Below are 272,408 nucleotides of genomic sequence, written 5' to 3' on the forward strand. Positions count from 1 at the left end.
AGTAAAAAGTAGTCAGAAAAATAAATACTTAAGTAAAGTACAGATACTTTACTTAAGTATGGTAACAAAAGTATTTGTATGTCATTATTTTCTCTGGCAGGCAGGGTGTAGCTTCACCTCAGGTTGGATGGAAACCTTTGAGCAGTCAGTTATGTCTTCATAAACAGAACAAAAAACATAGGTACATTTATGAATAAGCGTCATATATGTGGAGATTTTCAAATTAAGAGTGACAAAGTGTTTTTCAGAATTAAAGCCATAAAATGGCAACTAAACACCAGTTATTCCTCCAGTGGTTCAACTTCTCACTTTGAGGACGTGAAACTTTCAACAGGGAATGAAACTACTTTTCATTTATAGAGGTGTTGAGTAAGTTTTTATCAAAACTGAGTGCAGCTCCAGCACAACACTGCCTATTTAATCAACTGCAATCCATTAGAAAATACTTCTTCTTTTGGCTGCTCCCTTTAGAGGTTGCCACAGTGGATCATCTGCCTCTCTCTCAGCCTATACCTAGTATCCTCCTCTGCCACACCAACCCTCTGCATGTCCTTCTTCACTACAGCCATGAATTATCTCTGCGGTCTTCCTCTTTTCCTCCTGCCTAGCAGCTCCATCTTCAACATCCTTCGTCCAGTACATCCACTATCCCTCCTCTGCACATGTCCAAACCATCTCAGCCTTTCTAACTTTGTCTCCAAACTGCTCATCCTGAGATGTTCCTCTGATGTACTCATTTCTAATCTTGTCCATTCTGGTTACTCCCAATGAAAATCTGAGCATCTTCAACTCTGCCACCCACCTCCTGTCTTTTTGTCAGTGCCACCATCTCCAAACCACACATCATAGCAGGTCTCACTAACATCTTGTAAACCTTCCCTTTCACTCCATTAGAAACATTTTAATATTTTGGGAACTGGCCTGATGTATGTTAATTTCCAAAAATTAGATTAGAAGACAACTCTGCTATGTCTGTACTTTTAATATGTAGTAAAAGCTAGTAGCCAGTTAGCTCAGAATATCGAGTGGAAAGAGCTGGAAAAGGGTTACCATGAAGTTGTGTGGATTAAGCAGCCCACGACTCCATTATAAAAATGTTCCAGATATAACAGTAGCATATTTCTTTAAGCACATTTTCAAAATTTTAAAACTATCACGGGCAGCTGTGGTTCAGGAGGGAGAGCCATTGCTTCAGTCTACATGTCAAAGTGTCCTTGGCAAGATACTGAACCCCAAGTTGCTTCTTATGCATCCACTGGAGTTTAGAGCCTAAAGGCATAGAATAAAGAACTCTTTGTGTGTGTGTGTGTGTGTGTGTGTGTGTGTGTGTGTGTGTGTGTGTGTGTGTGTGTGTGTGTGTGTGTGTGTGTGTGTGTGTGTGTGTGTGTGAGAGAGAGAGAGTGTTGCTTGTAGTAAAATCACTCCATGTTGAACAAAAACATATTCAAACAAAAAAAAAGCAAAGTAATGTGAGAAGTTTATTTTTAATGTCAGTCAAACAGGACATACTGTAGTAAACTATTCCAAAGTTCATTGTCAATGGCAGCAAATATACAGTTTAACTTTATTAATTACAGTGATGCTTTGAATCTGAGCACTGGTTTTACATTAAACAATGAATATTTGCTGTTGCTGATGCAACACAGCAATTACACATTGGTCAACACCGTATGTGCTCCCTGTACTTTGAGGATTGTGCATATGGCATCCTACTTTGACGCATATCCTCTGTCACTCTGACTCCACAGAAGTCTCCGCCGCCATGCTGCTCTGAACATGAAAGCCATCCATCATGAATAAATCTGGAGGAGAAAGAAGTTCCTCCCTCTTCTCTTTCAGCTCTGACTGCATAATAAACAGGTCAGACTGAAGCAGTGAGTCACACAAACACAATAGCCTCTGAATTCATGGTAAAGTTTTTTATTCGCTGCTCTTCTGTTCTGTACACTGCAGACACAGACAGAAAATCAGATTATAATTATACAGTCAAACATTCACGTGCACACTTTTGACAGTCACAAAAGGCTCTGGGCCTGCGGCTACTTGATCAACATGACAGGCTTATGGATGTAAGTGGGTAGAGAGACGAGTGATGGGAGGATGACAGGCAAGGCTTTCAGCCCCAGGGACACCCAAGTGTTCAGTACACACACATGCAAGCACACATCAGTGAATCCAGAACCCCACCAGGCCTGTGTGGGTGCGTATCCGATGCTTGTAGTGGCAGGTTGTTGTTTACATGGAGCTCATGTTTATTCTGAAGCTACTTACACCTCACTGGCTCGGCCTTGGGCTTTGTTCCTGTGAAACTCCTGCCGACTCGCTCTGTTTTCTCTTTGCCCTTTTCTCCGTTGCCCTTTTTTCCTCTTTCTTATCCTATTATAGTCACTTCCTTTCTTCTCTTCTCTGACCCTTGTTACTTTTTGTTAATTATATTAGTCTCACTGTGATATTCCACCACATGTTTTCAGCCACACAAGCCTCTGTGCTCCAGGGATGGCAGTGTCGGTCTGATGGTCGGTCCATCACGTCACTGACTGAATTATCCCAACAACTATTTAATAGACTTTCATTTGTGAAGGACCAGGGAGACTGATTTCCTGACAAATATCCTCCTCTGAAACAGGCAGTTCCTCCACAAGATGGATTGTCATTAAGTTATATCCACAAATTTAGTGTTTCCAGATGAAGAATCTTTGGATTTGTCCAGTAGGCTTTTTTTTAAGGTGACATTCCCCCAAGGGTTGGGCCATATGTTAATTTTCCAACTGGCCACCTCCAACCAGCAATAATAGTCTATAGATTTGGACAGGTGTACACAGCTCCCTTCAAGCACACACTCTTTTGGTTAGATTAATACAAAATAGAAAACCAGAAAACTAGTTTAACTAGCATAACATCAGCCATACAGTGTCAGATCTCCAGAGCACTATATTGATGAGTATAGCCCTGTGAAAAGGTTTCTCACAGGGCTAAATAGAGTCCTCTGAAAAACTAAGTACACCTTTATAGCTTCCATGGCAATTAAGAGGGTAAGTATCATCCACATGTTCATGATTAAATGATCATCAGCAAGAGGAAGAACCTCTATAAAAGCAGGAGTTTGAGGAGTCTGCAGGTCTGGAGCATTTAGGTGTGGGTTAACACAATCCCAAGGGTGAAAGGCTTCAGCAATGATCTTAGAGAAGCAACTGTTGCCACTCTCCCATCTGGGCAGGGTAATCGGGCTATTTCCAAACAATCTGAAGGCCATCATTCTACAGTGAGAAAGCTTATTCATAAATGGAAAACAGTTGCCAATCTTCCCAGGAGTGGACGTCTCAGCAAATTCACGTCAAGGTCAGACGGTGCAAAGCTCAGAGAAATTGAAAAAAAAAAATCCCAAGAGCTTCATCTCAGACTCTACAGCCCTCAGTTAGCATGGTAAATGTAAACGTTCATTACAGTAGAAGATGACTGCATAAGTATGGCTTGTTTTGCAGCCACGGGACCTGGGCAGCTTGCACTTCACTGAATCGACCAGCACGGCTTAGATTTCTAAAGTTTCATCTGAACAAACCACAAGACTTCAGGCACAAGGTCCTTTGGACAAGTGGAGATGCTCGGCCATGAAGCACAGTGCCACATTTGGAGAAAACCAAACAAAGCATATATGCACAAACACCTCATACCAGCTGTCAGGCTCTGTGGTGGAAGACAGATGATTTGGGCTTGTTTTGAAGACGCAGGACCTGAGCACCTTGCAGTCACTGAGTTGACCATGAACTCCTCCGTACAGCAAAGTATTCTAGAGTCAAATGTGAGACCATCTGTCTGACAGCTAAAGCTTGGCTAAAATTAGATCATACAACAGTACAATGATCCCAAGCACAAAAGCAAATCTATAACAGAATGGCCAAAAAAGAAAATCCAACCCTAGTTAACATCAACCTTATTTGTACTTTTCCATGTTCCCAGTTAGCAAATATCAGAACAACATGCTAAACTCAACAGTAGCATGTTAGCATGTGGATATTAGCAGGATATTTTGAATATTTATGGGTAGCTTGCTTCACCCCTTCTCTGCTTTTGCAGCTGAACACTGCTTTCAAAAAAACTTTTTGTTTAAAAAAAAAAAAATCTGAATCAATAGTGAATTATCATGTTCTGGCGCTCATAACTCGGCCCACTCAACAATGGAGAGAGACAAGGTCATGAGAGAATAAATAGCAGGCAGACTAGCTAATGATCTATCATTCTGGACAAGCGGCTGCACCCGAGAGCGGGCTGGCTGACAAGATCATTAATAAAAGCTGCTGGGAGAGTGATCGATCGGCTTGATGGATGATCAGAGCCACAAATACTATAAAACACCTGGATGTCAAGCCTCGTCTCTTTGAAGAGAGGGAGGGGAGGGAGACTTAAAAAAAAATACCGACCCCAACAGGGAGTCGTCAGAAGGGATCAAACCCTGATGCTGAACCTATGCACCGTGCCGGAAAATGAATTCATCTTTGCAGGCGCGTGTGGGATTTTATGCATGTATCCATGCATAGCAGTGCTGCGTACCTGTTTGCGTTAGATACGGCCAGTGTGTGTTGTAGTTCACAGAAGCGCAGTGTGAGAGCATCATTGTAATTTGAGGTAGATCAGAGAGTCAGCAGGTGTCGTGCTGTACAGGCTGCTGCAGCAGTCCACCGTGCTGTAATGGGAGGTATTTTTTATTGACGTGCTACCCTCACACCATTACTGAGCTCTTTGGTGGTAATCTGTGTCTCTTCTGCGTATCTCGACTCCCTTCTTCTCTCCTCTCCCTCCCTGCTCTATCTGTAGTATCTGCCAGCATGCTACAGTGTCTCTTTTGTCATCTACGCACACAAATACACCCACAAACCTTACTCAGCAGTTCATCTCAATTCCTAATCTTTTCAGAGAGCGAGTGAATGAGTTCAGAAGGAGTATAGTCTCCTTGCATGGCTGCATTTATCAATATCTGTACATTGATCTGGCCTTGCCTCTCCTCCTCCATTCATCCAGCCATAGATTGGTTTTCCCAGCAGGTATCGGTGCCTAGAATCTGACTGATGGGCAGAGTGCGTAAGGGAGGGAGTATTGAACCAGGGTGTCCCGCATGCCACTAGAGTGTGTTAGGCCACTGAGCAAAAAGCACTTGGAGTAGACACTCGTTCCCACCAGATACCGAGCTAAGAAGTGACACTCTTATCAGTTTGTGAATCGATGTAGTGGTAAAGATTAAAGTGCGGTGGGCCTGCAACAATCATTTTTATTATCAGTTACACTCTTGGTAGCTTCTAGATTTATTAACATCTCATTCTATGAAATTCCAGATATTAAAGATTTATTTTAATCACAATTTCCACGAGTGCAAGCTTTCTTTTTCATATTGCTCTTTTTTTTTTTTGTCTTAGCAGCCATGTATTAAATACAAAATAGCAAACACCAAATCAATGACTTTATAAATGATTTAAAAAATTAATTGGTCATCTAAAATTTTCCTTTGATCAGTGGATCAATTGATCGATTTATTGTCTCAGCACTCACGGTGTGTAAACACAATGTGGACAGGCATTTTTTTAACAATCATTTGCTTGGGTGTTTGGTCAAACATTAACATGGCACATGGATATGTAACAACATTGGTTTATATACAGCATATTTGCTATATGTGTGATGTAAATAACATAATTCAGTGATTTACAAATCATGTAAACGGGCAGCTTGTACAGCTGTGAAGGCACCACGATCACTTGTAATATTTTGTCTATACTCTACATAGTAATGTTTTAAAGTTGGAGTATTTAAAAATTTAATTTAACATTAGACTTATTTATACTTATTCGTTTATAGATCTTTCATATTTTTATTTTAGGTGAATTTTCCCCCTGGAATGAAAAGTATATTGTGATTATGATTATTGCCATACAGTGTAAACAGGCTTTGGAGCAACAAGCAGACATCTTTTTCAGAAAAGGCGTTACTTATTTCAGCAATGCTAAACCACAGTCCATACATATGATAACAGCATGGCTCTGTGCTAATAGTTCAGGAGCTAAATTAGCCTGCCTGTTGTCCAGACCTGTCAGCCTTTGAAAACACTTGGTAGATTATGAAAGAAAAATACAGCTAAGAAGGCCATGAGCAGCTAAAATTCTACATCAGTAAAAAAAAAAAATTAAATTAAATTAAAAATTAGCCTTTGTTTTTTGTTTTTTTTTTTGCTTTTAAAACTCAGATGGTCGCTCAAGTTTCCAAACAGCTGAAAAGTGTTTTAAAAGGAGAGATGAGGCAACACAGTTACATACAGTTTTTTTGACAGTTGGTATAATATATGGACAACAGTACTGAGCCACCTACACATTACACCCACAGGCAGAGGCCCTGCTTGCCAACAATCAAGGCAGGCAACTGTTTGGGGTCCTGGGCCAGTCGGGGGGGCCCTGAGGGCTGACAAACTTTAAACTACTGTGATGACAGTAGGAGAGACCTAACTTCCCTGAGGGGCCCCCAACATGGCTCCACTCACTCTCCTTGCAAGTGTTTTGCATTATTATGTTCAAATAAACTTAATGACAACAATGAAAGCCACTCATTGAAACTGAGGAGGAGTTATCCTTCTGGGAGTGAAAAAAGAAAGAAGAGGAAATAAGAGGAAGAGGAGAAAAACACTAGACTGTGATGACTGGAGCAGATAAAAATAAATAAATATGTTAAATGTTGCCAGTCAAGGAGGAGAGACACCTAAATAGTGTTAACTTCCACCAGCATCACATTATTGGTTTTGTTTATTTTGATGTTTAACAGCTAGCAGAGCAGCCCAGTGTGTCCAGCTCTGCTGGCCATGACGTGACCGAGTTGAGTGTATGTGACCTGGAGTCAGAATCGGGGCAGCGGCAGTCGACTTGTCACCCTTACTTTATTACTATTAACATTTCATAAGGACTTAACCTGATCTTGGGCATTGTTACTGAAATAAATGTGGTCTTTGGCATTTCTAGAGTAATGTTATACCTGTTGTTTTATAGGACTGTTGTTGTCAATGGTGGTGGTGTCAGATTATTTACAACATGGTGAATGCTGGTTGTAGGGTCCCCTGTGAATTTCTGCCGAGGGCCCCAACAGACTCTAGAATTGGCACTGCCTTCAGGAGCTGCTTGGCCGTGGAAACCCATGCCTTGAAGCTCCCAGCGCACCGTTTTTCTGCTGATGTTAAAGAGGAGGTTTGAAACTTTGCAGTTATTGAGTTAAGTTGGTGACTTTTATGAACTCAGCGTTTCAGCACTCTGTGACCTCGCTCTGTAACTCCATGTCATCTGCCACTTCCTAAATGCTTCCACTTTGCAATAACACCACTCGCTGTGGAGCGTGGAATATCTAGGAGGGAAGAAATTTCACAAACTGACTTGGTGTGGTGTTGGCATCCTGTTACAGTACCTCACTTGAATTCAGTGAGTTCTTTAGGATGACCCATTCTTTCATAAATGTTTGTAAAGGCAGACTGCATGGCTCGGTGCTTGATTTTATACACCCATGGCAATGGGACAGAAAACTACTGAATTCAAAGATTAAGAGGTGCAGCCCAGTGCTTTTGTCTACATAGTGTAGGTTATATTTATATTACATTAAGTTTAAATGATTTGCAGATTATTGCAGTCAGTCTTATTTACATTGTAGCATCACAACAGTTTGGATTTATTAATGTAATTTTCCCATCAAAAAATAGCAGCAGTGAGACTGCATTCACTACTTGTTTACTATGATGCGTATGCTTAATAGATTAACTCTATACGGTAAATAAAAAGGGCGTGTAAGATGAGTTAGGTTTGATGTGTGTGAGGATGTGAGTCCATTTTGTCTCCATGTGTCTGTGTTGTTGCCATCAACGCCTGTATATAAATCAGTGGCCCTCAGGCGGTGGGATTGCCCAGCTCGTGGCTCCATGTGTAATTACAAAGCTGACATTTAAACAGAAGCAGCAATATTTCACTCTCGCCAGTGCTGGACGCAGAGTGGTCTACAGATGGAGTAAAAGTTTTCAACCAAAAAAAAAAAAAATAAAGACAGGAGAAAATCAATAAGAGATAGAACGCATTCTAATGTCGTGTTAATGGACCCACATATTAATTATTCAGCAGTGGCCATTTTGTCTGCTCATTAAAGTGGCAGCTGAGATGGGAGAATAGGAGAAATGTGCAGCATTACTCTGCCCTGCTCTGCTCTGGCAGCATTATTACTGCTTCCTGATCTCCGCACGATGCTAGCAACACAACAGATCTCTGTGTGTTTGTGCCGCTTATCTTCTACTAACACTGATTTCTATCTTTTAGTTTTCATATCAGTAATGTGTCTATTTTACTATATCTGGTATGCTGCATCTGTGAGATATGTCTTTTTCCCACCATGTGTACGCCACAAAAGTTTTTTAAAAACAGCTGAATATCGTCATAAAATGTGATTAAATAATTTAACCTCAGCCTTTTGTTGTCCATACTTTTATTTATTTGTGTGAGATTACTTTTGGTGAAAGGGCGCTTTCTTTAGTTGCTACTGCATCACACTGCTGTGTCACAGTTGCATTATGTCACTCGGTTAACTGTTACATTTCACATCTGAATAAGGAAACGTGTGCGCCATGTCAGGGGCATTTTTAAGAAATGAACAGCTGAAGGTAAATCAGACAGGCTGAGGCAAAGTGAGAATGCCAAAATTATGAACTGACACCAGTTCTGTGTTGCGTGTCACTCACACTAGAAATACTAGATTAGGTAGCACTAACCAGGTATACTATGAGTGTGTCAGTATCTGGTGTGTGTGAAATAAGTTTGATCTGTAACTGAAATATGCGTCACGTAATTGTAATATTGCAAGCACGTTTAATGCCAGGACGCAAGTGGTTGATGACTTTGAAGGCTACTATTGGCAGGGTGGGCCAATAGTTAGAAAATGTATGTGAGGTGGGAGTTGTGAGACAGGGAGTAGAATTAAAATTCCTCTTTGGCCTGCTGTCAACCTGCGTCTGCTGACTGCTCAGAGGAGCTGCTGCGTGACGGGATTCCTAATGACACTGCAGCAGCCGTTTGCCACGAATGGCTTTGACTTGATTTATTTCTCCTTTTACACCCCCTCTCCCCCACCACCACCACCACTCGCCACCTTCGCCACCCACCCAGCGCCGCTCCTCCTCCTTCCTCCCGACATCGCCATCCAACCATTGAGTTTCTTTCTCCATCTTCCTCTCCCTCTGCCACATATACACATATATTGTGTCTGCTTGGGATACTATCCCCTTTTCAGCACCATGCCAGTGGCAGGGAACATCTGTCTCTAGGTCCCCCTGCCACACAGTGTTAGGCTCAGGGTAGGTCGCTCACTCGACTGGCCAGTCTGGAAAGGCCTTTGGGCAGAGCAGGGCAGGCCAGGGCTTGGATATGAGGGCATTCAGGCGGAAACTTGTCCCCAGGTCCATCCGGCTTTGCCTGTCTCATGCCATTTGTATCTGTTTGTATGCGAGATTTTGCAAGCACAGAGCGTGATTTTGTAGGTCAGAGGCCATCAAGGCATCAAAAACAACTAGAGGCTGCTTCTACGTGGCCTCTTGCTTTGTGTGTCTTTGCCTGAGCGCGTCTGATGCTTGTGTCTTTCTCTTTGACTTTTTGAAATACGTGTGCGTGTGTGCCCCACGCAACCCTGCATGTGTGTTTCCCATTCTCGCAGCAGTGCATTACTAGCTGTGATGCATCCCTGTGCTCAACCACTGTTTGACCAGTTTTAATCTCCTTACATTTAGACTGTTTAAACTGTCTCAGTTCAGTTAAGTTCCTATTTACCTAACCAAAGTGGAATGCTATCAGAGGCAGCAGGCAGCAGTCTGCCAGTCACACAGCAGATAGCTCCTTCATGCAGCGACAGCTCAGATAAAGGGGGGGGGGGGGGGGGGGTGGGGGGGGGGTACTGTTTAATCAAACAGTGGAGGGAATGGGGAATAAGCACAGGGAGTCTGGAAGGGTTGTACCAGATATTCATAAATCCATCACTAGGTTTGTTTGTAAAGGCCTTCTTAAGTTCATACATCCTGCCAGCTAACCTCAAACTAGTTATTTATTTGATTAGAATCCACCTAAATACCTAAGAAACACCTTAGCTGTGTATTGGTTGAAATCTTTATAGCACTGTCCAGTTAAAAGGAATCAGCTATGTAAACAGGAAGTTGCTGGTAAATCATAGGCTGTGCCTGATATGTATAATATGTATTAGGGGTGGGCAATATAGCCTCAAAATTATATCACGATATTTCAAGAAAATTTGTGATAATATTTCTGATCATATAGAAAAAAAAAACGTTTTACTGATGCATGCAGGCAGCAGCATTCATAAGTCTAAGTAAATGAAGGGCATTTTCCACCCTTTTTTTCAATGAGCTGCTGTCGCTGTTGACAGATTGAATCTCCTGAAACAAGGAACCAGCAGCACCATTATAGTGCAATAGTAGTGACACAGCATAAGTCAAAAGCACAAAAGCAGGTGGTGTTAGGCAGTGTTTCCCCTGGAAATTTTAAGACATTTAAAATGTCTGTTTAATTTAACAGTGACTCGAGTAACTTAACCTTGTAACTCTTTAGCAGCTGCACAATACTGTCACATAATAAAACAACACTATTTCCTACCCGGGATTGGGTTGAGCTTTTTAACCAGCTGCTTAAAGCTCAGCTTTACCACCATGTAACCACATCAGTAATTTCCAACTAATGTTTGCTCGTCCTGTCCTATGGAGTAAAACTTGTGAGGCTGAAACGCAGCTCTCGCTGTCAGACATGTTCGGGCTTGTCTCTCTCTGTGTAGCATTGCCACAGCAATGATATGTTTTTATATCATGTAAAAACTGATACTGGTATTATCGCAGAAGAGATGATATAGCACAGCCCTGACGTGTGTGAAAAGCATAACCGCCAGTCATTTGTGCCTGTTTTATTTTCGCATATACTTGCATAAATAGGCTTTGTTTGTAGCTGTATTCAAGCACTTTGCATCGTTAAATCTCATTGTCTCATTAATCAACGCTATTCAACAGTTTTGATGTGTCATTTTTGTTGATTTCACTTCAATTCTTCCCAGTTTACATGTTTATTTGACAGCATTTTGTCAGGTCAGTTATTTGGTGTTATTTAACAGTCAACTTTAGTGCTGTGAGTTGCTTCAGATAGCTCTCTAAGAAACAGTTAGACTTTGCAGTCTGTGGTTGTAAATGTTAAGTAGCAAGTAATGTTTTGGTAAGAGCATGTTTGTCTCCTGCAACCCATTTTAATGTAGTTGATGATGATTTCCGCTTCATAAACAGGTAATCAGCCCTGTTTGAACTCGCCTCCTGCTGTGACCGTTTGGGTTCTGCTTTCTCTCCTTTCATTTCCTGCTCTTCAGTTTCTTTCAGCTTGAATTTCTCTCTATTTTTCTCCTTCGGTTCCCCTCCTTATTCTTCTGTAACCGTCTCTCTCTTTCCACATCCATCCATCTTTTCCCCCCTGCCCTTTTCCAGAGGTGGGGGTATTTATCATCTTTATACCTGGAGGTTTGAGGGCCGTGCATTGGCCTGATAGATGGGCCAGCCACTGATGTGCAGCCACCTCAGGAGACACAAACCAGACAGCTATTTAGTAGCTGAGCAAGACACATCGCTTTTCTTTTATTGTTTTCAAACTGCACGGATGTGTCTGTGTTTATGTTTGTGTTAGTGTGGGCGGACAGAGAGAGCTTCAAGGGGAGGAGGGAGAAAAGCGAGGAAGAAAAAAAAATACAACAGATGCTTCGTAGCTGTCCAGAAAAGTGCAGCACAAGATGGGCCATTATCCATCTACAGTGTCTCACTATGTTGTTGACAAATCAATGGCTCTGTCGGTGATGATTCTGTGTTACAGCAAACATAAAGCACTCAGACAGTCTCCCTGCCTGCTATGGAGACTGCAACAAGGGAGCACTCGGGGCAAGGGTACTCATAGCCAGGAGGGAGGGGTGTGTGTGTGTCTGACTGTATGAGCACATGCAGCCAGCTTGTGCGTTTGTGTCAGTGTTGGCAGAGATAGGTTTCATTCAGCACATTTGTATTTTCTTTGCTCGTGTTGCAGGTGTGAGAGTGAAACTTTAATGTTGATGCACAGGAGCTGCTCATGAAAGCTTCATGTCATTGATCACATTTCATGAATCATACATATTATTGCTAAGGCAAAATATTAACATTAATTAGAAATGTCTCTAAGGCTGACATTTTCCCAGTTTCTAGAAGCACTTAGGGGAGCACAGCGCTCTACTTTATATATATATATATATATATATATATATATATATATATATATATATATATATATATATATATATATATATATATATATATATATATATATAAATCGCTCTTTTCACAAGCCGTCTACACGTCTTTAATGTCAGACCTGACCTCTTCATGATTAAAGCTGCTCTACATTATTATCCTACAGACTAGACACCTTCAGATGGGGTTGTATCTCAGGAACCACAATTGCAAGCTCAAGCTGAATGTGCTACAGCATAATAATCATACTGTGCAGACATATGGTACATGGCATTTATGGTTAACATGCAACATGCATGCTGAGACAGGGATGTGGTGTGCTCCAGTGGGCGCATATAAAGATATCATCTTTGTGTGGAAACTGGTGGGATGGGATGTAATGAGTTAGCCAAGATGTGCACTATGAGTCTTAAGAAAGGAGGAGGGCGGGGGGGTGGGGGGTGATTGACAGGTAGTCTCAAAGCCCCCTGTGGCAGGTGCCAAGGCCAGGTCACTGGGGCAAAAGCACTGTTACCCATATAGATTTAAACGCCTGACTGCTGTTTTCATATGCCTCGCTTGTTGCTTGGTACACATTCCCAGTGGTTTCTGATCTGGAAAAGAGAAAAAAGAGAGAATTCAAAAGAGGAGAGAGGCTGCTTTATTCTTACATTTTCAGGGACAGTTGATATTGATCAGTGTACAAACTGTAACTGTTTTTCGTCTGTTGTCTTTGCTCAGATGTTAAAAGTCTCAAAGCTCGAAGCTTACTCATAGCTGCAAAAATATACAAAATCAGTTATATTACAGAACAAAGCAATAATAAGAATGCAAGTACAAGAACATGTGTACTGAAATACAGTGAAGCAGCGCCCATAAAAATAAAATATATACATAGCACTGCAAAGTGGACTGCACTGTATCTAAAAGTGTGTCAGTTACTAAATAACAGCAGCTGATTTAGAGGTTTGTCAGCCCACTGAACAGCAGCCATTGACAGCCATTATCAGTCCCATACCCCTTGCCAGTAGTTGCCCTCCCTTACCTTCTAGCCAGTTCAGTAGTCTGTTGTAAGATAACAGCTACTTTATTTATCTCAAAAGTTGGGAAGTTACTGTGTTGCATCATCCAAAATACATAAAACAGCTTAGTTCAGTGATATCAGAATGCAAAATAGCTTGGAAAGCTGAAAAATTACATTAAAGAAAGAGCTCGATTAAAATAGAAAATACAAAAAAGTGAAGAGCTCAGTAAATCAGAATCTAAATAAGGAGCTTAAATCTAGGTGGTAAAGATATTATGCATCTGTCCTATCTGTATCTGAAGAAGTGGTGGTGGTAAATGTTGTGGTAAGCTATCAGATATAAAGCTTTGGAAAGATGATCATCTCTAAACCCTAAACTACAGACTCACAACAGCTGATAATGGCCATTCAAAAGACCAGCCTTTCAGAACAATACAAACGTAAGCTTCTTAAACGTACAGTCAGTAATATTTTTAGCTTATTTGAGAGATAAAAAGAATATTGTACTCATAAATATAAATATATTAGTGTGTAATTACATCTTCCAACAAACTGATGCTTTCTCATAAACTTATAAACTTATATAATATAGTGCTAAGTGTTGATATTACTGAAACACAAGCAGTAGCAGAAACACACCAGCGGCTGCAGCCATTTTCTCTCTCTCTTGCCTGACCATAACATGTTTGTCCTACAGCGGCTACTGTAGCTAGGATTATGCACTTGAATTGGGAGCAGTAAGAAAACAGAACTGTAACTTTAAGGAAGTAGTTTATCCTCATTGCATTAAAAAAAAAAAAACTCCTTCATCCCCTTTTTGGTATATGTAAAGACACATAGTGCTTCCACTTGTTAGCTGATAACGTAATGACCCTATGATACCGTTAAGTCTCTCCTGTGTTTCCTGAGGCTCTCGTCTTTTCTAAATGCTTGAGCGCACTTTCCTTTGTTTATTGAATTGGCTCAAATCCTAAACTGCCACTTTTAGCACACCTTTAAGCTCAGCATTTAAACCCTCTCTGTGTTTAGCCAATGATAAACAGTTAAGTCAGCTAAGATTTCATTAATGAGATTAAGCTCAACATGACTGTTTAGCACGTATGTTGCTTACCACATATACAGTAAATCAATTACTGGCCTCATGTTTTGGATGGGGTCACATGAGACTGCGTCTTGACTACAAATGTATCTGCTTTCGGTATCTTCTTCCTGAAATATGACGATATTTGCATTATGTACAGCTATCAGGTATTTGCAGGTGAACAATTAAATTGATCCGTTTTCTTCTTCTTTCTTTTGATAAAAGAACATCAAACAGGGCATTTCTGTTAATTTGCTTTTGAAAAGTCAAGGAGTTTTTAGTCAAAAATTTAGCACGTGTATACGATAGAAATTTACATGTCCAGATTTTTTGCCCCATCCTCAAAAAAAACTGAGTACAGTTGAATTTTGCTTGTGAAGCACTGAACAATCAGCATTCTTTGAAAAAAGAAAGAGAGGTTTAACAACACTTCTGCGAAATAGCATCACTGTTGGATATAAATTCTTAGAAGTCACCGTCCTCAAACCATTACCCTGCTGCCCAAATTATAGAGGCTACAAAATACATTGTAACATTAAGTAAAAAGACCAGCAGGGACACAAAGTCTCACTTAAGTAAAAGACCCCTGAGAGTAAATCTCAACTCAGCAGACAGAAAGGGGAGAGAGGAACGGGGGGGCGGGGGGTGAAGGGGTTAAAGGGAACAACATCAGCAGCAGCACACAGGCAAGAAGACGAGTGTCAACAGCGACAGGAAAAAGACGGAGGCTGCCCATGTGCCTATGTCCCCTCCACCCAACCCAACCACCCCCACTCTGCTGCAGACAAGCATATGTGGGCTGACAAAATGACATTGCCAGTGAAGAGAGTGAAGAGAGGGAGGGACGCAAAGAGAGGGAGAAAGAGGGAGGACCAGGAGCCTCGAGTAGGCCTGACATCCAGAACTCTTGACAGTTGATGGAGGCAGACTAGGCTCTCTCGCGCACGCACACACACACATGCGCAAACAACTGCCAGCCACCTCCCACCCTCACATCCATATCCATCCACCCCCCTCTCCTGACTTCTACCCCTCCATCCAAAACGCTATGCAGAAGTTTTTCTCCGGTCCATCTCTCAACTGCTTCTATCCCCTTCCTTCCTCTTCCTTCTCCCCCTGGCAGCGCTAAGAGCAGCAGGTTCTCCCCTCATTACTCCTGTTAGTGGACACATGCAAAATTGCATAGAAACCCGCATGTTAATGCACATTTTTTCCCCCCACCACAAAAAAAGATCCCTCTAGGGGAAAGAATGTGGAGGGTTTGCCTCATATGGACTCGTATGAATTTGTACTGATGCAATGTTTGTGCTTTTGTTTAGCCAGCCCTGACTCAGCTGTAGTAATAGCCAAAGTCTAACAACCAAACCAAGATTCAAGTCAGAAACAGTAATATCGAGACACGACTACTGAGATCAAACTCGCACAACTCTGCACAGCATATACCCACGACTCAGGTGCCCTTGTGCAGCCAGGATGTCTCCCGTGGGGTTAGCTAGATGTATGAACACACTGGACACACTAATGTAGCTGATGCATTAGCTATGTGCATAACTTCACTGTGCATGAGGTCTCCTACAGTCTCTCTATATAGATAGTAGGGGTCCATTTTTCGAGTTGGAAGTCATTGGAAAGATAGGATAGTCTGTGTGCTGCTTGTATATTTCTGTGTAAGAAACACAAAGCTGACATTTTACTCTCTAACACATAAGAAGAGGAGAGAAAGACAGTGTGCACAGATGTGTTGCCTGTAATATGTGTACAGTGAGGCAGACATCCACCCTGGGACAGTATGTCATCGATTGAGCTGCAGGAAGAGGCCTATTATCTCCAGCCATGGTTCAAGCAGGGAAGTCAAGTGTGTCATATATGTTGCCTCTAATTGGCAACCTGCCCTGGTGGAGGCTGACTGGGGTGAAGGCAAAGCTGCAGTAACCCAAACACCTACCGCTCTCACACGCTCTCCTCTTTCACTGCTGCATTTGGAAATGTTATATTGTGCCATCTGAAGCTTTTGAGTCACCGTTATTGTCTGCACTGCAAGACAATTTGCAGATTTGTAAAGAGGTTGAATGCAGATGTATTTTCAGAACAGCAAGCAAGGTGACGAACGCACTTTAATGCTGATATTATTTTAGTATACAGCGGCATGTCTTACAAGGCTTTTATATCTGTAACTGTTATTTTGATTAGTAGACTGCACTTTGCATTCAAGCAGTAAAATGTGAGGCTGCTGTTTTTTTCTGCTTTATAGTTTGCTCTCCATCCTCAGGGTCGTTATTTGTTCTGTTTTTCAGATGGATCTTAAGTGTCACAAGTTTGCTACCGTTCCTCTCCAGTTCAGCGATTATGTGATGTAACACTGCCCTCTGCAGGTGTGCTGAGTCAAAACATTTTTGGCACAAAGGAGAAAATAATCCCATAAAACCAAATAAGACGTATTTGGCTCATCATAGCGCAAATACACAGGTGCTTGAGAAAGGTGCAGAAATGTAAAGAGTCACAGTCTGATTTACAGATTGTCCTTTTTTTTATAGAGAAATTAATACATTTTACATTTTTTTGTCTATTTTCATATGATTATCATACTACATTTACAGAAATTCTGTAATAAGAAACAAAGACAAAAAATACAGGCAGGTCACACATTATATAAAAAAATCTGCCAGTTTGGTCTCTATAATGATGGGATGTGATGGCTCTGTTACAGTGTGGGGGCTCATTTTTCTTGCATGGTTTGGGTCCACTTGTCCCCCCCAGAGGGAAGGGTCACTGTAAATCAGTTTACAGTTTACAATCGCTTTTATCTGAAGATTAGCCATTTCCTCATAGGAGTGGTCTCTGCCAAGATGACAATGTCTCCATCCATAGAACACAAGCAGGTCACTCAGTGGTTAATACTAAGGCAGCTGAGCGCCTATGGGAGTCTAAATGGAGAGATATCTTTGATGCTGTGAAGTTCTAGGGACTTGAAGAATCAGTGCAAAGGCACACTGAAGCTGAGCTTCATGGTGGCCCAAAACTTTATTAATACACTTTATCTTTGTTTGTCCTTTAATTTGTCACTAGTTAGTAGGGAGTATGTGTATTTTTATATGTGCAGGCATACAGTATGTTTCTTTTTTTTTGCTTTAAAGTGATTCTACTGGGCAAAAGGTATCACACAGAGTAGAGTTTTTGAAATAAATGTACAACTTTGTCAGTGTTTTGTTAGCTGATCAGTGATTCTCAGCGAAGATGGCACTTGCACTTCTATATTATACATGCAGAAATTATATTAGTGCTTTGCAAGGCAATTTAAAACGTGTTAGGGCTTTTGGCCTAATTGGCCGCTTGCTTAGAGGCTGTTATACTTTGTTGGCTGTGGAATTGATTTCCTGTCAAGAAGGCAAGCAAGCCAGATGATCCTGATTATAACACAAATCCCCACATTAAAGTAACATGTACTTAGCTTCTCTGTACATTTTTGTTATGGTTAAACAAAAATTAGAAAACTAATAGCAACCAGTGGGGTATCAGCATTGCTTAGTTGTTCTCACATCAAGAGACACAAGCTGAAGCAGCTACAAAGTTAAACAAAACAGTGCAGGATGTACAGTACTGTGCAAACAAGCTTGAAAGTCAATATTTGGTGTGACTACATTTATTCTTCAGCACAGCCTGAACTCTCTGAGGCAGCGTTCTTGTAATTTCTTTGAGTAGTCTTCAGGAATAGGTTTCCAGGCTTCTTCATTCAAAGCTCTTCTTTGGATGTTGGCTGCCTTTTCTTCTGTTCTCTGTCAAGATGATCCCACACTGCTTCAATAATGCTGAGGTCAGGGCTCTGGGGAGGCCAATCCATGACCAGGCCAAAACATCGTGTGTTTTTGCTGCATTGGCAGAGTGTTTGGGATCATTGCTGTCCTGAAAAATGAAGCCACTGCCAATCAGACACTTTAAAAATGGTATTGCATGGTGGATCAAAATCTGATGGTACTTTTATGCATTCATAATTTTATCAATTTTGACAAGATCCTCGACACCACTGGCTGAAATCCAGCCCTCAAGCCATCACAGAGCCTCCACCATGTTTTACCAATGGCTGTAGACACTCGCTGTTCTACCTCTCTCCTGACCTCCTCCATACATATTGATGATGATTTGATGATTGGATTCATCACTCCATCCGCCCTGTTTCCACTTGTGTAAGCGCTTTGAGTGCTCTGACTGAGTAGAAAAGCGCTATATAAGAGCTAGTCCATTTACCATTTACCATTTCCACTGATTTTCAGTTCAGTTCTTGCGTAATCTGGCATATCTCAGCCTTTTCTCTGTTTCCCTTCCTTAAGGACGGCTTCTTGACATCCACCCTTCCACTGACACCATTTCTGATGAGGCTTCAGTGAACAGTAGATGGATCAAGTTCAGGTCCTGTGTCAGGTCTTTGCTGGGCTTTTCTTAAGAACATGACTTTAATTTTTTTTTTTCATCTGATGCCTGTCACTTCTTTTGTCCTCCACTTGTCCAGTTTCCTCACATTTTTTAAGGACACACAGCACACCATGCCGAGATATGCCAAGATATGCCTCTTTGAGAATCATCTTGTTGGTGGAAAATTACCATTTTATGCCTGTCAATCTGTGTTATCTTTGTCATTTTTCATAGATTCATAAATTCAAATAAAGAAATGGGAATAAAGTATGTAGTATAAAGATACAATTTAATATTGGTCTTTTGCTAAGTGGTCTGATATGTGTTGATACAACTGTGGTTCATCCCTTGGTGTGCACCTTTTTTATGCTTGAATGAGCCATAGGTCAGTGTTAAGTGACTTAATAAACAAAATAACATTCCTCTGAAAATGGTCAGGCACAAAATTCTTTTGCACAGTATGCAATAAAACTTTCATTATTTACAGGAAGATACATTGTTACAATAAACATGGGACCAGCACAAATTTCACTGAGTGAATTGTAAACACTTAATCCAAGCTTTATGAGGGTTATTTAGTAACGTTTTCTTCATAAGGCAACAAAAATGAAATTCAAAGTTCAAGATTTTCATCTTAAACAACATAAAATAAATACACACAATGGACACAATTTTTCTATAGCAACTGCTGAACACCAGAAACCATCAAACTGTGCAGATGTTTCCCCACTATATGTGTCGCCGACACCCGTGATGTACTGTGAAAACCAAGTACAGGTTTCCTCTGCCTTTTCCAATATTCATTATTAATAGTGTTACTGTCTGCCAGGTGAGCCAAGCAGCTACCAGGTTGGGTTCTTATTTCCTGATCAGTGGGGCTCCGAGCCACCTGTGTGCTCAGAAGAATATTGTATCGTGACCTGACTCCAGCTTCAGAAGCACCACGGGTCTTCTCTGCTATTATCGCCTCAGTGGGATCCTGCACGCACAAGCCTTTGAAGCTAATAATGTCTTCTGCTTGGTCTGATATTCTTCTTTCAGTAATTCAAAGCTGACGATGCCATACGCTTCACAAGTGCAAAGATGACATTGTCACGCACATATTGTATATTCTTTGAAGTGCAGAAGAATGATTTCATAGAGCGTACACCTTTAATTTGCCAGCTCAGCACCTAAACTCAGAAAATTAAGTAACTCGTGATTTCTCCAAAGCCTTTCCATCTAAGGTAAAATAATAATTGGCTGGATTATGTTGTGTAAAATTGGTACATCTTTCACCGTGTGTTATTGTTGTCATTACTGATCTTTGTGTTTCAATGTGAGCAGTTATTTCTGCCAACAGTGGGCAGCAGTGAGCTGTCACTGAATCTACTGGTTCTCATTTATAAGAAACCGCCTTTTACACAAAACACTGATCTATACTATCTGATGGACAAGTATTTGTCTTCCAGAATTACATGAGGTATCTGCATGAGGTCTTACAAGCACCTGTTCTAAGTGTCTGTGTGCATATGTGTGTGTTTGTGTGTGTGTGTGTGTGTGTGGGGGCGGGGGGTGAAGGAAGTGAAACGTCAGGGTGGCTCCTTCCAACTGCCTCTGGATGAAATGACAGAGACAGGTGCTGTAAAATCGCCCCTTTATGCAGAACCCTCTCTCACACACACATATTCATGAACACAGTGACACATGAAAGCACGCAGACGCCCACTCAGCACACACAGCCTGCCAACTCGCTCGGTCATTTCACCGCTCTACTTTCTAGCACGAGAGTTTCATAGCTGCAGTATCTCTGTCACAAGTGTGGCTCCACATTCATAACCCGCCATTTAACTTCACTCACGTTTGATTTCTGAGTTTGTCTTCACTTTTGGTTTTGAAGTAGCCTTTGTGGTGAAGGAGTAGTCATTGTTTGCTTTCCACAGGTCCGTGGAGACCTTTGACCTGCGAGCAGACTTGCTGAGAGGGTGCTGATGAGTGCTGCGAATAGCATGAAGAAATCTTGACTCGGTTACCCCCATCGAGCCATTTCATAATGCGCGTAACATGTCTGCCCTGCTAGGGGAACGTTTAAACAGCAAAGTCAACTTAACTTTCCTTGCTCTCAATTTTCTCTCCCCCCTCTAATGTGAACAACAATAACCCCTTCTTACAGCCAACGCAGTTGGCTGCAGCACACTTTGCAGCCTTTCAGTCACCCTTTAAATGACATCGCCCACAGAGACTCATAGTTTTTTGTCTTCTGCTTAGAAACACAGAGCGTTTTAAAATAGGATGAGGCTGAATATGTGAGGGCGCGACGCATACCGTGCTGGATGGGGATGATGTATGCAGCCTCACAACATGAAGGTTGATCTGTACAAGAAGAAGAGGCTTAAAGAAGAATGAAAGAGACGTGTGGTGCTGTCAGTGGAGACTGCACTCTGTTTACACAGCAGTCAGTAAAGTCATCAAGGGTTTACCATGAAGTACGGTGCCAGTATTGTCTTTAAAAGTGTCCCGTTGTAGTCAAATTTTTTTGCATAACAAGTGTATGAGTTGAGTTATTTTGATAGTGAGTAATACTGTCTCACTGTAACAATGAATAAGTGCAGTCACACTGATGAGGATGCTGGCTTTATTAGCTCCCTGACATGAGAAACATGATGGTGTAGCACCAGCATCGACTTTGAAGCCTGACAAACTGCACGAGTGTTTCATTTTATCCACATTTATCAAAATCTCTTCAGCTGAAGAGCTTCCACAAAAACACTGGAGATGCCAGACATGTCCACTGTGCATGTCCAAGGTTGAGATGGTTTTTGACGTGTTTCATGGGAGGGCGAGTTGGTAATAGAGGTGGGAATCACCAGAGACCCCATGATACAGCATTATCACACATATTATTATTGCAGTTGCAAACATTTTGTGACGTACTGAGTGTTGCAGTAAGATATGCTGCAGTTTATTACCTTTTTTTAAACTGCAAATTATGTCCTCAATGTCAAAATTTGTCAGTGTCTGTTTTATCCAGTGAGATAGTGAGATAATATTATCTCACTTCATTTACTTATTTTGCTGCAAAATTAGATTGTCAAACACACCAACACTGTCAATAAAACCTGCCTGAATTAGGATGCAGCTTTGTCAAGCTCAGTGTGTCCAGTGTTGGATGGTTTTTGGGTTGAGCCAATTCAAGTATGTAAGATTGCTCGGCTAACGTTATCTCAGGATGGTGGTGCATAAGGTGAGCCCTCTTAGTCATAGTATTCCTGGAGTATTTTAACTATTACTAATTAATATTATTTAATTATTTAATCAAATATCAATATTTGGCATCCCTGTTTTCATACCATACCTTTCATACCTTTCACACCTTGCAAATTATTGCAACACTACTCTGTATCGATTCCCCCCCCCCCATCCATAGGGGATAACATTGGGCATCTGCCAGGCAAGAGGAAAAGAGGAAGGCCACAGAGGAGGGTCATGGACGTAGAGGAGGACATGCAGAGGGCCAGTGTGACAGAGGAGGATGCTAGGGATAGGATGAGATGGAGGTGGAAGATTCGCTGTGGCAACCGCAAAAGCGAGCAGCTGAAAGATGAAGAAGTTTCCTCTGAACATGCACAGAGCTGGGCTATATGATTCACTATTTTAACATCAGTGTGCAATGCTATTGCTAAATAGCTGCTGACTTTAGTTTTGTAACAATCAGATTGGAGAGGAATACACTGATGTGGTGGCATTTTTTTGCATCTAAGTTTCCAAAACTATTCCTTTTAAATTTTTTGATGCATTTGTAAGCGGGACAGTAGTGGTGTTGAAGCAATATTTGAGTCTGAGCTGTTGGGGAGTGGGGAGCCTGAGCATCACCATCTGTGAAATATGTCCTTATGAGCTCATTAAGGTGAGAAATAGATCCGGCTGGAATTGCATACAGTGCTGGTGCGGTTATAGCTCCACAGCTTCCATCAGATGCTCCAGACGCTATCTCTGTGAACACATTAGTTTTTACGTTCTGAAGAAATTCTCCACTAAAATCATCTTTTGACCTACCCCTTGTAGGATTAAAGTGTAGATCATCAGCAGTCACATTAGACTGAATAACTAAAAATGGTTAAACCTTCTCTCTCCTATAGGCTCACTATTTTCCGAGCTCTAATCACTTTCCAAATAAAAACACTTCCAGAGGACAAATTCACTTAAAGAGAATCAACAGAATTTTTTTTTTTAATTGCATTACACCCTGTACTGTCCTACTTTTTTCTTGTTTTCTGTTTTTTTCTTCTTTTGTTTTGTGTCTTTGAAGGGGAAAAAAGTGTTTAAAACTCATTCACTGGTGAAGACACAATGTCTGTCTACACCACCAACAGCTGCCCTGGCTCTCTCATCGTCTCTCTCGCTCTCTCGTCTCTCTCTCTCTCTGTCTCCCCCTCTCTCTCTCATTGGACTTGTGAGTGACAGCACATGTGCTGGGATACATGGGAGGCCTGCTTCTGAAATTCTAACTCCATAACTGTGAGACATACCCCAGCTATGGACAGGGTGGAGCTGTGAGAGACAGATGCTGGGAGCGGAAAGGGCGAGAGAGACAGACTGCGAGAGGTTGGAGAGAAGGAAAGAGGGGGACTGAGAGTTTAGGCCTTTTAGCTCAGTGGAGCCGCTCAGCAGCCCGGTTCTTTGTGCAGATCTTCAGATTTTTCAGTGATCAGAGATCTGTCCATACTGAGTTTCTGAGTGTAGGACTTGAGGATGGCATTTCGGATGTTGATGGTGTGTGTGCTGGCTACGTTGGTTTGTCAGGTAAGAAAAAAATTGTGTCTTCATAGCACCTGTTGACTGAGAAGAACAAAATGTTATGATTTGTTTGACCTTCAGAGCACATTAGTGTTTCTCATTTTGTGTGTGTGTGTGTGTGTGTGTGTGTGTGTGTGTGTGTGTGTGTGTGTGTGTGTGTGTGTGTGTGTGTGTGTGTGTGTGTGTGTGTGTGTGTGTGTGTGTGTGTGTGTGATTCATTGGATAAAAAGGCAGCCAATTTTAAAAATGTCCAAACTGGTTGCACTGATTAATGGCAGTTTTGTAGCAGATGCTGAGAACTGAAGATTACATTGAACTCAGTGCACAGGTGCCTGCGCTACTGGAGGAAGAATATCCGCTCCGCTTTCTGCATGCTATAAAAAAAAAAATCAAAATGTAACTGAACATATGCACTAGGCTGGCTGCTGTAAAAGGTCTGAGTCGCGCAGTGTGAATCCATACAGATCTACACTCGGCCGACTTCCAAGAGACTCTCTGCTTCCTTCTCCTGCTCTTGTTTAGAAGACGACCTTTAGCTGCTTTGCTCTTTAAATATACAGTTTACGCTTTTACCTGAACGATGTCCTCAGCCAAACGTTAACTCATTTTCATCAGTGGATGCACTATTCACCAACTCTGCAATCAGAGATCAGGGCTGATATAAACATTACATCTGCGCCTGAGAAGGATGATGAAGTGTTTTGAGGAACAGGAGACTCCAGATGTGTACAGAGGGCTCAGGGCATCATTAGTAGCCCCCGTCAGCAGACACCATTATGAAATCTATAATGGAGGACAATGTAAACTGACTTATTACCCACAGCCCTTCCAACCACCATCAGTCTTCCTCTCTGTTTGGAGTAGTAATGCAGCCCAGGTTTCGTGAGGGAAGTCTTGACATGATGTTTTATAATCCACTATAAATGTGGCAGATGCTATAAAGCTCTTAAAATGAACGGTTCACATATTCTCAGCTAGTTTCTCTGATCTGCTATTTATTAAACACTTTTTTCTATTAAACACACTGCAACTTTTACACTGAAAATCATTTGGGTATTCCATAGCTGATTGATAATCAGAAAATATACATTGTCCCTTTTGGACATGCGAGTGATAGCTCGCTGACACTGGCTGCAGGACAAACCACTTTGTCACAGGACATCAGTAACCATTTTATTTATAGCCTTCCATATACACATAAATAAATAATCCTGCAAATGACTGAAGCGACCTTTGCGGTTCAGGATCCCGGTGCTCAGGTCTGATATCAGGCAGCTGCTTAAGCTGTGTGTGTTGAGGGGAATACATTGTTCCTTCAAACGCCAGCAGTTTTACAAGTCCCAGAGTGGTGGTAATAACCAAAAAAAAAACAAAAAGAAAAGTGTCTCTTTTACTTTGTTTACAGTGTAGTCATTTTTGGCTCCTCTGAAAACTGTCTTTTGACCTCCACATACTGATCCCCATAGGCATGAAAGGTGGTTATGTTGTGGAAAAGGCATTGTAGTTCTGAAGAAGCCTCTGTAGGTGTTGTAGAACAATGTGTAATTTTGAGCCTCCAACTGTGAATCTATACTGGCTTGGGCTGCTGTTCAGGGAAGAAGCTGTAAATGTTTCAGAGTACGTTTTTTTTTAGCACAAAAGTGTGATTTTTTTTTTTCCTCTGGAGTAATTCTACATCATTAAAATTCCTACAACCTGTGTCTGAGGTGGTAGAGGGGGTCATCTACCAATCAGAAGGCTGGCAATTTGATCCCTGAGCCCCAAGTTGCCACCGGTGCATTCATCAGAGATTGTGTGTGTGTGTGTGTGTGTGTGTGTGTGTGTGGTGTGTGTGTGTGTGTGTGTGTGTGTGTGTGTGTGTGTGTGTGTGTGTGTGTGTGTGTTAGAATTTGCCATGCATCCCAAAAACTATACATTCGTAACAATGGAGCAAAGCCTGCACTGTGTCACACACACCTTCATGTATGTTGCACTCTCCTCATGTCACATACCACACACACCACTCGAGTTTGAGCAGATTGCAGATACAGATTTCCTCTCCCGCTGCCATTTGCTGTGTAGATCTCTACACCACAACATCCACCAGCATCCACCTTCAGGCTTTAGGGAATTGTCTCCTCATCAATCCCTAATTTCTCCTTGTATCATGTTTGTGGGGGAATGATGAGCTTGGAGCCTAGATGCCAAACTCTAAGTGTATTCTTCTGCTGTACTGCAGTAATGGCTGAGTTCTGATTGAGATGGGTTAAAAAGTCCAAACAGAATAAAAACGCGCCAAATGAACGCTTGAACCAGAACAAACAGGACGAAACTGATTGAAATTTCGTGTGTGGAGTAAACCTTTTCATACACCAATTAGAAGAAAAGTACGTAAACAAATCAAACTGATTACTGAGTTTGCCCGCCATCTTTACATAAAACCTGTAAAAATGTAAAAGTGTAACTGTACAGCTTGTTTTTAAAATCTTTTAATACAAATCTTACAGCAACTGTTGCACTGGACAGACATCCATCTTCAGCGAGCGTGTCAAACGTGAGTCAACGGCATGAAATAAAAGGATGGAAGGAAGACAAATGCATATCGTATTTGCTATTTTTGCACATGTCACACTGCTCTATTTTGGCGAGTCACCACATGTAAACAACAGACCGAATTAACACGCATGCCATGAAACAGCTTACCCCACATCTTCAATCAGAATTAAAAGGAAATCTGTGCAGAGTAACCACAGCCGGTGATCCTAAAAGGTTGCAGGTGGACACGCTGAACAAATGTGCAAACATTTTGGACATTGTTTCTGTTCTGTGTATGCTTCATAAGTCAAAGACATTTGTCATGAGTTCTACTGAATAAATAATCAGAGTAAAATTAATTGAACCATCAGCGGCTGTCAGTCGGCTCCAAAGGCTTTCACCAGTGTCACCTGATAGCTTTCGGTTGTGTTTTAATTTTTCAGTAAGCTGTTTGAACTCAACTGTTGGGGCCTGTTATGGGTACGCTGTGGCGAGGAGAGGGCAACAGCCACAGCTGTTCCCAGATGCATATGTGATGCCATTTGTCCCGCTCTGTAATCCCCCCTTGTGGAAAGAGGAGTGCGTCGCATCTGGACCATGAAATCGGGTACAAATCAAGAGTGTGGAGAGGCGGCCAGCTGGCGCTGAGGTCTCACTCATCGGAAACAATCAGTCAGAGGATTTAGGGTCTGAGTCACAGGTCCTGCTGGGTGTGGATACCTGCAGGCTGTTTTGTGCTGACTAGAGTTTCAGGAAGAGCAAAAAGGTGCAAGATGCAACTTTCATTTCATTAAGAAAAAAAAAAAAAAAGAGTCAGCTGAACAGTGAAGTCAGTTTCCTTCCATTTGTGTTGCCTCGTAATTTTTTACAGACTGAGATGTGGAAAGCCACGTGGTGACGGTGAGTTAGAGGTCGTACATATACTCACACGCCCACAAGAATAACCCAGCAGCAGTGCTGTGATGGGTTTCCATCTAGGACAGCTTTATCCCGAGTGAAACAGTAAATTAACAAAGAGAGAGGCTTTCAAAGGACATCCACATACAGTTAAAGCATTACTTAACTATTCAACTTTACTCTTGAGTAGTTTGCTAAATACCCTCATAAATTCTTTCCTTAAAGTTTCCCTTTTTAGGAAAAAAAAAACCTGATGTTTCTAAATTTTGTGGCTGTTATAATGTGAATAATTCTAGCCAGAAATTAATATCTTGCATCTTTTTGGATGGTAAATGGACTGGACTTTTCTATTGTACTTTGAGCACTCAAAGTTCTTCATACAACATGCCTCATTCACAAATTTCCACAAAGTAGGCTTTAATCATGTATGAGTTTGCAATGATGCCGCCACCACCTGTGAGTCTAAGAGGTCGGGAGGTTGAGCAGGCTGATTTTGCTGTATCATATTCCAGTTAACAGAATGTGTGTGATGCCTTTTCTTAACTCCAAGAATGAGGGACAAAGGACTCATGCCATCTTAAATAAAGATATCATACTGGTTATCTTGAATTAAATCTACCACTTTACACATTATATTGTTTTATATTTTTTAGTAATCGCTACGCTTACTTATGCTCCTAATGAATCTACTTTTAGCTGAATTTTTACAGCGTTACTTTGCATTCCTAAAGCTCAGACATCTGCTCAGTGTGGGGGGGGGGGGGGGGGGGGGGGGGGGGGGCATGTAGCGCCATAAATAGGGTGTCCATCCCCATGCCAGGCAGTCATGACTTAGCAAAGAGTGGAGCTGTGGGAGCAGTATTGCTGGTGGCTAAGCGGTCAAATGTCTGTGTTTGAGGACCAGTAACAGAAGTGACCAGAGGGCCACCTGTGTGACCTCTAGCCTTGTGGCTGTAGGGACTGCCTGTCATGCGGCAGGCTTGGCTTCTTCTTGTTATTTACACGACTGTTCCACAAACACACGTGGAAAGAAGATACTCAGGTCGATGGAGATTTAGTACATGGATAAACAGAGATACAAACTTCTCTACAGCTACAGTGGACCGTCAGGGACGAGGCTTCTGTCATTAAAATGAAATGTTATAAAATACTATATGGCATTTTCAGGCTTTAGACAAAAACCCAAGTATGGCGTAACAATAATGTTTTGTAACATGTGGCATACATTTGCATTGTTTTATTGTAATAGGCCTGCCTGGAAAGTATACTGCAGCGGCTCATGTCCAACAAATAATGCATTTGTGCCAGAAACAGTATTTGGAAGGTGGACAGCTCAGATGGCTCTGTGAAGGAATGTTTCAGATTTAAGGCATTTGCAGCAAAACTTTGACTAATTTTAGAGTTATCACCTCATAATGAACTGCTGGTATGCATGCTTGACATTGTTTTGGGATGGAACTGATATGTGTCTACTCATCAAACTATAAGCAACTTTATTACATTGCTTAAAAAATGTTATGCATATCAGAAAACCTAATGCTTTTTTTTTTTTTTTTGCCAGCGCAACTCATCACATGTAACCTAACACATATCCACCTTCACAGTATTTCAATACTATTCACAATGTGACAGCATGCTTTTGTTCTCTGGAGCCAGCATCAGTGAGGTAGAGTCAAACCATCTCAAACCTGTTAAAGGCTCCTTTGAGTGCTTAACATTTCTTGCTGCGGGGGCATATCATCCCCAAACGGGCCGGCTGTGCTCCTGTGAGGGTCCGAGGTGAAAGGCCAGGCTGTAAAAGTATCTGGGAAAAGCCTCTAAAAACAGTTCATCTGTGTGTGGTGTCGTCGCTCAGCCTGTCAGGAGAGGCACTCGCCGGACTAATTGGTAACACGACACTTTGGTGTTACCCCATTTTGGTCTGGTAAAAGCATTTTAACAGTGCAGATGGAGCCACTGTCCAAAACACAGCCTCATCTTAAGTTCAGACTGAAGCAGTGGGCCCTTTCTCCACACTGTATCATTGAGTGTGGACAAAGGGCCACAATGTTGGTTTGTCATCTCGTGAGTTTAATTGTCTTTCAGTGGTTCCTATTCTGGAAAACCTGGAGCCTCTTGTTGTCGCTATCATGAAGACGTCTCTTGATTATAGAGCCTGACAATGATATGCCGAGAGTGTGGATGGCTTGGTTAGATATTGGGAACATGTTTTCTTAACCATGGAAATAATTTTGCCCTCATGCACTTTAGTTGTCTTCTGTAGTCTTTCAGGTGATGCTGAGTTCGTCAGTGAATTCACTCTTTTTAAGAATGAACCCCTCATAAAGTTTTTGCTGTCTTTCTGATAGGGTTTTTTTGTTTGTTTGTTTGTAATGCCTAATCGTGGCCTCCTTCACTTGCACTGACATCTCTTTGGACCTCATATTTTAGATTACTGTAAAAACATATAAAATGCAAATTCAGTACTTTGGGTGGACTTCAGATCTGCTTTATTTGTCATGAAATAAGGAGGGAATAAGTCTCACCTAGCTATGAAACCTCTTTTCACTCAGTTGTCCAGTTCATTTTGAGCCTCTGAAAGTAAAATGCACTGGTTATTAAAATGGTCGTAATTCCTACACAATTAATGCAAAAAATAAATAAATAAAACCCCTTAAATGAAAGCTGAAAATCTGCAATTTAATCACATATTGCTCGTTTGAGTTCAAACACACTGGGTTTGTGTACAGACTGCCACAGTGGAGTGTCAGAGAATAGGAAGCAGGTTCCTGACAGAGGCAAAGCTACAGAAATCATGTCTTTGTCCAACAAATTATGGAGCTGTTTTTAGTCTGATTAATAAAGTATACTGTAGATGACTTGTGCAGAGTGTTTTGGGGGTACATGAATTTGCAATGACACTGACTGGTCTGCGACTTCCTCTGTGTGCACTCCCAAATGTGACCAATTCAGACAAAATTAGAAAGTACTGTATTTGGAAAAAAAAAATAAATTACTGTGATGCAGCTGTTGTTGATTTTTGAGATCAACCAGCAGTGCAGTATGTGTGCTATGCCTGTGGAAGTTTGTGAGTTCATATATCGGAAGTCTTGTGTGAAAGAAGATAACTATGAGAGGGATTCGGTGTGGGTGACATGCACTGCTGGAATCTGAGTGTAAACATCTCTGAGCGTGTAGATGTTGATGGCTACAAAAAGTTAAATGGGTATCAAGGAGTCGGGAATATAACAGGCTAAGATTAGCCTGCCCTCTGACTCGGCCTGCAGATGCCAGCCATTCCTCCATTCACTGTCCAACAGCGTGCCAGAGGATCAGCATAGCAGATCACTCAGCCTAGAGACAGGATGGACTCACAGCCTATTTAAAAAATATTCACAATTTTTTTTACCTATTACTTAGCTTATTTATACGCATCCCCTATAAAACTTTAATTAAACAGGTTAATCATTAATAGTTAGTTATATATTGCATGTGAGAAAACGCAAAGAGAAATATAAAGCTGATGTAAAGCTGATAAATCTGCATTTATTTGTGGTTGTGTGGATCATACCTCTGAGCTGTTAAACATATGAGGAGTAATGCTGAGAACATCGAAATCCCAGAGAGAAGCAGGAAGCAACTTACGGAAATGTGTATATAAGCTTATGCGGGGGTGGGTGTTTTGTCTATGCATGTGCATGTATGTCAGTCTTTGTGTGCTTGTGTATGTGTGTGTGTGTGTGTGTGTGTGTGTGTGTGTGTGTGTGTGTGTGTGTGTGTGTGTGTGTGTGTGTGTGTGTGTGTGTTGAGAGGGGGGGATCATGTATATGAGTGTGTTGTAGAATTCCTACAGCGATCGGTAAGGTGACCCCAAACTCCCAGTCAGGTGCAGAGCTGAGCATAAAGGGGAATTTGTGAGTGTGAGCGGGAATGCGGGTGGGAAAGCACAGAATCTAAATCCATAGTCAACAGCTGTTGTGTGAGTGGGCTGCTCGCATGCGATGTGTGTGTGTGTGTGTGTGTGTGTGTGTTTTTGTGCATACGCGGTCAAGCCAGCGATGTGCTAAAGGAAAGCCAGTGAAATGAGCAGGAGTGTTTTTGTTTCCTCGTCGTGAGATGAATTTGCACCCAGATCAAAGGACGCTGACATATTAGTGGGTGAAACCTGAAGCTGCTGCCCTGCTTCCTTCAGCCCCGGACAATCCTGCAGACTCCACATTACAGACAGCCTCGGCACTGCAGCACATAGCCATTCCATCAGGCCACAGGGAGCATTAGAGCACTGAGGAAGACTCTCAACATAGTTTTAAACAGCTGCAAATGTAATGATATAATGTGTGTATTCCATGAAGGTGACTTCCATGTAATCTCACTTACTGCTGCACATTATAACTCCATTATGCCTCAATAGTGGAAAGCAGCATGTGTGTTAATGTCTACCTTCAATTTAAAGTGAGTTTCATGCTGTATTTTTTTCCCCCTTCAGGTGTGGAACTCTGCAGAACCTCAACACAGTGAGGAAGAGTTTCACCCTCAGGTCTTTCACCCATGGAGAAATCAAGACAAGGGGCTGATCAGAGTAAAGAGGGACTGGATCATCCCTCCAATCAGAGTGTCAGAGAATAGCAAGCAGATTCCTGAAGCCCTTGTCCAGGTAAATGTCCAATTCCAGATTGTAGTCACTGTGATATAACACATTGGTTGGTGAAGTCCAGTTCCATAAGGAGAGATCATTTGAAAGAAGTGAACATGATTTATTGAAATACAGCATTTAAGTAATAAACTATATGGCGATTAGACTCCAATTAAGTCACACATCAAGTCCAACAATGGTAGGAAGTAGGACAGGACCACCCCTCCAGAGTCCAGATGCTGGTAGTGGCAGAAGTGAAGCAGGTGGAGACTTGGACAAGAATCTCTGTCTGGCTGGTGTGAAGTACAGATGGGGAGGACGTGAGTCGCACAAATGAGAGTCTGAAAGGCAGAAGAGCAGTGAGATTTAAAGCTCTCTGCTCTTCTGATTGGCTCACAGAAGGCTGGCCAAGAAAATGATTGGGCCAGAGTGATGATGATGACAGAATTAAATTTGACAGCGTGGGAAAAGCGGAAGTGATGTAAAGTACAAGACTAGAGGCCCAGACACCCAAGAAAGCAGGCAGATGAATGAACACAGATCTTCTGAGGGACACTGCACACTCATAGGCTATTAAACAAACATCTATTAGTCCCACCCTAATGATACCATGCTTCATTTAGCTCTAAATGATGTCATAATTTCCAAAATGAACATTGTGGTGTATTCAGTAAAACTTGAAACTATAAATGAAAGAATATACTCACTAAGTGTTTACTGACATCACAACACCAACAAGCAGAAAAGTAATTTTCCTATAAATTTCTATACATTCAGATTTCTTTTTGAACCCCGGAGTGCTGCCCTCTGCTGGACATTAGAACAATGTAGGCTGAAGCTATGACTTCATTGTTCATATTTTATTTACAATCTAACACACACACACATATACACACACAGTGGTGGAATGCTCCATGCCACCTAACATCCAAACCACAGTCCCAGGCTTTAGTATTGGACTTTTTCTATTGTTCTTCCACAGACCTGGGAACCCTGGTTGAAGGTTCACAATTCTACAACTTTGTCTAAAATAATTTGGGGCCTGTAGGTACAACAAGGCAGGTTTTTCCTTTTCTTTATATTCTTAAGTAAACAATACTTTCCTAATTTGTTTTCATTGTGATGGGGAACAATGCACAGTCCTTGTTCTGAGCGCTGCCTTTAAATGTTTATCTGAAGCCAGTATGAGGGTTCAGAGTAATTGGATTTGTTCTTTGTGTGAAATTCCCAAAAGTAGTGATTGAAACCTGAGGCCAGCATCTCAGAGCAGTCAGACAGAAAATGAAAACAAAGTTGAAACCATTCAAACTGCTGTTCATGATGATTATCAATGTTATCTTTCTGTCTAGATAAAATCTGACAAAATCTTCACTGGTGAGGTGATCTACAAGTTAGAGGGACCAGGGGTTGACCAGGAGCCCAAGAACCTGTTTGAGATTGATGATAAGACAGGGGTGATTAGGAGCAAGCGGCCGCTGGACAGAGAGAAATACAGCAGCTTCACGGTAAGACAGCATTTATTGGAGTTAAGTTTTAAAGCGCAAGTCACTAGAAGTGCTTACTTACACAAGCTATAATGTGCTCTGTAAGGGCTCCCGTGGGTTTCAAAGCCTGTTTCTGTTTTAAAGCAGACAGGAAAAAGCAAAGCAAAGCCAGAGGTCAGTTTTTGAGGGCCTTTATGAGCATCTCGGGAAAGACTTCTGAATATTTGAGACCACATGACTCAGGATGTAACCCTGACCCAAACATCCTGCTCCTCTCTGTCTGCCAGTATATGTTGTGTTCAGGTGAAATAAATGCCCAAAGTCACCTTGACTGGATTGTTGTTGTTTCCACCACTGAAAAAAAAAACATTGTTTGCCATCCATAAGTCAAAATTTTGGGTTAATATCTCAGAATTTCAAGATTCTTCCTGAAACATCTGAGAAAATAAGTCAAAGTTGAAAAAATAATTTGAAATTTTGAGTTATTAATTTGAATTTTTGACCCAGTGCTATTGAAGTGCTATTTTATTCTTATACATTTTTATCTGTGTGTGTGTGTGTGTGTGTGTGTGTGTGTGTGTGTGTGTGTGTGTGTGTGTGTGTGTGTGTGTGTGTGTGTGTGCGTGTGCGTAGCTTAAAGCCTTTGCCCTGTCCCCCAGTGGAGAGCGACTGGAGAATCCGACCACCATAGAGATAGTAGTGCTGGATCAGAATGACAACAGGCCTGTCTTCACTCAGAGCCAGTTTGTGGGTGCTGTCTCTGAGTTCTCAGTCCCAGGTACCGACATACGTGACACACCTGTGCAACACCAAGTGATGTTTTTCTTTAAAACAAACTGAATTTCGTGCAACTGTTTTTTTTTTTTTTTTCTTGTTTTTTGTTTTGTTTTTTTCTTGGGGGGGGACTCAATAGTCTAATTTAAGGGCACGGTGTTTTGTAAAGTTAGACATTTTCTCAGTGAAGTTCTGCACCTTCAGCACAAGTGTCACATATCAGATCTTGAAAGATCCACACTGATGGATCTTTCAAGGGCCTCTACGAGATCAGTTCAGTTCACCCCACCTTTCAATCATTCCCGACAGGCACATCAGTGATGACGGTGTCAGCCACAGACGCAGATGACCCAATGACAGAAAACACCGTTCTGAGCTACTCCATCATTGGCCAGGAGAGCATTCCTGCCAACGCCATTACCAAGACCATGTTTGGCATCAACAACCAGACAGGTGCAATCTACACAAGAGACGTAGGCCTGGACCGAGAGGTAAACAAGGAGCAGGCTTTGCCAGATTATCATCGTAGTTCTGTTTCACTAAAATGTGCTGTTTTCTGTCCTATAGGTGGTGAAAGGCTTCAGGTTAAAACTACAGGTGGCTGATATGGGGGGGATGGGACTAACAAGTGAAGGTGTGGCTTTTGTACATGTGTCTGATATCAACAACCATGCACCGCAGTTCAGCCCTGCCTCAGTGAGTCTCAGAAATGGCACATGACGAAAATATTCAGTAATTAGGATTTTTCCTGTCAGTTCAGTTTGTTGTGATGATCAGTGTTGTTTTCTGTGTGTGGTGCTTGTAGTACAGCATGACCACAGTGGAGAACAGGAACGACTATGAGCTCGGTCGAGTGAATGTGACAGACAGGGATGATCCTGGCACAAGAAACTGGGAGGCCAAATACTCCGTTTTCAACGACCACAGAGGAAACTTTGCCGTCCGTACAGATCCCGTCACCAACCAGGGAGTTCTCACGGTGGTGAAGGTAAAGCTGGGCCGAGGAGTGTGAGGGAGGAGGGAAAGTTTCCAAAGCATTCCAAAAAACAATGGAAACCTTAACGTGGTTCTTTCCATGAACATTAGAAACTATTAAAAAGGTAAATATTAAGGACTTGGATGATGATTAACAATTTATAGACTAATTGCCATAGTTGGAGTTGGTGAAAATAGCACAAGAAAATCTTTCTAAGCTCCAGAGTCTTCAGTGTTTGAAAGAAATCAGATGCACGTTTGTTGTAACATCGCAGTAACCTAAAGCTGAAAATGAAAAACATGCTCTGACACAGGAGTGGCATGAATTTTCAAAATGGGTGACATTACCCTTTAAATGTACATGGCCAGTGAGGCCATCAGACACAACTCAACACCACCATCTAGTGGCCCACATTCAAACTACATTGTACTCAGATCATCCATCAAATTTCTTAAAGATAGTTACTTAGTTAGTTGCCTTTTCCTGTGTTTCCTGGCAGATGATAAATCATGCTTCAAACTGCATGAAATGACTGAATTTGTTGTTTCTGTTTATGCATACTTTAGATTTATGTCTCTGCTGCTCTGTATTGCAGCCCCTGGATTATGAAGCGCAGAGCGAACACACCCTGATTTTGACTGTGAGAAATCTTAACCCCCTGAGCAACAAGGCTTCCAGCCTGTCGCTGAGCACTGCCACGGTGATGGTCACCGTTGTGAATGAGAATGAAGCTCCACGTTTCAGAGAGGACCCCATACAGATTGAGGTCCCTGAGTCTGTGCTTCCTGGCACACTACTGAAAAGCAATATTGCCTTTGACCCTGATAATTCTGATCTGAGGTATGATGTGGCAGCAAAATGAAAAAAAAAAAAAATGTTTTCCTATTTTCTAAAAAATGTGAACAACTGGATAATTTCCTCTGCTGTCGGTGTTGCAGGTATGAGATTAGCAGAGATCCTGAGAGGTGGCTGGACATCAACAGTGATACAGGAGACATTACAGCAAAGGGGACCTTTACCATGAGATCTCCACATGTCAGAAACAGCATCTACAATGCTGTTGTGAAGGCTACAGGTCAGTCTACTTATTCTAGTCCCCCCCCCCCCCCCCCCCCCCCCAAAAAAAATCTCTGATTTATAAAATGTGAATTGCCTTTGATTTGATTTTTGTTTATTTATGTTCTCTTGTGTAGATGCTGGTGGCGTTTCAGCCACTGCCACAGTGGCCATCACAGTGAGAGAGACCAATGACTTTCCCCCTCAGATTTCCCCCCTGAGTGGTTTTGTATGCGGAGGCGCGAGCAGATCAAGTTCTGGTTTGGTTCTGAGCGCCGTGGATGAAGACCTTCCACCGCAGGCTGCACCCTTTGTCTTTGAAATACTTGATGAGCTATCAGTCAACTGGACCATTACTCAAGTCAACGGTAAAGAGCAACAAGAAGCAGAATTAATGGTGGTTCACTAAGCAGCTTGTGACTCTTATTTCCTCTCATTCTCCTTTTTTTTTTCTTTTAATTTTCTTTATTTAGATACTCATGCTATGCTCCAGCCCCTTGTACAGCTGGAGGTTGGAGAGTATGCCGTCACAGTGCTGGTGTCAGACTCTGGCAGCCCAGCTCTGAGTGCTGATGCTCAGGTCAATGTCACTGTGTGTCTCTGTGACTCCTTCAGAGACTGTAAATCTGAAGCGGGGGCTGTCTTAGGCTCCAGCGTGGGAATCAGCTTCTTTGCGCTCGTTATCATTGTGGCCAGTATTGCACTCCTGCTGTGTAAGTGATATCGGCCTTTGAATAAATTTTTATTTAAAAAAAAAAAAAAAAATAGTAGCAAAAGTAAAACTAGATCCTTCGTGAGGAAATGATCCATCTTGTAACATGTTGCTACTTCTGTGAAAAAGTTTGTTAGAAGAGGCTGAAGCTTGAAATAAATGATTTGTACACATAAGAGCAAAGACTTCCAATTCTGTCTTGAGTATAATGGAGACACAATGCCAATGCCAAAAAAAACAGAGTTTCAGCCAAGAATCTGCTCTGACAAACATACAAAAAAAATGATAATGAAGACTGTTGCTAACTGAGGCCATGTAATCATATGAACATTAATTAATTAATTCCTGCAGTTCTTCTCTTCCTGGCTGTGGCTCTGACTGCCTTTGGGAGAAGCCACCATATCAAGAAAGGAGCGGGTCTGCTTGTCGGGGAATCAGAAGACGACATACGTGACAATGTCTTCAACTATGATGAGCAAGGTGGAGGCGAGGAGGATGAGGTAAGGCTCACTTGGTTTGGGAGACTGGCGTAGTAACACAAGACAGTCTTACTATTTATTTCATAGAAAGTTGATAATGTTTAATTGCAACTGATGGTTTGAGTGTGTTTGAATATGGTCGTGTGCAGAATCAACCTGTGGCTTCGTCCTCTCACCCTGCAGAATGCCTTTAATATTGACCTGCTGTGGAATCCTCATGATGCACCCCCCACACCGAGGTCCTTTTACCCGGGGTCTGGAATTCCTCCTCGAGGCAAGCAGCCCCTTAGAAAAGACGCCCCGCATAACCTGCCATCCCCCATCTACCCGCGGAGGCCTCCTGCAGATCCTACTGACATCCAGGACTACATCAATGAAGTGAGAAGCGCCTACCATTTATTTAACATGATAAAATAAAAATGTGTTCTTGAGGCAAAAAAAACATTATCCAAATTGAAATTGACATAAAATAAAAGATCAGATTTCAAAGTTACTGACAACCAAACACAGAACTAAATCTAGATTTTGCATTTTTTCTTTTTTGTGTGTAATCATAAAGGCATGCCCATATTTTAAGTGGGCCACAGTATAGAAGGACACATATACTGAAGGGTGAACTTTAAACATAACCATCTACTTTATGATCTTTGAGGGTGCTCCCGTATGTGTGAGGGGAAAAAATGTTAAAGCCACTGCGGCTTCAGAGGAAACTGCATAACGACTGACAAATTGTCTCAAGTGCTCCAGCTTTGCAGCCTGCTTCTCATCTTAAGGCTAGTGCTCTTCCTAAAAACCCACAATGTAAAATGAAATGTTCTTAATAACATTTAATATTACAATAATGGATTATACACTACTGGAAAAACAATTTCAGTACACTAGACGGTGGTCTAGTGTAAGAAAGAGGTGCTTCTTTGTTTGTTAACTTCTTCTATGCCGTATGCAAGAGCAATCCAGAGCATCAAGTTTTTAGAGCATTTTCTGCCTGACCAGCTCCAATTTGTGCAAAAAAATTTATGCTCCGAAGTTTGGATATAATGATTGCAATTCTGAAATTTTAGCATCATATATTGAATACTTTCCAAGATTTTTTTTTTTAAGTGATTCGTTCAACCTTGGATTGAGCAAATACAACAAAAATATCAGTAGACATTCTCACCCGAATAGAGCAAAATTCTGGAGTTTCCAAATGGTACTCTAATTATAACGGAGAAAATAATTTTATTAAATAAGATCTACTCTACCTACCATTTCAAGACCTAAACAGAAGAACAAAAACTCTTGAAAAGCTTTCCAACCTGCAGATGAAGCCACAATTTTCACTCTACAGGCACCATTTTATCAGCGCTTTGAACAGCAGGTTAAAAAGCTCAGCTGAAGATACAACATCCCAGGTAGAAAATATTTTTCAGTTTAATGATGTGACAGTATTGTGCAGCTCCTGCTGCCCTGGAGGAGTCTGATAATTGAGGTTAAATTTAAAATATACTAGGAGCCATTTAAAATGCAGCAGTGTAGCATTTTCATATATTTTACAATTCTTGCAGCATTTATTCTGGCGGTCAGCATGCTGATTTCTTGCTTGCCTGTAGCAGTTGTCGCATTAGGGTTAGGGTTGGGTAGGGTTGGGGTCTTGTGTGTGGACAACTTGGCCTCGCAAAACTGCTCCGGTGAAATGAGCTAATCCATTTTTCATTACTCTTATTTGTTTCTACTACATTTATTTTTATGTACAATAAATTTTATGTTGGTACTTGTTGGGTTGTTGTAGAGCCCATTCCTACAAGACTGTTCAAAGATTTCTTACCATTAAGTGGTAGCATACAGGGGTTTAAATAACATTCCTATAGCATTTGCTTTACCCTCAACTAATAAACATTATTTTTCTTCCCTCAGGGTCTGGATGCTGCTGACCACGATCCTAATGTGCCTCCATATGACACTGCCCTTATCTATGACTATGAGGGAGACGGCTCACTGGCAGGAAGCCTCAGCTCTATTGCTTCAGGGAGCTCCGATGGAGATCAGGACTACGACTACCTCAGTGACTGGGGACCACGCTTTCAGAAACTGGCCAGCATGTACGACTCGCATTAGGGTGGAAGGACGGGTGCACAGAAAGAAGACCTTTGTGATTCACTGGCAGTTAGGGACACAGATTATGGCTCTGGAGGGTTTTTGTTTTTTGTTTTGGTCTGGATACATTTAGTCCAGAACAAAATTTAAAGCGTGCCCAGGTAAAATGAATGGCGCAAAAGCATGGGCCTTAGGTTTTATTGAACATGCTGACAAAAGGGCTCATCACTAATTTTTGTGGTTAGCTCAGGAAAAGGAAAGTGAGACAGTGAGAAAATTGTGTGTTGACACGATCAGCCATGAGCAAAGGTGTGCGTGCTGCAGGGCAGAAAGTGTGTTGAAATGTGTGTCCATGTCTGGTGTTTACTCTCATCCTTGGATGGCTCAGGAATGATGCATACAGGCCTGAGATCTAAAATATGTTGGGTTTTTTTGTATAATTATTTTATAAGATTCATTTTCTTCTATGTTAATTTGTCTTTTTTTGATGACACAGCCTTCATTCCAGCATCTGTTAATCGTTTTGGAAGCCATTTCAACACAAAATAATCTGACATTCATTATATTTAGCAGTGAAGACCTGTAATTTCTTTTTTTTAATATATATATACACAGCATATGCTGATTGAATTAGATTCTACCTGTGTCTAATGAATAAATCAGAATCTTTTTAGTGTGTTTATGGTTTCTTATAAAATGAGACCCTCTTCACAGGCTACATTTAATCGCCATTCATACAGACTAATAAAATCAGATGCTGCATAAAGCGCAACACACATTATTTAAACAAAACTTTATTTAAATATTTGGCAAAACCATTCTTTGGGACTTTATATCCACCTCTAGCAGTAAAACCAATGCACAGTCCCTAACAGTTTCTCAAAGAAAACACCTCCTAACCCCCCCCACCACGACATACACTTTTTACAAAATGCAGAGTGTAGCTTCCTCAGAACAGTAACTCCTTACTGCGATTCACTGCACAATAACCCACACTTTGATGTGTTTCTATTTTTTAAAAGCCAATCACATGAATTCATGCCAATACATTTTGTGCATGTGGCTTAACATTAAACAAAAAAATAATTTTCAGCAAAGAATAACTGAAGTTACAGATGCCCGAGCAGTTCCTTTGCTGTCATTTGCTGATGTGAAATCGCAGAAATTCTGCAAAGAAATATCTGAAGCCTAAACCTGTATAATGGTGCCATATATTTTTATAAAAATGATCACATCTGTTAGAGATAATAGGATACATGTTGGGATGGTCTGAGGCACAGAACATCCCAACAGCTAACTGCTGTTCGGGGGCCTTTTCTAGACTGCCTGTGATTTATGTTTGTCAGAGACGTCCCGCTTAAACACACCTGCTTTTATTGCTAACATTTCATAACAGTATGTCTCCAGAACAAACACGAGAGAAATTACAGAATTCCTCCAAAAATATTCATTCTCAAAGTTGCAGATTATCACACATATTAGCTAAAATGGTCAGCTAAGTGGAAACAAGTGCAAATGTTCATTTCCACAAACGTGTGCATGGATTGTAGAGTTTTAGAAACTTTCATTTCACTGTCAGAATTATAAAGCACTAAAGAAGGGAATAAATACACTGTATGTTCTAAGATCAGGCTAGCTGAGGGTTTATGTCCTCTTCAGTCTGTTTGCGGGGAGGCGGCTGAGGTTCGTCCTCTCCTGTGTCTTGTTTGTCCCTCTCAGCCTCCACCCAGCTCTGTGGAAGGATCATCTTCTTGGGCCCGTGGGGTGGTGGACCCAGCAAGGCTTCGATGTCATCGTAGTTGACCACTTCGCGCTCCAGCAGTGCGTTGGCCAACTGGAAAGACAGACCCAACTAGTTTTTTAAAGCAATACAGAAGTGCTGTGCTTACTGAGAGGAAAAAAAAAAAACATATGATTAAAATGCATGAATTTTGTGTTTAAATACACACAAAAAAAACAAAAATAAAAACAAAAACTGACCAGTGTCAGTTTGTCTCTGTTGTCCAGGAGCAGCTTCTCTGTTCGTCTGTATGCACGGGCTATCAACATCTTAGCTTCCTGAAAACACAGAAAAATTTAGCGTTTTGTTTTTAAAGCAAAACACAAAGATTTGGTTTATATTTGAATGGAAAAAAATTCATACAAACAACATATTAAATGCTAAAACAGACATATTTTTAACTTGACGCCAGTAACACAAAATCCAAACTTATCTGGAAATGTCCCATACATACATGTACTCCTAACAGCTGCAAGAGCTAAAAATCAATACTTTAGGATAATGACCAAAGCTTATTACTTCAACATTCACAGCGTGTTAATCTGAGAACAGAGGACTAATCCAATTTTAGAACCCACATGGTCCATCTGCTGCTGCAAGCCCTGGCTGAAAGGACGGCGCCCAATGGCACCTTGCTCCTCTGTTTCTGGGAACGAGACCTGCCCGACACTGTCACACATGCCGTACTGCTTCACCATGGAGTAGGCCACACGTGTCACCTTGCGCAAGTCATCTTGAGCTCCTGAAGACAGAAAAAAAAAATGCCTAATGCTGTACTTTTAATTTAATCCCCTCTCCCACACCATTTATGTTTAACCAAACTTACAAGGGAAAATTTTTCTTTGGCTGTCCAGCAAAATTTTAAATATTCAACTGATATGAGAAAATGTATTTCAAGCAATCAGTACGAGAAGTAAGAAATGTTCACTGCTAGGCTGTGATTACAGTGAATAGAAGCCATTAAGATGTTCAGTGAGGTGGATAACATCAGTCATGATAATGTAATATTCTGCTGGGTGACCTGGCTTGGATCCTGGCTTTGTTCTGGGTGCTATTTTGACACACATCACCCATCTAAACAATGTTGCAGACTAATCATACTAAGCACCTATATCAACAACAGCACCCCCCAGAGCTGGTTTGGTGTCACAAAGGGAACCATGACAATATAATGAAGGTGGTTTTAACACTGCAGCTGATTTGTGTGTAGAGTAGATGGTACCTGTAGTAACCTTGTTAAAGGTGATTGCCTCAGCAGCTCTTCCTCCCAGAGCCATGCACATCCGCTCAAACAGCTGCTCCTTGGTGAACAGGTACTGGTCACGGGGTAAGATCTGGGCAAATCCTAGAGCTGCGTTTGTGCGTGGGGCAATGGACACCTGAACCACATCACATATGTCAGTTATCTAGGTTTTGAAATGGTGATACGCCAACGAATTAAAGGTGCACTACGAAAAATACTGGTTCATGATAAGTTCATGTTTTTAATATTAAATTAGTGCATCTAAAATAAACAAGTTTAAATGGATTTGCAACCATGATTTTAAAACTGTAAAGTAGAAATGTTTTAAGTAAAAATTAAGTTAAAAGCACTTGAGTTACTGTAATACGGCCATATGTCGAGCAATAAAAAGAACTCTAGGGTTTTTTTGGGTTTTTTTGAGTGTGCTGGAACTGGATCCTGTGGATCTCTCCTTGATGAGGAGGATGGCAAGCCACCACTGAGAACAGATTGTCCCCCCCCGCAAACTCTCATCTGTGCGGTAGGATAACTGCCGTGCCACCCCAACATAAACACTGCTTCCTGAACACAGAGAAACTCGGATTTGACTTAACTGATGAAAGCCGGCAAAACTAAACACAATCTGAGCTCAAAGAATAAAAGACACTATATTTTTGTTTTTGTTTGTTCTTATCTGGTATTGTGCACAATTAATATTGCCCTGTTATTTTTGCAACTGTTCAATACAATTCAATGTATTTGCTACCTGTGGCTCTATTCATTCACTTGCATGTTCACACCACCTAATCATTGGCCCAAAAACCTGCTAACTATCCAGTTAGCCCTTTACTTTCCTGTACAGGCTACATATGCTTTTCTGGATCAACAATATAACATCCATGGTCCTTGTTCATAGTTTTGGCTTAATAATTTCTACTTTTTAAGAAATGAACTGAGGCTGTGCTTGTTGGTGGCACATGCAGCAAATCCATTCGGGCTTGTCATGAAAGTCTAACAGAGCAAATGGTATAAGAGGCAGAGAAGTAGAGATGGATGAGAGACCCAGGATTAATTGAGATAATGAATAATCTTGGCATCTGTATAAATTGGCAAAACATTCATGAGTCGTGAAGTGGTGAAAGAGTGCTCCTCTGAAAATCTTACTCTCAACACACACTGTGGAATGTGTAAAAGCTTTAGGGCTTACCTGATTAAAGCTAAACATGACAATTACATCCTGAAAGGTGCACTTGCACAAAACACGCCACATTTCAAGTACCTTCATGACTGCCTCTGTATGCTCAAGGAGCCATCCCACCAACGCATGTCCAGACTCATGGAAAGCAATTACCCTCTGCTCCTCTTTAGACAGGATCTTACTCTTCTTTACACTTCCTGATGACACACATGCACGCATTTGTCAGGTTTTTGCCAGTGAGACACGAGTAATATTTATTTCCCAGAACATAGTGTGTGCATTACTGTACCTGCTATAACTCTCTCCACTGCATACTCAAAGTTAAAGGTATCGATGGACTTGTACCCTTCTCTGGCAGCATGCAGAGCAGCTTCATTACAAATATTAGCAATATCTGCGCCTGCAGAGGCAAAATGAGATGTCAAAGATGACATTTTTGACATTTTATATTTACTGATTTAGTACTTATGTTTACTCATGGGGGCAGGTAGGCCAAAACTTTATTATGACCAAAGATGTTCACAGATTTAAAGGATACCAACGTAAATTAAGGAGTCTACTTACTAAACCGATACTGACTCTTTTATTGACTTCTGATTTATTGTTCAGCATCAATGCAACCGATATCTGATATCTCTGAGTAACTGTATAAGCTCAGAGGCATATGATTACAATCGACTAGAATCAGTTTTTAGGGTTTTCCATTAAGTGGCAGTACCTGGTACCAGGTACTTTTTTAGTACCTACTCAGTCGGGGTTCCGAACAGAATGAGTCGAGCTGAAAATGTGATGTCAACAGACAGCATGCCACTGATTGGCCAGAAAGTGATGTTACTAGATGAGCCATGAGAGTGACTCCTTCACAGGACTCAAACCCGCTGTTTTAGAAACCCGGCAACGAGGGAAATGGCTGCATACTAACAGATGTTGCAGACATTTCTGTGCTTGGTGGCTGATGACAGAATCCAGAGGGAGCCAGATGGTGCGACCGTTTGTGTTTGTATTGCATACAATTGACATCACAGAGTGAAAGGGAAGGTTTACAAGATGGTAGTGCCACCTTGCCGAGGTGGTACTCAATTGTAATCAAAAACAAGTGATACCGAGTGGAGTAAATTGGAGCACAGTCGAGCCAAGTAGATACTAGTGGAGAAGAGGCATTTGGTACCAGTGCTTGATCCCACACGTAATAAGCACCATAAATATGTACGTAACCATAAATGTGCACGTACCACTGAAGCCTGGGGTGAGCTCAGCCAGACGCAGGGAGTAGAAATTCGCTGGCTGAGTCAGCTTCAAGATCTTCAGATGCTGCTCAAAGATCTCTCTTCTCTCCTGGAAGACAATCAAAATTAAACACAACTCATCCAAACCTCCTGCACAGTAGCAAGGTGAAGTTCTTATCATATGCTCAACAACATATGACAAGGACACCCATTTGCAGGGATTATCATCATTATGATTTGAGACCAATAAGAAACAATTATAGCAGAGAGACTGCATCACAGTTTCATTAATTTCATTAACTGTGCTCAAGAGTACCTGCAGTGTTGGCAGATCTATAAAGATGTGTCTGTCCAGTCTGCCTGGCCTCATGAGAGCATTATCCAAAATATCTGCTCTGTTAGTGGAAGCAAGGACAATGACATGATCCGTTGTTCCCATACCTGCAAAAGAAGAGGAGATCAAAGTTTGATTATTCTGTCTGACGAGTGAACAGACTGCTCTGAAAGCCCGTTCTTTACTCACCATCCATTTCTACCAGCAGCTGGTTGAGAGTCTGCTCCTCCTCAGTATTGGAGAATCCTGACATGTTTGTGGAGCGCTTCTTTCCCACGGCGTCGATCTCGTCGATGTAGACGATGCAGGGTGCTCGAGTGCGAGCCTCCTTGAATAGACTCCTGACACGAGCGGCGCCCAGGCCTGCAAACAAACAGGTCATACTGTGTGTCACATCAAAACTAAGGAGCAGCATACAGCAGGAAATGAGTCCTCAGAAATGAAACTTCTTAAAACAGTAAGCCTGACAAATAAGCCCGAGTGATGAAGCCTAAAATTAAATATCCCTATCTATTTTTTAAACCAAGAAGTAAAAAAACAAAACAAAAACATAGCATTTACACCCATCAAAACTGTGACAACTCTAATGAGTATTCTCAAAATTTTCTCTTATTTCTTTTCTTCTTTCGACTCCTCCTTCAGGGGTTGCCACAGTGAATCTTCCACCTCCATCTCACCCTATCCCTAGCATCCTCCTCTGTCTGTCAACCCTCTGCACGTCCTCCCCCAACTACATCCATGAATCTTTTCTGTGGTCTCCCTCTTTTCCTCCAGCCTGGCAGCTTCCTTTTTCCGATATATCCACTTTCCCTCCTCTGCACATGTCCAAACCAACTCAGCCTTGCCTCTCTAACTTTGTCTCCAAACCGTTCAACCTGAGCTGTCCCTCTGATGTACTCATTTCTAATCTTGTCCATTCTGGTCACTACCAGTGAAAATCTGAGCATCTTCAACTCTGTCACCTCCAGCTCAGCCTCCTGTCTTTTTGTCAGTGTCACCGTCTTCAAACCATACATCATAGCAGGCCTCACTAACATCTTGTAAACCTTCCCTTTCACTCTTGTTGCAATCCTGTCACAAATCACCTCTGACACTTGTCTCCACCCACTCCACCCTGCCTGCGCTCTCTTCTTCCCCTCTCTTGTGCACTGTCTGTTGCTTTGGATGGCTGACCCCAGGTATTTAAACTTAAGGGCATTTTCTCTTACACACTCTTGCAAGTTCAATACATTTCACTACAGTAAAACCCGGCACTATATCACAATAAGATCATAAACAACAATATCTACTCTCAAACTGAATACTGGGATCATGTTGATGTACAGTATGTTGTCTACCTACATGCCATTAAGTAAGTAATAGCTCGTGCTGTTTGTATATACCTCCAATGACCTCCACAAACTCAGACCCAGCCATAGCCAGAAAGGGTACTTGGGCTTCCGTAGCTACAGCCTTAGCCAGCAGGGTCTTCCCACATCCCGGAGGCCCAAGAAGCAATGCACCCTTGGGAACCTTGGCACCAAGCTGGAGGTACCGTTTGGGATTCTGTCAAAAGGTAACACCAGTGCCATGAGTATTAGGCTGCATTATGGGGGAAGGTTTTGAGTATTCTGCTGATAAAGGCTGAACTAAACTATTAAAGTCACTTTATCGGTAGATTTCTGAAGTCTTAATTATTTAGCATGTGCTTCACATATACAAAATGAGCATACTTTAACTTTGGAGTATGGTTTCTTACCTTGAGGTAGTCAACAAATTCCTTTACTTCCATCTTAGCCTCATGCATGCCTGCCACATCTTTGAAACTCACACCTTTACCCGATTTCCCATCCACAATAGTGAACTTGGCCATCTTCAGCTGATTCTGTTAGGCATGTTGCAATTTGCAGACAGTCCACAGAACATCATCATCATCATCATCATAATTAAAAAAAACAAACAAAAAACGCACACACGGCAATTTACTTAAATGTATTTCACTTACAAAAGCGCTGAAGCCGCCATCTCTGCCACCCATGCCAGCTAGTCGAAAGATGTACCAGAGAATCGCCACACCAACTGCAGCCATGCCCAGAGCATAAACTGCACTGAAAAGAGAGGGAAAAAAACTGTCTTAAAAATGTCTGTTTTTACATCAAAGTGCAACAAAACTAGAGTTTTGTTGATTCTGTACTAAGGAGAAAAGAAATCCAACAAAATAGCCCATAATGTTGTTTTTGCTGTTGCATCTGCTCTTGTATGATTTTAGCAACTTTTAATGAAGCCTTCCTGAACTTCATTAAAAGTTCAGGAAGGCACCTCATGATTTCTTTTAAATTCTGCTCTCAAAAAGGTTGTGTTCTTACTTTCCAAAGAATCCAGTGCGTTTGTAGGACACTGGTATTCTGTCCTTGGTGTCAATATTCAGCTCTTCCTCAGCAGCTCTCAGCTTCTCCTCGAATTTGTCAATGTTGGCAACCTGCATTCTGTACATGAGCGCCAGCCTCTGCAAAGCATGAAATATGGCAGGAAATGAGAATTAAGCACGCACATCTGCTGCAATACTTCAAGTGTGTTAACTCTGCGTGTGTGTCTGTGTCTGTGTGTGCAGAAAACCATGCACAACATACAGGCCTTCCGAAGATGACTGCTCCAGGATGAAGGTAAATTTCCACAATGTCACTCTCAGGAACGACCTGTACACGAGAAACCTCCCCCTTGGCCAGCATCTCGTTCACAAAGTCGTTCCAAGAGATGTTACCTCCACTGGTGTTAATGGAGTTCAGCAGACTCATGATGAGCGCTATGATGAAGAGGGTCCGCAGGCGTTCCCGGTACATCTGATCCTCCTGTTCACGACGTTTCTTCTCCTCTGAAAAGTGAGGCAGAGAATTAAAAAAAAAAAAAAAATGATGTGACAAAGAAACCAGATGTGGTGCAGGTATTCATCAGCCATGTGCCATGTAGTTAAAAAAAAAAAAAATGCATCACCTACCTTCATCTTCCTCTGGAGTCTTTCCCTTTGGCCCATTCTTTTTATTGTTGTTTTGTTTAGACTGAGATGTACTGAAGAAATTTGTGGCCCCTGGAATCAAACAGTTTGATTTATAGCAGGTATAAGTAAAACCTTAATCATACTAAAGTAAACTGAATATTTACCTAGTAAATTTGCCAAACCAACAGGGTTCCTGAGCAGGTTATTCCTAATTAGCTCTTTTCTAAGTCCCACCAAGCCAGGACCCAAAGGTCTTTGAAGAAGACTCTGTAATGGGAATATGGGAGAAAAAAAAGTGGGAAAAATTAGGATAAAAGTTTAATTAAAAGTGTGTACTACATTAAAAACATAATCACAAAAAAAATGTATTTATAACCTGAGGAAAATAATGATCTAACCTCAAATTAAAGACCCTTCCACTAGAATAACTCTTTACTCAGAAAGATTAATAGACTATAAGTGATTAGAGCAATCATATGTAATACCTGCTGAGTTAAATCATTATAATAAAAATATACCAGATATATATAAAGGAAATGCACAAGGGCTACAAGAACAGTTTTCACTGTTTGACAGTGCAGAAAGATCAAAAGTTTCTTACATGAGGTTAGAGTGACATGGAAAAATGATCTTAAAGGAAATTTAATTAGACATGTGGCTATGTTTGTTAATTATCAATTAACCTCAGTTAATGCTATAAAGCTATTAGCGCTGTTTTGATGGGCAAAATAAGTTATATATCGCGTGCTAAAAGACCAATCAGTCAAGGCTTCCACTAAAAAGACACTCACTGCCTTCAGAACTGCCTTAATTCTTTGCGGCATAGATTCAGCACAGTACATTTTAACAATGCTCCGATGGTACTAAGGGGCCCAAAGTGTGCCAAGAAAATCCCCACACCATAGCACCACCACCACCAGGCTGAATCGTTGATACAAGGCAAGATGGATCCATGCTTTCATGTTGTTTATGCCAAATTCTGATCCTACCATCTGAATGTTGCAGCAGAAGTCAACAAACCGGGTAATGTCCAATTTTGATGAACCTGTGTGAAATGTAGTCTCAGTTTCATGTATTTTGTCTAACAGTGGTGGTATCCAGTATAGTCTTCCACTGCTATAGCCCATCCGCTTCAAGGTTCAGCATGCTCAGAGATGCTTTTCTTGGTTGTAACGAGTGATTATTTCAGTTACATTACTCGAAGCAGTCTGGCCATTCTCCTCTGACATCAACGTGCCCTTTTCACCCAGAGAACTGCTGCTCACTGGATAGTTTCTCTTTTTCAGACCATTCTCTGTAAATCCTAGAGATGGCAGTGCAGGAGAAATCCCAGCAGATCACCAGTTTCTGAAATACTCCCTGTTTGCTACCAACAACCACGCTATGTTCAAAGTGACTTCAATCTCCTTTCTTTCCCTTTCTGATGCTCGATTTTAACTTCAGCAGGTCGTCTCGACCATGTCTACATGCGTAAATGCACTGACTTGCTGCCACGTGATTGGCTGATTAAATATTTGCGTAAACAAGCAGGTAAACAGGTGTACCTAATGAAGTGGCAGGTAAGTGCAAACATTGAAGGTAAAGATTAAAACAAACAAACAAAAAACTCATCCAACTAAAATGCTACCTCACTCTTACCTGTATAAGTTTCTGTTGCTGCTGATTCTTAAGAAGTGTGTTCCTCACGTCAGCACACCTGGACGGCACATTTTGCGCACCGTCGCAGCATAAAGGCCTTTTCGCTATTACGTGACATTTTCGCCTTAGTAGCGTCCACAATGAACCTCTGCCAGCACTGTGCTGCAATAACAAAACTGCCATAGCGGCTGTCGGCAGTCAACGCGAGCGCTAACGGCGCTAATGTGACGCCATGGATGCCTGTCTCAGAGGTTTCATAAGCTCGGTTTAGAGCTAGCTTCTGTTATTCAACCGCACAGCCGAGAAAACGCGTCCGCTCTGCAGCGACCTACTTCCGCACGGAAAACACACACGAAGCATTTACTAAAAATCTGACTTTATCATCATTTACTAATTATTATCAGAGAGAGTGTGTTGAGTATGTGCTGAATAGTGAATGATACAGTTATACGCATCCCTGAAGTCGAACTCTGAACTTTAACCTTTCTTTGTTGATATTTAAGGACCTGCAAGCTGCGCACATGTTTGCGCAGGATTTCCGACAAAACTGCGATAAACACCCAAACTGCAATCAATCAGTTATACAGAGAGTTCAGATAGATTTAGCACCCATTTAATGCTGCGAAATTAGACCCACTTTCCAAAGATTCAAAGCGCTAAATGTGTGTGCGCAGCAAATATTGTTTGTAAATAGTTAGTGTTTCGTGCAGGGGGTGATAGACTGCCTCTGTTTACATCTTATTTATTGCTTATGTTTCCTTTGATGTACTTTCAACTTTCGATTCGATTTCGATTTTAATAAAAATTTTGTTTACTTGTTTTATTTATTTAAATTTATTGTGTATTTATTCAACTGACATGTACTTAGAGCTTTTATTCGTTTTATTTCACTTCCTAGATATATGCTTACTTCCTCCCTAATATATCCCACCCTCTGTTATTCACTTCACCCCTTTTTATGTGTGTTTTAATTATTTAATCTTTTGAACATTTTGCTGTTTGTTTGTTTAAATTGCTTTAATTTTAAAAGCTATTTACTCCTTTATTTTTGTGCAATAATTGTTTTCGATAAATCCTATTTAGTGTATTTAGTGCTTATGTGCATTTATAGCTGCAGAGTTGATGTTTTATGTGACAGTAGTGTGTAGTTTTTTAAATTATTGAAAGTGCAAATAACAGACAGTTTTCTTACTCGTTCTTAAAAGAGAACAGTATATAAAAATAATTATATAGAAGAATATATAAATATATTCTCAAAGGTATATCAGTGCTCCACCAGAGAGCGCTGCTGGCTAAGATGATTGAATCGGGAGACCTCGGTCCAGCTCGGTTTAGCAAAATTAACGCGTATGAAGGGGGACAATGTTGGTCACGTGGTCTGAGATGTGGCTGGGGCGTATATGTTTTGATCCAGTCTGCACCAAAAAATATAAAATACCCAACAGGTAATTTTATGTGAAGGAGCTGCAGTCACTTACATCAGCTGGCTGAGTCTTCGATAAGAAGAAAGCATGCAGCTTTTGTCCGTAATCAAACCAATGTTGTGGAAACGCAGACTGTATGTAAAACGACGCGTTCGGGCCAGTTTGACTGGCATACAAGTGACCCAGTAAGAGCGGGGACTTTTCCTGTCAGCCAATAGGAGCCTCCGTATCATCCCTTCACGTTTCGTTTCAACCACGGGTACGTCAGATTTGTTCACCAGTACGTTCCGTTTTCTTGACAATCTCCTCACATCCTGCGAATAATAAAAAAAAAACATTCTATTAAATACCCCTAATAGTTTTAGTAGGCTTATTATCAGCCCAGAACTGCTGTTAATGTTTTTATATTAATTAATATTCATTATTAAACACTGAAAATTATGTCATTGAGTAATGATGACATAACTACAATTATTTTTGGTACCATAAAATATTTTTTTTGGTTACCAGACCAATAGAATCAGAAAGGTCAGGATAGGTAGGCTACAGAATACAGAAATCACTATGGCAAATACTGGCTTTAAATAGTCACAGCTGAAATACGTTTACTTAAGTAAATGAGTTTGGACTTTTACATAAGACATGGCAAAATAAACATTTCTTGGCAGATGTGATGGAGCTCACCTATTGAGGTGCAGATCACAATAAAATGTACAGGAAATAATTTAGAGCTATTACTATAATTATTGAAGTTAGTGCTGATGTACTGTGTACATAAAGGCACACACCTGGCTTTGGGGACTCACACCTGGGTCCTGTAGGTAACCATGTGAAGCTGTGGGTTTTTAATTATAACAGGGGTTACGATTCCTATCAGTAGCTGGCTGAAGCAGACACAAAGATTTGCCAGATCGGGGTTAGTCCACAGGAATTGGCGATTCCATGTGTACGTGCGCCTGCGCAATAACGTCTCATCATAAATTTAATGGCTCGCGCCAGTTTATGAAAAACACGTAGCGTGCCAGCTGACCAGCTGGCGATCCCTTTTTTTCTTCTTCTTCTTCTTTTTTTTTACACAGAGATAGAAATCGAGTGCACCGAGTGCCCGTACTCCATTTCCTTTTCTTGGTCCTCCAACTACATAATGGAGCGTTGTCTCGTGCGTTTGAAACTGTGACTCGTAGTCAGCCATGTTGGGGCATGACTCACGCCTGTACATAGGCGGGGATGGGGTGGTGCGTGGAGCCAAAATGGCGTCCCTTTCTCGGTGTGCGGCGACGGTATCCGCCTACAGGAGCGGAGCCAATCCGAACTCGTGTTTCATCTGCGCTTCGTTTCCGTGCCGAGCGTCCTCACACTAAATGCTAAGGCCGCTCGAAAAGCGCTCGAATGGTTTGGAGGAGAGGATTAAAGCGAAACAAAAATAACATCTTTTGATGGCATACCTTTGCCCAAGCTAACCTGAAGCGACATAGATGGACCATCAAAGGTTCGTAGTTTTCGGAGAAGATGAAATAGCAACGCTGTAAACGAATTCTCGTGGATATTTTAGTCTTTTTTTTTTTCTGTGGACGTCTGTTTATTGGTCTGCACGATTTTAACAAGCTAGCGCTAGCCTCGACTCGAATGAGCTGCGATGGTCGTCGCAAGTTTATGCGGATGTCTCCGGACCAGTGTAGAGTGAACCGACGGCGACAAATGGGACCATCCAGCATCGGCGGAAAGCACCACGGCATAGACTAAACGTTAAAGATTCAGTAACTGGTGGAAACTGGGAATTCACACTGAGGTAGGTGCACATAACATGGCAACAACAACAAACTGACCCCCCCCCCCCCCCCCCCCCCACACACACACACACACACACACACACACGATTAACCCGGGTTTATACTTCATGCATTTACTATTTCTAGGACTGAAATAATGTTTCATTATTATATTATGTCTAATTTATGTTTTTCCCTTGAAATAATAATTACTTGTCAGAGGCAGCTTTAACGAGATTTAGTACTAGTAGTCTCCTTTCCCCCAAAAGTTGCAACAAAAAAAATCCTTTTTGTTTGTTACACATTGCGATAACTGATTTTCTTTTCTTTTTTTTTAAAACTAAAAAATCATTGATCTGTGGTGAATCATTTTATTATGTCTGATGGGATGTTGATACGTTAAAATTATATATAAATATCTCAGTCGGCAGCAATACTGCAAACATTAATACCTCATGCCCACGTGTGGCATTGCTAACAGAGTAGCTATATGCATGTGTTTTTGAAACGTTTTTGCAAGAAAAGCGGTTTATTTTAATTGTCCGCAGGCTTTAGGGTAATAATTGGCTTATATTGCATATTTATGATTAACACTGAGGGGCACTTTTATATCCCAGACAATAATTAACATGGCATTACTCAAGAGAGTGCACCAGTAACATCTAAATGTTGACCTATTTTCATATGGCACAGTAGCATTGCTCATTTGGCTGTTGACCTAACTCAATACTGGTTTGCCTGCTTTTCCAGTTAGGTGTACACAGCATCATAAATCTCTAAAGCGTATACGTTTGCTGGTTGAAAAAAAAATGGATTTGTTTCAAGCTAGTGTGTAAACAAAGCCATGAAATACGTTGTCAGAGCTGAAACCAGCGAAGATGATTTGTTTATGAATTGTAGGTCTGTTTAAAGCATGCTTTGAAATGCCCACAGGCTGTCTGGATTTTATCAGCAAGTGCTTGCATACAGTTTGGAGCCTAACTGTATGAATGGATAACTGTCTAATTTGATGGTGTTGGTTCAGTTGTGTGTTCTTTTTTTTTTTTTTCTCTCTTTCAAAAACTGTGAAGGAGGGGCACATGGTTGGATTTGAGGAAATGGAATATGGAGGAGAAGCTTGCCACTTTGGTGCAGTACCAGTGCTGAGGAAAACACTGCAGTGCCGGTGGTGGTGTTTTACACCAAGATACTGAGTGCGTTCAAGCTTGTTGGGGCGTTCATGTTGACTACACTGCAGAGGCAGTGATGCATATCTCTGTCTCCCTTGAGCTTGCGTAGGTTCTGTTTGTCTGTGCTATAGTTAAAGCCTCAGTTCAGTCGGTATTACTGTTCAGTTCTACACGAAGATTGTGATGTGCAGGATTTGTACACAAAGTTCGTGCTTTAGCAGAATTGTAAACAAATATGACCTCTAGTAGGATTGAGCTATAAAACAATAAATATCATGAAATAACGTTTCTTCGATAGAAATATGAGACATTTCATCCACGTTTTAACAGACAACACGAAGGGCCAGTGACAGTGCAGAACCAGTCGTGTGGCTGCAATAGAGTTGCAGCCGCACCAGGTCAGGTTGGTGCACAGAGCGTAGGAGGTGCAGCCAGCAGCAGCACATGTGCTAATGTTTGGGCAACTGCAGCCGTACACACCAGCACGTTGGGATTGTGAGCGAGATAAAAGACAAAATGTTAACGAAAACTCAAGCGACAGCGTTACTAAACGCAGTATCCCACCAGAGACAGTCCGAGGCTCAAACGATGAGGGCGCTGTTGAAAACAAGGGTCAGAGGAAACCGCAAACTGTGTTGAGAGCATGTTTCCACAAAGCCAGGTATCATCACAAATCATTTTTACCATCTCAAACAGTGCCATCCTTCAGAGTGAGTACTCACAATGCAGTCCCAGACTCTTTCTCCCATGCCATGCCTTACGACAAAAATTGGAGACAGTGATATCACAAATACCTGCTTTATTGTAAAAGACGTGATGCCAGTAAACACAGTTGATTCAGGTAAATTCATTACCAACTTCCTGGCCATGAACGTTTCGCTCAGTCAGCACTTTTCCAGCTACACATAGAGTGTAGAGAGACAGCTGAACAGCCATGTCAAACTTCGATACCACATCTGATTTGTGGCAAGTCGCACATTTCATCCATGTGAGCCTCCCTGTCCATTTCATTGAGACAACACTGTACTTCTTTTGCCTTTACAAAAATATATGTAAGATAATATAAAACTTTAATGATCCCATGATGGGGAAATTTGCGCATTACAGCAGCTCAAGCACAGGGAAAAAGGATGAAATAAAATAAATAAATGAAATAAAATAGAAAATACTATATCATGTTCTTTTTTAACAGAAAATAAATAATATTTAAACTTAATCTTAAAAACCTTGAAGCTTGACAGAAATGGTGATTTGATTTATATTCTTAGATATATGGGGGGAAAAAAATAACGTGATCCATCCATATTGCCCAGTCCAAATCTCTAGTACATTACCATACATTGGTGTAAGAATTCTGAGCATTTTGACTGTATATTCCTCCAATGTTGCCTTAAGCAGTGTAGTGATAGCGCTTGTAACAAAATCAATTGATTTGTACTTGAATTTTGAGTCCAAAGTTATTCGTGCCAATAACTGCCGTGCTACTTTAATCTCTTGAATTGTATTTCCCTTCCCGTTCCCATTACCTCTGTTTTCTAAAATTGGTACCAAGGAAACAAAACATACCATCTGACTGCAACAGGAAGTGGAGTTTTGCTGGGCTTTGAGAGGTTATGAGCTCTTAAAGCCCAGATTCAGGCAGGCTCACTTCTTTTTGCTATCCAACAATAGCTCTCATGTCTGAAAACTGTCTTAAGAGTCCTGTAATAGTCTTTTTTTTTTTTTTTCCCCAAATGTGCAAAATGATCTGGCCTACATGTCCATCCCCACTAATCCATTGAACTTGTAGCTTTTTTGCTGCTAGCATCCTCATTACTGTGGCATTTTGGGACCCAGTTTTAGTTTGAAATCTGCATGCATTTGTTTTGTTCTGGACTGACAGAACAAGTCTGGGCAGTTATTTTGAGCTCTAATTTCAGTAGTCACCTGGGAAAAAAACTGAATGTATAGATTGAAAACTGCTTAAACAGATTTGACTGTACCCTAAAAAAAGCTTTTAAAAAGCTTTTTTCCTTTGTTTTCTTTCCCCTGGTAAGATGTGCTTGTGTTTGGTGTGTGCAGTGCCTCAGTCAGCGTCTCTGGCTTATCTCACTACAACACTTGAGCAGAAGCTCTGATACTTCTAGTTACAGATTTAGTCAACCAAGAAACTGTGACAAAGATGCTCAGTTACATCTTTACGATGAGTAGATGTGGCCTCCACCAAATAGCTGAAACTTGTAACTCTGTACTGTGTGTAACTGCCAGTTCATCAACTCAATTGGCTTATGTATGTTCCAGCTTGGATGTGATTGGTTCTTTGGGTGGCAAAGCCAGAACAGCTTTTTCTTGTTACGGAATTATTATATATTAAGTATTCTCATACATTTTGTCATTTTTATCCATCTTGTTTGGTTACTTTACCCTATGAATAATAATGCTGTCACATTTAATTTCCAATATGAAACTGAAACCTTGGTTTAGTGCATCTGCCAATCTAAAGAGTTAAATAATCTGTAATCTTCATTGTGGGAAACAGACTAGTAATGAATTTCTTATGTTTAACACAGCATCACAAACATTGGTTCACTCTTTTTTATAAAATAAAATTTAACAAATAGAGTATGCATTTTTCAATTTGGTATTTATTAGTAAAATAATAAATACTCAGACAAAAAATGTATTAAAAAAAAAACTTCACCTAATTTCTTTGTCCTGGACTCATTTCAGCTCAGTGTGTCATTCTCCTACATACTGTGGTTTTTACAACTTTGAATGCCCCTCCTGAGACACATGCTGCATGTTGAGTGGAGTTAATGAGAGACAGGTGAAGTGAATTAATATTAGGAGTTGATGAATACATGTTGGGACGATTTTATTGCACTTAGGATAAAATAACAAATGTCACACCAAACATAATGAGAGACCGGAGATCGGTGCATCCCTACTCGCTTTAAAAACCCAGTATATATTCTGCCACCATTACTGCCTGATATTCCTGTGTTATCTTCAGCAGAGGTTTATAAAAGCATGCACACATGCACAGTGTATATGATTAATCATGTGCTATGGGTTCACAGGCACATTAATGTAGACAGAGATTATCTGAAACTGTGCTTAAACACTTGTCTGGACAGAGATTAGTGTCGATGCAGCCTTGCTCAGCCTCTGAGGTTTACAGTCATCGGCCTGCTGCTAAGTGTTGTTGTAAACCTTACTCAGTGCTGTTTTTCCTCTTCGATCTTCTCTGTCTCATTCATAGGTGGGCTAGCATATTTCTTTTTATGACTGAAAGGCTGGGATAAGGGCAAACAACAACGCATTATGGCATAAACACAACAAAATGGCAAGGAAAAGGAACAGGGCCTACTTGATTGCTCTTTTTGGGTGGTTTGACGGTAGCTGTTGCACAGGACACACAATCAGATGATTATTGCGAGCAAGTCCAGTGATAACCTGTCAGAATCACTGAATGATGAATTATGCTCAGTTATTAAGACCACTCAAGCTAAGTAAAAGTAGAAACGTGTATGTGTTGCTAAACAAGAGGGTCGTCTTAAAAAGAAAGCACTGCTGCAGTTGCTCAGTAGACCTTATGCTTCAAAATATGCCTGAGTAGTAATGACTATTCAGTAGCGTGCTTTACTGTATTCCTTTAAATGAATGCAGTGGTTTGCAGGTTGTTATTGTGCCTGTTTACTAATTGACCCTGCAAATCTATTTAACTGCTCAATTTCAGTTTTGTGTTTTTAGTGGAGCTGAGCTGAGCATGTACTTGTTGAAATTCATTGTGTGTGTGCACCAGGCTTTTTTTTTTTTTTTTTTTTTAATGTGTTCTATGAAACATTTGACTAAATGTATCCAATAGTTTAGGGCAGAATGATTATAGTCCACTTTAAATTATAACATTATTATTGCAGCCAACTGCAGATTAATAGCTCATTGTCTGGATTTTAAAACTTGTATGAGTTTTCCCCACCAATTCTCTGTTTTTATGAAGAAGATGCTGTATGACTTTTATTTCACTAGAGTCGGTCACTAAATTTTAAGTTTGTATAAGGAAGGGGTTTGATATTTTGACATTGACAACATTTATACCTGTTCAGGCTGCTTCAACAGTGATGCATAGTAGGGCCGCAACAGTTCCTCCAATAACTCGATTATAATAAAAATCCTTGAAGCAAATTTGTTGCTTCGATGCTTTGTTCAAACTCTGCAGCGCTCAGGTGTCTCCCTGTAAGTGTTTCCCCCGCATTAGCAGCATTCTTGTTCTTGTGGGTTTAATGGCAGTGGGCAAACCAGCTTAGAGCTGCATTACCGCCACCTACTGGACTGAAGTATGGATCAGGAGTTAGGAAAAAAAACCCTCAGATTCTAAAAAGTTCTCCGTCGCTGTGACGGATTCCCTTTAACACTAAGTGGATCATTGCAGACACGTTTTTCCACACTTCCACCGCTCTCTGCCGTGTTTGTGTGTTGTGCTCGCTGTGCTGAGAATTTCAGCTGTTATTTTTCTTTACTTCAGCTGAAGCTACCAGAACGGATCGCTATAACCACAGTTTGCTAGCGAGCGCTGCCATTAGCACTAGCGATCATTGGTACTGGAAGAACCCATTCCCCATCAAAATATTTTTTTATACTTTAGTCCCTGGTTAGTGACTAAAAATAGACCTGCAGTAGAAACATATTTAGGAGAATGCTTTCATAAAGCATTACAACATTACGCTCATGCAGCCCACAGTTTTTCAACAAAAACACTGATAACACAACAGCAGCAGGCAGCTGTTTTATGTGCAGTCTGTCTGCGAGAGCACAAAGAGGCGGAGCCGTTATAGAGACAATGAGCTCAGCTGGAGCGAAAGGAAATGTTTTTTAGCATCCAGAAGAAAGTTTTTTTTTTTCCCCTGTAACCTCCATTAAGTATTTACTGGTAAACACCTGGAGGTCCTTCATCAACCACCTGATCAGCAAATGAAGAAAAGAGAACTTTTCTAGCTGCTTCATCCACCACTGTTTGTTTCACACAGCGAAAACTGCAGTACGGAAGTTAAAATATGCAGATGAACTGTTAATACGAAAAAAGTATTTTATATCCGATTCCTCGAGTAATCGATACAATACTCAGAGGAGCACACCAGGTTATGGAGTAGGGTTTCTGAAGGTTTCACAATTACACCCCCCCCCCAGTATTAATCTTCTGTTATACTTCATGTTGCTTTATACCTACTTGGTCATAGTGGACATTCAAAGATGTTTTTGCATAGGTAACATCACCCCAATGGTTTTCAATAAAACCAAGCATCACTAACGTCATATGTCAGTCAGCAGTATTCGTGTTGTTGTTGACAATTTCATTCCTGTGTGTACACCTTAAGTCAGACAAACTTGGGAATTTCAAGACAGATGTCATTAAGAATTTCTGACAGTTTATGACTAATCTCTTAATTGAAATGGAAATTGACAGATTAGAAGATGATTTAAGGAAAAAGATTCGAGTTTACAATTCACTGAATATTTTCATGTCAGTCTATAATTATTTATGTTATTCTTGGAAAAATACATAACATGTCCCTTATGTCCCTTTGTACATACATTTCTAGATTGAACTTGTATTTGTACATTTGTAATATGCATAACAAGCACATTTCCTTTTGTGTCTGGTTTTATATTTTAAGAAATGAAAAAATAGGGGGAATAATGACAGTATCACTATCACACCGTTGCAAAAGTATTTATTCCTAGTGAAATATTGAGAGGAAAAGAATTGTGGTGTGTCTCCTGCTCTCATGTGTTATATAATAATGAAATCCAAAGGTGGCTGGCGCAGTGTTGCAGTACTCTTTGCAAAATCCATCTTTAGCTGAAATGGAAGGATAAAACGGTTAGTTGTGCTGGTTGTAAAGGGAAAAGAAGCCTTTAGCTGCAACTCGAGCACCCACTCTGCCTGCCTTCTGTCAATGCAGTGTCTCCCCTCCCCCTCTTGTTCTGAGAGTGTGGTCCTTTTAGGTAAACAAGCATGGCTACTCCTATTTCTTGCATCTGTCTGTCTGTCTCTACCCCCCACCCCCCCAATGTTTAGGTTTTTCTCTTCCTTCTTGTTCGAGTTGTGTAAATGTTTTATAGCTGCTGTTCTACCAGCACAATCTCAACGGATACTCAAATGGCATCTGAAGCCCTTTGAAATCCAGCCTAGTCCTTTGCCCCCTCCTCTGTCCTCGAAGTGAAATGGAACAAAATGGCGGGCCCCAATGCTGCTGTTTCCCTCAGGGACTGGAGAGCCTCATTTCAGGGTTTAGAAGGTCCTGATGGTTGATGGCGTCTTTAACTCATGTTAGATTCTGCTTACTTCCTAGCCTTCCGCTGCAGCACTTTTGATAATATTTTCTCTTCCCTGAGTCTCTGCACATCAAAGGGAAAGGTTTTCTACTCTGGCATGCTGCTGCTTCTCCAGAAATATGCTTTTTTTTTTTTTTTTTTGCAAACTTGGCTTTTGATCTCTGATCGAAGCTTGGAAAAAGAATATTTTGCACTCTTATTTTCAAGGGAAACTTATTGATATGCTCGATTATAATTTTTTAGACATGCAGAAAATTTCTAAACTTTTATCACACAGGAATATGCTCCAGGGTTCAATTTTTATTTTGCAGTTCTATCATGAATGCAGTATGACTTGAGTTGACCTACTCTATGGATAGTTTGCCTTCTGGCTAAGATATCTGTAGGTATGTAGGGCACTGTTTAGTCACACTTTTAGTTTCATTCCGAATGACTCCAGAGAGTCTAGAGCACAAAGTGAACTTATTAATTGTTGAATTGCGTTGTTCGTTTGCAGCAACCCATTTTTATTGTTTCCTAGATATGCTACTTTTCAGATTCCACATATGACTCCACATGTGTCTTCAGGAAAAATAATAGGTGAAAGTCCTAGCTATAAAAAGCCTCATCTCATTTGTGCATTCAAACTGAGAGCGTCTGAATTGGTAACACTATTAGGCAAATGGCTGCATCCTTCAATCTGGGCAGGCATGATTTAGGGGTGTTGCAAATCTGGAGACAACAGTTGGTGTTTGAGTGTACTGCTGAGCATTAGACTGCATGGGATGATGTATTATCCATATGTGGGGTTGGAAATGTCCTGAGGTTAGTGGGCCAGGTCTCTGAGCTAATGGCACAGACAGTCTGTGTGATGCGTCCCTCTGGGCACCACTGTCCTGGTCTGTTCAGATTGTCTCTGACACACAGGAAAAAAAAGGCAAGACAGTCTGCTTATCTGATCTCTCTCACCTTCTGTGTTTCTCCCCTTAAATGGTACACACGTGGTTTTAAACATCCTCGAAAGTTCTAGTGTAAAGCAGAACATATTACAGTGTTATTTTTCTGTTAGTGCCATCCATCCATTCTCTTCCACTTATCCTTTTCAGGGTTGCGGGGGGACTGGAGCCTGTCCCAGCTGTCATAGGGCAAGAGGCAGGGTACACCCTGTACAGGTCGCCAGCCTGTCGCAGGGCCAACACAGAGAGAAGACAACCATTCACACTCACATCCACACCTATGGGCAATTTAGAATCACCACTAAGTGCATGTCTTTGGACTGTGGGAGGAAACCGGAGTACCTAGAGAAAACCCATGCAAACACGGGGAGAACATGCAAACTCCACACAGAAAGGCCCGGGCCAAGGTGGATTCGAACCCAGACTTTTTAGCTGCTAACCACCACACCACCGTGCTGCCCATTCTGAATTCTGTTAATGCTATCCTTCCTAATTGGACCTGCTTTTCTCGCTTAGACCCTTTTGTTAATGGCATTGGATTTTGAAATGGCTTTTATTGTAAGAAGAGTTTGTTGGATATTATTTGTGGGTGGGCATTGGGAGGGGGGGGGGGGGGGGGGGGGGGGGGCTAGTCGAAATCAATGTTGTATAGATTGTTTGTCATATCAGTTGTTTCTGTTTTTAATGTGGTTCTTCTGTACAGATGTACACTTGGAAGTTGGTTCCCTCTGTGTAGACAAGTCAGTGTGGTCACAGAAAATTGGCAGGCATGCAGCTGTCTGCACAAAGCCTCATGTCCACCTTCTCACGACAAGAGTTGTGTTACCCAGAGCCAGGTGGGGAACTTCTCATACTTGCACACTCAGAAACTTATAACACGGCAATGTACTAGTAGCACACTAGAGTATTATACCAGCACAAGTATAATTGAACAGAGACCAGAGGAAAGAAACTATTTGATCTGCAAAATAGTTGAAGGTATTAAAAATGATCATTTTAACTAACAGGAATAAAATGTCTCAGAATCTGAAAGTATTTAACAGTGTTGACTACCAATCTATATTTAATTACTTTGAATATATGGATTTGCAGTGCAGTCAAATTCCCACCACTGTTCAGTTGTGTTGGCAGCCTCTTCCTTCTACATGACATCTTAATAGGAGAATGTTGTCGCACTGATTGTAAGCCCTCTATGTAAAAGACACTTTGGGTCTGCTCCTTTCTTTTCACTGCAGGGATTTTGTGTTTTGTCTGTTACCGACCTTTGTCATTTTAAGATAAATAAAATATGTCTGGGTTTTATTGCCCACTTGAGAAATGGCTTCATTCTGACAACAATTTTGCTCAGAGGCACATGGCTATATCACTTTTCTGTTGTCCTGCAGTGCCTTCTTTATTTTGGGAATAAGCTATAACCTGACACAGGGGGTAAGGGTGTTAGGACAAAGTGTTGGGTGGGGGAGGGCAGAGTGGGGTGGCCTGGCTGAATCTCAATCACCGAGGCCCTTTCGCGGGAGCAGGGCTGGCCTTTTGATGGGCCAGCTGCAGCCATTCATGCACCCATTTACATTGAAATGCAACAACAGGAAGGGGGGAGGGGATGACTGTGGGGAGATGGGCCTCTGCGCCTGTGCTGGTTGGATGTGATTGAAAAGTAAAGGCAAACCCGAATACCAGAGAGAGGAGATCTGCCCGTATACATGCATCCATACCCCCACCCAGTCATGCTGTGGGGTAGTATACTTAACACAAAGGGCCTAAGCACCCTTTTGGACTGGTACACACAGTTTCACAACTCAGCTATTTTCTATCTTTACAACCAGGCTGGTGGCTATAAAGAGGTTGTGATTCACGCCGCTGTCCATTTTAACAGTACTCTACTCTTACACCTATTGTTGATGTTTTTGTACTTTGCCTTCTTGGTATTTTGTTGGTAATTGCCTTTAGACAGACAATTCACTTGTGTGACTTTGTCAAAGCTTATTTATGAATCCTGCACGGGCTGTAAAGTTTCAAGTTCTTGTTTCTGGCTCGTTGTTATGGAGGTCATACTGTGCTGTATTGGTAGAAGAGGCCTGGTCCGTAATTCATTAGGGGCTTCAGACGCAAACTGTAGTTCAGACAAATGAGGCCACTGTGTCATTTTTCTGAGTTCAGCCAGCTTTCCAGGATAACTTGGATGTCCTCGGAGTTGTGCATGTGACACTGTTGTAGAGGCATATTAGGGAATGTGTTAAAGCCATGTTCAGACTAGCAGTAGCACTGCATCAAAAACTGCAGCCTTTTTGTTCATTTCAAAAAGACCACTGTGTCTGCACTCTAGCTGTGCTGGAGGGCTGCAGCATAAAAAAAAAAAAACCAAACTAATATCTGGCTGACGGCACAGTCCAATATCATTTAGTAAATATACAGCATCACCCAGTCAGAGATGTTCAACCACATATTCACTGGGGACGACTTACTTGTGGTTATTCAAATGAAGAGTAAATTCTACACAGTTGTACAATGGTTCTGTTACTTACAGATGAATTACTTGCTGATATTTAAGGTCATTTTACACCTGACACCAAATTTTGAACATTTTCTGAACACTTCATATACAGCAAAACTTTTACTTTGATGTGGTTGACTTGACACTTGAAGGCTGTTAGCAAAGCTCTTTCCAGTTAACAGGGCAAATGATGTCATGTGCATGGGAAAATACCTAAACTATATGTGTGAATCTTATCAAGAAAGTGCAAGCAGGTAGAATGATTAAAAAAAACTTTGTCACTTTCTGTTTTGTGGAGTCTGACAAAATCACATTTCTATTGTCCACATTTGCAGCTGAAGGGGCGTCTACAGGGTTTGTAAACCATACATGACACACAGACTGGAGAGAAGGAGAAAGTAATCCCTGTTAAGGAGGACAGGGATTACTTTTAATTTTCAACAAAGTTAATTTTCATGATGACTTCATTCTAAAATGTACCAAAAACTTAGGTTGAGATTGTTAGTATTGACATTCATAAGCAGGACAAGGTGGCAGATCCTCCACGGAGGGAATGTTTTTGTTGATGCTTGTTGGTTTGTCTCTCTGTCAGTCACTAGGGAAATGCAAAACCTATCAGACTTAGTACAGAGGGTAAACATGAGAAGTGGAAGAACGCTTTAAGTTGTGGTATAGATCCAGATTACTTTCTTTACAATTAGGACATAACATACTGGGCAGGCATAGTCATTTTTTTATTGTTTGATAAAGGCCCTTTGTCCTTGATGAGTCTTTTTGTTTTTGTAGGACACATTTAGGATAACTGTACCAGTTATTCAGGATAACCGGTTCCAAACTACTTCCATTTGAAAATGATCGAGGCTGATGTGCGCTGCACTACAGATGGTGCAGAATTTTCTTTAATCCTTCCCTAGATCTGTACCTTGAGACCGCTCAGTCTCACAGAAACATTTCTCTCAACCTCTTGGCTTCATTCTTAGTCTGACACATGCCATTAACTGTGGGATCGTATGTAGACAACCCTTCCTGAGTGTTTCAGTTAAACACAGCTGGAGCCCATTCAAGTTGTAGAAATATCTCAAGCAATATTGGTAAAAGTAGGATGCACCAGAACTGTCATAACAAAGAGTGAATTATTAATCCAACTGATAGATTTCAGCTTTCTAGACTAACAAAATTCTCCCAAATCCTGTTTTTTAGTTATTAGCCAGTCCCCACAGTAATGTCTTGCAGTGTGACAAAAATCTGAAGCTGTAGCTCATTCTCCATTAGTGAATGAAGTAACATGGGGTTTTCCTGGCTTAAATAGGCTTAAATGTGCATTTGCATTTGCAACCTAAGCATTTTTATATCATTCTGACCATTTCCTAAACAGAAATATCAATTATACTGAAGTAAGTAAAATCTAACATAACAAAACTGATTTACATTTTTTTTTATCTCATTGCTTCACATTTTAAGTGGAATTATCTTTTGTGAGTGCCAAAAATTTCCCTAAATCCAGTAGCTAATGTGTTTAACCTAGCTGTCATCAAGCAGTGGAAAATCACATCGTCTCAGTCAGCCAGCACAGGGACTTTCCCTCCTGAATATGTGGCAGCCCAGAGCAGTTTCTTAAAGCTACAGGCTAACATGTGTTTGGCCCTTAGACCGGGGTTGTCTGTCTGCATTGTATTCCTGTGTCACATACTGTGAGCATAGTTCACAGATGTTTATTTTATTTTTTTTTTTCCCCAAAAAGGAAGCAGTCTAAATGAGAAGTGGAAAGCAGGAGAACAGGAAATACATTTTAAGACATTTGAAGTTGGCCTGGAGCAACCATTAATCTTTCCAGCATTCACTCTGTTTATCTTCCAAAGCTGGGAACAGTCACAGATCTGTGATTTGGATGACTTTTTTTTTTTTTTTTTTTTAAATACTAAAACCTTCTGTCCTATAAATATACTACCTTGTTTTTGTGCCCATTTGTGTGTCTGTGAGGATGAGTGTGTGCGTGTGACTGTGTCACTCATACTTGCTGCATTGAATCTTTTTATAGAAACAGCAGCTAGCAGTGTAATCTCTGGTGTGGATGTAGGACAGTCTTTTATTCTTTCTCATTACTTATGTAAAGCCAGTTCTCACCCACAATCAGAGCGTAGCCTGTTTTGAATGTACAGTTTTGATTAAAGAAAAAAAAGGACCACATCGATGTTTTAAACTTTCAGCACTAGAAGTTATATATGTGCTATCTTGTTGCTTCTCCTTAACATAATTTTATTTTCATTTTGACAACATATTCCTTCCTTTGAGCTCGTATTTCCTTATTTTCTTTAAAGTTACAGTGTGCAAAATCTTCACCACTAGATATCAGTAGATTGTACATTGCAGTCAGCTGTGTTCCGTTTTCTTCCCTGTCCCAATTCAAGGGTGTAATCCTAGCTACGGTGGGTGCTAAAAAGCAAATATGTGTGTGTATATTTATATCACACATATACATTTTTGTACCATATTTTAATATATTTGAATAATATCACTTAGCAATTAAAAAAAAAAAGTCAATTAAATATTTTGTGGTGTTTTGTTTTTACCCCTGAGTCACTTCAAAAACTCTGGCCACCCTTCATCTGCAGTGAGTGTATTCAGATAGCGAAGTGACTCTGGACCAGATCCTCCCTGGAGTTTGTCCCTATCTGAGGTAGGCTGTCACTCCAGTGTTTACCTCATGCTGTGTGAGAAACATCCACCTTTATTTACTCTGGAAGAGGCTTTAAAACTTTGTGAAAGGTGTCTGATATAAATCGATGAGTCAGTGAAGCTCACTTCTGTCTGATGACAGCGATACTCAGTTGAGTTGTTGACGATATACTGAACTCTTCTGTCGGTAAGCGCTGCTGTTAGCTTCTGGTAGCTGGTATTAGTGAAACTGTCTCTGAAGTAGATGTAATGTTGTTGGACTCTGAGGCTTAGTGAATAAACTTTGATACAATGTGAGGATGTAATCAAACTGTTTATCAGAAGGAAAGTGTGATTTTTAGGACACTCAAGCCTAACATTAGTTGGTGTAATGTTAGCTTACAACCAGCTGTCGTTGTTTAGTCAGCTCTTGTCAACTGTCCGGAGATGGGAGGGTCACATGTCTAATCTGTGAACAGTAAGTAATGGTGATATCAGGAATAAATAAGCATGTGTATCCACATTTTTGTGTTTGAGCCCTGACCTCAGTTCTGGAGATTAGGCTTGAAGTCAAGAGGAAGATGATAATTTATTAAGATGCTGGGGGGCTTTGTCACTTTCCTTCATGTTTTTGATTCTTTGGTGAAGGGGACCCCTTCTCAGATGATAAAACATAGGTATGATCCTTCAAATCTTGAGTCTGAAGATATGAAAGATCATACCTATGTTTTATCATCTGAGAAGGGGTATGATCCTTCATATCTTGAGTCTGAAGGTGCAGATGTGTATTTAAATGTTACTTTATGGCACACAAACTCCTATAACTTCTCCTCCGCCTTTGGTGTCCTACATATGTGGCTGGTCTCTGGCCACATACATAAAACATGATTAGTCGGAAAGGAGATGTCCTTTTCAGCTACTGTATTTAAATATGGTGGGGATATATGACAACACAAACCGGTGCCCACTCCTATGTATTTTTAATAGATCAATTATAAGTTTATGAGAAGTTTGTTGGAAGATGTAATTACACACTAATCTATGTGTGTTTCTGAGTACCATATCCTTTATTCCTATTAAATGACCTCAAAAAGTACCTTTTAAAGTGCAGTGTATATTTATCTTGCACAGCAGTTTTTTGACACTGATGTAGACCTGTGCAGTTTGCATGAATCCACTATTTGCTTGAATCTGCTGCAGAAAAGCAATCATTACATTCATTCTGAAAAAAAAACACACCTGGAAACGTGTAGCAAAATGTGACTCCACTTTTTTTTTCTTTCTTTCTTTTTTTTTTTTTTTTTTGGCAGCATCTCAAATCTTTGGTATTAGTGCCAAACCCGTAATAGTTTTTAATAAGGGAAAATGTTGTGGGGCCATTGAGTGCCATTGTCCAGTGTTTTTGTAAGAACCTTTGCAGAAGGATATGGAAAAAAATTAAAAGTTTTTAAAGCAGACCCATTATGCTCATATCCTGCTGCATATTTTTTTATTTTTGGGCTCTAGCTTTTCATTATTTACTGTTTGAGATCATGTTTACTGATACTATGTTATTCTGGACCTTGGTTTAGGTCGGCAGTGTGCTCCTCTCCCTTTAAGCTTCTGTCTTGTGATTGGCTGCACCTTGCAAACACAAGGTTTGAACAGCAAATGGATGGGGCTGCTGTGCTTGGAGACAGAGCTGTGTGGATTTGCTATTAAAGATACCCTGTCTGACTGGCATCACAGAAACACTCTGAAATTGAGGGCTTATTACTCATATATACACTGACCGTGCAATTTGACCATGTTTAATATGAGAATCCACTATTGTAATTGTATATAAATGATGACAAAAAAATAATGAAAAGCACTGTAGGTCCACCTTAAAGATAGTGTTTTTTTTTTTTTTCCTTTTCTAATAGTGTAATAAAAGGGGCCTAAATTTGGCGAGTCAGTCATTCCACTGGAGTTTTCAATTTGTAAAAATAAAAAAAACCCAGTAAGGTTTCTCTTCCTTCTCTCCTTCACTCTCTTCCTTTGCCGTGCCAACACTACACAGTTTTCCTCTATTTCATTGTTGATTTGTGCTTGTGTGGCTATGCTTTCCATGTAGGTGTTTGTCACAAACACATGCTCATCACACTCAAGTGCAACATGTCTGTTTAATTTCATCATATCGCCCTCTGCGATTCCTGGATAGATGATATTGTCTGCTGAACTCAGCCCTGCTGTGCGCTGTTATGCTGCTCTCTCACACATTTGGCTCATCTCCACTCATGTCCTCTCTCTTTCCACATCCCAGCCCGCCGTTCTCTCTCCTGCTTCCACTTTGCCTCAGCCACCATTTCCTTCGCATTTCAGAGCCCAGAAATATGCTTGCACACTGCATCCTCACATGCTCATCTACCCTCTCTCTGACAGTCTCCTCCCCCATCTCCACCTCTATGCAGTAGCCTTGGTTCCTCAGGAAGCGCTGTGTGCAGGAAGCTCAGGGCGTTGAACCTAGCTGTTTGCCTTGTTTCCTCCCATGACAACACTGATAGTAAATTATGAGCACACCAACAGCATTTATGTTTTTCTGCTTGAAGTTAGCCACATGTAATGTACAACAACGCGAGTCAAAATGCTAGTGGATTTTGATATCTACTAGCAGATACCAGTGTTTTTCAGTTTACACTATATAAGTGAGTGTGAAGCTGATTGTGGTCATTTTTACTGAGCAGAATATTACCAGAGGGAGGTTCACTAACCCTGTAAATATAAATAGTCACACAACAGCAGTTATTTAAAGGGTTCTGTATTTTAGATGTCGGTCGATTTGTCTGTGTGGGTATGTTTATATTTCTGCAGCACAAGTATGTTTCTCATTTTCTTAAAGCCAGTTACCTTTGCGTCATATAGGGAGCAGTAGACAGAAAGATTTATGTGAAGCGAGGGGGACAATTTTCATTCACATAAGAGTGCACCTTGATGAATAAAGTCAGTGCTGTGTTGTAATACTACCGCTGCTGTTCTGGTGGTGTCGTATAAATAGTATTTTTGTGTATTAAATGGCGACTATCCAGAGTGCTGTGTTTTTCTGCTCTGAGTGCATGGCAGTCATACCTCCACAGAAAGAGAGTGGAGAGTCAGTCACTTGGTTTTCATTCGTGAGATTAAAGCCCTCTGCAGCAGGCCCCTGTGTGATTTGTCTTTTCCTGTCTTATGAGTAAGAGTAAAAAAATAAAAAACATGCACAATGCCCGTGGGTTTGTGTGTGTTCATGGTATATATCCTTTATCAGGATACTGCGTGTTGTCATAGTGTTTTCTTCTTCAGAGACAGATCTTTACAGGGTAGTATTTGCTTAACAGAAGCATATATAGCCACAAAGTGTTGTAGCTGTTTCTTCTGCTCTGTGCGCTTTCCAGTAGTTTCACTGCTTTAATGCATTCATGCTAGGCTCTGGTGCTTAGACAGCTTCCTAATGAGGACGAAATGGTAAATCTAAGAGAAACTCAGTGTTTGTGTGTGGCTGAATAAAAATTCTTCCAGTAAGCCCATCAGAATATGTGGAAAGTCTGAAATGGCTTCTTAACAAAGGGGAATTGTGAGGCTTCATGCAGTTACTCTTACTAGTATATTAGCTAGCATGTGTCTCAATGCCTGTTTTCACACATGATTCTTGTTGTTTTTCTCACATGTAGCACACAACAGGACATATTTTTTTTTATCAGACCTGTTGTAAATACTCCATAGTGAACGGTCATTCACTCACTTTGAATTAACTGGATTATTACTAGACCTGCACTGAAACAGATATTGGTCCAATCCTGACTCAAAAATCTGTTATACGTCATTCCATGTTTACTTCATCACACCAGCAGTAGCCCACGAGAGCGCTAACGAAGCATGGAGGGAGCTAACGGCAGAGGGGCAGCAAATGAGAGTTATTTCATGCCTGCTTCACCAACAACTTTTATTTGTATGTTTGCAAGAGTTTTTTAATTAACCGCAAACTGTGGTGAAGTCAAGTCAATGAAAAGCTCAGACAATGATGCTTTGGCTTCTCTTAATATGTCCAGTCTGGCATTTTTTAAAGTAGATGCTTTGAACACTTGCTGGGAAGCTTTTATTAGTAGCTCCACAAATGATGCTCGTGTGTGTGTGGGTGTGGATGTGTGTGTGTGTGTGTGGAGGTTATCAGGGTTCTAGCCAGCAGTCGATTGCCCAGCACTTCGGTGGGCTAAGGCACTGTCTCGCCAGGCTGAGAATCTCACCAGTTCGACCACAATTAGCAAGTGGCCGCAGCTATTAGCGCTAGCAAATGTTCGTCTGATACCCTGGGACACCCCACACTCCCCACCCCGGTCGCCTGATTGTCTGATACCACCGGGATGTGAATTTTTTTCAGCTAGATCTCTGGGTGGTGACTATGACTAGTGCAAACAGATTTATCTTCGTCCTGTTCTCGTGTATTATTTAACTAATAAACCCAAATCTAGTACATTTATATTTTATATGTATTTATTTGCTACAGGTTGTTGAGTTTAAATCAAACCTGGTGTTGCCTTACACATAAAAGAATAAGTCTCTTCCCTGCAGCTGAAATACAGTTTTAATTTAATACTGCTATCAGATCAATATTCTGTACCACCAGATACTTGAAGTCAGGTTTGTCTGTATCATATTGGAACTGGACACAGTTAGATTGGTGCATCCCTGACTTTCATGTTCACTATTCTTAATACCGACACAAAGCAGCCCTGTTAAATTTCTGCATTGGCGTTCTTAAATACACGTTCGTTAGGTAATGTCCAGAATGTAGTGAATGTGATGATGGCTCATGTCAGCAACATGGAGTGTGTGTTAATGACACACTGTAGATCTGTACTGTATGATGATATTTCTGTTATCTGCAACAAAGATTGTGTGTTAAAGAAATCCGTTTCATAACCGTGTGTGGAACTGTCGAGGAGGCTTTATAGCTGGATATATGGTTTAGTATATGTGTTGAGACAATGTGTGTCAGGTGGAGATATTTATTAAATGCCTGCTTTTTTACTGGCTAAGAAATGTGTGGGTGAGCGGATGGCTGCAGGCTTTCAGAACCAACACAGTTGACTTGTTCTGTGGTGTTAGAGCATGTGCGGGTGTTTATGTACCATGTGCTGCTACTCCTCCATTTCCAATATTCATAGAGCTCCGTCTTTCACTGAAACCATGGCAACAGAAAATGACAAATGGCAGAACTGTGGAAACGCTCAGGTTGTGTGTGAGGCTTAATGGCAGAGCGAGCTTTCTTGATTTAAATAAATAAATAATAAAATCACCGTGTCAGTGAACAGTGTGGCTGGCCTTTTCTTCCTGTATAATGTCATGGTTTAATATATTTACAACCTGCACAATTAAAAAAATCAACTTTTTGCTGGTCAGTTTGGTTTTTTGCTCATATTGTAGTTTTTATTATAGCATGTGTAGTTGTGTCCATCAGAGACTGCAGAGCAGTTTTTGGCATTACGCATCCTTTAAGAAAGACGGACAGGAAATATTTGTTTGTGTGAAACTACCCTACAGCTTCTAGTGCAGAAAAGCCATTTCTGTAGATAGATTTAATTATAGATGTAATTATGTGATCCTGTTGTAAAATATGTTAAGAAAGAGACTAAAAGCTTGTGTTTTTGTGTATGTGAGTACCTGATAAATTTAAGTCATATACTTAAGCTTAGGGAAAGGGGTCCTGTGTGAACTCTCTCCCCCCCCTCTGCCCATTCAATTCATATGCCATATCACTTAATATGAAGAGAGGAAGTAATCGTAGGATAGCAGGAATGTACTGATGGAGGGAACGGGTCCGAAAGGCACTGCTGCTTTTCTGGAGCATCAACCAGTGCCTGTGCTGTAAAATAGGACAGTGGCAGGCCAGCAAATCCATCCACTCCAGCCCACGCCGTGTTGACACTGATGTGCAGGTTTATATAGAAAAATATAGGAATGGATCTTAGAAACAAATGTGTTTTGGGATTTAACATATTTATCTGTCAGTGTGTGAAATGGACATATGTGACAATGACTCCTTACAGCACCTGCTTGGATTGTTTAGTGTTTTTTGTTTGTTTGTTTTTTTTAAATATAATTTCACTAGCTGTGTTTTAAGTAATTGTTATAAACATAAGGCTTTGCTTGCTCCTCATTTTCACATCTTTAACTTGATAAAAATTCCTGAATTTTTGACTGCCTGGAGGATAGAGCTGTTTGCCTCAGTTATTTGTGATAGGCAGTGCCATTGTTTTTTTTGTTTGTTTTTTGATTGTGTCTTGAATAAAGGGATAGATAAAATAGTTGGAGTGGTGCAGTAGTTAGCACTGTTGTCTCACAGCAATAAGTTCCTATGTTTGAATGCACTGGCCAGCTGTTTTGTGTGGAGTTTGCATGTTCTCCCCTGTGCTGGTTCAATTCTCTATGGCCGTTTTTCCACTGACGGAGTGCCGGTGCCATTATTTGAACCGTTAAGTGTTTTTTTTCCACCGCGAACACACTCGGTGCTCTGCTGAAAAACAGGTTCAACTTGGGCCCCGTAAGCTAGCTGGTCTAGAACCAATAACACATGACGAGAGCAGCATAAGGGCATGATTCTGCCATCTCAACGTAAAGTTTTCTGCCGCTATTTCACTGCATGGTGTGTATTACAGGAGAAAAGGGGTGCGATTTTCACAGCTGTGAATTAGGTTGGTCCCTAAGGCTGAACTTGCTGCTTTGTATCAGTTCACATCACAGATAAAAGGATGCAAAGTGCGTACTTGTCATCTTGCTCGTAATCGCTGTCTGTGTTTACCTCTGTGCTGCACACAGATGCTGCAGTAGTTTGGTTTGGACCATAAAATGTGTTCACAGCACAAGAAAGGGGAGCACGTTCTCCCACGTTTGCGCTCTTCGGCTTCCGTGTCCAGACGAGGACCAGCCCATGCTCATACGTAAAGGATCCGTTCACATAGCGCGGTGGAAAGGCAAGCCCGTTCTTAAGCGTTTCGCCGGTTCGTTGAAACCGACACCAGCACTGGAACGAGCACCGGCACCTCTGTGGTAGAAACGTAGCATATGAGAACTCCGGCTTCCTCCTACAGTCCAAAGACATATTAGGTTAATTGGTGTTTGTAAATTGGCCATAGGTGTGACTATAAGCATGAATGGTTGCCTGTACTGCAACATCTTAGCTTGTTCAGTCCTGACCATTTATTACACACTAACTGCAGAGCCCTGCGTGACTGTGCATTTTCATGTTTTGGCCATGCAACAACTCTGGTCCTTGCTGCTTTTATAACCGTGCTTCAGGTTCTACCTGTTTATGCATAAAAAGGATATTAGGTACCAAAAAATAAGGTGTACATTCAAACACCGGTTAATGATGTCCCACCACAGTAGAGGATTAAATAAAAACCACTATATTCAGTTGACCTAAAGGGCAAAGTCTGTATGAAAGCCCAGTATGAAAAATCAGCAATGCAGAAACCACAGTAATCATTATGGTTAATTTTGGGTGCAGTTACTCTCCTTTTTAAGTTGCTTTTGCCTGCGTTTGTATTTGATAAATGAGTGTGGTGCTTCGCTGACTTTGTGCGTTGGTTGTGAGATCAGTCAGTAAAATGCCATAATGTTATATGCAATGTGCGCTAAAACTGGATCCTAATACTTATTAATTATCCTGTTTTGGACACACTGCAACACTATGATGGAGTACCATTATGTTAAACCCTGGTAATGTTTAGTATTCATTATGATTGTTGCATGCTCTTTTCTTTACTCCTTTGTTTATATGAATTCCTGTGATTAACTAGTTGCAATCCTGTGGATGTTTCACCTAGTGAGATAAGCTTGTACTCTGTATGGTCTTTGCTCTTGTGATGAGGCCTTGGATTAATTTATTAGATTTTTAAAAAGTACCTCTGAAATATGAACGTCCCACATATATTGTTTTCATCGCGGTCCGTCATTTCAATTTGATCCACATCGGATAAAAGGCTCACAGGTGCTGGAAATGCTGCGTTTTTACAGTAAAAGGAAAAGCATTCCTTTTTAAAGACCATCCTTTAAATGCGCCTGCTATATATTGAGAACACATGCAAGTTTCAGGTTGAGTCCAGCATTTGAAAAGATGTATTTTGAATGTGAGGATTTTTTTTTTTTCCCTCAGTCCAGAGAGCTTGTTACCTTGACAACAGCAGTGGATCCGTAGTGAGGGGAGCTGAGCGAGCGTGCAAGCCGAGCTTGCCGCGGCATGGCTGTGCCGAACAAACAAGCGCTGTCGCTAACTGTGTCACGAGTGCTGCTGCTGCTGCTGCCTTCTCATTGCAGCCCTTCTCCCCCTCCCCTCACTCCTTCTTTCTTTTGATATCAGGCTTTTATTTGGCTGGTTTGTTGTTCAGCTGGTATCCACCCTTCACAGCCATTCAGCAGACTTACCTTCTTGTTTTGTAAAGAAGCAGTTTGTCCCAACTCCCTGTTCCCTCTTTCACCCACTTATTCTCTGTATTTTTTATTTATTTTTTCCTTCTTTCATGCTGATGCATGAGTGTATTTGGTTTCAAGATTTATTTTTTATTTTTTAAATGGAGCTGCCACTATGGTGTGTACATTGGTGGCTCATGCTGGAGCTGTGGAGGATCGCTGTATTCTGGTCCCTCCCTGCAGAAACCAGGCTTTATCAATAATGTAGATGTTTTTGAAGCGGAGATGTGTGGTGTGCATCTCTTTTTCTCTCTCCTCCCCCTGGCCCATCCTCCCTCCCCACAGCTGTCTCCCCACACCCTCCAGTGTCAGGTTTCCCCTCCAGTGTTTGCGCATAGAGGAGCAGATGACTGAATCTAATTAGTTAAAATATTACAATAAGGTCTGATACCTGATGCTTTGACATACTGAAGGCTGAGCCCAGGCTGTTATACTGAGCTGCTGTTGCTTCGTATTGTCTATCTCAGGCTCGATATAAGCATGGGTTTATCATCGACACCAACCACCCTCCAGATGCTGTTAATGGTTTACATGTGACGTCGCATCCACATGGGGACACCCACCTTAAGGGCAAAGCAAGACTTTATTTCAGTGCAAGCCAATTTAATTTCATCAGGTTCATTTAGGCAAAATAGTGGTTGCAGATAGCTGTTCCTGGGTTTCCACCAGAAAAGTCATTAAGGCTGTGACTGGGAATGGGGGGGGGGGGGGGTTGCAAGTTAATGTTGCATTCAATTACTGTGGCGTTATCCACCCGTGAAACGGTAATTGTGTGTCACAGACGGAACAGCAGACACAGTGGGTGAGAGGGCTACAGAAGAGTTTTTTCACCCCCTTTACCTTAACATTGTACAGTGTGGAATTTGGGGATATACGTGAACGGATGTCAGTTGAACAGGTAAAACTAGGCTATATTGCCAAAAGTATTCACTCACCCATCCAAATCCGTTAATTCAGTTGTTCCAATCACTTCCATGGCCACAGGTGTATCAAATCAAGCACCTGGGCATGCAGACTGCTTCTACAAACATTTGCGAAAAAACTGGTCGCTCTCAGGAGCTCTGCGAATTCCAGTGTGGTATCGTGATAGGATGCCACCTGTGCAACAAGTCCAGTCGGGAAATTTCCTTACTACTAAATATTCCATACTTAGTGGTATTATAACAAAGTATACGCGATTCAGAACGACAGCAACTCAGCCATGAAGTGGTAGGTCATGTAAAATGATGGGGGGGGGTCAGTGGATGCTGAGGCGCAGAGTGTGCAGAAGTCGCCACCTTTCTGCAGAGTCAGTCGGTACAGACCTCCAAGCTTTATGTGGCCTTCAGATTAGCTCAAGACCAGTGTGTAGAGAGCTTAATGCTTCAGCATACCAAGACATTTTGGACAATTTCATGCTCCCAACTTTGTGGTAACTGTTTGGGGATGACCAGTCCACAAAGCAAGGTCTGTAAAGACCTGAATGATTTAGTTTGGTGTGGAATAACTTGACTGGCCTGACCTCAACCCAATAGAACGCCTTTGGAATGAATTAGAGTGGAGACTGTGAGTCAGGCCTTCTCGTCCAACATCAGTGTCTGACCTCACAAATGCACTTCTGGAAGAATGGTCAGAAGCTGTTATAGCTACAAAGGGTGGGCTGACATTATATTAAACCCTATGGATTAAGAATGGGATGTCACTCAAGTTCATATGTGCGAAGGCAGACGAGTGAATACTTTTGGCAATATAGTGTATATTAACTCACTAAGTGAACAGGCTTCATTGGTTAATCTAACAATTGTAGCTTTGTCTTTAAAATAATTATATGTGGTGCTTAAGGTGCAAACCTATGTTCAGTGGACCTGATATATAGTGGCAGTTCAGTTAAATGTACTAATGACTTGTCATCTAGTTTGATCAAAGCTACTAGCAAACAGTAGTGTTGCAGCTAAATGCTAACACACGCCTGCTAATCTAGCCATATGAACACAGACAAAACTGTGCCAAACCCTCCTTCCACAAAGCAACTCTGCTTCTGAGGGGTGGATAATCTAAAGCGGCAGGAATATTGTGAGGGGCCACTGGAAATACGTTTTAATTAGCTCTATGTCATACGATAGTTAACCTATATATTATTGCCTTGTCTGTACTGCTCTACAGTACTCACTGCAGTGATCCTGAAAATAACCTCACATGAATCAGCATAGAGTACCTATCTAATGTTAGCTATTTAACACACTAGTTCCAGTATATTAACATATAATATAATATAAAGTTAGCATGTTTTTTTAAAAATACACTTCTGGATACCTGTATTTGAGCTGCTTCTATATATTTGAGGTGCAGCACTGTTTGCATACTATCTTTTGGTTATCTTTAAGTTGTCCCTGATGATCTCAATCAAATTTCCTCCATTCCTCGTGTTATTATTTCTAGTATTTCCAGTACTTGCAGCACTTGCAATATCAAAGAAAAATGACTTTTTGTTTTGACTTCATATCACAGTATGAGGTCCTGTGATATTTCTGCTATGAATGTCCTTGTGTGATGTGCATGAGGCCTGTGACACACCTTATGAAATCAGACAAGGGCCTGAGCTTGTTGTTCCAGGTTGGCTTTCAGCTGCCCCTGATCTGCCCTATGATAGGACGGCCAGATATAGGGCTGAGTGGAGAGGTGCGCTGTAGCCCTGGGGGGGCACTGTCGTGTTTGTGTTTTATGGTCCAGACTTCTGATGAAACACAAGCAATGATTCAGGTTTGGAAAGCAAAGCAAAACCTGCATTAAAACATCCAGAGAAATCTGTGCTCTTTAAGGCACATACACAAACTTCATGTGCCACCAGAGGTCATTCACATGAAACTGTTGGTCTCAGAAGCAGTCTCGCTTCACTGCATAGAGTGAGTCTAGTCATCTTAAGTTTAAGCAGCAGGACATTTGCGGTGTTGATACAGCTGATGAGATGCTTAGGTAAGTAAAGCTCTCTAAAATAGGCTCCTTTTTTGCTGCAACCAAATGTTTGAGTCACTCAAGGCGCAGTGCCATTCTCTGAGCTCCAGTGAAGAGATTTATCTCTATCATCAGTCATAGTCTGTCAGCATCAAAAACAGGCTCTGATTCTTGTTGAAGGTCAATGTTAAAACCAGGGTTGGTCTCACAAGCTCTCTCACAGGGTTTAGAGAGGCTTGTAGAGGAGCTGCTGTAAGCACACACATGTAGCTTATTGTACCATGGCTCACATATTCTTCTGTTCCTCACTGATATGTGACCTGCAGTGCTGTGATGAACTTGGCGAAGCACTTCGAAACACACTGCTGATATTTCTGCTGCTTGATAACAGCGACGGTGAAGATGCAGAAGTGAATATGCAGACCTGTTGTCATGGTGATGCAGAACTAGAAGTGTGTTGTAATTATGCATGATCATGTTAAATCTTTGAAGTCAGCTCTGCATAGTTTGAAGGCAGTGCTTTTTTTTTACTAAGTGGAGTTAAGTGGAGCCACACATCAGGCAGGTGTTTCGACCTGTTAATCTGCATTAGTCTGGAAACAAATGTTGCATAGTTATATAGAAGCGTGCACAGACTTATGTATTCAAAAGTTAGGCTTTTATGGGACTGATGTCAGTGAGGTTAATATTGATGTTTTGTTTAAATTTGCCTGTTCAGTAGATTTTGTGCATGTGCAGCACATGTGTCACCGTCTCCTGGTGTAGCTTAGTCAACGCTCTTTATCTAGGAAGAAACCATTAGTAAGAAGCCTGTCAGTGCCAGTAAGCAAACAGTTGTTCCAGCTCTGTGTTAGTTGGCTTTTGTTTCCTTAACGATGCACCCATTTGGTCATTCTCATTGAAGATTTAATGTGAACTAGCTACACGGACTGTGCGCAAAAATTTCTTCCTCAATGGTTATCTTATTGGCACCTGTTTGATTAGCTCCCTGAAGATGGATATCTATCATCTGTTCTACACTTATTATGTCACTCGTAATTCCTTAGCAGTTTCTTCTAAAAGCATCTCTGCAGAGGGACAGGTCAGCTAATTTTTTATTTTTTTTTTTTTTAATTCTGCTTAACAGATTATAATCAAAACATAGCCACTGTTCTAGCCACAATTTGACATATTTTGCGATTCACGCTGTGGAGAATTAAATATCTATGTCCAGATACATCAGTCACTTTTTTAACAGTGTGTGTGCAAAAGCATTTTATATACACTTGACAAGAAAGATCTTAAATCTTACAAAATTCTCTGGAGAAGGTATTGGTTAAGTCATGCTCAAAACAAAGTTCTTTGTGCAAAATGTTATCCGACTTTGTCAAATGGCACAAATAGCTTGTCTGAATGTTCACATGCAGAGGGAAAGGAATGGGAAAATGTAATACTGTTTTTAAAGATAAGAGAACATGTTTTCATAGTCTCTTGAGTAACATTCATAGTGTTGTGCTATGCTGTGCACACAAATAGTTGTTAAATTTAGGAAATATCCTTCTTAATAGTATGGTTGGTTACACAATGGTACACATTATAATGTGGTAGTTGTAAAAGAATATGTAACGTATTGCTAATGATGTTAGCCTACTCTAACCGTTTCTACCAAAGTTTCTGGCTTTGGTTCCTTTCTTATGCTCATTGGTGCTTTGTCAGTTTTTTTTGTTTGTTTGTTTTTAAAGTGATCAATAAGATGGATTGTCCTTATCCTGTATTGCAAACTCTGTTGGGAGGGTAGTGTTGTACCCTCTGTCTGGATTATAACAATCCATCAATCCTGTACTTCCCACTGGGAAAGCTCCACAGGTTCCACTCCAGTACAAACACAAATGCGCATCTAACCATCATCCTCCTTACCTCTCATGCCCTCCTAGGGAGGTCTGACCTTAATCCTGTGTTGCATTCACACCTACCACCCTGCCTGTGTTAAAACTGAAAACAAGTTGCTCTTGACTTCTTGCCTTCAGTCCTGTTATAATGCCTTAAAACCAATGAAATAAGTGTGGGTTCAGATGTCCCAAAATCACTGGAATGCCAAACCCAACACTGGGCCCCTGTTAAATACCCTCCCATGTCCTGCTGCCTAAATCCTGATAAACCCTTGTCCTCATTGTGTGGCTGGACTGGGGGCAGGGCAAACAGCAGTTCACTGACTTCAGGATTTCTCTGTATGCTATTACTTGTTGACCTGTCTCTGACCTGTTTCATGCCATCACATGTTGTTCAGAGGTGGGATTTTGATTAGACTTTAAAGTTGTACAATCATAAAAAGAATATCAGTGTATGGGAATTCATGTCACTTGGACAGGAGAGGTACAGGAATCACCTCGTAGCACATGGGATAACATTGGGTACAGAGGTTGGGTATTTTGGAAAAGACAAAATTGGGAGTGCCTAGTTTTGAGTTGGCGGAGCAAATGTGGGACAAAATACCTTTCTGCCTTTCTTAACAACTAACAGATCCTCAGAATCAGAAATGTGCCCCTCTCCATGCACCTGAGTCTGTCACAATAAATGTGAGATTGCCTGTGTTTTCCTATTAAATAATGTTTTTTTTGTTTGTTTTTAATCTTTTTTCAGGATTTGTGGATTCTGCAGCAGCAGGTGTTTTTTCTGTTTGGATTTTAGCCCACTGACATTCTCCTACAGCCATGGAATCGGTATGTTGACATATTATGTTTTATATATTGGCCTTTTAGGCCACTTCTTTTTGCTTCTTAAAAAGATGTTTTATGGCTGTTTGTTTCTTTTGCAACTATACATGGATTGTGTACAAAGACATTCTTTATGAGGAGAGCACAAGAATAAAATGCTATTCACGCTGAGAAGTTTCTTGGGTGTTTGCTATGGACTGTGGATAGAGTTAACTACTTCTGACCCGTTTTTAGTTTAGGTGAACTCATCATGTTCATATCTTGATGCTTTTAAAGTTCTTGACTAAATCGATTGAGATATAGTTTGTAGAGCCCTCCAAACATTAGCTTTGCATGTGTTACAAGTAGCCGTTAATCTTGTTGGTTTAGCAAGCATGAAATGCATTCAAACGACTCTGTTGTTTGTTCCCTACATGTTAGCTCTCTTTTCCGTAACATCTAAGCTTACTGTTGAAGCATAATGTAAACCTAGAATAACATAGAGCTGAAACAAATAGATTGTTGCAGATGGCTTTTTTTTTTTTTTTTTTTTTAGCTGTTTGAGTATCGGACTTGTGCTTAATATCACTGCATCCCTAGTGTTTTTTTGTTTTTTTGTTTTGTTTTTTTTAACAGCAAGTGAGACTGATGATCTTTTGTAAAACCAGTTCCTGATAAAATAATTTTAATATGCACAACTTTGGCTCTGGTGTAGCAGTTTCTCCCTGTTGTTTCCAGCAGGTTATGAGTAATAGACAACACAAAAGGCTGCTGTGCCAAAGTAGGAGTGAGTGCATTTGCAAGGCAAGTAGAATTATGTATTGAAGGTAAGGTACGAGGCATTGGCTAAATTGAAATAAACATCACAATCGTGCAAACAATTTCTGTGGTAGCAAGCATGCTTTGTTGCAGTGATATACACTTAACTAGCACAGGATAATGGAGTTTATTTATGTAAACAATGGCATGTACTATTTTTAAGAAAATTTTGTTATTTAGATTTTTTGTTGCAAATGTATATCAGTTATAAAATACCCATCTTCTGTCATTGTCAACCATGGGGAAAAAAAAAAAACATTGGTTTGACCCTTTACACACACGTGCCCATATGCTACAAGTAGCAGGATCTACCCTGTGTTTTAGGCATGCAGGAGACTGTGCAGGAGGTGCTTGTACCAACAGGCAGGCTGAAAGCTCAGCAGCCTCTGAGCTCTATCTATTGGAATGCATGTATTAAGAATGGGGCTTAGTGCAAGCCTAACCTCTGCTTTCCTGTCCCATTGTCAAAGGTTGTGTGTGTGCGTGTGTGCGTGTGTGTGTGTGTGCGTGTCTGCGTGTGTGTGTTAGAGACTGTAAAAAGTAGGTCACAGCTTCTGTAGTGCAGAACTAGCATGTGTCCAACAAAAGCCCTCCATTACCCTCTGTCCGTCTCATTCACACATGCATTGCGCATTCACAAACACATCTTTATGTTTGGTTAATGCAACTATAGCTGAGAGCACAACCCATTTTATTGTATTTCTGACAACAAACACACTTCCTTGTGGCAAGAAATGAAATAAAGTTGGTTACTGGTTAAATATAATTCACAGATGAGACAGAAATCAAATGAGGGGAAAAAAAAAAAGTTGAATGTGTGTTAAAAAAAATCAGCTGCCGAGGGTTTGTCTGGACTGTCCCGACACCAACAGCTGTGAGACTGGCTTATGCCTCTCTTCTTCTACACAAATTCATGTCTCTCTGTTTTTGACTCACTTGCGCTTCCACCCATCTGCCTCTCTCACGTCTCGGTGCCTGTGGCGGTGCACTAGCAAGAGCGGCTTCTGTTTACCTCTTCGAGCTGCCTATATCTGCTTACTGTCAGTGGAAACCAAGGAAACTGATCACAAAGCTTATTATGGTGCCAGGAGTGGAATATACGCTCTGTGTGTGCGTGCGCTGACACACACCCAAGCCCTCTTGCCACTCTCCTCCTCCCTCTCCTCATGTGATGCTGGTCACATGGTTTCCAGGCAAGCAGCTCAGTAAATCAGAATCAGACTTTTATTTTTAACCACTTTAAATCCTCCACCTGGTCTCAGTGGTTAGCAGAATTGACTGAGGTTCCTGGCGATTACTTGCTTTTTTCCTCCTCCCTGTGTGTTTCTTATTAACTGCATAACTGTTTTGATGTCACATCTACGTGAGCTGTCTACGTGGGGTTTTATGTGGGGTTAACAACGATCTGCTTGTGATCAGTGATCTGCTACGGTGGTAGTAGACATTCTTGATTGAGATTGTGGAACCGGATCCGTTACATAAGGAGTGCATTTTATTTTTTTTTTTAATTAACATGACTGAAAGAAGAGATCCTACTGCACTAGACCAGAGGGTCTGCACTGACTGCTTTATTAAATAATATCCACACTGCATTTATGACAGCCATGTTTGTATGTGTGTAGAACTACAGTTATAGACCCCTCCACACAAGACATAGTTCACACAAGACCCAGGATCTTGTGTGAACTATGAACACTTTTTATTTACCTCTTAAACATTGCTCCCCTTGCTAGTCACCACCAAAAATACCAGCTGGTTAATCAACTTATTTTATGTGCAACGACAGTTTCCACCCACCACTATCTGCGGCTACAGCCTCGACAGACTGCTGTGCCCCCTTCTCCCTCTGTGGCTGGAAATTGTAAACAAGCAAGGTGAAAAGTGAGTCGATGACAGCTGAGTGAAGCAGCCAGTTCTGCTGCTGTTTATTGTAGAAAGTAAGTGGTTGTATGTTGGCCGTGTCAGAGTGAACTGACATGTGGAACTGCGTTCTGCACAGGCAGTGTGGACACTAACCTGTAGGGAAGAAAGGTGCTGGAACAGCCAGTGTTAGCCACACTTGATAAACTAATCTGAAGTCACGTATGTGTTATGCAAAGTACTAAAGCTCCCCTCCACATATAAAGTGAATGACTCGTCATGTTAGCCATGTGTGTCTAGTGGAAATTCCTGGCTCCAATTGCCTACTTAAACGGAATCAACAGTATCCTTTGATCTTACTGGTAGTCACTTCAGTCCCTCGCTTGGAAGCTGAGAACAGTTTAGCGTGAGACCTGCACACGTCACGTAGCCAGCGGTATTTTGCCCTTTGTTGCCTGAAGTCACTGAATTACATTGACTTTAAGGTCTCTGGTCAGTATGTTGCCACTAGCCACTTCCTGTGTGGAAAGGAAGAGCCACACATTTCAACAGCACTTAAAACCTGATTTGACTGTCGAAGGATGCTAAATACACATACGCAGTATGTGATAGTTTGTGCTCTGTTTTGAATGTTTTGTTATTTATTTATTTTTTAGTCTAATTTTTTCTTTCTCTCCTTTAAACAACTTGTAAATTAGTCACCAGGAGCATCCCTAATTCAAGTTTCCAAAGTGCGTTGAATGCGTCTTTACTGCATGGCTTCTGTCTTCTGTCTGTGCTGTACCCAGCCCTCAGGAGTGCTGATATTATTCTTTTATCTTTCAAAAGAGGAGCTGAGAGGGGAGATGTCTGGGTGTTCGATTTGGTGCAGATGAAAGGCAAACATTCTTGTAATCACACTTCCTCCACTGGCTCCCTCACAACTCCCCTTCTATCTCCTCTTCCTTCTCCAAAGCAGGGCTTGTTCCTCAGTGGGGATTAGTGTGAGCGGTAGCTCTGAACAGGGAAGTGGGCCCTGCCAGTCACATTACATAACTCGCCCCCGCTACTGCGGCTCGGCATGGCCTGGCTGGAGAGACGACCATAGAAGCTTTGTTTTCCCAGCCTTCCTTTTTCCTCCCCTGTGCTACTGCTCCTCCTCCCCCTGAAGCAGACTGCATACTGATGCTGTATAGAAGGAGTCTGTTTACAGGGAACAGGCAAGGCACTGTGGTATGGAGTGTGGAGAAATACGCTAATCGCTGCGCTGAATGGCAGAGAGCTCACATCTTAGGCGTAGGAATTTGAGGTCTGCTATAGGTCGTTCAGTTTCGGGAAGCTGGGAAGCAGGGGAATGTAGTACTATGCTCAACTTCCTGCCCAGGGGCTCCACATCAGCATATTGGCGTTTGGTTCAAGTGCATTCAATGTCAAATTTCTCAAGGCCGGCTGTGAGATTAAGTACTCTCTGATTGTTTTTGTACCATTGTCCTGTGCATTTTTAGCACACTCACACAGATGCTCGCTTCCCCACCTGGCAGTATGCCATGTCTAGTGGGTAGTGAGTGGGAGGCCAGTCTTCTTCGTGTAATGAAGGTTCAGACCAGTTAGCACTATGAGTGAGTGGAGTAACTTGTAGGTGTGAGAGTGAAAAGAATACAAAGCATTGCATGGCAGCAGATTTATGAACGCATCTTGCAGCATTGAGCTTGCTCTTAATTACTGCTTCTTTTTTTTTTCCTTCTTCTTTTTTCCTGCCTTGCAATTGGGATAGTTAACAGATGATTTCAGTAGTGAAATTTAACATAGCAGAAGACTCTTGGCTGTTAGGAGGCATGTATGTAACAAATGTATTCATTCTGTTTGTAACATTTTGGTAGTCAAAGTTGAAACATGTTCAGCAAAGCAACAGATAATTGGTGTCTAAGCAGTGCAGCTTCGAGGCATCCAGAGTGTTTGTACCTCTTCTCATGCATCATCATCTACTTTATCTTAAATTGGTGGAAAGAGTCAGAAATTATATGTCACTGTGTCACATCAAGCAGTCTGACTACACCAATGGGTTTTATTTGGAGGTGCATTTTGAACCATGTTTAATTATGTTCGATTTTCAAAAATGAATACTTAGGAGAGCAGAGTTCAGAGCATCTCGTTGCACCAATTTCAACCATTTTTGGAGGGGATTAAATCACCAAACCAAGACTTAGTCCACATTTTGCTCAGATGAAGTCATATAGATTACTGATTTTGATAAGCGTCTGTTCATCACCATTAACGCTGCCAAAGTGAAGTCATATCTGAGCAATGCTTTGGTCAACTTTCTTTTTTTTTTTTTTTTTTGCATTTATTCATTGAACTCTTTATTTTAACCGTGGGGTACTGCAGTAAGAAAAACATGTGTTTTACCCTCAAACCTAAACAGATAATTCTTGTTTTTGATAACATGCCAACTTGTCTTGCCAACATAAATTGATCATTGGGTTTTCACAGACCACAGGCACAGGTGGTATTCAGATCAAGCCTTACGAACGTTATCAGATCAGAGCAATTTAGACTTGCAGAAATGTTACAGCCCGTGCAAATCAAAGTAATTCAACTGTTTGAACTTTTCTGAGGTTGTCAAAAAACATTGCATTAGTGACAACTGAGGGGCACTGCAAAAAAGGGGGGAAAAAATGCATTTTTCCTTTCAGTGCTTTTAACATGATCAGATCTGGTTGCTATGGCGACTGTAACCGCTTTGCCCCCTCGTCACAGCATGCGTCTGTATTTCATACTGTATTCGCACATGGTTAGGTTGGGCATTTCTGTCTTATTGTTCTTTTCTGTTATGTATATTTTTGTAAAAGAATGGATGCGTGTGTGAAAGCAAAATATATATATTGCAAAACTGAGAGAGAGAGCACGATCAACACATTTGATACTGTAAACATGTCATTTATACTTAATCCCCTCCTGTATTTGCTTAATTACACACACAGAACAGTAGTACCACTGCACAGCCATGAACACAGGATGTTGGTCTGCTTTCATCTATTTAAAAAGGGGAAAAAAAATCTGCTCTTTCTTGGGAGGTCATGGTTGCTTCTCAGGCACTGTTTTCCTCAAGCTTAAGTACATGTTAATACACGCATGCACAAAGAGGAAGTGTACCTGATGGTTAGACTGATTTAGGCTCACTGCTGCTTCTTGATGTTGGTGGTCTATGAATTGCCAGCTGCTTATTCTATCAGCAGCCTGAACCCTGTATTTAAAAGAAGAAAAAAAAAATAGCGTGACATGTCACCGTCTCCGCGCTGAGTCACATCTTCTTCCTTCTCTTCTTGTTTTCTTGACTGATCTTAAACATGACATCGTTTATATAATATAGCGTCTCACTTTCTCTCATTTCATTTTTGCAATTTGGCAGTATATTTATTGTGTGATTTATTTATTGTTAAAGGATTCTTGTCATTTCCCAGTAATTTTTTTTAATTATAATAATGTGTTCATTTTCTGTATGCAGAAAGCAGCTAAAATGATCTCTTCCTCGAAATTCTCCTAGCTTACATGGAAAAGTGGGAGGTGTGTTCTGATTTGTATTTGTGTACTATCTCGGCTTCATCTCTGCATTTGGAGACGGGCTTGAGTGCGTTGTCAGTGTGTCAGCCATGAGCCAAGTTCCCATCAAAGAGTAGCTGCTACACCAAAGACTGTGTTTAGATGTGATGGCTAATTTTAGAGCTGCTAGGCCCTTGTCCAAGGTGGGGGAGGATAAGATAACATTGAAGTAGCCCTCCCTTCCCTACGCAGTTGGGTTTTGTTTGTCCATCCAATAACCCTGTTTCAGCCCCTGTGGATGTTGTGCACAAATAGAAATGCTGGGTGGTGTTGATGGCGTGTGCAAGTCTAAATCGCATTCATGTTTTGAAGATCTTGATGTTGTCTTAGAGCTTACTGATAAAGTGCACATACTGGCACGTGCCCACATAGTTTTTTTTTTTTTTTTTTTTTTTGATAGATTAAATTAAGTGTGTGTATAATTATTCACACAAAATTGAAAAAAGTGACACTGCACAAGTATAGTGGGCCAAATGGTTAGCAGATATTAAATAGTGGTATATATAGTTTAGGATATTGCAGGGTTTCTCCTGCATGAAAGAGGTTTTGGCCTTTCACCAAAGGAAGATTTTTGGAAGTGGGATTTAATTTACTTAGGCTTAAAAAATGTATTTGCTAAATGGCAAAAAATAACAGGACAATGCATAGACTGCTGTTATTTCAGGTAACACACACACACATTGCCTTAACAGTGTGGACCAATCATGCTTACATGCCTGTTCACCCTCCAAAAGCTCATTTTGAGCAGGAAAAACCCTGTATGTATTTTAATTACAAAGTGTCTTATCATTGCTTTTTTTATATTATAAAGTGAGGACAGTGGAGAGATAACAAAGGGTTTCATGTTGTCTTGTTTTCAGTTTCATGTCTCCGTGTCAGTTGTAATGGCTCATCCTGGATTAGGAGTTGGTATGAATTGTGAAACTAAACCATATGTTTGACTGTGTTTTGTTTCTGTGGGAAATTCTATGCTTTGTTAGAGTGCAGTGCTACTCAGTAAATCTCTTTTTCTAGAAAGGCAGTTTAAAAAAAGCAAGCAAAGGGCTATTAAATGTTGAATGAGTGCAGAGAGCGGCTAAGATCTGTACTCTACAGTTTCTAGCCATAATAGCACCGATAATGGACTCTGTTCTGATTTGTTTATGTCAGAAAAGCATCTGGTTTCAGGAAATTTAGCCGTGAGTGGGTGTAGATATGTTATTTGTTCTTTTATTTATTTATTTTCTGCCACTGATCTGAATTTCATCCATTTCAAGGCATGCTTGCATGCTCGCACACAAATAAATCTACAAAATACCCAGTTACACACTTATTGAGCCTGCACAACATATGTGGCAAAGCTGTCCCTGTCTGGCCCCACTCTCCAGTCCCTTTCGCAGCCACAGAGCAGTGACCTTGGTTTCAAGTAGCTATACTCTGTTAGAAAGCCAACACCTCTCCGGGGATGGGCTGACCTTGTTGTCTGACACACTGTAAGTCTGCACGCCCCTCTCTCTGTCTTTCTCCTATTCACTCTCCCACACCTCAGTGTTAGCAGCCTAAACAAGTTCTTCTGTGTTAACTTCACCGTTGCAAATGCAGCACAGTGTACTCCAAAGGAGTAGTTCTCTTTTGTTATGTTGTTTCAGTACAAATGCAGCAAGACTGAGGGTTCAGCAGGTTTGGGCCTCTCCCTAACCAGGTGTTCCTTCATCAGACAGACTGTCCTCTTGGTGACAGTGCATGCTTTTTATGAAGGTGTGTGTAGCAGTGCACACGGGTGTCCCCTTCCTTTCTGCTGCTGTCTTTGATTTCCTGCAGCTGTTCAGCTGTGCGTATGGCATGGATGGGTCCAAACATGTATGTTCATTTCATCAAAGGGCCCCAAGTAAAAGAGTTTTTATAGGTATAGGTGGAGATTTTTTATGCTTCTCTACTAGGCTTATTTCTCTGCTTTAGCCTTCTTGCTTGTTATTGAATGTTTTTGTGCCACAGGTCTTTGGTGTTAAGTGTTATTGTTGACAGAGCAGTGCACTTGTGAATACAAAAAAAGGGCGTTCAGTGTTTGCATGCACTCTAAGCATGATCATAATCATGGATTGTATGTGATTCCCATTCATCTAGCCCACATTAACATCCTTAGTTTTACTGTGTTGTGTTTTGAATATTGTTGAGCATATATCAGAAAGGCTTCTTTAGCTTCAAGGCTTCTGAGTGGGTAGATCATTGTAGATGCTTGACTGACAGCTGAGCCAGCAGTAACACAAAGACACATTGAAAGAAAAAATAAAAGTAAAATGCTGGCCTTTATAACTAACTTCTCAGCCAAGGACAGATATCAAACATGGCCCTCAGAATCACATCTTAGATGAACATGTAGGGCGTCAGTTTAGCGCACAGGCGAGCAAATGCAGCAGCCCAGGTTCAAGTCTGACCCTTTGCTGCATGTCTTCCCCCTGCTCTCTTTCTAGGGCTGGGCGATATATCGAGTTTTTAAGAAGTATCGATATAGTTTCATATGCGATATGAGACAATATCGTTTATATTGATATAGTCTATGTGGCGTTACAATCATACTTGTAGATCCACCAGTTCACTTTTCTCTTCTCCCAGTTTGTCTGCACAACTTCACACTGCCCCGCTTCTCTCCCTCACCGCTTCACTCGTAAATCATGCAGGAAGAGACAGCAGGGCTTTCAAATTATGCCGACGGCAGGCGCATTTTCCACCTACTCCACCGTTCTGCACCGTCTACTTTTTAATTTTCTTTAAAAAAAAATTTTGCACCGTTTGCCGTCTCCATTTCCAGCGCCATGTGGATGCACGTGGCAATATTTACCTTCTTTCAATCTGAGCCATTTGATTGGTTCACGACTGCCATGTGACTGTTCATATCGTCTGCTGCTTTGGTCTCGGTCATAAGGCGCCTGCTACTTTGGCATGTCCCCCTGCTACTCCAAAACAATTTGAAAGCCCCAAGAGTACCTGGCTGTTGGTTTGTACCGTAAGTCACGTGACCTTAATAGCGGAAGTGGGTTTTTTCATGTGTTCGTGATTCAGCCCATAGATGCCGCATTGAGTGGGTGGGCCCATTGCTGTGATACGTCAGCACATATATTTAGTCTGTTTACATGTTTTGTTATTTGCACAGAGTACTAGATGTACAGGAGTACACACAGATGAAGTCTACTTCACTGCAGACTTGCTTTTTAAAGAATAAGTCATCCGTTTGCTATTTTTGCTCTCTATCTTTTCTGTTTACATTTTAATAGCACAGCTGTGAGTCTTTTGTTATGGAACCATAACCATAGGTTAAAAAAAGCATTAATTTATTTGAGAAGCATTATTATTTAAATATGCCAGTAGTTTATTTTTGAGCAGTTTCTCATGTACATCTACAGCTGAATGTTAATAAAAGTGGCCGTGTGACATTTGGGACATGTAGATTTGACTCAAAGTACCTTTTTGTTTATACCTTTCGGGAAGAAAAAATATCGAGATATATATTGTATATCGCCATTCAGCTTAAAAATATCGAGATATTCTTTTTGGTCCATATCGCCCAGCCCTATCTCTTTCCTGTCTGCTCTTCACTGCTGCACTATCAAAATAAACACAAAAATGCCTTTATTGAACATTAAACGTCAGGTTAAATTAATGGTTGTAACTAAATGTCTTTAAAATATAGTTGTAAAAAATACAATACAATACAATAGGCCTGGTAGGCTTTACAGAGTTTTTCTTGCAGCTGTTTTTTCTCTTGTTCTCTGAACTTGATGAAACTCTAAGGATGTTCTCAAATGTTGATTTTAAATTTACGGCCCAGGTCTTTAGTATCTCGTTTATGCCCATCTGGAAAACCTTTCCCTTTTTATATAACAAAATGCTTTGCAAAAATACTCAAACCTGTCAGCATTGTGGTTTTGATGTGTGCAGTCCAGTTGTGTCTGTTTGTGTATGCTTTGCGTCAGGCTTCAGGCTGTGTAAAAGCTGGGCTGGGGCCAGCAGCCAGCCAGGAGGACAGACGAGGAAGCAGATGGATCTGTTTGGACTTAACCCTTCCCACGCCACTTCATCCTCTGGGCCTCGCCAAACCTGCACGTCTCTCTGCAGAGCAGAAGGCAGGGAGAGGAGTGGCTGACTGTGGGTGTGCGTGGAGTTTGGGGGATGGGATGCACACTGATGCTAGTACCGCCAAGCAGAGAAGATGGATACAAACCAGAGAGAAAGCGAGACTGTTCCTTTGCAGAGTTTTACTTACACAGTTTGTGTGTCCTGAGCTGTGCTAACACATGGCTCCTGCCTCCATGTCGGTCCTGTGCTGTCTCCCTCCAGCTCTTTCCCCTCTGGTGCACTCTGCACTCTGCTGTCTGCTTTCTCAGCCAAACCAGCACTCAGCTCGTTTGTCTTGGGACTGTTTTGCCTTTTCTGGGATATAAAAATCATCACAACTTGTGAGATTCACTAGCTCTCTGCCGACTGTTTTAGTCACCTAAGCTCCTACTTTATTCCTCAGGCTGTCTTTCATTGATAGCAATTTCACCTGCAAATAATTCATATGCCAACACTTCCATATTAAAATCCATTTGCCGCAGACAGGCCATCTCCTACCATCACCTACTGCACACTTGACCTGCTCAGCACTTGCACACAGGAGTATGTACTTAAAGTGCTTTCAGTGTGACCATGCTGCACAGCCAGTTGGATAGCCTGTTCAATCTAAGAGTGTAAGCACAGAAGATTTGCATATTATGTTACAATTTGTAGACTTTGCCACAGTTACTCCCCAGTCTACATTTATAGTACGCCTTCAATACAAATACTGTTAAAAAAGTAAAATAAAAAGCAGGGATCTACTGAACTGCACAAAACATGTTATGCTTTTTCTTTGTATTAATACCTAAGCAAGTAGATGGTTTTCTTTGTTCCTAGATTAAACATACAGAAAATATTATCAATTCAAGTCCTCATAATTTTGATTACTCACTATCTCTCTTTAGACTGGTAACAGATATCAATGTTATATTCAGTAACTTACCAGGGTTTAGGGTTCAGTATTGTGTGTATATATACATACACTACAATATAAATTTGATTTTTAGCTTTGTTTACTGCTGCATATGTGAAATTAACTGAAAAATAAACATAATTTCTGAAATAATGTTCATTTTCTTTTAGTTCCTTAAACTCTCCCACCAACAACATAGTTATATAGATCTTCGTATCTTGTCCTTTTCACTATTCATGACTCCACAATTGAAGCAGGAAGCACTTTCTTTAATTTTGCCACCCCATAGTGTTTAGAATGTGAAATCACATCAAAATATGAGCATGTATGCCCTCTGTTTTAGGTGTTTCAGAGTCACAGATTTGATGAAGGAATGTGAGGTTCTGGTTTAATGGCAAATCAATGGTTGCTGAGTAAAGTTTCTGGAAGACGCGCTCCCTGCTCTCTCTGTTAACCAGCAGACTGTGAATAGAAAACCCCAGGGGAAGATCAATACCACGTCCGCCTGTTGATAAGGAGGGAAGCTCTCTGTGTGAAAGAGATGCTTTTCTTGTAGGCTACGTGCTTGTATTATATCTAAAAACATGCCACCAACCCCTTTTCTTGTGTTGGAGTGGTTGGGCAGGTTGGTCGACTTTGTTTTTTGCCTGCTAAGCCGTGCCACAGGTTTCAAAGGATGACATGCAGTTTACCTGAGTCTTATCCTTGTTTCTCCATAACATACTAGCTTTTCTTCTCCAAAGGAGCACATGTGTTAACAATAGCTTTAGTACCCCTTTCCAGTCCTTCCAACTATGTGTCTATTGCCACCACCACAGCAACCAATAGGCTGAGCAACACTGTGTCCTCCCCACCTCCTCCCCTTTGTTATCTACCAACAGAAGTGAGAGCTGAGTATGGCATGGGGGTGGGTGGTGGGACAGACATCTGTGGTCCTCTTCAGCCCTTCCTTCACTGACTCGGTGTTATTGTTCTCAGAGATGTAGATAACCATAACAGAATGAGAGCAGGAGAGCCACAGTCAACTAGAAAAAGGGGTGGAGCACTGAGGGGGCAGTTTTTGTTTAAAAGCTATCAAGTCTATGGTGGGTGTGTGTGCATATGTGTGCGTGTGTTGGGGGGTGGCATGGTCTACAAGGGCCTTACCTCTGATCTCACAAGATGCATACACTATCAGAAAATTGATAAAACACAAATTAATGTGTACTTATTTCTTTGAATCTCTGTGAGAGTCTACTGCATTTTTCCCTATTTAACGGCTATGCTAGCGTCTCTCCTCTGCTCACTGTTTCACTGTGTGCATGAGTGGAGCAGTCAGCCTAAGCTGCTGGTTCTATCAGAACATTTTTATGTTTTGCTAGCGTATGATTTATCCACAGTCAGTGAAACACTGCTACACGATGTTTCAGTTCTGGGTTTGAGAAAAATGACTGAGAGGTCATCAAGATCAACATCTTTTGTGTTGTCTCCAAATAAGACTAGTTCTTGTTGCTTTCATTGAGGGTTTTTGTTTTTTAAAATACTGTAACCGAATATATTAAGCAGATCTGTGGGTTTGAAGTTTTGCCTCATCAGACAGGTTTCATTGCATGGGACCTCAGGAGACGACCTTTCAGTCTTAGACTTAAAAATTAGTGTGTGTGTATGTGTGGTAGTGTTAAGAGATGCCTGCCAGGCTCGTACACTGCCTGTGATGGACAGTATTTACCAGCTTTGAGACCACTTCTCTTCTTTGGCCTCAGAGAATTTCAGATTTTTTTTTTTTTTTTTTTTCTTTTGAGAAGAAACCCCTCCATGCCTCCAGGTTGGCGAAAATGAAGCGGTGTATGTTGATGTCCTGGGATTTTTACAGACCTAGAGGACCAATATGATTTATACTCTTGTTATTTGGCACTGTTTTTTATATTATTATTTCTCGTGTGCTCTTTCTGTGTGTTTGTCTACCTGCCTGGCTTTTGAGATCTGATAGCAAGACTGGAAATATGTAGAAGTGAATAAAGGAGGAGGACATAGAAATCTTAGGCGTATCACATGGCATACTTAACATTTCCATGTGTTTGGCTGGGAGCCATGAATGGGGGAAAAAAGTGGATTATTTTATTTAAATTTGTTGGTTTGATTTTTTCCGGCAATGTATTCCTTTTCCACTTCATTATTCAACATTTGCTCTAGTTGTGAGGGTTATATTTAGAAGTGTTGTTGGGGAAACCAACACCCTGTTTATCAAAGATAGTCGATGGCTTATTCCTTTAGTTTTAATGAACTGCAGCTCAGGCCATCTAAGACATTATTTACAGAAAGTCTTGATCTTAATCCCTCCTGTCCTGTCCTGCCACCTTTTCTCTGGGCCCATACTTAAGTTACCTCATTATTCTCCATCTCCTTCAGTCTCTTAGTTTTGGCAAGCATCCCTGGTGTTCATAATAAAAAGTAATATTTTTGGCCATTAAAATGTGCATCATTATCATTTGCTTTCATGAAATGCCTTCTTAGTATAGCTTCAGTTCTTTTTTGTTTTTGTCTTTTCTTTAATTTTATTTATGGCATCCTAAATGTATCCTGGCCTTTGAAACTAGTAAATCACTGTAAACACAAAATTTTGTTCAGTCTTATTTTTAAAAAAATATCTACAAAAATCAATTTTTATTTATTTGTCATTGAAGTATTGTGCATTAAATGATGAAACACTAAAAAGACGGTCAAAATATAGAAACACTTTCTAATTCAAGGCTTTGGTCTCTGCTGTGAGTCTACGTAGTCCATTTTAGTGTTTAGTGGACGCCAGACACCATGATTTTTATTTCTCACCGATATTCCCATTGACCCATACTTTACCTCTGATTGGCTCTTGCTGTGACATTTTTTGTCTTACTCTAACCATCTAACCCTAACCTAACCAAGCTGTGAGGACTGGCCAGTTAGAGGTGAAGCTGGGGCTGGACTTAATAGATCATGCAAAGTACACAGTGATTAGTCTGCTGAGAAGGCTTTATGCTGATTAAAATGATTTAACAGATGTTACATTTACAAAAGCTACAAACTGACTTATGTTTGATCTTTAAGTACATTTACATTCTGTATGTATTTAAAGCAAATTTGTTAAAGCCTGTTCTCAGCCACAGATTGTTTTGTTTGGGTTTTTTTTTTCTTTTCATGGCCAGAAGGGAGAGTGACTCACTCATCCACCCTCACATTGAGAGGGTTTGTGTGTTTGTGAGGAGCTAGTGCCTTGTGTGTATGTATGTGACAGTGATGTGTTCAGATAAGACATCAGAGGTGTGGTTACTGTCTATTTTCTGTCCTCCACCTTTATCTGTTGCTCCTGGCCCCATCACAAAGCTTACTCAGCCGCAGAATGTGTCCAGTTGTAGGTTTTTGCTTTGTCAGTCAGCAATAACCTGCATTGTACCCTCTAATTGTAAATGAGATGGAAAATACTAAAATAATGTAAAATATCATTTTCATTAAAAAATGATTTAGGCCATTATTTTAGGAGGGTGACGATATGTATGTGCAAAGCTTATAATGGAAATTCTTGGAAATGCAGAAGATGGCCATGCCTTTGCAACTCCATACTTCTATACCATGTATTCTGCACAGGGTGGTGTTTGTATATTGGCAAATGATGTACACAAAACCTCTTTTCTCTCTCTCTGTGTGTGTGTGTGTGTGTGTGCGTGCGTGCGTGTGTGTGTGCGTGCGTGCGCGCGCGAGTGTGTGTGTGCAACCATAATTGGTACACAGGTACATCTTAGGCCCCCGACGGGAATTAACATTTGTGCACCTATAACACCTTATTACATCCTATCATCTTTATTTCATGATAATCTCTAATTTATGTCCATAAAAGTTGAATTATGAATGATAAGCCTTCATCACATTGCCTGGCAGCCACCTAACAACGAGCATAAATGACCTTTTTTTTTTTTTTTTAAAGCATGTAAACAACATCTATCCCCCCCCCCCTTTTTTTTTCTTTTCATTTTTCTCAATGTGATTAAGTACTATATATCTCTTTGCCAATAGCACAAGCAGCCCAAACAGTACAGTAGCATGGGCATCATACTAGTAATATAAATTCAGGTTTAATCCCACAGTGAAAATAGCTTGTAGTGTTTATCTTGGAGTAATGGTTTTTGAAAACCACAACACACACACACACACACACACACACACACACACACACACACACACACACACACACACACACACACACACACACACACACACACACACACCATAAGGTTGCTCCCCCAAATTTTCTTAGGATTTTCTGGATTAATGCACATGTTTGGAATAACAAATGGCCACTAGCGAATGGCGGTACATTTTTATAAAAAGATTTTGTTTGATTGGCTGGTTGGTTCTGTTTTTTGTTGTTATTTATTCCTCTGTTTGTGTCAGGGAAACAAAGATATCTTGATTCTAAAAATAACAGCGCAGTTTTAAGATCTTTCAGCTCCTCAATGCGCCATCTTTAAATACTCAGTCACTTCACAGTAGATGTGACACAACAGACAAACACCGGCCACTGCCATCAATGAATGCCATCTGATTTACCAAAGCCTTCATCAGCTGAGACCAATTTTTCATCTCTAGTTTGTATAGGTGATGTTATTGTATCATCTTTAGTACTGGTTGATTTTGGCTTTAGTGCTTTTGCATGATGATGTACACGCTTTCTTCTAAATAAAATATCATAAAAGACAATCCCAAAAGAAAAAGCGTTGCGTTGCAGACTATTATGTTGATTTCAAGTGGTTTGTTTTCTGTAGGTAGCAGTTTAATGTTCATGTGGTGTTTGTATGCCAATGTGTGGAAATACAAATGTAAAGGCACAGCTTTTGCACCAGTTTGTATCTGTGTTGGCGTTAAAAACAACAACAAAATGGCAGCATTGCAAAGCTTATGATGTACACTTGTTATGACTGTGCCTCAAAGGAGTTGATTAAAATCTATGGTGAGTTTGAAGCACTCCTTTGTCATCCCTAAGTTTTTTTTTGTTTTTTTTTAACTGACAGAATTGTTAAAAAAAAAAAAAAGTATTCATTTGCCAGACAGGGCTAAGGGCATTTAGTTGTAAATATAGAATAATCTTGCCAAAGCAGCAAGAAGAGGTTTTGTTTTTAAAGTAAGCTCTTGTGACAGAAAACATAATGATACACTGCTTCAAAACACTGAACTGGTATTGCTGGTACAGAACTTACTATGTGTCAACTATGTGATTAATCACTAAATTGTGTAAATGTGTTATCAAATGAATGTGAATGGTGGTAAATACAGTCTGTGTGCTTGTAGTTTGATTCATGTTAAAATAGTGAAGTACAGCTGTTTGCTATTGGTTTGGTCAGATTGTAGAAGCATAAACGTGTGTTTGTCGTAAAAACAGTGTTTTTATTTTCACTTTATTTTTAGATTGTCTTTAATTTAGGGAAGTCATCACATCACAGCTTTGATTCTGTATCTCTTGCGGTCTCCTGATTTCCTCATTTAAAAAAAAAAAAAATGTGATTCACAACTCCAGCTTCTAATGACATGCAATTGTAGTTTGATGAAGAAATTTCATTTTGAAGGATGGATTTCTGCTGCTATTCTGTCAGTAGTTATAAATGCAGCTGAAAGTGTCCTCTGATGTGGCTGAATGCCAGAATTGGAACAGTAAATTATTCTGCTCATGCCTGTCACACACAGTAAAAAAAAAAAAAAACCAGGAAGGAAATTTATGCTCTCACATAAATAAACAAGTGCCTTGACAGATGTGGAAATGGATGGATCTATGCACCATTTCCAGGAAACGATAAAGACAGAATTTATTTTTTAACCATTAGGGCTGCACCTTGTCCTTATAATGGAAAATATTCTGCTGTCTGGGTTCACTGGGTTTGAAACTAGTTAAAGGCAATTTTAAGTTATTTTAAGTTTTTTCTTCCCACATTGTTTTGATTATCCTTGCCATATTTGGTAAAGAACGCTGGGAATACTTATTCTACTTATAGTCAAGTCTATTATTTCACCAATAACATGTTTGACCCAGAGCCAGCCCTGAACTTCCTGGGGCCTCTAAGCAAAATTCTACTAAGAGGCCCTCCTGTCTGACCTGTGAGCCATGCAAAACATTTGCCATTGCCACACAGTCACACCTGACACCACACTGCTCCCAATACGTTCCCCCTTCCTTCAGAACAGTTTGCTCCATCTCTTGATCTAAGAATAAGTAGACCTATTTTGAACTGAATGAAGTATAAATATGGTCAATATTTATTGAATCTTAGATTTTTTTTTATAGAAATTTAAGGAATATTAAGGAGAATAGATATATTAATGAATGCTAAATTTCAAAATGTAACAGAGCTTTTGCTGCCCTTTGGTATTTACTTGTATTCTGGATCTGTTATATTGGAACTGGAAAGCACAAGTTTCTTTAGTGCCCTTTTCTGAGCTGCAGTTCCAAATCACCACTGCCCATTGAGGTTTATAAAATGTAGTCTGATAAGTAGTGGCATTTGACTCTGACTTTTACAAAATGATGCGCAGACCAAGAGATGCAGTGCAAGCTATCAACATTACCTTAACATTACCATTGCTGCAATCAGACAAAGGCGGGAACAGAACTTTTACTTATTGCTGCTGCTTTTTTCCCCACATTTCACTCCTATTTGTGTTTTGTTTCTTCTCATACACAACAGGATAGGTTTGGTACATCAAGTAGGTTGTAAACCTTGATGTGATTCTTCCTGTTTGCCGGGTGCTGCTGAATTTGTGTACTAAGTGTAGTTGGATGCTCTCTTGCCATTGTTTCTTGCGTTCTGATGGATCAAATCTTCTGCACAGCAGTCTTATTTATTTCACATTTGGCACAGCATTCACTTGGACTCAAGGATGAACTAGTTCGATTTTGGTCATCAAAGATCAATGTCAGTGCTCCTTTATGTCTGGCACATTCTTGTGAAGACATGTCCGGTCAGATTTAAGGATGAATTGATCGGTTTTAGTGATCTAAGGTCAAGGTCACTATGACCTCACAAAATATTTTTGGACATAAGTCAATAAGTCATACAATAATTGTTACAACATTTGACACAAATGTCTTTAAACAGATATAATGAATTGAGCAAAAGATAAAATCATCACCAAAAACACTTCCATGGCCATCATTCAATGCCATAACTCAGGAGTATGTGATCATATTTCACATTTTCAGGTACTAAAATTGACACTAATCTTTGGTGCCCACTTGTGTTGATTGTATACGTTCTCTGTGCCGTTGTGTTATGGTTCAGATTTGCAGTTTCTTTGCAGTAACATCTATATTTGAAGTGTTGTCTACTATCACGGAGTTCTGTCTGAATCAAATGTATGTGAAACATATACAAGGAATTTGAATCCTTTTGTGATTTTTACTTTCACCACTGAAAAAATCAATTGCAGTGGATCTAAAAGTAAAGTCTGTATTGTTAATGATGAAAAAAATCAAGTTTGTATCTGATTTACATTTGCTCAGTGTAATGATGTGAAGTAGCTACATGTTACATAATACTTTTTGTAGTGTTTTTTAACTTTTAACAACAGTCATAATATTACTGAGAGCTGAATGATGGGATTCCCCTGTGTATATATAACACAATACAAACACCTACATGTCTTCTGTAATCTGCAGTTCCTGTTGTATTCATATTGTAACATTTTAATGATGGTTTGTAAGAGAAGTTCCAGGATTATCGTGTCAAAGGACAGTGGCTAAATGTTACGTATATTCTGCTGTTATGAGTTTTGTGTTTCATGATGTTTACAGTTCATTTACTCAGGTTGTATTTAGATTGCCTTCCAGTTAGATTACAAAGGCTGTGATACTGGGTGGGTTGATGACAGCACATACCTTTTTAGTAATTTTATTATTTAAGATAAACATCTGATTTACAGCAAAACTAGGAACTAAATCAAAGGTTGCTCACAACAGCTGATCCTTCTTAAAAAAATATAGAAAGACCGACTGCACTACACTGCCCAAAGTATTCACTCGTCCATCCAAATCATTGAATTTAGGTGTTCCAATCACTTCCATGGCCACAGATGTATAAAAACAAGTACCTAGGCATGCAGACTGCTTCTAGAAGCGTTTGTAAAAGAATGGGTCGCTCTCAGGATATCAGTGAATTCCAGTGTGGTACTGTGCAACAAGTCCAGAAATTTCCTCACTACTAAATATTCACAGTCAAAAAGTGGAAGCGATTCGGAATGACAGCAACTCAGCCCCCCAGTCAGTAGACCCCAAAATGCAGGACTCACAGGCAAACTGAACTTAAAGGGTGATTTATTGAGATGAATGACAAAGAATGCATATAACTGGGCTGGTCAGGTACCAGAACTAAACACAACTAAAGGGCAGGGTGACACACAGGGATCACTGACGACGACGCAACAAAGAACAGAGAAAAACTGAGGGCTTAAATACACACACACTAGGTAATCATGGCAAGTGGAAACGGCAGGGAAAAAAACAGGTGCAACAAATGAAACCAATAACACAGGGCAAGCAAAACTAAACACAAAGTACAGGGAACACGAGACTATCAAAATAAAACAGGAAGTAACCCAACATGGTACAGGCAGAATAAACACCACGGAGGACTGACACACAGAGAGAACTAAACAGGGATCAAGACATGGGGAACCAGACAAAGAGAAACACAGACATGGGACAGAAACACAGACTAGTCACAACACTGGGAATAATACTCAATACAAAAACACAGGAGGCCAGGGACATGACTAAAAAGGACAAAATAGAGACAAGAACACAGACACAGGGGAGACAGGGGCAAAGGGAACTAGGAAATCAAAATTTAAACAAATAACACAGGAACTAAGATGAATGATCAAAACCAAACAAGCTAGGAACATAACAGAACTCAGTGAAGACAGAACCTATAAGAATAAAACACAAAACGCTGGGCATGCGGCCCAGGACCATGACGGGCAATCCGATGGACAAGTCTGGGTTTAGCGGTCAGGAGAACAGTACTTGTCTGACTGCAGTGTGCCAAGTGTAAAGTTTGTTGGAGGGGGGATTATGGTGTGGGGTTGTTTTTCAGGAGTTGGGCTCAGCTCTTAGTTCCAGTGAAAGGAATGCTTAATGCTCCCAACTTTGTTGGAACAGTTTGGAGATGGCCCCTTCCTGTTTCAACATTACTGCACAGCAGTGCACAAAGCAAGGACCATAAAGACATGGATGAGGAAGTTTGGTGTAGAAGAACTTGGCTGGCCTGCTGAGTCCTGATCTCAACCTGATAGAACACCTTTGGGATGAATTAGAGTGGAGACTGCGAGTCAGCCCTTCTTGTCCAACAGTGTCTGACCTCACAAATGCACTTCTGGAGGAATGGTCAAATATTCCCATAAACACTCTCCTAAACCTTTCGGAAATCCTTCCTAGAGGAGTTGAAGCTGTTAGGGTGGGCCAACATCAGATTAAACCATATGGATTAAGAATGGGATGTCACTCAGTTTCATATGTGTGTGGAGGCAGACGAGCAAATACTTTTGGCAATGTGTTAAGCAGACTTCAGTTAAAGGTAGACATCTGAAACTGTTACGTAGATCACACACTGTTGTATATTTCATGAACCTGTTTTGTCTGTCCTCTAGTTTTGAGTGATATAGACTGCTGGAACTAAAAAGGCTGCAATAAATAATAGAAAGTGTATTTTCTTCTTTCTTTCTCTCCCTGAGTTACATTGTCTTAGCTCAGAGCAAGGTGAAATGCAAAATTTTGGCATTTGCAACATAGTTGCCACCACTGTGTCATTAATAAACAAGGCAAAGCTGCTAGTCAGTTTCTTCAGTCATGTGTTGGTTTGTGCATTTCCTCCCACACAACTGAGTTCATTGAGTTCAGCCAAGGTGCGAGTATCACACAGTTACACCAGCTCATTGTTTTTCTTTCAGACCAGTTAAGCTCCAGTTTCATCATTGGGTTGCCTTTTTTTTTTTTTTTCCTGCAGAAATGTTTATGACCTCATGCTCAGTTCACCTGTACCCCAGTTGGCACTGGATTCTCCAACTTTCCAGGGCTGTGCCTCCTGCAGCCAACACTGAAGCTACAGAGAAATGAGGTCCTACATAGCAGTGGAAAAAATCCTCAGCACCTGTCACAGATGCCTGTGACAATGTTATACCAGCAGTGCTTTCTCTATTTGCATCTCTGTTTGTCTGTCGTGTGTAACTCTTATTTAGCAGGCAGAGCTGCATAATCCACCCAGGTTTTAATATTGTGATTTTTTTTTTTAAATTTTTTTTAATCACTCCACAGTTAGGAGTTTTCCTGATTCAAATTGAGCTTTTGGGGGGCAGCTGACCATACACACAAACAGGACTGATGTGCATGTACTTAATGCAAAGAGTCTGTGTTACCCTATTTAACAGAAGTATGCATTTTTCTGTTATTTTTGGACATTTCATTAACAAAAATGTAATTTAAACTAAAGTAAATTAAATTTCTTACCAAAAAAAATATCTTAAAAAGCAAAGCCAAAATCCTTCATTATCTTTAGTAATAAGGGATTTTGGCAGTGTCTCATATCTGGTGGTTTTGTTGTTGCTGTAGTAGGATCAAACTGACATTACTCCAAATTGGAGGGGCTACAGCTGATAACATCAATAGCTGCATAATGTCTTTACAGGACTCTGTATTGTGGCCATTTCTTATATATAGACAATTTGGTGCCCTTTATTTATTTGCTTAAGTGATCATCTTGGTTGCTATTTGCTGAGAAATTTAGACAATTATTGAGTGTCTGTACATGATATCTAGCACTGAAAAACAAAAGGAAAACACAGGAAAACAAAACAGGATTCTCTTCTAAGTAGAGGTTTATATGTTGAGAGATATGACTCAACACATGCACAAACGTTGCTTCAAGGATAGAAAAAAATATCAACATTCAGAAAGGATATGAAAGCAAGTGCAAAGCATTTATTTAAAAGCAGAGACGAAGACAGTCTCATCCTGTGCATGAATAATAGTTATTTATCTTTTGGATCTTGCCCATCAGAAAGCACCACTGATGTAGGACTACTCGTTATCCAATTCTCGTCTCATATTTTTCTAGCATTGTGTGCTCTGTTATAGATGAAGAAATACTGTGTACACACTCTGTTCCTGGTCAACTAGCTGAAAGCCAACTCCAGGGGAGATTTCTTGCTGTTCCAAATCACAAGTATTGATGGCACAGTGCTTTTGGTAATCCTCAAATATATACAAGTAGTTTGATACCTGTGTCCCCTGATCTATGCCTTTCTATAATTTTGTTGGTTTGCAGAGAATTTGTTGGACTTAATAGATTGGTTTTTGCCCCAACTTGCTGTGCAGTTTGTGAGACCTTTTATACATTAGAGTTTGCCTTTCAAAACTATTTTGGATTATTTCAGTTTGGCACAAGTGGACTAGAACCATTTTCTATTTCAGAGATAACTGGGACAAGCAGGATGCACCTGACCAAAGTTTGGAGTACCTTATCTAGCATATTTTCATTTTAATATTTGATAAATTTTCAAAAATTCTAAAAGCACATTTCCACTTTGTCATCATGGGTTATTGTGTGTAGGTTGAGGTGCAAAAGATTTAGTTTTATACTTTAAAAAAATAAATCTACAATGCAGTGGGCGAAAGGCCAAGGTGTCTTGAGTAATTTCTGAATGTAACAGTAAATTGTGAAAATATACTGCATTCTAGTAAATGCAAAAGGCATTCATAGGTGTCAGATAACGTCAGTAAAAGTCACTTCTTGTATGCACAGGAAGTTAAAAAAAGAAAAACATTACTTTGCACTAGTGGGGTAAAAGTGGATAGCACATCTGTCTTTGTGAGGGCGAGTTTTATAACTTGGGAGTGAATACATTTGCCAAAAGTGAGGACATACTGGCCGGCCCTTCCTGTCTGACACACCTTTGAAGGACTGTCTAAGAGTTAAGACTTGATTTGAGGGGTGAGGTTAGAACTATGTCTACCTGTGATGTTTAAGGTTAGCGTAAGGACCAAGGGAATGCATTATGTGGATGAGGGTCCTCGCAAAGCTAGGAGTACAGATGTGTTTGTGTATGTGTGAGTAAGCGAGTGGGTGGATGGATGGAGGAGCTGGGGGGGAGGGGTGGCGTGTCCTAATGGAGCTGGATCTGTACGTGATCAGGAATGAGATGAGGCAGATCTGCTCCTCACCTGTCCTGCAGAGAGGGGTAACACACACACACACACACACACACACACACACACACACACACACACACACACACACAAACTTGCACACATATACACAGTGTATCAAGGCAAGCCTGCCCTGAGTGCTGGTGGGATAATCTGATGAATCTCCCTAGCAGCATGTGTGCCCACCTGTTAGTACAGCCCCTCGTTCCCACTTCAATCACTACCACATTACTGAGGAGGGGAATAGTGTGTGTATTTGTGGCTGCGTGTCCAAGTGTGATTCTATGAATGTAAAGCCACCTAACGGTTTACTGGATAGGACAGTGATAGGCATTGCTGATTAAAGCTCATACATTCAGAGGTTTGTGTTTTTGTTCTCAAACATAGATGGGCATTTTTGTGTTAGGGAAACCAATAGAAACTTCCAGGCCTTTGCATTGCTCTGTATGAAAATAACATCACCAGCCAAAACTTTGTGCTGTATTTCATCACACATACTACTATTTAACCAGCCACTCTATTGAGCCCCAGAAATAATTTTCTGAACCGCACCTAGGACTTTTTACTCTTGTTGGCAGGGTTTTGAATGCTTCCAGCCCCCCAGCAGTTGTATAAATTAATCATCATGGTAGCCGGTAAGAATGGCTGACAGCTGTTGAGTATAGACTAACTGATTTCAGAGTGGGTGCCAGTATTTTCAGTTCTTGAAAACTTTCTGACTGGGCTGCTTGTCACTTGTCAAACAGCTTTCATTTTTTGGCTTCCCTGAACATGAGTGTGTGTGGGTCCGCTTATGTCCAGGTGTAAATTTTGCCATCAAATGGCCCGTTCAAGGCTCTATGCGGCATCCGCTTGTGTGCTTTTTTTTATTATTATTATTTTTTTTTTTAGGGGTCTCGTCTTCAAGACGCCACACTACAATGCACCAACTGCACATACATCCTCTAGCGGGATTTGAAAAATGTGTAACAGGAATGACTACTAGTCTGTGGTGTCCGCAGCTGTCCATGTCTACATCCGAAACAGAGTATAGTCCCTGCCTGAGGCGCGAGGAATTGAGCAGTGATGTGTGTAACAAAACAAGCACTGAGCTGAAAATTACGAAGCGCTGAAACTATTGAGTGAGGTGCTGAATAATGAAGAACAAATGAGATGAAGCAGTGTCCTCTTGTGTGGTTACTGAAGCTTCTAACTGGGTGTCGCTGGGCAGACGTAGCGAGCAGTCATTGGTCTCCTGCACTTCCCCTCTATCGCTCAGTGGTTTTCACACTGCAGAAACGTGAGCCTGAATAAATTGTCGCACGCTCACAGATTATCTTCCCAGGATGTTATTTTGTGCAGGGAGGATGTTTGAAATGCCAGTCACAGGCATACTGCAACCTCCCCCATCTCCTTTCAAGCACACTGTCTCTTTCAGTGTACTGTTGAGAAGCAGTGGAAGAGTGCAGTCTAGAGCTCGGTGTGGCTTTTTTTGTTTTGTTTTTGTTTTGTTTTTTTAGGGGAGTTTTTTTTTTTTTTTTTTTTTGAAGTGTGTGAGTGTGCTGGCACACAACTATGACAGTGTGGCGTAACAAGGCAACACGTGAGCTGTTCTCACAGGGAGACTTTATGGAGAGGCTGATTTACAGCACAGCTATTCACACCATTCTGCTTGTTCCTCCAAACCATCCCCTCTGTCTTTGTCAGTGAGCATCTTCCTCTTTATCTTCTTTCAGTCCCTTTCTAGTCCTTTCTTCACAGCTCCACTCCTGTCCCCCACCCCACCCCTGAATCTTTTTTTTTTTTTTTTTTTTTTTAAAAAGTACCCAGCCTCCCCAGCTAACAGGGGAGATTTCAGGCATAGAGGGGAGGGAGTGCGAGCTCAGCCGAGGCATTGACAGAGTAGTGAGGCACAGCAGGGGTGTGAGCAGCTAAATATAGAGTGGCTCTTTGGAGCGGTGATGATGTCACAGGCCGTGGAAGCAAAGAGAGAAAAACAGGGAAAAGGAAAAACTGCAAGACTTAGAGAGGCTGCACTCACTCAGTACAGGTTGCTAGTCGTGGCCTGGCTCTCCTGCAGTTCAGCTAAAGCCATATGCAAAGAGCTCTGTTTAGAATAATACTCTAATAGCCTCAAATGGACTACTACATTATCTATAGCTAGATAATTAATTGAAAATATTTTTCTTTGAAATGCCTTTAGTGGCCTTCCTGTGGCAGTTAAGCAATGAACGTTTAATGACAGCAGGTACCTTGTTTTATCCTTGAGTGTATGCAGGGAAAAAATAATTCTGTCATGTTGACTTTTCATTCGCAGTAGAAATGCTAAATTTATCATAATTTTGTTGCTTTAGTGTTCCTTATAAAAATGGATGATAAATTGTTTGGGGACTGGGCAGTCCTGCTTGTTTGTCTTGCACAGCAGGAAGAGATGTGAAAAAGCTTTTAAATAATTTACATAAAGACCCAAAATTGTTCAAGCCGGCAGTCGAAGTGTGTGTGTTAGGGGGTAGAGGAAATTGCATTTGGTGGTGTGGTTGCTCCAAAATTTGCACTAAAATAGTTTTTGACTTTGATCTTTCACTGCAAAAGAAATGGAAGTTGTGTGTTTCTAGTGTGTTGCATTTGTCTGTTTGTATTGTTTGTTTGTTCCGATAATAGTTCTCTTGTGGCAAAGTAATTCTTGAAAAAGAGATTCAAATTTCAGTTGTTTTTTAACCTGACTAGAAGCAAGAATGCATATAAATAATGATAAAAGCAAACTAGAGGCCGTCTTTGCAGACCAGTGAGCACTCAGTGTTCACGGCTCAGACCACATTCAAATCTTATGTCCTCCTTTTGATTGTAACTGCACGCCTGTAAAGTTTTGGGACTGCATCTGTTGACAAAATGTACTCAAAACCACTGCTGTGGTAGTTCTCGCTACAACATGTGCCTATAGGCTCACACTTAGCCCTCATCTCTCTCACCCACAGACTCACAAGGTGAAAACAATATCCGCTGTGCTATCAAAGCTGGTAATAAAGATGACGTTTATATGGAGGGTGACAGTTAAACACACACACACCCCCCCCCCTCCTGATCTGTCTCATCAGGAAGCATACTTTTGTTGCGCAGTGCTAATATGTGATTTTTCTCACCTGATTATCAAGAGGATTACAAGGAAATGTGGAAGACAGTTTGATGTAGTGCACGCACAAATACAACTCTGCTTCTTTTCCCCTTCTAGGACTGTAATATAATGTTGTTTAGTGCTGTGTACAAGGCAGATGAGAAGCAGGTGACTGAAATTTACAGTTAAGGTGTGTTAAAGTGAGAGGAGTGGAGGGAAGGGTTTTCCAGTAATCCAGCACAGCCTCTTTATCAGTGTTAGCTTTTGCCAGGTCGGGCCCAGTGAGGGTTTTATTGCAATGCGGCAGCTGCAGCACAAAGCCGAGGCCTATTCCTATTGATCGCTTAGCCTGATGGATTCTTAAGTACAGAAGGTAGGCTAGCCTAGTTGTAGTTGTCTGACATCATCCGCATTGAGTCGAACTGCTCGTGCTTTCAGAAAATCACTAATGCATGTCTGCCAGCAGCAGGTGATTTGAGGTGGGGGTGGAGGGACGTGGCAACTGAAAGGTTAAATTTGAAAGCGAGACGTACAGTTGAGATTGAAAGGAAGTAAATGACGTGGTGAAGCTGAGCACGGCTGAACTGGACTATGCACTGGACCTTTTGTGTTGGTAAACAGGCAAGCTGTAAAAGTGTAAAACTGTCCCTCTTTATGACCCGTCTTTAAACTAATGCGGGTCTGCTTTCCTCTCTGTTGTTCTCACCATCTCTCTCTGTTGCCGTTCACCTAGCAACATGCTTTAGTGCAAAGTTATCCAGGCCAAATAACAGCATTTTTTTAAAGCCACATACACGCTAGAAGCGATTTGCGGCGACCAGAGAAAAGAGAAAATTAATGATATTTGGCGATTTCAATCGCCTATGAGCGAAATAATTGCTGGTGACATGAAGTGGGCTGGAGCTGAGATAAACTTTCAGCTGAGCGAATGAAGAGGCTACCAGTGAGAGTGAAGAATACCACTGATTGACATTTGACCTGCTAGTAAATACATTATAGGCTCACCTAGGCAACCAGAGCCTGGAAGATCCAGACGCGACCAGCTGGCAGCTTCAGAGCGATGCGCGACGAGTGTATCGCTTCCAGTGTGTATGAGGCTTTAGGACTTGCAACAGCTTGGCTTTGAAAACTGTGGTTGCCACTCTTTAAAGGAAGATTTGGAAATGTCCAAAATAGGTGTTGTCTTCGCCCTTGACCTAAATATAACAATTAGTTTTACTCTGTTATTAAACTAGAAAGTATTCAAATGATTCTTCTTTTTTTTTCCCCAGTCATGTTAGAGCATGCTCCAGGGAAACATTAGTCCCATATTGTTGTGTATGTGGGTGCACGTGCACATACACATGCCGCTCATGTGATCTGATGTAGTGTGGCTTTCTTGTATAGGTTGCTAGGCAACGTGCTGTAGAATTCTCAGTCATAATCTTTGATTTTAGCTCCGAGAGATGGAGAGGAGAGAGTGGAGGAGGAAGCAAGAATGAGCAAGTGTTTCACAGTGCACAGCTAAGCCCTCTGCAAAAACACATTCGGGTCCTTAACAAGCTGCAGTCCTGTTGCTGAAGCTGCATTGAATTAATGGTCGCTTTTATTATTTCCACACTTTCATTTCTTTGCAAAAGCTGTTTTTTTTTTTTTTTTGTTGTTGTTGTTGTTGTTTTTTTGTATCTCATACATGTGATTAAGTTGGTTGTTTGTTTTTGTTTTTTTTTTAGGTGTGAATGTATAATGCATAACAATGTTGAATTTGGCTATCCTCATGCTGCTTATGTGAAGAAAACCAGTCATACCTTGTTATGGAATTGGAAGTGGGAATATTCATCAAGAAAGTAAACTGTTTTCAAGCCATTTGTTGTGGCCTCAGCTTCTCTGGGTGTACTACAGGGTAAAAGGTACAAGTGCAGCATGAAGAAATAAATATATATAAATGAATATATACTCATCATATACTCATAAGACTAACACTTGGCTTTTATATTAAGTTGTAGACAGGTTGTTGCATTTAGTCGCAGGTGTCATGACACAAAGGTGAGAAGGTGATTTTGAAGTTGTTTAGCTCAGTGGATATGGCATTTTGTGTGTTGTAGTATGACTTTTCACATCATGATCTCTGCTAGGAATAAATGCACTCAAGCAGATCAATAACAGTATCCTCCTACATCACATATCAGGTTGGTCCCAGTCACACATTTTGATTAACCAAGAATTTCCATGAAATGTCTGCTCCCACTCCATATCATTGCAGTATTATTCTACCTTGTTTACAGTGGTTTCTTTTGTAACTTGACACACTTCTTGTATTAAAGCATTGTGGTCACACTACATTCAACACCTAATGCTATTCAGTTCCACTTTCTCAGAGTTTAAATGTGTTATCTGTCATAGTTACTCTGTAACTATTATACTAATATTTATCACAGGTCCTAACGTCTACAGTTGAATGCTTATTATCTAAATGAGCAGGAAAACAAACTTGAGAAGCAGTGAGATGGATATGGAGGGCTGTCTTAAAGCAGGCTACACATAAACATGAAAAGACGCAAGGCCAAAACTGATGTTTTCCAAGAAAAGACAGAAAAGGGTTGAGGGGGGGCACAGAAGTAGTGTGCGTGTACGCTGATGAGCTAGCTAGCACCCAGGCTGAAATGAAAAGCTTTTGTGTGCTTAATAAGAGCACTGGCAGCAGTCCAGCAGCTCTGGCTAGTGTAGGATTAGGCTTGGACAATCAGGACTGCAGGATCAAAACAAGGGGCAGGAACACCAGGGTCATTCTGCTTGCTAGGATACCATCTGCCCTGCTTGCCTGCCTGCCGCAGTCAGGGGGAGGGGAAAGAAAAGGGAGAGAGAGAGCAGTAAGAGACAGTGGAGTGGGGGAAGGGCAGACCAGAGCTCCACAGGCAACAACAACATTGAGGCAGAGCTAGGCAGCTCTGAATGCAGCTTGGCTTTGCTGTCCCCGGTTTAGTATGCACTGCTCTATTTGCATGTGCACAGACACAAAATACATGCCTATGCGCCAGTATCAGCTGTGCATGTTTACAGGCAGTAAAGAGAATCTGTCTGCCGTACATTAACTTGCACAGTAACAATAATAACGTTGATGTGTCACCTATCTTGAAGAAGTTTGAGAAAGGACTATAAAATTATTTAAGATTTGCCTTTTTTTAAATTTCTAAAAATTCTGGCTAGTATTAGATCATGAGAATAAATGTGAGAGCTGCCATTATCAGTTTAAAAGTTGATATTTTTCAGTTTACATACATACAGGTTTTGCTCGCTCATAATTGCAGTACCACGACTTCCAACGGACATATTTTGCAAGCTTGTGAATGCGCTTGTTTCCTTTTTTTGTACCACCTCATTACTGGCAACAAAAAAAAAAAGATGCTTCATAAAGGGAAATAACATAATGGTATAAATATGGACAAATGTTCTTGTCTTATAATTCACAGACTGAGATGGAGGGGTCTCTTAAATAACTGAGCCGATTACTAAGGCTCTCCCGAGATCTAGTTTAATATTCCAACTAAATCATGCTGTCAAAAAAGCTGCTGCCTTCATTATATGATGACTACAGAAACTGGAGCAGACTAAACAATGCTTATCTTTCTCACTCTTAGGTTTTTCTGTTTTCCTCATTTCTTCTTACCTCTTTAAATGGCCTTATGCCTTCCTTTGCTCTCCAGTCACAGACACATTTCCTGCAGGATTTATGAGACACACACGCACACACTCTCTCTCTCTCTCTCTCTCTCTCTCTCTCTCTCTCTCTCTCTCTCTCTCTCTCTCTCTCTCTCTCTCTCTCTCTCTCTCTCTCTCTCTCTCTCTCTCTCTCTTTCACATACACTAAGAAACAGAGAGCTGGGAGTAGGAGTGGTTCAGTCCCCCCTTTGTGTTTGTGGGGAATGGATTTGTCCAGCAGCATTGTATTGTGCTTGGCCTGCACATAGAGTTGTTAAGAGGGGGAACTCTGCATGGCTCCTACCCTCTACATGAACTCAGATCTCGAGGTTTGCACACTGCAAAGTATGTCCTATAGATCTCAGCACAAATATATGGATTATTTTTAAATTGATGGACATCATTTGGTTGGTTTGAGATTGTCATAATAGAGGTGAAACGGCTAATAGAGGTTTGCTATAGTCCAGCAGCATTCAGTATGTGGGGGAGGGTTTTTTTTTTAATAATGGGGATGGTGTGACAGAGGACAGGAGACGGGCTAAGGTAGGGGGACAAGAGGACAGAGGGCTAAATTGAGGCTCAGGTTGGAAGAGATGGGAGGAGACATGGCTGATGTAATGTGAAACAATATCCATGCTTGGTGTAAATGCTTATGTACACCATTAGAGTGTGTGTGTGTATGTATGTGTGTGTGTGTGTGTGTGTGTGTGTGTATGTATGTGTGTGCGCGCATGTGTGTGTGTGTGTGTGTGTGTGTGTGTGTGTGTGTGTGTGTGTGTGTGTGTGTGTATGTATGTGTGTGCGCGTGTGTGCACATTAGTACTCAGGGCCAGCCTTCTGGCTCTCATCAATAATTCACCAGTCCTTTTAGTGCGTCTCCCCGCCTCCTTACATCACCTCCCCCATTTACCCCCTCTGTCCTCTTGTCTTTTCCTTAACCTCAACCCCCCACCCCCATCCCAACACCCCCTGGAAACACACACACACGCACACATACCACACTCTTCATAGCGCTTCATCCCTAGCCAAGATAGACTGCTGTCCATCTCCATACTTGCAGACATTTCTGTAGTTTATGTTATCAGGATTCATAATAGGGACATATCCCAAGATAATTAGCAATTTTGTGTTTGTTTGTTTGTGTGTGTGTGTGTGTGTGTGTGTGTGTGTGTGTGTGTGTGTGTGTGTGTGTGTGTGTGTGTGTGTGTGTGTGTAAGTAAGAGAGACAGGAAAAGAGCTAGTGGACAGAAATGTGTTCAGTGAGATGACGTAGTTGGTTGTTTTGGTTGCAGCCATTCTCTTGTGGATGGCAGTCTTACAGCTCTTTGGCAGAGCTCCCATGGCCGCATTTAACAGTGATGCAGCACAAAACAGAAAGGGAAAGAAGAGCGATGTGGGGGGGAGAGGAGACTTACTGTTCTCTTCATTACAGATTTGTTTATTTCAGTAACTGAGTTTTTGCAATTTTACTTCGTCTGTATGAATCTCTAGCAATGTAATTTTTTAAAAGCTAGTTAATCTTGTTTTCCAAAACATGCATTATAATATTTTACAGCGAAACTTAATAAAATATTTTGCAATGTAAATTCACTTACTACTCTGTCTTTATCGAATGGTGTTTCACAGTTTTACAAATAAGATATACAATACGTTGGTCTTAAAGCTATGTCAGCTACACGTAATGCAGCCTGTTTCCCCGAATGATAGCCCTCACCTCTGTGCTTACCACTTTTCCTTGTTCTCCTTGCCTTCCCTCTGTGCCTCTCAGTGAAGCGATTGCTCCCCCTCTCTTCTCCCAAACAGGCTGACCCAGCTCAGGCCCACATGCAGTGTGAAAACTGCTCCATTGTATTGGAAAATCTGTGGGAGGGACAAAAAGGAGGAGGAACAGGGTGCAGTGGTGGAGGTGATTAGGAAACCAGATCCATGGCTTGCCTTCAAAGGGAACTGGATCTCTCTGCAGTGCTTATTGATCAGCCAGGAATGTGGCTGGAGTCCTTGGTGTTGTCGTGAATTTCTAGCTGAGATATCGTGGAAAAACTCTCCTTCCCTAAATCTCGGCGCTAATCAGTTTCTTGTAAGACCGTGCTGGTACCGCAGCGTGCATTAGATACATGCTGGGTTATTATTGATATCTTTTTCCTGTGTGTTCAGACCATAAAGATTCACAACGTGAAATTTGTGCATCTGCTTGTCCAGCTTTCGGTATATTTCTCTTCAACGGTAAATTTAGGAAAATATGTTGCCTGGGCTTTCCAAAACAACATCATGTAGTGCAGAGATGAAAGTAGGCAATAACATTGTGGTAGCCATTGTATTATTTAACTCCCTATTTCCTGTCCTCTCATTTTCTTTTCCATCCTAGCGTTATCTACCCCCTTCTTGCTTTCCTTTTTTCCCTTCCCTCCCTCCCAGAGAGAAGGCACATGCAGAGCCAAGTAAACACTTTGATATGCGGAAGGAATCTCTCCCACCCCCTTCTCTTTCTCTCTGACTCTCTCCTCACAGCCTATGTAGGTCATCATGACTCACTCCTTTATGCTTCAAAAGCCGGATCCCTGCTCAGTTCAGCTCTATCTTGAGCCCTCTCACGTTTATCGTTGTGTAAGAGAAGTGTGTTTGACAGAGTGTGCAGGCAGGAGCGTTGCAGATGGCCATTCTAAGTTTGAAATTGTTTTTCTGTCGTCTTTTTTTTTTTTTTTTTTTAAATCTCCAGTGTCATCAGTGTTGATTCTCTTGTGTTGTTATTTTCTCATTTACCCATCTTGACTTTTTTTTTTTTTTCCTGCACCATAGTGGGAAAAATATGCAAGTGTGTATAAAAACACCCAATCCTGGTTGCCTCTGTTCTTGTCTGTACAATGCATTGACTGTGACCTAGATGCAGAATCCATCAGCTGCAGCAAGCAGATTTAGTATTGCATCAGAAATAAAATGCTTAGGCCTATTTGCTGATTTAAGTTAGCTGTCACAGTGATAGTTTAACATTGTTGTGTCTGTCTTTGTGTTCTTTAATGCCAGGTTTCACCTTTTTTATTTATACTATTTAACCATCTATGTACCTTCAGGGCATACTGTATTACATTAATATTGCATATTTTTGCTTTTTTTTTTTTTTTTTAAATCCCAGATCCACTGAGGACATGCGTGACTATGTTAACAATCCATTAGGGTCAAATCTAGGCCAGTGCACACTGCACATCTGTTGGTGGCTGATTGCTTTTGCTAGTCCTCCAGCCTGCTACCTGTTGGCTGGATAGCTCACTATTTGTGTGAGCTTATGGGTTTCATCCTTGTGAAGGATTGTTTAGCCTTGTTATGGTAAGGAGGGAAGCCCTTTCTTCTGTGGTCCTTGCACTCATGCATATCTGCATATGAATGCTGCCTTCTGCTTCGAAGCTCTGACACTGAAGAACTCTCCATGTTAAGCACAGGGGTCTCTCGATGTTTATGCATACACATACGTCTGTATTATCCAAAACATACTCTAAAGTTTTTATTTGAAGATAGCAGATGATACTAAAAAGTTTATTTGTCTAGATTAAATACTCTTAAAATTGGGTCTGATCTTCATTTAAGGCACAATTGTAAACCCTCGTTGTGCAAGTCTCACAATCAGCTACAGGAAATGTCTGAGGTTGCTACTTCATAGGAGCATCTACATGTTGCTAAATTCAAAACTTCACCTCCACACCTACCCTGAGTGATTAAGTAATGTATTAAATAAAGACATGAAAAGTGCATCTGCATGTGTTAACAGTGTAGTCAGATTGAATCTTTATATGACATAAAATATAGAATGAAAATTAAAAAAAAAAAATCTCTGTAGTTCAAAAGCATTAACTAATGCTTTTTTGCAACTGTGTGTTACCTGTATAAACTCATTAGTTGTATTGATACAGGTCCATGACCTGGTGTGTGTGTGTGTGTGTGTGTGTGTGTGTGTGTGTGTGTGTGTGAGAGAGAGAGAGAGAGAGAGAGAGAGAGACACAGTTGAAAGGGTATAGCGAAGCTGCTAGGGGCTGCGGAGGTGTTCACTAGTGAGAGCTTGGCTTTGATGACTACTCACGCTCTTGACCCAGTTCCTGAAAGGCCTTAGCGTGTCACATGTGTGTCCTTTGTCCTCCAATCTCCAGGGCTGCTTTCATATTGGCTAGACCTTGGATGGGAAGAAAAGAGCGTACAGGGGCTTTTTTGATGAGTCATTCAACCGAACAAAACCAGGAGGAGGGGTGAAGAGAAAAAATACAATACTCTGCAACCCTGGTCCCCCCCTGCAGTGCTCCCTGAAAACACTACAATATTACATCACATGCATGGAGGACTGACGGTTAAGAGTGCATCTACTGGTTCTAAAAGTAGTCAGCTGTTGTTTGCTGCATTATGCCATAACATAAAGGAACAAGCTGAGCACCAATTTAAATTACTGGGGAAATACAATAGGGCAAGAGGCAGAGGAGGGATGTGCATCTGTTTGCAAGATGAGGAGGGGGGTTGGGTGTGCCATGGTAAAATGGAAGCTTTGTGGAGGAAACCTGAGTAGGCTGGGTTTTGGGGCTGTACATTCACATGCCTGTATCATCTATCCTTTTTCCCTAACCTCAATGCACCCCTTGTCCCAAGAACTGCCCCACCTCTGTGCAGACCTCCGTGCGGCTGCTCTTCTATAAGTAAGAGCAGAAATCTTGAAAATACTGGGGCAACTTTTAGATTTTAGGTTGGTTTAATCTTCTGCTCTGGAGCCATCTTTGCCTTTCTGTCCAATGTTGTCCATAGCATGGTCACCAAGTTCTGCTCTCCTTATATATTTGTATTTATACCACATGCAATTTTAGCAGCAGTCTATCTTTTTGGCATGGATAAATAAAAAGTCTGCCAGCAGTGTAAACTTTACAGAGTTTTCCAGAAGGCGCTATCATGACAAGCATTTCTGTTCTATAGTTTTTGCCTTCATTTGTCTCTCCTACTCATCTTCACAGTAAGTTTTCCATAAGAGAGTGGGCGGCTGCACTGGGCCATCAACAGGAAATTCCAGCCTTGGAGCGTGGGGGTAGGGGGATAGCTGAGAGTGAAGTGAGGAAGATCAGGAGTTTGTTTGCCAGCTTTATGAGAGCACCCAAAGGCTTGTGACTGGTTTGGTCTGTGTGTGAGCTCCCTCTGGTCCATTGAGTTAAAAACATGAAATGGTACTATACTCAAACGGCTGTGTCTTTCCTTTGGGTTCTCCGGCTTCCTCCCACAGTCCAAAGACATCCACATTAGATGAATTGGTGATTCTGAATTGGCCGTAGTTGTGATGCAAGGTTATATAAAGTGCTTAAGTATGTGTATATGTGAAAAAGGTATAATATGGCTTGTGGTGTACACAACTTTCAGAGGTCATTAAGGCTAGCAAAACGCCATTTAAATGCCAGCCCAGTCCACTTTCAGTACTATTTTTGCATCAAATCACTGCTCAACCTTTTCTGCGTGCTGTTTTTTTTTTCTTCTTTAACCAATTTAACCTCAGCTCTCTTTTTACATTTGGCCTCCTATTTTCCACAGAACATGCTTGTGTTGTTTGTGGTCAAATTCTTTGTTTAGCTTAATCACAGTTGCTGAGAGGACAAGCCTCTTCACCACCACTGCTCTTGCGTTTCTAAATACTTCTCTCCAGATAGTTTGTTCAGATATTGCTATTTCCCAAAGTTTTTTGCTTTTATCAGTTTCATCCCTGTAAGTCATTTACTGAATCAATTAAGCAGCATGTTAAAAATTATTAACAATCTTTAATCATTAATCATTAATCATTCTGTATTTCTTCAACAAAAACCTGTTAAAAATTAATGAGATATTTTGCAGAACAACCCAGGAAAATTGGATGCTTTGATAATAATTTAAGTAAACAGCCTAGATTATGAAGTAATTAACCAAAGTAATATAAATGGACATACAATATTTCAAAGAAATTTTTTTGTTGTTGTTTTTTAAGTTGTTGTTTTTTAAGGCTTCGCTGAAGGTAAACTGATGGGAAGATATAGTACTTCCCTTAGCACATTAGCACCTTTCAGACATCCATCTTTTATACTGTCGAAGATGCTGTCACATTTAAAGGATAGTCATGCACTAGAGTACCACTGTCCACTGCACCTTAAATTGCTTGGCTCAGAATACCCTAAACAACTGTAAAATGGGGGGGGGGGATGTCTTAAAAACTTTTAAGACATCTGTTTTTGTTGTCATGGTCACATTTTGCCGAACCTAATCTCACTGACATGTCAGATCCACTCCTTTATGATAGACAGTTACATCTTAAACAGACTTTTTTTTTAATCTTTCTTATCTCATTATGTCATCTTTGACGTTCCAGCATCAACGTTTGTCCAAAAGCATCCCATAGTGTTTTGTACTTTACCAACAATATACGAGAAGCTCCGTGACGATGATGATATGGGTGCGTCCAGTCCAAAAACTGCTGTTTCATAGCCTTGCCTACATGAAAAAAAATTAACCCTGTGTCTGCTTTATAAGCAGTTTGTCTTTGAGTTGGTGAAACCTGCTCCCCAGTGTGCACAATTGCTACTTTCAGCAAAACTGCAACATTTCTGTGCAGCTCAGATGTCTGTTATGTTTGCTGCAGTGCATTCTTTGATGTTGGAGTTAGTACAGCGTTAGCATGAGCTTTAGCACAGCTAGTTAACTTGGAGAGCAAACAAAATGCAACTCAGTGGGAATTTCCATGATATTACTTTGTTTGAAGTCAAGTGCATTACATAATCTGTTTATACATGTTCCAGTTTACTATAAGACATACCCAGGATGTTTTATTGACCAATTACTAAAATCCCTGACAGAGATTGGTACTTTTTTGTGTGTGTCACTGTTCTTTAGAAAATATCACCAAATAATAAATGCCTGACATGCATTGGTTTTAAAAGCCTGAGTATCATATATTTCATATAACAGCCCAAATTACACGTCACTAAGCAAACAGTAGGTGCTGACACCGTAGGACATTACCGTTAAAGGACGGCATTGGTGCTTAAATTTCTATCAAAGTTTTGTATACGTACTTGGCCTTGTGAAATGGGGAATTGAAAAAGGAAATGGCCCAAGAAGTGAAAACCACTGGTGTTTTCTAATAATATATGCCTTACCTTTGTGTGTGGGTGTGTGGTTTTTTTTGTTTTGTTTTTTTTAATGCATTGTCTTTTCTCCTCTCATATGAAAACAGTTTGTGTTACCGCTGTGGTAGGGCTCCAAAGGGTTATAAGCTAAAACTATAATTGGCTAAATTGCATACATATGTTGATAGCTATTGTCTGGAAGTGTGTGTGTTTGAGCGCATCTGTGTGCAGGCTTAGATGAGAAGAAGTGATACCTTGTGAACACCGGAAGAGTAATTCCCCTAGGGGTTGTGCTTCTTTCAATTATTGTAGTTTCTATTCTGGCCAGACATGGAGATCCAGTGTGTACACACATACACACTTTGACACAAACACCTGGAAACAAAACACATATACTAAGAGCTAAACAGATGCTGATTCAAAACTGGATCAGGCTGGTTGGGTTTTTGCTATTTGGCTTAAGAGTAAGGTCTAGTTGTATTGTAAATAGGAGCTGTAGTTGCATAGAAAAGGTGTTGTTCTACAGATTGAGGGATAATATAAATGGTCTCCACTTTCACTACTCCCTAGCTAGTTTCCAACAGCTCTTTAAAATTTACATGCTTACTTGTAGGAGATCATCCTATCATTGTAGGTTTTGATTTTTGTTTTTTTGTTGTTGTTGGTTTTACAATATGAAGTGCCTCAAGACCACTTATGTTGTGAAGTGGTACTATATAAATAAAACTGATCTGGAATGAAACTCTCAGAAGCGAATCATAGGATTGAATATTTGAATGGAGGGACCTTATAATGTGTGGTCACAAGTAGTGGGCGAAGAAATTGATTGACAAACTTCTTCTATGAATAGATTTAAAAACATTAATGGTGTTCTGTCACCACAATGAAAAGGAGAGAACTCATTGCAGCATTTACAGATGCACATACCAGAGTTATCTTGTAGTAAAAGTATCTTGCGTCTCAAGACTATTATTGATAGAGCACCAAACTCCAGCACTAACAAATGAAAGTTGCCAACCAGCAGGCACTCCCTCATGGTAGAGCTGCTGTTCCCTGCCATCAAATATGGAAGCAGTTCATTCATTGTATCCTCCTGCATCCGTAGCTCATAATGGCCTTGGGGTGTGACTGCACATGCCTGTAAGCAAGATCAGTACAGACAATCAGTATTACCTTATTTCAAATAAATCTGTGCTGTTTACTGTGCACATAGATTGCACATCCTGCATGATAAAAGTGAATGATGATGGAAACAAAACATGAAATGGAGGCAATGTTCATTAAAAAAAAAACATCTCATATAAATAAAGTATTTGGACTCACAATCAGTCAGCATTGCATGAGCTGTGTTGTTAAAATGAACAGCTCTACAATTGATGAATAAAAATCATTCCTGTTCTACAACAGCCATCTGGCGTGAGTGTAAATGGTTTTGGTGTGAGGAATGTAGCTGGGTATGGTCTTGCAAGATCTTCCCTGAAAAATATTTCTTCTGGATGGCAGCATATGTTGGTTCAAAACCTGTTTTTGTCATTCAGCATTAATGTAGCCTTTCCAGATGTGCAGGCTACCCATGCCATGTGTGTTAGTGCATCCCGTGCCATCACAAATGCTGGCTTTTGAACTGTGCATGGATAATGAGACAGATGGTCCCTCTTCTCTTTAGTGCCGAGGACACGACATCCACAGTTTTTGAAAATGATTTCAGATTTTGATTTGTCCAAGTTTTAAACTGTGTTCACTGCAGTAGTTTTCAGCAGTGGTTTCCATTACTGGCCCGAAGATGTCAGACATTCGTTGTTGTTGTTTGCTTTAGCCTTATCCCTTGTGTACAGAAACTCCTCAAATGATATTAAATGATCAAAAGATATTATCTACTGTAGATAATGAAATCCTTCTAAAAAAACAAAAAAAAAAACCTCCTGTTTGCTACATTTCATTAGTGATGGACCTGATTAGTTGCAAAATGTTCCACCAGGTGTTTCTTTTAGCATTGCATAACATTTCCAGTCTTTTTGTTGCCCTTGTTCCAGCTGTTTTGAAAGTTAGTGTTGTTGTCAAATTCAAAATAGGCATATGTTTTCCAAAATACAATAGTCTTTGTACTGTTTGTACTATTTTGGAACAAAGCACACATTTGCTTACTTAACAGACTTTGGCAACCATCTATCTTTGGAGCGCTGATAGGGTCCCAGTGAAAGTGCTCTTTGGTGCAAGAATATGTGGTTGTGGCTTCACTGGTGTCCTCCTGAACAGCACTCTCTTAAACCACTAATTGGAACCTCTGTGTCTAATCTGATGAGTTTATTGATTGTCCCATTATGAGTGAGTGTGGGCTGCTACAGACCCTACATGGCTGGTTGTTTGTGTGCTTACCTGTTGGATGTATTTAATCTGCATCACTAATCACTCCACTGTGGTTAAAGTTTGTTGGTCCTCGTCTCGCTAAAGTAACTGTTTCATCACATAGTCCCAAGTGCCTTGAGCGCATCATGAAAGCACATGACAGCTACCTAACATTGGCTTGTGTTTTATGCTGACCCCCAGGGCAAAACACAAGCATGTTTGATTTCATTACATAGCTTAAGGTTGACTGTATTGTGTGATGAATTTCCAAGCATTTTACACAAAAGCTTAGTTTAATGTCTAGCAAAGAGCAGCTGCATTTTTCCCATGTGTCCATTGGCTGTTTAATATGAAATATTTAGGTATTTTCAAAGTGTTTGAAGCGTTGTTAAGCTGGATGTTTTATGGATGTGCCTCATCCTTTACTGTGTATTCATTGCTGAGTATATTGATGCTTTTACATAACTTCCTCTTAGTCTAGCTTTACTAAACATGGATTAGGTGGTGAATTATTTAGGGAACATGTTATCATTACAGTGGACACTGCAATTGACTTTGCCATAGTTGCATTGCCGTTACCTTTAGAAGTGTATAGTCATTACAGCCTGTGAAGTGTTATGTTCCCCTAAGTATAAAAATACAGGGAAACTCATGACGTCTGCTATGTCTCGTTTTGTCCAAACAAGCCGAAAACCCAAATGTATTTAGTTTAGAGTGGTAGAAAATAAAGAAAAACTGACACTCAAGAATGTGAAACCAAAGAAAGCATTCTGTTTTAAATATTATCATTTAAATATATCTTAAAAGATTGGATTTGGAAATAGGAGCAAATTATTTTTTGGCTTGATTGACTATTTGATTAATAGTCTAATAATTAAACTCTTCTGCTCTGGATAATGACCTTGCAGGGTACCGTGAAAGATTGTTTTTTAATGGCATAGCCCACACTTCTCATATCCAGTACTTGCATCCAAATATAGATGCAAAAGTCTAATTGCTACAGGACAGCTGCCACCAGTAGGTTTACATTATAGCCTTCTGAAGGGCACTAAATGATGTGGTGAACGGGTTCTTACTAAGCTGTAGGTTTGGGTATATTAAAATACCAATTGGCTAGATAATTGTCATAAGAAAGTAATTTCTAATTTCACCAGTGCTTCTTGTGAAGTAAGGTTGTTGATAGCTATGATGATGTGTTAATAGCCACATCTAAAATTTGTAGGTGTGTAGGCCTGCTTTGACTTTGTGGTAAAGGTATTTGAGGTTATAAAGTACTTTTTTTTTGAGGGGGGGGGGTGCTCTGACGCAGAAAGACTAATATATATCATAACTGTTCTTTAACTATGAGTGGATACCATGAAGCTGTGATTATGAGCGTACTCATAAAGAATATGCACATGCCCTCACCACTGCTTCAGTGTGGCATCAGTTTCCTGCCCCCTCTTTAAGCAGGCGCCGCCCCACCCCTCAGCTGGCTGTGCTCTGCAGTAGCAGGCCTTTCATCCCTCCATCCTTCCATCCCTCTATCCGGCCCTGCCCAGTGATTTATAATTCATCTGGGATTCTGCCTCCCTCCACCACTCTGCACCAGGACAGCATTAGCATTCTGTTTGGTCCCCAGCTACGCTGCACCCACGTGTGTGTTGTGAATCTGAGGAATGATTCTTAGGCCTAGCCAGTGGAGCTCTACATGGAACAGCTATTATTGTAGCTGTACGTGCTTGTTTGTCTGTGGCTTTGCTACAGTCCTCTGTCATTGTGGGAATCAAGTTGGCCTGTCTCTCACTGGTCTTTTTTGTTAGCTCTCCCTTTCATCTGTCTTCATACGTACAAAGTCGGCTGCCGGTCCACCTTCTGATCACTGTGTAATAACAGAAAACAGTGCAGCTAATTGTTTAAAGAACAGTTATGATATGTATTAGTACTTTATAACCTCACATATTTTTACCACAAAGTCAAAGCAGGCCCACTCACCTATGAATTTTATACAGGGCTATTAACACATCACCATAGCTCCCAATTACCTTACTTCACAAGAAGCACCAGTTCTGTTAGAAATTTACTTCTCATGAAAATATCTAGAGGATCAGTATTTACATATAGTAAAAAACTGCTTACTGGATCTTTTAGTGTCCTTCAGAAGGCTCTAATTTAAATTTACTGGTGGTAGCTGTCCTGTAGCATTTTGACTTCTTTCTCATAGGCTTAGGTTTGCTCATCTTACTGAAGGGAGGCAGACACTGAATTGCAAAGCAGCTAATTTACAGTTTGTTGGGGTAGTGGTCATTATTTTAACAAGCTAATATGTTAGAGAGTTGGTCTGAATAATGCTGCATTCAACTGCTAACATATGCAGCTAAAAGATAAAACCTGATTGGTCATATCAGTACAATATCATTTTAGGCACAGGATCTCTCTTTTTTAGTATTAATCATCATCAGTCCTGAATTTTGGGCTTAGTTGTTTTAGTGTGTTTAATTTTGTTTTAATTTTATGCTTTTATTATTATATTATTTAGTAGTTGCCTCCTTGAGAACATCTTGGTAAATAATTACCTTGTAAAGCCCAGTTGCTGAATAACAACATGAGGTATTTCCTTCTGTTTTGTTGCATAGACCCTGGAGATTTTCATCAGTTCATCTTTGAATTTAATGCTGTGGAGACCTAGCTTTGGGTGGTTGATGTGGATATTGTGGAACAAACCACCTTTAAGAAGCAGTCCATGCTAGGCCAACTACCCTTAGTTAATCGTTTTTTACCTGCTCAACCACGTTACAGGTTGTGCACTCTGATAATTAAATGGCATGTGTTATTCACAGCTATTTGTTCATGTAGAACCTCCTAGGTGTTTCATTTAGGAGCCTGAGCTAGTTTCTCGCTACTTTTTTGGTCTGGTTTAAAACTAAACAGTCTAATGGGTGCTGACCCGCTAAAAACGACAAAACTATTAGCTTGTCAGCACTCACAAGTACATATATAATACTTTTGATGTTACATGGCAGCAAAAAGAAAATGACATGTTACAGCCTGTGGCTTTCTTCAGCTTTGTTTTTCAAACTAAATTAGGCCAAATAGAAGGTTTGGTATTCCTTTTGCAATAAACAAGTGTGTGTGGATGCATGTTCAGGGCGAGGAATCGATAATCGCTTGTTGTTGGGCTGACAGAGGCCGATTGGAACAGTTTTACATCTGACATCAAAAATTTTAACCCTCCCATGCAGTTAAAGTTTGGACAGTAAAAATTATTTTATCCATTTAATTAATCCATTTCACTTTGATGGAGTGAAATGGATAGTGGGGGTCACTTCCTTTTGGGGCTTTTGTTATGATAAAGAACCATGAAACTGTGAAGTTGTGATGTGAAAAGACACACTTGGACCCAAACAGGGGCCTGTATAGTTAATTTTAAAACATAAAATAGACCCAAGTGAAAGAAATAAAGAACGTGCGATGAGACCGTTGTAATTGTGTACAGTCCTACAGCAGACAGATGCAGTAGCTGCCAAAAAGACAGTCCCGTGTCTGTGTAATCTGCCCCTTAGCTGCTTCTTCAATAATTTTATGACAGTTGCATTGCGGCATTCAGGCTGCTTTAAATTGGGAACGCTTTTCAGATGACAGTTTTTGCATTTGTGTGTGTGAGACATAATGAAGCTCATCTGTGGAAAGGTCAAATCCACCCTCTGTGCCTCTTTTCCTTTCTCCCACTCTGTTCATTATCTATCCAGGCTCACTCCCTCTCCTCTGCATTTATTTTTACCTCCTCACGTAATCCTTAATTAATGTAGATCCAGTCACCATGCCTCACATTTTACTACTGTACACGCTTACTTGTGTACATACATACTCATTCATTCATGTGCTCTCATGCAGGTACACGACAGACATAAATTCAGTCATGCACGTCTAGAAGCCCTGCACATTTTACAATAACAGAACCTGTGGTCCACATTACTCTTTGAGCTAAAATGTATATTGCATAGCCATCATAGGGTTCAAATCTAACCTGGGACACCTCACACATCCTCTTTATCATTCTCAAATTGGCTCAAAATAACTAATAATCATCAGCGGACTTTGCTATGTGGTACATTGTGGCTTTTAAAGAACACAATTTGAAGAAAGGTAGAATAATTATGCCTTAGTCTTAGCAATACTGGAATAAAAATTCCACAAGTTCTTTTTGCCTTGTAGTCCAGGTCAATAGATTGCTCTACCTTTCGCTATTTAGTAATAAACCTGCTTTGAATAAGAATAAATAAATTTTTTTTCTATGCTGATACTCAGGAAATCAATTTGAAAACAAACTTCACTAAGTTCATCTAATTTTAAACCAGTCTGGCATTTACACGTCACTGCGGCACATCTGCAGCAAATCTTTGCTTTTGGTGGTTTCTTGATAAGTTTAACAGGGATCATATACTTCAAGTGATATTTGCAGAAGTTATGTTTCCTTTGAGTAAAGCAGCAAAACCAAAGCTGACAATTTATTATTACTCCTGTGGTGTACGACAACCATTGCATGTGCTAAAAAAAAATACAGCATCCCCAACATGAAGTTACTGCCCTAAGCAATATACATTAAACCCACGCAGTCTTTAACTGATGAAGGGAATGCAAAGGGCTGTGCATTATGCATGCAGGAGGGGAGACACTTCAGCATGTGGTCTTAAGCCCTGGTGCTGGAGGTTATCCTTTAAATGAAATCTAGAGAAACTGCACTCATGAATATTACTTTGGTGTTGCTTGGTCGTTGTTTCCTGTTTTCCTGGCATCTCTCAGGTTATTTTCAGTCAATGTTCATGTTACTACAGCTCTATGTAGCACATTGTGTTTGTGTTTACATGGGATATGTTACACAGTAGTTTCAGTTATCATATTGTTTTAATTCTGCCTACACAGTTCTGCTTATCAGATGTTGTTTTTATTGAATCTTGTCTTGCTTATTAGTTTGTAACTGAAACATTGCCTCGTTTCCATGCTCAGGAATAGGGTGGCCTTCATTCAGTGAATACTGCACATACACAGCTAGCTGTTGTGGCTTGACTTTGCTGTGAACTTTGTAGTGGTCACAAGTAGATTAAAAGTTTGAGCGAGAATTAAACAACTGACAGTAGCTAGGAAGGTAAGTCAAGTGTAGGAATTCATCACAGGGAAGTACTCTTTGAAAGATCAAAGGTATTTCTTGATATTGTGATATGTAATTTTTTTTTTGTTTGTTTTTAATTGGGGGGATTTTTGACCAGTAATTGAACTCAGCAGATAAATGACTTTGTAATTTGTTTTGAAAGACTGTGCAACACTGTGTTGCATGAATTATTATAAACTGGGAAGGATTAGTTATTTAGTGCTCGTGTTGGCTGCTGAGGATATGTGAGGCAGCAGAATGGTCCAGGCATGGTAATACATTGATAGGTAATTCACAGAGCTTTCTAACAGACATCTTTAATGTTCAATGCCAAAAATATGGAATAACAAAGTGGGCTACTCTTGCTTATGATTGTGTAATTGTTGGTCTTTCTCATTTCCCTCTAAAATGAAGTAGACAGAAGTAATATCAAAATAATCAAAATGCCCCCACCTCTGCTTCCCCAAGCTTTTTCCAGTTTGTGGTCAAATCTATGGTCTTTCCCTGTCTTGTTCAGGAAAACTCTTGGGATCAAACTTGGGCATAGCATCAGTGCTTTTAAGGAAAACGGCATTACCTTTTTGAAGGGCTCCACACTAGTGTGTGTCTGTATGGTTGAATTCACACAACAGGTATTTCTGCATAGCCAGAGAACTATGCAAACAGAGTCCGGTGCAGGACAATGAATCTAGCTCAGGGTGGTTTTAGCACATGTGATTGTATTTACTTGAAGATGTGCACACAGACAGCTGTGGGGCACTGTGTATGAGCAGTTGTTCTTAAACATTTTTTCAGCCCCACTTGAAGGACACATGTATCTAAGTAGAGGGATGCCCATGTGGAGCCTGGCTTTTACGCCCTGAAGACAAAATTTACGTCACTTGCGCCCAAGCAGACATCCATATATGTAGCAGCTTCATATTTCCTATCCCATACAGATGGAAATAAAACAGTTTTTCAGTGTTTGTTTTTATTTTAATTAGAAAATTATTTTTATTTGCTGTATGCAAAGTCACCCCCTTAGCAAATATCGTGTGATAACTAGGATGCCTTTAATATGGATTGTTGTTTTGGTTTGGTAAGACGGGTCTCCCAAACATGCTGCTGCTATTCCTATTATCCTGTTCGACAACCAAAGTCAGCAGATTGGGCATGTGAAGTGCCATTTTTGCTGTTGTTTGTTATTGTGGCGATGGCTCTGCAAATGTTTTATTGATTATATAATTGATTATATTGCTAGGTAATATATTCACTGCAGCAATGATGTTTTCTTCTTGCCACACATCCCCTTCTGTTATTCTCCTGACTAATTTGTAGTGTGCAATCATTAATGTAAATATATATATATAAACACAAGTAATATAATGGAGTAGGTGTGAGGCATTGGTTAGCACATATCAGTCTGAGTGAAATATCTCCCTTTGATCAGATGGTGATCCAAAGGTCAGAGAGTGATTGAAACCTCATTGCTTGAGGTTGATATGCAGAGGCACTCTTCTATCAATAGGCTCCCTCTCTCGGTCCACAGCTCTTTCACTAGCTTCTCTGATAGGCCTGCATCTGTCTCATTTGTTAGTTGCTAGGCAACAGGCCTTCTGTGTGTGTGCATGCATGTGTGCTCACACGTTGCTGTGGCAATGTCAGGCTTTAGAGAGAGAGAGGGGGGAGAGAAAGAGAGATGTTGAAAATAGAGAGAAAGGCAGATGAGAGAGAAGTACTCAGAGAGGTGAGAGGGAAGAAATGAGAATGAGTCAGAGCACTGATGAAGCTGAGGGACTGGAGAGGAGAGAGCCAAAATGCACTACAGTGGTGTGAAAAAGTGTTTGCCCCCTGCCTCATTTCCTGTTTTTTTGCATGTTTGTCACACTTAAGTGTTTCGGAACATCAAACCAATTTAAACAATAGTCAAGGACAACACAAGTAAACACAAAATGCAAGTTGTAAATGAAGGTGTTTATTAGTAAAGGTGAAAAAAAATCCAAACCATCATGGCCCTGTGTGAAAAAGTGATTGCCCCCTAAACCTAATAACTGGTTGGGCCACCCTTAGCAGCAACAACTGCAACCAAGCGTCTGCGATAACTTGCAATGAGGCTTTTACAGCGTTCTGGAGGAATTTTGGCCCACTCATCTTTGCAGAATTGTCCTAATTCAGTTACATTAGAGGGTTTTCGAGCATGAACGGCCTTTTTAAGGTCATACCACAATATCTCAGTAGGATTCAGGTCAGGACTTTGGCTAGGCCACTCCAAAGTCTTCATTTTGTTTTTCTTCAGCCATTCAGTGGTGGACTTGCTGGTGTGTTTAGGATCATTGTCCTGCTGCAGTACCCAAGTACGTTTAAGCTTGAGTACACGAACAGATGGTCTGACATTCTCCCTCAGGATCTCTTGGTAGACAGCAGAATTCATAGTTCCATTTATCACAGCAAGTCTTCCAGGTCCTGACGCAGCAAAACAGCCCCAGACCATCACACTACCACCACCATATTTTACTGTTGGTATAATGTTCTTTTTCTGAAATGCAGTGTTCCTTTTACGCCAGATGTAATGGAACACACACCTTCCAAAGAGTTCCACTTTTGTGTCATCGGTCCACAGAATGTTGTCCCAAAAGTCTTGGGGATCATCAAGATGCGTTTAGGAAAAATTGAGACGAGCTTTAATGTTCTTTTTGCTCAGCAGTGGTTTTCTTCTTGGAACTCTGCCATGCAGGCCATTTTTGCTCAGTCTTTTTCTGATGGTGGAGGCATGAACGCTGACCTTAACTGAGGCAAGTGAGGCCTGCAGTTCTTTGGACGTTGTTGTGGGGTCTTTTGTGACCTCTTGGATGAGTCGTCGCTGCACCCTTGGGGTAATTTTGGGCGGCCGGCCACTCCTGGGAAGGTTCACCACTGTTCCATGTCTTCGCCATTTGTGGATAATGGCTCTCACTGTGGTTCGCTGGATTCCCAAAGCTTTGGAAATGGCTTTATAACCCTTTCCAGACTGATAGATCTCAATTACTTTCTTTCTCAATTGCTCCTGAATTTCTTTGGATCTCGGCATGATGTGTAGCTTTCAAGGATCTTCTGGTGGACCTTACTGTGTCAGGCAGCTCCTATTTAAGTGATATCTTGATTGGGAACAGGTGTGGCAATAATCAGGCCTAGGTGTGGCTAGTGAAATTGAACTCAGGTGTGAAAAAACACAGTTATAGTATGTTTTAACAAGGGGGGCAATCACTTTTTCACACAGGGCCATGATGGTTTGGATTTTTTTTCACCTTTACTAATAAACACCTTCATTTACAACTTGCATTTTGTGTTTACTTGTGTTGTCCTTGACTATTGTTTAAATTGGTTTGATGTTCCGAAACACTTAAGTGTGACAAACATGCAAAAAAACAGGAAATGAGGCAGGGGGCAAACACTTTTTCACACCACTGTAGATTGTCTCTGGCCTTTCCTGCAGCCGAGCTGCATATATATACAGGCCTGCCACTATCTTAGCGAGGTCACTGGCAAAGACAGCATGATTTACCAGACTGGCAGGCAGGCAGGCAGGCAGGCAGCAAGCCCTGAGCTGTTATTGGATGGAACAGAGAGGTGTAAGGGAGAGTGGACGTGCTCAGAATAGAAAATCAGACACAGTGATTGGATTCCTCCCCACATCTCACTCCTCTCTTGCTCCCTGGCTCTCTCTCCTCTTAGAGCCTCGTGGATAACAGAACCACTCCCACTCACATTTCAGATATATTTTGTCATTTCCAGATGCTGTTGTGCTCATATTGCCATTTAAGCATAACAGCGACTTTTAAGTAGAAAGGAATGAAACATTCTGATCTCCTAATGTTGTATTTTACCAAAAACTTTCTTTTTTGCTAAAAATATAATGTTTTTAGGATCATGCCATGTATCTTGACTTTTTACAAAATCCTCTACCCTCAGAAGTACAGATAATGACAGTTCTTTAATACAGCACTGTGCACACAATAATCCTGCTCCTTTTGTAGGCATTTATTTTCTCGTCTAGCATAATGCATCTTCTCTCTCAGTGCTTGTGTTTGCATCACCACACGTTTGTACGTGTGTGTGCGTTCGTTTTTGTGTCATTCTCTTCTTCTCTATGCAGGTTTATAATGAAGTGAATGGACCCAGGTCAGGGACTGAGCCGCCCAGCTGGGCTTTGGTTGCCAGGATACAGCAGCCGAGGCAGGCTGGTTTTATTTGCACACCAAACAGGCTAGCTAGCTGCTGCTGCTGTCTTTCTATAGAGCATCCTGCTGCATAGCATGTCAATAGACTGCAGGGTAAACATGTGCACACACTAGGGTCAGTGATTTGATAGTTTTTCTTTTTTTTTTTTCTATTATCAGCAATTCAAAGACTTTATTTATCACAGTTAATAACAACATAAGGCTCTTCAGTATAAACAAAATAAGTTGCTTTCTCCTGGTACTCAAAATTAAGCTGTGTCTTTTCCCAGTAATGTCCTGGTGAGAAATCTTACTTTGAAGTAAATAAGTTTGTGCTTAAAATTGATTTTAATCACTACCTTTTGTGTGAAATTGTAAATCGTCTGTTCACCATAACTAATCCCATGGATAGCCTAGTAGGAGATATAAGGACTTGTGCTCCCAACTTAGCTGTAACTCATCTTTATTGTCTTTTTAGATATGGATACAAAAAAAATTGTCACTCTTACATCTCTACCAATGGAAGGTTTTACCAGTTTGTGTAATCCTTAAACACATCATAGTGTCCAGGGGTGAGTCATGGTAAATCAAAGCTGTGTCATTATATTCAATTATTGATGTATTTTGTTGAAAGATATTGATCTTAGCAGAGCTCTAGGTTCAGAATGCAAAAACTAACAACTGCAACTCCTGAGCATCTCTACCATGAGGGCATTTGACCTGTGTAACACTTGTTTCACCATTTATGATACAATGGAGTCGTAGCGCATCTGTTAGCTGACATCAAGATATGAGTTTACTCCCAGGGAGTGTGTGTGTGCGTATGCGTGCTGCTGATTCGTATCTGATTGTGTAATATGCAGCGAGGGTGATACACGCACGACACACACAAACACGAGCACAGGCAGACAGAGCAACATGCCCATCCCTGTGTGCAGCTGCTGCGCTGTTCAGCTGTCAGAGTGGAAAATTTGAGGTGTGTTTTTGTGTGTACATTGAGAGTTGGGAGCGGCACGGGGTTGGGGCAAACAATTGCTTTTCAAATCTGCACCTGTACCTTCACTTTTTCTCAGCTGTGTTTGTCTTTATGTCTCTGTTTTCCCCATACATAATCAAGAGTGTGTGTGTGTGTGTGTGTGTGTGTTAGAGGAGCTGCTTGGATATGTTGGATATGGCAGAGTTTGTGCTGTGAGCCTTATAGGTTGAGGCTTTGTGCAGTTTTATTACAGTGGAAATCTGCAACTTAATTAGCATTTTAATTGGTATAACATGGCACTTTTTGAATACAAGTCTTGTATGATTGATAAGAAAACTCCATGTATGTCACTGTACACAGTTATTTTTAAATATAGCTTTAATTTTGTATGAGCAGGGCACACTAATGTCTCTTATACATTAAAAGAAATAAATTCACAGCTGCATGCACTTCTATTAAATATAACGGCCTATTCTTCCATTTAATCTGTCCTGTAGCTACATGGGCATGAGACACATGACTGAAAATTGTTGTTAATGAAATGTTTGATGATCTTTTTGTATGGCAGCTTCACTTGATGTAGAACTTCTAGACCAACAAGACAAGAGCTGGTTTAGATTTTAGCTTGTAGGTTTTGTAACCACTGTAAAAGTCATTCTTGAAGTTGACCTCACGCCAATATAAGTGTGCTTGTGATGTGTGCCAGTGCCTCCGTGAGTGTGCACATGGTATGCTGCAATATGCTGAAGTGTTGGCCTCTATCTGACCGCAGAGGGAGTGGCTCGGGATAGAGAGGATGCTACAGGAGGATGAAGGGAGAGAGGGACAGGGGTAATAGAAATAAGGGTGTGTGTGTGTGTGTGTGTGTGTGTGTGTGTGTGTGTGTGTGTGTGTGTGTGTGTGTGTGTGTGTGTGTTTATTCAAGAGTGAGAGAAGCTTGGAGAGTAGTACTGGCAGGTCCTGTCCTTCATTTAGAAGAGATTGCTTCTCTGGCTCACCACTCACCACTCCTTTCTGCAGTTATCATCTCCATGGCCACGTCTAACTTGGCTGACGTCATGCATTAAACATTAAAACTCAACAGTGCGTTTTTGAGGGGGGGGGGGGGGGGGGGGGCAAGTTAGCAGACAACAGTTAATTGGTTGCTTACAAACAAATTTATTGCCCTCATGGTTAAATATTTGACTACAGCTAATTTGTCTCTAAAATGCTTTTTTTTTTTTTTTTTTTTTTTTTTTAACCCATGGATCTACTCTGCAAGCAAAACGTTTGCAAAACCTTTGGAATTTCCAGAGAATTGAAATGGGCCGCAGTTTCAGTAACTATGCCTGACACAACTAATAAAACGAAGAAAATCCAGGCTGAAAAATCTAACTGTTGAATTTAGTCACTCACAACCAGCAACAAAATCCATCAGAGCATCGTGCATCTACTTATAAGACTCGAGACAGTGAGGAGGAACAATTTTGGATGACTGCTCACTACAAATCGAGTGAGTTAATTAATAATTCTGGGATTTTTTTTTTTTTTTTTTGGTTGAACAGCCCTCGTGTCATGTCACAACATCTCAGCTGAGTTAAAGGACGCTGACTTATTCGAAGACTCTGTGCAGTGTGCATCCAGAAAGTTTAACTTTGGTCTCACATGTTCACAGAACATTGCCCAGCAAGTGTTGTGAAACATCTGGGGGGTCTTTTGAGACATGCTGCAATAACTTTGTCTTTTTTTTATTTATTTTTTTTTATGTGTCTTTCCATTCTTATTCAGTGTTTTTCTTGTTGTGGACATTGTTGTAGAGATTTGTGCAGTTGTTCTACTGTTAATTTTGTGGCTTTTTTCACATAGTTAAGAATTGCGTGAATTGCTCTTGGTGTGATCTTCACCAGATGCCCGTTCCTAGGTAGAGTCGCAGCCATTTGTAAATGCTTCCAGCTTGTAAATGTAATTGTGATTTTGCCGTGGTTCACACCAACTGATCTCTCTCGAAAAGACGCGGCTTTGTCAGTAATCAGACTTTGTATGCCTTTATTTATAGGGAGTGACACCTCTTAAGCCGCACTTAAAATCTCATCTCCTTAATTGGAACACCTGACACCAAGTAGGTTTAGGAGAAGCTGTTGGCACAAAGGTGCACTGTGAGGGATCTGGGAGTGTTCAGTAAAGATAAAGGGTACAGTTGCTTGTTTTATGATATTGCTTTTGTCTCTGGTTTTAATTTAGAAGGGCACATTTTACGACTAATCAACATAGAAATCCTGATCATTTCAAATGGGCCACAAAAGCTTCTCACACCTATACATAGCAAGTTCATGAAGTTCTGTTTTGACCGTTAACACCTCAGAATACAATCTGAAAGTTCTTCTGTTTGCTGGCCTAAATTAATACTCATCACCAACACTCCCACTATCTGCAAGCTCATGATCACTTACATAGCTGAAAATGTAGATAAAATACACCAAGTAAACGAGTGGGAGTAGTTTTTGCAATGGTTGCCAAGTTAGTAATGTTTGGTTTCCATTACACATCATCTTATAAAGGCTGAAATTAAACTGAGTAGAGTAATGTTAATCAAACATTCATTTTCTGTTGTAATGTTGGATGAATTTGCAATTTGTTCTTGCTGAAAATAAGTTTGTGTCAGTTGTAAGACATCCCAAAGTGTCATTTTTGTAGAAATTTGCTAAATCACTCTCATGTGTGTGCACACAAAAAATGCACACATGAAATGAATCAACCGTTCAGTGGCATCAACACTTAATGAGAGAAACACAGACACGCTGTTAGTAGATATTGGGTATCTTTTATTGGGATGAAATTACAAAGGAAATGATGCCTATGGTTTTGAACAGGGCTTCCTCTCCATATGCGCCTTTTTGACTGCAGGTTTGCAGATCATTTTCTTCTGTTTCACGTATCAGCAAAATGCTCGGCTGCTGTAATAGTCTATCATAGTAGTTCCAAAATAGCGCAGAGATTATTGTTCTAGAAGCCGAGCTGACCCAGTTTAATGTGTGTGTCTGTGCGTAGCTGCAGTGTTTGTTTATTTCTGGGAATGGTCGACCTTCCTGTCACTTTGTTTGGTGTGGTGAGAGGTGGGAGTTGAGGGAGATTGCAGAGAGTGCATACCAGTAGCAAAGAGGGACTAACAATGAACTATGCGAGAGTGGAAGGGGCCTGTGGTTTGCTGTGTTTCTCCTGTCCTTTTCTATATAGCGGTAAAGGGGGTCAGTACGTCCACTGCAGTTGTGTGCCTATCTGGTTGGCTGGCTGGCTGTCTTGACTTGACTGAATTGCCTGGAAGGATATAAATAGCAGTCTTTGAATAGGATAACTGCAGAGCGAAGGGAAGAAGGGTGGGGGCAGGGAAGTGGAGTGGAGATGGAAGTGGCGCCAGGGAAGATAGGAGTGCCAGTGTCTCAGAGTGGAGGAAAAAAATAATCCAGCCATGGTCTCATCTGTTCACTCAGTCAGTAACAGGGATGATCATATTTGGACGCACTCTTTAGAGAAAGTACATTACTGAGGAGAGAATTGAGGAAAGGAATGTATGAGTAATTCATGGCCCTGTGAAGCAGAAGGCCGTGAAGGAAGGCAGTGAATAGTAATGCATATATTTTTGTGTACGTGCACACAGGGCAAAGTAGACACTGAGAACACAGAGCACAGTAAACTGTACAGAACTCTCAGGGTTTATCATGAATTTACAGAACAACCACTTATACCAGAGATTATTGTTGTTGTAAGAATACAATGGATCACCTTCTTCAGTCACTATGGCAGGGATGCCATAAATTAGTACAGGGTAAAGCCCACAATTACAAGGGCTGGCTAGCTATGGCGGTAAGTAGTTGTTTGGGTTTTAGTTGGTACATACCGGTTAAATTTCTAAAGACATTCCTCAGCTGTTCCAAGTCCCACAACACAGGGGTTACGCAATATCTTGGACACGGTCTGCCCTGTTGTCATTCCTAAATTCTAGTATGGCAACGCTTAAGATGTAGCTGATATGCATAGCGTGCCTTTGTTATAAGTAATTGTACTTTCGATTTGGTTTACACCTAATAGAGATTTCTGACAACTTTTCTAAGTATTTAGGCAGCTCTTACTGCTCTTTGTGTTCTGCCTGGTGAACAGATAAGCCTTTGCCTGCCACAGCTGCAGCTCTCCTCCCTCTTAAATGCTCTTCCTCCAGAGCAGGGGTGTAATGGTTGAAAGTAGAGTGCTTGATGTACCGCTAATGGCTGCATCGTCTGGCAGCGTGTAAATGTGTTTTCAATGAAACGTCAGGTGCTAACCCCCCCCACCCCATTCACCCACCATTTCTTTTTTCTCTTTGTTCCAGACGGTTGATGACGATGCAATGGCAGCGTGAATGAAGCTTGGCGTGGGGAGAGCTGAACGATGCCCAAAGGTGGGGGTTCTAAAACCCCCCAGCTGGACCACTTCCCACTCAACACCGACATGGTGGAAAAGCAAGGTGGGAAAAAGGTAAGCTTGAAAGACCTACGATAAACACAGTGCACAACAACAAAGCTTGCTTTACTTGGTGTTTGTGCATAAGGCCTAACAAACAATCAGGAAATATTAGTTAAAATAATGACAGTTTCAGATTAGGGGTCAGATCATCATTCAGCTGAAAGGCCTCGGCACGTGCGCTTCAGCTGAAATCATTTATCCCCTTTAAACAGCACTTTCAGACCTTGTGGACACGTCACAGATGAAACTGAGACACTCATATTGATTTAGTAATTCGGTAATTACCAGTTTACCTCCTTAAGCTTGGCAGTGTCGCAAACATCACCAAAATGCTTTTGTACCTGACAATATTTCATAAACTACAAATGTTGTTTAACAGTCTCATGATGCTTTGGATTGGTTCTTTCAACCAGTTAGACTGTTACTGACTGGTCAGCTTACAGAGCTCATCACATATGCACTGTGCAGTAGAATAATATATTTTGCACAACTCTGCAATTTGTGGTTACTATTAGTTCAGCAACCAAAATAATGAGTAGAATATTGTAAATGGAATAATTAATAATAGGAAGATTCTTCTTTGCCTGTTTGATTTTATTGTAAGCTGTGCCCCAGGTTGCATTGCTTATTCCATGGAGATATACATATGTGTATATGTTTTTAGGGATGCATCATTCCCATGTTTCAGATTGGATATTAGTGACAGCAGGCTGGGCTGTTCAGTTCAGTTCTATGTTGTTCAAACTTTGCCTCCCTACACCTCACCTACAGCACGCTGGTTGGTAGCAGGATGAAGCTAAGAGCAAAGCAGCATGGTTTACAAGCATTTTACACCTGCTACTACAACCAACAGCTTTTTTGATGAAAGTTTTTAGTTAACTGTAAACTGGTCAGAGTGCGTCGGCTCTCTCCGTCTCTGTCTCTCATTCACTTTTGTTAAGTTTGGTCAAAGAGACATCATGTTGTCACTTCGATGAATATTGTTTCATTTGAGCTGTGTCCCATCAGCTTCATGCTTCGTCCATGTGTGTATGCGAGGATGTGCCGGAAGATGAGTAATTGGCACAGCTGTAAAAGAGCATAATGAGATTAGTACAAATAAATGAAAAGAATGACCCAAATACATTTCTATTTTTGTTCAGTTTATCTTAGTACTGTTGTTGTTTGTTATTCCACTAATAAAAACCAGTTCATCTAATTTATAATCGTGGACGTATTTATTTTATGTTTTATTTTACAAAGTCAGGAAAGCCAGCATCGAGTCAAGCCTGATGTTGCTTTACACGGGAAGATTCTGTTCCCCAGGGATAAAAATACAGTATATTAATTTAACACTCTCATTGAATCGGCACTAGGTATCAGCAGATACACAAAGCCACAGTATTGTCTCAGAACATAAGATATCAGATTGGTTTTATTTTGTTTTTATAAATATGATTTGGCTTCATGGCATGAAAATGGAGCAGAAGTTATCTCAGAAGAAAGAAATCCTCCCACAGCCTCATGCTGTGCGCAGTTATGCATTTTTCCCCTCTAATGACCTAGGATATCAAAATATGTATATTCAAATCACATGAATGTATGAGCAAAAGGACAAAACTAAATGGCAAATTAAATCAAACAGATAAAGAACAAGTTTTATGGTTTTTCTCCAACCTTCCTGCTTAGAAGCACCAAATGTCTTTTTTTTTCTTGTTTAATACCTTTGTATGATGTTATTAACTCTCTTCACCTTACTGCCTAAAATGTTTAAATAGTACTATATGTCATGCTTGGGAAGCCTACGTTAATATATCAAATCTCTGTCTGTCATCTGCAAAATCCTCCTACAACACCAGTACAACACCACTAGCAAACTTTGCACATAGGTACATGTTAAGCTGCAACCACACTGGAGACGATTCACTCATCCTGCATCGCTTTGAAACTTTGAAATTGGTCACTAGCTTTCTTGGTAACCCTGTAATGTATTTACTACCAGAGTGTTAATCACCAGTATTCTTCACTCTCATTTGTAATTGCTTTAGTCGCTCACCTGGAATTTGAGAAAAGTTGATCTCATTTCCCCGCCAGTGGTCATTTCTCCTGTAGGAGCTCGAAGTCGCAGAATGTCGTTCCCTTTCTGTGGTCTCTGGTCACCACGTCGCTGCCACTCGCTTTTAGTGTGGCTGCAGCTTCAGGCCACTGAAGGTTCTTATCTATATCAGATGTTATGATATCATCATGTTGCTTAGTAACTACCTACCAGCAGACTAAAACAACTGATTTTAGTGTTTATGCACCTGTAACATCTCATAAAAGCATCATTTTAATTTCACAACATTCACATCTAATATATATCCAGAAAACGTGTGTGTATCATCTGCGATACTTGATGCAGACATTTACATCACATGTAAAAATAGCCCCAAAAAAGGACAAAAGATTAAATTATTCATTCTCTGCATTGTGGTGTCTGTGTGTGTATATCATTAATGGATTTAAATAATCAGTCAGTTCAATTTATTAGTTTCATTTTTCCTCTTTGAGTTTTTTCTTCCTCATTGATTTTGTTTCACTTCTCTTTAGTTTACTTGATCTTGTTTAATAAGCGTCACCATGAGTGACACAAAGTTGGGATTAGGGGAATCTGTACAGAGCACGTGCATACTTCAATAAAAATACTTTCGTATGCGTATTGTATTGCAAGAGAAAGTGATAGAATATATTGGGGTATCAGTACCTACTGTATATTTTATTTGCTATATTTTGTTTTCTTGCCATTGCTTCCACTGAACTATTTAATAGTGACTAACAACATACCTCTGCATGTTGTCTATCTTTTGGTATGTAAATATGCTCTGTCCTTACACTCAGTTTTATTTTGTACTCACCAATGATTGATAAACATCTAAACTGAAATTCCTTGTTGTTGTTGTTGCATTTTCCTTTATCTTAAACACCTTAATGCCTCATTAAAGACTGGACTATTGCATAATAGACTTTTGGGCTCAATGTTTGCGTCCTTAAAAAACCCTAAGTCACATGCCTTTCAGTGGTGTTACCTTATTGGCCAGTTCTGACATACTCACTAAAGAAGCGTACCTTGAATTTGACACAGACACTGTCAACACTGTTTGTGTTGGAACAAAGTCTTGGGCGCAACTTGATGATGTCATGGTGTGTACCAACTGTTCAGCTACCAGCAGCAGCTCAGAGAGGTGAGAAAAGGAGAGGTACAGTTTATGCAGGCATGGATTTACAGCCCTCTGCAAGGGATTGCATCAGACTCTGGTATGGAGGGAGGGAGGGAATGAAGCGCACAGGGGTGGGTGGAAAACTGAGTGAGACAAAAAGAGCAGGCATTGCTAGGAGACCACCAAACAGGGTGTCGTGTGAAGGCAGATCAGAGGAAAGTCTCGAGTTGTCAAAGATTTGCTTACACTTAATTCAGCGAGAACAACCCAGTTGAACTTCAGATATTTGAGTTAATGATTTGACCTTTTTCTACCAGAGCAATTAGTCAGAGCCCTTACTGTATGTTGTTTTTAAAGAAATCATTCAGATACATATTCACATTTTGCTTTCCCTGCTAAAATGTACTGAAGCTTCAGATTCACCTAGATGTGTGCATCATCATTTTGCTCAGATGGTGTGTTCTCTCTTTGTGGGAGTGAATGGAGATGCAGACAGGCAGAGAGAAAGATCAGCTCATTGTAGCTGACACTGTTTGTCTTTACTGTACCATGACATCATGGTCTTATGACTGGGGCAGGGCAGGGGGAGGAGTTCAAAGAGTTGACACATAATAGAAAACCTGCCCCGAGGATAGAAACAGATGAAAAGGGGACAGAAGATAGGACAGAGAAATTAAGTGAAATAAAGCGACTGTGTACATTATAGCTCACCTGCTCTTCTTGCATCTACATTATGTGACTTTAAACCTGTGTAATTATTGACTTAAAATAAGCACAGTGTTTGTATGATTATATTGTGACTGTAGACGTTTTGCTTTGAACATTTGGACAGTTACAGGGCATTATAGCAGACTGAACCTTGTAGTTTTGGAAACTATTTTTCACTCAGTGCTTAATCCTGTAATGTTTTGTTTTTTTTTCCTGAAGCCTTAACCACAGATGGTGTCGTCTGAATCATACAAGGAATCATTACTGAAATTCCAGTACTGACTACTGTTTTGCAGGAGGGTGCATTTCATAATCTACCAGAATGCCACATGACAGATGATGTCATTACGAAAGACACTTAACTCTTTTTATGTAATACCATCTAGAATGCCCCTCCACAAAATTAGACTGCTCATTGCTAATTACACATTAGCATATCAGGGTGGCACTGTGGTTAGTGTAGTGTAATAGATCCTGGGTTTGAGTCTGCCGGCTGGGGCCTTAATGTGCTGCCTGTGTAGGTTCTGTCCGGGTACTCTGGCTTCCTCTCACATTTCAAAGACATGCGCATTAAGTATTTGCATGTGTTTGACAAAGAGTAAATACCAAATGAATACAAAATCACTCATCTGTGTTGAATCTATGCAGAGCATATGATCTAGCCTACACATGGTCATTGTCATTACCAGCACCTACCTGTGCATGGTGTAGCTGCAATGCTCTGTAATTTAGCTGCCAAAACGCCAATTGGCTGTGGAGTTCCTCTCTTCAAGTTGTTCTCTTCTAGTCAGTTAAAAAAAATGGCACCACAGAAAGCAGGTGGAAATGCATAAGAAGGTGTTGCAGGATGCATTATAGTTATATTGGTAGGAAGTTGCAGGGAAAGTAATGGTACAAGTTCTGGTATAGGATTTTAGATGGGTTTGCAGTTACAACGTACATATGGCATCTTCTTAATATAATACACAAAATCTCTGTCTCTGTGTTTGTTTGTTTCTTTGTCTGCAAACTCCTCCTAGACCATCAGGAATTAACAACTACACTTGGCACCCAGGTACATCTTAGGCCCCTCAAGGTTCTTATCTACATCAGATATTATGTTGTCATCATGTTGCCAAACGGGCTAAAATTACCCATTTTTATCATGTATGTACATGTAACACCTTATAAAAGCATTGTATTATCTTAACAGTAACATCTCATTTATAGCCACAAAAGTTGAATTAAGCATGATGTCATCACATTGCCTGGCGATCATCTACCAGTGGACTAAAATTACCCATTTTTAGCATATGAGCATCATTAGCCACCTCTTTTTTTCTTTCTTTTTTTTAAAGACTTTTCTCAATGTGATTAAGTACACTATATTGCCAAAAGTATTTGCTCATCTGCCTTCACATACATATGAACTTGAATGACATCCCATTCTTAATCCATAGGGTTTAATATGATGTTGGCCCACCCTTTGCAGCTAGAACAGCTTCAACTCTTCTGGGAAGGCTTTCCACAAGATTTAGGAGTGTGTTTATGGGAATCTTTGACCGTTCTACTAGAAGCGCATTTGTGAAGTCAGACACTGATGTTGGATGAGAAGGCCTGGTGCACAGTCTCTGCTCCAATTCATCCCAAAGATGTTCTATCAGGTTGAGGTTAGGCCAGTCAAGTTCTTCCACACCAAACATCCATGTCTTTATGGACCTTGCTTTGTGTGCTGGTGCGCAGCCATGTTGGAACAGGAAGGGGCCATCCCCAAACTGTTCCCACAAAGTCAGGAGCATGAAATTGTCCAAAATGTCTTGGTATGCTGAAGCATTAAGTGTTCCTTTCACTGGAACTAAGGGGTCGAGCCCAACTCCTACTGACCCCCCTCTGTCATTTTTTTGTGGCCTGCCACTTTGTAGCTGTGTTACCGTCATTCCCAGTCACTTCCACTTTGTTATAATATCACTAACAGTTGATTGTGGAATATTTAGTAGTAAGGAAACTTCACAACCTGACTTGTTGCACAGGTGGCATCCTATCACGGTACCACGCTGGAATTCACTGAGCTCCTGAGAGCGACCCATTCTTTGATAAATGTTTGTAGTAGCAGTCTGCGTCCCTTGGTGCTTAGTTTTATACACCTGTGGTCATGGAAGTGATTGGAGCAACTGAATTCAATTATTTGAATGGGTGAGTGAATAGTTTTGGCAATATAGTGTAAGTAAGTTTTCCAAAAGAATAAACAGGTCAAATAATACAGTAGCATGGGCATGTACTAGCAGATTTACTGCAAAAGCATAAAATCACTGTAAGTCATGGCTTACTGGGAGACAGGCAAAAAAAATTGTGTATGAAGTATCATACATATATATATATATAATATATATATATATGATATAGTTATACAGGTTTTTTTTTTTTTGGTCTTTTTTTTAGATACAACACTTAATCTTTTAATATTCTCTGCCATAAATATCCACATTGTCTACAAATATCTTTAAATATCTACTTTTAATTGGTTCCTAATATATTGTAAATCTTTGGCTTTATATTTATATTTTGCTTTCCTCTTTAAATATAATTCTAAGTTGAATTCTTTAATTAATAATGAATATTTATTAGTATCTCCATAGTGTCGTGGTCAACACATTTGTCTGACAAAGATCCCTGGTTTGAGACCAGGAGAAAACACCAGCTAAGGTACTCCCATTCCCAGTTCCAAGCCTGGGGAGTCTTTGGACTGGGAATGTGAACGATTGCATCAGGAAGGGCATCTGCCATAAAATCTGCCAAATCAAACATGTGGATCCATCAGCTGTGGTGACACCCTTGAGAAAGGAAGCAACTGAAAGTAACAATGAATAATTATTAATAAACTTTTATAAAGATCCCATCAAACAACTGTTAGACATCTTCCCCTGTTCTGAAAAAGCACGTTTGTATGAGTACCCAAACACTGAACAACAGTTAAGTTAAGCTGGACAGACACATAAGTATTTACATCTGTTGATAGCAGATATACTGGGGCTTGTGATTGTTTCCAGCAGCTGTAGACCACAGAGCCAAGCCGGCGTCAGCTTAGCCTCCTCTCCCTGTGCCTGGCTCTTTTACTGTGGCCAGGAAGCCAGGAATCTAAGAAGAAACTCTGGAAAAATTTCACTTCGAGAAGCCCATAAGAGCTAGAAGAGTCTGAGCAGTGAATTCAGTAGGAACATATAGCCAGAGACGTTGTAAAAGAGGGGCATGGCATTCAGAGGGTCCTGACTTGAAAAGATGGTGGTAGATGTAAAACATCTAGGGGGGGAAGCTTTTTAAAAACTCATTTTGGGGTAAAGTCAGTAAACGTGTGCAGTTTTTATCAGATTCTATGTCCCGGTGACCACTGAAATTAAAGTTAATTTAAATCATGCTTCAAAGAAGTGCCCAGAGGTGTTTCAGTGTGGCAGCCGAGTTGGGACTTGCTTCTAGGACTTTGGTATTGCACTTATGCATTATGTCTTTGTTGACCTATGTCTAATTTTAGCTTTGTGTAAAGTAGACAATTAAAGTGCAGTGCTGTTGCTTTGCTCTGATAAAGACATTTGCTTACCCCAGTGTTTTGTCATTTTCACAGGATAAGGTGTTGTCAAACAAGACTCCCAAATTGGATCGCAATGATGGGGGCAAAGAGATGAAAGAAAAGGCCTCTAAAAGGAAGCTGCCCTTCACTGCTGGAGCAAATGGAGACCAGAAAGATTCCGACTCAGGTAAGACAGCATTGCCGCGTGTTTACACTCTTGTTTTGGCATCTCCACCTCCATGTGACTTTGAAGTGGGAATTAAAGAGGACGGGGAGTCAGGAAGTAGTTAGCTGTGCAGTGTAAACCGGGTTTGAGCTTTTGTGAAATGAAACTTTGAATTAGCTGTGTGTTTGAGAATCAAGGATTTTGTACCTACAAACATAGTCTAAAAGGAGAGGAAGACCACACAAAATCATGATCCAATTAAGTGGGGATTTGGGCAACATACAAGCCTGACCAGGCCTGAGTTTGGTAAGGCTCCAACTGTTTTCTTTTAATTAGGGAGAGAAGGACTAGTCCTCACGCTTGTTTGACTTTGGGCTTTAAAGGTTCAGGATTTAGTTTGTTGATAATGGTCCAGCTTAGAGGCTTTGGTAACAGTCTTCATCATCAGCACTGGCTAAATTGGTTTATGTTTAGTGTTTACACTGGCAAAAAAATAAATCTTCCCACTCGGTACACATAAGAAAAGCTACAAATATGATGTAACAGATGACTGTTAGGGCAAGATTGGACAAGTATTTTGTGTGTGATCACTTCATAACTTAAATATATTAAATGCTTGATTGAGAGGTTCTAATATGTCTTAAATCTTTGCACTGTGTATGTGGGATTTTGTGTGTACTTCACATATATTTAAGTTGCAAGGTTATTTAATGTGCTGTTTATTCAATCCATTTATCCATTGGCTTTTTTTTTTTTTTTTAGATATTTTTTTTTTAGATCAACCCCAACCCCCTTTCCAATCAGGGAAGGTGAGAAACCTAATGTTGAGAACAGTAGCCGGAGAGTCTTTTAGTATGCTAATAGCTTTACGCAGACTATGTTGTCTTCCAGCTCCTTGCCTCTCTTTATCTATGAACTGAGCCATATCATTTTAGTTGCTAAGATTCTAAGCTATTTTGTGTGAGCAGAAGCTAGCCTGGTAGTATACGGGGCCAGTAAAGTGTGTGTGCTGTTAAGCTGGTCTTACACCTGCATTCCTTTACTGCATTTCGTTGGCCTGTACTTGTACTAAGCAATGAATAAAGTTGAATCCATCTATCCATCTATCCATCTATCTATCTATCTATCTATCTATCCATCTATCCATCTATCCATCTATCCATCTAGCTATCTATCTATCTATCTCATGAAGATTGAGATGTCTTTGCATATGTGTGGTTTTATAGTCTATGGCCTTTCACGTTCTGATCATGCTGGGGCTGTTTTTAGTTTCTCTGCAAAATTTTACATCTCATAGCCCCCACCCTTCTAATCCCTGCCCCACTTCCAATGCTCAATTTGTCTGGCTTGCGCTGGTGTAAGGTAACTAGCCATTTGTATCACCCAATTGATAGAGGACTTTTAAGACTAATCAGTATTTGGTGATTTAAAAATCAGATAATCTGGTATATCATCCGATATGTTTTTTTTTTTTTGTTTGTTTTTTGGACACACAAAACATAAATGGATTCAATCCCATTCAATTTTATTTATATAGCGCCAAATCACAACAGTTGCCTCAAGGCGCATTATATTCTAAGGTAAAGACCCGACAATAATTAAAAAGAAAATCCAACAGTCAAAACAGCCCCCTGTGAGCAAGCATTTGGCAACAGTGTGAAGGAAAAACTCCCTTTTAACAGGAAGAAACCTCCAGCATAAGGGGCAGCCATCTGCCTTGACCGGTTGGGACTGACAGGAGAGACAGGACAAAAGACATGCTGTGGAAGAGATTTCCCTAACATTTGCTATTTGTATTTGTTTTGTTATTAACACGCCAATACAGTTTCAATACAAGGAAATTGCAGAGTCCCCCCCTGGTGGACTAACTGTGGAAACAGTGTCGTTTTACTGTTTTCCTTTTCGTTCAGATGGCAACGTTTCAAAAACGATCTTCGTTTACGCTGAAAAGCAAGACACTGAAAACGCTGTAGTTCCCATTGCCAAGCCCCAAGTTGGCGGTGTGGATATAGGAGACACAACCACAGTGCGTATGTGCCAGTACCCCCATTTTCAAAAAGTAGCATTTTCACCCGTTTAGACAGAAATGGAGACCAGAGTGTTTTGAAAACGCTCCACACTGGAACTCGTTTTCAAAAAGTATAATTTTCACGCCGTTCTCGTGTAAACGGGATGCCGAAATTCATCAAAACTAAACATGCTCGTGACCCTAGGTTTAGTGATCATACCCACTAAACATAGGGGTCTGTCTGTGTGTTTTTGTGCTGCCGCTGCACCTTCCCCCTTGTACTAACCCTAGTTCACACAGAGCTCTCTTGTAAATTGTAAATAGGATAACTGCATCATAATGAATGTACTAATCTTAAAGCAAATGATAAAGTTGCTGAGATTAAATGTTGCTTATGTGCATGTTATTGCTTTTTAGGCTATTTTCCAACATAGTTGTGTTTTAATGCGACAGCATGCAGTCCAGGCTTGTGGCATGTAGACGGTGAAACAAAAATGGATCTAGCTCTAGAAGTCAGCAGGGCCTGTCTATGCATTCCAGTGACATCCGATTAGAAAGGAGTGCATTTCTGAAAGAGGCTTGTTATTCTGGCCTCTGTTAGCTTATAGTAAAATATTGTATAATCTTCACACGTGATTTCTGCTGTGTGCCACAGGAATCAGGCAAGGACATTGTCTGAAGCTGTCCTACTCTTACTGGGAAATGGGTGGAAATGGTTTTGGTGAGGATGCAGCCTGGGTAAAGTGTGGATGAGTCAGGACACGCAATGCTGGCATTCTCACTGTGATTTCATCTGACAGTTTGGGATGTGCATGACTGCTTGCTCGTCAACAATTGCAATTGTTGTTTAAACTATTAAATCATGTTCTGCACCTTAGAAACATCAAGGGTTTTCAGTTTTGCTTTGATTTTTGTGTGTGGCAGCAGAAAAGGGTAATAGGTAGATAGGAAAACAAATTGTTTCTTCCTGCTGTTCCTCTTTTAACTGGCAAACAGTTCACATCTTAGATTGCTTAATTTCTGCTGTTGTAGTCAACTTCTGTAGAGCCCATCATGTAACCTTACACAAGTAGTTGACTCTTTTGTGTCTGTACTACCAGTTACTCTCTGCAGCTACTGGCAGTTGGTTGCCATATGCGAAAAAGTGGATTTTATTCTACTGGTTTTATTTTTGATTTATCGCAAGGAGAACACCACCAATTTTTTGACATGATTCAGAGCCAAGAGTAGAAAAACATTGCTTGAAACAGAGCGATTAGAGCAGTTTGTAGCCTGAGCTTTTGGCACATGGGGATTACTTGTACATGCGCTGATCTTATTATTTGAAACTTTGGACACATTTCATATAATTTATGACTGAAAATAGAAATACAGCTTTGTGAAGTATAACCATTATGTATTGGTGTTATAGTGAATATTACTATTCAGAATAAATATATTATTCAGTATGCATATGTTGTACATTCCACTATGAAACATATTTTGGAAAGTTTTGTTTTGGAGTTTGAATATGGCCATATTTCCTGGACAGAGAAATTTTGCTCGCTTGCTGTTGGCATCATTTAAATCAGTTGTTCTGTTTGCATCTTTGTACTTTCACTTCACCTTATCTTGTTCAAACTGAGTCATTTTGATCTCTTTGTCAAACTTCTAGGATATTAATTAGGATAGTTGCCATGTCTTAGACTCTTGGTCTAATGATGGTGGTTTTCAAAAACAGATAGTGGTGCGCAGATAATCAGTGCACACATGTATTCCCCCCAGTTGGTTTTAACACACAGATTATCTTCCCAGAGCCACGACATTTGTGAGTAAAACCAAAAGACAAAAGGTACACTCAGTGACTGCATCTGATTAACGGACAAACAGAGCATCCTGCACCCCATACTGTGTTCTTTCTGTACATTTCTGAGTTTCTCTTGCTCACTGCAGATTATTGAGAAAACATCCTGTTGGCCACTTCCTGCCTCTTCTCCCTTAGGTTCCTGTTTGTGTGACTTTTTGAGTCCTTAAGCAGAACATTGCTCCATGCTCAAGTGCTGTGTTAAGACCTGGTCAAGCTGGTTGGAGCAGTTCTTCTTGTCATGTCATCTGTTGGCTAACTGAACCAGACCGTCTTTGTTTTGGCGTTAACTCGCACTCTCGTATTGTCTGTCTACTGTATCAGAATCGACCCCATTATATCCTGACGTTCATGTTTGATCTGGTTCCCTACCCCTGGCTCAGGTGGGGTGACAGTCCCTACCTAGCTTGCCTTCCTTTTTTAAATTCTACTCCTCTTTTATCATGTTAGTCAAGTGTAAAGCAGTAAGGAGAGTAAGGTTTCAACCCTGTCTGTAAGCTGAGAAATATCATTTTACTGGGACACATGAAAGCCCTGCAGTTTTCCCTAAATAGGCATCCAGCAGACAGACACACTGTGTTAATTTCTTTAATTCAGTAATCCACATGTACTATGTTAATTTGATTTGTGTGGTAATACTTTAACGCAGTGACGTTTTTATCAAGCTTTTCTCAAACGTTTTGATGCGGATCTTTCCTTAAATTCCCACGATGATTAACCAAACAAAAGTCTTGTGAAAGCAAAGTCTCATCCCCATCCTTCATGAACTTAGGGAGCAGATTTTGTATGCAGACGTGACTCATATTCTTCACAATATTCATTGTTGTGTAGCTGCTGTATCTTTAATAGTTTTCCCTTTAACACAGTGATCACACCTCCTCCAATTGCCTCATTAGATTATAATTATGCAATTGGGGAATTATAAAAAAGTTCTTCTTTCCTATTTAGAGTGGTCGCCTGGAGTCTGATCCATATCACAGGACAGTTTTGTGCCACTGATGATGAATCTTGTATTACAGACTTTATGCTTGCATGTTTAGCAGCATTTCTCTTTAAGTGCAACTGGATAATGACTGCCTTCCTGCTTCTCAGTCTTGTAAACATAGCCTGGAAAAGCTAGCTTAGCACTTTCTCTGTTCTGCTGCTGAAAAAAACATGTTTGGGCTGTTTCTGTGGTCCCTGCTGTTAAAGGCTTAGCAGAAGGAATGTGTCTAAATGGCAAATGCTTTAGGGAACGTGAGACTGTATCAAAGAGGGGTGGAGGGTACATTAGATGTAAGTATTCACAGATGTTAGTGAAAGTTCATCAGCTCTGTACTTGCGAGTGGAAAAATATTTTCCTGGAAAGTCTTTAGACACCGGAAGCCTGAGCTGCCATGCTTCCTTCTTGCCTTATTTACTTGTGTTCGTGGCCTAGAGCGGTGCAGCCAGTCTTGGATTGAGAGAAGTCCCGCGGAAATCGGGCTCAGACACATCGACTGGTCCAAAGGGCCTCTGTGTATGCACATCTGAATTTGCTCTTTCCATCTCTCTGTGCTGGGGGTCTTTATTGTTGCTAGCATTTGCTGCGGGGGTTGATTCCCCTCGGTAATGAAGCGCTGAAGCCATGTGTAGCTTTACCCTCTGTATGGGTCATCAGATGGTATGTTGCCACTGAAAATAATTGCTGGGTGTGTCTTTGTGGAGCAGCTGCTTTTGTCCAGTAGCACCGTGTCTCCAGTAATCCTGGCAGGCAGGCAGGCATGCGGTGACCTTGGCAAGGCCATGTTGAATTGAAATGTACACCAGCTATTTCGTAATAACTATGGTTCTGCCAAGTCACACCCTCTTTCCTTTTTTCACAATTATGGCTGATTGGCTTGGAGACAGACAGACATAAACACGCTGCCTGTTGGCCCCTCCCTTCTTTAAGGGCAGCTGGGTAATAACACAAAAGTCGTCCACTGCTGCCAACAAAGCTCTCACGTACAAGGCTGCATATACAGATTGCAGTATACAGGCGTGTGTGGGGTTTTTTTTGTTTTGTTTGTGTGCGTGTGTGTTTTACAGAAGTCTACTTAAATAATACTCATGTTGAAGTAGCAGAGAGTTTGCTGTGGAAATTCAAAAAGAGGGCAAAATGTGTGTAATAGGGAGAAAACTATTGGTTATTTATAAAATGAATGCTTTTTGCTTTTGTCTTTGGGTTTAACAAAGTAAGTAGTTTCAGGGCACTGCTTCTGAAGTGCTTTTGATGTTGTTATTGCTCATTTGGTGGCTGAAAGATTGCTGCTGGAGCATAGAAATGCCTCCCTGTGGGAAGAACACAGTAGCTTCTATCTCTCTATGTAAATCTCTGTTCACACATAGCACTGCAGCCCTGAACTTTCCTCAGCATTATCTGGCAACTAGTCATGACCAGTTGAGCCCATATGAGAGTAGAGAATGTAATTTTTATTTTTTATTTTTACTTTTTTTGTGAGTTCACAGAGAGCGAGTGGGCATCGTGTGCTGCCTCCTGCTTTCTCTAAACAGGTTCCACCTCTTGCCAAAACCAAGCAGGGTATTTCCAGTTAGTCCATGTGACACAGGACAACTTCAGATAATACCCAGATCTGACTCTCTTGGCGTTGCCTGGAATTCATATGTGAAAGCAGCTGTATCACACACACAGGACACTTAATTGATTGATACCAACAATAAAGAGGCTGTTTGGTCTCAGTGCTGAACTGCACGCTACTAGTTATTTATTGTTTTATAATAATCTGTCTTTAAGACACATTTTAAATTAGTCTGAACACTGTGATATCTTTAGTGGTTTTTCACAAAGGCAAAAGAGTCACTGGTATAGGAAAATACAGATGAGAGAAATTTGCAACAATAAACGTCTTCTACTCTTATAATATTAATAACACTCCTGTTGCTCTCCCCACATGGATCCACATGGATCAGCAGATTAGATTTGTTTGTGTGTGAATGAATGAATGAATGAACATGCAGCTTCGTGCACACATGCAGTCCAGTGAAATTAACCTTGCTCCTCTCCTCTCTTGTTACAGAGAAACCAGGTCCAGAGCGGAAGCGCATTAAAAAAGAGCCCACCAACACCCGGAAGGCGAGCTTGCCGTTTGGAATGGGGATGCCAGGGATCCGGGCCGGGTACCCCCTCTCCGAGCGGCAGCAGGTGGCCTTGCTCATGCAAATGACAGCTGAGGAGTCCGTCAACAGTCCAGGTGCGTGTTTATCATTTAGGCCACGTCTTCTGTGGACAGACAGCCGACAAGGAAAAAAGGATCGGAGGGAGCTTTAAATGTAGACTGCATGCATGGCAAAGCAATGGTAGGTGGGCTGTAGGCAGGGAGGTGAAGCATAGGGTTGATTGTTTTTTGTGAATTTTTCTGCTCAATACAGATCAGTCAACATGTTGCCCGCCCCCCGACCAGTACAAGCTAATCCACATTATTTCACATTGTAGCAGCAATATAAAGTTGTGCTGTCAGTGATAGAGCCAGATGACAATAGACATCAAAATGCAAAAAGCCTGAAAGCATTTAGTTATTTGATATCCTTTCTGTTGTTAGATGATGATGTTTTAAATCTACTACCTTCCCATGTCTGCAAAAATTGTTCATTTTTTTGATATACAGTAATTTGGCTGGAAGTTTTATCAGACCTGTAAAATATAATTATTGTTACAAGTTTGTAATTTTTCTTCTTATAGTTTAGATTCGAGACTGAATTAGGTTGATCCAACGTATAGCTGCTTTTATTTGTATGTTAATTTCTTTGCTGCATCCTGTAGGCATGGACGAGTGTATTAGGCGAGTGTATTTCAAATATCATTTGGCACAATAGCTGTACAAACTCAATAATGTAAATGTGATTAAGGATTGGGTTTAATCTTGTTAATGTGATGAAATAAGCTCAAGTAAAGTAGGTCCAGTAAGTGTGCTGTTTATTGCTAGAGTTTGATTGCCCCCTTCTGGCTGTAAGCAGTCATAGTACCTTGTTATTCATAGTAGAAGTAGTAAACAAAACAAAAACAGAGTAAATTCTCCTCAAAAAAGTGTAACAGACCTCTGTGGTGCTAAAGTAAAATATCCTTCTCTTACCTACAGACACAACACCAAAGCATCAGTCACAGTCCAGTCTGGGTCAGAAGGGAACGCCAAACTCTGCATCTAAAACCAAAGACAAAGTGAATAAACGAAACGAGAGAGGAGAGACTCGACTGCACAGAGCAGCAATCCGTGGAGAGGTACGCCGCATCAAGGAGCTCATCAGTGAGGGAGCTGATGTGAATGTAAAAGACTTTGCAGGTAAGGGGCTCTTTGTTTATGCTCTTATTTGCTTTATGCGTGCAGCAATATGTACTATTCATTCATTTGTAATTTACAGTTCTCTGACTGTAACTCTTCTTGTGTTCAGGCTGGACTGCGTTGCATGAAGCATGCAACAGGGGGTATTATGATGTGGCGAAGCAGCTGCTGGCAGCCGGGGCAGAGGTCAACACCAAGGGACTGGATGATGACACCCCTCTACACGATGCATCGAATAATGGACATTTCAAGGTAGAAACAAATCCAGCAAAGGCTTCTCATGTCAGTGTTTTAACAGTAAAGAACAAAATAGCATTTCAAAATTCAGATTCAGAAGGCTGACTATCATAGATCTCTGAAAATGAAGATATTGGTGGCAGTGGTCGGTATATGATTTCAAACAGTAACACCATTTTTAAAAAAATGTATTTTATTGGGAAAAAAATGAATTGAGCTGTTTTCATACATGCACTGGATTCCTGAACATTTCCAGTGGAGGGTCACATGAGTACAGAAATGTGGGGTCAGACATAGCGTGTCTTGAAGGAGTGCACAGTGATGTCTGATTTCACCAGTTTGTGAGATTTCTGAGTTAGTTATTGGTCATCATGTCTCCTGCCTCCTGCGCATTCTACTCAGGCATCACCTTCACCTAAACCAGAGAATTTCTGGCTGCCACTGTTTTTCTCAAGCTGCTGGTAGACTTTTCTCAGCTTCAATTTGGGATTGTAAAAGAAGCTTAACACTTTTTAGATGCAAATAACTGTGTTATCCTGTTAAATTAATGTTGTCTATTACACTGTTACTGACGGGCAGGACTAATGGCATTTGTTGCTACATCAGTGAAAACTTAACAGATGCCTAATGTGGCTATTGGATGAAGGTATTTTTGGTTGCTCCTTTATTTTCACAGGGGTTACCGCAGCGGATGGATCCACATGTTTGATTTGGCAAAGATTTTATGCCAGATGCACTTTCTGACGCAACCCTCCCAATTATATGGGTTTGGGACTGGCACTAGGAGTCCACTAGTTTAAGAGTCCACTAACTTGTGCCTTCCTGAGGTTGTGTTTGTGGCTATTGGGTAATTGCTTTAAGGTGTGCACCAGCCAGGTTAATATTTATAGCTGTTCAGTACTTCAGCGCTGTTGAAACAGGAGCTTTACTCTCAAAGTTTTGTTTAGTGTTGTAAATGTCATCTGCTTCCTGATGTTCACCGCGTGCCTGCCTGTCTGCAGCAGTTCTGTGTGAAGCTGTGTGTCAGCTGAAGGCAAAGATGGCATTGTTTGTATCAATACTGTTGCAAATGAGTATCCAGTTCAATAGTAAGTTTTAGTGTCAGTTAGTATCTGAATCTTTTTGACAACCCTGCTGAGAGCACGTCTGTAGGGGACTGTCTCCTGCTTTGTGCTACATGGCAGAAAGGACATGTTAGAATTTGTCCCAGCCTGATTCCGCTGCCATTGTCCGTTCATGTGTGAAAGCAGTTTCAGATGCATCATACTTTCTCACCTCTGCACAGCTTTTGGCATTTTACTCAAATTGGCTGAACGGACCCCACATCACCCAGTGTGCTGTCAGTAGTGTGGAAGTGTGTGAGTAGAGCGGTTCTGCCCATTCAGTTTAAAGTCCCAGTCTAGTTTCATCTGTCATTAATGACATTCTGAACCTTTTGATATTGTGTGGATATAACCAAATAACTTTAAAGTTAAGTCGTAGATTAATTTTGTGTCCTTTGTCCTCTTAAGTCTGAATCATTTGAGACGTTGCTAATATTACCCCTTAAATAGCAAATTAATTAAACAATTTTATTTTATCCTTTTCAGGTGGTAAAGCTACTTTTACGATATGGAGGGGACCCACGTCAAAGCAACAGGAGAGGTGAAACCCCACTGAAGGTCGCCAACTCTCCAACTATGCTGAATCTGTTGCTGGGGAAAGGCACTTACACCTCAAGTGAAGAAAGTTCATCAGGTATGTCATTTTAAATCTTAAATCTTTTGAGTCTCCTGATTACACAACTGTTAGCAAAGCTATTAATATAAATGTGGTTGTAATTGGGAAATTAATTGTGTGCTATTTGTGCTTTTTATGCTATACAGAGTCTTCAGAGGAGGAAGATGCTCCCTCATTTGCCCCGTCCAGCTCTGTCGATGGCAATAACACAGACTCAGATGTTGAGAAGGGCCCGAAGTTAAAAGGGAAAACCGCAGACCCTCCTAAATCTGCCGTCACACCTGTCAAAGATGAATACGAATTTGATGAGGATGACGAGGAGGAACGCGTCCCTCCCGTGGACGATAAACACCTCTTGAAAAAAGACTTCCGCAAGGACTCAGTAAGCAAGACCAACAGCTTCGTCTCTATACCCAAGATGGAGGTTAAAACCTATTCCAAAAGCAACTCGCTCACACCAAAGAAAACTGGCAGGCGGATCATCTCTGACAGTAACAGTTCAGACGAGGATGATAGGACGTTGTGTTTCACGCCAGCGCCTACGCCACGGCAACAAGCCCAGCAAACAAATACTAAGACTAGAGACTCTGGCAGCATGAGCTCTAAACAACAAAAAGACAAGAATAAAGTCAAAAAGAAGCGAAAGAAGGAGAGTAAAAATAATGTCAGTAAAGAAGTCAGGTTTGGTAAAGTCAACGACAAATTCTGTACGTCTGACTCTGATTGCGGGGATTTGGAGAGTGAGGATGACAAGGGCTCAAATAGCATAAAAGACTCTTCTTCAACAAACCTGAAAGACTCCCCAGGCTTTAATGCTTCCTCTTCCTCTTCCCATGGAAACTTGAACTCTCAGAAACAGACACCATCATTAGCAGAACAGCATCCAAAGCAGTGGAGGACAGATAACTGGAAGACCGTGTCATCTCCTACGTGGTCAGACGTCAGTTCCCTCTCTGATTCGGTCAGAACGAGACTGTCCAGTGAGTCTGAATACTCTTCTGCGGATTCCAGTGTGGAGTCAATAAAACAAGTTAAGAGGAAAGTGCAGGAGAACAAAAAGAAGAATAATAATGTGCACAGTAACACCGTGGAAAAGAAAAACTCAGAGCTCTATAAAAATACAGAGAGTGCCGTCTCAAAAACTGATGTGGATGGCAAAGTGCTGAAAAAGCATAAAGTGAAGCATAAGCACAAAAATAAGGAAAAGGACAAAGCTCCCAGTCTGGTGCTTAATCAAGATATGAATGAGAAATTTGTCAAGAGCTATTCTTTTGATTTTGATGATTCAAGGCAGAAATCCCTAATTGTTGAGTCAGAATCACCAGCTGAGAGCAAAGTCAAATTATCCAAACACGAAAAAGACCATTCAAAAAAGGAGGACAGGCTTTCAAAAACAAAGTCTGAGGATAAGGATTGGTCCTCGGGAAAAGACCTGCACAGAACAACAAAAGAGGAGAAAAACAAGAAAACAAAGGACTCCACCAAGGACAAGATGAATAAGGAGGAGAGGGAAAAGCCTGTAAAATCTGACAAGGAGCGAAACGTCAAAGAGAAGGAGAAACCTAAGGAAGATAAACAAAAGGCTCACAAAGAGGAGAAAAAGAAAAAGTCCAAGGAGAAGTCCTTCTCAAAGGCAGACAGGAAAAGTGAGCAGAAAGAGGAAAAACATCTAAAGGTGGACAAAGAGAAAAACGCCAAGGAGGACAAAGAGAAATGTAAAAAGGACAAAGCACAGAAAGAGGAGCCTGAGTATGAAGGCTATGACGTTAACAATCGTTTCCTCAGCTTGGAGGACACAAAACTCAGTGCCTCTGATGACCACCATGACAGATGGGGCTCGGAGATGTCCTCCGATTCCTCCCTCTATGGCGATGACAGCTGGGATGCTCCTGTCAAAGAGTATAAGGAATACAAAACCAACCATTCTGTTAAACTTATTGTTGAGACTGTTAAGGAGGAGACGAGGAGGAAAGAAAACAAAGTCAAGGACAAGAAATCAGATCATAATGAGAAAAGATCAGAAAAGGAAGCTACTTCTAAGAAAAAAGAGAAAGACCCCTCAGAAAAGACAAATGAAAAGAAGAAAGATTGGTCAGAGAAACAAAAATTTAACTCCAGCCACTCAGTGGACAAAGAAAAAAAGCGGAAGGAGTCCACAGATACAGTCAAGGACAAAAAAGACAAGGATTCTCTGGACAGCACTCGAGACCGTAAAGACTCGTATGAGTTCATGAAAGAGAGAAAGGATATCAAAATCAAGCAAGAATCAATAAGAGACGAATATGGCAATGATACTTTCTTCAAAGACATTGATGCTGTCAGTAAATCGTGTGATATCAGAGAAAGGAACCACTCTGGGAAGGAGAAGGAAAAGAAGGGTGAGGGAATGGAGAAACGAGAAAAGACAAAAGCTGACAAGCATAAAGAGAAAACAAAAGACAGAGGAGCTGATCAGGAGAAGGACAAGAGCGATAAAAGCTCCACAGAAAAAACTGTCAAGGAAAAAGATGCCGACCGGAGTACCAAAGACAAGAAGGAGGGAGCCAAAGACAAACATAAAGACTCTCATGGAAAAGACAAAGATCGAAAGATGTCTTCAGAACAGACAAAGGACAAGAAAGAGAAGGCCTCGCAAGACAAACATTCTGATAGGGAGAAAGATTTCTTGGAGGTAAAGAAAGAGGAAAGAAAAACGGAGAAGATCCGGGAGAAAACGTGGTACAAAATAGCCGACATATTCACCGATGAAAGCGATGATGACGAGGACAGCTACAACAGTGGCGTTGTACTCGTGTCCGACTCCATCAGAAAGGACTCCACACCCGATCAAGATGAGCTGGATCACTTCCTTTCAGAAAAAATTAGAAAACCTTCTGCAGATGGTAAACATAACACAGAAAAGACAAAGGACAAAGAGCACAAAGATAAGAAAAAGGATAAGGCCACATTTGACACAGTCAAAGAGAGGAAAGGCTCCCAGGAGAAACACAACAAAGACAAGAAGGACCCGGTAGACGCAAAACATAAGGAGAGGAAAGACAGGGTGTCAGTGGACTCGAACCAAGAAAAGAAAAATAAGCAGAAGCTGTTGGACAAAAGGGACACGAGTGAGGAAAAAACAAAGAGCAAATATAAAGACAAGCAGGACCATTCCAAGGAGAGAAAGCCCTCAAAAGGAAGTGGGGAGAATGAGAAATCCCTCTTAGAAAAACTGGAGGAGGAAGCTATGAATGACTACAAGGATGACTCCAATGACAAGAACAGTGAAATTTCCTCCGATAGTTTCACTGACAGAGGTCACGAGCCGGTCCTCACTAGTTACTATGATTCTATCGGCCTGCCTGATATGCCTGAGGACAGGAGAGACTCCCTGTCCATATCCACACCACAGGATAAGTTCAGAGAGAAAGAGAGGCATCGGCACTCTTCTTCGTCTTCATCCAAGAAAAGCCATGACAAGGAGAAAGAAAAGGCGAAAAAAGACAAAGGAGACAAACGTGACAAAACGGAGGAAATCAGAGAGTCCTACAGTCGCAGAGAGAGCCTACCTTTTGAGAAAGAGCCCATGCCTCTAGAGGCAGATCCTTACACATTCCCATATGGAGGTAAAGGAGATGGTGAAGATGACTTTGATAAAACATTAGAATTTGAAAAAGAGATGTCCAAAAAGGACAAGGACAAAGCAAGCGGTGTCATAAGTGACAGGATGAAAGACAAAAAGAAAAAGGAAAAGCATAAAGAAAAAATTAAGGAAGAGAAAAATAAATGTATTGATGGCTTTGGGTCATTTAAACACTCCAAAGAGGATGTGAAGGCAGGGTTGAAAGACAGCCCACAGGTCACTGTTCTGAAGGACAGGTCAAAGGAAGACAGTCCTAAATTTGATATGAAGAAAGACAGAAATCGGGATACACTAGACAAAGACAACAGACTGGACCACAATAAATCTAAGGCTAAAGATGAAAATGAAAAGCTCTCTCAGCCCAAAGACACTGCGCGGAAAGATAATCGACCGCGTGAAAAACTGTTGGTGGATGGTGACTCTCAGATGACAAGTTTTGGTCAGATGTTGAGCCAGAAAGACCAGGAGAATGAGGAGCGTCTCAAGAAATACAGAGAAAAAATGAAGCAGATGGAGAAGCTAAGACCTAAATCTGGGGACCCAAAACTGAAAGACAAAACCAAGTCTACAGAGGAAGTACGGAAAAGCCGCAGTGAGCTATCATCAAAGAAATCCAGCAGCCTGGAGTCTGGTCTTAAAGAGAAGAAGCTGAAGGATGTGGGTCTCCCAGCCCAAATGATGTCTCCAGGCAGGAAATTCCAGCCTACTGATAGTCAGAACTCAAAGGACTGGCTCACTGGCCACCAAATGAAGGAGAATCTCCCTGCTTCTCCCAGGCCAGATCAAAACAGGCCAACTGGTGTTCCCACACCTACACCTGTCATTTCATGCCCCAGCTTTGAGGACGTAATGCAGACTCCACGTACTCCATCTTGTAGTGCAGAGGATTACCCTGATATTATGCTGGATCCGCTGGACTGTCAGAACTCATCAGCAATGACTATGTCAATGAATGCCTGCTCCCCATCCTTCTTTGAAAGGTATTTTAATACTCAAACATACTAAATGGATTAATGTTATTGTTTCATTGTTTTGTGCAGTGGCTCAATGTTTTTTCTATCTCCTTGTCCACTAGCAGGTACTCTAACTCCCAGACGTTTCCGGAGGGCACGTGTCCAACCCCTGCGAAGAACCTCCAGCTCCCCCTTGTCAGTCGTTCTGCATCATCTGATGTCCGCAGGCCTCTAGAGGATGAGTTCAAGGCCGAGGCGAACAAGTTTCTTCGACAGCAGAATGATCCAGGGGCTGAATTTGATCCAACATCTTCCTGCCAACCTCTTGAGGATAAATCGGCAACTCTGGACAGGTTGGAGTGTCTGTCTCCGTATTTCCCTCAAATAAGGATGCTGTCGCCTCGGCGGGAGCCATCTCATCCAACACCAGATGTGGCCGCACCAACTCTTGCTGCCAGTGAGGGTAATGAACATCTTCCTGAAAATGTGTACAACAATTTCTTGCCCAAACCGTCAACACCTGTTCACAGGCCAGACCCCCAGGAACCATGCTTTGACATTGCCGCACCACCAACTCCAGCTCCAGCTGCTTTGCCACCCCTGGACATTGATGACATCTCCGAGCCCCACCACAGCGAGCCTAATCTGGTCGTCTCAAATCTTCCATCTGTCAATGAAGAACAAGAACATGAAGATGACGAGGAAGAGGAGGAGGAAGAGGAGGAGGAAGAAGGTGATATGGATGAGAGAGTTGATGGAGAGCACTGTGCAGTGGAAGAGCCAGAACAAACAAGGGAACCATGCTCCTTTTCCCCTCAAGTTGAAGACCCCTTGAGAAAGAGCTGGCCCGCAGAGTCTCCAGATCGGCATGAGCCAGAGGTCCACCAATTTTCTCCCCCAATCACTGCACCCAACCATGGAGAGAACTGTTTTGATCACAACATGGGTTGGAACCCTGATATGGACATCAAATCTCCCCACAGGACATATGGGGAAATAGAGGCTGCTGTCTCCAAAATAACCAGCCCTTACTCCCATTCTGACAATGACATGCAGCCCTTGCCTGAACATCCATCTGTCACTTCCCCTTATGCTACCTGGAACAGGTGGCACAAAGAAGACCCTGATGACTTTGATGAGCAGAAGGAGGCCGTGGCTGACATCCCCTCTCCAGAGAGGCCAGACACGGCTATGGATGAGGACCCCAACTATTTGACCACCTCTTCTTCCTCCAATAGACTGGAGTCCTTCTTTCAGGACTGCAGCAAGCCGAGCATAGAGGATGAACACCAGATGGACACAGACTCTACATGTGTAGAACCAGACAGCAGACAGCGCACACACAGCTTCACTGCTACCACTGAAGCTCACATGGCTGCAGCTGTGGGGCCCGAGCCCGTGGTTCCCTGGGCAGATCCATTCTCGGCTGATGATGACGAACTGGGACCATTCTCTTTGCCTGACCTTCCACTGCCCGACAAGTCAGAAGAAGCTGAGTCTCGAGAACCTGAACTGGCTGACCACAATAAGACTGTGGTGACCCACATTAGACACACCATTACAGACAGAGAGGATTCGGACATCATGGAGGTAGACCTGTCAAGCCTAGCAAAGACCTCGCACTCTGCTGGAGAGTTAGGTATTGGGGAATCTGCTCGACAGGACTTTGTCGTGCCATCGCCACATGCCCCTTTCCAGCAGGAGTTGGACCCTGAGCCTCAAAGCGTGCCCATCAACTGCTCGCTGGCTCTTAACCAACAACAGGGCAGCATTTTGGAAAGAAAGTTACCTTATGGGGGCTCAGATGAGTCGGATCCCAATATGCTGTATTCATCAGTGAAATCAGATGCCAGTCAGCAACCTCACATACAGATCCATTCTCACCATGAGTCGTTGCATATAACCCTGGACTCAGCGTCTGCTGTCAAGTCAGACACGAGACAGGAGGAGATGCCTGAGGCTGTAGCAGAGTCTGTGTCTTGCAGTCCTCTTCCTCAGATACCAGAGGCACTCACCCTCTCCAACACAGTGGAGCCACAAGACACTCAGGACACTTCCAAGGAAACATCGGTGACCTTGTCCACTGTGTCCATCCCTGTAGATGTTCCAAAGAAGGTGGATGAGATCCCGCAAAGGATGACCCGATATCGCGCCAAGAACAATCCCGCTGCTGCTGCTGCTGTTGTCCCTCCTACCTCCAGCGTAATAACCTCGTCTACCACTGCCACCCCAGTGACGACCAGTCCGGTGGTGTGCATTAACCCAGTTCCTACTAGAACCCCAACACCCACCTCGGCATCTTCCTTTACAGCTCTGAAGAAAGAAAAAGACTCTGGGCTTAGTGTGCCCTCTGCCACATCTAATTCAACCCCAGCAGTGTCTGTGACAACTCCTGCATCAGTAGTTCTCAACAGGACGACAAAAGGTCGCCCTCTTCCTGTTGACGAAGAGGAATCTCAAACCCAGCACCCGCGGAAGAGAAAGTTTCCACGCTCTGCTGGGCAGCAAGTCCAGGTTCAGCTGGTAAACACAGCCATGCAGCAGACCAGGGAAATGATTCAGCAGACTTTAGCTGTAGTAGTCAATGCCATCAAGCTGGATGACATTGAGCCCTACCACAGCGACCGTTCCAACCCGTACTTTGAGTATCTGCAGATTAGGAAGAAGATTGAGGAAAAGAGGAAGATTCTGTGCTACATCACGCCTCAGGCCCCACAGTGTTACGCTGAATATGTGACCTACACCGGCTCCTACCTGCTCGATGGCAAGCCTCTCAGCAAGCTTCACATCCCTGTGGTAAGTTATGGTTTCTTTGCACTCTCCTCTTATGACAACAAAAATAATCTTATCCTACCATAGAAATTTAATAATACTGTGTTTTTCTCACCAGATTGCCCCACCTCCATCACTGTCAGAACCTCTGAAGGAGCTCTTTAGGCAGCAAGAGGCAGTGAGGGGGAAGCTCAGGTTGCAGCACAGCATAGAACGAGTAAGACAATGTCTGGACGTTTGGTATTTTCTTTTTTTTTTTTTGTTTTTTTTTAACAAGTCTCATTTATACTTCAGGATCATTCTGTCCTAAATTCACTCATTCCTCACTCCTTCCCTGCTTTTTATACGTTCAGCGGCACACATGTGCTCTGAATGCTAGGAGCACTTCTTTGATAAAAGATCAAAGCCTTTCTTAAATTGAAATGCAAGTAGAATCTGCATAGTTCCCATGCCTCGGTGAAGCCCGAGTGAAATGTTTCATATCTCTGACTTTATTGACAGCCATTTGTGTGATGCTTGTATAGCAGCTTTGTTGATCATCCCCAGCTGGTCTTTCTGATCTTTCCTTTCACATCTTCAATGTTTTTTTTTCTTTCTCTGTTGTGCTTACTGTTCACAGGAGAAGCTGATTGTTTCATGTGAACAGGAGGTTTTAAGAGTCCACTGCAGGGCAGCCAGGACAATAGCCAATCAGGCCGTGCCGTTCAGTGCCTGCACCATGCTGTTAGACTCTGAAGTATACAATATGCCATCAGAGAGCCAGGTGGGAAATGTATCGTATCTAAAACCATCAGTCAAATATTACTATGTCCATTACTTAATACGCATTCTCAATTTTTCTGCATTCTCAGGGTGATGAGAACAAATCTGTGCGAGATCGCTTCAATGCACGTCAGTTCATTTCCTGGATCCAGGACGTGGATGATAAATACGACCGCATGAAGGTAAATACTGGCACTCTGTAATGGTTTAGTTTAGTTTTTTCTATAGTAGATTCCTTGGCTGATACAGCTGTGTAACAGCAATTTTACCGACATACAGTCCCAGGTCTGATCTCTTTTTAGTTTATTTTGTTGGCATTCCCCCGTCTTTGTTAGTGAAACGATAAACAGCTGTTTTCTTTGATAGTAGCACAAAATTTATGTGAAATACAGCCACTCTTATCAGCCACTGACATCGCTTAATCTTGTCTCTATATTACAGATCTACAGGTGCATCCCTAAATTTTTCATATAAACGTATGAATACCATCACGCGTGTGTGCATACTAAGTAGATTCATGCTTTGCTTTTCCTCCCCAGACATGTCTGCTGATGCGGCAGCAGCACGAGGCAGCAGCTCTCAACGCAGTGCAAAGGATGGAGTGGCAGTTGAAAGTCCAAGAGCTGGACCCAGCAGGGCACAAATCCCTGTGTGTCAACGAAGTGCCGTCCTTCTACGTGCCAATGGTCGACGTCAACGATGACTTTGTCCTGCTGCCTGCGTGACATACCGTTTCCCACAGAGAGAAAACCTAGTCTCATTCACTTCTTCTCAAAGAGACTTCGTTGAACAGAACGAATGGAAAGGGCTAGCAAGTTTGAGAGAGGACTGTAGACAGGAAAAAAATTATTCTCTGAAAGAGTAAAGATGGAAAAACTTGCTCTTGATTCCCTTCCGTGAAGAAGGAAAAATCTTTTTAATGGGGGAAAAAGAAAATACACAACTTGCACTTTCATCCTCAAAGTTTTTATGATTTTGTTTGATCAGAGAATGAGAAGCAGAAACAGTTTTTGCTTTGAGGCTCTGGTATTGAGACACACCTCCTCGGTGCTCAGTTATGGTGAGATGTGGGACAGAGATCTATTTTCTGCATTCGTTTTTGGTCCCTGCTTCAGTACCCACCACCACCACCACCACCACTGGGAGGACGAACCAGAGAAGAGCTCTCCCAACAGAGTGGTGCCTTCCCTGAGGGAGGACTGAGGAGAAGCTTCCCCTTTTGACACAAGACTCCACGTGGGCCAGGAGAGCCCAGCGATGACACAGAGGCAGCCAGCGGGGCCGGAGTGAATTGTGTGGATCTTAAACTGATCCGGGAAGTTAGAACCAGCCACTTTTGGGGCTACGAGACCGTATACCTAGAGGACGCCCTCTCTGTTCGTACTGCACCGGGCCTAGCTAAACAGTAGTTAAACAAAGCCTGCAGCAGGTTGGAACACAGCAAGAGGGGTCACGATGTGTGTGCGCATCAGGGCCCAGTGTCTGAGAGGAAGAGACCGACGGTGCAGCCTCTCAGCCTGGCTTAACAAAAGAGGACATGAACGGATCTCTGAGGACAGACCGGAGTGTTCCTCGGCGATCCTGCTCGGTCCACCACAAACACATCAGACCGCCATGGACTGCAAAAACAAACAAACAAAAAAAAAAAACAACAAAAAAAAAAAACACACAACAGGACAACCAGAAGAAACAAACATTACGAATGTTGAGATTTCAAAGAGACTATTTGAGAAATTGTGGTTTTGGCAGGAGGAGAGAAATATTGTTTTTGTCTATTTCTTTACTTGGGCATTTCATTGTTTCTGAGGAAGTGACTTGAAACACTACAGAGCCAATATTAGTTTAATGGAAAAAAACAAAAAACAAAAGAAAACTGAAAAAAAGTTGTATTCCGTAAATTATGTACAGTTTTTATATTCGTTAACCAATGTATTCTTGCTGCCTTCTAGATAATTTATTTTGCCACACATTACTGCACAGTTGTAAATAACCTATGTACTGTAATATCACTCAGTTAAGTGTAAAGAAAAAAAAAATCATAAAATAAATAAAAATTATCTTTTTATGTACAGTTCACTTTTGGGCAGCACTTTCCCCCTTCATATCCATGGGCCAAAATGTGTACACGATTCTGTCAGTATTTGAAAGACTCCAGTGCACAGTTATATAATCCCATCTCTAGACCCAGTCCGGGGTTAGGCAGGGCAACTCACCTGAACGTGAGTCACCGCAACACAAACAGCTGACAGAGAATACTTCTGGATTCAAACGGGCCCCCTCCCCCCGCCACGGGCCGACAACCATACAGCCCCTCAGATGTAGCAGAATAGTTGTTGAGGATTTATTTAAAGAGTAGACAGAGGATTATTATTCATTGCTTTACTACACAATTATATCTGAAAAATTTCAAACCAAGAAAATGCCTTTTTCAGTGAAAAAAAAAATGTACTCATTGTTGGGCAAAGTCACACAGAAATATATAAATATATATATATACATATATATATACAGGGGTGGGATGAAAGAGATGTCATTCACAGGCTAAACCATATGAGTGTAGAATTGTTTGAAATTATTTTTTCCTTGTTTTTAATTTAAAACAAAATTGGAAATCTTTTTTTTTTTTTGTTTTTTGTTTGTTTTGTTTTTTTTAAATCATCGCAAAACGTCGCCGTTTAAAAACCAACAAGACACGGGTCTTTCAGCGCTTCATTATTCGTCCTGTTCTCCCACTGTGTCTGATTTCACACTGAGATGACTGAGGAGTTGTAACAGCCGCAGAGAGGTTTCATTCCACACTGTCAGCCTGTATGTATGCCCCTTTGTCCAGTACTGGTGAGCAGCTTATTTTCATGGTGCTGTTACAACTTTAACTCACTGGGTGGTGCCAGTGTTAGAAGACTCTCTTGATTTGCCTCAGCAGACCTGAGGCCTTCTGCTTAAATGGGGTGTTTTTAAATATATTTAAATTTTATAACCGCTGATAGAGATGTTACTTTGCGTTATAGGACTCCAGGACAAAAAAAAAAACGCCTGGATCGGTTTGTTGGTTAAAATCGCAAGAACAGGCTCAACAACCGTGCAGCTCAAGTCACGTCATCCCCCTTATTTTTATTTGTGGTTAATCTACAAGGGGCTGGGCTAGTGTTGTCAGGGATTTTAAATGTTAGGTTACACTTCCTGTTATTTTTCAGTTGCGTGGTGTCTTGTGTCAGGCCCAAGGAGAAAGGTTACCAGACTCAAATCTTCTCAGAACGAACCAAAAAGTGAACAGATGTTAACGCAAACAGTGGAGGGGGGAAGAAATAGTTTGATGCTGAATAGACTGATTTTTATTATTATTTTTTTTTAATTGTTTAAAAATCCCATTGAACTGTTGATTTGTGATGACTCGTATTGGTTCTCTGTTTTTAGTGGGGATTTGAAAAGCTTTCCCGACCTGCCACGTGAGCGGCCCCCCCGTCTGTGTGTGAGAGCTGCTCACGTATCCTAATGGCAATATTCTGATCCGAAACTTTTAAGTTATTTACACACTGTCAGTCAGCATAGCTGTGTATGGTATGTCTAGTCAAGTGCAATGGTTGTTGCTATTACACTGTGCAGACAAGGTGGCTAGATGTATTGTCCTGGGTAATTTTTTTTTTTTTTAAACAAAAAGCCAGAATTTTTGGTTTTTAAAACTCTGTAATGTTTTTATTTTACTGTTGGTTTCTTACAGTTTTTGGGGACAAGGGGTTAAGGGTGTCTTTAGTTCAAGAATCCCTGTGTGTTTTTTAGCAAAAGTGTGTGTAGCTTTGAATGTTGTTGTGTTTATCTTGAGGGGGGTGGGGGTGGGGGTGGGCGGGGGGTTCTGTTCTGTATTAAAACCAGTGGCATGTCAATCACAGTGCTTATCGAGCAGAATGTATACTGTTACAGCACCCTGACCGACACCCTCTCACTATTGTTTACAACACATCAAGAGCGTTACCGTTTTATGTGTCACCTTTCTTTAAAACGAAAAAGAGGGGCAGAAAAGGTTTTAAAGCCCTGCCTTTGGTTCTACTTCTGCCATCGCTCATTTGTTTAAAACCCACAAAGGCTTGAAATGGTGATGGTCGACACAACCGACAGGCGATTTCTCACCCCCCACCCCCATCCCCCCAAGCCCAGTTTGTGGTCCCCCGCTGCACAGAGCAATAGACCAAACACATCCATTCACTTTGATCATCCACCGTGAATATTCAGCTAAGTTACAGACACACACATCAGATGCACAGTAGAGCACTTGGCCGTGGTGATACGGATGCTAGCCTGACACCACCTCAGTCAGCAACATATTACCTCTACTCGACTCACATTCACTCATAATGTTTGTTATTAGGTTAGTTGTGTTTTCTTACTGGACATAAATATACATAATTTAGTTTCATTATGTAGAATCACGATTTCAAGCCTTTTTTTCCTAGTTTTTTTTTTTTTTTTAATTCAAACCCAGACTGTAGCTGTTTCTTTGCTTTTTTTTCTTGTTTTTTTAGAATGGAAAATGACTAATAAAAAAACATGGAGAACTACTCTTTTAAATGGTGAGAAATAACCTATTTATTATCTTTTTTTTTTTTTTTCTGACACCTGTGGTATGTTTTGAGTTGAAGTTGGTCTCCGCTGTGTAAATTTTCCTCCTTGTAATGTGTGAAAGAGACATACTGTACATAGCTCTGTAAATAAAACCTCCCAGGACGTTTTGCACCCTCCTCTTTGTACTAGTCTGAAAAATTTGCGTAGAATGTGGGGTTCTAACAGCAACGGGCCGCGTTGCTCGCTGCAGGTGATTATGATGTAACAATGTAACATTTTTTTTTTTTTTTTAATTTGTACAATGTAGTTTATTTGTGTACATATTGTTGGAGCAGCTAAAGGGGGGAGGGGTGGTTCATGATGGGGTTGTTGATGCTATCGTCAGTGCTGTAACAGAAATCCAGTACTTTCACCTCTAGCTGTTGTTGATTTCCTGCAAAAAAAAAAAAAACAAACAAAAAAAAGACAAAAAAATAAAAATTAACGTGGACAAAAAAGACAAAAAAATGAATAAAAATGAGAGAAACTGAAAATGAGTATGGGGGGCAGGGAGACTAAAACTGAAAAGTAAAAATTCTAAATTGTTATTTTCTACAGTTGCATGTACAGAGAGCGCGAGAACTGCTGTTGTTCCTCAGAGATTATGTTCGTTAATAAAATTTTGAAATATTACCAGTCGTTCTCTGCTTCTTTGGTTTCCTGTTTGCATCAAGCTGCCACCGAGATCCTCTCATATTTGAATAGCTACAGTTAAGTACTGAGAAATATCTGTATAAGGGCACACTAAAATTATCACTAGGGTTTTTTCAAGCATGTAAAAAAAAATTGCACCCTCAAAGAAAAATGTAGTGTTGTGTTAAGTAAAGTGACAAACATCTGTTTGCTTTAACTACATGCAGAGCAGTTGTGTAATCAGCCCTAAAGGCCTGTTTTCAGCCCTCATTACACTGGTCGCCTTCACCCCAAAGATGCGATTGTATTTCTAGCAGGATGAGGTGTTCAGTGTCAAATCTTTGCATTGTTTCAAAATCCAAATATCTGAAGTGTCTCCTCTGATGTGGCTGATGGGTTTGGGGTTTGAGGTAAACCGAGAGCCTGGAAGAGTCCCCTCGTTCAACTTGAGTGTCTGACCATAATTACCTTTCATTCTTTTAACTCATCCTCGTGACAGATTACATAACATTGCCAAACCTATTCATGGATTTCACAGCAGTTAATATGTTGAGCTGCACTATATCACAAGGTAGAAAAACCTGTTTGTTTTATGAGCCACCAGATATGAGGTCATTTCTTAGAAAAATACAGCTGTTCCTTCCATGTGTTAGCCCTACTGTTCAGATAACAGGAAAGAACTGCAGTAACAAAAGAATTCCCCACCTTTGGGATAAATGAAGTTATCACATCCTGTCTTGTCAGTGCAAAGCATTTCTAAATCTACTGAACATTTAGACTGCAGGAATCAAAGTACAGCTTGTGTTTTATGAGTGTCAAGAAAGATCCACATTTCATATATGAAATAGAAAATGTTTCTGAAAAAGGAGTGTGTGTGTGTGTGTGTATATATATATATATACACACACACATACACATATATACACATACACATATATACACACACATACACATATATACATATATACACATACACATATATACATATATACACACACACACATGTGCCAGTTACTGACAGCTCCCCGGGTTCCAACTGTGTGGGATTACCCTGAAATGAATCGCTCAGTCTCCAAGTAGCAGGTGTGTCATAAAAGTCGATCCCTGGGGCTGCGTGATCTCCAGATCCCGCCCCCTGCCTCCTGGCCTCAGCGTCGCGCGGCTGTGCGCACTCACTGCGTAAAAGTCTGAGGATCGTCTGTTACCGCAAGCTGTCGTCTTCAAATGGAGTATGAAACTAAGATTTTCCCTCACACGGGCGGTTACGGGCGCTATAACCGAATCGTGGTCGTATTCAGCTGGTTCCCCAGCTTTGCAGTCACGCTGAATCTGTTTAGCGACGTGTTTTACACTCTTATCCCGAACTCGTACCACTGCAAACCAGACCCGACGCTTCTGCCCTCCACTTTCCTTCTCAGTAACTTCTCCAGACAAGGGTACCTCAACCTTACCATCCCCTGGGAGAACGGCTCCGGTCTGAGCCACTGTGAACTTTATAGGTACCCTCCTAACTCCTCGGACCTTTCCGAGAACGCGCCCAGAGTGAGGGTGCCATGCACCAACGGGTGGGAGTACTCTCATGTAGCGGGGCTCCAAAGCAACTTTGTCACTGAGGTAAGACGCATGTTTACCCCTGGTGTAATATTCAGGTCTGTGGGTGAAACTGGGGGACGTTATGAGGGGCTGAATCAACACTGAGGAGTATTTGGGAATTCGGTTTGGCATAAAAGCTGTTCGGTTAAACAATTTCCTTTAATAGGCTCATTTCTGGCCTTGTTTTGGTGATCTGGATGCGAGCCAGTTTGTCTGCTGGAAGCATGCTGTGTCATGAAGACGGTTGTTGGGCAGAGTTCAGTCAATATTGACTCAAGTTGAACAGTTAACACTTTCTTGCTGCCTTGAATCTTATTAACTTTTTAATTTATCAGCCGTGTTGTTTCCCAGGACCAAAGATAAGAGCCCAGCCAGGCAGGGGTCAAATAACTGCTTCTTAGTTCTCACAAGAACTGTATAATTATACATCAGGGAAGAAGGTGGGGAGAAGGTTTGCACTCAAATATGCACCTAAATATACATTTGACACTTTTTTTTTCCCCAAGCAGGAAAAAGTCCAGTGCCTGGAATCAGATATCGTGCTTAATTTTACTGTGAGATGTCTCATTTTCTTAGTTTTCCCTGATTCAGGATCATCCCGGTCTGCAGTAGTACCAATAAAAAAAATGTCCCATTGTGACATTTTACTAACACCTACACACAGGGGTGGCATAGTGGGTAGAAAGTGGCCCTGGCAAGCCTGGAGTAAATGTTTGCCTTTTTTTTTGTTTTGTTTTTTTTGATGTAATTGGTGTCATAATTAAATTGCTTGAATAAAACAGTTGGGGGATCAATTGGAAAAATAGGGGAGGCTTTCTGATGCCACTTTCACCCCTTATAAAAGGTGCAAAATGGTTTAGTTCCCCCCACAAAAACAAAGCCTAGAAAAAAACAATGGGAGTCACCTTCACAGTACAGTAAGGTGGCTTTTCCCCCAAGAAAGAGAATTCAGGTTTTTTTAAAAGACAGGGAGCTGGTGGAAGTTAGCTGTTACCACATTTCTTATATATACATATAAAGGTGAGAAGAACACAATTATCAGGTTAAGACTGGTTTAGCTGTAAACAGTTGTTAAAGATGGTGAGTCAGTGTCAAATGTGACACTACATCTATCAGAGTGAATTAGCGCAGGGGTGGGCAACTCATTTTCCCAAGGGGCCAAATGAGAAACTGTGACTGGAGGGCCATACCAATAAGCTGAACTCAGTTCTGCTATTAATTTTTTTTTTTTTTTTTTTAATCTCTTTATAAGCGCATTGGTACTGCCCTCCACAGTACCAATGCCCTCCAGTTTCTCATGTGGCCCTTTGGGAAAATGAGTTGCCCACCTCTGAATCCTTGCACAATTAAACGGCATGAAACACATGGCTGTAATTTCAGAAATGGCTACAGAGAGTGAAGCAGCAACAGGAGCAGGTCCTTCTGGTCCCAAGCGGTCATTTGTACTGATGGCAGTTTGAACTGAAAGTTCTGCAACACTAATGTCAAGTAGCAGGAAGCTTTATTGTGTGTCGGACCAATGAGTCTCAACTGGTGGGCCCCGAGGTAAGCGGGGCGTTCTGAGGAAGCTAGCGTGTTTCAGGCTGATGAAATGGCATTTTAAAATGTCCCAGTGATACTGCTTCTTAAATAAGAAAATAAACAAGTTTATAGGTTGTTACGTATATGGTGATGGATGTTTGTTTAGCTTTTGTTAGTTCTGATGAGGCTTTGAGGCAGCCCACCGACATACCTGTGTTCACACAAATGTTTTTATCTGCTATTAAATCATCCAATATCCGCAAGATGATCACACTGCTGTTTACATTTTGTGTGATAACATGAACGCAACACTTCCTGAAAATGGCTGTTGTATCATTGCACATATCATAAACATAATTTAATTTTTGCATTTTACTCCTATCTGGCCTACTGAGCCAAGGTACTATAACTATAGAGTTACAGTTTCTTAAAAACAAATGTTTGGACACTTCAACTTTTGCAGTTATCAAGATAATATAATATTTCTAAATATTATTGTGTGCCTTGATGATCTAGCTTGACCTCTAATGTGCCAAACCGGTTGAAAGAGTATGAGCCTGTAAGCAGGATCAGAGACTCATATCAGACCTGTTTGCATCCTTCTTGTAGAAGTCCCTGTGTATCAGATTGTGAGGAAGATGATGTGACAGGATGAAGGAAGTAATGAGGGAGGAAAATGAAGGTTCCCTGGGGGGTGATGGGAAGGATGAAGAGAGAGCAGAGCATTTTAGAAATGAAAGAAGAGAACTTTGTTTTTATTTAACTAAAAGTGGTTCATGAACAGTTCCTTATTGACTTCCCTAATGACCACAATGGATTGTTGTATACAGCTCAATTATTTGTTTAAAAACAAAAATCAATGGATGCATGAGAGTCATGGGTCTAGAAAGAAAGGGGGGCCGCAGACGCTGCTTGTGTGTGGGGCCCAGAGTTCTGTGCTGCACCCCTGCGCATGCACACCACATCTGTTTGTTTGTTTGTTTGTTTGTTTTTCTGTTGCAGTATCTTTGAAACAAATATCCAAACAATACCAAACCGTGGATAGTAGAGACTGTTAGCAGCTGCTGTGGAGAGTAGGGGTTTATGAGCAGGACAAAGTCATTATGGGTAATTGGCCCTGAGCTTATTCTCAGATTATCATCTGTGTATCCTGACTTATCATGAAATAAACTCTACCAGTGATGAGGCCTCATGACAAACTGTGGCTGTGGGAAATCTGAAGCCCTCCAAAGTTCCTTCCTGAGACCCTGAACACCTCCTTCAACAACAGCAGCTTCCTGTGCTCATGACGGCATTTGCAAAGACAAAGGATTATGGAAAGACTGAGCAGAGTATAGAGTCGCTCACTACAGCAGACACTGAACTATAAACCACTTGATGAGGTTTCTGAGATAGATGTTCATTTCTGAGGCCAATATTGTTGATGAGGAGCTTTTGTCCAGCTCTGGATTACCAGCCTTGGAAAACCAACTTCCTCAGAGGGCTCCAGGCTTCCAATGGGACATTTAAAGCCCCACATTAACTGTGTGTTAATTTGTATTTTGCCTTTTCCTGGAGTATTTAGTAACTACAGCTTCTTTCAGCTGCTCCCTTATTCACACACCTTCGTATTATGATTATTTGCTGCATATTTCTAAATCAGTTTGCATCTGTTCAAATGACCCATGCAGCAAATCTGGCACCATGTGATATTCTGGTATAAAGAGAATTCACGCAGATCTGTTTAGGTTCTGTAGGCAGCTTGAAGTCAGTGAAGAGACCCTACTGATGAAAAAGGTCAAGCAGTTCATGTTTGCTTTGGGACCCTGTAGGAAGTACATCAGACCACATCTCTAATTCATGTTATGTTGCATCAAAATCCACTTCTAAAAAATGGTAACTGACAGACCTCTTTTCATATACTGTCAGTTGTTCCTATACAACATGAAATGAGTCACATTATATTCATTTAGAAAATAAGTCTGTTATGTGACAAGAGGGAAGTGTCAGAAATCATGATGGCAAACCCAGAATGAAGGAAAACGTTAACAAAGGGAGGCGATCATGACAAGTATAAACTCAACACCCCCTAAAGTGGAGCCCTGCAGTGGGTTAAACCTTGATTTGAAATTACCTCAGGTTCTAGTCTGTGGTTTCCTCCCCCCCCCCGTCACCACCGTGTTTGACAGTTGGTATGAGGCGTTTATGCTGACATGCTGTTTCGTTTTCACCAAACATGGTGCTGTGCATTATAGCCAAACATCCCCACTCTGATCTCGTCTGTTTCAGAAGTCTCGTCGTTTGTTCAGATGCAGCTTTGCAAACCTAAGCTGTGCTGCCATCTTCTTTTCAGGGAGACGACACTTTCTCTTGGCAGGCCTTCCAAACAAGTCATACTTGTTCAGTCTTTTTCTAATTGTGCCGTCATGAAGTCTAATATTAAACATGTTAGCTGAGGCCTGTAGAGTCTGTGATGTAGCTTTTGAATGTCTTTTTTTTTTTTTTTTTTTTTTTTCCATTTTCTCTGATTATTACATGGTCTGAGTTTTGGAGGAAATTTTCATCCACTCCCAGGAAGCTTGTGGGAGTGTGTTAATGCACCTGAATGCACCAGACCAGGAAACTGCAAAAACGTCCCCTTTTATAGAGGTGCTCACCCTGCTGATTAGCATTTTATCAAATGCATTTGATTATCAGCACCTGGCTTGATTCCTGTGTAGGCAGTAAGAGTATACTTAGTTTTTCACAGGTCTGCATCGAATCATGTGAAATCTTTCTTTTTTCTTGTGATTGTAGCTAACTCTTACAGCAGCATTGATATGTGTAGTAAAGGGCAAGGAGGACTGGAAACTGTTGACATTGCATTAAATTATTAACAAACACAAAAACTTGACAAAGCATCCGATTAGACAAAGAACAAGAATCAGTGAACTGAAACAATCACTTACTCAGCCGACAAACTAACAAAATTAACACCCATTAATGGTCAAATAGTCATATCAGTGAAAAATACAAATGCAGCTTCAGTTGAGTGGCCCTCCCGTCATTCGCTCCAGATCAGCCTCAGATAATCCAATCACACCCAAACGTATCTCTGTCTGAGGCTAAATTGAATTATTTTCAAAATGACCTCCAGCTCACTGATCAGAAGAAGCAATGTCAGCTATTGAAAATTTAACGACTTCTGTGAAGAAGTACTCAAGATCCATCCCTTTTCTTAACTGCTCATCCAGTAAATTGTGGGGGGTGACGCCTATCCCAGGAGACACGGGGCAGAAGGCAGGGTGTCGGCATTGGCTTTAATTTCAAGCTGTGGTTGCTGCCGTTTGGTACTGATGCCAAGTACCAGCCCATTTCAGCATTGTACACAACTATTTTGGCACATTTTATCCCACAAGAAATCCAAAGCAAAGACAGATCCATCTGTAAAATACAGTAAATAGGACTACTGTGTATGTAGCAAAGTAGAGGCGATAAGTGGGGAGAAAGGGAGAACAGTAGATAAGAATTTTCTTACAGGCAATGATTGGTATTAACCAGGCGTAAAGCTTCTGGCACTACTTTATTTTAATGTAATAACACTGTCAGCAGGCATCTTAACTCAATTACAGACAACATGATCTACATTCCTGCTTCCTCACAGATGGGCCTCTGTGCGTTTGACTCGACTACTATTCTTGGCATGTTACATAGTCGGATAATGGCGAATGCAGCATGTTGGCTGCAAATTTTAATTTATGCCCTTTTAAGTCCTTTGATACAATCATACTTTATGCATAAATTATAATCACACATTTAGGGTTCTGTGGCATATGCTTGATTTCCTGTAGTAGTCACTTGTTTTTCAGCTGATTGCAATTAACTGTATATAAAAGATGGATGTAGCCATTGGCTATATGTTTGTGAACTGCTGTTTTTAAAATCTCAAGTCTGGCGTCCCTGCTGTTACTTTGGGGTTATTTTTGGGGTTTTGAAGCCAGATGTGGAATACTGCTGGATTAGTGGTAACTAGCGTACTAATACGAGAATTTTACTCATCAAAACTGGAGCATAAACGTCTCGAAAGGGCCGCTATTAAAATTAACTGCACAGCAATTCTTTAAAAGGCACCAACACCACAAACGCAGTTGAAAGGCCCAGTCAGTGACTTGGATTAGTGGACCTCTTTGCTTTTTCAGACCATTCTCTGTAAACCCTAGACATGGTTGTGGAAGAAAATCCTAGTAGATTAGCAGTTTCCGAAGTACTCAAACCAGCCCGTCTGGTGCTGACAACCATGCCATGTTCAGTGTCACTTAAATCACCTTTCTCCTCCATATGAATATTGTTTTTTGATGTGAGAACATGTTTGTGTGCTGCTTTTTCTGCCTCTGCAGTGGAACCTGATTTGCAGTGACTACTGGAAAATCCCTGTGCAGCATATCTGCTTCATGACTGGATGGATTCTGGGATACATATTTCTAGGCACCCTGTGTGACTGGTGAGTAATAATCTCAGTTTGTATGTAACCTCAAAGCTTGAACTATTAAGAATCTAAATACATGAATGAATATGTGTTTACTGTTATGTGTGTTGACTGTTTTAAAACTGTTGCATTAGGTCAGATAAGCCTTAGATCAGATTTGACCACTTGGGCTCTGTAGTTTCACTTGTGTATGTCTTACGACTGTGTCTTCAGGTTGGGTCGCCGGCGAGGTTTCCTCCTCTCCGTCAGTCTGTCCAGTCTGTTGGGGGTAGCTGTGTGTTTGTCGAGCAGTGCGGTGGTGTTTCTGCTGCTGCGTCTGTGTCAAGGCGCCTCACTCGCTGGCGTGTTTGTGTCTGCCTACATCACCCGTAAGTAAACTGCATACACATTTAATAGCTGATATCCTGTAGTTAAGCTAACTTCAGCAGAGGGGCTTTAAAAAGAGTGTGAGCTGCTTCACACTCTGCAGCTTGTTCATTTGTGTATTATAGGAAGCATTGTGGATTCCTGCGTCGTGATCTGAGTCACTCAGTTGCACTGTGATTCTGGACTTGTCATGTGTGTTTAACTTGCACGCATAATGAGAAGCCAGAGGGTAAATCACAAGTGGCACGTGATCGTTGCTGTGCATCTGTCATGGCATGCTGGGCTGTGTCACTGAGGGGAAAATCCCTCAGCTCTGCATGCTCTGTGTCTCTGATTTCACCCTTAAAGTGTAATGAATCAGGCTCCCAGTCTAGAATGAAATTCTGTCATGCTTTGAAGCTTTACGTCATATATTCAGACTGAGGTCTTGTAATTTCATGATTATATGCCCAGCATTTTATCAGTAACCCGTGCTAACTGGCAAACTAATCTTATCAGTTAAAGAAGTCTTTATAGTCCCTACAGAAGCAGGTCCTAAATCTCATCCATCTTTTCATGATCATCTTCTCTTTATCTCAGGAGATTCCTGAAGTCAGACTGACTTTATCTTCATTGCTGAAGTCTGAAAGTCATGAACAGATCAGATGAATTAAAGGATGTATTGCAGCATTTCAAGTAGATGGTTTAGTATATAGCAGTATCTTTGTTTCATCAGTTATATGCAGTCCTTATTTTTTACTCAAACAAAAAAAAAAAGATGGGATGCATACATGCTACAAACTTTATATTAAACTGAACTTTCACAATAAAATGCTGTTTGGGGGCATGTTATTATTTATGTTATTGAGTTCATTTCTAATAAGTATTAATTAAACTGTACAGTTGACAAAGAGAAGCTGTAGATCAGTGGTTCCCAAAGTGAAGAGTGCTGCAACCCACTTAAAAACCAGACACTCACGCACTCACACACACACCACAGTTGTATGTTAGCACCAGCCTGTGAAATTTTCCTTGCTAGAAGCCTGTCTTCACTCTTATCAAAATTCGAGAGAAAGTGATGTATTACCTTGAAAATTTGATTAAAAAACATAATTCAGTTCAGTTTTACTTATATAGCACCAAATCACAAACAGTCACCTCAAGGTGCTTAACACAGGCTGTTGGCTGTTGTGCTTATGCCAATATGTGACCCACTTGTCACTGGGACACAAACTTCAATACGAGGGCAGTAAATTTAGATCAGAGTAATGAGTAATATCACAAACTAAACACTTCTTATTACCAGTTTTAATTTACTTTTCATATAAATGAATACATTTATATAAATATGTAACTATTCATACTTGTGAGTTATTTCAAACTGAATTTCTGTCATTACTGCAGCCCCCCCCCTGCAGTACTTTCGTGACCCACCAAGGGGGCTGTGGCCCTCACTTTGGGAACCACTGCTGTAGACAAATATAATCAGTTCAGCTTCCATCCATAAGTCTCTAACATTAGGAATAATTAAATAACTTTCATGAGAGCATATTATCACTCAGACAAATTCCCATATTTATCTGACTGTATAACTTCATTAGGAGACTGAAATCTAACAGCGATGCAGAAACATTACATATTGTGGTCATGATTTTATTAAGGCTGCTAAAACACACACACATGGTAAACCTTTGCATTAGTCAGTTTTAATACTTTTCATGTTAATTCTCTGCAGTTGTGCTCTCCACTCCATGAAGCAAAATGGTTTAACAGTCACTTTAGTTCTACAATTGTTCGTGTCTGTATGTAATGTAATTGTAATGTAATTTCTGCTGCAACATTCAGATGGTACGGTCAGAATTTGGCATAAGCAACATGAAAGCATGGACCTGCCTTGTATCAACATTTCAGGCTGCTGCTGGTGGTGTAATGATATGGGGGATATTTTCTTTCAGTGCTTTGGGCCTCTCAGTGCCAGCTGAGCATCCTTGAAACACCACAGCCTACCTGAATATTGTTGCTGACAATGTCCATCCCTTTATGTATACCCATCTTCTGATGGCTGCTTCCAGCAGCATAATGCACCATGTCACAAACCACAAATCGTCTCAAATTGGTTTCTTGAACATGACAATGTGTTCACTGTACTTGAATGGCCTCCACAGTCACCAGATCTCAGTCCAGTAGAGCACCTTTGGTGGAGAAGAATATTCCCATAGTGGATCTGCAGCTGACAAATTGACAGCCACTGTGACTCCATCATGTCATTATGGACCAACATCTCTGAGGAATATTTCCAGCACCTTGTTCAATCTGTGCCATGAAGAATTAAGGCAATTCTGAGGGACAACCAGCTACCTAGGTGTACCTAACACAATGGCTGAATGTCTTAAATGCAGTATAGATCAAGACTATTTTAAAAAAAAGTTTGTAACTAAGAGGATTATGGCTTTAGTTGTTTGTAGCAGACACACTGGAGTTAGATTATGTGTTTGCTGGGAAGTAAAGAAGTCGGGCTGTGACTGACAGCAGGCAGGTGATTGGGGCTAAGCTAAGAGGAATGAAGGTCTGTCATAACTCAGCTGTCCTTTCTATGGGGGCAGCTGAGCAGTGCAAGTGTGCCACTCCTCTGTGATACATCCTCAGCTTTCAGTCTTCAGCAGGACTCTGCCTGCGGCAAAACATCTCTGCCTGGTAGGGATTAGCAGTGGATGCAGGCTGAGATCATAATTGCGTAAGAAACATGGGAGGAGCTGATCCTAGCTATCAGTGTTAGAATGATCTGGTTTTTCACTTGTGTACATACTCCTGCATTCCTGAGAGGTCAGGTCAAAATTCACTCCAGGTTTTTAAATTTTATTCCCCCCACCTCTTGGACTGGCTGATTATTTTCCTGGGCGGGATCAGTGACTGAGGGGAATGTTTTGCCCTGCCAGTGCTGCTCCTCCACGGAGAGGAACAAACAATAGCAGGACAAGAGTGAAGGCAGGGAAATGACCAGGAAATGAGCTTCTCATTACCCTTACAGCCCCTTTCACCCTGACGGCGAGGAATGTGGAAAAAATCAAAACCAGTAGGAATGAGGTTAAAGTTCATCAGAAACATGCGCAGATTGACAGACTTCCAAACAAGTTTAAATCCAAACCTTTGCTGAAAAGCATTTGATCTCACTGAAGTTTTAGCTCTAAACCTTTCTTTTAAAAATGGAGAGCATATTCTGTGTTATAGGCATACGTTTATATGTTCTGTGTTTTGTGGCCCCATATTTTTGCAAGAGGGTCCAAAAGGCAAATCTCATCTGTAAGGACGTCTGTGAGCCAATGGGAAGAGCATAGGGTCCCCATAATTAAAATGGGCAATTTCCTTTTCTGCCCATGACGGGTTAAAAGCAGTCATGATGGTACATAAGTTTAACTAGTTAATGTTTAACCCTGATTAATAATATCGAAGGTTGAAAACTGGGAAAAAAAAAAAAAACATGCAAACCAAAAGATGCTGAGGAATTAACTTTAAGTTTGGAAAGCATTTATTTCTTTTTCTCTTAAAAATCAAAGAGGAGGGAGAGGAAGGTGGAGCCCCTGACTTTAACTGCAGATGCCTTCACAGGTGTTACTAACCATAACATATTGTATTGACATGAAGTTTGAGAACGTGCTTCAGCAGCGAGGTCCATGACAGGAAATGGATTTGATTCTGGGTAAATCTGTTTACTTTTCATCAGCTGCGTTCTGATGTTTCTTTGTGATTCCTCTTTCTTCTCCCGTCTCGTTCTCAGGGTTGGAGCTGTGCGACCCTCCCCATCGTCTGATTGTTGCTATGGTCAGTGGCTTCTTCGGCGTGCTGGCAGAACTGCTGTTGCCAGGCATTGCTGTCCTGTGCCGCGATTGGCCCGTTCTCCAGGCGGTTGCCACTTTGCCTTTACTCCTTCTGCTGTCCTATTGGTGGTGAGTCAGGTGGCTTTTTGAGGGTTCACAGGTGGATATACCGTGTGGTTTTTTTGTTGTTTGTTTTTCCTCTTTTTCCCAGTGGTGCTCGGTGTGCCGTCCTCACATTGTAGCATAATCTGATCTGCAATCCTGCATATGGAGCTGGTCCTGTCTCAGGCTCTTTCAAACAAGCCACACCTAAATTCACATGAAGCTCCATGTTTGTTTAGATATTACCTGGGATATTTTAGTACATGATACCCAGGGTTGGCTGTTTTCTTTTTTCAGGAAGCCTCACTTGGACTGGTTTTACATGAGCGACCTGATAAGTGTTATCACTCACTCTCTCAGACTCAAGCCGTTCCAAGTAAAAGTGTCAAAGTCTCGGGAGAACATCAGTTTGTTTCGTAGATCATTTTATTTTGAATGAGGAATGTACAAAACTAAGCCGTGAGCTTAACTAAAAATGTGAACTGTCAAGGCGGCTCAAATTGTAACACCATAAACTGCTGTGTGTCTGTGTGTGTGTGTGTGTGTGTGTGTGTGTGTGTGTGTGTGTGTATACACTGATGTCCATATACCTTTTGGGAGCTGACACTTTTATTTTATATTAGATGTAGCAAAACATTTTCAAGTTATAGCTATGACAAATACAGGCTTAAAGTGCAGACTTTGAGCTTTAATTTGAGGGGCTGATCAAATATATTGCATTTACTGTTGACAAATTACAACAGTAGGATTCATATGGTTCCTTCTCTTTGATGGATTTTTTTTTTCCAAGGGAATAGACTCACTTGCTTTGAGAACTCCTTTATCTCCATATTGTTACAGCAACAGCTTCTATCTGTAAACAGTACAACACTTGAATCTTCTCCAGATTTGTTGAATTTAGGAACACATGATGTCGACCGCACACAATCACGAAACAGCTTTTGAGATATTTGTCTAATTACACTTTAAGGGGAAAAAAAGTGTGTATAAAAGTGGCTGTTAATAATAGACTGTATTCAATAGATGGAGGCACTTTCAGGCTGAAAAGTGAAGCCAATACAGACGTACTTTAAACCTGTATTTTTTTTTTTTTTTCTCTCTCTCTCTCTAATGCCCAGCGGGGGGCAAATCCTCCTGGTAGACTGCGGGGGAACAAAAAGGACCCTACTGCACGCCTCATCTGTGCTTTTAGTAAACCCTTACCTGATTAGTATATGGGCTAGTTTTTTTTTCCCAAGTAGAAAGGAGAATAAAGCATAGTATGCCTACCTTGTGATTTCTCAGTCTGATCCACTCATCAGGTCAAGTTTTAAAACAAGTGAATACATATTTTCACTAACAGGGCCATAACATGGTGACCGAACCCCATCTTTTATATACAGTCTGTGGAGTTAATGCAGTACTTTTTGTTCAACCCCTCAAATTAAAGCTGAGAGTCTGCACCTTTAGCTCCTGTGGACCCAACTCTACAAAAGTATGCTGTTGCCCTTTGAGATGTCAAAGCCTTTTGATTTGCTATCGATCTTCCTGATGGATGATAAGAGTTGTTTTCCTCAGCTGTGCGTCAGTATTTCCTGAGTCTCCTCGCTGGCTGCTGGCCACAGTTCAGATACCTCAGGTGAAGAGGAGCCTTCAGGAATTCTCCAAAAGAAATGGCGTTTGTCTACAAGATGACATCTACCCTGGCGAAACCCTGCTGTCAGGTGTATATACACACACACACACACAACACACTTTGAGTCAAAACTATTCCCATTCTTCAACACCAACCCCCACAAGAAGCAGTTTAATTTAAATGCACTGTAAAAACATTAGATCAGCATCAATTTATGTAAAGTGTTAACATGATGTTTCTTTTCGTCCATCTTTCTCATGTGTTCAGGAAAAATGCCAGCTATTGGCAAACTGTTGAAAAACAATAGCATTATTTCACTGGAAGAAAATCTTGGCACACTAAATATTGATATCCTTGCTGTCATAACTTTCATTCATAACTATTTATATTCCAGTGGAAATCTAAATGAGGTCAGAGGTCTGACATATTTTCCCCTGTTGCACTTGTCACACTGCACCAAACTGTACCTCCTATCAGATTTACTAATCTAGTAGTAAAAAACTGTCACAGTAGACTGGATTTTGTTATAAACTATGATGTAAAAGTTCAGAAACCACTCACTGTCACATTTTATGAAAGTTTGACAGAGCATGAAACATTTACTCTAAATTTTATTTGTTGTTCTATTAGTATTTGAATAAATGTTTGGAGCCCCTCATAAACAAGATGTTGCATCTCGAGGGGTTCATCCCAATAATAAACTGTACAAACTAAAGTCCTTTTACAGCTTTCAAAATTTCTGGTTTTGGTTGTCTTGCAATTCCAGGACTTAGTCTCTTCAGGCGTGCACCTTTCTCTCCTGGTCATTGGAGTGTTACACCTTCAATCTGTTGCATCAAGAGAGAAAATTCTGGACCTCCACTAATTTCTAAATCCTGGTGTTTGCCTGGTAGAAGCAACAAAGAGATATCTTGAGCAAGAAATGGTTTTATTTCCTCATCAAAACTTGGTGGGGTTTTATTCTGCTGGACATCCTTTTCCATCCTGTGCTTTATTTATTTTTTTCTTTTTCTGAATCAAATCCTCTTTACAGAGATAGATTCAACATACGGAGAGGACAGTCGACCGCGGTACCATTCAGCTCTGGAGCTCCGCCGGACTCGGGTCATCTGGAAGAACTGTCTCATACTCGGCTTCACCCTGTGAGTTTTTGCACATGAACAGTCTTAAATCAGAGGTGCTAAAAGTTTGAATCACTGTGTGGCAGTTTAGGGAGCCAGCATACCCTGGAGGGCTGCAAAGAAAGTGCACACAAAGTATTAGATGTTTTAAATTAGTTTGTTCAGAGGATGGTGGTTTATGCTGGGAAATGATCTTTTCTTAAAAGAAATGTGAGTGAGATGGCTGCTACACTTCTTCAGCTGTACATGTCAGTGCTTTATTAGGTTGAACAGAAGAGGTGAAATTAAAGGGAAACACTTCCTTGGTCTTGGTTTGTGATGCTGTGCCAAACTAAGACATCAGCTACAAGGGCGTGTACGACATGCGTTCAATCGTTTTTGTGCCTGAAGACGGCAAATGGCATTACAAAGGGCTGTAAACTGGTCCACGGGGCTAGGTGGCTCAAGATCTTCACTAAACAATGATTTTTAGGATTTGTTACACACTTTAAGCCCAACTTTCTTCTGTCCCCTCCAGGTTCATTGGAATGGGCATCCAGTACTGCTTCACCAGAAACCTGCACAGTTTCTCCAGCAGCTTCTACTTCAGCTACTTCCTCCAGGTGATAACAGGAGCGCTAGCCTGCATCTTCCTGTGTTTGTCCGTCAATCACTTTGGCCGGCGTGGCATGCTTCTCCTCTCTGCCATCATCACCGGACTGTCGTCGCTGCTGCTGCTGGCCCTCACGCCGTGTATGTAACATCCACACAGGGTCTCATAATGTTTAAATTTGTCAGTGTTTGAAATCCCATGTTTTGGATCATAAACCAGAGAGCTTTTCAGTTTCTGGTTTTGATCATTTTTTTGCACATTGTGTCTAAACTACTGACGTTTGTGTTTGTCAGACCTGCAGGGGGGCCTGGTGTTGGTGCTGTCCTTTGTGGGTTTGTTGTTCTCTCAGGCTCTCGCCATGCTCAGTGCTTTCTTCGCCTGTGAGGTGATGCCAACTGTAGTTCGGTAAATGTCTCTTTGTTGTTGATTTAAAGTGTTTCATTGTTATCAAAGTCCTCGGAAAATGACAATTAACCCCATGTGCTACAGACGTCAAAGGGAAGTTGTAAAGTACAAAAAGGAAAATAAGATGAGACAAAGGACTGTGTGATCATTTCACCTTGATGATTTGTTCTCCTTTTCCTGCACTTCCTGTCTCTCTGCCAGGGGTGGCTGCCTTGGCCTGGTGCTGGCATCGGGTTGTGTTGGCAGGGCCGCCTCCTCCCTGATGGAGCTCCAGAACAACGGCGGCTATTTCCTCCATCATGTTGTCTTTGCCTCCTTCGCCGTCCTCTCCGTCCTCTGCATAATGCTCCTACCTGAAAGCAAACGGAAGCACCTCCCAGACTCCATGAAGGAGGGCGAGAACCAGCGACGACCGCCTCTCTTCCTGTCACAGCCCAACAGAGACAGCCTGCCCCTGCTGCGCACGCGTCCCCCTTTGCCGGAGTATAACCCCGATAACTATTCTCGCCTGGTGTCTGCCACCAGGAAGATGTTGTCTAAAGATTCTTTGCCTTACAAGATTTCTGTTTCCACCCACCCCACTCTGCTGTCAGACAGTGAAATGCAGGAACCAGAGACTCTGAGAGAGATTGTGTCTTAACTGTGTTAACACCCTGCTCTCGCGCCTCCTCTTTACACACTAGAAGGAGAGAACAAACCTCTGACAGGCTACAATAAGCCTTCATTGAATGGTTGCGTGACTAGCTGTTCATAACTCATCTGAAGAGCTGGATGCACTTTAGAGCAATGACTCCAATTTGGTCACTTTTCATCAATATTTTCATCTCTTTAAATTTTATTACTGTCTGGTGGCATTTCCTCAAATGGATTTACATAGAGCACTGCAAAACAGTGGCCTTCTCTAGGTGTAGTTTGTCAGCCTTTTCTGAGGTGTAGGAATATTCCTGCTGACCTGTACTTACCGACATTCCCATCTGAGTCACCAGCAGAGACCCATTGCTGAGAGCAGTGGCTTCAGATTATCTCAGACTATTCTTGTGAAGCACACCAGAGGGCGCTGAGTGCACTGAAGAATGATTTATTTATTTTTATGTTTTAAAGGATTTTTGTTTCCCTGTGTTACTACCAAGACTGGTTTGTGCTTTAGCTGAATGTTGGGATATGATATGTGTGGGCAAACAAGACTAGGTTTTTTTTTTTTGTTTTGTTTTTAAACTGTTAAATGTGGTAACCCAAGTGGTTTATAATTTTACATCATAAAACTTTGTTCAGTGTTTGTTTTTGGGAGGATTTTTTTTGTTTGTTTTTTTTCCCTCTTCAAAACTGGAAGTAGTAAGTGAATTTCCAGATGTGCCAACCTCAGCAGCTGCTGGACAAAAACTGCCTTTTTGTGTCTCAAGTGCATCTACTGAAACACGACAACCCCATGGTTTGAATTTTTTTTAGAACCAGCATATATATATTTACTTAAAAAAAAAAAACAACTTTAATTTCTTTATGTTTATCAGTGTGGATGTTACACATGTTAAAACCTCTAGGTTTTTTTGTTTGTTTGTTTTTTACTGTTTACTATAGTTTTGTGTGTAAAATGGGAACACTCCTTCAACCTGTGTGATAGTTTGTTTTTGAATGCATGATCTTAATTTTAGTGAGTAAACAAAGGTGCTTTTTAGTTGGTCATAAGCTTTTAAAACCTTTTTTTGTTTTTTGTTTTGCTTCATTATAAAGTAAAATCTGCAGAAGCTAAGAATGAATTTTTTTTTTTTAAACCCGATCTTTATTTTTACTTCCTTGTGAAGCAAATTCAAAACATCCAAATCCAGATAATTGATTTTAAAAATGCACAGTGATGGTGTATTTCTCTCAGAACACTAGATGGCGATCTTCACTTTACAAAATGGAAACATGTACTACTTGGAGTGTTAAATGTCTGCAGTGAGGTCCAGGTGTATTATGTGCGTTCACTCAGATAACACTCACTATTCAGCCAGATACAGACCTCTTTATAGCACTGCCCATTAAACTGCAGCCTACTTATATTTTTATTTTATTTATTTTTTAATGGGGTGAAGCAGACGAGTTGAAACTTTGACTCAAGTTTAAATAAACTTTAATTTGATCATTTTTGTCACTGTCTTAATGTCAGCTACAAAATTGCTATAATTGACTTTTTGTGACAAAGAGAGATCAAAAAGTGATTAAAAACTGGATAAGGAACTAATTGTTTAATGTAGTTTAATCTGCAGTTATGTCTGTGTCTGAGGTGTGTGTCTAAGGTTTAGGACTTAACTCCTGACTTGCATACAGTGAGTTGTGTTGAACAGTAGCCCATTAAGCCATTAATGTAATCCAAGCCTGGAGAGCCAGTGTGAGCAGAGGGGCCAGTGTGCTGAGGGAATGGGCGGATCCGATGTTGGGGTATCCGAAACTTGTTCTGCATGGGTTCTGCACGTCTTCATATGTAATAGGAACGTCATCCGGGCTTGTGCTGTTCATACTGTCCCGGACCTGATGCACAAATACAAGATTGTCAGGCAGCAGATTAAACAATGGGTGTATTCACTCAGAGTTCATCTGCTATTAAAGCAAATTCTTTCAAACCATTAGCTAGTCTCTGACTCAGACTCTGGGGAATACTAACATTCTTTTGGGGATTGAAGGGGCACTTCCTCCTCTGTACAAACCATTTATTTTCTGGCCTCATGTTCTCCTGTCTGTTATATGACTGCAGTCATTCCCCCAGCACTCCAGCACTTTATTTCCTATCTTTCACTATTGTGGCTAAGTAAAAGGTAAAAATGTATCTTAAAAGGGAGATTTAAATGCTCTGGGACAGTTTCTTTGAAAGCACCATGCACAGATACTTTGATCTACATTTTGGGGAGTCTGCATTAGCCACAAGTAGTTTCAGCCTACTTGGTAATTACTACATGTGCCGAACTCTGGATTATGCTTTGGATTACTCGAGATTTTGTGTTGTTGGTGAAAACATCTTTTCTGTTGTGGATGAAGGCACTTTGGTTTTCTATTTCTAGTTTGTTTAAAGAAGCTTTGCTAAATTTTACCTTCCTACTGCACTGCTCAGGAAATTAAGGGAACACTTTATTATCACATTATAATACATTAAATTTAACTGATTTTGTATCAGTCTGTCTAGTTAGGAAGCATAAACCGTTATGAATCCATTTTACCTGTTTTGGTGCAAATTAAAGGGCACAACAGGTGCACTCGAGAGGCAGCACAAGCTCTAGAAACCACCTGTGCTAGTGTCCTTGTCACAGTTAATGACATGAAACAGAAGCAGCAGTTCATTCAAGTTGCACAGGTAATCAGCTTCTCCAGGATGCCACATCGGTCCGTTCATGCCGTCTCCCAGCACAGTCTCCAGAATATGGAGGAGAAACCAGGAGATGGGCCATTACACAAGGAGGGCTGGACAGGGCTGTGGATCCAGCAGCTGGACCAATATCTTCTCCTTTGTGAAAAGAGGAACGGGACGAGAGTTTCCGGAGCCCTGCAAAATGACTCCTGACCAATCTGTCGGAATCGGACTCCATGAGGGCCTGAATTCTTTCAGTGGGACCTGTGCTCACACAAACCTCCATCAAACACAGACCTTATGGTGGAGCACTGGGGCCTTGGTTCCTCTTGGTGCAGGACAGTACCCAACCTCATTTGGCCAGTGTGTGTAGGCAGCTTTTGGATGATGAAGGCAATGACTGGCCAGCATGTTTCCCAGACCTGAATCCAGTTGTCCTGGTAATCCACATGAGGGTTCTGACCTCTGCCATGTCTTCTAGTTATAACTTTTTTTTTTTTTTTTTAACTGTTCATCTATAGTGCTGTTCAATTTGATAGTCTATGAAGATAAGCATCCAGGCTGGCAGTGCCAGTTTCTGTTACTCTGTGTTGCTGACATTAAACATTGGGGGGGGGCTTAAAAAGTTTCAGCCCAACCCGAGGGCTGTAACAGAGAAATTTTTCATGGTATGACAGCAAAATTTTGCATGGCTTTAAAGTTGTTGTAAAATAAAAATTCACCAGATTTTGAAGGATCATGTGGGAAACACCCATTTTTTTTTATGGAGTGATTGATTTACCAGTTTCACTTTATCATCCAGGTCAAAATTACAACTCGGAAACAATCGCTGACTGATTTTTGTTTCTTTAAGATGAGCTCATGATCTTATTTTTATTGTTGCAGAGGCGCAGACGAGGAGGTCGATACCACTGTCATATTCATTTTTGGTAAATGGATAGAAAATCAGCATTTCTAAAGGTTTAACTGGATTTGTTTCAGCTACACAAAAAAACAATAATGTACTGAAATCCTACTGAAAGTAACAGTACTGAAATAGTACTGGAATCCTGATCTGTATTTCATCTAACTACTTCAACACAATTCAACTTACTACCTACTACTATTAGATTCCCATTTGTTTTGCACATCTGCTTGTACTTTTCTCATTTCTATTATAATTTTTAAAAAAATTTAAGTTTTTTTCACCAAAAGTTTACAATGTATTTCAATGGAGAGACCTCCTCCTCCTCGTTTCTCTTACACTTAACCGCTTCCACATACTTTGAGCTACAGACACCATTCAAACTTTACATTGATACAGAGACACTGACCTATTTAGCTTGCATTTATCTTTATAATATCTTTTGTGGTTTTTCTTCAGTTAGGGTCAGGGTTTCAGAGTTTATACTTGGTGTGTATTGGATGGAATCTTGGCTGTCAGAGTGGAGACACCAACTGACAGTGGGCGAAATCAAAAGATTAATCTGAAAATGCTCTCTTTCAACTGGAGCTGTGTCCACAGTTTTGACTCTACAGCCACGTTTTTACCCTCAAAACGTAGAGCCGTTCATCTTCTTTCAAACGATACATAACTCAAAGCAAACAGATGTAAACTTTTAGATCTGTGATCCAAGTCGAGGGAGTACCTTCAAACTCAAGAATAATGAAGCATTGAATTTTTAGGGAGGACTTTGTTTCAGCCGCAGGACAGAGCTGTCATGGTCCGGGGTCCGTTGGACCCTGTGTGTTTTGGTTTGGTTTTTATTTGTCTGTTCTGGAGTTTTTCTTTTGTTGTGGGGTTTGATTGTTTGATTTTCTAGTTCCTTGTGTTTCCCAGTGTTCAGTGTCAGGTCTGCGTCTCTGTTCCCTTGTTACTTCCTGTTTTATTTTGACAGTCTCGCGTTCCCTATGCTTTTAGTTTTGCTTCCCTTTGTCATTAGGTTCATTTGGTTCACCTGTCATTCGCTGTTGTTTTCACTTGCCCTAATTTCCTTGTGTGTATTTAAGCCCTCAGTTTTCCCCTGTTCATTGTTGCGTCGTCATCATTGCCCCCCCTCGGCTGTGTATGTTCCAGTTTAGTATTCTTGTGTTTTCTTTCTCCCAGGCTTTGTGAGTGTTTTTTGCCTTGGTTGAGATTTTGTTGCATTTTCCAGTTTTTGTTTAAGATTTGTGAGCCTCCAGCAATAAAGCTGTTTAGAGTAAAGCTCCGGTTCATGCGTCCTGCATTTGGGTCCACCCCTTCCAAGCACACAGCCCCCTCCGTGACAGGAGCCCCTTCAGGAACATAAAAACACACTGGAGAAAACCCACGCAGACACGGGGAGAACAAGCAAACTCCACAGAGAGAGAGAGAGAGAGAGAGGGAGGGGCCTGGGCCAAGGTGGAATCAAACCCAGGCCTTCCAGATGGTTTTCTAACTGTGAGGCAGCAGTGCTAACCACCGCGACCTTCACTTTTCAAAAAGTATTTTGATAGGAGCTGCGGTCTTGGATTTAGGAGCAGTTTTTTGACAGGTGCAGCAAGGCAAATTTAACCAGGAGTAACAGTTGGTCAGTTATTTTCAGTTGGTGAATTATAATTATTGTAATGATAGATCATTCTGGTTGGCTAATTGCAATTCAGACTGTTTTTCATTGGTGGATTTCTCTTTATCAGGCAGGTGGTTCAAATCTAGACAGCTGGTGTCAGTTGATGAGGGTCAGGCTTTGGCACTGGAACCTTACACACACACACACACACACAAGACTTTCTTGTATTCCTATCAAACCCTACTGGAAACTTCTGCTTCATATTTAAAACTGTGAGTTTTATCTCTCAGGGAGGAGGTGAGCAAGATTATTTTACAAGGAGTTGCTGAAGGTGCCTGGAACAAGTGAGTTTAAGTCATGTCAGCCAATTTACTGGAAACCTTATTATAGATGATGGACATCATTTTTAACCCTCACATTGCTTTTCTCTTCATGGACACAACTCCCAACTGAATTTTTTTTTTTCTGATGTGAACAATCCAATCCATCTTATATCAGGCACTTTTGGCTGATCTCTTTTTCCTAAGGGGAAATAAATCCACATCTGTTTGATTTGGCCAGATGCCCTTCTTGATACAACCCACCCATTTATCCAGGCTTGGGGCCAGCACTGGGAGTACTCTAGCTTCTGTTTCCCTTGAGGCTGGGTTTGCCTTTTTCAAGAGATGGCACAGAGCCACTAAACAGGCCAGTCCATCTATTACAGGGGTGGGCAAACTCTTTCTGATCCAACACACCTGAATCACATATAGAAGACATTAGCAGGAATCTGGAGAACTTGACTGCATACTGAGCAGGTAATTCAGCCATTTGATTCAGGTGTGTTGGATCAGGGACACATCTAAAACCTGCAGGACACCGGCCCTCGAGGCCTGGAGTTGCCCACCCCTGATCTATTAAAACATGACTGCAGTGAACTTGACCAACCTTTCACACACAGCTCTTGAAATTATACCAGAAAGTGCAGAGAACTTGGGAATGTGTGCATATTTATTCCTCACCTTCTCAACCTGTCTCATGACACGGAGCAGGTTATTTCCAAGAGCAGCTTTAACGTCCTCATCAGTCCATCCTCTCCTGAGTAGTTCAGCTACCAAACTGGGAAATTTGGACACATCCTCCAAATCTTCTGGTACTCTGAGAGAACAACATGCAAGATGGACAATTTTACTTTCTGGCAGTTACAATTAACTGCATGTCAGGTTTGCTTGTATACAAAGTCTTATTCAAACATTAGAAAGCACCTAAATTAAAGGATAAACCAGTGCAGACAACTTAGCAAAGAACCGATTTTAAATTGTATCTTTAGGGACCTTGTTACTGGCAGCAAGTTATATAAATACATCATTTGTTCCCATTTCTTTAGTTGAATCTATGAAAAACGCCAAAGATAACAGTTCATCAGACATAAAATAGTGTTTTTGCATCAAGGAAGTGATAGTACTCTTTCTTTTGAGGCTCATGACAAAAACCTCACTTGGTCTGCTTATTTTCGTAACATTAATCATCTCCGTCCTTCTCTTACACCTGCCAGTACTGCAACTCTTGTCCACACCCTTGTCACTTCTCGATTGGATTACTGCAATTCACTTCTCGCTGGTCTACCACTCAAACTTCTCTGTAAGTTACAGATGGTTCAAAACTCTGCTGCACGTATCATTATCTGAACCTCCTCTACTCAACACATTACTCCCATCCTTCAGGACCTACATTGGCTTCCAATAGACTACCGTATCAAATACAAGATTCTTCTTCTCACCTTCAAATCTCTTCATAACCTTGCTCCCCCTACATTGCTGCTCTAAACCATTACTATACTCCCTCACGCTCACTTCGTTCTTCTTCGTCACTGCTCCTAAATATAACATTTGGTCCGTTTAGCAACTATGGGGTCTAGAGCCTTTTGTCATACAGCACCCCATCTCTGGAACGCTCTACCGCAAATTTTAAAGGTCATAAAAGGCTTATCTCTTTTTAAATCTCGTCTAAAAACCCATCTGTTCAAACAAGCTTTTGGCCTGTGACTGGGTGGGTTCTAGGATTTAATCTTGGTCTTAACTACTGTTTTGCTTTTCTTCAATTTTTATTGTGTAATTGTGCTTTCTCTTTTGCTGTTTTCATCTTTGATTGTTTTTTACCAGTAAGGCGACCTTGAGTGTCCTGAAAGGCGCCTATAAATAAAATGTATTATTATTATTATTATTATTATTATTCCCAAAGAGCTGTTAGCCGAAAATCTGGCACATCTCAGCATCATGTGCAGTCTGTCCTTAAAAACACTAATGAAACTGGACAAGTTTCATCAATGGAGGACAGAAGAACATGCAGCAGGCTATATTCAGCAGATGAACAGTATTTGTATGTCCTTAAGAGATAGGAAAAAAAATCCAGCAAAGACCTGACGCAGGACCTGAGAGATGTATCTGGCAAATCACGCAAAAACTGACTTTAAAATCAGTGTCAACAGGTCTCAGAATGATGAATCCAAATGTGAAATTTTTGGCTCAAATCATTGTCAATATGTACAGAGGAGGACAGGAGAGAGAACACTGAGCATCTCCAGCCATCTGTAAACCACAGTGGAAGCTCCGTCATGGTTGGCTGATCTTGAGATGTTGTCAAAATGGGTGAAATTATGAATACAGAAAAGTAGCTTCCGAGTTTGATCCACCAGTACCATCTGGAAAATGTTTGATTGGCTTCATTTTGACATCATCATCATGACAATAATCCCAAACACATTGCCAATGCAGTAAAACACATATCTGGATAGAAAAAACACACTATCGTCATGGATTGGCCTCCCCAGAGCCCATTATGAACATTATTGAAGCAGCGTGGGTTAATCTTGACAGAGAACAGAACAAAAGGCAGCAACATCTAAAGAAGAGCTTTGACTGTCCTTCAAGAAGCCTGGAGAGCTATTCCTGAAGACTACTTAAAGAAATGACAAGAACGCTGCCTCAGAGAGTTCAGGCTGTGGTGAAGAATAAAGTTGGTCACACCAAATATTGACTTTCAAACTCGTTAGAACTCTGTTTTTGCCTTAAATACTGTATATTTATGTCTAATTGCACATGTTTCAATAAGTCACTGTGCCTATTTCACATTTTCCAAGCCAAATATAAAGAAATGAGGGGTGGCTCAAGATTTTTGCACTGAACTGTATATCTTTCTTGTTTACATGTTCACTACATTTCTCCTATAATGTTACACATCCTACAGTGTGTTTTAAGCCTCTCTCTCAGATATCAATTGTTTTTATTTTTCTCTTTTAGATAAAATTAGAGAAAAAAAAAAACAAAAAACCAAAAGTAACCATAAAAGTTTGGAGGTAAAAGCATCCATAATTAGAGATGTTTCTGAGTTTATTTGGGAACCAACCCATTAACTCCATCATAATCTCCACCAAAGCCGATGATGCTCGCCCCGGCCACTTTCTTTATATGGTCAAAATGATCTATAATGAAAGCAAAAAATTTGAGAATAAAGTGAACGGACAGAAGTTAACATCTGGAAAGAATGGTAAACGTTAATATTTCACAGGCTTTACAACAACTGTCATAGTTAAAACACTAATTTACCTGTGACATCTGATAACTTAGCTGTCTTGCTGCAGCTCACATATTCACTGTAGAAGTTGACCATCACAATTCCCTGAGTTTCTTTCTGGAGAGACAGACTGATGTTATATGACTCTGGTCCACATGAGGTCACAGACGTCTGCTGTGTTTTCTTGTCATAACTTTGCTGCTTTATCTCTTTAATATTTTACAGTGCTGTACAATTTCTTTCTTGTTTTTCTCTTGCTTTATTGACCGTAACAGGAAGGTTATGATTACGCATCAGCTATCTGGATGGATTTACGACCGCTTGCAGCTCATCTGTGTCATAAAGAGCTTTTAGTAGTGCATTATCTAAGCGGCAAAGGCGATATTAACTGGCTGCATATTTTACTGCAGTCAGCCATTCTACTGATGCATTTCACTCCCCCACCCACACACACACACCCAGATCACTTTACAATATCTGTGGCGCACTTAGGCACAGTTTTGTGTTGTTTTTGTCTCACTTCACACTTTCCCAGAATGGTTAGATATTATTCTTTTTGTACTCCATGCAGCTGATGTTAATGTTTCAGGGAAAAGGCTGTGGATACTAACCTTTCAAAGTACAATATAGTGTTATAACTTAAACTTGGTATGTGACTTCTGACCCCTGACAAAAAAGTAATGGAGAAAAGTTTCACCAAACATTTACTCTCAAAGCTTTCAGATGGTTTCAACAATTTGAGGCATGAACAGCAAAGGTGATCCAATAATTAAACACACACAGAACAAACAAAAAAGAGTTGTTTTGCATCAGCATCTTCCAGATGTTTTCTTCCTTTTCCTCAGTCAGGAGCCACAGATTAAACTATCAACCACTGCATGAATATTGAATAAATGGCTTTACCATAGCTCTCTACAGCTGGGAAATGCAGCATAGACAATAATAACAATCTAAAAGTACCACACAAAGGGGACATGTTCCTCCATAAAAAGCATTTCTGAGATTTCAAACCAATTTTGCCAATAATACAGTACATACGCATGTTTACTAAAATGAGATGTATGTGCTGCATTTTACATTTTACCCTGGTCAGGTTTTTCTTATAAAAAAGATTTTGTGGTTTAAAAAAAAAGGGGGGGGGGGGGGGGGTGAAATAAAACAATAACCATGTGAACTATTCATAAACTACAATTCAGCATGCAGCTCCACAGCCTTTAGGTTGGCCTGCTGTTTCTTTAAATCACCAACTCACCACTCGCATGAGGACGTCATCTGGGACGTTCCTCTTGTTTGGACAGACGGCGTATGCGGAAGAGTGGCTGAAGACGACCGGCGCTTTAGACGTGTCCAGCACCTGGTTCATCACCTCCAAAGTCACATGAGCCAGGTCGATGAGCATCCCCAGACGGTTCATTTCCACAATTAGTTGCTGTTGTGAGAACGATTATTTCTATATTTGTAATAGTTTTGTATTTTAAGTTAGTTAACTATTTTATTTCTTTCATTTGCTTTAAGTTCAGTTCAGTTTCAGTCAGTTTCCAGAGTGAGCTTGTTCGTTTTAGTGTGAAAATGTTTATTTTTAGTTTAATTTATTCATTTCACTGTTTGTTTTAGTCTTTTTAATTATCATTGTATGGAGGACATTTAGGAAAACCTGAACACTTATTACAATAAAAAACAGAACTTTCTGAAAGTAGTTAACTCACAGTAGATATCCAAAGTCTCAATAAAGCTGTCCATGAAAGCCTCATCAGGCAAATTAACAAATACTAAAGCTAAGAACATTTCATCAACATTTTTATTTTAGTTTCGTTTTCCAAGTTCACATAATTATTTTAATTAGTTTTCTCTTTTTTTTTTCAAAATTCAATTTTTTAAATTTTAGTTAACTAAAATGCTTTTTTCACATCTAGTTTTACTTTAGTTTTAGTTAACTGTAATAACTTTGGCGATAAATATTAATAGTTTATTGCACCTTAAAATGTAAGCCCCCTATTCAGCCTTTATTTCTTCACTTGCAACTTTCAATATTTTACCCAATCCATTAATAATAATTTGCTGTGTTTTCACTTTGACATTAAAGAGCTCTTTTCTGTTTCTAATCACTAAATTCACATTAAATCTAATAAAGACTCGGAGCTCTGGCACTGTGCATTAGTCAGTCAAGGCTAGCCGCCTCATATCACTGGGACATAGATCAGTGATATGTTTATGTAATCATACTTATTGCATATTCAGTTATTAGCCTGCTGTTACAGGTCATTGCAGCAGAGGCTTTTACACCGATCCTACCAGTAAAACCTTTTGCAATAAATTTTAAATTCTCAGAAGATGTTGTAAAACTATAAAACATAATATCTGAAAACTTTTTATAGTCAATATATCTTTTAGGATGCACACATTACAAAAACAATTACAACCTGTTGTTACAAAAGGCCATTTAAACAGTACAGAGATTCTCAAAAAGTAATGATTGATCATTTCTGCACTAAGATCAGCTTCAAAGAACACACTAGACATAAACCTGCACACTGTAAAATATTCCTACTGGTGCTATATAAATAAAATTGAACTGAATTGAATTGAATCCCTGTTTGTACCACTGACCTTGCCAAATGGAGAGAGGCCATGATGTTCAGATGGCACTGAACCAGTGTCCACAAGCCAGTTATCTGCCCTGACAAAAATAATAAAAATAAAATGTTTCCATAAAGTTACCATAAAAAATACAAAATTTAGACAAAGAACAATCCAAAGAGTAATTTAAAGCCTGTGAGTTATATTTAAGATTTTAATAACATTTCACTCACAGCAGACCAAAGAGAAACAGGCAGGCAACAAAGATGTACAGACACACTTTAGGAGGTTTCAAATAGATATTTTTCTCCATAATTTCAGACTTAGTGGAGATTAGAGTCATACCCAGATAAGTCCAAAACCAGCCACTGAGTACATGTTTTTCCCACAAAAACATTGGTAAAACAATTTAGTAATATATATTAACACTGATATTCACATGGTTTCTTAAATGTAACCAGTTGCAGGTTGCACCTGGTTTGCTCACTGTTGAGGGAAAGCATCAGATCCCACCCTCCAATGGATCTGATACTGCGGCCTGCAGAGCTCAACGGGCCTGCAGGAATTCCCCGTGCTCTCCACAGTTCTAATGTTGCACCACACATTCACCTGCAACAGCTGAACCTTACTGAGGGCTCATTGCATGAATAGAAAAGGTGAAGCTTTCATTCATCTTAATAGTGTGAAAATGATCCAGAGGAAGTTACTGTTCATGCAAGACATCAACTTACTGCATGGATTTTTTTTTTTCTCTTCTCGTGAATTATTATTGAAAACATCAGTCAGTGACACGGCACCCAAGCCCTTATTTAATCTTTTATGTTGTTAAGTTGCTCTGTGGGCTCACATACATGTTTATATTTGTTTAGGGAAGTGGTGCAACGTGACTGAGCATCATTACTCAGCTATTGCACAAAAATATTTTACATAACTAAAACTACTGGCTCCTATTTTACTTTACAAAGTATGCACTGGCTGCTTTTTCCTACTTAATTTTAGTCCAGAGGAATGTTTTATTTCTGATCTGTTCTATCTACCATCAGACATGGTCTCAGTGGAAGGGTTGCTGTCAAGAAGCCATTCTTAAGGAAGGGAAACAGGGGAAAAGGCTGAGGTATGCCAGATTACACAAGAACTAGTCTTATAATCAGTGGCAACAGGTCTGATGGAGTGATGAATCCAAATTTAAAATTTTTTGACTCATTGTCAGTAGGAATGGAGAAGATCGAGAGAGAGGTAAAACAGTGAGTGTATACACCCATGTGAAAAACATGGTGGAGGCTCTGCATTTCAGCCAGTGGTGTTGGAAATCTTGTCAAAATTGAGAAAATTATGAATACAGAAAAGTACTGTCAGATTTTGATCCACCATGTAATACTGTCTACCATTTGGAAAGCATCTGATTGGGAACAGCATCATTTGTCAGCATGACAATGATCCCAAACACACTGGCAAATGCACTGTCATACCTGGACAGTGCGGCATCATCTTGACAAAGAACAGAACAAAAGGCAGCCAACATCCAAACAAGAGCTTTGAATGTCCTTCAAGAAGCCCAGAGAACTATTCATGAAGACTACAAAGCTGCCTGTGAGAGTTCAGGGTGAACTGAAGAATAAAGGTGATCATACCAAATATTGACTTTGACTTATAAACTATATTTACCTTCATGTTTGCACATGTTTCAATAAGTCACTGCACCACTTTCCCACTTTCTTAGCAAAATATTAAAAAATTGGCGGCTGGCTCAGGACGTTTGCACTATATTGTAGTTGATGAAGTTAATGATTTATTAATATTGAGGTCATGTTTGTTGCGCCGGCTCATACCAAGGTGTGTTGCAGGAATGTGTAAGTGTGAGGTAGCGGACCCCCAGCTGGTACATCATGCGTAGGGTCCCCAGACTGCTGTCGATGGAGTGACCCCCCTCGACCCCAATCAGACTGGCGGTCTTATTCATTTTAAAGGCCTCCATGATGTCTGTGCAGAGATAACAGTTAATGTGCGATACAGTCAGGACAAAGGCAGGTATGAACTGTAGAGCTCAATGTCTCACCTTCGCTGCTAGTGGCAAACATGAAGCTGTCTGGGTATTTCTGACACATCCTGTGAATCACATCAATCTGCTCCAGTGTTTGTCTGACAGCATCTTTATACTGAGTAGCACAGGGTACATAAGCTGACCAGAACTGAGGACCAGAACAAAGTTTAATGTATGAATAAATGGCACCACTGTGTAACCATTTAAAGCTTCAGATTTTATGTATGATTGTTTATATGGTATGGAGTGTTAGGCATCCCATAAAGACTGCTTAAAAAAAAACAGATAAAATGGTCACACACAGACAGTCTTGAATCTATGTACATATGATACCATGTACCATATATGTGTGCTATCATAGATATGTATGCAATTACCTGGCTCACCATTTCATGATACCAGTTATCAATAAAAACTATTTAAACCCAGTGAAGTATGATTTTTATTTTTTTGCAAAAAAGAACAAAAGAAAAAAATCACGTAAGTTAGTATGAGATCAGTGACTGTTGGTAGAGTACAAACTGAGTTGGTGAGCAGCAAAATGAGTAAATATACTTAATGGAGTTGTACAGTATAGTGTCACTGACAAAAACACCTGTGTGTCTCTGAAAGGTCGATCAGAAAGCAGAATGTATGCAAAAAGTTAGTATGAGTATTCTTTGGGGTGGGGTGGGGGTATTATTCTTGGATTTAGCTTCTCAGTTTCTGGGCTTTCATGTGTGTGTGAGTGTGCATGTGTGTGTGTGTGTGTGCGTGTGTGCGCGCACGTGCGCGTGTGTGTGTACATGTGTGTGTGCGTGCGTGCGTGTGTGTGCGTGTAAGTGTGTGTTCTGCATTTTGGTCCTAACTTCTGCAAATCAGCCAAACATTTTTGGTGTACAGTACCTGTGGTCACTCTTTCTTGGCAACTCAGTACAACTCTATACAATTGCAATGCTCTGTGTTCACAAAAATAAATAAATAAAGCAAGAATGCTGGTAGTTGCTGGATTATTTCATTCAAATATCAGATGTTTTGACAGATGTGATTTGTTTTGTTCTCCAGTTTTTATCGCAAGAAGAAATGGCTTCTGTGCTAATCCTATAAAGTGAACATGTAACATGACTGCTATAATCACGCGTGTACAGAAAGGCATGACTGGGTGAGGACTGGAGCATTTGAGGTCTGCCTCACGAGCACTGGTGAGCCAGCCTGGCTTTGTCATATAAGCAGTTTGAGTCAGTTGTTTTGTTCATTTGTGAAATGTCTTTTTTGAGGAGGTGGTGAAGGTGAGCTGTGGGAGTCAGTGCCGTGACACTGAAAAGATGTTTTTCTTTAATGCTGCAGTAATTTGTGTAATTGTGTGTACCTCTGCGCCCAGTCGTCCAGCCTTGATCTTGGGGATGTTAGTGTGAGTTGTTGCCAGTGTGTTAAGATCCACTTTGTTGAGCTGATTGTTGAATTGGTTTCGAAGCTGCCAAGGCAGGTCATTGTGACTGAAAAAACAAGCAAAGAGCTTCAAAGGCAAATTTTTTCCCCTCGAATCAAACTTTAGGAAAGATATGTACTTAGATCAGCACTATGATCTGTAAGTGGACTTTCATTACAGATGTTTACATACTGAGCACACACACACGTAAACACTCAAAATATATTTTCACTTACCCATCAATGAGAGGCGTCTCAGACATTAACTGCAGAGCTCTGGCCATGTAATCCTCAGTATCCACAGCCAAGGTGAAAGAACCGATCCACAGCGCCAAGCATGAAGCCAAAATAACCCTGTTCAGCATTTCTGAAACTTTAAACACTGCTAAATGGACTGCTTTTCTTTTTCTGTTTCTCTGCTCGTTCCCCGATGGCCAAATCAAAAACTTTATTGGCTGAGCCTCTCTTTGACCTTGGAATAATTTCAATTCTTGTAAAAGGTTGCAGGAGCAGATTTCTTACTTAAATGTCCTTCGGTCTTTTTGTCTTTTGGCATCTATACAGACGTAGGTTCCAGTTTTCTGTTTCCAATTATTTATATGGAGCCCATTTGCAGCAACAGCTGCCCTAAAGTGCTTTATTTTGCAGGGTGCTCATTGCACCTCCTCTGTGTTGAGTAAGTTTACAGTGCCAGCTGTGGTAAGTGCAGCACAGTAGTTTAGTAAATCTATAACAAGCCCTTGACTGTACTTCTGAAGTTCACAATGTCCTGTAGTTTTCTTCTCCCAAATTCAGGCAAAACTGACATTAATATATTTTCCCTTAAATATCTTAGAAACATGGTGTCGAAGCAAATATTTAATCTGGATAGCATTACCTTGGCATCCAGCAACACTGTGAGGAATTTGGAAGGCCTTCAGTGCGCACATTAAACAAATATGCAGGACTGCTTTCTCTCAATTGTGCAATATTGTTAAAATTATAAACATCTCCTCTCACAAAATGAGTTCATGTATTTATTACTTCTAGGCTTGTCGACTGTAATTCATTATTCCAAAAGCTCTGAAAAGCTTTCAGTTAATCTAAAATGCTGCAGCGAGAGCACTGGAGGGGACTAGAAAGCAAGAGCATATTTCTCTCTTCACTTGCTCCCTGTTAAACCCAGAGCTGAATTTAAAATCCTTCTCCCCACATAGGCCCCATCATGTCTTAAAGACCTCATATTGCGACATTATCCTAACAGAGCACCAGCTCTCAGGCTGCAAGCTAACTTGTGGTTCCTTTAAAAGTAGAATGGGAAGCAGAGCCTTCAGCTCTTCTGTGGAACATCCTCTTTATTTTTAAGATTAGGCTGAAAACTTTTCTTTTTGATAAAGCTTATAGTTAGGGCTGGATGAGCCTGACTAGTTAAACTTTCATGTGTTTTACAGGGAAACCACTGTCCCACCCTCACACCAACAAACAGCACTGAAGACTTTCAAATTCTCCATAATCAGGCCCAGATTTGAGCCTTGTTACCTTTTGTAAAAAAAAGAAAAAATGCAGACCACATTGTACTGTATTGTCCAAACTGTGTGAAAATTATGACTTAAAGCAGTCTATGCCTAGTATAATAAGTTAGAGTAAGAGAGTGTGCTATTATTAGTTAACAGTGATTCTACAGTCTTAGTGTAAAAGTGTGTGGTGTCAGTTAGACATCAATTAAAAGTTAGAGTATCACTATGCAGTCTCATTTTCATTTTCTGTAGGAAACATAATGTAAGGCACTGCACTATTTCACAGTTCTACAAATTCCATCAGACTTTTATAAGTGACTTTCATTATAAGACCATAATAAATATCAATGACTACAGCATTAGTTGACTCAGAGTGAATATAACCGAGGGGTGTGTCAAGATTTTTCCTCAGTAGTGTCATTTTGCCCACGGAGGATTTTGTTCTTAACTGATTCGTATGGAAACATTTGCAGCCGTTATCCCATAAATGAACCCTTTCATGCATAGTGGTCGCTAAAGTGGACAGCTATTCAAAAGCCGTTCTCTTGTATATGTGTGTGTTTTGTTGTTATACATATCAGCCAATTCAGTGGATGCTTGTTCATCACCCCATACTCTGGCACCTATTGGCCAGTCATGGGAAGTTGTTTTTGTTGTTTTTATTTGTTATTTGAATCTAATTAACAGGACTGTGTCAATGCCGGCAGTAGTGACAGTGGATCTGAGGATGCAATATCATTTTCTGTTAATTGTTTGTTAAATACATATTTCTCTGGTTCAAAAGTCAAAAGCATGGTGTCCAGCTGAGTGGAAATGAAAGCCCATGAAAAATTGGTTCATAAATAAAATTTCAATAGCATGGGAGGTTGATAATTCATGCATGAAAAGGTTAAGTTTGGTCTCAGACAGAAATTCAATGACACTCTCAAACGGAAAAATGTTAATCTTCTAGGACTGGGCTCAGTGCATGTCAATGAAACTTAGCATTTATATTTACATGTTTTTCAATGCAGTAAAGTCAAATAGGAGCCAGTAGTTCTAGTTATGTAAAATATTTTTGTGCAGTAGCTGAGTAATGATGCTCAGTCACGCTGCACCACTTCCCTAAACAAATATAAACATGTATGTGAGCCCACAGTGCAACTTAACAACATAAAAGATTAAATAAGGGCTTGGGTGCTGTGTCACTGAATGATGTTTTCAATAATAATTCATGTGAAGAAAAAAAAATCCATGCAGTAAATTGATGTCTTGCATGAACAGTAACTTCCTCTGGATCATTTTCACACTATTAAGATGAATGAAAGCTTCACCTTTTCTATTCATGCAATGAGCCCTACTAATGTGAGGCAAAAATGCCACACATTAGTAGGTATTTTTATCCAGTGTGAAACTGTGAGATTCATCTAAACACTTCAGATTCTTACAAAGGAGTAGTAACATGCAGTAACAGACCTATAAATTGTAATTACTCATTAACTAAAGGTGCTGCATCGCTGTTCCAGATTGATGTCTGCTTACTGTTTCCTTAATGAGCGTAATCTGTGTGCAGTGGAAAAACTATATCTACAGGATACTGGTAAACTCAAAGTTTCCCTTTCTTTTCCATAACCACAGATGGTTAGAAGCTCTGCAATAAACTGGGGATCTCTCCATGGAGTATCCCGCCTCCCACCCTGTGACTGCAGCCCTCTGCTCTCCTCCACCCTGATGATGAGCCATGTAGTATAAAGTAAATATATCTATGAACTGTTCTGTTCTGTAGGATACACGTCAACTAATTCTTACTAATTGGAGAGCCCCCGCACCCCCAAAACATTCACATTGGGTGTGTGATATTATGTCATTCCTCCAGCTTGAAGCAATAAGAAGTACAGTCCAAAATCCAGCAGAAAAGTTTCATAGGATATGGCAACCTTTCTTGGTATACTACGACAAAATATTCGATGCAAACTCCTTGAAGTAGAATTAACTTGCCCTCATCTCTGCCCTGTTTTCTCCTTTTTTTTTTTCTTTCTCCTCCTCCAAACTTTTCTGTTATCTGTCTGTCCTTTTAGTAATTCTTTAGACACTACCTTGTAGTGGATATGGGGAAGGTAAGACTCTGTTAGAAGAGGTTCAGTTAGAAGATAATGAAGCCCCTGTTTGATAAAAGAACATATGCTGTATTGCTGTTTTGTTGTTCTCTACAATCAAAACAATAAAACCAATTTTGAAATAAAAATAAAATTAAAAAAAAGTTCTTTGCTAAGTTGCCTGTTATGCGTAGACACAACACTGGTTCATCCCTTGAGTTAGAGGTTTTTTTTAATGCTTGAAGCATAAATAGATTTTAGTATTAAGTGGCTTAACAAACAACCAAATAACAAACAAAAAAACATTCCTCTGAAATGGTCATGTACAAAGACTGGACTAAAGATGAGTGAAAAAGCAGCCAGTGTTCAAAGAAAAACTGAAAAACCTTCAGAAAGCCTGAAGACTATTGCTCTAGACCACTTGCACGTTGAGACATTTGGTGTGGTCAACCGTTGCTCTATAAACATGCTGAACTGCACAGAACTGATTTCACAAACAAACGTTTCTCAACATTGCCTGGTAGAGTTGCATGTAAAAATGCAAATTTTTCGGAATCATACATTTAAAGTGGATGGATCAGACATACTCATGTCCAAAAAACTCTTCTGAATTACCTCTTTCACATTGCATATACTTACAGCCATTAGATCAATTGTCGACATAAACTCACCAATAAGGCAGCACAAAGTTATAGAGGAAACAAGCTAAAATTAGGCAAAAAAAATAAAACACCAGCAGTGGCACAATTTGGATTCGGTGATTCCAGTGACTCATGAATTCTTTGGGCCTTCATCTAACACTTCATCTCATAAAAGTGCTGAAAGTGAAAGTTTAAAGGTCAAAAGAAAATGACTGCAGTCTATTGAAAGCAGATGAGTGGTTCTCAGTAGTTAAGTACTACAATTAATCCTTTGTACCCAAATAAGTCATGCATTTAAAGCTATAGATGAGTTCATTGTAGAGCTGAAACAGGCATTGAGAGAATGTGCCATTTATACTACTTCTACATCTTTTTTCTTTTGCTCTCACAGTCTGACTCTTTTAACACTTAGACATTTTCCCATGTTGCTAAATTATCTGCACTTCCGATGTGAATACCTGTACATCATATTTGGAAACACCCACTGCCTGATGTCTACAGCTATGTTAGGAGTTAATTTGCATATCCTCTTTCTGCTTTACGTAGAAACAGTGTGGTCATTGCCTGGGCTTTCTCACCAAGGCTGACACATAACAGGAATGCACAGGGGCAGACAGTCAGGCAGACAGTCAGGCAGGGGCAGGCAGCGCTACAGAACATATCACAAAAAAGGAAGTTAGTCTAGAGGCCACTAAAAAAGATATCAAAAACAGCAAATAATTTGTTGAAGGTGGATATGGCCAGGTTAGATGTCACAGAGACGTTTCATGGCATTTCATTTCCTGGACACCTGCACACTCAAGAGTCCTTGGAATATGCTGTCAAGTTTCCATTTAGGGATACGGATATCCTCATCGTGTCTTACCCAAAGTCAGGTAAGAAGCAATAACAAGCTGAGATGAATACACACACATAGCACATAATGCAACTAACCACACGAGCATGTTAAGTAACTCATGTATAACTCTGCAGACATGGGGAAATCTTTTGAACTGAGTCAGACATTTAAATAATGACTTCAAACTTTGCTTTTTTTTTTTTTTTAATTTTAATATGATTGCATTTAATCCAAGCCAGGTCATGGATGTTTCTCTCTAATTCCTCTAAACAGGCACCACATGGATGCAGGAAATTGTGACTCTCATACACACCAGAGGGGACCCAGGTTTGTCCCAGACTGTTGAAAACTGGAAACGAGCTCCCTGGCTGGAGCATTATTACAGCTCTGCTCTGCTGGAGGCCTCATCTGCCACAGTTCGAGTCATCACTACACACCTGCCTCATCACCTGCTGAGACCCACCCTCCAGAACTCCAAAGCCAAGGTCATTAAAATGAAAATTTTAATTAATAAATTTGTGCTCACTGGTGTGGTTAAGTGGAGGAGTAAAAAACCTGAAAAATACACAGTGTGCCAAAATGTGCTATTTTCATCCCACACAGTTTAATGGAGGCTATTACCTGTTCACCTCAGCCTGGCCTGTTATCCGTGCGATCCTTTGGATAGTAGCTTCCTGCACCAAACTAGCCTAATTTTCCAGTGTTGCATAAATGATTCCTGCTGCTTTGTTGTGTTCTGATCCTCACGGAAAGATGCTCAAATTTCTGCAACTCTTACGATGGCAGATACTCTCCATGTTAAATCAATCTTTTACTGTGCTTACCATTTGGAGCTGATAGGCCCCAAATTAATCCCTCTTTTATGCTTATCATGTACATATTAATTTATTGAAGTGGAAGTGTAATGTGGAGGTGGAGATGGACCATGGGAAAATGAACTGGTCTGGCCAATATAAACTGATTTCAACTCAATATTGATATCTGATATTGGTGCACACAGTAAGTTGACTAGTAAGTAATATAAAATCTCCATATTGAGCTGCATCTCAGTAATTATGTTTTAACCATTTCAAGAGCGATGGCATACTGACAAAGTTTATTTGGTGCCATGAATTCAACTGTTGTGAACCTTTAGCATTTTCAGTTGTTGCTGCCATTGTCAGAAATCTGCTAATTCTACTTTATGTTAAACAATTCTGATAGTGAAGGGGAGACAGCTTATCTCTCAGTGGACTGTAAGGTGCTGGACGTGTTTGGATCCCACCTTCAACCTGGAGTGTCGGCCAGAACACTACTTTAGGGCTAGGATGATAACTGCTGACTGATGTGACTATCTAGTTGACTTCACTCATAGAAGGCAGCAATCAGGGAGACAGAAGTGCAGCTTCACATATGGGCTTTATTAGTTAGCCCTGGTTCTTACAAGGTGCAGACTTAGCTCTGAGTACACTGTGGTGAAGATCCACATCTATACATGAAGGTGTGTGTGTATGTGTGGTTCTGCGACACAGAGAAATAAATAATAAGTATAACTCAACACAATTAGCTGTACCAATAAACATCCAATAATACAGTATGAACTATATGTTTGTTACTCCGGGACTAACATAGCTACACAAGCAGCACACAGCTAACTCAGACTGCATAGCACAAGAGATAGCCTCCATTGGCTTAGCTTATACTGATCACACTACTAACAAGCTTAACTTTTAAACAGAGGAATATAACCATCTCTAATAACATGTACTTACTTCGGTCATAAACGCACAATTCTCTTATGAACAAAAACTGGCTAAATGGCACAGAACATCCCCAGCTCACATTTGTCTGAGCTAATGTTCGCCTGGTGTAAAAATGCGAGACTACTTCAAGGAACACAGGACTGTGGGAAATCTCAACTCTCCACACACTAGTAACAACTAAATATGAAGACATAAAATATGGGGCCTTTTGTACAGCCGCCCCCAAATGTATGTAGTACATTTGCTCCAAAAAAATCAACAACATCAAACCAACTCAGGAGGAATGTCCTTCATCAGCTGGGAGAGCTGGCAGGATCACCAGACGGGCCACAGGTCGGGTAAGAGTTCTGTCCTTTACTCTCACATCGGCAGACCTAATATGTCCATCAGGGCTGGGGTGAACCTTGGTGATGCGACCTATGGGCCAGTAAGCCCGAGGCAGCTACGGGTCGACGATCATCGCCACAGAGTTCTTGGTGATGTCCTTTGTAGAGGTCTGCCACTTCTGGTGGGTCTGCAGACCAGGTAGGTAGAGTCGGATGAAGCAGGCCCAGAAGTGGTCCGCAAGGACCTGGGAATGCCTCCACCTTCGGCGACTCAGGATCTCATCCTTTGGATAGACCACTTCAGGCAGTGATCCATCAGGCCGCCCCATCAGGAGGCAGTTAGGGGTCACTGGATCTGGGTCACTGACATCCGAAGGCACATAGCCTAGCGGCTTAGAGTTTAGGATCTCTTCCACCTCTATCAAGACAGTACGAAGGACCTCTTCTTGCAGGGGTTGAGCTCCAACGGTGGCGTACAGTGCTGTCTTCACCGACCGGTGAAAGTGAGGCGCAGCTGGGGGATTGAACAGGAAAGGGATCTTGAGTAGAGCCAGGAGTGTCTGCAGGTCTAGAGTCACGGACGTGAAGGCTTCCCATAGTTCCCCTTCTCCCCCTTTGAAGTTAGTACCTTGATCTGAGTAGAGCTCAGCTGGGGTACCTCTGCGGGAGATGAACCTTCGGAGGGCCATTAGGAAGGAGTCAGTGTCAATAGAGGTCTGGACATCCAGATGTATGGCTCTGACAGTGAGGCACTTGAATATTATGCCCCATCTCTTCTCCACCCTGCGTCCCAGTTTTACCTCAAATGGGCCAAAACAGTCCACTCCTGTGGAGTAGAAGACAGGTTTATATAGGCGGAGGCGAGCAGCAGGAAGGTCCGCCATTCTTGGATCAGTGGTTTGGGATCGCCACCTACGACACTCTACACAGGTTCTCTGGAAACGACGTACAGCTTCTCGGGATCTTAGGATCCAATAGGAGCGCCGGATTTCTGCAAAAACTTGCTCGGGCCTTGGATGCCGCAGACGACTGTCAAAGTCCTAAATGAGAAGGTGAGTGACTGGGTGAGAGGGATCAAGAACCAGGGGGTGTGAGCTGACATAGGCTAAATCTTCTGAGCGGCAGAGGCAGCCACCCACTCTGATTACTCCACTGCTCTCATCAAACTCAGGAGCCAGGGTCAGGAGGCGACTACTGCGAGGGATGGGTTTCCCAGCTTTTAGCTGGCTGTATTCTTCGGGGAAGCTGTCTTGTTGGGCTCTCTTGAGAACCAGGGTTTCAGCTTGTCAGTAGGTATCAGTGGGTGAACAGCCAACTTGATCAGCCGCCCCATGAAGCTCCTGGACTGCAGCCTCCAACATTTCTTTTCAGGAGCTGTACTGGACAGGAGAGGTTTCTGGAGCAACACTGGATACACCGCAGAAAACACCTTTGCGCAGTTTACTTGGTTCAGGGGGTTCATTCTGGATACTGGCTGGATTAGCTGGCCTCTGATCTTGGTCCAAGAGGAGGAAAGAAGGTCCCTGGCTCCACCGATTGGGTTGACAGAGCTCTGTCAACCCAGAGCTCTATCTGGTGATATCGTCGGTAGGATTCTGGGTGGAGTCTACGTATCGCCAGGTATGCTGGTATGTCAGTTCTTGAATCTCCGCTACACGGGTGCCGACAAACACCTTGAAACGGCATGACTCGGAGTGTAGCCAGGTTAGTACTGTGGTGGAGTCGGACAACAATACTGTCTTATCAATCTTCAAAGTAAGCTCATTCTCTAACAGTTTGGACAACTGGGCTCTGGTGAGGGCGGCACAGAGCTCTAATCGAGGTATGGAGTGCAGGCGCCGGGGAGCAACTCGGGATCTGGCCATTATGAATGCTAGATGGGAGCTTCCATCCCCTTCCACCATCCTCAGGTAGGCCACCGTGCCGTATGCTTGTTCTGACGCATCACAAAATATGTGAACTTCTCCCCTTACTGGAGTTTGAGTGTTCTTTGGTTGGTAGGGGCGAGGAAGGCGTACCTCGGGCAGGAACTGCAGCTCTTCCTCCCAGGATTTCCACTGCCGAAGTAGCTGAGGGGGCAGTTGGGGGTCATCCCAGCCTCTATGCTTGTCCCAGTGACGGCGTACTAGCATCTTTGCTCTGGTTGTGTAAGGTAAGATAAAACCCAGGGGGTCATATTGGCTTGCCAGGGTCTTGTAGATGTTACGCATGGTAGGTATACCATAGTGGATGGGCCTGTGCTTGTAGCCTAGAGTGTCATCAGTGAAGAGCCAACTAAGGCCTAGGGTGGATTCAGGGCTGTCTGTGGTATCTTGCGTGAGCCAGAGTTCTGCACTAGTGGACCTGAGGTCTTCTGGGAGATGGCTTATGGCACTAGGCTCATTGCTGGCCCACTGGCGGAGTGTGAAACCAGCAGGTGACAGGTGGGCTATTAACTTGTCCACTAGGTCTCTAGCCTCAGTAGGGGTAGGCAAGCTCTGGAGGAAATTATCCACATAGAAGCACCTCTCAACAGAGAACTGTAGCTGCTCATCAGGTGGCCTGTGGTCTCTGGTGTGGTGCTGCAGGGTGGACGTGGCACAACATGGGCTGCATGTAGTGCCCAAGGGGAGGACACGCCATTCGTAACCTGCAGCAGACTGGTTTTGGTGCAGGTCACGCCAAATGAAGCGCAGGAGTGAGCGATCTTCAGGAAGGAGTTGGACCTGGTGAAACATGCTCTTTATGTCTCCACTGACAGCAACTGCATGCTCGTGGAAGCGAAGAAGAACTCCGAGCAAGGATGGTCCCAAGGTGGGGCCAGGCAAGAGGTATTCATTCAAGTTCTGACCTCTGTAGGGGAATGAGCAGTTAAACACGATGCTTGTTATTGTGAGTAACTAAATGGTGGGGAATGTACCATGTCTCATCGCCCTGGTTCACCTCGGAGGGGGAGAGCTTAACCACAGAACCTGCTTGGACTAGCTTTTCTATCTCCGTGCAGTAGATCTTTGCCTGCTCTGGGTCTCTCTGGAGCCTTCTCTCTACACTGCGTAGACTTGGTAGTACAGACTCAGGGGTAGCTTGAAGGCGAGGCATGTCTTTGCGGCGTAGCAGGGGGGTTGCATAACGGAGTATGCCTGCAACTTCTATGCGGACAGTCTTTGATTCTAGTAGGCTGATGGCTAGGTGATCTTCCTTTGAGCAAGTTACTATTTTGTCCATCTTAATTGGAATAATGTCAGCCTGTCAGAGTCTCTCTGCACTTCTCATGAGTTCACTCACCAGAGGTGGGGTAGACGTGAACAGACACTGCTGGGGTCGGGACACCTGGCTGATGACACTGGAAGGGCCTTGTAATGTCCAACCCAACCTAGTGTGGATGGCAGCAGGGCCTCCTGGAGGGCCAAGCTGGACGGGCTCAGTAGGAGTGATAAGGTGAGGGTGGTCACTGCCTATGAGAAGCAGCTGCTTGACTTTCTTAAATTACTTGAGTGGGAGCCCCTGTAAGTGCCTATACTTCTTCTGGAGAGAGTCTATAGGGTAAGTGTGATCTGCAAGATCGATGGCAGTGGCTGTAAAGGCATTGGTTATTCTGTACTGGGTTCTTGGTTTACCTCTGGGAGAGATGGCAAAGGATACAACAGAGCCAGGGAGGGTTTGGATATCCTGGCGTATGGTGCATAGGGCGAGAGTTTCTGGCGTCCCCTGGAGGCCAAGTGTGGGAACAGCAGCAGGGAGGAGCATGGTCCTCTCTGAACCATAGTCTAATACTGCATAGGTGTCTATGGTTTGGCCACTATGATGGAGATGGACAGAGACAACTTTGAGCAGGACTCTGCCGCCCTCTGTTGGTCAGTCGAGGTATAAAACACCCGTTGGCTCCCCACTCTGGCGTGGTGTTGCTTGTGCCAGTGCTGAATCCTGACCAGGGCGTACATTGATCTCATGCAGGACTTGTAGGTGGCGACCCTGACACAGGTTGCAGGGCTTCTTTAGGTTGCATTGAGCGGCTTGATGGGAACGGGCACAGCGCCAACATCGTTTGTTAGACTTAATCCAGTCCCTCAGCTGGTCCTTGTTAAGCTTGAGGATAGCAGAGTACTGACTTAGGTGGTGGTCTCAATTGTCACAGAAGGCGCAATAAGGTGCCACTTTAGCTTGGGCAGATGAGCTCTGGGGGGTCTTGGCCTTACCCTCAGCTCCATGGAGGACTGTGACGGAACATTTTGTTGGCCGGGTATCTGGTTTGGCTCCATTTGCTTAGCTTATACTGATCACACTACTAACAAGCTTAACTTATAAACAGAGGAATATAACCATCTCTAATAACATGTACTTACTTCGGTCATAAACGCACACTTCTCTTATGAACAAAAACTCGCTAAATGGCACAGAACATCCCCAGCTCGCATCTGTCTGATCTAATATCAGCCTGGTGTAAAAATGCGAGACTACTTCAAGGAACACAGGACTGTGGGAATTCTCAACTCTCCACACACTAGTAACAGCTAAATATGAAGACAAAAACTATGGGGCCTTTTGTACAGATAGTGCCCACAAGAGCTGAAAGTACAAACCTCTTAAAGTTGTTGCAGAGTTTCTGTAATGTTTTGCATTTGACTGCAGTGTTTTTAGCATTGCTGAAACTTTTTTCCAAATACCAATGTCACCTCACAGATCATCTACGTAAGCAGAAACCCCAAAGATGTGGTCGTGTCCTTTTACCACTTCCACAAAATGGCCAACTTCCTCCCTAAGCCTCAGTCATTTCCAGAGTTTTTAACTCGATTCCTGGAGAGCACAGGTGAGGTGCCACGAGGACAAAGGATGACTGTTTGTTTTATTACCATGCAGCTAAAAGTTAAAATCTGATCAGATGCACAGTACTTGTTTGTTTCAGTGCCCTTCGGCTCCTGGTTTGACCACATCAAAGGCTGGACCAGTCAGATTAACAGTAATCTGCTTCACGTCACCTATGAAGAAATGTCACTGGTAAACAAGAATGATTTCATCACAGCCAAGCACACCATTTCTTGTAAAATGATCATTTATCTTGTTCCCCAATCACAAAGGCGGAGGCAGGTCTTCAAAGTAGAAGTAGTTCATTTACAGTAATTTCTTCATATTTATTTAGAGTTTTAAGGAAGTGGCTCGTGTCACTAAAATGATGACACATAGATTTAAATGTGTGAAGACTTTAATTGCACTCTTCTTCCTGCTGCTAGGACCTGCATGGTACCATAAAGAGAATAAGCTCTTTCCTGCAGTGCCCCCTGGTGGAGGACGAGGTCAACAGCTGTGTGAAACACTCCAGCTTCAGCAACATGAAGGACAGCAAGATGATCAACTACACTCTCGTCCCTAACGAGATAATGGACCACAGCAAGGGCTGCTTCATGAGAAAAGGCAAGCTCTGCTGAGAGTGTTAATGTGATAAAAACAGTAGCTGCAAAAATGGAACTTAATAATAATCTGCAATTTACTGACAGAATACTGGTAACTTTTAATACAGCGGTTTGCAGGATGTGGTTGGGACCTTCAAGGGGGTTGAAATAATCTGGATTTGAGAGCTCTCAAAAAAAAAAAGGAAAGGGAGGAAAATTGGTTTTCGCCTCGGTTTTGCTCTTTGCATCATTTCATCTTCACTATAAAAATCCTCAAATTAAGTAATGAGAAAAAGAAAATCAGTTTGATTTAGTCGCACCGTTCACAGTTCAACACTAAAAGGACTGATTTCCTTTGAACTGAATATTAAAGTGGTTTGGATATATTAAAAAACATTAGTAACCCTAACCACAGCCTGTTCACAATGCTGCCATCTAGCAGGTGACACAGAGGTATCACCTACTAGATGCCAGCAAGTATTTTTCTCCAGGCTGTGAAACTACTGGATTAATCTGTAATGATTAAATGATGCATTTAATAATTTTCTGAATTGGCCTTTTCTTTTTGTCAGTACCATAAAATGATGAGGCGATTCTGTTATTCAGTCTTGTGTTGCATAAAGGTGAAATTGAATCTTGAATCTTTAATGTAGAAAACAGTCAAACTATAACTAAGAACCTTTTTATATTTTAGTCATGTAATTTATTCTATATAATTTTTTTTTAATCTGGTATTTGGCCAAAATTTAAAAATCATTCTGGCTTCACTCTCTCTTTCCTTCCTGCAATACAGGTAAAGTTGGAGACTGGAAAAACACGTTCACAGAGGAGGAGAATAAACAATTTGAAAGCGTCTTTACCTCAAAGATGCAGAACTGCCCTTTAGAGTTTGTATGGGAGTAGTGGGGCAAAGAGGAGACGTGAATTAAAGAAGCCCCACAGAAGTACTGAAAAACAGACTATGAATGGATTCCTTTCAGACAATTTTTTAAATAACTTTATTTGTACAATTTTGATTTAACATATACAAAAATGCGATGAATACAATCAGCATATTTACAGAACTTAAACAGAGCAACCCCAAATTCAGACTCTCCGAGAGAGAATGAAACCCAAGTAGAAAGGAAGAAACCAGAAGAAACAGAAAGTTAATGAGATACGTAAATGTGTATACATATGTAGCTGTAATTAAACAGAGAAAGAAAAGGGGAAGGGGCAGGAACCTCCATAGTGCATAGGTATAGGTGTGGCCAACCACTAAATTAGTCAAGACAACTAAATCATCTTAGAAAAGTTTCTATAGCTTTATGAAATGTTTGTATTTTTTACAAACTCAGTAAACGAAGACCAGATCTCTGTGAATTTTTCATGGCATCTCATTTTGCTGTACCTAATTTTTTCTAGCTGCAGCATGGATAGCATCTCTTTAATCCAACTTTCAAAAGTAGTGGGTTTATTAGACTTCCACTGGAGAAGAATGAGTCTGTGAGCCATTAAAGAGGTAAAAGCTGTCACTTTAGTTTGTGCTTTAGTGACTCTAATTTTTGAAGGGAAAATCCCAAAGACCCCCACATGGGGAGGAGGTGTTAGCGTTCTCCTGCACATCTGAGAAATGACCCTGAAGATGTTTACCCAGAAACTGTTTAAGAGTTGACAGTTCCAAAACATACGGCCTAAAGTAGCTTGGTCTGCATGGCATCTTGGACACGCTGGGTTCACGTTGGAGTATATCCTAGAGAGTTTATCATCAGAATAGTGTAGACGGTGCAGAACCTTGAACTGTATTAGGCACTATCTAATGCAGATGGAGAAAGCGTGAATACTGTCTAAACAGCGCCGCCAGTAATCTTCTGGTAGGCTCTCATCCAGATCCTGTTCCCAGGCTATTCTTGTGTTCTCCCAATGCGACGGGTTGATACTCTGAGTTATAGCATATATTTTTGCAATATTTTTCTTTGCATAGGGGTTTAATGCAAGTATCTCATCCACTGCATTTTTTAGGGGGGGGGGGGGTGCTTACTGACAAAACTTCTAAGTTGTAGAAATCTAAAAAAGTGAGATTTTGGGATATCATAGCATTTGTGGAACTTATCAAAGGGCATGAGCTGTCAAACAAATCTTTGAGAAAGACCACACCTTTTTTATGCTAATGTTGGAATGCTACATCATTTTTGGAAGGCTGGAAAAGATGGTTGTTTACTAGGGGTGAAAAAAGACTTAGCTGTTTAAGATGAAAATGCCTCCCAAACTGGTACTATATTTTCAGAGAGTGTCGTACAACAGAATTGAATATTGGGGGGGGGGGGGGGGGGGGGGGGGGGGGGGGTGTTGGCCTGCAGGTATTGATGAACTCAGTAATGATATAAGGGGGATTGCTGAATTACTGTCAACTTCCATACTAGCCCATAGGGGGCCTTGGTTTGTCTTCCAGAGGGTTGTCCAAAACATGATTTTGCTGATGTTTGCAGCCCAATAGTAATGAATGGAACTAGGCAGGCCTAAGCCCCCTGTTGCTTTTGGCTCCTCCAGAAACCTCTTTTTCATTCGTGGGACAGATTTGTTCCATATGTATGAATAAACTAGTTTGTCGATTTCACTGAATACAGACCTGGGTAGAAATTAAGGGATCATTTGGAAAAAATACAGAAAACGAGGCAATACTGTCATTTTAATTGTATTTACCTTTCCAACCAGGGAGGTGGGCAAAAGAGACCATCTGTTCAGATCCTGTTTTGTTTTTTCCAGTGCAGTTTTAAAGTTGTGCTTATAAAGATCTGTGTAAGAACGTGTGATTTTAACTCCCAGGTAGGTAAGTCAGTTCTTCTGCCTGAGTAAAGGGAAAGGAGCTAAAGTCCGTTGACAATGCTAAGTTATTGATGGGGAAAAGAGTACTTTTAGAGAAGGTTAATTTGTAGCCTTGAGTCATAGAATGGGGTAATTTCTTTTCTTGAAGGATTTCTTCAAACAGTTTTTCAAGAATAGGAGCGAGTTTGGAGATAAATGTCTTATCAAATTCTACAGGTAGTCCATCAGGACCAGGTGTTTTTCCATTTTGCATCGTATTAATAGCTTGTATTATTTCTTCATTTGATATTTTGGTATCTAAGTATGCTTGGTCTGTTGGGTTCACTTTAGGTATGTTTAACTGTTCAAAAGAAGATTCAATCTCCAAAAGATTAGCTGGGCCCTGTGATTTGTATAGATTAGTATAAAACTCTCTACATTCTCTAATAATTTTAATCCTTTATGTTTGAATTACAGTATGTATTAACCCTTCACTTGTTTTGTAGAAATATCACTGCAATGCTTTCTTTAATTGTTCTGTGCATGTGACACCTGTTTTTGAGGAATTAATAAATGATTAAAGATCAACTCTTTTATACTTGACCATTAATGCTCCATGTGAGTTTTGTTTCTTTGCTTCAAAACAAGTGGTACTTCATACTTGAAGCTAAGAAACTGACAGTTATGTAAGCCCCACAACAAAGAGCAGAGGGGGAAGAACAGGTGACAGGTTTTAATATAAAGCTCTTTGTCCACAGGCCTGAGCTGTCCTTGCATGTCCTTTCACTTCAAACACCTAAAGAATAGTACCTGTTCCCCTCGAGTCTTAATGCTCTGAAGTGCTTTAATGCCATTGTACTGAGTGTGTGTCAGTGTGCATAGGGGTGAGCATATATCGCGGTGTACTGGACAAAATGTGCTCTTTGACTGCAACAGTGAACTCTGATAACTGAGGCGCTCGAGGTAAAGGTTGAAAATAGAGATATAGAGATAGTCCTCAGAGGCTCTGACTGGGGGAGGGGGGGCACTCACAGGAAAAAATAAATTCTGTGAGGAAAGAGCTGAGTGATAAAGCTAAAGTCTATAATTGCAGGTACATTTTTGGCCTGCTTTTGTTCAAAATGATTTATTTCGCTTGACTTTGTTACTTGTTACTCACTTTTACGGATCATAAGAAGTTACAGGCAATGTTATCATCATTGTATTATTACTATTATTACTTTTTATTTATATATAAAACTTCCGGGACTGGTGTCATAAACGATATATTTCAAATCCAGTAATCACCTTGGACTCTATCACACTTTCCCATCCTTCTCTGCCATGCCTCCATGGAGGATGGTCCCAGGATTCTCCACAGTTCTGTTGTCACTACCCTCTTGATGTCATCCACGTCCTGTGTTCATTGATGTGAGGGGCATCATTCACTGGAAGTTCTTGCCACAAGGCCAGACAATCAACCAACAGGCCTACAAAGAGACCCTTCAGCGTTTGCTTCGTTCAGTGCGTTAGAAGAGGCGTGAGTTGTGACAGGACGGCTGCTTCTCCACGACGATGAGTCTCATCACAATGCCCTGAGCATCTGACAGTTTCTGACCAAGAAGAACATCGCCATACTGGAGCAACCTCCCTACTCACCCAAAAACACAAATGCCAAGGATTTACTACTAGTAATCGTAACACTTTCAACACACACACAGCCCAAGCTCCAGCAACCACACACATCAAAGTCCAGTGGCCTAAAGGCAAGGAGTGCTGGCAGCTGGACCCTTATATGCAGCCTCCCAAACAGCTCCCTTTCAAAAAGAGGCCAAAGGTCAGTGGCCGTAACAGTGGCTCTGTGCTTGCGGGGCTGGAATTGAACCCGTTTTTCGGCCGAGCACCAAGTGTTTCGGCGGTGGAAAACCCGCCTAACGGTTCAAATTACGGCACAGGCTCCGGAACCGTGTTGGTGGGAAAGAGGCCTGTGTGATCTTCTTCTCTTCCCCAAACTCAATGGGGTCATCAAGGGGACCAGTTTTAAGATAGTTTTAAGATATTTTTAATGCTAAAAGGTTGAATGTTACGACTGATTAATTTCTACAAAGCCACTGTACTGGTTTAAATTTGGGTATAAAAACATGAATTCAGTTTGAAATTCCTGACTGCTGTTCATAATGGTAAAACATCGAGAGCTCGCTGAAAAGGAAAGAGTCTGCTTTAAAGCACTTTGTGATGCTGGATGGTTTTTGAGACAAATACGACAAGACGTGGTGTTCTCACGGCGTGGTCAAGTATGCTTTGGAGTTGAATGCTAAGACCGGTACTTACAAAATGCACCAAGGAACAAACAGAACACAAAAGCTGACAGAAGTGAGATGTCAAAGCACCTCAAGATTTTAAGTAATAGAGACAAAAGGAAGACCACTGCTGATCTTCAGGCAGAGGTAAATGCTTCTAGATCAAAGTCTGAGAAGGTCTCCAGAATGACCACAAGCAGATGACAGGACGAACAAGGGTTAAAGGGAAACAGCCAGAAACAACCAAACTCCTGACGTTTTATGGTTCAATTTCATGATAAGGTCAAGGTTGTTGTGTTCTCGCTGCAGTCAAACAGTAGCTCTAGTTTGTGTGTATTTCTGCCTGTCTAACAAGTGTGTGATTTTGAGACTTCACATGAGCAGCCATTGAACTTATTTAGGATTTCACTCTTCAGTGTCTGTACGTTTCATGTTTGTGTGCAAGAATCCATGTTTTAGCTTCTGTGTTATTTACTGTGTATTTAAATACAGATGTCATCTCGTCTAATTTGAAAGAAACTATTCAAACTCAAGCTCAACCTTGAAGGTGTGAAAGCCAACGAAATAATGAATCATCTCTTCTGAATGCAGTTAAGGCCAAACTAGAGGTTTACCGGAGAGCGAGGTGGGAAAAAAAAAAACTGTGCTCATGCTTTCTGCCTTTGTCTGTGAGAAAGATATGTCTTCCAGAACATTAAATCAATTTTGTTTTTTTTTCTTCTCTTTTTAGAGATTCACATTTACCTCTATTTATAAGAGGTTTGTCTCTTCCTCATATTTTACCTTCTGTTGCTGATTTAGATTTTTGTCAAATAGGTCCCGAGTATTCAAGTTGACAAGGGCACACATGTGCTGTTATATCAGCGGCTAATCAAGTCCACACATGGCCCCCACATGCAAACACCCGTGACTGAAGCAATTGAGCTTTTGTTGCGCACACAGGCTCACACATTTTAGTCATGCGAGAAGCCACTTCACACCTCTCAGGCCTCTCTGGGTCTGCTCAGGGCAAGGAGGTTGAAGGATGAAGCTGGTGTTAGTGTTAATTGCTTCAGATCATGAGGGTGCGAACACAGCAAGGCTGTTCAAATTATTATTATTTTTTTGTTATTTTATTTTACTTTAATTAGACCTGTCTTAATTGTTATTATTGAGGTTTTGATCACATATCCACCAACATTCAGATCAGAGATGGTGCTCTCATGGACATGTAAGGCTGCAGCGACAGCTCAGACTCCATCCAGCATGACAGTAGCCTGACCTTGGTCAGCTTCAGTGAGAAGCAGGATGGTGGGATGGTAAACTGAACCAGTTCTCAGGTGTAAAAATTTTTTTGTGTTTGGTAAAGAAATAACCATTCACAGAATATGTTTGGGTTAAAAAGAGATTAAAATGATGCACTGAGAAATGGATTCAAAGCAAAGATTGAAAATATATTTCTGAACATAAAATTTGTGTTTTTTTTTTACTAGTACCGTATTTTTCGGACTATACGTCGCTCCGGAGTATAGGTCGCACCAGCCAAAAAATGCATAATAAAGAAGAAAAAACATATATAGGTCGCACTGGACTATAAGTCGCACTTTTTTTTGGGGGGGGGGGGGGGGGGGGGGGGGTTGATAGAATCCGAGACCCAGAGCAGAAATTCCATCTTGAACGGCAATTTAAAATAATAATGGATTAAAGAACAGGACGAACACGGTTACACCTACGTTATGCTAACGTAGCACATTCAGCTACATGACGCACAACGAACACGTGTTCGGTATTGTAACGTTGTAAACACACTTCCAAAGTCGGCGATATTCACAACAAAGGTCGTCTTTATTAACAGAAAAACGGCTGCTGTAGGCCACAGACACGCCAACCACAACTACAACAGCGGAACAGCAACACACACACACAGGCAAGCTCTCGGTCTTTTTCTCTCTCTCCATGCTGCCTTCACGAACCTCCCGAACAGTCCGAAATCCCACAACATCAACACGCTCTCTAACTAAGAGAATCGCTACAGTATGTTAACGTAACATTAAGTTATTCAGATAACCATAGCATAAAGAACATACTAACAAGTTAACCAAACCATCAATCCATTGAATTCTTCATCCTCGGTGTCACTTCTAAACAATTCCGTACACTCCGTAGACGAAGCGCCGCTTCCTCTTCTGTGTCGCGTTAGTCAGACTCGTCGTCAGCTGCAGTTCCAATTATTCCAGCCTTTCTGAATCCCAACAGGATGGTTTGTCACTGAAGCCCATGTTTTCTTGATCCATCCAATGACTTCCAGGAAAGTTGGGTGGCGCATTCTCCCAGTTGCCGTTAAGCTGTGCTCTCCATCCACCACCCACTGCGCCCACAGATTACGCAAGACTGCCTTAAAGCTGCAGTTCACGGAGATGTCAAGTGGCTGGAGTATTTTGGTTCATGTGTTATAAATGTCACATATACGTCGCTCCGGAGTATAGGTCGCACCCCCAGCCAAACTATGAAAAAAAGTGCGACTTATACTCCGGAAAATACGGTACATATTTCACTCCTAGGGAGCCTCGTCTGTTCTAGTTAATTAAACCATCACAGGAAGTGTGGAATCACTTAAAACATTATGAACTGGTGAGAATAACAACTGTAATTTAGTCTACTCTAAAAACAAAAAACAAAAAATCAAAAGTCAGGAAGAAGTCATGTTGCATATTTTTCCCTGTTTATTTTGATGTTTTTTTTTTCTAAATTATTGTTGTGATGAGATTGGCACCAAACAAAGAGAAATCAAATTAGGTTCATAAACCAACCACAGACTGATATTAGACTGCAGCCTGAACAACTTCTATTTCTCTCATTTTCATTCTTTATATTTCTCTGTTTAGCTACAGCATCCTGTAGAGCTGTTGATTACTTACTTGGTTGGTTGGTTGGTTGCTTTCTTGTCTCCACAGACACTGAATCACTGATACAAAAAACACATGCCTCCTTCAGTAGAACTCCAGACTAGGAAATAATATAATAACAGTACAATAGTATAGTAATAGCTTTTTTATAATAGCTTTAGAACACAAATTGATGGACGCACATTTTCCTTCAGGATTTTCTGACAGAGCAGAATTCATGATTCCATCAGTTACAGAGAGTCATCCAGGTCCTGAAGCAGCAAAGCAGCCTCAGACCATCACACCGCCACCACCATGTTTGACTGTTGCTGTGATGTTCTTTTTATGAAATGCTGTGTTAGTTTTACTCCAGATGTAATGGGACTCAAAGCCTCCAAAAAGTTCAGCTTTTGTCTCGTCAGTCCACAGAATATTTCCCCCAAATTCTCGAGGATCATCAAGATGTTTTTTGGGCAAATGTGAGACGAGCCTTTGTGTTCTTTTTGGTCAGCAGTGGTTTTCTCCTCGGAATGCTCCCATGGATGCCATTTTTGCCCAGTCTCTGTCTTGTTGTTGAATCATGAACACTGACCTTAACTGAGGCAAGTGAGGCCTGCAGTTCTTTAGATGTTGTTAGATGTTGTGACCTTCTGGATGAGTCATCAATGCGCTCTTGGAGTAATTATTTTTGGACAGCCACTGCTATAAAGATTCAGCCCTATCCCAGGTTTTCTCCATTTTTGGCTTTCACTGTGGTTCGTTGGAATCCCAAAGCCACAGAAATGTTTTTTTAACCCTTTCCAGACTGATAGATGTCAGTGACTTTGTTTCTAATTCGTTCCTGAGTTTCTTTAGATTGTGGCATGATGTGTTGCTTTGCTCTACTTCCCTTTGTCAGACAGGTTCTATTTAAGTGATTTCTTGATTCAGCAGGTCTGGCAATAATCAGTCCCGGGAATGACCAGTGAAATTGAGCTTTTTCACATAGGGCCAGGTAGGTTTGGATGGCTTTTTTCACTTAATATAATTTAAAAATGGCACATAATATTAAAATGTATTTGATGATCTGAAACATGATCTGAAATCAGGAAGGGGGCAGGTTTAGTTCATCAGGGTGAAGGAACAGGGTCTGTGGATCTGGAGAAACTATGACCATATATTTTAAATTTGGAAATCTTTGCTTTTTAACATGAACCAAGCCTCTGCTGCGCCAGTTCTGTCAATCTGTCAAATCTGTATCCTTTATGTATCCTTTAGATCCTCTGAGGAAATACAGTAATTAATCACTGGAATACCACCTTCAGACAATTTCACAACAATGGCTCACTGTTACAGTGCACACATATAGAGTATGAAAGGCACAGTCAAATCAAATTAACCTTAAACCTTTCATTTTAGGGTGTCACATACTGCAGATTTATATTGGAATCATTCAGTTCAGAGCAAAGCACCTGCACAGCAGTGCTACTGTGAAACTGAGGAGGAAAAAAGCATCAGTGCCGTCAAGTTTGTTGTAGTTGTTGTAGCTGGTTGTAGAAGGAAGGGTGCACCTCTACAGTGTTGTACTTATAAGCATGCTGACCCTTTCTGGCTTGCTGCTATGTGGTAATGTGAAAAGCCACGAGAAGTTGCAGAAGACTGTGTGCACTGTAAACTTCTCATTACTATTTTTCTCATGCTGCAAGCCTCCCTCAGAAAATAAAAACAGAGCTGTGTTGTACAAATGCCACAAATGATTTCACTGTTTTCACATATTTCATCTCCACAAACATATTGCTATATATTTATTATTTTAAAAATCTATTGTTAGAGTTGCTGCCAACTGGTGCAGCAATTTCCTTTCATTTTCTTGGCCACAGCGGCTTTTCTGATGGTGTGGATAGGCAGGAGGTGGGGGAAGGATGCGGGGGAGGACACACAGGCAGATTGGCGACAGGCCAGGACTTGAACCAGCGCCACCCACACCGCAATGTGGCACATGCATGTGGTTGCCTGCTCCACCACTGAGCCACCTGGATGCCCCTTCTTCCATGTTTTTAGGTCTAAAATAAATCAACTTATTACCAGAGCTTCAAAGGTGATAAACAACTGAGTCACAACAGAGACTGGCAATAAGACTAGACAAGACCAGGGTGGTTGTACCCTGGACAGGAAGGCGTGACAATCATGGCATTTGCATGGCATTTACAACCCGTCAGGTCCATCATCCCTCCCCATTGTGTCAGAGCCTGAGTAGGCACAGCTGTAGAGATTCAGAGAGTATGTTAGTTCCTCTCTAAACCACACAGTATTACAAAGAAAAAGATGCCACTTCCTATTTATAAGGAAAGTGCAAAAAAATCCAAGATGTAAAAGAGTGTTTGTGTTGCGTGAAAGAGATTAGGCACCAGTGATTTTCATGGAGGCTCACATCACTTCTGTCTGGCTTTATTTTTCTTTTTAATTTGAGCTTTAACAGTGTATAGACTTGTGGTTAAAAAAAAAGAGGAAATTTCATGTTGTCACAGCAGTCGAAGTGTTGCTCCAACAATTTCTTCTCTCTCTTCTCTGTCTACTGATTAGTTAATGTTGTATCTTTAATCTCTTATCACAAGCTTTATGCAACCAGGACAAAAAAAAAAAAACATGCCTAAGAGAGTTGTGTTTTTATTATAAAATGTAAATGTGTGCACTTATACAGCAGCTTTTCAATGTGTTACTGATTTGCACACTCATAAACAATGGCAGTGGAAAATGTCACCTGACATCAGGACCAACTTGGGGCACATGGTCTTGTGCAAAGCAACAGACAGACAGCCATTCACACCTATGGACAATTTAGAATGACCAGTTAACCTAACCCCACTAACAGCATGTTTTTGGAGTGTGGGAGGAAACCAGAGTACCTGGAGAAAACCCACGCAGACACGGGGAGAACATGCAAACTCCACACAGGAAGGCCCAGGCCAAGGTCGATTCGAACCCAGAGCTGTGAGGCAACAGTGCTAACCACCATGCCACCATGTCACCGAATAGTGACTCAAAATAATGCCAGGACAGTTTAACATGACATAACATTTATTTATTTTACTGTGATCAGTTTTGGCAAAGTGTAACGCTGCCCACACAGATAATGATTTAGAACTGTTAGCCATAGGATCTTATTGTATATATACATCTTACTGTATTATATACATTGTACTTATTGTACATTATTGTCTACATTATTACCATATTCAAAAACAAAGGAACTTGAATTTTACACCATAGACATTATATTATTCGTAGATTGGTGCATCTTCTTTCTTTTATAATTATTTCAAATAAGCTATCAAATGTTTTTTTTGATTTAGCAACAAAAATGATAACTATCACTTCTAAGGCGTGCATATAGTAACTGAACATGCAGATGAATTAATATGAATACAGTAACTCTTAAATGTCTTTTAACGTTTTCTGAAAAAAGATTGAAAACCAGACGGAGAAGGAGACTGGCACTTTGGAGCAGAGACTGTTTATATTTTAATCATATGACTGTTTTGATGGCCGACTATTATTTCTGGATGATATTGACTTAATATGAGGGAAAGTGTCATTTGTGTTTAAGCAAGTGTGTCTATTATGAATAAAGCCTATCTATGATTAATAAATGACAAAAACTGTGTCCACATCTGTTCTATTATTGCCTTGTCAAAAGCTTGATGTGTGTGCGTTAAAGTGCAGTAGATATTACAATGGCCAATGAGGCCTAAAAGGCTTCTGTTTCCCAGTTACACATGACAACAGAGAACATAACCCAGCAGCTGAGTACACAGCATGCATCTAACAGCAGACTGACTTTATTTTGCAGAACTGGTGTCACAAAGACCCATTCTTTTGTGTGATGATTATGTTTCCAGACAGAGTATATTTAAGTTCCTGTTTGGTGTGACAAATAATCTGGACGGGAACTACGAGGATGGTGCAGTGTTGGGAAATGTGAATAAGGAGATAACTATAATAACACTTGAATCACTGAAGGAGAAGCAGAATTTGGCGCAGACCACATTTTGTTAATTTTATTTTGCACAAATTTAATTTATTAAAGTCATTATGGTAAGGTCATGGAGCACTTTTGATCTCCACCAGCAGCAGCCACTAATTGGTAGAGATACAGCGCTCAATGCTGATGTTTTCACTCTGTGATGAGCCACACTCACACCATGTGAACACTGCTAATTGAGGCTTTGACATATTTCAGCCCAGTTTCGGCCCACAGTGCAACTGCTGATGGCACTGTAATGGTCAAAGACACCATGGCAGGAATGACATATTATGTACCCCCAGAATGAGTGTGCTGGGGGTACATAATATGCTGACTCAGCCCATAAACAGCTGAAAAACTCATTTTTGAATAGAAATCTTTACATATAACAAATTATTATTAGTAAGTAATAATTAAGAATTATTACCTTATTATGGCTGTGGTGGGGGTAGTGAGGGTGCTTTGTGTCCCAGGGACCCCAGGGGCTATGTTGTCTGGGCTTTTGCCCCCTGATAGGGTCTCCCAAGGCAAACTGGTCCTGGGTGAGGGGCCAGATGAAGAGCAATTAACAACCTTTATGAGAAGAACTTTAAGGGAACAGCCTTTAGTGCCTTTGGCTACTGCCCGACACACATTGAACCCGACCCCTACAGGGCCTCCTGTGGGTGGTGGGCCTACAGGAGATGGGCCTCATGTTGCATCTTCAGGCTATGCCCTACTGGGCACCATGGGCTAATGCCCAGCCACCAGACGCTCTCCCTCGAGCTCCCTCCCCAGGCCTGGCCAGCACAATAGCTCCTGGGAACACTCAGACATACAAACCCTTCCACCACAATAAAGTGGCGATTCAGGAGATGGGCGATATTCAAATCCACAAAATCTATGTGGTTATCACGATAAAACATAGCGGCCTTTTTTCCAATATATTTATTTTGCAAAGTGATTTGTTGTGTATTGTATGTACCTTTATTACTAAGCAACTGAAACTGCCACACGTATGCTTACACAACAGGGGGGAAAAATCCACAGTGTTCATTACAGTCACAGCTTGCTGCAGTCTTAAAGTTTTTCTCGCTTTGCTATTTCTCTAAAATGCATTGATCATAATTATTGATATTCTGGTATAAAAAGTAGCCTTGTTCAGAATTGTACAAAGCCTGTATCATTGTCTCACAGAATAGCATTGTCAAGATGTGATGATAGCAAAAGTGGCCAGTAAGTGTCACTGTGGAAAGGGGTGTCAGACTGCACTGAAACTTTGATATAGTTCCAGCACAACTGCTTTGAATGTTTCAGTGTTTCACAAAGCCTCAGTTTGCCCATCACTTCTAATGAGAATGCAGTCAGCCTGTTATACCCGTTGCTGATGAGCTACGCTTTGCTCATAACATGCCAGGGGTGTTTCCATAGTTTCCAAAAGGTAATTAATCCATGTAACAATTTTCCATATTGTAAACGAATAAAAACTGGCTGATATTATCTCGTTATCTTACACACTCAGTCCACCATACACCATGTAGCACTCAACAAAGACAACAAACACCAGACACACACAAATCATTAAAATGCTTAATATATTTATAATTCCCTTTGCCGTGTTCCTTGTTTAGTCAGTTCCTGTTGTATTTTGTCTTGTGTTCCCCGTGCTTTGTGTTTAGTTTTGTTTCCCCTGTTATTAGTTTCATTTGCTTCACCTGCTGTGCCCTGCTGTTTCCTCTTGCCCAGATTACCTAATGTGTATTTAAGCCCTTTTCTTCCATTCTTTGTCGTGTCATTGTCTATGTATCTGTTGTGTGTGTGTGTGTGTGTGTGTGTGTGTGTGTGTGTGTGTGTGTGTGTTCGTTCTCCGTCCCTTGTGTCCCATAGTTTAGTTCTGGCCTCAGCCCAGCCCAGTTTATTTGTTTATGATCTTCATTACAATAAAAATACATTAAGTTCATCACTTCTGAGTCCTGCATTTTGGGGTCTTCCTGCTCCTGCCACACACTGACATGACATCTTCTTTAGATACAATTAGTAAATCTGAATTAAAGTGGGGCAGCACGGTGGCGCAGTGGTTAGCGCTGTTGCCTCACAGATAGAATGCCATCTGGAAGGCCTGGGTTCGATTCCACCTTGGCCCAGGCCTCTCCCTCTCTCTGTGTGGAGTTTGCATGTTCTCCCCGTGCTTGCGTGGGTTTCCTCCGGGTACTCTGGTTTCCTCCCACATTCCAAAGACATGCACTTACTGGGGTTAGGTTAATTGGCTATTCTAAATTGCCCATAGGTGTGAATGTGAGTGTGAAAGGTTGTTCGTCTCTCTGTGTTGGCCCTGTGACAGGCTGGCGACCTGTTCAGGGTGTACCCTGCCTCTCGCCCTATGACAGCTGGGATAGGCTCCAGCCCCCCCGCGACCCTGACCAGGATAAGCGGAAGCGAATGGATGGATGGATGGATGAATTAAAGTGTAGGAACACATGTAATCAGAGATACTAAACAAACATATTGGAGTAAAATATATGAGTATATGTTTAAAAAACTGTCCACACTAATTCTGCTGTAAACTGCAGGAAAACACTGTGAGATTGTGACCTAAGTCGGTGCTTTGAGGAGTGATGGAGCCAGAGAGAGCACAGCCTGGGACTGGTAAAGAGTAATGATATTTGACAGGGATATTAATATTTTAGAAGCCATAGAGGAGAACTCCCTGCACTTTGCTGCAGATCTGCTAAAAAAAAAAAAAAAAAAAGTGCTTTATACTCTCTGGGTTTTTATTTCAGCTAAACAAAAAGGTCAAAACATTAAATGATTTTGCACACACTCCAATAAGCAGCTTAAGGGGTAGAACTTCTTTTTCTTCTGTTCCTGCCTAGGATCAGGAGCATGTCAGACAAGTGAGCTGCTACAAGATCATGAAGTGTTTTTCAGACATGAAATAGTGCAGGAAACAGTTAAAGGCCACCAAAGGAAGGGCTTTAAAATGAGAGATATCTTCTTCTCTTGTTCATGAGCTTTTGAAGGCTATTCCTATTTGGTGTTTTGATGACAGTAGTTAGCTGTCGAACACAATATTCAAAAATTCCCTGGCTGTTCTGTGAGGTTGAGGTGAACATTAAGACTACAGCATTCAATTCACCTCCTTTTCATACTAGAGCAATGGGGGTAGCAGCGTTACACACTGAAGAATTCTGTATCCAGTTCTTTTGAACTTTCATGTTGATGACTTGTCAGAGGAATTAAAATTCTGGGTGCATACTGAATCATATTAAGTAACCATATTCAGTCATGCGAAGTTCCCTAAATTTAAGGTATGGTGAATGACATCAGAAACAAAGCCTGCCTGTAATAAGTGTCAGTAATGAGGTGAAATATCTCGGATGTCTTATCTGAGGGGCAGCATGGTGGTGCAGTGGTTAGCAAGGCGGTTCCTGGTTCGAACCTCCTGGCCACCTGGAGTCTTTCAGTGCAGAGTTTGCATCTTCTCCCTGTGCCTGTGTCAGTTCTTTCCAGGTACCTCATCTTCCTCCCACAGTCCAAAGACATGCCTTTTAGTTTAGCTGTGATTTGATTTCAAATTGTTGTAGGTGTGAAAGTGTTTGGTCGTCTGTCTTCCTGATGGGCTGGAAACCTGTCCAGGGTGTGCTTCAGTGGGCCATCAGAGTCTAATTACCAAAGAGCTAATTGTATTTCTTATTAATAAATCATGTTCAATTTTTCCTAATGATCTCTCCTTATTGAAGTTTCTTCTATGTTGTAAGTATACAGAAGCAAATGTAACACCAATTTAGGCCATTGTACAAATAATAACAGCAATCAGTATAACTTGGATGCTCTTTATGGAGGGGCAGCTTTTTGACAGGTTATAGCAGCATTACACTTCATAATCTTGATGCACATTAGCGGACATGGTCAAGATGGCCTGATGAGGTTCATGATGAGCATCAGAATGAGGGAGAAAGGTGAATTAAGTGACTTTGAATGTGGCATGGTTGTTAGTGTGAGATGGGCTGGTCTGAGTATTTCACAAACTGCTGGTCTGCTGGGATTTTTCCACTAGATCACATCTCTATGGTTTATAGGGAATAGTCTAAAAAGCAGAAAATATCCACTGAGCAGCAGTTCGCTGGGTGAAAATGGTTTGCTGATGTCAGAAGTCAGAGGAGAATGGCCACACTGCTTTGAGCTGACAGGAAGGCAACAGGAACTCAAATAACTGCACATTACAACTAAGATATGCAGAACAGCACAACATATAAAACCTTGAAGCAGATGAGCTACAGCAGCAGAAGACCACTATGGGTGCCACTCCTGTCAGCTAAGAACAGGAAGCTGAAGCTACAGTTCACACACTCACCAAAACTGGACAACAGAATATTCAAAAAACTCAAATAATTTCAAACTGATTTCTTGAACATGACAGTGATTTTACTGTACTCAAATGGCCTCCACAGTCACCAGACCTCAGTCCAATAGCTCACCTTTGACATGTGGTGGGACAGGAGATTCACATCATTGATGTGCAACTGACAAATCTGCAGGAACTGTGTGATGCTGTCATGTCAACATGGACCAAAATCTAAGAGGGATGTTTCCAGTGAATCTGTGGCACGAAGAATTAAGAAAGTGCTGAAGGTAAAGGCGGGGGCAGGGTGGGGGGGTCCAACCCCACGAGCAAGGTGTACCTAATAAAGTGGCCAGTTACTGTACAGTATACAGTGGTACAAAAGGTGAACCCTGTTTGTCTTGATACATTCAGTCAGATATTCTATGAGATATTAAAACTATGAGCAAACAAAATCTATTTTAAGTATTAAAACTATTGTATAGATATTCAAACATAAACAGCTTATATAACAGTGTAAATTTATTCTTCCCTCAAAATACCTCAATATACAGCCATTAATATCTAAACCAGCGGCAACAAAAGTGAGTACACCCCTAAGAGACTACACCCGTAAATGTCCAAATTGAGCACTGCTTGTCATTTCCCCTCCAAAATGTCATGTGACTCGTTAGTGTTACCTGGTCTCAGGTGTGCACAGGGAGCAGGTGTGTTCAATTTTGTAGTACAGCTCTCGCACTCTCTCATACTGGTCACTGAAAATTCCAACATGGCACCTCATGGCAAAGAACTCTCTGAGGATCTTAAAAGACGAATTTTTGCGCTACATGAAGACTGTTATATAAGCTGCACACAGACTACTTTTCATTGTGTCAAAGTGTCATTTTGTCAGTGTTGTCCCATGAAAAGATATACTTAAATATATGCTGACATGTGTTGGCCCTGTGACAGGCTGGCGACCTGTTCAGGGTGTACCCTGCCTCTCGCCCTATGACAGCTGGCATAGGCTCCAGCCCCCCCGCGACCCTTAACAGGATAAGCGGAAGCGAATGGATGGATGGATGGATGTGAGGGGTGTACTCACTTTTGTGATACACTGTAAGATGATAATAAATAATATAAAGTAGTATAAATAGTAATAAAGACCATCAGCCTCAGTGTGCCTGTCCCCTTGACCTGAGCTTGTTTGTCTTTACAGTACACTGAAAAAAGATCCCAAGGAATAAAAACCAACCATTTCTGCTCCGCACTTTGATTTTTCTTTCCCTTTTATCTTGCCCTATCACATTGTATCGACTAGACAGGCGGCTGTCCTCAGATCACTGTTCAGCGCATTTGTTGTTGAGACAGTTCATGATTTGTGGCAGAGTGAACACACCTGCCAGACAAAAATATCTTTGAAGTCTCGCTGCTCTCGGGGAAAGAAAAAAAACCCCCCGCAGATAACACTTAAAGTCCTCAAATTCTGCGTTGTGTTATTTTCTTTTGATTTATTGTTAACTTCTGCTTTCAGACTGATGACTCCACATGATGAAATGTGGTCTCAACCTTTGAAGCTCTTAAGTCTCTTTTCAAAGTGTGTAACAGGGAAACTTCATGTCTGCACACAACAGTTCCCGAGGACGCATTATTTATCTGACACCTCTGAGCTAAACAAGATCTTACATCAGTGTGTTTCACGAAAGTAGCAGAAATAAAATTCTATTTTGAGGACAAATAAAGTCAAGATGTGGCTACATTAATCATATAGAACATTTTGAATGCAACATGATGTTTTTTTTTTTTTATAAATTATGGTCCTTATAGAGTTGATAAAGAGGATAATCAAGGATTTGTTCATAGGTTTTACAGTCAAATGCAACCCATGCTCACAATGTCTGGTTTCAAAAAGCTGAGATGGAGACAATCCTCTTGACTAACTAACCCATAGAGGTGGCAACATCCATATTTGTATAGCCACTGGTCCAAAAGTTGTGCAGCCATTTGTGCCTTTACCTCATTTCATAAACCTTGGAGTGACACCTCAGCTAAAAGAAAGACATTTTACAGTTTGGGAACTGTAACAAAAGCAGCACTCTCTTCCTCAACAGGCCCTGCCACCAGTGCTGTGGAACTGTTTTTAGCTTGCAGGTGCTTGTTCAAAATGTAAAGCTGAGCCAAGCTGGAACCTCCAGGGCTCAAAAAATTATGTCAATGTCAATGTTTCTCAAATGACCACTTGCGGCTCCAAAAGTAGGTCAGCCTCCTTAAACTATCCATGTTAAACTGCACAACATCACAGAAGAGCAAGAACAACAACAACAACAACAAAAAACACGTTTACAGCCAGGTACAACGCGTATCGTTGGAGGCATGGCTGCTTTATTCAGCAGGTGTACCTTAAAGGAGCGCCGTCACCGATAGCTGTCTGCTTGGTCTAACATGCACTACTTCAACCTGGACCTCTGTGCCTCTTGAAGCAACTAGCTGTCTAATATTACAGCTTACTGTTAGGTATAGTACAGCCCATCCAACAAGTTTGAGCTCAAATTTTGTTAATTTTTAGAGTCTGTTTGCTAGCACTAATTAGCCGTTATATGTGTCTGTGAACCACTAACAAAATTTGCTAAAATTTGCTGATAATTGAGTGTAACACTCATCCAAATATATCACTTGTAGCTTCAAATGTGGTGCTATGAAGAGTCAGAAACCAGTTGGCGATGTTAATGAGGTTACATCCATCCTTTATAGGCAGTCTATGAGCTCCTTAGGAGTTGATGGATTTCTGCCATAACCATAGCACAAAATAACATGAATGCTTTCATAATTTAATGGCCCTCTCATTTGCTCACCTCAACAAGTGCATTGACACCACACTAGGATTGAATAGCATATATCACTGTGCAGAGCTGTCCAAACAGTTGGAGGCAGAAGCTACTGAGAACTGATTGCTTATGTGAAAAGTAACTAAATAAGTGACTACTTGAATCCATAAATGAACATGTTATGTTACCTGTTACAATAAAAAAAACTCTACCATACATAAATATATATTATTTATGTGTAAAAAGCACAAGAAAGTTGTTTTTTTAGAGGAGAATTTATGAAGAGAAGAAAAATCACACATGCTTTTTGAAAATAAAATTTATTCAGTATTTTTTCCTTTCCACATTCACAAATTTAAATGGCACAAAACAACAGGTGTTACATTACAAGGAGCTTTTAATTTTTTTACTGGTTATCCACCTCTTTAGTACTTAGAGGGCTGCCATATTACTGCTGCCAGCTGTACATCGTGGACATTGCTTTAAAGCGCACAGCAGCTGATGTGTCTGTATCTCCTCTCATAACGCTGTGGATCCAGGGCAAATACGAGGAAATCTTCATATAGACTGCGTGCTTGTACCTGGTGCAGGATTTATCATAGGAAAGGATCCCTGCAGCGTATACATGCCTAGTTTCAGAATCTGTGACAGCCAGAGCACCGCCTGCATCCCCGAAACAGACATTCTCCTCAAATTTTGTGGCTGTGGTGCAAATCATGTTCTCATCTACAGTTGGCGTGAGTGCAAGACTTTCATATTCTGCCTTACACTCAGAGGGATTGGCCAGGGGGACTACGATATGTTTGAGAAATGGAGCAGGGGTGAGAAGGGGCCCCCAGCCCCATCCAGAGATAATTCCTAACCCACGCACAGCATTGGCAAGGTCCTGGCCTCTCTCGGGCAATGGGATGGGGGTCACTTTATCGTTCACAACTACGGGCTCTTTCAGCTGGATCAGAGCCAGGTCGTTGTCCCAGTCAGACTGGTTCTGAAAGCCTGGATGGAGAACAACCTGCAGGCAGAGAATGTAAAAGTTTGGTCTTTAATTTGACATTGCATTCAGCTTTATGTTATTTTGGACACTTTTAATCAGTGCTTCTTAATTTTCTGGGTTTTTAAACCCTTAAAACGAAACAAAGTCTACTTGCAACAAGTTGTCCCAGGATGCACGTGTGCGAGTTACAAGCACTTCAAATGAAGACTAATTTCCCTTCTGATAATAGATTTTATTTTCTTCACGTTAATCATTTCCTGATCCCTTTCAGTAGCATTCACATCACTGACCTTAAAGATTTTAATTATGTTTGAGTTTTTTTGGTCGTTTTTTTCTTTAGCTCAGAAATGCTAGTGATTACATGACATAATAATAAAAGCTCAAGTTTGACTTTGATGAAAAGTTATGTGCATGCTTTGACTTTCTGCTTTGACTTTCTAAACTCGTAGAACCTTAATAATACAACGTGTGTGGAATGACAAAGGGAAAAATGAACACAAATATGATAGAATACAGCAAAATAATATAATTCTTGACTCTGAACATTTTCTTTGCTCACCTTCTTAACAGCAACCTCATTGGAAGGAGTAGCATCAGCCTTTTTTATAATTCCCAGGTACACTTTAGGGATGACGGGCTCTTGTCCCTGAATGTCTTCCCGATTCTTCCTAACAAAAAGATTTCTTCCAGCCGTCAACACCCAGCGGTCAGAGATGAGTGCACCGCCTGCATACCCTCCATCCAGTATGTTCTCAGCAATGTAGACCATGGCCTGCCAGGGCACATGAGGAGCCAGGGTGCCCCCAACCAGTCGCTTGGAGCGAAGTGATGCTGTCCTAGAGGCTGGGAAGGAAACATAGATATTCTTATTTATATCCAACATATTATTGTAAAATGTCAAATACTGTTCTGACCAACAGTGCAAATTTGCACAGCTTAGGCTGTAACAAAAAAGCTTCACCATCCACATTTTGCTAAGTTTTTACCTCTGGAGACCATGCAGCCTCGTATGGGGACAGCACATTCTGGCTTTTCTGCACCTTAAATTTCATTCTGCTCAAATTCTTTAAACTTGTCTCCATCTTTAAATGACTTTCTGATCAAAAATATGTTTTTATACCTAAGAACATATTTCTTAGGTATAAAGAAAAATACAGTTTTCAGTCATTTTAACTGTCTGTAAAAGTCATGATTGTTGTATTTGACTCGCTCATCTTGTTTTCCCGTGTTTCTAATTTGTTCTCTCTCAATCTTAATCTTTAGAAGCTCTTTAGAAGATGTTTAGATGTTAAGAAGTCCTTGTCAGTTTGAGTATTTCTGCTTTGTTAACAGCACTTTTGTTCTTTCCCTCAAATAGAACTTAAACCTAATTAATAAAATATGACCTGCTTGATGTCGGACTTTTCACGTTTTACTTTGTGCACTCTGGTCATTAAAGAATATTGTTATCTTATCTTGCTGTTTAACAGAGCTTTTCATCTGAATGTGACACTTTCTTGCTCTAAAAAGCCTCTTCAAAAACAATGGCTCTTAAATAATATATCATTAAGCAAAGGAAGGGATCTATCCTCTGTGCTTTTCATCCACTTGTCTTTTGTGGGGCTGAGATAATCATGAGTGATCCTCTTTTCCAACATGTACTGATGGCTCTACCAAGAATAATTTCCAGAGGCTTCTTCAGTTATTCTATTAAAAACAGTATATAATGGATTACAAGAAATGAATGAATGACTAATTATTTTTAATGCATCACAGCAGCAATGAATGGATTTAGCGTCTGTGCTACGTTTCATACTCTCCTCTCTTTTTTGTTCATATTTTAAATTAAAAAATAGCATCCTTTGTCTCATTAAACATGTATTTTCCAACATGTCTCTAGTTGGTTCAGTTACAGCTGATTGTTGGGATTATTTTTTATCAGCTTTTTGAAGAAAAGCACTGAAACAAAGTTCCCCTCAGAGCCAAATGAAGAAAAATTGAGGAGAAGTCACGCAGTCCTCACATCCCTCAGGAAAGCTTGTGTCATTTAATGCAGCAGTTATCTATCCGAACAGCAGCTGCTGAGGACGTGTCAGACTCATTTTAGGTCATGGACCACATGCAGCACAATTTCATTGCAAGTGGGTTCAACCACTAAGCTCATTTATAATAACGTAATAAACGACACCTCTAAATTCTTCCCTTTGAGTTGAGAGAAGTACAAAAACGTTATTAAAATAACAGCTTGTATCAAGAAAAATTAGAGCAATTTTGACAACAGGTCTCAGTTTTTTCACATTGTCAGTCTACGTTTGCAACTTACAACACATTTGCATGGCTCCTTGCAGTCATTAAGAAACCTGTAAAATTTGTGTGAACAGTTTTTTTTACAGAGCTTTGGACCCCGTGTGTGCTTGCAGGCAGCTGTTTGGATCAGTATTTGTGTGGGGTGATACTCTGACTGAAAATAGGATTCCAGGCTTCATACCATTTGATGCTGAAGGTTCTGTGTTGTGCGTAAATGTCACAGTAACCTCAGAGTATGCCATTAGGCAAACAGCGGTTTGGTCCAGACTCAGCTATCACAACAAAATCTGAATGGATTGCCATGAAATTTGGTGTCCACAATAATATCACCAAGGGGTGCATTTAATACTAACCACAGACTAAATCTAGCTCCATCATGGAGTCCAGCTTCACAATTTATTCATTACTCCCTGACTGAGCCACACAAGTTAAAAAGCAAGCCTCTTGATTGCTTTTTGATTTGTGGTTTTCACATAATTCAATAATGTTTGAGTACTTTTGATTGACTTTTCTTGTTAAATATTTGATTTTTGAATTTTATGTTGCTTTTTTTCTTATTCCAAAGCCCACTGATCCTGCTATATTGGCTGACTGATCTTTGGAGGCGATAACCCCTGATTACTGCCATTTAATGAGCTGGTAACAAGTTGTTCTACAACATTCTGCAAAATTAATGGCTTTCTGTTCAGCTTCAGCTGTACTAAGTGCTAATTTGTGTCAGTTGTTAGAATGCTTATGTGCATATTTAGTGTCAAATGTCAGCAAAGGAAAATATGAACATGATAAACACCTGCTGATGTCTCAGTTTAACTGCACTAGCATGGCAAAGCTATGGAGTTTTCTTCCTTGCTGATCAAATATTATACCAAGCTAAAAAAAAAAAACTAACATTTTTGTTACATGAACTTTAAAAACTAGAAATTGATTCAGAATTAAGATTTTTTGTGTGTTTGTCTGTTACCTAACACAGAGCTTTTCATCCTTTCTTCAGCACGAGCCACATCTGCCACGCAGGCCCACGCAGCCAGGAGGACCACGGCCAGGAAAAACCTTCAAACAAGAGAAAAAGAGAGAGAAATGATGAAAAAAAAAAAAATGTAATGTTTCTGTTTTTCTGGGTTGGTGGAGCTGGGAGCAGATTAAAAAAAAAAAAAAAAAAAAAGATTGAGAAGTCAGTTATTTAATTACTGAGTTTGATAATTCAGCATTTGATTTGCAGCGGTTGGGGGAAAAGATTGGAAAACATTTCATGGTAAATGGATGCTTTGATTTGTGGTTTCTAATTATGCAGTTAAGCTTAGGATTTATAACCAGAGATATTCACAGAGATTTCATAACAAACTAAAGAATAATCTAACTTACCCAATTCTGTAGATCATATTCATCTTCTGCAGCAGTGGTTAGAGTCACTTCTTCTTCTGAGTGTGCTGTGCATTTTTCTGCTGGGAGTATTTATATCTGCTCAGAGCCTGCACCTCTGCTCTGGAAATTTCTGCTTGGAACAAAAAACATCGATTCCTGGAATCTAAAATAAATAGTTTTGCAATCTGACTTTTTCAGTTCAGCCGGAACACTCTCTAAAGGTTAAACTTCTATCATCTATCACGTTTGCTTATTGTACAATAAACTGAATTAAGCTAAGTGTACAACAATGCACACTAATGACAAAATACCACAGCACAATGGAGTTCCTATGGTTGAGTAAAACATGTTAAAGAGTTGATTTCTGCTTGTTTGATCTATGCTTTTTGTTTAACTGTTTAGCACAGCTGTATTTACTGGGACTGGATTTAACAGGACTGAAGGTTTTGTACATGTGTGTTCTGTATGTATAACAGTCAGACAGCTTGTTGTCATAGTTTTACCTCATAGTTTACTAAAGGTAAACAGTGCTGACGGGTTCTGACACAGCACTATCACTTGTGGATGAGAAATATTTTGCAGCGCTGCGTTGTGTTTATTTTGTTATTAAACAAAATGAGTTTCATATCGACTGACTTGTCTGAAGGGAACAAAAACACAGTATTTCATCAAATTCATTGAAGTAAATAGTTATCTTGGCAGGAATTGCTCAGATATCTGCTGCATGGTGGAAAGTCCAGGATTGAAGCTTTGGGGATTTTTTTTAAGAGAGGTTACACAGACGTGTTATTATGACATGTCTGATTTTTTTTTTTTTAATCATATATATTTTTTTGATCATCAACATTTTTTATTGCTGCCTTCCAGTTTATATTACAGTACAGAAAAAGTGAACCTCAGAGGTGGCAAAAGTACATACATTCTTTACTTCAGTAGAAGTAGAAATACTTGTGTTAAAAAAATACTGTTGTACTGGTTCAACTTCTTTACTCAAGAAAAAGTACAGACTCTGAAACGTACTCAAAGTAATAAATTAAAAGTAGCTCTTTGGAGGATATTTCCTTCTATTTTTGTCAAACCTCATGCTATGCTAATATAATAAAAAACATATTACCTGAGATTACTAGTGTTATTCCAATCTAAGTTCTAATAATGATAATAATGAATGTACTCAGCTGGAATCTGTCATGTAGGACACAAGAAGTGAACGAGAATTTAAAAATAACTCTATTTTTCATTGCCTACATTGTAGAGGGTGACTGTGCCTCCACACCTAAACACAAAAATTAGTATAATCAGGGGTTGAAGAGGGATTCGGCAGGTAGGGGAATCCTAAGATCGGTTGAAGCAGCTCAGTGTGAGGAATAAAAACACAACTTTCTACTGAGAGCTTCAGTAGATTTTCTTTGTGTGCAGGCTGTGATCAGCTGACCTGCTGCTGCTGCTCTGAGGTTTATTGCTCTTGGTGGATGAACTGAATTCAACAAGATGCAACCCAATATTTCACGAGCTATATTGGCTGATTTCCATCTCCTACACTGACAGTATACTTTTTATACTGTCTGTATACTAGACAGCATACAGATGGTATACTGTATTCTGTATGCTAGACAGTATACAGTTGATATAGCAGTTGAATTCAGTGAATGAATCTAAGCATCATCAGATTAAATTCAAACTCATCTCTGCTACACTTCAGTCCAACACAGAGCTTTACTGTAAATTCACCATTCATCCATTCATCCATTCTCTTCCGCTTATCCGGGGCCGGGTCGTGGGGACAGGAGCCTAAGCAGAGAAGCCCAGGCTTCCCTCTCCCCAGCCACCTCCTCCAGCTCATCCGGGGGGACCCCAAGGTGTTCCCAGGCCAGCTGAGAGATATGATCTCTCCAGCGTGTCCTGGGTCTACAACGGGGCCTCCTCCCGGTGGGACATGCCCGGAACACCTCACCCAAGAGGCGGCCAGGAGACATCCTAATCAGATGCCCGAGCCACCTCAACTGGCTCCTTTCGATGTGGAGGAGCAGCGGCTCTACTCTGAGCCCCTCACGGATGGCCGCACTCCTCACCTTATCTCTAAGGGAGAGGCCAGCCACCCTTCGAAGGAAACTCATTTCTGCTGCTTGTATTCGCGATCTTATTCTTTCGGTCACTACCCAAAGCTCGTGACCATAGGTGAGGGTATGAACATAGATTGACCGGTAAATCGAGAGCTTTGCTTTTACACTAAGCTCCCTCTTCACCACAACAGACCGGTGCAGCGTTCGCATCACTGCAGAAGCAGCCCCGATCCGTCTGTCGATCTCCCGCTCCCTTCTCCCATCACTCGTGAGCAAGACCCCGAGATACTTGAACTCCTCCACTTGGAGCAAGAACTTGTTCCTGAGCCGGAGAGGGCACTCCACCCTTTTCCGGCTGAGGACCATGGCCTCAGAATTAGAGGTGCTGATTCTCATGCCGGCCGCTTCACACTCAGCTGCGAACCGTTCCACTGCGAGCTGGAGGCCCCCCCCCCGATGAAGCCAGCAGGACCGCATCATCTGCAAAGAGCAGAGGTGAGACTCTGAGGCCACCTGGCTACGCCTAGAAATTCTGTCCATAAAAATTATGAACAGAATCGGTGACAAAGGGCAGCCCTGAGGGAGTCCAACACCCACAGGAAACGAATCTGACTTATTACCGGCTATACGGACCAAGCTCTCACTGCGGTTGTACAGAGATTGAATGGCCCACAACAACAGTCCAGACACCCCATACTTCCGCAGGACCTCCCAAGGGATACCCCGAGGGACACGGTCGAATGCCTTCTCCAAGTCCACAAAGCACATGTAGACTGGTTGGGCAAACTCCCACGCACACTCGAATATCCTTTAGAGGATAAAGAGCTGGTCCAGCATTCAGCGACCAGGACGAAAACCGCATTGTTCCTCCTGAATCCGAGGTTCGACTAACAGACGGACCCTCCTTTCCAGCACCCTGGCATAGACCTTACCAGGGAGGCTGAGGAGTGTGATCCCCCGAAAGTTGGAGCACACCCTCCAGTCTCCCTTCTTAAAGATGGGGACCACCACCCTGGTCTGCCAATCCAATGACACTGCCCCAGAACTCCACGCAATGTTGCAGAGGCGTGTCAACCAAGACAGCCCTACAACATCCAGAGCCTTCAGGAACTCAGGGCGAATCTCGTCCACCCCAGGGGCCTTGCCACCAAGGAGTTGTTTAACTACCTCAGTGACCTCACCCCCAGTGATGTTCAAGTCATCTCACTCGTCCCCAGACTCTGCTTCCACTACACCATGATAAGGTGGCGATTCACAGAGGAGGTAAATTCACCACAAGACAGCAAACTAACCTGTTTATCCTGCACTAAACTGCAGTATTTTCATGCAACCTTTGAATAACACAAAGTTGGTGTACCTCAGTTTGTTTTGCAGGATTCATACTGCATACAGATCCAAGAAATTATGTAAAAAATGAGGACATTACATTTTAGCTTTAAATTTCCAGCTTATAAATGTCACTGAGCAGTCCTTATCTTTAAATATAACCTTTCTTCTTCTTCTTCTCCTCTCCTCTTTCTTACATTTTTTTCCATCTCTGAGTGAACTTATCACTCATTCTAGGAAATACAGCAGCTGCACCTTTAGCTAGCAGACACACCGTGTGTGACAAACAATTCACAAATAGTTTGTGTGTTTGCTGATATTTGCTAGGCTGATAGAAACAATGGATTTGAAATTATTCCATTTATGCTTGCTCCTCTTTACCGTGACAACAGCTTATGGACATCAGCACTTGGTCTGGTCCACTGTAACCCCTGAGCACAGCGTTATAAATGATGCAAAATTTATATGGTTTTGCCTCTTTCATCTCTTTGGATGCAATAAGCCCCGGTGATGGAGAATACACCAATAAGATTGGCTGCTATTGTTCCTCCATTTAGGCTCAGATCAGTTTGATATTTGAAGGTGCAGTGATGTGAAGTACTAGCTCCCCTCAAATGTCTTAAACTTCAAGTAACGAGTCTATTTTGAAAATATAATGAGTAGAAAGTACAGATATTTGTATAAAAATGTAGGAAGTAACAGATAAAAGTTGTCAGAAAAGTAAATACTCAAGTAAAATACAGATACCTCTGGAGAGCATGATCTCATTCAAGCAGCTCGTGGTGATCAAAATGGTCAACCTTTTGCCAAAACTAAGTGCACTATCTAATGGAAAAATGTAATTAAAGAAGAAGAAGAAAATAGAAGAGTCGCTGGGAATCAATACAGTGTTCTCCTTTGTGATCACTTCTAGCCTATGATTATAAATTTGTGCCTGGTTGGGAGTGGTCTCAATGACGTTAAAAGAAGTATGGAAAGAGCCTATTTCCAAGATGAACACAGCCACAGCCTAGGTGGCCCACAGACCCCCAGTCTTCACCTTGTGGCATGCGCCTGGTTGTTGGGAAAGTTCACACTCCTCACATAAAGCGAAACATGGATTTTCACACACCTACAAAATATATAAATCCAGGACTGCTCCACATCCCACTGTCATTGCCCACATGAGCACCGAAGTCTCCCAGTAGGATGATAGAGTAACTGGATGGAGCACACTTGAGCACCTCACCCAGGAACTCCAAGAATTCTAGGTACTCTGAACTGTGATTCATGCAAACAACAGTCAGGACCTGTTCCCTAGCCTGAAGGAGCAGGGAAGCAACCCTCTTGTCCACCAGTGAAAAATTCTTACGTACAGGCAGCAAGCTGAGGTGATACAAGGATGCCCACCTCAGCCCTCTCACCAAGGGCACCTCCAGACTGGAACAGAGTCCAGCCCCTCAGTTCAATTCAATTCAATTTTATTTTTATAACACTAAATCACAACAGTCACCTCAAGGCACTTTATATTATAAGATAAAGACCATACAATAGGAACCAGTCTCTTCTCCAGGAGACAGATCCCAGGCTGTGCACTGAGGTGATCCCCACTATATCTAGCCGGTTCCTCTCAACCTCAGCTCAGGCTCCTTCCCCACCAGAGAAGCCAAGCCAAGCCAACTTTATTTATATAGCACTTTAAAAACAGCAAGTGCTGACCATTATGTTATTATTAATAACATTATGTTATTACTGATGCAGTTTCCTATTGTGCTTTAGTAGACTAGTTTGGGTTGATTGATTGTTTAGGGTGTTGAGTCTGAATGTAGTAGTATTGGTATACATATATATGGCCATTGAAAGAACAAATCATGCCAATAGATTAACAGTAAACCTCTAATTCTTGGGACTTTGTCAAAATCATGTCCCACCAAAAAAGTGCAAATTCCATATTCATTTTAAAAATTCATAAAACATAACTGGGGGATTTTGGTACAAATATTATGGCTTTTATTTAGTGATTTATATGATTTTATGATATGCCCACATATCATAAAATGACCCACAAAATGATTTGTCCCAAGACAAGAGTCTATCATTTTGATTTGATGAAAAACTGTTTAAAAGTCTTTTCAAAATATGAACTCTCTCAGAAAGATGAAAGAGAAAAAAGTGAAAAATCAAGCTAAAAGCTTGACTTTGATGGTGCTAGTGCTACTGTCATGCAGAAGATCATACAGTATACCATTCACTAAGTTAATTGTGCAATAGCTTGTGTGCAAGTTGTGTGTCATTCCACTTTGATATATCCATCCATCCATCCATTCTCTATCCTATCTATCCTGTTCGGGGTCGGTGGGCAGTCGGCAGCCTGTTGCAGGGCTAACACAGAGAGTCAGACAGCCATTCACACTCACATTCACACTTACGGGCAATTTAGAATCCCCAAGTAACCTAACTCCAGTAACTGCATGTCTTTGGACTGTGAGAGGAAACCAGAGTACCTGGAGGAAACCCATGCAGAAACAGAGAAAACATGCAAACTCCACACAGAGAGGCCGGGGTCAAGGTGGAATCGAACCCAGACCTTTTAGATATCATTCTAACTTTGAGGTCTTTAAATAGGGATGCATGCAATGTAGCCTTATTTAACAGCACTTTACATGAAGCAATCTTTCGCAATAAAGTCTTCATTGCTAAAAAAAAAGTACGTATTTAATTTTATGTATGACTAATTGCTTTCTTGATCACCTGTTTACAAAAAAACACAATGTAAAATGTGAGTCGGGCGACTTGGGTCGTGTTGGTCATGGCCCTGAGAAGCCGTGGTGGGCGTCCCTTATTTTCATTTGTGAAAGGTGGCAACCCTACTCTGAGGCCTCATTCCCGGTACGATAAAGTGCATCAAATGATAATACAAATGAGCAACTGCTGGTGCCTTAACAGTTGTGTTACTGTATGTGCAATTCATGCCATCATGAGCAATCATTTGGATGAAGAGGACAAATTTAGTTGACCAAAATTTCCTTTAGTTGAATACAACCCTGATAATTCATATGATTCATATTCATTGAAGTCTTAAGTTTATAATTGTAAACTATTATAAACAAAAATATGTTTCTTTACATATTTAACATTTTCATGCAAAATGACAGATGCAGCATCAGTGAGTACGTTCTATAGAAAATGGTCTTATTTAATTTCCTGACTATTACAATGATGAGGAAACAATTTACTTTTAAATTTGTGTTACTTTATTCAATTTAAAATTTTCTCTAAAGCCAATTCACAACATTTATACTGTAAGGTAAAGACCCTACAGTATTTCAGAGAAAACCCCAACAATCAAGTGAGCTCCTATGAGCAAACACTTTGTGACAGTGGGAAGGAAAAACTCCCTTTTAAAAGGAAGAAACCTCCGGCAGAACCAGGCTCACTGAGGGGCGGCCATCTGACGCGGCCGGTTGGGGGTGAGGGGAAAGAGAAGAGAGAAAGGAGAGACAGAGACAAGGACAAAACACAAACTGTTGGAAAGAGAAGACAGAAGTTAATGACTTGTAGTAGTGCAGCAGCATCACGAGATTAGCTATATTCCAAAAAATGACAGCTTCACCATTCAAAGTGGAATGGATGCTGTGTTTCCTAATAAGATGAAGCTTTTCTCCAGAAAGTTTTCTATCTCAAGCCAGCAGCTGAAGGATAATTGTTAGCCTCATTGAATTATTAAAGTCATATTTTGAGAAAATTGACTTTAAGAGTGAGATGAGTTTTGGAACATCCCACCCACTTCCACTTAATCACCATGATGCCAACGATTTGCGGGAAAAATTCGATGGCGTGCTGCTGCTCCTCCTCTTGCTTCTCTGCAGCGGTGGTCATCAGCCCGACTGTCCTTTGAATCGAAAGCTGCTCCAGCTGTCTTCATGGTATTTTATGGCCCTCTTTTGTGGGCTGTGGAAGGCAGTTTTACCCTGATCTTCCTCTTATTCCCTGTGATGGAATTCTGTGTCCTGTTGGTTGAGCAGGACGGCCCGGGAGAATACTGGAACTTCTTTCGGTATTGGTCTGACGTCGCGTCTGTGGAAGAGGGGGATATTTTTTCACCCACATCTTTCCAGTCAGTTGTCCTCCTTTTTACTGACCGACTGGTGTCCTTTATATCTTAATCAGGGTGCTTTCTTTTAAAATTTGGTTTGACTGAAACTGTCTGGGCAGTTTCACAGTGACTGGGCCTGGAGCAGTTGGGTCTGCTCCTCTGAATTGAAGGGGGAGGACAGTTTCTTTGGGATGGGTTTGTGGTCCTGGAGGAAGGGGGCCTCTCTAGAATTTTGCTCTTAGCTGCAGGGGGATGAAGCTGCTGTTGGGCAGGTTGTCTGGTCTCGGAGACAGGCTACTGCAGAGACCCAATCACTCCTGTCCCGCTATCTGAAGACACTGTGCTTTTCTTACAAATCTCTGTGTGCTGATAACAGGACTGTACACTGCAAGACAGTGAATCATTCAATATGCTAAATTATTCACTCATATGGATGCAACATTTTCACATAAAGTGAGATATACAACAAACAGTCACGGTAAAAAAAAAATCACATCTTCTTTCAGTTAAAAAGTTGAATCTGGTCTTTATTAGGGATTAAAATGGGGATAAATACAACCCCAGATGAACTGCAAAGCATGACATATACAGTACCATGACAAGTGTGTGAAAAACTAAGTACACCCTTATTGTTTACATAGGAGTTAAGAGGGGAATGTTGTGTTACTGTCCAACCAAGGTTGTGTTTACCTAAATTTAAACCTGTTTCTTTTTACTACTGTGGGGAAATGTGTTGTACGTGTGTGTGCAGTGGGAGGTTAAGGGAGAACAATTGTTCTAAATAAAAAGCTCAGGTGGTAGAAGGACGCCATGTGGCTCATTTTTGCAAATGGATGATCCAGAACCTGTTCGGGGGTAATCCGTGTTTCAGGATCAAGCTGAAGCAGTTCTTTCAGCATTTCAACGAACATCAAGAGATCAGCCATTTCTGCAACTTTATCAGCATAATTTTGATGCTCGGGTTCCCGGAGCTGAAAAATGAAGAAAGCAACAAATGTAAACCAAAAAGACTTTTTTTTTTTTTTTTTTTTCCCACTGAATGGCCAAAGGGTACTTACATGTAAGAGGTCGTCCAGAGAGGTAAACTTTCTTGCTCTTCTCTCTATGAACCAAGTCCCTGTCTCTTGGAAACATTCTACAGGTGTCTGAAAAGATAGGGAACTCGTCAGCAAATTGTAGAGTTAGACAAATGGGCATATTTGAAAATATGTTAAAAATCGAGGGTTACAAAAGAAATAGAATGAGTTTAGAGACTGGCATACAGGGGGTAAACAGAGCAATGGTGAAGTGGTCAGTACCTTGAGTTTCCAATTACTGGTGGTGGAATTATACTCTTTGTAGAAAAAAAGGGAGGTCTTTTGCCCAGAGTTTAACATTTTGTCTTCTGGCTTCCCTTGGGTTTCTACTATATATCTCATCTGTAAATACAACAGAAAATGTAGTCAAACTGGGAGTCCAGCACAGAATTTTGTCATATATTTCAGTCAAGCAAAAAACAGACTTTAGGGGTACTGTTTACTCACCATCTCATATTCACAGAAGCCAGGGTACAGCAGGGAACCGAGGTATAGAGTGGCAGCAATGATTCCCAGAGACCAAACGTCTATGGCATCTGTAAAGGGAAGCCCTAAAATAATCTCCGGGGACCTGATGAAGGACAGAGAGCAATGATTGTAATTGTTGCATTTGTTGTCAATCGCGATCATTTGGATAAGTATGATTTGTACTACAGCTGAGAAACTCCTAACAGAAACCACAGACTCTGGAGGTTTGCGTGACTGTGTGAGTAAGAGATCAGATTTGAGTCCAGCTACTCACCGATATGGACAGGTCTGAAGGCAAGAGCCCACTGTGGCAGCAGAGGTGACACGAGCCAGGCCGAAGTCAATCACTTTAATTTGGTATGGCTCTTGTTGGTGATTGACTAACATTACATTCTCTAGTTTGAGGTCTGCATGTATGATTCCAATAGACTTAAGTTGTGTTTGTGGCTGTTATGCATGCTGAGTATGTATAGCATAGCCACTTGGAAACATAGGTCACAGATGGGTTTTACATTAGTTTGACATTTGTACTGCACAATAAGTATTTCTACAGTTTTCACATCCTCTACAAACATCTTTGAAACAGAAATTCTAAGGAGCACTTTGTACCTCAATGTTTGCCGCCTCTACTGAGTAATTTTTCATTACTTTGATGGCTATGGTCTTCTTGTCAGCCATCCTGACACATTTTGCAACCTTTCCAAAAGTCCCTTCTCCAAGGATAGTTAATGCTTCGTAGTTGGAGAAGCTGGAGGTGAGCCGGCTTCCAGGGACTAACTCGTCTTGGGCTTGTACGTTGGAGTACATGTTTGATGCCATCACTTTTACGAGCGTTGATTTTTCCTGTCGTCACGCCAAAGGTTTGGTGAAACTGTTCAATCTTTACTCTGCTTGCAGTCTGACTGGATCAGGTGACCCTGAACCCTTCTTGCAGTCTGACAACATTGTACATTCTGTGGCTTTTAACATCAAGGGTTACAATCAAAGGTTCTGACCACACTTAGAAAATGACAGAAAACTTATAGCTGATATTAATTTATTCATACATGTAAAATGAAGGTTTTCTGAATGTAAATCTGCTACAGAACAAAAAGATTTCAGTGTGGAGTTAAATTTAATTGACTGGAGGCGCAGTGGTTAGCACTGCTGCCTCACACTTAGAATAACATCTGAAAGATCTGTGTTCAATTCCACCTTGGCCCAGGCTTCTCCCTCTCTCTGTGTGGAGTTTGCATGTTCTTCCCGTGCTTGCATGGGTTTCCTCCCACGTTCCAAAGGCATACACTTACTGGGGTTAGGTTAATTGGCTACTCTAAATTGCCCATAGGTGTGAATGTGAGTGTGAAAGGTTGTTTGTCTCTCTGTGTTGGCCCTGTAACAGACTGGTGACCTGTTCAGGGTGTACCCTGCCTCTTGCCCTATGACAGCTGGAATAGGCTCCAGCCCCCCCGCGACCCTAAACAGAATGAGTGGAAATGGATGGATGAATGTTTTCATTAAAAATAGTAATAATACTAAAACATCTGCATTAAGTGAGATGTTTAATATAGCTCTTGCATTTACCACATTTGCATAGCTTTTTAGTGCCTACTTTCTTACAGACGTGATCTGCTGGAGGAAGCATTCATATGGCACACTGTAATAGTACTCTGTCACAAGCAAAAGTGACATATATGCCTTTACATTATTTTTATTATGCATTAAGCAAGTGGATCCATAGCATAGTGGTTCACACATTTGCCTAGCAAGCAAAAGGCTCCCAATTTGATCCCGGGAGCAGACGGATCTTTTTGGGGTTACGTCAGGATTGCGTCAGTTACATTAATACCAATGTAACCGTACATGAAACAGTTACTTAGGAAAAGGTCTTGTTTAAGTCAGCATTAAGAGGCCCAGTACACTGCATTCTTTAGAGATGACAATCTTATATGTTGTGTAGATGCTCAGGTGTATTGCTCGATGTTTGAGGGTTTCTAATCAACTCATGCGTGACACATGTATTTAAAAGACGTGATTAGGTAAGATGCTGACACTAAGCTGCAGACCAGGGCTACTCAACTGGTCCAGAACCGGCCCAGCAGTCATTTGCTACTGCCAGAGCTGGTGTCAGTTTCAAGGAACCTGGCCTGTGTTTCCACCACGCTTTGTAAACTGATTCTTTACATATGAGTGTGGGCGAGTCCTCGTCTGGACACGGAAGCTGAAGGGCACAAACGTGGGAGAACACGCTCCCCTTTCTTGTGCTACAAACACATTTTACACTCAAAACCAAAGTACTGCAGCATCTGTGTGCAGCACAGAGGTAAACACAGACAGCGATTATGAGCAAGGACGGAAAGTATGTTCTATGCGTCCTTTTATCTGCGATATGAACATCTCATGCCTATCAGAAATGGTAAATGGACTAGTTCTTGTATAACACTTTTCTACTCTGTCTGAGCACTTATACAGCATGTTTACATTTACCCCATTCATACAAGCACTTCCATGATTACCTAAGCTAAGTGCTTTTTATTATCTAAGATCCACACTCCATTGGTTGTGTTGGAGAGCAACTTGGGGTTAAATATCTTGCTCAAGGATACATTGGAATGCAGCCTGGAGTAGCCAGGATTTGAACCACTGACCTTCCAATCAGTAGGTGACCTGCTCTACCTCCTGAGCTACAGCCACCCCCTAAGGCTTCAGCACCGGACAATCCGATATTTAAATGACTATTTAAAATGGATTCTGCATACATATAATATGGTCAGGCTTGATATGTTTTTGACCTGGAAGATGGACAACACGACTTGCTCTCAAAGCATTAAAGTTTAAAACTACCAAGATAAGGGTCACTGAATGGTTTGATGAGGGCAAATCATATAACTCTAAGTGCTAAAAAGTGGGGACGCTGTGTGAAATGTAAATAAAAACAGAATGCAATGATTTGCAAATCTCATAAAGGCATATTTTATACACAATCAAACATAGAAAACATATCAAATGTTTTAATTGAGACATATTAATATTGGATGGATGGATGGATGGATTTAATTTGATGGCAGCAACACATTTATAAAAAGTTGGGGCAACAAGAGGCTGGAAAAATAATTGGTACTATAAAGAAACAGGTGGAGGAATATTTTGCATGTAATTAGGTTAACTGGTAACAGGTCAGTAACATGACTGAGGATAAAAAAGATCTTAGAGACCCAGAGTTTTTCAGTCCTAAAGATGGGCAGAAGTTCACCAATCTGCAAAAAACTGCATCTATAAATTGTGGAACAATTTCAGAATAATGTTCCTCAACTTAAAATTGTGAGGACTTTGAATATCTCATCATCTGCAGTACATAATAAAAAGGCTGAAAATCAGTATTGCCGGTGATCTTCAGGCCCTCAGGTGGAGCTGCATTAAAAACAGGCATGATTCTGTCATGGAAATCACTGCAGGGGCTCAGGACCACTTCCAGACATCACAGTTCACTGTGCCATCCACAAATGCAGGTTAAATATTATCCAAGCTACATCTTTTTCAGGAAAGGTCTTGCATATTTCATCGATGCAATGCTAAACTGATTACTGCAGCTAATAATTTGTAGAAGAGTCTGGGTGCTGAACTGGCCTGTCTGCAGTCCAGACCTTTCACCAACTGAAAACATTTGGAATTTTATTTATATTACCGAAAATCCCAACTGTTTGGGAATTAGGGCTGTATGTCATGGTGTTCACACTAACCTGATCTCAACCCAACTGAACACCTATTGAAGATTTTGGACCGCCGTGTTAGATTGTGAAAAGACTGACTGAGAGAATGTTTTATGGACAAATCCTATTTGTCCCTCCAGTAAAGTTCAGAGACTTGTAGAATCAGTGCCAAACTGAAGTGAAGCTGTTTTGGCAGCATGTGGTGGCTCCTCATTTCTTTTATGAACACTGACAGCAAATGTGCAGAGGCCATAATGCTCCCATTCTTGTTCATGCAATCAAAGACACCAGTAGCAAGCATGACTAGAAAGATTTAATATTCACGCTCTGGACTTTAAATACAGTTTAACTGGGCATGAGGATTTCACTTCTAGGGAGCACTGAGAAACAATTTCCTAAGGGTAATCAGTTTAAGCACTTAGCCGAATAGGAAAATCCTGAAAGTCAAACACTAATGTCAGTTTAAGTCACTTTATGTTGGTGCTGCTAAAGGGATGACGCTCAGGCAAGTGGACTTTTAACTGGGTCAGACACAGAGCTGTTCATTTAGAAGGCACTTCTGTTCTCTGAAAGTCAGCAGTTTAACCACATCACTGTTTCAGTGGGTGCAAACAACACAGATTATGCGAATATTTTTCTGGGATCGAATCATAACTTTTTTTTTTTCTCCAGCTTTGTCATTGGCATTGCTCTAGAAGGCAAGGTCGATCAAACAGTTATGAATCAATCCAATATCAGGGAATGGCAGGAAAATGTGCACAGATAGCATTTAAACCTGCATTCTCTCTAATGTCCAGCAGACAGCGACTCCTCTGATTGCAAAAACAATTCTGATGAGAAGTCAATGGGAAAATGTGCCTCTGGCTTCTTGATTTATGACCTCAGTGAACATTTTCCTGATGACTTTATGGTCTTAATCACTGCTTTCAAATCTTATCAAATACAACATAATGTTGATTTTTTTTTAAACTCTGATCTCCATTAGCATAAAAAGATAAGATGAGGAAGGACTGACAAATCACTAACACGTGAGCATACGCTGTCACTCATCTTACAGGGAGTTCGTTCAGGTCAACGCTGCTTGTTTTGTGTTGCATTATTCATGGTGTGACTTCTACCAGAACATGAGCCATTCTATTTGTCAGCAGGTTGCACACTACAATAGATACAGTACAGTGCTTTACCATCAAAAGACCTGTCACTCAGGTTGGTAGGCCCCCAAATGTAATCAGCCAGAACAGGAGTCAGGCTATATCTTGCTGGAAAGCATACATACAATATCACCCTCACTAACATGGGACATATCCTATTTATTTACAAAACCTTTGAGGATTAAGTTGCATAAAGCTGTTCAGCATGTACACTGTTGTTTATTCCTCAGGTCTCATCAACATTTCTTCAGAAGAATGCTTCAATTTCCATTTCAATCTCAATGCATTTGCTGTTGAATGACTTCAGCCTGTCTTGCGGAGATTTTGTTAAGGCAAGAGCAAATCAGTGCTGTCCTTAAACCTGCTGTACGGTGTTTCCAATCAAATCTGAGGGTAGGATGTCTCACTTGAAAGCTGTATTTTCTTCTCCCTGGAGGAAACAACAGAAGATGGATGTGACCCTCAAGACAGACAAGCTTTCTACATGGGCCCAGGCAAACGATGGATGCATTTTACCTTCTTCCATACTCTTATTAGTACAGTGCTTCTTTTTACAGCATAGACATTAAGCTATTGATGATTTTCAACAGTACAGGTATGTGAAAAGTTAGAAGAGTAAAAGCACGCAGGAAGGAAAAGAAACTATTACTACAATAAGCTTGAGGAAAAGCGTCTATGGAGATAATGAGGCATGAACTGAAAGTGAGAGTTCAAGAGTAATAGAAGCTTAAAGATACAGCAGCATGGCAGATGTTTGTGGACTAAAGGGTGAAGATGAGAGAGGGGGGGGGGAGACATGTGAGAGGCCAAACATGGGAGGGAAACAAAAAGAGAAAGGGAGCAAAATTCTGCTGCGGACTTACCTTAAGCCTTACGGGAAGACCGTGTTCATGTGATAAGCTGTAGAGAGGGGGAAACATGAAGTAGTGGGGACTGGAGATCGAGCGCTTAATGCAAAGAGAGAAAGAGAGTGGGAGGAAGGAGAGGGGAGAGGCTGAATCACACGGACAGAGAGCCGGAGTGTGTGAGAACCGCTGTGCTTAATGTGTGCGTCTCAGGAGAATGAATGATGAGGACTGCAGTTACACTTTCTTCTGCACTGGAAGGTTTTTAACAGGAATTTATTTCCACTAAGTCGGCATCTAAATACTGGATTTTGTTCCTGCTGTCAGCCTCTGTCTGTCCAATTGCTCTCTGGAAATGCCGGTAAGACTGTCCCATCCAATTTTTTATTATCTGTGGTTTGATTATATTACAGCTGCTTTCAGTATTTCATTTTCGAAAATTTTATGTAGGAAAGACAGATTTTCTCTGATGTAAAAAGCTAAAATCATACACTGTAATCATAAAAGTCTGAATATTGACTTACAATTAATCACTTAACTGGAATAAACTGAGATTTTTGACATTTAAAAACTACTGCTATAAATATTTGGAATATAGGACTTTTATATTATTGCTTTAAGTTGACCACAAAATAATATTTTAAATATTCCCAATACATTTATTCTTTGCTGACATACAATGGACAATGGATATATATATATATATATACATATATATATATAGTCATTATGTCTGCCTGTTCAGGCATGCAGCAGCTGTTGACTAAATAAAGAGAGATGGGTGGGATGTCCATTAGACAGGGACAGACCGGATGGAAAGAGCATGAACACAAGGACAAATCCAGAAATACATGGTCTGATATAAAAGTACTTTAATCATATAAATTTGCGAGTAAAAGCATAAGTGAAAGGGAATGGATGGATGGAAGTTACATTTTTAATCTATTTAGTAACTTATTTAAAAACATTACTGGAAAAAGGCAATGACAGTTCTTGATTTTACATATTTATAGAATTCAGTAATGTTATCAGATGCAATCAGAAATGTAAATAATATTTTAAACATCATGTGTTTTTGTTTTTATTAAATATAGTTAATTAGTGATCAGTAACGAATTTAATTTACATTATTGTTTCTCATGGGAAACAAACTTGGGGAAAAATGGTGCACATTTATAGCTGTAAGGTCAAAGGTTTGATTTTTGTTGTTTTTGTTGTTAAATACCAGACTGTTATGTTCCATAAGGCTCGAGTCTGTTAATACCCAGTTTCTTTTATTCAGTTTGTTTGGGGTCATTTAAAAATTCTGTTCTTTGGCCCCTACTTGTAAATTCATTACACTCTTCTTTCTTTTACTTCATTACTTGTACTCTCTAAGTATTCGGTTTGTTACCCCACATGCACAAAAGTTGCAGCCTTATAAATAAAAAAAAGTAGAATCCTAATTTAAGTGGAAAAAAGGGTCGCAGGAATGCTGGAGCCTATTCCAGATGTCTCAAGGCAAGAGAGGAGGGTACACCCTGGATGAGTCTCTAGTCCATCACAGTGCTTTAAGAAAGCTTAATAGGTTAAAAATATATATATCTTTTTTTCAGTATTCACATCTCCATTTGAAGCAGAATGTCAGGAAATTTTTCACATTGCAATAAAAGGAAGAGAAGCCAGACTGAGAAACTACTGAAGGGAGGCTGAAACACAGTGACAACAAACACGGTCATAGAGAACAAGAGCAAAAATAATCCCACAGAAGTCAAAAACACACCAACAAAGTAAAAATATGAACTTGTTTTAAAAAAAATTGAGATGCTGCGTAAACTGCATACAACTATATAAAAAAGTGTAATAATTTGATGATTCAAACTCTAAAGTTAAATGGAAACAGTACAAGGACAATATATCAAATGTTTTGACTGATAATTTTTGCTTTCCTTTATTGAACACTTGCGTTGATTTATAATGTCAGCAATGTGTTCAAAAATGTTGGCAGGTGTGTTTACCACATATTTTAACACTTCTTCTTTGAGCAATTTGGGAACTGAGGACACTGTTTTCATTTTTAATGCTGCTGTAATGTTTTCCGATTATTGCTTGATATTTCAGTTACTCAACAGTTCAGCACCTCCTTTCTTATTTATTTTATAATGTACAAAACATTTTCATCTGGGAACAGCTCTGTGCTGAAGGCAGACTCTTTAATTATAAACCATGGTGTTGTAATACATGCAGAATGTGACTTGGCATTGTGTGGACAAAATAAGAAGGCCTTCTCTGAAAGGCGTCATCTGGGTGGCATCATGTGTTACTCCAAATTCTGCAAACATCATTTAGCTTTAATGGTGCCTTCACAGATGAGCAACCATAGCCTGTCCAATACTGAAACTCAAACCATCCCAAATGCAGATGGGAACTTCAGCGAGCTCGCGTGGAGAGAAGGTTATGATGGCTTTTCGGCATGTTGTTCACAGACAATTACTTTCAAATGTGTTCCACAAACCATGCAGTGATTTCCACTGCAGCATTGTGTCTGTGCTGTCTGAGGGCTCAAAGATTACAGCCATTCAGTACTGGCTTTCAACTTTATCCTTTGAATAGAGATTTTCAATAGATTCTTGGAATCTTTAAATGGTATCATGTACCATATATGATGAAATCTAATCAATGTTTTGGAAATGGTCTGCATTGGACTCAAATCCAGCCCCCTACAGTAGCCTTTATCATTTGGGCGGCTCAACCAGGTGAGTTATAGCGGTGCCTACACCTGTTATTCTTTGAACATTATACATCTTTTCAAGCCTTGTGCCCTCTGAACATTTTTGAAATTTGCTGGCATCAATCTTTTGAAAAAGATTCTCATTCTCAACATTCAATGTATCAATTTTGCACCATTTTAAATAAAATAAGACATTTAAATTCATTCAGTATTTACATTTTATACAGTATCCCCACTTTTATTTGTAAACAGGATTATAAAACAACAGTTAGAAGAAGGAAACACCGGTTATGTTTTTTCATGTGTGTGTTTAAGCGTTGGTTGTGCACTTGTGTGACAAACACAAGGGAAGCAAACACAGGCAGAATGACAGCCCAAGATGTGAAGACAAAATTGTATTTTTGCTCATGCGTTGTGGCAGTCAGCCTCAGGCAGCTCTGACCCAGTTATTACTGCACATGACCCCTGTGTGCGTTAGGCGACCTGGCCCGAGAGCCCTGACCAGACCCCCACGGTCTTCTTACATATGCCTGAATCTGTCACTCAGGGACACAGCCCTGTCAAAGAAGATTCACTGCATGCAAGAACAACAACCTAAATACAGCTATTCCACTGCAATGGACTTCAGAGAGCAAGCATCATTAACGGGGCTGCTTTCAGTTAGTTTCATTTGTGTACATGTTCATAAATGGCTGATTGGAACAAGCAATTAGAACTGACTCATTACATCAGAAATTACATTTTTTTTATTTGGGGGGGGGGGGGGGGGGGGGTTAAGATTAAGAATATCAGGGTCTGGACTGTTTGTCACTCTGGATTGACAGAATTTTAAGGGACATCTATATTTCCTAAAATGTGTATCCTAATGGACATCATCTTGATCATTTTTCTCACGCCTGGTTGCGTTGTTGTCCTCGCTGCATCCCTGCCAGTAAAAACGTGATAACATTGCAGTACATTTCTTGTATAACACTCTTAACTCAACAATTTACTTCTTACAAAAAATAAATCAATAAAATCAGGACAAATTAAAGTGTACAATTCCTCATTACTACAGAGCTACAGGTCAGAGTTACCTTGGACCCAGCTGATGAGCTGTTCAGAAACTGGAGTTATCACTCTAATAAACTGTAGCTTATACACTTTCTACCTTCAAACTTTTTATATCAGAAACATGACACATCCTTTTTTTCTTTTGAGCAGAAAATTAATTTTTAGACAGAAACACAGCACACTGTAGGCAGCTCTCTGCAGTGTTTAAGTCAATTAATGGGGCTAGTGTTGTCAGACTGTGAATATGACTACTTTATTATGTGAACACTTTGTTATGTGCTATGTCCACACTGAAAATGTGGACATAGCAAAGTGCCTATCAGCCACCACAACAACTTCTACAGATAACGTGTTGTATTTGTTGATCAGATTCAAAAAAGCAGGAGCTGAAATAACCATTGGGGTGAAACAAGATCAAGACATCAAATAAAATGTGTCTAAAGAATCACAACCAAGATAACCACAGCAAAAGAAACAAACCAAATTACAGCAATGTACCTTTCTTATAACACAAACCTGAGAAAACTGTTCAAAATACACTCACTGGCAACTTTGTTAAGTACACCTCCTCAACTGCTCATTAATGTAGCTATCTACTATCAACTATTTAGAGATGCAGACATGGTCAAGACGACCTGCTGAAGTTCAAACTGAGCATCAGAATGAGGAAGAAAGTGATTTAAGTGACTTTAAACATGGGATGGTTGTTGGTTTCAGACAGGTTGGTCTGAGTGTTCCAGAAACTGCTGATCTGCTGGGATTTTCCCACATAACCTTATCTAGAGTTTACAGCAAATAGTCTGAAAAACAAAAAATATCCAGTGAGTGTCAGTTCTCCAGGTAAAAATGTGTTGTTGATGCCAGAGGTCAGAGGAGAATGACCAGACTGCTTCAAGGTGACAGGAAGGAAACAGTAACTAAAAAAAACACTTGTTGTCACATGGATATGCAGAAGAGCATCCCTGAATGCACGATAGGTCAAGCTTTGAAGCAGATGTGCTACAGGAGCAGAAGACCACATCAGGTGCCACTCTGTTACTCTGTTACTCTGTACAATTCCCACATGTTCAGCAAAATTGGACAACAGAAGATGGAAAAATGTTGCGTGGTCTAATATGTCCTGATTTCTACTGGAACTCAGATGGTAGGATCAGTATTTGGTGTAAACAACATGAAGCATGAATCCTTCTATCAACAGTTCAGGCTTCTGGTGGTATAATGATATGGGGCATATTTTCTTGGCACACTCTGGGCCTCTCAGTTCCAAAAGAACATCGTTTGAACACCACAGCCTACCTGAGAAAGTTAACCATGTCCATCCCTTTATGACCACAGTGTACACAAAGCTCAAATCATCTCAAACAGGAGATGTGGAGATGTGCAGCCAATAAATCAGCAGCAACTGCATGATGCTATCATGTCAATATGGATCAAAATCTCAGAGGAATGTTTCCAGCAGCTTGCTGAATCCATGCCACAAAGAATTAAGACAGTTCCTAAGACTAAACAGGGGTCCAACCAGTATCAGCAAGGTGTACCTAATAAAGTATCCAGAGAGCCTATAAGGCAGCCTACCTCCCCATATGCTTCAAACCTGAAAACAAAAAGTTTGTGCTAAGTGCTACACATGTGTGACAGCTTGTAACAGGGAAAAAGTCTCTAGATGGCAGCCATCTTTAAGCTGTAAACTGCCACACCAGTCATACGCAGAGATCTGCACAGTCTAATTAGTATACTCTCACTTCTTTCTAAAGTACACCAATGGAGACCTTTTAATAAAAGGAAAGAAAAGCACACCAGTTACACAAGATGACAAAAAATACAACAGCAGTCGTAACACCCTCTAAAAAAACAAACAAAAAAGAAATCACAACTCCAGAACTCTGATCACAATTTCAAGCTTTTGAGTATGAGCCAAGGAACATGGTAAATGTTACTTGATAATTCAGCAGTTTAGATGTTGGATCTTTGGTCCAGAACTGATTTCTACATGAAAAAGAAGTAACCTTTGTCTCTGTGTCTTGAAATTACAAGTTACTGAAAAAGCTAACATGAAAATCATCATGCAGCCTATTTTGCAGCTTTTTTGTTATTCAACATCATGTAGATGTAGAGCGTGTGTGTGTGTGTGTGGTCTTTGCTGTCAGCTGCTTGTCTCACTAAGCCTGAGGTCTTGCCTCGGGGAAGGCTTCCGCCTGTCATCTTCACTAAAGGTAATGGCAAAAAGCCCCTTAATGAGGTTCATCTCCCACCTTTCCTCAAATAGTTTTCCTTTTGTTTTACCACCAGCGCCATCAGGCAAATTAAAGTAAAATAATTACTCTGACTTGAAAACAGTTGCCTAATGCTACTGAAAATACCATCAATTTTACAAGTGGTTAGTGTTAAATGTTTATAATTTAGACACGCAAGAGTTTTGTTTTTATGCCCCCTTTTACACTGCATCATTCATAGATAAAAGAATGCACTCATAAAAAGAAACACGGTCAAAGGCTGAGCTACATTTAACGTCATAATTCCTCACCTTCCGTTGCCACCCATTTTAAGCTTTTTCAGGTTTTCACTAGCTGCTTTCACAATTTTAAAAAACAAATACTTTTTTTGCAACACTCTCTTGGTCTTGTTCACGCTGTTCCACAGAGGTGGAACAAACATTAAACTTTACAGAAAATCAAAACTGTAGATGGATTTTCTCACAATCTGAGTTTCACTGAACAGAATAATAGATAACAATAATTTGAAGCTCATAATCACTTTGATTGTTATCATTCCTGGCTAATAAAATATTTATTGTATTCTATTTTTAACATTAAGCTTAAAACTTTCCAATTTGATCAAGCCTATAGTTATGGCTGGATCAGGTGATCCTGAACCATCCCTTAGTTATACTGCTTTAGGCCTAGGCTGCTGGGGGGGTTCCCATGATGCACTGAGTATTTATTTTTCATTCATCCCTTTTTACTCTGTTTGTACACCACTCTGCATTTAATCATTATTTATTATAATCTCTGGCTCTCTTCAACAGCGTGTCTTTTGTCCTGTCTCTCTCAGAAGACTGTCCCTCCCTGAGCCAGTTGCTGGAGGTTTCTTACTGTTAAAAGGGAGTTTTTCCCCTCCCACTGTTGCCAAGTGCTTGTTCATAGGGGATCATTTTGACTGTTGAGTTTTCTCTGTAATTATTGTAGGGTCTTAATAATGTGGCTTGAGGCGACTGTTTGTTGTGATTTGGTGCTTTATAAATAAAATTTAATTGAACTGAATTGAATGTAGTCAGCGCATGACCACTGGAGCATTAAATGATAAATATACAAACTGTTGGTCAGACAACTAAATCAGGAGTCTTATAGACTATAATCTATACCATAAAAAAAATCTTTAAGAAAATGAAATTTTCTGGCAGCTGGGGCACCAAAAAACACTGTAAAATGAACAAACTCAAAAATACAAAGCTTTTCTATAATTAAAATAAAATTTGTAGCTTTAAATTTACATGAGATTTTGGGGAGGTTTTGTGTTAAATAAAAGGCATTTACATGTGTAAAAACAATGAAATTAGCTATTTTATTAAGGCAGTTATGAAATATGAAAGAGGTCACTCATTGTAATGGGCATGGGCGTAGGAACGGGGGGGGGGGGGGGGGGGGGGGGGGGGGGGGTGTATGTGTCCAAGCCAGTTTGCCCAAGTCTTACAATTATAAAAAATATACATATGTAAATTATACATGCAATAAGATGTAAAAGAAGATCAAATATCTTTCTTTTTTTTTTAATGCTTTGCTCAGAGTATTCATGGATCTGTCAGGTTTCCAATATGTGTCCCCCCCAATAGTAAACTCATTCCTATGCATCTGGTAATGGGCAGAATTAACATATGAATGTGCAGCTCCACTTGTCCTTCTTGTGAGCAATCTTTCAGTTTTGGTTCAAAGAAACTGTTAGTTGTTTTGTTTTTTGTTTTTTAGCACAGACTGCATAGTACTGTGCAAAAGTCTTGAGCTTTCTTGTGATTTGTTTAAGTAGTCCTTAAGTAGTCCTCCTTGAAGGACATTCAAACTCTTCTTTGGATGATGGCTGCATTTTGTTCTGTTCTCTGACAAGATGATCCCACACTGCTTCAAGAATTATTAAGGTTCAGGCTCTGGGGAGGTCAGTCCATGACTGATAATGTTCCATTGTGTGCTTTTCTATCCAACTATGTTTTTACTGCACAGGCAGTGTTTTTCAGATCATAGTCAATCAGACTCTTTCCAGATGGTATTTCATGGGGCATCAAAATCTGATTGTACTTTTTTGCATTCACATCCATCAGTTTTGACAAGATCTCCAACACCACTTCCCCAAACCATGACAGCCTCCACCATGTTTCACAGATGGCTGTAGACACTCACTGTTGTACCTCTCTCCTGATCTCCTCGGTACATGTTTATGACAATTTTACCAAAAATTTCCAATTTGGATGAATCACTCCATAATACTTGTTGCAACAGTCCAGTTCGGACATCCCCACAGACCCTTGCACTCACTGTGGATTAATGAAATTTATGTCACGTGGGCCCAAGTAGACCATAGCAGACTCACATATGCAGAAAGAATAATCCAGGCTTAATCTGGTGCACCTCAGCCTCTTCTCCTTCCTTCCTTTCCTTATGTGTGCTTCTTGACAGTCACCTTTGACTGAAACCTTTCTGATGACGCATTGGTAAATAGCAGTAGTAATTTTTGCTGGGATATTTTCCTGTTTCTGAAGTAAATGACTTTCAGATACTGTTCATCTGCAGATCTGTATATAGTTGTTTTAGCCACCTTGATGTCACCCGGTGTTTTTTGGACTTCACATGTTAAAGCCTCACAGTTAGCATTTTGGTTTTTGAAGCCAGAAGTTACAATATTTAGAGTGTGGAGTGCCATGTTATCAGCTAAGGCTAGCTAACTTGGTTAGCAAGATGCATCCATAAATTGTACAGGTGTAATGCACAGCTACATATACAGGCTAATTAGTGTCGAGTCTCAGACTAATAAAAATAATAGAATCTGCCACACTGAAACTGGAACACAAATATCTGTACCACACAGTGAGCCGTAAGATTTGTCAGATAATGGTCATGAAAGAGATGGGCTCAGAGGAAGAAATATCAGAAATGAAGCGAGTTTGGCAGGAAAGCCTTTCTTTGAAAGCACAAGAAGACAAATACAGTAAAGCTGTTTTTCTTTGTTGTACAATTCTAAAAGACGAGAAGAACCCCTCACAGCTCATTCATACCTATCTGGAACAGCATGCCCCCCTTGTGGCATTGCAAGCACCTAAATGATGTATAAACATGAAAAGTAATATTATGTAAAGCAAATTACATAAAGCAGCCTATAAAGAACATAACAAGTGCAAATAAAGTGTTGGAGCAATAGTCAATCTTTCTGTTACATGAAAAACAGAAATTTCACACCATCAAATGTCTTTTTGTTTTTTGCTACCAGATAACGGGATGGGCAACCCCCGCTGATGAGAAAGCTGAACTTATAATTTACACAAGCGATAACAGTGAACACCACTGACATCTAGGCATTTGCAGCCTGACAGGCCTCATCAGCGGTGTGTTTCCAGCAACTATATAAATAAACCACACATACTGAAGATTGTCATTGGTGCCAAAGGTGCACCTGTGTAATTTAATTTGATGTTTTTAATGGATTTGTGTCCTCTTCTGTGATCAAACTGTGATCTTTTGCTTGTTAGGTGAATGTGTAAACCACCACACTATATTGCTAACTCCAAGAAAAATGCCAGATTGTCTTATGTCTGATCCTTATTTCTGGTACAGCTAATTCCCCCATGTATTTGTTATGAGCATCTTTGAACTTAGACTCATATTCAAATTCAAAGTAATCAGCCCTCCATGCGCAAGGTGTGAGGGCAGACAAGCTTTGAGGGTCTTTCATATGCGGTATTAATTAAACCCTGAACAAAGAACCAGTCACCGAAAAAATATACAAGGTTTTTTTTTTTTTGCTGCTTCTCAAGAACCTCTCATTCTGAGGTTTATTCCCCACTGACAATAGTGAAAGGATTTCAGTCACAGCTGTGATGTTTTGTCGACCGTGTTTCTGCACACAAAGCCACACAGCAAACACGCGCTTTGGTTTGGTTTTGCTCTGGTCTGAATATGTCCACTCCTGTTACCCTTTGTTTTTTCCGACGTGCGTACCTTCCCGCTCTCCAGCCCAGTGAACAGCATAAATGATTGAAGGACCCGTGTATTTAGTTGTCAGCTGAGAGAGACATTTGGTACTGAACTCAGAGCTTCAGCATGGGAGCTGACAGCATCGAGGTGCTTCCAACAGTGTTAGGGCACAAGAACAGCATGTAACCAGTATACACAAGTAATAAATTCAGAGCCAATACCCCTCTGTTGGAGAAAAAACATATTACATATGATTTTGGAAGCTTGGTTCTTTCGGCATCAAAAACCACAAAATCTAATTAAATTCAGCCTTTTCTGTTTGTAAAGTAAACAACAATGAAAACAACTCTACCCTACATATGCATTATATTATAGACTTTCTGCCTTCCTACAGTATCAGTCAGTGCACATTATGTGCATTACATGCTTCAGTTGAATAAAAGGAATTAAAAGGTATTTTTGTAAGAACTATTTTATGCCTACTTTTTGAATTTTCCTTGTAACAGCATAGATAGAATATATCTTTCACTTAGGTCTGATATGGGTGGCTTTCAGGGGTTAATAATCAAACATGCTTTAATTTGCAGAGGACAAATTTCACAGCAGCAATTGATTTCCAGCTTTAAGGAATGTGATTTTTGTGTCATGGTGCATGGAAGCACGCCGTGTGGCTTGTGGAGGAAGTAAGGACCCAAACGCAGGATGCAGGAGCAGGCAGCGATATGAAACAAAACAAGCCTTTATCGTGGTTAAACAAACAAATACATGAACCAAAAGAAGAGAACAAAACTAAAGGAAACCTGAACTGGGAGGAAACTAAGGAGAATTATTAAAAAATGATTTGTGCAGTTCAGCCATTGAAAGGAGAAGGATACAATACCATCACTGTAAATGTTGGACACGCACTTTAATAACATTAACTTTATATTTTATGTGCTTTGATCATTATATGATATGAGGATTTCACTGCCTTTTTTTTTTTTTTTTTTTTTTTTTTCATTAGGACAGTTTCCCAGTCCAGGACATGGTTTCCTAAGTGGCCCTACACCACTGCATCGCAAGGGTTAAAACCAGTCTAACCTGGGCCATGACTGATCTGCTTCCCAACGTCAGTGTTCCTGGGAGTACGGCAGCTTTGCTGGTGACCACTGACTGTCCGTTTAACCTGACTGCAGCTGCTCAGGCAGGACTCGCATCGGGTCATTCACTGGCCCCACTATGTAGCGTCTGTTGCTGTGGGGTTCTCAATCGTACCTTGGCAGTGGCGTTCATGGTCAGCCTCACTTTTGCCATTGTGGTCGGAAATGTGGTCACGCTTACTGTCTTTGTGCAAACCAGACAATCGAGAACACCACAGGGATACCTCAAAGGTAAATGCTGTGAAACCGTTTACATCCCAGTGCTTGTTGGTATCTGAGACTTTTTTATTAACAAAAAAACATCCAAACTAATTGAGTGTAACTCAAGTTTCCTGGATTGATTCCAGTAAAGCCCGACCGATATAAGAGTTCTGAGACAGATACTGATACCGATATTTGGTGATGTGAAAATCTGATATATCAGCTGATAAATCTTTTTCTTTCAGACAGATGAAACATAACCATATTTCCCTAACCTATGACAATGTAGTTTAAAAATAATCTTGTTTTACTGTCACAACAAGTCATGGATTACTTGTTTACTCTCTGCCTGACTCTGCTTGGCTCAGCTGGTTGTTGTGTTTGTGGCGCTCTGGTGGACAAAATATGTAATATCAACACTCATGGTTGAAGGGTGTGCTTTTTATTAATTTTCATTTATCAGCTATAATACTAATATATCAGCAACTAGCTAATATCATCCATATATTTGTCCCTGATAATATATTGGTCAGAGTCTAATTTCCAGAAACATAATAATAATAAATTTATAAAATGTAATTTCCTGTTTGTACAAAATGCAATAATGCTAATGAAGACTAAAAATTGATCTGTCTACAGTGATTGGATTGTATCTAATTCCCATGGTGGCCCTTGCAGTAATAAGAAGTCATTCTGAATTTAGAAAATGCATAACTGGTTAATTTAAAACTGTGAACAATATTCTGAATCAGAAATAAAATAATGGCCTAAAAATACATAATTAATGGTAAAGTTTTAAGTAAATGATAAGAAGAAAAACTGGATGTGTCTGTATTCAACATGACTTTTTTTTTTTTTTCTATCTGACAGTGTCTCTGGCCATAGCGGATATGATGGTCGGTGTCCTCGTGGTTCCTTTTTCTGTCTACACTGAAATCTCTCTCATGGTGACCAGCACGCCTCCTATTTGGTATCAAGGTAGTTCTACTTCCCCTGCCACCTCCTCTTCCAGCGGTGGACTATTAAGCCCTTGGCAGCCCTGCATGCTGATTGGTCCGGTGTTTGCTGGATGCACTTTTGTTTCCATTAGCACCATCTTCCTAATGACCTTGGAGCGCAGCGTGGCCATCCTGTGGCCACTCCAAAAGGACGCCTTGGTGACCCGAAGACGAACTCTATTCCTCATCCTGTTCTCGTGGGCTGCCAGCTTCCTGCTGGCTTTAGCCCCTCTCATCTTCAGCAGCAACTTCACTTTGGAGTACAATGAGTGCAGTCGCATGTGTAACTACACCCCACTACTACTTGGAGGCCAGCTGCCGCCCGATGCAAACATCTTGTTGCTATTTCCAGTGTTCGATTTCACACTGCTTGGTGGCACACTGGCTGTTAATATTGTGTCTTTCACTAGCATTAGGCGGTACTCCCGAAAACGCAAACTGCTCTCAGAGGGGAGTCTGAGCGATGGAGGGGGAGGAGGTGGAGGATGTCCTCACAGGCCCTCCTTTTCAGACATCAAAGCGGCCAAAACAATTGGCATATTAACATTTGCCTTTACAGCATCCTTCACGCCCATTGCAGTGTTTGTGCTTGGAAACGTGGTTGGAAACACCTGGTGTAATTTCTCCTTTTTTGCCTTCTGGATTCTGACAGGAAACAGTTGCTGTAATGTCATTATCTACAGTGTCAGGGACCACCGCTTCAGGAAGGGTGTGACCCTGCTGTTTCAGCGAGACCAGTCCCCCCCGCATGGTGAGAAATCCTAAGTGACACATGAATACATTCAACTGGGAGAAGCATTTGTTTTGTGGCTGTGGCCCAACGTATGACTGGGAATTTTTAAAAAGTGGAGAATTAGGTTTATTGACTTGCTTTGTCAAAAGATTGTCATCCCTTTCTTGTTTTCAAAGAGAGGAAAAAAGGAACCCTGACTATTTCAACTTGTGGGCCTTAACATGCCATCAATACTCTCTCCCACCAAAGCATTCTGTAAAAGTGTGTGTGAGACCCAGTAATTATGGGAAATATTTATATGTATAAACATGAAATTGACTTGGGTGACCAAAACAGAGATTTACTATATTGTGGAAGTGAATGGTAGTTTCTGAAATTACATATGGTGAAAAATACTTTATCATAAACTGATCCATGAACTTACCTCTGACAGCTCTCAGCTGGTACTGAGGAGCAACTGCTGCTCAGACAATGATTTTGCCCAGTAATCATCTTCTTTCGTTTTTTGGGGGTTTTTTTTAGCTTTTTGCCTTTGTCAGCAGAGGAGACACAAAAGCAGGAAGAGAAAGTGGGGGAAGACACTCAACAAAGGGCCTTGGGTCAAAGTCAAACCTGGGTAACTGCATTTAGCCTCAGAAGAATATAATTACCAGCTCAACTTGTGAGCTAAACTGGCACCTGATCAATTTCATTTTTATGACATAATAAATACATGTCTTTGTAGTCAGCGTTCCGTTTAAGCTTAGCTTAACGAATTTAAATGGGGACTGTGTATTGTTTGTGGAGACCAAAACTTTTTTTTTTTTTCCCCAGGCTGAAAACCTGTTTATTTGTGCTGAGATGTTGACCATTTTACCACTGACTCAATTTTAAAGCAGCCTTAACTGGCCATTCAAGGAATTGCAGTTTTTTGGCTTTAAGGATTGCCTTCATTACTAAGTGTTGCTTCTTGGACTGAGTTTATACAAAGATGATCAAATCTGCCTATAAACACCCATAAAGCTTTCTTACCTGTTTCTATGGGGGAAAATGAAGACTTTAAAAAAAATAAAATAAAAATCTGTTTTTTTGTAGTTTACGTCCAGGCTAAAAAACAAAAACAAATCCCAGTTGCCAGGTAACAAATCCAGATAGCTATTGATCTCAACCAAGGAAGTCAAATATAAATTCCATACAAACTGCACTGTGTGATTAAAAACACTTTCAGGTTTGTCCACATATTATAGATTGTTTCTGAAAAAGCCATTATTAGCACAACAGCAAGTCCTTGCGGTGAGTCTATTGCCACAACAAATCCATATCCTCTCCTCTGGTGTCCTTGTTTCCTCGATCTCCAAACCGAAACCTTGCTATCAAAGGGCTTTTATGAGCCTTTCAATAATTTCAGAAAAAACTAAAAAAAATAAAAAATAAATTTCTGTATGTCAAGGAGCTAACAGCCACAACTGCACAGTGAGCAGTTTATTTTTAATGGTTATCCTTTTTAATGTCAGCAGTGGGTTTGTCATCTGTTAATTTGTAACGGGGTTTGTTTGTGTTTAGAAATCGTGCTGCAGCCTCGTCTTTGGCTCGGTTAAAGTTACATTTATTATCCATTAATTCAGTCTTTTTTATAACAGTCTGCCTCAAGTTTCAGAAATGCACTTTATGAGTTGCTATGTGAGCCATTTCCATTGTGCCAGGTGTCAGACACAAATATTATTTTGGACAGGTTTTCATTTTTGGCTTTGTATTTTGTCCATATATTAAAGAATGATCTGTATATTTATTAAATCAGTATTGACTAAATGAATGGGACTCCAGCCACAGAGATGCAGAATAAAAAGCATTATGATTATAGCAGACCCTCATACTGTGTCGACTTATCTTTTCAGGGTACAAAATACGTGTAACATGAAATAATCTGTGTCGGCTGTAAGTCTTGTGGACTATTTTGAGTTCTGTATTGTACAAACTGATAATATATTAATATATATAAATAAGGAGTATTTTGAAGCATAAAATTGCATTATTTTAATTCTTGATTGAAAAGTTGAATTTCATGTAACACTGTCACAAGTGACAGCCTTTTGATTGCAGGGATGAAGAGGTTCTTCTTGCCATTATTGTTGTAAATAGTTTACAGATTATTCTGTCAATCCATAAACAGTAATCCTATGGTTCAATTGACATAAGAGTGAAAATATGTTTTGCAGCTTACCATGAAGTGCCCTATAAAGGGATTGTTTGACATTTGGAAAGTACATTTATTAGTTATCTGGTCAACTTTAGAACAGCAACAGCAGAAAACATTTTTGGTAGGTCACGCAGCTTGCGGGGGTGGGGGGGGGGGGGGGGTGTTCTTGTTGTTTAATTGTTGTTTTTTTCCATGTCAAATATGCAGAAATATGGAGTTCATGTTTGGTAATATTAAAATTCATGCAAACATTTTTTATGTGGACGATCACATTGTAATGGTTGATAGATTATTATTGTAGGGTCTTTATCTCACAATATAAAGCACCTTGAGGCGACTATATAAATTGAATTGAATTGAATTGAATTGAATTGAATTGAATTGATGAGGAAGAAAATTTATTTCTTAGCAGTAAGTCTGATATCACGTCATAAAGTATGTTAAATAATAATCTAATACGTCTTCTTTGTAGAGCTTTTTCCACTTTCTTACTCAAAAACTACAAGAACACACTTAACTCCCAACTCAGGAAATTGGAGGAATTGGAGGAGCTCATGAGTGAACAGTTAGATGAGAAATTATTATGAAAGATATGACGCTGCAGCCAGGGGACAAAGATCTTTGCTGATCATGAAGCTGGGAACAGAGCAGAAAAAGCTAAGGAAAGGTCAAATAAAAATTCACCTAGCAGCAAATAAAAAAAGCTCACAATCAATCAAAGACACTGCTCTTGTTTGTTCATTTGCACCTAACACCAATAACACCAGATATTGTATATATTTGTACAAATTTTACTAATTTATGCATGATGTGTTTTATGATTTATAGTATGAAAGTTAATAGGGCTGAAAGGATTGTGCCACCTTTGGGACAAACAGGTTAGTGGTTCCCGCCTCCTTCCAGTCTTTGTGCTAAGCTAAGCTGTTGCATCATTTTTACCCATCTCATCCAATTCTCAGCAGGAGGGTTAATAATCGTACTTACCAAACTGTCAAACTGCTCCTTAGACTGACATCTAGTGCATGCTCAAGAAAGACTTTTTTTTAAACATACAGGGTGCTATAATTGACCCAGTAATAAAAATCAGGGAATTTAATGGTCATTAAAAGGAAAACAACTCAAATACATTAACATGTCATGTGTGAACCTCTTGGAATGAATGAATGGAAATCTTACATTTACATATGTAAAGTTATTTTCCAGCAAAAACTCTCTTTATTTTTCTAGTTTGAAAATAAATCTGTTGGTCATAGCAGAGTTTGAAATCTACAGCATTTTAATCATCACGGGTTCAGTGTAAGTAAAGCTCAAATTATCTGAATGATTGTTATTTTGCTAGCAGTGAATCACTGTATAGAGTTGTATCAGTAGTGAATAATTCCTCAATGGTGACTGCATCAGATATGGTAAAAATAAATGTGTTTGGGAACATAACCTTTGTGAGTTTAATCAGTGTGACAGTAATGCTCTCTGCTCACCGCTGTAATGTTCACCACTTCAGCAGCTGGACAAGCTGCTGGAAAACCATTTCAGTAATTTTCCCCTCATTTAGTTTACAGTATTAAAGGGCCGTCGTGTTATATAATGTGGAGAAGTTGCTGCAGCGGCGCCACAGGATACTTGGATATTTAGCATAGGTGAATCTTTGATAGTGTGCAGGTAGCTCTCATCTTTACACTGAAACTTCTAAAACAGTAAAGCTAGAGAAAAGGATCTTGAAACCAAGAGCCCAAAATTGTAATTTGAATGTGTGTGCATTTGAGGGCAGAGTTTATATTTTACATTTACACTGTTAGAGAGTGATCGCGCAATGTGAGAAGACATTAGAGTCGAGACAGAAGGGCAGAGATGTTGGTGGCTGACATCAGCAGTGACATGATAGAAGTGTACTCCACCACCCGTCCCACCACAAGATAAATGATCTGACATTTGCTGGCTCATGTAATTGAGTTCAACAATGAGAAACATGAAGCTGTCAGAGAGATATCAGGGGAATGGGTAGAAACAATTACGAGAGAGAACAAATCATGGGCCCTGGCATGGTATATGGTGGCCAATAGCCTCATATGTGATTTATAATCAGTATAATAAATTGATCTGATCTGTATTTGTAATGTGCACTCATGAATCAGTACATTGTATCCTTGCATGAATAGTCTTGTCATGTTCATTGTGCAGAGCACTGACTCACTGCATTGTTCATGTATGCTTTCATATAATTTGCTGCAGGTGGGTTAATAGTGAGTTAGCTGTTTTGTTTTGTTTTTGTTTGTTTGGTTGGTTTTTTTGTCTTTTTGCTTTCTTACATTTTGTAAGTGACACACAGTTTGACAAACTACAAGTCATGTTTAAAGCCACATCTGTCTCACAAAGCCACTTTGAAGACATATTGCTTGTTATCCACCTGAAATCCTTAATATAATTACCTGACCTCTGATGGCCAGGTTCACTGACATTTATATATATATATATATATATATATATATATATATATATATATATATATATATATATATATATATATATATATATAACCAACAGATTCTATGAGCACAATAAATCTTATAATCAGAGCCTCACTGGATTAGACCTTTGAGGTCTTTGCAGGATTACAGTGCTGTGAAAAAGTATTTGCCCTCTTAGTTTTTTCATATTTGGGTTATCTTTGTCTAATTTTGCAATTTGTTTGATGATCTGAAATATGTAAGTGTGTTCTATTCTTTTTCTTCTTCAGTCTCTGGCAGGCTATAACATGTTGACAATCAAACATAGCAAAATAGTCACTGATAGGACTTTATGGACTTAATGCTATAATGTCAGCTGTTTACATCTTCTTTTTTCATTGTCTTTGTTGGCTTTCCCTTTCATAGATCTGGGTGTTTGTGTGCTCATGCAAATAAAAGGGAGACTAGCTCTTTAAAAACATTGCTCCATAGTGCAGGTAGGGTTAAAAACTCCCCATGACGCCTTTAACACGGTGTACACAGTAATTATGCTTCTTTTAAAAAAACAAATGAAAGCAAATTAGTCATTAGTCACTTGTTTATTTCCAAGGAACTAAAAGCCTATGGAAACCTTTCAAGACTCACTAGCTTGATAATCACCATTCGTAGGTATTCACACTCAGATTTAATGCTAGCACAGGAACTGGAAGGAATAGGTTTAAAGGTGTTTTGTATTGTGTGAAGGATATATGAAGGAGAAAAACAAATTCAGTTTCTTATAAAAGAAAAAGCTATACAGCGACAGTACAGGCTAATTTGCAAGTAAAAAAAAAAAAAAACAAGGGTGGTGTATTTGTTATTCAGAATCATTTAAATGTGGTCAAATGTCTGACGATAGTGTGCTTGAGTCATAATCCCCACCTTTGTTTGGAAGGGCTGAAGAAGTCCTGAGAAGCAAACTGGTTAAACACAGATGGGATTTTGAATTAACGGATTGAAACAACAAAGTGGAGCATAAATAAATGTCCCTCTGCCGAGTGATTTTAAGGGCAGCATCAGGGCAACCTTGTTTTTTATATTAGACAAACACTGCATCTCTATAGTTACACCACAACGCAACACACGGACACACACACAATAATACCGCCAGCAAGACGCATTGTAGATGGTAGGTCAGAGCACTCTGGAGCCACAGCAAGGTTACATATTTTTGTTTGTCCCGTTTTTTTTCTCCTCTCTCGTTTCATTGTCCTAATGAATTTTTAATTGTCTCTCTAAGCTCTTAAGGCAAGAGATGTGTGTCAGAACCAATAAAGCACAGAGACCACCTGTGGCTGGTGTCTGTTTTTGGCTCCAAAGAGGAAAGGGCAAAGGCAGAGATGGCTGAGAGGGGTGTCGGGGAAGGATGGGTGTGGGAGCGGTGCTGAGTTTAATCCAACAGAGGTTCAGGTTCACAGGAATTAAACTAATCTGTAAAATGATGCAAAACAACTGGGACTACCTTCAACTCTGCATCTTCTCCCTGCTCTTAAAGTCATGTGAAAAATGGAAGAAAGTTTCCTGCTACAAGTTGTCCAAGGCTGTATTCAGCATTTCCTACAGATGGATATTACATGTTCATATCTTTGTTGAATAAACAAGTAAAAAAAAACTAATGGTCCATGTGTTGTTATTCAAATATATCAGCTTCATCTGTACTACTGTCTGTCAGCATCCCTGTTCTGTTTATATTCAGAAGACATATGCGTTGATTGCACACTTATCGTGGGGACTGCTATAGTAAGGCTGGAGTTCAACTATTCACTCAGCTACAAATAGATAATCAGTCCTTGGAACGACCTGATTGGCTACCACGTCTTTATGTAATTTCCATGCTTTGGAAAATGAATATCTTCCCTATTGACTGGTTTTCCTGTGATATTTGTGAAGTGCTGCATACAGAGTGCAGGGAAAATTGGAAAAGTTTGAAGGTGCCAAACCCCCACCCCCTTTGCTCATGGAGGGTAGAAAAGAGCAGAATATTCTTTGAGAGTCCAAACAACAACCCCAGCTCCATCACCATCCATCCATGCTGCTCACTCACACATCTTGCTGATATGTCAGCTAGATTATTCATCCATAATCACGGAGCGGCCCCAGTGAGGCAACCTGCCAGTGGACAGGGGTCTACAGACTGTTGGTCTACCTGGAATCTTTGCTCACGTTGTTTGCTATAAATACATAAACCTGCACAGTTCGTCCAGTCTCCTCAATGAACTCACTAGTGCACTTAACTTGAGTGTTCCTGTCACTGCAGCCTGTCCTCGTGCAGAGAGGGTGCCCTGTAATATTTATCACAGGGGTTTTACCGTGTATGAAGAAGGTGCCATGATAACACAACATCTATTGCTCTTGATGTGATCAGTTTTTGAGTGAAAACTACACTTGAAACTTTGAAAGTTTTAAGTCTTTTAAATATTAATCATCAGTCACAACTACTTAAAAACACTAAATTCATTACTAGTAATGCTGCAGTAAAAATGAGCATCTTCAAACTTACTAGTTAGCATTTAGTTTCTCTCTCTCTCTCTCTCTCTCTCTCTCTCTCTCTCTCTCTCATTGATTCCAATGAACCTAGTGTGTCTATTTATTAAATGGCAGTTATCTCTGATGCCTCTCAGCCTGCTTCTTTCACGCCGTCTTGGGCTAATGAGAGCTGAAGTCCCATATGGTTATAGAGCATGGCTGAGAGTGAGTGGCTGTTTCTTACTGTGTTGGAAGTGGGAGTTATGTAAAACCTTAAACAACTGTAGGACAGGGTTAAAAATAGCAGCAGTGAAGTAGTAGGATTTAGGGTCCTTTGCTCTTTCGCCTTGATACTTGCAGTACTTTCTGTGTACTGAACCAGCAGTAATGGGATATTTAAACCAATGAACTATATTTAGATTCTGTATTGCAGAAGTATATATCTGTAACCTTTAGCTGTACAGTTGCTTTCTAGCCTTGGAAGCATGCATCAATCCTGATGAAGCAGAATAGCTTTTAGCAGTTTTGGCATGATAAGACTGCTGTTTGCAGTATATAATAAGGCATTTTCTAAGCTATAAAATATTTAATAAAACCTACAACTGTTTTAAAATAACTTTATCAAAGATAGGGTTAGATGGTAGTAAGAAGCGAAGTGCACCCAATACCATACATTATAATCGTATCCATTTTATGTAAAATGGATCCTCTAAAAGGAGGACCAATTTTACATATACAGTGGTGTGAAAAAGTGTTTGCCCCCTGCCTCATTTCCTGTTTTTTTGCATGTTTGTCACACTTAAGTGTTTCGGAACATCAAACCAATTTAAACAATAGTCAAGGACAACACAAGTAAACACAAAATGCAAGTTGTAAATGAAGGTGTTTATTAGTAAAGGTGAAAAAAAATCCAAACCATCATGGCCCTGTGTGAAAAAGTGATTGCCCCCTAAACCTAATAACTGGTTGGGCCACCCTTAGCAGCAACAACTGCAACCAAGCGTCTGCGATAACTTGCAATGAGGCTTTTACAGCGTTCTGGAGGAATTTTGGCCCACTCATCTTTGCAGAATTGTCCTAATTCAGTTACATTAGAGGGTTTTCGAGCATGAACGGCCTTTTTAAGGTCATACCACAACATCTCAGTAGGATTCAGGTCAGGACTTTGGCTAGGCCACTCCAAAGTCTTCATTTTGTTTTTCTTCAGCCATTCAGTGGTGGACTTGCTGGTGTGTTTAGGATCATTGTCCTGCTGCAGAACCCAAGTACGTTTAAGCTTGAGTACACGAACAGATGGTCTGACATTCTCCCTCAGGATCTCTTGGTAGACAGCAGAATTCATAGTTCCATTTATCACAGCAAGTCTTCCAGGTCCTGACGCAGCAAAACAGCCCCAGACCATCACACTACCACCACCATATTTTACTGTTGGTATAATGTTCTTTTTCTGAAATGCAGTGTTCCTTTTACGCCAGATGTAATGGGACACACACCTTCCAAAGAGTTCCACTTTTGTCTCATCGGTCCACTGAATGTTGTCCCAAAAGTCTTGGGGATCATCAAGATGCGTTTAGGAAAAATTGAGACGAGCTTTAATGTTCTTTTTGCTCAGCAGTGGTTTTCTTCTTGGAACTCTGCCATGCAGGCCATTTTTGCTCAGTCTTTTTCTGATGGTGGAGGCATGAACGCTGACCTTAACTGAGGCAAGTGAGGCCTGCAGTTCTTTGGACGTTGTTGTGGGGTCTTTTGTGACCTCTTGGATGAGTCGTCGCTGCGCCCTTGGGGTAATTTTGGGCGGCCGGCCACTCCTGGGAAGGTTCACCACTGTTCCATGTCTTCGCCATTTGTGGATAATGGCTCTCACTGTGGTTCGCTGGATTCCCAAAGCTTTGGAAATGGCTTTATAACCCTTTCCAGACTGATAGATCTCAATTACTTTCTTTCTCAATTGCTCCTGAATTTCTTTGGATCTCGGCATGATGTGTAGCTTTCAAGGATCTTCTGGTGGACCTTACTGTGTCAGGCAGCTCCTATTTAAGTGATATCTTGATTGGGAACAGGTGTGGCAATAATCAGGCCTAGGTGTGGCTAGTGAAATTGAACTCAGGTGTGAAAAAACACAGTTATAGTATGTTTTAACAAGGGGGGCAATCACTTTTTCACACAGGGCCATGATGGTTTGGATTTTTTTTCACCTTTACTAATAAACACCTTCATTTACAACTTGCATTTTGTGTTTACTTGTGTTGTCCTTGACTATTGTTTAAATTGGTTTGATGTTCCGAAACACTTAAGTGTGACAAACATGCAAAAAAACAGGAAATGAGGCAGGGGGCAAACACTTTTTCACACCACTGTAGTGTTGTCTCCTGCCTCTCTTGGGTTTTTCATGTATAGACACCCTCCCATCAGGGGTAATTGGTCTGGGCAGGGTGGCGTGTGGTTTATGGCTCTGTCTGCCTCCACCACACCTGTGACTTCCTGTAGCCAGAGGCTTCACCAGCTTTCATAATAGCCATCTGCAGAAGGACACTTGTCCGTATCCTTCAGTCCTACCGCAGTGCAAACGTGCAGCAATCAAGCTCAAAATGAACAAAGGCCTTGAAATGTTTGCGTCTTCGTTTTCCTCATTGTTTTAATACAACTGGTGCGTCATACCCAGTGACGCTAAACTGACTTTATTTTATTTCTTCTGTGACTTTATTTTATTTGGCAGGCCTGACTGCACTTTGGTGACTCCATTACCTTGCAGTTGTGCTTCAGTCGTGTCTTATGGTTCATATTTGTTTATTCATATTTATTTCCTCCTGTGCCACTCTGTTAAAAAAAAATCCTGGAAACCTTTCCACAAGGCTCTTGTTTGCATGAAGTGCAATGACGTATGAAAAATGAGGAGGGTGTGGTGATGCTGGTACACAGTGTACACAGCACTACAGCAAGATGATCAAACCACATGGCAGCATGAAAGTCCCTCCATCAGAAAAGATGTCTACTGTGTTGAGAACTGCATAACGAACACTGAGGATGACACAAGTTATAAAAATTACTGACTTTTCCCGAATAAGATTGCATCCTGCCCTGATGTAGAAAATAGCAACAACACATTTATATTCATTTATATGAAGCATAAAAGTGCTTACTCCATGTCAATGGACATATATAAAATATAAAATCAGCAATGCTTAAGATTTTTAAAGCTACTTTTTTCTAAAATGTAAATTGTTGGTAGTAAATGGTGTGGCAGACTTTGACAGCCATGTATTCTTGAGAATCCTCTTCATAAAGTAATCTACAAATATCTTTAATCGCAGTGACCAAATTCACTGCCAATGCAAAAGCATGCACATAATTTAACAAGCGACAGGCAAATTTAATCTTCATAAGGCAACTTCTGGTTAACAATATCTTAATACAAATATCCAACTGAGATTACATCACCATCAGTATTCGGGAATAACATGTTCTTATTTTCTTATTTCTTATATCTTATTTATTTATGTTCTTATTCTTGTTTGACCTGAGAAGACGAGCTCACACCTGTCATTCCTCCTCCTTGTTATGGGAAGCAAACACCTCAGACAGCACCTGCAGCACTCAGAATTACACCTGCCTTACATCCAACTTACTGTCCACTGATACGCTTCACATGGTCTCCTTTTAATTTTAAATTATTTATATTTCTATTACATTCAGATAAAATCTGATATCTGTGTAAAAGAGAAATGCTAGATCTATTAATTCTACTATAAGACAGAAGTGCCTTCAGCCATTGCTCCTGTGTGCGCGTTCTGCTCACAATTTATTTTGGGGAAAAAAATGTGCACATCTTTTTGAGATCTGTTACTGCCATCAAATTCAAAATGAACTCACGGTTTTCATGAAATAGTAAAAAGTCTCATTTTGAACATTTGATATGTTTCTGTGTTCTGTTGTTATGACATTAGCGAATAATTACACTCTGTTTTTATTTTGACATTTTGAACATCATCCCAACTTGTTTGAAATTGGAGCTGTAAAGCATTGCAGAAGGTTGGTGTGACAGAGGAGGATGCCAGGGACAGGGTGAGATGGAGGCAGATGGTCTGCTGTGGCGACCCCTAAAAGGAGCAGCTGAAAGACGAAGAGGGGGTTGTTAAGCACTGGTAACCCTCCCTATAGAGAAATACATGCTCGCAATACAGCACACTCAACAGAGAAATGAATAAACATAATCAAACAGTGTCCCGACCTGCTTAAAAACATTTGATGACAAAACATTTCAGATGATTTCTCACAAAGAGATGAGTAACTTTACATTAAAATTATATGCATTATTAAATACAAAATATCAACATATCTGAGTGCTTTGTGTTTCCTGAAAAACAGGGGAGGCTGATCTTTAGTACAAACCTGTATTTTACCCACCTGCTGGCTACAACATCTTAAGTTTGCTTGTTAGGTTAGCAGGGGTTATGTGGTGGTAGTTCCCCAAGATTTTTTATAGTTCCTGTTTGTAGAATTTGTTACAACATACAGCAAAACTACCAAATGAGATTCACAGTTAAGCACAAGTTCTTTCTGAAGTGATTTTAGAAGTGCTCGCATCAGTCCTGTGCACCACTGAGATGTTGGCCACCTTCTCCACATTCCC

General features: G+C 40.7%; 8 protein-coding genes across 8 annotated transcripts; 5 read left to right on the forward strand and 3 right to left on the reverse strand.

The window, feature by feature from the left end:
- The first annotated feature begins 23,393 nt into the window (after positions 1-23,393).
- cdh15 (cadherin 15, type 1, M-cadherin (myotubule)) lies at positions 23,394-39,705 on the forward strand. The gene is made up of 14 exons (XM_030726128.1): positions 23,394-23,586; positions 31,457-31,624; positions 32,953-33,108; positions 33,721-33,865; positions 34,171-34,352; positions 34,429-34,557; positions 34,667-34,849; positions 35,433-35,677; positions 35,776-35,912; positions 36,031-36,261; positions 36,367-36,606; positions 36,957-37,105; positions 37,268-37,462; positions 38,981-39,705. The coding sequence occupies exons 1-14, from the start codon at positions 23,536-23,538 to the stop codon at positions 39,179-39,181; spliced, it is 2,412 nt and encodes an 803-aa protein (XP_030581988.1). The 5' UTR covers positions 23,394-23,535; the 3' UTR covers positions 39,182-39,705.
- A 269-nt stretch (positions 39,706-39,974) lies between these two features.
- Positions 39,975-50,002, reverse strand: spg7 (SPG7 matrix AAA peptidase subunit, paraplegin). The gene is made up of 17 exons (XM_030724797.1): positions 49,533-50,002; positions 48,059-48,161; positions 47,895-47,984; positions 47,530-47,771; positions 47,266-47,405; positions 46,905-47,007; positions 46,659-46,784; positions 46,303-46,465; positions 45,110-45,283; positions 44,903-45,027; positions 44,593-44,695; positions 43,650-43,760; positions 43,442-43,557; positions 42,163-42,319; positions 41,519-41,682; positions 41,141-41,218; positions 39,975-40,994 (listed from the first exon to the last, which is right to left on the reverse strand). The coding sequence occupies exons 1-17, from the start codon at positions 49,713-49,715 to the stop codon at positions 40,788-40,790; spliced, it is 2,385 nt and encodes a 794-aa protein (XP_030580657.1). The 5' UTR covers positions 49,716-50,002; the 3' UTR covers positions 39,975-40,787.
- A 2,328-nt stretch (positions 50,003-52,330) lies between these two features.
- Positions 52,331-165,592, forward strand: ankrd11 (ankyrin repeat domain 11). The gene is made up of 14 exons (XM_030719082.1): positions 52,331-52,745; positions 80,307-80,386; positions 134,646-134,791; positions 142,259-142,391; positions 149,260-149,433; positions 150,319-150,519; positions 150,629-150,771; positions 152,346-152,493; positions 152,622-157,077; positions 157,173-159,846; positions 159,941-160,039; positions 160,442-160,585; positions 160,674-160,766; positions 161,124-165,592. Exons 3-14 carry the CDS (start codon positions 134,705-134,707, stop codon positions 161,307-161,309), a joined length of 8,538 nt encoding a protein of 2,845 aa, XP_030574942.1. The 5' UTR covers positions 52,331-52,745; positions 80,307-80,386; positions 134,646-134,704; the 3' UTR covers positions 161,310-165,592.
- Positions 165,593-167,004: 1,412 nt separating this feature from the next.
- Positions 167,005-183,439, forward strand: slc22a31 (solute carrier family 22 member 31). The gene is made up of 9 exons (XM_030726478.1): positions 167,005-167,427; positions 173,283-173,386; positions 173,585-173,739; positions 177,492-177,660; positions 179,191-179,336; positions 180,282-180,390; positions 180,887-181,101; positions 181,255-181,366; positions 181,568-183,439. Exons 1-9 carry the CDS (start codon positions 167,038-167,040, stop codon positions 182,004-182,006), a joined length of 1,839 nt encoding a protein of 612 aa, XP_030582338.1. The 5' UTR covers positions 167,005-167,037; the 3' UTR covers positions 182,007-183,439.
- Positions 183,437-197,140, reverse strand: dpep1 (dipeptidase 1). Its single transcript, XM_030726479.1, has 10 exons — positions 197,010-197,140; positions 196,714-196,840; positions 195,381-195,513; positions 195,154-195,304; positions 193,355-193,424; positions 192,000-192,176; positions 190,780-190,864; positions 190,580-190,655; positions 188,197-188,332; positions 183,437-183,874 (listed from the first exon to the last, which is right to left on the reverse strand). The coding sequence occupies exons 1-10, from the start codon at positions 197,135-197,137 to the stop codon at positions 183,698-183,700; spliced, it is 1,260 nt and encodes a 419-aa protein (XP_030582339.1). The 5' UTR covers positions 197,138-197,140; the 3' UTR covers positions 183,437-183,697.
- A 4,580-nt stretch (positions 197,141-201,720) lies between these two features.
- Positions 201,721-210,601, forward strand: sult5a1 (sulfotransferase family 5A, member 1). The gene is made up of 6 exons (XM_030726196.1): positions 201,721-201,859; positions 202,096-202,307; positions 208,550-208,676; positions 208,773-208,864; positions 209,098-209,278; positions 210,050-210,601. Exons 1-6 carry the CDS (start codon positions 201,721-201,723, stop codon positions 210,157-210,159), a joined length of 861 nt encoding a protein of 286 aa, XP_030582056.1. The 3' UTR covers positions 210,160-210,601.
- An 18,014-nt stretch (positions 210,602-228,615) lies between these two features.
- hp (haptoglobin) lies at positions 228,616-233,026 on the reverse strand. Its single transcript, XM_030758152.1, is given in 5 exon segments — positions 228,616-229,323; positions 229,865-230,148; positions 232,553-232,641; positions 232,954-232,988; positions 232,991-233,026. Coding segments are annotated over 5 exon segments (1,008 nt in total). The 3' UTR covers positions 228,616-228,759.
- Positions 233,027-247,967: 14,941 nt separating this feature from the next.
- Positions 247,968-260,685, forward strand: LOC115778372 (beta-2 adrenergic receptor). Its single transcript, XM_030726471.1, has 3 exons — positions 247,968-248,004; positions 258,586-258,952; positions 259,793-260,685. Exons 2-3 carry the CDS (start codon positions 258,670-258,672, stop codon positions 260,683-260,685), a joined length of 1,176 nt encoding a protein of 391 aa, XP_030582331.1. The 5' UTR covers positions 247,968-248,004; positions 258,586-258,669.
- Positions 260,686-272,408: the final 11,723 nt, after the last annotated feature.

Source organism: Archocentrus centrarchus, chromosome 3 (genome assembly GCF_007364275.1).
Source record: "Archocentrus centrarchus isolate MPI-CPG fArcCen1 chromosome 3, fArcCen1, whole genome shotgun sequence".
NCBI classification, from domain to species: Eukaryota; Metazoa; Chordata; class Actinopteri; order Cichliformes; family Cichlidae; genus Archocentrus; species Archocentrus centrarchus.

Coding starts and splice junctions, on each gene's coding strand:
- cdh15 (XM_030726128.1), top strand. CDS start 23,536: ATGGCATTTCGGATGTTGATGGTGTGTGTGCTGGCTACGTTGGTTTGT. Junction 34,353..34,428: donor ACGTAGGCCTGGACCGAGAG/GTAAACAAGGAG, acceptor TCTGTCCTATAG/GTGGTGAAAGGCTTCAGGTT. Junction 35,913..36,030: donor TGCTGTTGTGAAGGCTACAG/GTCAGTCTACTT, acceptor TCTCTTGTGTAG/ATGCTGGTGGCGTTTCAGCC.
- spg7 (XM_030724797.1), bottom strand. CDS start 49,715: ATGGCAGTTTTGTTATTGCAGCACAGTGCTGGCAGAGGTTCATTGTGG. Junction 47,008..47,265: donor CGCACTGGATTCTTTGGAAA/GTAAGAACACAA, acceptor CTCTCTTTTCAG/TGCAGTTTATGCTCTGGGCA. Junction 46,785..46,904: donor ATGGCGGCTTCAGCGCTTTT/GTAAGTGAAATA, acceptor CATGCCTAACAG/AATCAGCTGAAGATGGCCAA.
- ankrd11 (XM_030719082.1), top strand. CDS start 134,705: ATGCCCAAAGGTGGGGGTTCTAAAACCCCCCAGCTGGACCACTTCCCA. Junction 134,792..142,258: donor AAAAGCAAGGTGGGAAAAAG/GTAAGCTTGAAA, acceptor TCATTTTCACAG/GATAAGGTGTTGTCAAACAA. Junction 149,434..150,318: donor GGAGTCCGTCAACAGTCCAG/GTGCGTGTTTAT, acceptor TCTTACCTACAG/ACACAACACCAAAGCATCAG.
- slc22a31 (XM_030726478.1), top strand. CDS start 167,038: ATGGAGTATGAAACTAAGATTTTCCCTCACACGGGCGGTTACGGGCGC. Junction 167,428..173,282: donor AAAGCAACTTTGTCACTGAG/GTAAGACGCATG, acceptor CTGCCTCTGCAG/TGGAACCTGATTTGCAGTGA. Junction 177,661..179,190: donor CTTCTGCTGTCCTATTGGTG/GTGAGTCAGGTG, acceptor TGTTTTCCTCAG/CTGTGCGTCAGTATTTCCTG.
- dpep1 (XM_030726479.1), bottom strand. CDS start 197,137: ATGCTGAACAGGGTTATTTTGGCTTCATGCTTGGCGCTGTGGATCGGT. Junction 195,514..196,713: donor CTGGACGACTGGGCGCAGAG/GTACACACAATT, acceptor TCTGGTCCTCAG/TTCTGGTCAGCTTATGTACC. Junction 192,177..193,354: donor GCCTCTCTCCATTTGGCAAG/GTCAGTGGTACA, acceptor TTCTCACAACAG/CAACTAATTGTGGAAATGAA.
- sult5a1 (XM_030726196.1), top strand. CDS start 201,721: ATGGCCAGGTTAGATGTCACAGAGACGTTTCATGGCATTTCATTTCCT. Junction 208,865..209,097: donor CCTATGAAGAAATGTCACTG/GTAAACAAGAAT, acceptor TCCTGCTGCTAG/GACCTGCATGGTACCATAAA. Junction 209,279..210,049: donor GGGCTGCTTCATGAGAAAAG/GCAAGCTCTGCT, acceptor CCTGCAATACAG/GTAAAGTTGGAGACTGGAAA.
- LOC115778372 (XM_030726471.1), top strand. CDS start 258,670: ATGACTGATCTGCTTCCCAACGTCAGTGTTCCTGGGAGTACGGCAGCT. Junction 258,953..259,792: donor ACCACAGGGATACCTCAAAG/GTAAATGCTGTG, acceptor TCTATCTGACAG/TGTCTCTGGCCATAGCGGAT.